The following is a 237,341-nucleotide window of genomic DNA, read 5'->3' on the forward strand; positions in this document are numbered from 1 at the left end:
CATGGATAAGAAAACATGACTGAAATATATGCTATCTACCAAAGACCCACCTCAGGACAAAAGATGCACACAGAATGAGAGTGAAGGAATGGAAAAAAAATTTCCATTCAAATGGAAATTTAAAAAACTGGGGTAGAAATACTCATATCAAACAAAATAGACTTCAAAATGAAGACCATAATGAGAGACAAAAGGGTCATTATAGAATACTAAAGGGATCAATCCAACAAGAGGATATAACCTTGATAAACCTATATACACCCAATATAGGAGCGCACAAATATTTTTAAAAACTTCTAGAGGACTTTAAGGGAGATATTGATAGTAATACAGTCATATTAGGGGACTTTAAAACCCCACTGACTTAGCTGAATAGGTCTACCAGACAAAAAATCAACAAGGAAACGGTGAACCTAAATGACACACTAGATAAGATGGGTTTAATTGACATTTACAGGACATTCCACCCCAAAACTGCAGAATATACATTCTTCTCAAGTGCACATGGGACATTCTCAAAGATAGATCACATGTTAGGACACAAAGCAAATCTCTACAAATTCAAGAAGATTGACATCGTATCAAGCATCTTCTCGGATCACAGTAACATTTAATTAGAAATCAACTACAGCAGAAACACTCAAAAACATTCAAACACATGGAGGCTAAATAGCATGTTATGAAACAATCAATGGGTTACCAATGAGATCAAAGAAGAAATAAAAACTTCCTGGAAATAACTGAAAATGAATACATAACAACCCAAAATATATGGGAAACAGTGAAAACAGTTAATAGTGCTACAAACCTACCTCAAAAAACAAGAAAAACTTCTAATAAAATATCTAACCATATAACTTAAAGACTTAGAAAGAGAACAACAAGAAAAGCCCAGAGTAAATAGAAGGAAAGAAATAATAAAGATCAGAGAAGAAATAAATGATATCAAGACTAAGAAAACAATACAAAAGATCAATAAAACCAAGAGCTGGTTCCTTGAAAAAATAAACAAGATTGATGAACCTTTAGCCAGACTCATCAAGAAACAAAGAGAGAGGACCCAAAAAAACAAAATCAGGAATGAAAGAGGTGAAATAACAACTGACCCAACAGAAATACAAAGGATTGTAAGAAAATACTCTGAACAACTTTATGGCACTAAACTGGACAACCTGGATGAAATGGATAAATTCCTAGAAAAATACAACCTTCCAAAACTCAATCAGAAAGAGTCAGAAAACCTGAATAGACCTATAACTGCTGACGAAGCTGAAGCAGTAATCAAAGGTCTCCCAGCACACAAAAGCCCTGGCCCAGATGACTACAAAGGGGAGATTTACCTAACATTGTAAGAGCTGACACCCACCCTCCTCAAAGTATTTCAAAAAATCAAAGAGGAAGGAACACTTCCAAGCTCTTTTTATGAGGCCAGCATTAGCCTAATTCCAAAACCAGATAAAGACACTACAAAGAAAGAAAAATACAGGCCAATATCCCTGATGAACATAGATGCTAAAATTCTCAACAAAACATTAGCAAATTGGATCCAGCAATATATTAGAAAGATCATACACTATTATCAAGTGGGACTTATTCCAGGGATGCAAGGCTGGTACAGTATTTGCAAAGCAATAAATGTGATATATCATATAAACAAACGGAAAGACAAAATTCACATGATCATATCAATAGATGCAGAAAAAGCATTCGATAAAATCCAACACCCATTTTTGATAAAAACTCTCAGCAAAGTGAGAATAGAGGGATCATGCCTCAACATAATAAAGGCCATATATGACAAACCTACCGCCAACATCATACTCAATGGGCAAAAACTAAAACCGTTTCCCCGAAGAACAGGAACAAGACAGGGGTGTCTACTTTCACCACTCTTATTCAACATAGTATTGGAAGTCCTTGCCAGAGTAATCAGATAAGAAGAAAACACAAAAGGCATCCAAATTGGAAAGAAGTAAGCAAAACTCATTAGTTGCAGACGACATGATATTGTATATAGAGTATCCTAAGGACTCCGCCAAAAAACTACTAGATTTAATGAATGAATTTGGCAAGGTAGCAGGATACAAAATTAATATCCAGAAATTGATGGCATTTTTATACACCAATAATATACTCTCAGAAAGAGAAACTAAAAAAACAATCCTTTTTACCATTGCAACTATAAAAATAAGATACCTAGGAATTAACTTAACCAAAGATGTAAAAGACCTGTACTCAGAGAACTACAGAACACTAAAAAAAAAAAGCAATAGAAGAAGAAATAAACAAATGGAAAAATATACCATGTTCATGAATTGGAAGAATTAATATCATTAAACTGTCCATACTACCCAAATCAATCTATAAATTCAATGCAATCCCCATTGAAATACCAACTGCATATTTCACAGATCTAGAATGAACACCTGGAAAATTTATATGGAACCAAAAAAGACCCCTGAAGAGCCACAACAATCTTGAGAAAGAAGAACAAAGTTGGAGGAATCACAATACCAGATATCAAGTTATACTTCAAAGCCACCATAGTCAAAACATCCTGGCACTGGCTCAAGAACAGACATATAGATCAGTGGAACAGAACAGAGAACCCAGAAATTGACCTAAGCCATTATGCTCAATTAATGTTTCACAAAGGATGCAAAAACACACAATGGAGTAAGGACAGTCTCTTCAATAAATGGTGTGTTGGGAATATTGGACAGGTACATGCAAAAAAGGTGAAACTAGACCACCAACTTACACCATACACAAAAATAAACTCAAAATGGATGAAAAACTTAAATGTAAGACGTGAAACCATAATAATCCTAGAGGAAAACGTAGGCAGCAAAAATCTCAGACATCTCTCATAGCACTTTGTTTGCCAATACATCTCCTAGGGCAAGATAAACAAAGGAGAAAATAAACAAATGGAACTACATCTAAATAAAAAGCTTCTGCCCAGCAAAAGGAACCACCAACAAAGCGAAAAGGAAGCCCACTGTATGGGAGAACATATTTGCCAATGACACATCTGATGAAGGGTTAATATCCAAAGTATATAATGAAGGAACTCATATAATTTAACATAAGGAAGACAAACAATCCAATTAAAAAATGGGGAAAGTATCTAAATAGACACTTCTCTGAAGAGGACATACAGATGGCCAAGAGACATATGAAAAAATGCTCAAAGACAGCAATCATCAGAGAGATGCAAATTAAAACAACAATGAGGTATCACTTCACACCTGTCAGAATGGCTACCATCAACAAACTAATGAATGACAAGTGCTGGTGAGGATGTGGAGAAAATGGAACCCTAGTACACTTCTGGTGGGGATGCAGACTGGTGCAGCCACTATGGAAAGCATTATGGACTTTCCTCAAATAATTAAAAATTGAATTTCCATTTGACCCAGTGATCCACTTCTAGGAATATATCCTAAGAAACCCGAAACACCCAATAGAAGAACTTAAGCACCTCTATGTTCATAGCAGAACAATTTACAATAGCTAAGATCTGGAAACAGCTCAAGTGCCCATCAGTAAATGAGTGGATAAAAAAGCTGTAATACAGTTACACCATGGAACAGTATGCAGCTGTAAAAATGAAGGATCTCTTATGTTTTGGGACAGCATAGAGGGAACTGCAGAATATTATGCTAAGTGAAATAAGCCAGTCAGAGAAAGACAAGCACTGCATGATCTCACTTATATGTGGAATGTAATAAACAAAATAAACTGATGAACAAAATAGATCCAGAGACATAAAAGCATGGAACAGACTGAGGGATCTCAGAGGGAAGGTGGGGATGGGGGAGTGGGTGGGCAGTGATTAATCAAAGAACTTACATGCTTATCAGCATATCCCATGGACACAGACATTGGTATGGGGAAAGCCTGGGGGTGGGGTGGATGCAGGCTGAATGGGATCGGTGGGGGTAAAAAAGGGATATATGTAATATTTTCAACAATAAAGATTATTTTAAAATTTAAATTAATTAATTAATTAATAAGAAGATTGAAATCATATCAGGCATCTTCTCTGACCATAATGCTATGAAACCTGAAATCAATCACAAGAAGTAAATTTTTAAAAAAGCAATGACATGTATGCTAAATAACTTGTTGCTAAACAATGAATAGGTTAACAATGCGATCAAGGAATAAATCAAAAGATAACCTTGAAATGAATGAAAATGAGGCTACAACAACCCGAAATCTGTGGGACACAGGCAAAGCAATTCTAAGAGGGAAAGTCATAGCATTACATGCCTTTCTCAAGAAACAAGAAAATGCTGAAATAAATAATCTAACTTTACACTTAAAGAAACTTGAGAAAGAACAACAAACAAACCCAAAAAGAGTAGAAGAAAGGAAAAAATAAAGATCAGAGTAGAAATAAGCTAAATAGAGTCTAAAAAAAAACACAAAAATCAATAAAACCAAGAGCTGTTTTGTTGAAAAGATAAGTAAGATTATCAAATCTTTAACCAGACTCATCAAGAAAAATAGAGGACCAAATAAATAAAATAAGAAATGAAAGAGAAATAACAACAAACACTACAGAAATACAAAGGATTCTAAGAAAATATTATAAACAACTATATGCCAACAAGTTGGAAGATCTGGATGAAATGGATAAATTCCTAGAAACATACAATCTTTATCAACACCAAAAACCCAAACAAGCCAATTTAAAAATGAGCAAAGGACCTGAAGAGACACTTCTCCAAAGAAGACATACAGATGGCCAATAAACATATGAAAAGATGGTCCACATCACTAATCATCAGAGAAATGCAAATTATAAATACAATGAGATATCACTTCACACCTGTCAGAATGGCTATCATCAATAAATCAACAAACAACAAGTGTTGGCAGAGATGTGGAGAAAAAGAACCCTAGTGTACTTTTGGTGGGATGCAGATTGGTGCATTCAGTGTGGAAAGGAGTACGAAGTTACCTCAAAAAATTCAAAATGGAATGACCTATGACCCAGTGATCCCCCTTCTGGAAATTTATCTGAAAAACCCACAACACTAATTTGAAAGAATATATGCACCCCTATGTTCATTGCAGCATTATTTACAATAGCCAAGATTTTGAAGCAGCCCAAGTGTCCACCAGTAGATGAGTGGATAAAAAAGCTGTGGTACATTTACACAATGGCATACTACTCAGCTGTAAAAAAGAAGGCAATCTTACCTTTTGCAAAATGTCTGGATGGACCTGGAGAGTATTATGCTAAGTTAAATAAGCCAGTCAGAGAAAGACAAGTACCATATGATTTCACTTTTATGTGGAATCTAGTGAACAAAATAAATTAACAAAATAGAAACAGACTCATAGATACAGAAAACAGACTGACAGCTGTCAGAGGGTAGGAGTACTGGGGGGCTGGGTGAAAAAGGTGAAGGGATTAAGAAAAAACAGCTTGTAGACACAGACTATAGTATGGTGATTACCAGAGGAAAAGGGGACAGAGGGAAGTAGAAGAGAGTAAAAGGGGGGGATAAATGGTGATGGAAGGAGACTTGACTTAGGGTGGTGAACACAATACAATATACAGATGATGTATTATATAATTATACACCTGAAATCTATATTATTTTATTAGCCAATGTCACCTCCAAAAATTCAATAAATAAAAGGAACAAAACAGAAAGAAGACAAAAAATTAAAAGTAAAAAATATATAGAAGAGAAAAGCTTAGGAGATATTTTAGTGTTCAGTCATGTATGTGTTTATGAAATTGAATTCCTTTTCATGTGCCCAGCCTTGTTCTAAAAGCATCCATTAATATGTGAAATCTCACTGGTAAAAAATTCTTATTGGCCAAATTGGTCTTTTAAGGGCATATATTAGTCATGATTTTGCTTGTTTTTATTACTAAATTCTTTAAAGTTATAAAGATTAATGAAGTTTCAATTATTATAAGAAATTGGTAGATGTCCCATAAAATTCTCAAATTTTAAGAAGAGTTTATAAAAGGATGCATGTTTATAATTCAGTTTATCTCTTCTATTTTGGAGTGTTGGTCTGATGTGTCTATGAGAAAAAGACATGGTAACATGAAGTGGTTTGGTGGGAGTTTTTTTTCCTTAACAACTGCTTCCATCGGGTGAAAACGGTAACATTTTTTCAGTTTCTAAGGCAATGCAGTTCAACAACCACTGTGCAATTTAATCATAAATAATGACATTTTCTTATCAGGCTATTGGCCTAAATGAAGTTTAACCATATAGGTTAAAAAAAAACACTTTATTTTTATTCTCTTGATTTATTTATTTGTTGTAGAATATTTGGAATTATGCTGGTCTTTGTGGATGTGTCCCTCATCATTACAGACCTACTTTTCTCTGATTACACAATGTATACTCCTTTGGAATATCGTTCAATTTCTTTATTTATTGCTATTTTTTTTTTCATGGATGTTCTTCTTCGAGTATGTGTAGAAGGGTAAGTTTGATTAATTTTTCTACAAGCACCGTAAACCTATTTTGTACTGCTATGAAAAGCATCCCCAAATAATTGCCAGATCAGCCCAACCAAATATGTCCCTCTTTATGGTCCTAGAAGGCATGGTCCACAAGAGAAACAATCCAAAGCCCAACTTATACTAGATTGGGCTTTAATATTATTGTTGCAACTGGCACTCTAATCTCTGACAATGTATTCTAGATGATTTCTTCAAGAGGTAAACTTCTTTAGGGTTTGCAAAATGGGACCAGACAGGAATGTGTTTAACATGCAAATAATTAAGAGGAATATGTATATGAAGCATTTTTATAAATGTTAATATTTCATTAACAACTGAACCTAAATAAAAGCTGACAGTGTATTAAATACTAAATAGACCATGAACAACCCCCTACCTCAGTTAAAATAAAAACTTTTGTCAAGGTCCACAGGAGATCTGAGGCATGGTCATCCCATCAGCGAGGCTTGATGCTTAGACAGCAGTTGATTTTCTCTGCTTGGTGGCTTTCTGAGAAGATTCATGGAGTGAGTCAGGCCTTGGAGCTGGATTGCTGTGGGAGTCAGGGACTAAATTTTCCAGCCTTGCTCCATCCCAGATCATTTCAGAAGGCAGCTTGTCTCCTTTCCTCCTGAACTATCCTCAAGCCTTTAAGTACAGTTCCCAACTCCCAGGTTACTCGGAGGCTGAAAGGGCTACGCAGACTTGGAAAAAGCTGTCCCTGGAGCACCATTGCCCATGGCTGAAGGAGCCAGTGTTGGGGAGGAAGGTTCCATGAATAGAAGTTCAGCTTTGGTTAGGGATTGCACTGCAGGTGCAAAGCCAGACGACAAGTTTGCAGGCCGAAGTAGTGAACCCTTCTTCCTCTCAGAAGCTCCTGTTGTGCATTCTTCACAGCCCCAGTTGCCCTAAAACTATGTCATGTTCAGCTTCCATTGCCCAGTAGTACTGCCAAGCTTCCTACCTTTCTCTTGCACCTATGTGAAGGCAATGCTTGCCTCTTGTTTAATGGTTTGATTATATCTCATACTATACTTGCCAAATTGATGCTTTTGTTATATATGAGTATATATATATGTATGTATGTATAAAATAATGAGTATGAATATTGTCCCTTTAACCTAGTTTAGAAAATGAATTTTAGATAATTTACTAAAGTAGAATGCTTAATGGGAATGAGTCAAATAATTTGTGTTCTTTAAAATTTCCTCTCTTCTTTGGGTGGCATAAACTTACATTTTTTGTTTTATGTTACAGGATACAATCATATTTTTCCGATATACTTAATTCCATAGATGCTGTCATTATTATGGTAACTCTAGTAATTGATTTCACTTATATTTTTTATGACTCCAATATTTTTAACGGTATCCCCAGGTAAGAAACATATGATTCACCTATTTTAAAGATTTCCTTTTTTTTCTTCATTTTCTGTGCTTTCATTCTGTGTAATTTTTTTAACTTTGAACATGATTCTGTGCCAGATAAGCTGCTTGAAAATTAAATGTTTAGATAAATTTCCACATACTTGGAAACTAAAAGATTGGTGGGTCCAGTGAAGGGTGTACACACTAAGTGCCTTTAGTTGAATGAAGAAGATGGAACACCCAAAGAAAAAGCTGGAGACTTTGCCTCCATACTAACTTAAACTTCTCCCCATTTTTAAATTCCCACTAAATTGGAATTTGAGATTTGACCACAAATTCCTTACACATGAAATTCCTATGTTTTTCTACCAGAGAATATTGATTTGATCATATGCAAAATATGAGTGACTCCAATGATGATTCTCTAAAAAACAGCAAATGGGACATAAAACTAGGTAAAATGGATAGCAACACAGAGGTAGAATTTGCAGTATAATGTGTTTAAAATTTAAAAAGCTGAGGCAAAGTTAGAGCTGTTAGGAATTAGGAAACTAAAATGTGTATGAGACATTGATGACTTTTTTTTGTTCTTCCTCTTCCTACTCTGGCAAAGAAGAGCAAATGTGTACTGGGATGTAAATGTTGGCTGGCTCACTAGGCTTATTCATTAGTCAAATAGCTTGTTTTTTTCTGCACTCCAGCTTCCCAGGACTTCAATTCAGGTTCCAACAAAACTGGACATTATTTGATAGCCTTTTAGAGTTTGAAAATAACTGGAGCCAGAACAATCCTCTGACCTATAACATCAGCATCACCTAAGAGCTTGTTAAAAATGAAAGAAGAAAAACACCTCAGGCCCCATTCTAGACCTATTGAGTCAGTATGCACACTCAATTTAGGGATGCACTAGTCCAAACCATCAGTTCTCTGCCATTTTGTTTTTTCTGATGGTAGGCATGACACCAGCTAGCCCATTGCAAAGTATCTCAACCTGTTGCTTGCCTGATGTGTTAACAGAGGTGAACAAGAACCCTCAGTTTTTACTGATGGCAAAAAGATTGAAAAATACTCATCTTAAATAACAAAAGTTAAATCCACAAATTCTAAGTGTCTATCATACAGCTATTTCTCTAAACCAGACTTTCTCAACTTCAGCACTATTGATATTTGAAATCAGACTGTTCTTTGTTATGGGGGCTCTATGCAAGTGGCACACCCTCACACACAGTAGTGACAACCAAAAATATCTCCAGACATTGCCAAATGTCCACTAGGTGGCTGGGTGTGGGAAGCTTGCATGTAGGAGGTGCAAAATTATCTCTGGTTAAGACCACTGCTCTAGGCTTAGTTCACGTTGGTAAATCTTGTTTCTGAAGAAACAAATTGATCTTTCTAATTTATTGTTAGATTGATCATTTTACTTCGATCTCTACGACTTGTAATTCTGATGAGAGTTTTTCATCTGGCTTACCAAAAAAGACATCTTGAAAAGCTGACCAGAAGGATGGTAAGTGGGCAAAATATGTTTATGATTCAGAAAAATATTGTGTTTTAGGTAACACTGGCAAGGGTTATAGGTATCTATATAATGATCTTTAGTTTTATGTTGATTTATGTTTTACAAATTAATGATTCTTTTAATGCTCAGGTTTCAGGAAACAAACGACGATACAAGAAAGATGGATTTGACTTAGACCTCACTTATGTTACTGGTTTGTGATGTTTAACTGTTGGTTTACTTATACAAATTTCACATTATGTGTGTGTGTAAGTAATTATGTGTTTACTTTGTTCTTGCCTTGTTTAAGCCATGTTCTTTCAAAGCATTCTTTATTCATGAAGAGGTATACCACTATGGTAGTTTAACCCTGATAATTTTTTTTATTGTTATCTCATATAAGGCCTACTTGGTTTACAGTAGAGGAAGTTGAGTGGATTTTCAGCTGACTCCTTTTGTTTGGTTTAGAATTTATTGAGTTCTAGTAGTTATTCTGGGTTCAAAGAATCCAAAACAAACCTGCTCCTTTCCTAGAACCACAGAGAACAAGGTCATTGCTTTGTAGATATCAAGTTTCTGAGTCAGGAGCACTGGAAAGCATCCTGGGAGTTCCCACCATCGATGGAGCTGGGATCTCTCATTTTCCTTTGGTGTTTAAATAAGCAATAAATTCCCACCACAGGGGGAGCTCCAGACTGAGCTAAACACACATCTGTTGCATAAGGCTGGAGCCAATTGAGTTGGGAACTCAGGGGAGTTTAATGGTCACTGTACTGGATAATTTACTATATTATCTTGACTATCCTAAGGGTTAGTTAGCTTTTTCTGTCATTCTCAATCTTGAAAGGTTTTCTGTGAAAAGGGAGTCTGATTATATGTAAATTAAGTTCTCATATATTGTTTGACATCTACAATGACATTTGTAATAGTGACTATTTTGACTTCCAGACCGTATTATTGCCATGTCATTCCCATCTTCTGGAAAGCAGTCTTTCTATAGGAATCCCATTCAGGTAAGGGTATTTACCTAACAAATGCTCATATTTCTCAGGAACCATAGACTGTGGAGTCATAAGTTTAATATTGGCCCAGAGGTAGAAGTATTTTACCCAAAATTTACTCTTTCAGGTAAAAAATTATAATGGATTGACATTAATTAACTTTTGCTCGGTTGCACACCACCCAAAAACTTAGTGGCTTATAATAGCAACCATTTACTTAGCTCATGATAATGTGGTTTGTGAATTTGCACTGAGCTTAACTGGGTGATTCTGGTGATCGCAGACAGGCTCAATCTCAGTTGAGTTAACCCATTTATCTGAGAGTTGGTTGAGTGGCTCCATGTGATATTCTCCAACAGGCGAGTTTGGGCTTTTTCACATTGTGGTAGTGGCAAGAATCCCACAAACAGCAAGCAAATGATTGCAGAACCCCTAAAGCCCAGGTTCAAAACTAGCATAATGTGGCTTCTACCTCATTCTTTTGGACAAAGCAAATTACAAATCCAGTTCAGACTCAAGCAGTAAAAAAAAAAGACTCCATTTCTTGATGGCAGGAATTGTAACAAATTGTGACCATTTTTTTTGTAGTCAATCATGGGGAAAAAAATGGAAATTCTTTAAGTAAAACATGTGTTCTTAGTTTGAGATCCTAAATTATAGTGAAGGCATACTGCTTTAGGTTCTGTGGATTAAATAAATTAATTTCAAAGATAAAATGATGTATACTGTACTAAGAAATTTTAGTTAAAAGTCATTGTTTAAGAAGTTTGCATAATGTGTGGGTGTGTATATATTACAGCAATGTATAGTATTTATGTCTCAATAAAAATGTAATTATATAATTATACATAATTACTATGTGCATTTGTGTATTTCTACATACATACATATATAATTATACTTTTATTGAGGCATAACAAATTCTATGATACACTGATGCATATCTTGATGTAATTTTATATATGTATATGCATGTAACCAACACCTCTATCTAGATATAAAACATTTAATGCTCTTTTTCAGTCAATATCCCAACACACTGGAGGTAATTACTATTCTAACTTATTCTAACTTCTATGACCACAATTAGTTTTACTTTTTATTGACTTTCACATAGGTGGAATCATACACGAACTACATCTTTTGTGACTGGCTTTTTATGTTCAAAATAAATTCTGTGAGATTCATCCAATATTGTGTGTACAATATTTCTTTTATACACACACGCACACACACACACACACACACATATATATAAATGGCATTAATTTATTGCTTTCTAGAATACTGCATTGAAAGTCCAAGCATTCAGTTTACATGGAGAAATTATAAAATTATACACCACTTCACAAAGGAAGGAAATAAATTACGGTTTACAAAATCTACTTTATAGAAAATTTAAAATTCTAAATATCAAAAGTTACAGCTGAAGAAACAGGTATAAAATCAGCAGCCAGTCCAGCTGGGCATGGCTCAGCAGTTGAGTGTCGACTTAGGATTCAGGTGATCAGGGTTTGATTCCCAGTCAGGGCACATGCCCTGGTTGCAGGTTTGATCCCCAGTCACGTGTGTGCAGGAGGCAGCCAATCAGTGATGACTCTCTCATCATTGATGTTTCTTATCTCCCTCTCTCTCTCCTTTCCTCTCTCTGAAATCAATAAAGATATATTTTTAAAATAATAATAAAATTTAAAAAAATAAATAAATAAAATAAAATCAGCAACCAATAATTTTGACAGGGAAGTGGTACAGCTTACACAACTTTAAATACATGAATTTGAAAATACTGAGTTTAGAGCAATCATTATGCTTTGTATCTATATCAAAACTATAATACTGACTGCTGAAGAATCATGTTCAAAATTATTTAATTCACTTCAAAGTGTCATACAAATTATTGTGGTTTCTTTGTGCCCCTCAGTCATTTAGCTCAAGTACATTACTAAAGTAATATATTAATTTTTCCACTGAAGTGGTGTTTCCCACCATTGACATTTGCATACTGTAGAATAAATAAAAAAGAAATGTATGATATTCACAAATGTTCAGAAAAGCAAGCAAAAGGTCAATGAACCTGCCCAGTTTGAAATGGGGTCATGTCAGTTTCATAAACATTCATTCTATAAAATAGTTAGCTGTCTGAACACCATTTCCAAGATAAATCACATTTTTTCATAAATAATAAATTCTTTTTATAAATAACTACAAATGTATATGAAGAATTTGAATTTGAGCAAGTCTTGGAATGTGTTCAACCTGATATTTAAACAGACTTGTTTCCAGGGTTTCTCAAGGACAAGGTTTTAAATTGCTCAAAGGAGAAAGAAACTGCCTTGAGAGAGATGAACATAATCATTACCAACAGAAAAAGTATACAAGGTATTTATCTCTTAAGAAACAGGAAAATATAACATTTCCCCCTTAGAATCATATGTATATAACTATATATAAGATATAATATACAATATAAAATATGTATTATGTATGCTATAGTATAATACATACAATATATCAGATAATATTTATATATAGCATGTAATTATAAAACATACAATTATAAAATATATTACATGTCATATATTAGAATAACATATTTCTCTGTTAAAATAGCATGTTTAAATATATATTATATATGTCATATTACATAATATATAATTATATAAAGCATATAGTTGACCATAAGTTTGAATTGTGCAAGTCCAGTTACATGTTGATTTTTTTCAACAAATGCTGAAAGTGTATTTTCTCTTCTTTATTATTTTCTTAATATTTTCTTTACTTTAGCTTATATATATAGTATAATGTATTGTATATAATATGTACATGTAATGTACTTATAATGAATATGGTAAATAATACACATAACCTACAAAATATGTGTTAATCAACTATTTATGTTATCACAAAACTTCCAATCAAACTTAGTAGTTAAGTTTTGAGGGAGCCAAAATGTAATTGCAAGTAAAATATAGAAAAATCACCCTGAATAACCAACTGAAGACTAGCTGGAGAAAAGCCTTATAACCAAGGAGAAAAAGTGGCGACCGCATAGAGACTGGTAGGAAGTGCAAGGTGAGAGAGAGCTGGCTGGGCTCCCATAGGCAGCAACTGAAGTTCTGGAGGAATATCTGGATCTAAACATCAAACTGAGTTCCCCAGTCCAGAGCACCAGAACTGAGAAAGGTGCCCACATAACATCTGGCTGTGAAAAGAACCAGGGATTCTGTCCACCAGGGAGAGGTGGCTAGAAATGCTGGCATCCTCTTAAAGGGCCAACACACAAAATTTCATGTGCCGCCACTCACTTTGGGATCCAGTAAAGGGAGGGCAGAATGAACTAGAGCTATGTGAGGAGGGTCCTGAGTTAGTGACTCTGAGGAGAGAGCTGAGAAGACAGCTGCCTGGATCCCATTGTTGAGTCATTTCCCCAAGCTGCAGAAGCCATCTTTCTTAGGCAAATTTTCCCATCCATGTAGCATTAGCCTTGGAGGAAACAATAACCCCATCTGTTGAAATCATTATTGCCCCACCCTGTGGAGCTTATGCCCTCCTGAGGACTACAGCCAGAGGTTTTCATTAAGTGACTTAAACTAATAGACAGCCTGTAGGCAGAGGTGATCCCTGGGTGTTTTAAGTCTTTTCCTGATCTGATCCTGAGCTGGGGACTAGTAAAAGCAGACCTTGGTGTGCAGCTTGGTTCTTTTCACATACACCTGGGCCAGGCAGAGGGAGCCACAAGCTGTGGATTGCTGATGGCTCCAAACAGGTTGCTCAGGGTCAACCTCAGACAGTGTCAGACATTGGCGTGCACCAGAGTCCCTCTGAAGAGGCCCAGAACCAGTACACCCGGTGGCCAGTTTCAGACAACAATAGAGTAAGATCCAATGAGCTTCACAAGCAGCATCCACAGGGAAATATTGGCAAGCACCAAATCACACTGAGGAGAATTCCTTTCATGTGATCAACATCTGCAAAGTAGCATGCATGCTGTGTTGGGAGTTAAGCCTCACTGTCAGCCAGCCTAAGGGTTGAGCCCATGCATGAATGGGCCAAAACATTCAAGGCTCAACTACAACAGGAGAGCCCACACACATGCACACAGGACTCTTTTTTTAAAAAAAAATATCTTTATTGATTTCAGAGAGAGGAAAGGAGAAGGAGAGAGGTAGAAACATCAATGATGAGAGAGTCACTGATTGGTTGCCTCCTGCAAGCCTCTGACTGGGGATCGAGCCTGCAACCCGCACATGTGCCCTGACCAGGAATCAAACCCTGATAGCCTGGATCCTAGGTCAACGCTCAACTGCTGAGCCACACCTGGCCGGGCTGGGACATTTCTTAGAGCATCTAGTTCTGGTGATCAGGGAGACTGAGCCACTGGGTCCCAACAGGTCAGCTACTACATAAAGCCACCGTACTAAGACTGGGAGACAGAAAAATCTACCTAATACATAGAAACAAACACAAACAGGCAGACAAACTGGGGAAACAAAGAAACAGGCCCCAAATGAAGCAAAAAGAGAATACTCCAGAAGAAGAGCTAAATGAAGGGGAGGTAAGCCATTTATTAGATAATGGAGTTCAGACTAAGGATTATAAGGATGCTCAACAGCATAAAAAAGAATATAAAAACTATAAAAAAGGACCAGTTAGAAATGAAGAATGCCATATCTGAAATAAAGAATACAATGGAAGGAATAAACAGCAGGCTCAATGAAGCAGAGGATCAAATCAGTGTTTTGGAAGACAAAGTAGAAAAAACACCCAATCAGAGCAGAAAAAAGAAAGACTTAAAAAAATGAGGATAGTTTGAAGGACCTTTGGGACAACATGAAGCATAATAACATCCATGTAATATGGGTACAAGAAGGAGGGGAGTGAGAGCAAGGGATCAAGAACCTATTTGAAGAAATAATGTCTGAAAACTTCCCTAACCTGGTGAAGGAAAAAGACATACAAGTCCTGGAAGTACACAGAGTCCCAAACAAGATGGACCCAAAAGAGCCCACACCAAGACACATCACAATTAAAATGCCAGAAGTTAAAGACAAAGAGAGAATCTTAAAAGCCACAAAAGAAAGGCAGTCAGTTACCTACAAGTGAGCTCCCATAAGACTGTCAGCTGATTTCTCAACAAAAACATTTCAGGCCAGAAGGGATTATCTTGAAATATTCAAAGTGATGAAAAACAAAGACCTACAGAAAAGGCTACTCTACCAACAAGGCTATCGTTTAAAATTGAAGGAGAAATAAAGAGCTTTCCAGACAAGAGTGAGCTAAAGGAGTTTGTTACCAACAAACCAGTATTAGAAATGTTAACAGGCCTGCATTAAGAAGTGGAAGAAAGAAAAAAAGAAAAAACAAAACAAATGAATATAGTTATAAAAATAAAATGGCAATAAATATGTACCCATCAATAATCACTTTAAATGTAAGTGGCTCAAGTGCTCCAATCAAAAGACATAGGTAGCTGAATGAATAAGAAAACAAGACCCATGTATGTGCTCCCTTCAAGAGACACACTTCAGAGCAAAGATACACATAGACTAAAAGTAAAGGGATGGGAAAAGATATTTCATGCAACTGGAAAGGAAAAAAGCTGGGGTAGCAATACTTACATCTAACAAAATAGACTTTAAAACCAAGGATATAGTAAGAGACAAAGAAGAACACTACATAATGATAAAAGGATCAATCCAACAAGAGGATATAACCCTTGTAAACATTTATGTACCCAACATAGGAGCAGCTAAATATGTAAAACAAATCTTGATGAATGTAAAGGGAGACACTGACAGTAATAGAGATATGGTAGCAGATTTTAACGCCCCATTGACATCAATAGTAGATCTTCAAGACAGAAATTCAGTAAGGAGATGGTGGCCTTAAATAACACACTAGATCAACTACATTTAATTGCTATCTTTAGATCATTCCACCTCAAGGAAGCAGAATATACATTCTTTACAAATGTACATGGGACATTTTCTAGGATAGACCACATGTTAAGACAAAAATCAAGTCTCAATATATTTAAGAACATTTAAATCATATCAGACATCTTCTCTGACCATAATGCTGTGAAATTTGAAATCAATCACAAGAAAAAAACTGAAAAAATATGCAATGACATGAATGCTAAATAACATGTTACTAAACAATGAATGGGTTAACGAGATCAAGGAATATATCAAAAGATACCTTGAAATTAATAAAAATGAGACCACAACAACCCAAAATCTGTGGGACACAGGCAAAGCAATTCTAAGAGGGAAATTCATAGCATTACAGGCCTATCTCAAGAAACAAGAAAAATCTCAAATAAACAATTTAACTTTATACTTAAAGAAACTTGAAAAAGAACAACAAACAAATCCCAGATTCAGTAGAAGAGGGGGAAAAAATAAAGATCAGAGTAGAAATAAGCAAAATAGAGTAAAAAAATAACCACAATAGCCCTAGCTGGTTTTGCTCAGTGGTTAGAGCATCGGCCCACAGACTGATGGTTCCCAGGTTTGATTCAGGCAAAGGACACATACCTTGGTTGCACGCTCAATCCCCAGGTGCATGGAGGAGGCAACCAAATGATGTGTCTCTCTCACATTGATGCCTCTCTCTCTCTCTCTCTCTCTGTCTCTCTTTCTCCCTTCCACTCTCTCTGAAAAGCAATGGAAAAAATGTCCTCAGTGAGGATTAGAAAAAAAAAATACAAAAGATCAATGAAACCAAGAACTGGTTCTTTGAAAAGATAAATAAGATTGACAAACCTTTAACAAGATTCATCAAGAAAAGAAGAGAGGGAACCCAAATAAATAAAATCAGAACTAAGAGAAGTACCAACTGACACCAAAGAAACACAAATGATTTTAAGAAAATAATATGAACTATATGCAAACAATTTAGACAATCTGAGAGAAATGGATAAATTCTTAGAAACATATAACATTCCAAATCTAAATCAGGAAGAACGAGAGAATCTGAATAGACAGATTACAACTAGTGAAACTGAAGCAGTCATAAAAAAACTCCCAACAAACAAAATCCCTGGACCAGACAGATTTACAGGTAAAATTTACCAAACATTTAAAGAAGAACTAACAGCTATCCTTCTCAAATTATTTCAAAAATTTCAAGAGGAGGGAAGACTCCCAAACTATTTTTACAAGACCAGCATTATCCTAATTCCAAAACCAGATAAAGACATAACAAAGAAAGGAAATTATAGGCCAATATACCTAAAGAACATAGATGCTAAAACCCTCAACAAAAGATTAGCAAACTGAATCCAGAATTACATTAAAAAGATCATACACTGTGATCAAGTGGGATTTGTTCCAAGGATGCAATATCTGCAAAACAATAAATGTGATATACCACAGAAGTAAATTGAAGGATAAAAACCACATGATAATCTTAATAGATGCAGGAAAAGGATTTTATAAAATCCGACACTCATTTATGATAAAAGCTGTCAAAAAAGTGGGAAAAACTGTCAAAAAAGAGAGAACATACCTCAATGTAATAAAAGCCATATATGACAAGTTTACAGCAAACATTGTATTCAATGAGGAAAAACTACAAGCATTCCCCTTAAGATTGGGCCCAAGACAGGGATGTCCACTTTCACCATTCTTATTCAGCATAGTACTAGAAGTCCTAACCATGGTGATTAGACAAGAAGAAATAAAAGGCATCCAAATTGGAAAAGGAGTAAAACTGTCATTGTTTGCAAGTGCCATGATATTGCATATAGAGAAACCTAAGGATTCCACACACGCACACACAAAAAGAAAACACTAAAAGAACTGATAAATGAATTCAGCAAAGTAGGAGGATACAAAATAAATATCCAGACATCAGTTGCATTTTTATAAACCAATAATGAACTATCAAGAAGGGAAACTAAAAAAACGATCCCATTCACAATTGCTTCAGAAAGAATAAAATACCTAGGAATAAATTTAACCAAAGGTGTAAAAGACCTGTACTCAGAAAAGTGAGGAAGATACAAATAAGTGGAAACATATACTGTTTATGGGTTGGAAGAATTAACATCATTAAAATGTCCATACTATCCAAAGAAATCTACAGGTTCAACACTATTCCTATCAAGATACCAATGGTGTATTTCACAGAACTAGAACAAATGATTCAAAAATTTGTATAGAACCACAAAAGACCTGGAATAGCAACAGCAATCTTGAGAAAGAAGAACAAAGTTGGAGGGATTACCCTACCTGGTATTAAACTATACCACAAGTACACAGCAATTAAAACAGCATGTTACTGGTATAAAAACAGACTTATAAATCAATGGAACAGAATAGAGAGCCCAGAAATAAATCCATGCCTTTATAGTGAATTAATATTTAACAAAGGAAGCAAAAACATACAATGGGCTAAAGATAGTCTATTCAATAAACTGTGTTGGGAAATCTGGACAGAAAAATGCAAAAAAATGAAAGTAGACCACCTTCTTACACCACACACAAGAATAAACTCATAATGGATAAAAGGCTTAAATGTTACACTCAAAACCATAAAAATCCTAGAAGAAAACATAGTAAAATCTTGGACATGTCTTGTAGCCATATTTTTTTCTGATATATCTCCTTGGGCAAGGGAAACAAAAGAAAAAATAAACAAATGGGACTACATCAAACTAAAGTTTTTGCACAGCACAGAAAACCAATTACAAAATTAAAAGACAACCTACTTAATGGGAGAATATATTCTCCAATGATACATCTGATAAGGGGTTAATATCTAAATTTACCAAAATGTATAAAGAACTTACAAAACTCAACACCAAAAAAAAAATCCAATTTTAAAAATAGGAAAAAGACTTGAGTAGACACTTCTCCAGAGAGGACATACAGATAACCAATAGACATATGAAAAGATGCTCAATGTCACTAATCATCAGAGAAATGCAAATTAAAACCATCATGAGATATCACTTCACAACTGTCAGAATGGCTTTCATCAATAAATCCACAAACAAGAAGTGTTGGTGAAGATGTGGGAAAAAAGGAACCCTTGTGCACTGTTGGTGGGGATACAGATTGGTGCAGTCCCTGTGGAAATCAGTATGGACTTACCTCAAAAAATTAAAAATGGAAATGCCTTATGACCCAGAGATTCCACTTCTGGGAAATTTATCTGAAGAAACCTGAAACACTAATTGGAAAGAATATATGTATCCCTATGTTCATTGCAGCATGATTTACTAAAGCCAAGATTTGGAAGCAGCCCAAGTGTCTATCAGTGGATGAATGGATAAAAAAGCTGTGGTACATTTACACAATAGAATATTGCACTGCTGTGAAAGAGAAGAAAAATTTTACCCTTTGTGATGGAGCTGGAGAGTGTTTTGCTAAGTGAAATAAGCCAATCAGAGAAAGACAACTATCTCATGATCGCACTTATATGTGGAATCTAAGGAAGAATCTGAACTACCAAGCAATAGAAACAGACTTATAGATAGAGAGCAGGCAGGCAGGTCTGGTGTGTTGGAGTGGGACTGTGGGAAGTGTGGAGGGAATGAGCAAAAAAGAAATAAAAGAGAGAGAACCCATGGACATGGACAATAATGTAGCGATTCAGGGTGGGGGGGAGGGAGGTGAGGGGAAGTGAAAAATGGCATAGAGGGGATAAATGGTGATGGAAAAAATAAAATTAAAAAGAAGTTATACATGAATGTTCAACTGTGTGGGGGTTGGAGTCACTAAACCTAATGTTCAAGTTTTAACAGTATAATTACATACAAATTATCTATAGTATATAACTATATATTGTTCTATTTATAAATATGTTACATTGCTATGTTATATACTATATAATTAGATATATAAATTAGTTATATAGTATAAATTGATCTTTCTTTAAAAATTTAAGTATGGTTGGCATATAATATTACATTAAATTCAGGTGTACAATATTTTGATTTAACAAATATTTATATATTTTATGATGTGTTCACCACATTGTCTACTAACCATCTGTCACTGTGCAAAATTACCATATTATTGACTATATTCCTCTTCACTTATTCCCAAGCTTCATCTCCTTTGGCAACCATCAGTTTGATCTCTGTTTTATGAGTCTGTTTTTGTTTTGTTTGTTCATTTGTTTTTTTAAATTCCACATGTGAAATTATACTGTATTTGTCTTTCTCTGTCTAACTTCTTTCCCTTAGCATAATACCTTCTAAGTCCTTCCATGTTGTCATAAATGGCAAGATTTCATTCTTTTTTATTGTTGAGTAATAGTCCATTGTATATATGTCTATCACACCTTCTTTATCCATTCATCTATCAATGGACGCCTAGATTGCATCCATATCTTGACTATTGTAAATAACACTGCAGTGAACATAAGGGTTCATATATCTTTTCAAATTAGTGTTTTCATTTTTTGTGTGAAAAATACCGGGAAGTGAAATTGCAGGGTCATATGGTAGTTCAGTTTTTTGTTTTTTTCAAGGATAGCTATACTGTTTTCCATCGTGGCTGCACCAATTTACACTCCCACCAACACTGCACAAAGTTTCCCTTTTTTCACATCCTCACAAATATTTATTCATTCACTTTTTTATATTAGCCATTTTGACAAGTGTGAGGTGGTATGTCGTTGTGCTTTTGATTTTTAATTCCCCGATGATGAATGATGTTGAACATCTTTTTATGTCTGTTGGCCATGTGTATGTCTTCTTTGGACATTCATGACCTCTTCTTTGTGTGTTCATGTCTTCTGCCCATTTTTTGACTGGATTTTTTTTTTTATTGAGTTGTGTGAGTTCCTCATCTATTTTCAATATTAACCCCTTATTACATGTATCATTTGTGAATATATCCTCCCATTCAGTAAATTGTCTTTTCATTTTGTTGATGGTCTACTTTGCTCTGCAGAAGCTTTTTAGTTTTATATAGTATTATTGCTTTTGTTACCTTTGATTGAAGGAACATATCCAAAAAGATATTATTAAGACTGATGTCAAAGAGTTTACTTCCAATGTTTTCATCTAGGAGTTTTATGATTTCAGGTCTTGCATATAAGTCTTTCATCTATTTTGAGTTCATTTTTGTGTAAGTGTAAGAGATTGGCCTAGCTTCTTCTTTTCTCTTTCTTTTCTTTTCCCTTTTCTTTTTTTCTTTTCTTTCCTCGTCTTGTTTTTTTCTTTACTTTGCTTTCCTTTGTTTTGCTTTTTTCCCATGGTTTTTTTCTTTTTCTTTTGGTTTTCCCAACACATTTATTGAGAAAACTCACATCCCCATTGTACATTCTTGCCATTTATGTCACAGAGTAATTGACCATACAAGAGAGGGTTTATTTCTGGGATCTCTATTCTGTTCAATTGATCTATGTTTCTGTTTTTGTGATAGAACCATACTGTTTTTATTTATTTATTGCATTTAATTTTTAGTTTTTTCACTATTTTTAAAATTTATCTTTATTGTTGAAAGTATTACAGATGCCCCCTTTTCCCCATTAATTCCCTCCCCCTGAACCCCTTTCCCCCAAGCCTTCACCACATTATTATCTGTGTCCATGGGTTATGCATATATGCATAAAGATCTTAGGTTAATCTTTCCCCACACAGCCACCCACCCCTGCCTTCCTTCTGAGATTCATCAGTCTGTTCTATGCTTCTATGTCTCTGGATCTATTTTGCTTATCTGTTTATTTTGTTCATTAGATTCCACGTATGGGTAAGATCATATGATACTTGTCTTTCTCTGACTGGCTTATTTCACTTAGCATAATACTCTCCAGGTCCCACCATGCTACCTTAAAAGGTAAGGGATCCTTCTTTTTTACAGCTGCATAGTAGTCCATGGTGTAAATGTCTAAGATACTTGATATGATTTCAGTTTTCATGAACCAGTAGAGACTTGTTTTTTGTCCTAACATGTGGTCTATCTTTGATAATGTCCCATGTGCACTTTGGTAGAATTCATATTCTGCAGCTTTGGAGTGAAATATTCTGTAAATGTCACTTAAATCCATCTAATCTAGTATGTCATTTAGAATCACTGTTTCCTTGCTGATTTTTTTATTTGGAAGATCTATCCATTAAAGTCAGTGAAGTGATAAAATCCCCTACTGTGACTGTGTTGCTGTTGATCTCTCCTTAAAGTCCTCCAAAAATAATTTTATTTTCCAGCCTGTGTGAATATTTTGTTCTGAGGTAGGTCTCTTGTAAATAGCATATATGTGAGTCTTGTTTTATTATTTATTCAGCTACTCTATGTCCTCTGATTGAAATGTTTAATCCATTTATAAAGTTATTATTGATGAGGATTTATCTATTCACATTTTATTTCTTTGTGCCTATGTTTCTCTCTATTTCAACTTCTTATTAAAGAAGTCCCTTTACACTTCTTGCAATGCTGGTGTGATGATGATAAACTCCCTTAGCCTTCTTTTGTCTTGGAAACTCTTTATTTCACTATCTATTTTGAATAACAGCCTTGCTGGATAGAATAATCTTGGTTTCAGATCCTTGCCATTCCCTTCTGGTCTGTAGAGTTTCTGATGAGAAATCAACTTTTGGGAGCTCCTATGTAGGTAACAGAGTGGTTTCCTCTGGCTACCTTTAAGATTCTCTTTTTTCTTGAATTTTTGGCATTTTAATTATGATATGTATGGGCATGGGCCTCTTTGGGTTCTTCTTGCTTGGGACTCTGTGTGCCTCCTGAACTTGTGAAAATTTTTCCTTCACTAGGTTAGGGAAGTTTTCTGCCATTCTTTGTTTCCTTTTTTTTTTTTTTTTTAACTTATCTTAATTGTTGAAAGTATTACAGATGTCCCTCCCTTTTCCCCCATTGATCCCCTCCACCCCAGGACTTCACCACACTATTGTCTGTGTCCATGGGTTATGCATATATGCAAATAAGTTCTTTGATTACTCTTTCCCCACCCAATCCCCCATCCCCACCTTCCCACTGAGATTTATCAGTCTGTTCCTTGCTTCTTTGTCTCTGGATCTATTTTGTTCCTCAGTCTATATTGTATATTAGGTTCCACATATGAGTGAGATCATGTAAAACTGAAGCAGGAAGAATCAGAAAACCTGAATTGGCCAATAACAACTGATGAAATTGAAGCAGTAATAAAAAAATTAAAAAACCTCCTAGCAAACAAAAGCTCTGTCAGGATGGCTTCACAGGGGAGTTTTCTAATTCTTTAAGTTGTAAGGATAGATAATTTACTAAAATTTTTTCTTGCTTTTTGAGACAGGCCTATAGTGCTATGAACTTCCCTCTTAGGACTGCTTTCACTGTGTCCCATAGATTTGGGGTTGTTGTGTGTTCATTTTCATTTGTTTCCAGGAATTTTTGTATTTCTTTCTTGATCTTATTGGTAACTCACTCATTGTTTAATAACATGCTATTTAGCCTCCATGAATTTGAATGTTTCTGAGTGTTTTTATTATAGCTGATTTCTAATTTCATGGCCTTGTGATCTGAAATGCTTGATATGATTTCAGTCTTCTTGAACCTGTAGAGACTTGTTTTGTGTCCTAACATGTGGTCTATCTTTGAGCATGACCCATGTGCACTTGAGAGGAATGTATATTCTGCAGCTTTGGCGTGAAATGTTTTGTAAATATCAGTTAAATCCATATGAGCTAGTGTGCCATTTAGAGTCACTGTTTCTGTGTTGACTTTTTGTCTGGAAGATCTATCCAGTGAAGTCAGTTGGGTGTTAAAGTCAATGACTACAACTGTATTGCTGTTGATCTCTCCCTTGAAGTCCTTAAGGTTACTTGATAGGTCCTTATTTGTTGCCATTTTACTTCTTTATGCCTCTGTTTCTTTCTCTATTTCTTCTTATTATTACAGCAGTCCCTTTAACATTTTTTACAATGCTTCTATTTCTACTTCTAATTGCAGCAGTATTTTTAACATTTCCTGCAATGCTGGTTTGGTGGTGACAAACTCCTTTAGCCTTTTTTTTTTCTTTTGTCTAGGAAGCTCTTTATTTCACCATCTGTTTTGAATGATAGACTTGCTGGAGTTTCAGATCCTTGTTTGGCATTACCTTGAATCCTTCATGCCATTTCCTTCTGGCTTGTATAGTTTCAGATGAGAAGTCAGCTGTCAACCTTATGGGATTTCCTTTGTAGGTGACAGATTGCTTTTCTTTTGCTGCCTTTAGATTTCTCTTATTGATTTAAATTTTTAGGGTTTTAATTATGATGTGTCTGGGCATGGGCCTCTTTGGGTTCTTCTTGCTTGAGACTCTGTGTGCCTCCTGAATTTGTGTGACTTTTTCCTTTATCAGTTTAAGGAACTTTTCTGCCATTATTTCTTCAAACATCTTCTCCATCCCTTCTTCAATTTCTTTATCTCTTGGAACTCCTTTGATGCAAATATTGTTAAGTTTCATGTTTTCCCACATCTGCTTAGACTCTCCTCCTGTTTTTTGTGTGTTTTTTTAAAATCATTTTTTCTTTATGGATCTCTTATTCAATGATTGTTTCTACTCTGTTTTCTAATTCACTGATCCAATCCTCAGCTTCCTCTAATAGGCTGTTTATTCCTTCCAATGTATTCTTTATTTTTGCCATCTCATTCTTCTTTTCTTGCTGGTCATTTTTCAGTTTCTATATCTTTTTTCATACTGTTGAGCATTCTTACAATCAGTGTCCTGGAATTTGTATCTGATAGATTGCTTATCTCCATTTCATTTAACTCTTTTTCTGGTGACTTCTCTTGTTCTTTCATTTGGTGCTTGTTTTTTTGTCTCCCCATTTTGGCTGCCTATTTGGGTTTGTATCTAAGTATTTGTTAGGCCTCCTATGACTCTATCTTTTTGGAAGGTCTCTGATGCAGGCCAGTGTCAGAAACTGTTTGTGACCAGCTTTGAGTACCCTGTTTGGAGCTATCAACAACTCATTGCTTGAGGTCCCTTCTGTTGCAGTTGGTGCATTTGGACAGGACCAAGATGCACATGAAAGTCTGCTTTTCCAAAGCCTGAGTCCAGAAACAGATCAGGCAAAGACTCAAAGTACTCTGAAATCTGCCTCTGCCTGCAGGCTGATTAATCTGATTCTCTTAATGAACCTCAGGCTGTAGAAACTCCCCAGGGTGGTGTGGCTGGTTGTTATCAGTCTTTTAATGAACCTTAGGCTATAGAATCTCCATGGGGTAGGGGAGGAGGTTTTCCAGCAGGGTGGGGCAATTACTTCCCCCTCAGGCAAAAGCTGCTTGGAAGATAAATGTTTGCCTCTGCAGTATGGGAGAATGACTTGGCACAGGAATCCAGAGGGGTGCCCTCTGAGCTCTATCTCCACAGCCCTCAACTGTAGATTCTCCTTACAAAGCTCCAGTCCACTTGCCCTCCCTCTGCTGGAGCCCAAGGTGAATGGCTGCACATGAAACTTAGTGTGTTTCTTCTTCAAGAGAGTGCTTGCATTTCTAGCTATTTCTCCCTGGCAGACACATTTGGCTGCTTTCCATAGCCAGATGTTATGTGGGCACCTTTCTTAGTTCTGGTATTTTTGGCTGGGAAGCACAGCCTGGGTTTTAGGCCCCAGAGTCCTCAGTGGGAACCCCCACAGCTGAGATATCCCTCCAGACCTTCAGGTGCTCCCTGAGGGAGCCCAACTAGCCCTCTTATGTCTCCACACTTCCTATCATTCTCTATGTTGTATCTACTTTTCCTTCTTGGTTATGAGGATGCTCTCCAGCTCGTCTTCAGTTGCAGTTGATTATTCAGGATGGTTTTCCTGTCTTTTAGTTGTAATTCCAGTTTGGTCCTTGGACAGTGTCAGTGTAGCTTCCACTCAGTCTGCCGCCATCTTTTATCTCTGCCATTATTTCTTCAAACAAGTACTTTAACCTTTGCTTTCTTTCTAGATCATCTGGTACTCCTATGATGCCAATATTGTTATGTTTCATGTTTTCCCACAGCTCCCTTAAACTGTCCTGTTTTTTAATTGTTTTTTCTTTTTGATCCCCTGATTAAGAGATTTTTTCTACCCTGACTTTTAATTTGCTGATCTGATTCTCAGCTTCCTCTAATCTGCTCTTTAGTCCTTCCAATGTTTGTTTGTTTGTTTTTAAATTGTACTATGTTCTTAATTTCCTTCATAGTTTCCATTTATATCCTCAAGCTGTTGAGCATCCTTATGATCAGTATTCTCAACTCTATATCTGATAAATGGCTTATCTCCATTTCATTTAGCTCTTCTGGAGAATTCTTTTGTTCTTTTGTATGGGGTTTGGTTTTTTTTTTTTTTGTCTTCACATTTTGGCTGCCTGTTTGGATTTGTGTCTATGTATAAGGTAGATCTGCTAGGACTCCCAGTCTTTAGGATGGTCCCTGCTGCAGGCCAAAGTCAGGTGCTGTTTGTGACTGGCCTTGAGTACACTATTTGAACTTTTCTGCACTCCACAGATTGTTTTTCCCTCCCCTGGGCCTGAGTGTGTTAGGACAGGTCCAAGATGTGTACCAAGGTCTTCTTTTCTAAGCTCTGGGTTCAGAAGCATATCAGACAAAGACTCAAAGCACCCAGAGGCTTTTATTCAGTCTCCTAATGAGCCTCGGGCTGTAGAAACTCCACAGGGTGGAGTAAGAGGTTTTCCAGCAAGGTGGGGCAATTGCTTTCCTCCAGGCAAAAGCTGCTTGAAAGTTAAATGTCTGCCGGAGAAAGATGTCCTCTGCAGTATGGCAGAATGACTCATCATAGGGATCCAGATGGCTGCCCTCTGAGCTCTAATACCCAAGCCAGCAGCCCTGAATTCTCCTCACACAGCTCTAGTGCACTCTGTGCTCCTTCCACCAGAGCCCAGGCTGAGTGACTGCACACAAAACCTTGTGCATTTGCCCTTTAAGAGGGTGCCTGCATTTCCAGCCATCACTTCCTGGCAGACAGAAACCCTGGTGGTTTTCACAGCCAGATGTTATGTAGGCACGTTTTTCAATTCTGGTGCTCTGGGCTGGGAAGCCCATCTTGGAGTTTACACCCAAGAGTTTTCAGTGAGAACCTCCCACAGCTGAGATATCCCTCCAGACTTTCAGCTGCTGCCTGTAGGAGCCCAGTAAGCCCACCCCACCTCTGCACTTCCTACCAGTCTCTGCACATTCCCTACTTTAGGTCCTGGGTTATGAGGGTGCTCTCTAGCTAGTCTTCCATTGCAGTTGATCATTCAGGATGGTTTTTCTATATTTTAGTTGTAATTACAGTTTCATCCTGGGAGAGTGCCATTGTGGCTTCCACACAATCTGCTGCCATTGGAATCTCTGTTTTTATTATTATAGCTTTGTAATAAAATTTGATCATGTAGCATGATTCCTACAACTTTGTTCTTTCTTAAGTTTGCCTTGGCTGTTCAAGGTCTTTTGTGGTTCCATATAAATTTTAGGATTTCTTTTTAGTTCTGAGAAGGATGTCATTGTTGTTTTGGAAGAGATTGCATTAAATCTATAGATTGCTTTGGGAAGTATGGACATTTTAAGGACATTAATCTTTCCAATCCATGAGCACTGTATATCCTTCCATTTCTTTGTGTACACTTCAATTTCTTTCTTCAATGTCTTATAGTTTTCCAAGTACAGGTCTTTTATGTCCTTGGTTAAATTTATTCATAGGTATTTTATTTTATTTTTTATTTTATTTTTTGATGCAATTGTAAATGGGACTGTTTTTTTAATTTTTCCATCTGATGATATGTTATTGGTATATAGAAACACAACAAATTTCTGTATATTGGTTCTGTATCCTGCAACTTTACTGAATTCTTTTATTACTTTTAATAGTTTTCTGGTGGAGTCTTCAGGGTTTTCTATATATAGTATTATGTCATCTGCAAATAATGACAGTTTTATTTTTCCCTTTCCAATGTGGATGCCTTTTCTTTTTTTTTCTTATCTGATTGCTGTGAGTAGAACTTTCAGTGCTATATTGAATAATAGTGGTGAACGGGGGCACCCTTGTGTTGATCCTGATCTTAGAGGAAATGCATTTATCTTTGTATCAATCAGTATGTTAGTTGTGGGCTTTTTATATATAATCTTTATCGTTTTGAGGTAAGTTCCTTTTATATCCACGTTGCTGAGAGTTTTCATCATAAATGGATGTTGAATTTTGTCAATTTTTTTTTTTAAACATCTATTGAGATGATCATATTGGTTTTGTTGATGTGGTGTTTTACATTAATTGTTCTGTGGATATTGAACCATCCCTGTATCTATGGGAAAAATCGCACTTGATCATAATGTATAATCTTTTTAACATATTGCTGAACTCAGGTGTTTAGAATATTTGCATCAGGGACCTATATTCATCAGGGATATTGGCCTATAATTTTCTTTTTTTGCAGTGCCTTTGTCTGGGTTTGGTATCTGGGTAGACTGGGTTTGGAAATGATCCTTCTTTTTCAGTTTTTGGAGTATTTTGAGAAGTATAGACATTAATTCTTCTTTAAATATTTTGTAAAACTCATCTGTCTAGTCCTGGGCTTTCATTTGTTGTGAGTTTTTTTAATTACTGGTTCAATTTTATTGCTAGTAATTGGTTTTTCAAATTTTCTGTTGTTTTTATACTGGTTCAGTTTTGAAAGATTGTATGTTTCTATAAATTTATCCAGTAGTTCTAAGTTGTCCAATTTGTTGGCATATAATTATTCATAGTATTCTTTAATGAACCTTTGTATTCTGTGGTGTTGGTTGTAATCTCTCCTGAAAATCTTCTGCAAATTATGAGAGTTTTACTTCTTCTTTTCCCATTTGAATGCCTGTTCTTTTTTCTTTCTGTCTTATTGCTGTGGCTAGGACTTCCAGTACTATCTTGAATAAGAGTGGTGAAAGTAGACATCCCTGACTTGTTCCCGATCATAGGGAAAACACTTTTAGTTTTTGCCCATCAAGTATAATGTTGGCTGTAGGTTTGTCGTATATGGCCTTTATTATGCTGAGGAATGATCCCTCTATTCTCACTTTGCTGACAGTTTTTATCATAAATGGGTGCTGGGTTTTATCGAATGCTTTTTTGAATGTATTGATATGATCATGTGATTTTTATCCTTTATTTTGTTTATGTGATGTATAATGTTTATTGATTTGCGAATACTATGCCAACCTTGTATCTCTGGAATAAATCTTACTTGATCGTGGTGTGTGATCTTTTAGTGTATTGCTGGAACTGGTTTGCTAATATTTTGTTGAGGATTTTAGCACCTTTGCTCATCAGGGATATTGGCCTATAATTTTCTTTCTTTGTAATGTCTTTATCTAGTTTTGAAATTAGGATAATTCTGGTCTCATAAAAAGAGCTTGGCAGTCTTCCCTCCTCTTGAATTTTTTGGCATAGTTTGAGGGGGATAGGTATTAATTCTTTGAATGTTTGGTAAAATTCACTTGTGAAACCATCTGGTCTGGGACTTTTATTTGCTGTGAGTTTTTTTGATGACTGCTTCAATTTCACTGGTTTTAATCTGTCTATTCACATTTTCTGATTCTTCCTGATTCAGATTTGGAAGATTGTATGTTTCCAGGAATTTATCGGTTTCTTCCAGGTTATCCAATTTGTTGGCATATAGTTGCTCATAGTATTTTCTTACAATCCTTTGTATTTCTGCAGTGTCAGCTGTTACATATCCCCTTTCATTTCTGATTTTTTAAAATTTTGATCCTCTTTTTCTTCTCTTGCTGAGCCTGGTTAAAGATTTGTTAATCTTTTTTTATCTTTTCAAAGAACTACTTCTTGGTTTCATTGGTCTTTGTTTTTGTTTTTTGTTGTTTTTTTTTGTTTTGGTTTGTTTTTTTTTTGGTCTCTATGCCATTTATTTCCATACTAATATTTATTTTTTTCTGTTTTCTACTTACTCTGGCTTTGTTGTTCTTTTCTAGTTCCTTTCAGAGTGAGATTAGATTAGTTATTTGAGCTTTTTCTTGCTTCTTGAGGTAGCCCTGTAATGCTATGCAGTTCCTTTCAGGACTGTTTTCACTGTGTCCCATTGATTTGAGGTTATGTTTACATTTTCAGTTCTCCAGGAAGTTTTTTATTTTTTCCTTGATCTCATTGGTAACCCATTTGTTGTTTAATAACATATTATTTAGCCTCCTTGTGTATGAGTGTTTTTAATTTTTTTATTGTAGTTGATTTCTAGTTTCATACCATTGTTGTCAGAGAGGATGTTTGATATGATTTCAATCTTCTTGAATTTTAAGACTTATTTTTTGTCCTAATGTGTTGTCTATCTTTGAGAATGTATCATGTGCTCTTGAGAAGAATGTATGTTCTGCTGCTTTTGGATGAAATGTTCTGTAAATATCCATTAAATCCTTCTGATCCTGTGTGTAGTTTAAGGTTGCTCTTGCCTTGTTGATTTTTTTCAATCTAGATTATCTATTGACTTCAGTGTGGTGTTAAAATCCCCTATGAGTACATTGCTGTCTATCTCTTCCTTAATACCCACCAATATTTTCTTTATATATTTGTTTGCTCCTATGTTGGATGCATATATGTTTACAAGGGTTATATCCTCTTGCTGGATTGATTCCTTTAGTAACATGTATTGACCTTTTTTGTCTCTTTGTATGTCATTTGTTCTGAAGTCTATTTTATCTGATAAAAACCCCAGGTTTATTTTTGTTTCCATCTGCATGGAGTATTTTTTAAATATATTTTTATTGATATAAGAGAGGAAGGGAGAGGGAGAGAGAGATAGAAATATGAAAGAGAGAGAAACACCAATCGGCTGCCTCCTGGATGTTCTTACCAGGGACTGAGCCCCCAACCAGACATGTGCCCTGACCAGTAATGAAACCAGTGACCTCTTGGTGCATGGGATGATGCTCAATCCACTGAACCAGACTGGCCAGGCATGCATGGAGTATTTTTTCCATCCTTTCAGTTTTAGTTTGTGTGTATCTTTTGTTCTGAGGTGGATCTCTTATAGACAGCACATATATGGGTTACATTATCTTACCCTACATCTTTAGGTTGGAGCATTTAATCTGTTTACATTTAAGGTTATTATTCATAGGTACTTATTTATTGCCATTTTATACTTTATACCTATGTTCTTCTCTGTCTCTATTTTTATTTATTTATTTATTTATTTATTTATTTATTTATTTATTTAATCTTCTTCTTCAAACAGGCCCTTTAACATTTCTTGCAGTGCTGATTTGGTGGTAATGATCTCTTTTACCTTTTATTTATTTATTTATTTTGGCCTGGGAAGCTCTTTATTTCACCTTTAATTTTAAATGATAGCCTGCTAAATAGAGGAGTCTTGGTTGTAGTTCTTTGTTTCTTATCACTTTGAATATTTAATGCCAATCCCTTCTGGCCTGAAGTGTTTCTGTTCAGAAATCAGCTGATAGTCTTATGGGAGCTTCTTTGTAGGTAATTGTTTTTTTCTTGCTGCCTTTAAGATTCTTTTTTGTTTTTAATTTTTGCTATTATAATTATGTTGTGTCTTGATGTGGGCCTCTCTGGGTTCGTCTGTGCTTTCTGAACTTGTGTGACTTTTTCCTTCCCCAGGTTAGGAAAGTTTTCATCCATTATTTCTTCTAACATGAACCTGATTCCTTGTTAACTCTCTCCTCCTTCTGGTAATCCTATCATGCAGATCTTGTTACACTTGATGTTGTCCCAAAGGCGCTTAGACTTTCCTCATTTTAAAAAATTCTGTTTTCCTTTTGTTGCTCTGCTTGTGTGCTTATTTTTGTCTTGCCATCTAAATCTCTGATTCAATCCTCTGTTTCATCTAACCTTTTGTTAATTCCTTCTAGTGTGTTCTCCATTTCATATATTGCATTATTAATTTCTGACTGGTTCTTTATGATTTCTATACATTTTTAATGCTTACTTTCTCTTTGTTTAAGTTCTCACTAAGATTATCCATTCTTCCCTTAAGGTCCCTTAAGGTCCTTGAGCATCCTTATAATCATTGTTTTAAGCTGTTCATCTGATATTTTGGTTGCTTACATTTTATTTAATTCTTTCTCTGGAGATTTCTCTTGTTCTTTCATTTGGGGCAAATTTCTTTGTCTCCCTATTTTATCTGCCTTTTTGTGTTTGTCTCTGTGTATTTGGTAGATTTGCTATGACTCCCAGACTTGTCATGATGGCTTTATGATATAAGTATCTTGTTGGGCTCAGTGGTGCAATCTTCTGGATCACCTGAGCTCAGTGCTCCAGGAATGCTTCTTGTGGGTTATGTGTGCCCTCCTACTGTAGATCAGTCTTGAATGCTATTTGCCCTTTCATGGGTGGAGTTAACCTCTCCATCTTGTTGACTATAAGAATAAACCTCAATCACCATGTATGAGTCACTGTGCAGGGGCTGTCCCCCACAGTGGGGTTATGCTGCCTTCCAGGATCCCCCTTTGGATGTGCCACTTATGTTGCTAGTTAGGTCAAGCTTGGTGTGGTCTGAAGCCCACCATTGGGTGTGTTGGTTCTGGATCCACTAAGACAGGGATCTAGTACACGTTGATATTACACATTGTGTGTAACCAGCCTTGGGTTACCTAGCTGGAGTTACCACACTATTCACTGTTTGTGGCTGTGCCTAGGGGCCTGAATGTGCATGGGAAGAGCCAATCTGTGTACAAGGGTCAGCTTCCTCCATTTATTTTATTTTATTTTATTATTATTTTATTTTATTTTATATTTTATTTTATTTTATTTTATTTTATTTTATTTTATTTTATTTTATTTTATTTTATTTTATTTTATTTTATTTTATTTTATTCTTTCCATCACCATTTATCCACCCTATACCCTCTTCCACCTCCACCTAACCCTTCTGCTCCTCACAATCACCACACTGTTGTCCATGTCAATGAATTCTCTCTCTCTCTCTCTCTCTCTCTCTCCTCTCTTTTTTTTCTCAGTCCCACCACACCCTGCACCTGGCAGCTGTCAGCCTGCTTTCTATCTAGGAGTCTGTCTCTATTTTGCTTGTTAGTCCAGTTTGTTCATTATCTTCCACATATGAGTGAAATTATATGGCATTTGTCTTTCTCTGACTGGCTTATTTCACTTACCATAACATTCACCATGTCCATCCATGTTATAGCAAAGGGTAATATGTCCTTTTTTATGGACAAGTAGTATTCCATTGTGTAAATGTACTATAGGTTCCAGTTTAGAGCTGGGGCAGATCTATAAAAGGACCAAGTCTCCCTGAAGTTCACCTCCACCTATTGTCTACTTCAGCTCCCCCTGAGCTTGTCTGGTCTTCCTCAACAGCCTTCTGAGGAAAGACTGTAGAGTGGGCTCAGGCTGGCCACAACCCACAGACCCTTCCATAGAGTATGAGCATGGTAGGGTGGGGTAACCGGGGATGGGAGGACTAGACTAGCAGACCCCCTACTTGGGGCCATGTGGTAAGGCACTCAATGAGGGGAAAGTGGCCCTTACTTCAGATCCATACCACTTAGACTGTCTCAGAATCTCCTACTCTATCTCTCCCAGGAGGAGTCCACTGCAGGTTCAAGTTGAGTGCAGCCAGCCATCCCCTTTGCAGGAGCAAGCTCAGGAGGGCAGAGCCACTGGGGCTTGGAAGACAGATCAAAAGAGTCTCCATTGTGGCTGAGGCTTGCTGAGTCCACAAGAGGAGGGCAAGCACTTCACCCACCATCTGCTCCACAGCCAGTCACACAACACAGCACCTTTCACCCTTCAGAGACAAGAGCCTCCAAAGGAGATGTGCTACAAAGGTCCCAGCTATGAGTAGCACTCCTTTCCCTTGAACGAGCTTAGCTCAACAGTGCAGGACCACCAGTAGTTGGGAGAGCAGATCCAGATAGTATCCTATTGGGGGTAGTGTTGACAATCCTGTAGGGGGTTGTGGCACTTCTTCCTCTCCAGGGCAAGGGTCTCTGAGGGAAACATACTCTATAGGTCTCAGTTCCAAGCAACTCTCTGCCCCCCCTTGGAACTGAGCTTACCAGTCCTGGACCCCCAGCTGCAAGAAACGCAGGTCAAATGGGTCTCCTGTTGGGAGAATAGAGTGGGCTGACCTTGCAGGTGAGATAGGAGTGGCCTCCCCTGTGATGTAGCCACACAACCCAGCACCCACCCACCTGATTCCCAGGGAAATGTGTTCCTAAGGTCCAAGCTCTGATAGCACTCCCTTTCCCCAGCATAGTTGAGCTCAGCAGGGCAGGGCCACTAGGATTTAAGAGGGCAGATTCAGACATCTCCCATTGGGAGTGGTGCCAGCAAGCCTGTAGGAGAGGGATGGATGCTTATTCTTCCCAGGCAAAAACCTCTGAGGGAGACAGACTCTGAAGTTCCCAGTTCTGCATGGCACTTGGATCCCCCTACAGGCCTGAACTCAGCAGGACAGAGCCATAGGAAGTGCAAGGGCAGGGTAAGCGATTCAATAGGTTGAGAGGGGCAACTGGGTGTGCACGCTAGGTGGGGAAGAATGGTCCCCTTTCCAAAGCTACACATTTCAATCACTTTCTGAGTCTCCACCAAGAGCTTCTCCAGGAAAAGCTCCTCAAAGGACCCTTCTGGTTGCAGCCAGCAGCATCCTCTTCAGGACTCAAGCATGGCAGGGTGACGTTACTAGTAGTTGGAGGACTGGGTAATGCACTCCCAGGCTGACTCTATAATAACAGGAGTTCTCAACCCTGGGAAGATGGTGTCTGGGTCTCTATCAGACTATCTTCTCCCCACGGTAGACTGAATTCCACTGATTTTCACTAATAAATGTTCTAAGGGTTCCTCTTCCTACCTTTAGTGTTCTGGGTTGAAGATCCCTACATGGGGTTGAGACCCTACACTCCTAGAGGGAGGTCTTGTAGCCAAGATATCCCTCTGGCTTCTCAGCTACCACACATATGTACAGGGGGCCAGCCCTTTCTGTGTCCCTGCCCTTCTTACCAGTCTCCATATGGCTTCTGCTGTAAATCCTTGGTTATAATATTTCAGTTCTGCTAGCCTTCAGTTGGTTATTCAGATTAATTGCTTATGATTTAGCTGTAAATCCTATTTGGCTAAAGGAGGAGGTGAATGCAGCTTCTACTTACTCTGCAGCCATCTTGGAATTCCCCCCCTAGGTAGTTTTTTATTTCATGTTTGATTCCTCTTTGATCCATTGGTTGTGAAGTAGCATGTTTTTTAATCTCCACATATTTGCAAATTTTTTCCAGATTTCTTCCTTTAGTCGATTTCTAGTTTTTTGCCTTTTTGGTCAGAAAATATGCTTGATATAATTTTAATCTTCTTAAATTTATTGAGGCTTGTTTATGGCCTAATGTATGGTGGAAAATGTTCCATGTGAACTTGGAAAATGTGGATTCTGCAATTTTTAGATAAAATATTCTATAAATATCTATTAAGTTGATCTGATCTAATGTGATATTTAAGGCCATTATTTCCTTATTAATTTTCTATTTGAATGAACTTGGATATTAAAGTTCCCTAGTATTATTATATTATTATTCATTTCTGCCTTTATGTTCATCAATATATGTCTTATATACCTTGGCGCTTCTATTGAGTGCATAAATACTTACAATACTTATACCTTCTTCTTAGATTGATTCTTTGTCATTATGTAATGTCCTTCTTTGTCTTTTTTTATATTCTTGTTTTAAATTTTATTTTGTCCTAAGTGTTTTTTGTTTGTTTGGTTTTGGTTTTGTTTTGTTGTTTTTTATTTTTTTTCTTTGCTTATTTTTGTTTAATTACAGATATCCCTTTTTTTCCCCAATGACCCATTCCACCCCATCCTATCCCGCTTCCCAATCCCTCTCCCCACCATTGTCCATGTCCTTGGGTTATGCATACACACATAAAAATTCCTTGGTTAATCTCTCCCTTTCCAAACACCCACCCTCCTCTATCCCTCTGACATTCGTTAATCTGATCTATGCTTCCATGTCATTGAATCTATTCTGTTCATTAGTTTATTAAGTTCTTTAGATTCCACATATAAGCGAGATCATGAGAAGTTTGTCTTTCTCTGACTGGCTGATTTCACTTAGCATAATATTCTCCAGGTCCATCCATACTGTCCCAAAGGGGACAAGATCCTTTTTCCTTACAGCTGCATAGTATTTTATGATGTATATGTCCCACAACATTTTTATCCACTCATCTACTGATGGGCACTTGAGCTTTTTCCAGATCTTAGCTACTGTAAATTGTGCTGCTATGAACATAGGGGTGCATATATTCTTTCTGATTAGTGTGTCAGGTTTCTCAGGATATATCCCTAGAAGTGGGATCACTAGGTCAAAAGGCAGCTAGATTTTTAACTTTTTGAGGAACCTCCATACTGTTTTCCATAGTGGTTGCACCAGTCTGCATTCCCACCAGCAGCGTACTAGGGTTCCCCTTTCTCCACATCCTTGCCAGCACAAGTCGTTTGTTGATTTCTTGATGGTAACCATTCTTACCAGTGTGAAGTGATCCCTCATTGTGATTTTAATTTGCATCTCCCTGATGATAAGGGACATAGAGCATTTTCTAATATGTTTCTTGGACATCTGTATGTCCTCTTTGGAGAAGTGTCTATTCAAGTCCTTTGCCCATTTCTTAATTGGGTTGTTTGCCTTCCTCCTGCTGAATACTATGATTTCTTTGTACACTTTGGAAATTAGCCCCTTATCAGATACATCTTTGGCAAATATGTTTTCCCAGACCATGAGGTTCCTTTGTATTTTGAGGCTGTTGTGTTGTGTTTTTTTTGCTGTGCAGAAGATTTTTGGTTTGATGTAGTCCCATATGTTTATTTTTTCTTTTGTTTCTCTTGCGCTAGGAGATGTATCAGTGAAAAGTCCACTATGTGAGGTGTCTGTGACTTTACTGCCTATGTTTTCTTCCAGGATTTTTATGGTTTCATGACTTACGTTTAAGTATTTTATCCATTTTGTGTTTATTTTTGTGAACTGTGAAAGTTGGTGGTCTAGTTTCATTTTTTTTGCATGTAGCTGTCCAATTTTCCCAGCTCCACTCATTGAAGAGATTGTCTTTACTCCATTGTATATTCTTGCCTCCTTTGTCAAATATTAACTGACCATAATGGTATGGGTCTATTTCTGGGGTCTCTGTTCTGTTCTATTGATCTGTATGTCTGTTGTTGTACCAGTACAGGCCTTGTTTATTACAATGGCTTTGTAGCACAGTTTGATGTCCTGCAAAGTGATCCCTCCCACTCTGTTCTTTTTCTTCAAGATGGCTGCAGTTATTCGGGGTCTTTTTTGGTTCCATATAAATTTTTGAAATGTTTGTTCTAGGTCTGTGAGATATGCTGTTGGTATTTTAATAGGAATTGCATTGAATTCATAAATTGCTTTGAGTAGTATGGACATTTTAATGATATTAATTCTTCCAATCCATGACCATGGTATATTCTTCCACTTGTTTAAATCTTCCTCTATTTCTTTTTTCAGTGTCATATAGTTTTCCGAATGCAGGTCTTTTACATCCTCGGTTAAGTTTATTCCTAGGTATCTTATTTTTTTAGTTGCAATGGTAAATGGTATTGCTTTTTTAGTTTCTCTCTCTGAAAGTTCATTGTTGGTGTATAAGAATGCCATTGATTTCCGGATGTTGATTTTGTATCCAGCTACCTTGCCAAATTTGTTTATCAAATCTAGTTGTACTTTGATGGAGCCTTTAGGGTTCTCTATATACAATATCATGTCATCTGCAAATAATGACAGTTTTACTTCCTCCTTTCCAATTTGGATGCATTTTATGTTTTCTTCCTGTCTAATGGCTATGGTGAGGACTTCTAGTACTATGTTGAATAAGAGTGGTGAAAGTGGGCATAGCTGTCTTGTTCCAGTTTTTAATGGAAATGGTTTTAGTTTTTGCCCATTGAGTATGATGTTAGCTGTAGGTCTCATATATGGCCTTTATTATGTTGAGGTATAATATCCCTCTATTCCCACTTTGCTGAGAGCTTTTATCAGAAATGGGTGCTGGATTTTGTCTAATGCTTTTTCTGCATCTAAGGATATGATCATATGATTTTTGTCCTTTGTTTTGTTTATGTGATGTATCACATTTATTGATTTGCAGATGTTGTACTAGCCTTGAATCCCCAGAATAAACCCCACTTGGTCATGATGTATGATATTTTTAATGTATTGCTGGATCCGGTTTGCTAGTATTTTAGTGAGGATTTTAGCATCTTTGTTCATCAGGGATATTGGCCTGTAATTTGCTTTCTTTGTAGTGTCTTTATCTGGTTTTGGGATTAGGATGATGCTGGTCTCATAAAAAGGGTTTGTGAGTTTTCCCTCCTTTTGAATTTTCTGGAATAGGTTGAATAGAATAGGTGTTAATTCTTCTTTGAATGTTTGGTAAAACTCACCTGTAAATCCATCTGGTCCAGGACTTTTGTTTGCTGGGAATTTTTTGATTACTGCTTCAATTTCATTAGTTGTTATCAGCCTCTTCAGGTTTTATGCCTCCTCTTGATTCAGCTTTGGAAGGTTGTATGCTTCTAGAAATGTGTCCATTTCCCACATATTGTCCATTTTGTTGGCATATAGTTGCTCATAGTATTTACTTATAATCCTTTGTATTTCTGTTGGGTCTGTTGTTATATCGCCTCTTTCATTTCTGATATTATTTATTTAGGTCCTCTCTCTTTTTTCTTCATGAGTCTGGCTAACGGTGCATCAATCTTATTTATCTTTTCAGAGAACCAGCTCTTGGTTTCATTGATTTTTTGTATTGTTTCTTTAGTCTCTATGTCATTAATTTCTGCTCTGATTTTTATTATTTCCTTCCTTCTACTTCCTTGGGGCTTTTTTGCTGTTCTTGTTCTAGTTCTTTTAGTTGTTGTGTTAGATGATTCATTAGGTCTTTTTCTTGTTTCCTGAGATAGGCCTGTAATGCTATGAATTTTCCTCTCAGGGCTGCTTTTGCCATGTCCCATAAATTTTGGGTTGTTGTCTGTCATTTTTGTTTCTTTCCATCAAGTGTTTGATTTCTTCCTTGATCTCATTGGTAACCCATTCATTGTTTAATAGCATGATATTTAGCTTTCATGTGTTTGAATATTTTTTATAGTAATTGATTTCTACTTTCAAGGCATTGCCATCTGAGAAGATGCTTGATATTATTTCAATCTTCTTGAATTTGTAGAGACTTGCCTTGTGCCCTACCATGTGATCTATTTTTGAGACTGTTCCATGTGCACTTGAGAACAATGTGTATCTGCTGCTTTGGGATGAAATGTTCTGTAAATGTCAATTAAATCCATTAGATCTAGTGAATCATTTAAGGCCTGTGTTTCTCTGTTGATTTTTTGTCTCGATGATCTGTCCAGTGCTGACAGTGGGGTGTTAAAGTCCCTCACTATGACTGCGTTGCTGTCAATCTCCCCCTTAAAGCCCACCAAGAAATTTTTTATATATTTAGGTGCTCCTATATTGGGTGCATAAATGTTTATAAGGGTTATTTCCTCTTGTTGGATTGATCCCTTTAGTATTATGTAGTGACCATCTTTGTCTCTTGTTATGGTCTTTATTTTGAAGTCTATTATGTCAGAAATAAGAATTACTTCTCCAGCTTTCTTTTCTTTTTTATTTGCATGGAATATTTTTTCCCATCCCTTCACTTTTAGCCTGTGTGAATCTTTTGCTCTCAGGTGGGTCTCTTGTAGACAGCATATATTTGGGTCCTGTTTTCTTATCCACTCAGTTACTCTATGTCTTTTGATTGTACCATTTATTTCATTTACATTTAAGGTTACTATTGATATCAACTTATTTAATGAAAATTTTCCCCTTCATACTGATGTACCTTTCTTTTACCATTTCTTCTTTTTCTTAGAGCAGTTTTTTTTAGCATTTCTTGCAATGTTGGTTTGGTGGTACTGAACTCCTTTAGCTTTTTTTTTTTTGGTCTGGGAAGCTGTTTATTTCAACTTCAATTTTAAATGATAGCCTTGCTGGATAAAGCAATCTTGGTTGCATGTTCTTGCTTTTCATTACTTGGAGAACTTCATGCCACTCGCTTCTGGCCTGAAGATTTTCTGTTGAGAAATCAGTTGTCAACCTTATTTTGGGGTTCCCTTGTAGATCACTGCTTGTCTCTCTCTTGCAGCCCTTAATATTTTCTCTTTGTCCTTGACATTTTCTGTTTTAATTATGATGTGTCTTGGAGTGGGTCTCTTTGGGTCCCTCTTGTTTGGAACCCTCTGTGCTTCCTGAATTTGTGTGGCTTTCTCCCTCATCAGCCTAAGAAGTTTTCTGTCATTATTTCCTCCACCAAGTTCTCTATCCCTTGTTTTCTTTCCTCCCCCTCTGGCTCTCCTATAATGTGAGTGTTGTTTTGCTTCATATTGTCCCAAAGCTCTCTTAGACTATCCTCATGCTTTTTAAGTGTTTTCTCTTTTTCCTGCTCTGATTGTGTGATTTTTTTCTACCTTGTCTTCTAAGTCACTTATTCTATCCTCTGCTTCATTGAGCCTGCTTTTAATTCCTTCCAGTGTATTCTTGATATCAGATACAGCATTCTTTATCTCTGTCTGAGTTTTGTTTATGTTATGTATCTCTTTTTTCATGTTTTCACTAAGAACCTCGATCTTATCATCTAGTGTTTTGTTAAGTTCCTTGAACATCTTCATAGTCAATACTCTGAACTCTGTTTCTGATAACTTGCTTAACTCCTTCTCATCAAAGTCTTTTTCTGGTGATTTTTTCTTTTCTTTAATTTGGAGGTTGTTTCTTTGTCTCCCCATTTTGGTAGGTCTTAGTGTTTGTACCTATATGTTAGGTATATTTGCTGTCTCCCAGTCTTGTGGGGAGGGATTTTGTATTGTGAGGTCAGTGGAGCACAGAAATGTGTTTTCCTTATACTTCTGAGCTCTTTGCTCTAGGTGTGTCCCTTTTGTGGGTGTCCTTTTGTGGGGTTTTTGGGTTCTCCTGTTGTGGTTGGGTCTAGAGTGTTGTTGAACAGTCCTTGGGAGGACTCTACTCTCAGGTTGGCTAACTGTGTGTCTCAGCCCCAACCTCGTCATGTAAGCTGTGGTATGGGTGCTGGCAAGGCAGGACAATACACAACTAAACTTCCAAGAAAAAAAGGGTATCTTACAAAATATCTTGACAGTCACAATGAAAACAACCCTAGTGAAAATAGAACTGGGAGAGTGAAGGGAGAACACAAATTCTAGAGAAAAAAAATAGCTTAAAAGAAAGAAAGAGAAAGAAAAGTAAAGCTTAGAGAGAGAAGTATATTGCTAATAGTGACTAAAATTTAGAAAATAACAATAATAAACTTAAATGTAAAAAATAGAGAAGTTACTTGGAAATAATAGAGGCAGAGAAAAGATTCTGAAAGAAGGGCCAGCAAACAATTAAGGGAAAGAATAGGAATAGGATAATAGTTGAAAATTAAAAACTAAAAATGCATTAAAGAGAATAAGAGAATCTAACTATCAAACAAAAAGACAAGACAGAAGAGAAGATAAACAATAGAAAAAAGGAAAAGAAGAAGAAGAAGAAAAAAGTTATGCCAAAGGATCGAGAGGACAGAGTGAGAGATAAAGCCTGGGCAGGAAGGAGTCCAATAAGGGATTTGGGGGAAACTATAGAGAAAGCATTATAACTTGTTGGTTATAATGATAAAGTCCCAGCCATTAAGCAGGAACATCAAGAAAGTCTTGATATTAGAAGCAAAGATAAAACAAAACAAAGCAAAGAAGCAAAACAAAACAGAGAAACAAAACAACAAACAAGCTAAGCATAACAAAATTATTTTTAAAAAATAAAATAAAATAAATTAAAAATTAAAAAAAAAATTTAATTATTATAAAATTTAAAAAGAAGAAAAAGCAAATGCTTTTTCCCCCTTTCTCTTCTTCCTAAGAGAGAAAAAATAAACAAAAACACAAAAAATAAACAAACAAAAAAAGACAATCAGGTGAGTTTCTTCTGGGCAGCTTATGTTGTCTGCAGCTCACTGTTTTGTGTGCTGATTTCTGTTCTCCTGGGAGGTACTTGTGTATCACCCAATGTGAGGAGCTGTATAGGTTTGGCTCTGGTGTCTTTAGGTAGATGGTTGACCTGAGGCTCTCAGTGGACCACCTCCTCTTGTCAGCTATTTTGCAACTTTGTAGTTGCCTGGTCTTACTCCAGAGTCTTCGGGAGAGTCTTTAGGGTGCAGGATGGCTAGTGTTGCTCAGGATATCACTTCCCTTTTTAGAGGTTTTGCTGTCAGGCACTCACTGTGAGAGAGTTAGTTTTTGCTCCACAGCCAGCTCCTCAGTCCCTTCCCTGTCCTCTGATTTTAGTTTCCCATGCACTAGCCTGCTGCAGTTTCAGGTTGATTTTAGCCTGTTGCCTTTTCTGTATGGGCAGTTTCAGCAGCCTGGGCTAAGTGGATTTGGTTAAAGAACATTCCAGTGAGCTCTTTGCTTGCCCAGCCCCCAGCAGGGGTTTTCAGCATTTCCTCCAATTCCCAAACAACAGTCCTTGAGAGTCTTGTTCTTGTAATGTCCTCCTGTGGGCTGTTCTCCCTTCCCCCTCAGGACTGTGCCCTGCAGGGGATATCTGGGGCCTCAGTGAGCTGAACCAGGCCCCTTTCTGTTGGGGGTGGTGCTCCCAGGCTGCAGGAGAAGCAGGCGGGCTCCACCCCTCCCTTCCAAGCTCTGGTTGGCTGGTCACACCAGGCTCACCCCTCATACAGTCTGCAGACACCAATTCCAGTTTCTGCTGGTCTGCCCGCCCAGTGCATGCTGGGAAGGTGGGAGCCAGTTCCATGATCAGAAACTCAAAAATGCACAAAGCAACACACAGGCAGAGAGTCCACCTTGAAAGTACCCGCCTCCCACTCGCCAAGGCACCCTGCAGGAGGGAACCCAAAGTCAGCTTCATGCAGCTCCCCGCACCACTGATCTCAGCAAAGCTGGGGCGGCTCCATGTGCCACCATGGCGCTTCTCAGGGCTGGTCACAAATCCCAGCCTCTCTGCACCAGGAGGTCAGGACAGGAGGCTTCTCATCCTCTTCCCTGCTCCAAGCAGATTCAATGCTTTCTGGGGCTCAACACAATGCCTTACAGGGAGGCAGAGGGTCCCTGTGTGCGGCTGCTCAGTCCCGACCTCTGGTCCCTCACTATTCAGGTGCCACACACTGTGGGACAGCCTTTCTTATGGTCAGCTCCCTGAGCATTAGACACCAGTCATGTCGGCCATTAGAAACTTTGTTTCCTAGGAAGGCACCATCCCCTCCTCATGGACTTACTGTTCTCCTGGGTCCCTCTGACCTTCACGCAGGGCACTCCTTCCAGTCTCCTCCACTCTGGGTGAGATCCCCACTTTTGGATGCCAGTCCACACTCCAAAGGGGAGGGAGCTTTGCAGCCTCTAAGCCTCAGTGCTTTGAGCCCAGCACAGGCTTCAGGAGGGACTCCCCCTTTGCACAGCCCCCCCCACCAGACTCTATAATGTTTCTTCAGTTCTCCCTACTCTATGTCCACTCAGGTATGTTTCTCTGCTTTTTCCAAGCTGGCTACGTAGTATTTTAGGAGTAAATCAAATCCACGGCTGGGAGGGGGGGGCGCTCTGCTGCTTCTCACAGTGCCACCATCTTCCCTCCTCCTCAGAAATGTATTCTTAATTAACCAGTCTTGAATTTTCTGGTCAAGCTCCAGTCAGGTAACCTGTCACATGGTCCTCTGCACCTCACCCCTTTCAACATTTCTTGCGAAGCCAGTTTAGTAGTGGTGAACTTTAATTTTTGCCTGACTGGGAAACTCTTTATCCCTCATTCAATTCTGAATGATAACCTGTGGGTATATTATTCTAGACTGGGGGTTCCTTTCTTTCAGCACTTTAAATATTTCCTGACACTCCCTTCTGGCTTGTAGAGTTCCTGATGAGAAATCAGCAGGTAGCCTTATGGGGTTTTCCTTGATATGACTTCTGCCTTCCCTCTTGATGCTTTTAAGATTTTCTCTTTACCCTTAACTTTTGTCATTTAAATTATAATATGTCTTGGTGTGGGCTTTTTTACTTCCATTTTATTTGGAGTGTTCTGTGCTTCTTGGACCTGAATATCTGTTGCTTTTCTTAGATTAGGAACATTTTTAGGCATTGTTTCTTCAAATATACTTTCTATCCATTTCTCTGTCTCTTTTCCTTCTGGAATCTCTATGATGCAATGTTAGTGTGTTTAATGTTCTAGACTCCCTTATACTGTTTTCATTTGAAAAATTCTTTTCTTTCTGTTCTAGTTGCATGATTTCCACTATATTGTACATGTAGGTGTGCATTCAGTGTATTCATGGGAGGGGGGAGCACCATGTCCTCTTGGACTTGCCTCTTCAAGAAACAGGATATAACATTTCCCTGCTAAGAGTACTATGTAATAGTGTAATATACAGATATATGATTTTTATAATTAAATGTAATATATAGCCCTGACCAGTGTAGCCCAGTTGGTTGGGCATCATCTCATGCACCGCAAGGTTGTTGCTTTGATTTCCAGTCAGGGCATATGCCCAGATTGCAGGCTCAATCCCCAGTAGAAGGAATGAAGAAGGCAGCCATTGCTGTTTCTCTCTCTATTTGTCTCCCTCTGTCTCTAAAAATCAATAAGAATATATTTTTTAAAAGTAATAAATAGTGGAGATTAAAGATGGTGGTGGACTGAGTGGAAGCTACACTGACACTCTCCCAGGACAAAACTGGAGTTACAACTAAAATATAGAAAAACCATCCTGAATAATCAACTGCAACTGAAGACAAGGGGAAGAGCACCCTCATAATCAAGGAGGAAAAGTACAGACCACATAGAGAATGGTAGGAAGTGTGGAGGCACAAGCGGGCTGTCTGGGCTCCTACAGGAAGCAGCTGAAGATCTGGAGGGATATCTCATCTGTAGGGGGTATGGAGGAGTTCCCACTCAGGACTCTGGGGCTTAAACCAGACTCTGAGAAGCCCAGAACACCAGAACTAAGAAAGTTGCCCAGATAACATCTGGCTGTGGAAAGCAGCTGGGTTTCTGTCTTCAAGGGAGAAAATGCTAGAAATGCAGGCACCCTCTTAAGGAGCCAACACACAAAGTTTTGTGTCCAGCTGCTCACCTTGGGCTCCAGCAGAGAGAGGGCAAGTGGACTGGAGCTCTGTGAAGAGAATCTAGTGTTGTGGGCTATGGAGATAAAGCTCAGAGTGCACCCCTCTGGATTCCTGTGCCAAATCATTTCCCCCATACTGCAGAGGCAGACATTACCTTCCAAGCAGCTTTTGCCTGAGGGGGGAAGCAATTGTCCTACCCTGCTGGAAAACCTCTTCCCCTACCCCATGGAGATTCTACAGCTTGAGGCTCATTAAGAGACTGATAACAACCAGCCACACCACCCTGGGGAGTTTCTACAGCCTGAGGCTCATTAAGAGAATCAGATTAATCAGCCTGCAGGCAGAGGCAGACTTCAGAGTGCTTTGAGTCTTTGCCTGATCTGTTTCTGGACCCAGGCTTTGGAAAAGTAGACTTTCATGTCCATCTTGGTCCTGTCCAAATGCAACCAACTGCAACAGGAGGGATCTCAAGCCATGGGTTGTTGAATGTTCCAAACAGGGTACTTAAGGCCAGTCACAAACAGCATCTGACATTGGCCTGCACCAGAGACTTTTCAAAAAGACTGAGAGTCCTAGAAGGCCTACCTAATACATAGAAAAAAACCCAACTAGGCAGCCAAAATGGGGAGACAAAAGACAAGCACCAAATGTAAGAACAAGGGAAGTCTCTAGAAAAAGAGCTAAATGAAATGGAGATAAGCAATCTATCAAATGCAGAGTTCAGGATACTGATTGTAAGGATGCTCAACAGCATGAAAAAAGATATGGAAACTATGAAAAATGACCAATCATAAATGAAGAATGACATAGCAGAAATAAAGTGCATTAAATGGAATAAACAACAAATTAGAGAAAGCTGAGGATAAGATCAGTGAATTAGAAGACGGTAGAAAAATCACTGAATCAGAGAACCAAAAAGAAAAAACAATTAAAAAACAGGAGAACAGTCTAAGAGAGCTGTGGGACAACATGAAACATTACAATATTCACATTATAGGAATGCCAGAGGAGGACGAAAGTAAGCAAGGGCTAGAGAACCTTTTTGAAGAAATAATGGCACAAAACTTCAATAACCTGGTCAAGAAAAAAGTCACAGAAGTTCAGGAGGCGCACAGTCTCCCAAGCAAGAAGAACCCAAAGAGGTCCTCCCTCAGACTCATCGTAATTAAAATGCCAAAAATTCAAGAAAAAAGAGAATCTTAAAGTCAGTAAGAGAAAAGCAATCTGTTACCTACAAAGCACCTCCCATAAGCTGATTTCTCATCTGAAACACTACAGGCCAGAAGGGAATGGCATGAAGTATTCAAGGTAATGCAAAAAAAGGATCTGAAACCAAGACTACCCTATCCAGCAAGGCTATCATTCAAAATAGATGGTGAAATAATGAGCTTCCCAGACAGAAAAAGGCTACAGGAGTTTATCACCATCAAACCAGCATTGCAGGAAATGTTAAAAATACTGCCGCAATTAGAAGTAGAAATAGAAGCATTGTAAAAAAAAATGTTAAAGGGACTGCTGTAATAATAAGAAGAAATAGAGAGAGAAGCATAGGCATAAAACAGTAAAATGACACCAAATAAGGACCTATCAAGTAACCTTAAGGACTTTAAGGGAGAGATCAACAGCAATACAGTCATAGTCAATGACTTTAACACCCAACTGACTTCACTGGATAGATCTTCCAGACAAAAAGTCAACACAGAAACAGTGACTCTAAATGGCACACTAGCTCATATGGATTTAACTGATATTTACAAAACATTTCACGCCAAAGCTGCAGAATATACATTCCTCTCAAGTGCACATGGGTCATGCTCAAAGATAGACCACATGTTAGGACACAAAACAAGTCTCTACAGGTTCAAGAAGACTGAAATCATATCAAGCATTTCAGATCACAAGGCCATGAAATTAGAAATCAGCTATAATAAAAACACTCAGAAACATTCAAATTCATGGAGGCTAAATAGCATGTTATTAAACAATGAGTGAGTTACCAATAAGATCAAGAAAGAAATACAAAAATTCCTGGAAACAAATGAAAATGAACACACAACAACCCCAAATCTACGGGACACAGCAAAAGCAGTCCTAAGAAGGAAGTTCACAGCACTACAGGCCTACCTCAAAAAGCAAAAAAAAATTATCTAACCCTACAACTTAAAGAATTAGAAAGCTCCCCTGTGAAGTCATCTGGACCAGGGCTTTTGTTTGCTGGGAGTTTTTTTTATTTATTACTGCTTTGATTACATTAGTTGTTATTGGCCTATTCAGGTTTTCTGATTCTTCCTGCTTCAGTTTTACATGATCTCACTCATATGTGGAATCTAATGAACAAAATAGACTGAGGAACAAAATAGATTCAGAGACACAGAAGCACGGAACAGACTGATGAATCTCAGTGGGAAGGCGGAGATGGGGGAGTGGGTGGGGAGAAAGTAATCAAAGAAATTATATGCATATATGCATAACCCATGGACATAGACAATAGTGTGGTGAAGGTCTCAGGGGGGGCTCGGATGAAGGGTAGAGGGGATCAATGGGGGGGAAAAAGAGGATATCTCTAATGCTTTCAAAAATAAGAATAAAATTTTAAAAATAAAATAAATTTAAAAAATAAAACAAACAAAAGTAATATATAGTGACATATTTTATATAATTATATTTAATCAATATTATATAATGTTAGTTATGTTATATATGATTATATATAGATTATTTAATATATGATATATCATGTATTATATATTACACATGTAAATATATATATTATTCTAAGGAGCACATTTTATATTGTTCTGTTTCTGTAAGAGATAGATATATGTAATGTATATTTATAAATATAAATAATATACATCTTCCCTGAAACCCTATATTTCACATGGTAAAATTTTGAAACTACTGGCAAAGTATAAACACTGCTAGACCTGTCAGAAAAAGACAAGACAAAAAGCTTTCTTGCATATGTATAAACTAAATGCGATACTCTCCAAAAGGTTTAAAAATTGTAATTATTACTTTACAGTTTAAAAACCGTTCCATTGGTTCATCAATGACTTCTGTGGTGACATTATTTTCTAAGGATGATTCTGAGAGAATCTCTCCCATTCTACTGGTTTTAGATCCTACTAAGTCTTCTGTTTCATGGCAGTCAGAATCACGTTACAGGGCCTGTATTTTCACTACCTTCAGAATGTAATTCTTTCTCAACTTGAGATAAAAATTCCTGCATTTTATTATTTTTCTTAGAAGTCTCTTCATTCAGCCCAGCCGGGCGTGGCTCAGCGGTTGAGCGTCGACCTGGGATCCAGGCGATCGGGGTTCGATTCCCGGTCAGGGCACATGCCCGGGTTGCGGGCTCGATCAATGACTCTCTCATCATTGATGTTTCTATGTCTCTCTCCCTCTCCTTTCCTCTTTCTGAAATCAATAAAGATATATTAAAAAAAAAAAAAAAAAGTCTCTTCATTCACAGTTAAGGCATCATTGGTTTTGTTTTCTTGATTTTTTTCTTTCTGGGCCCATTTTTCTTGTTGTCATTAAAGACTCTTTCTTCCCCTTCATCCTCTTCTGTACAATGCTGCCTGATACAACTACATTCTTTGTCTTTATTCTTAGATGAAGGTGGTTATTCTGTTTCTTCTACCATAGCTGGAGAGATTTCACTAGATACTGTTTGGCCATCTCTCTGACTTTACCTTCTTTGTAAAACCTGAGTCTTTTTACCTTATGCCCTTCAGCTTCCACAGCATCTTCATTTGAACATTTGTATTTTTATACAGGCCCTCTGAGAAACCTTCTGATGGAGATGTCAGGGTCACTGTGACTTTTGTCCTAATTTTGTTATAAGTTTGTAAAGACTCCGCTGTCTGTGCCCTCAGGCAAAGCACTTCTTGTCAGGGGAACTCTCAGTACAGTTTGGTGAATTTCCAAGAAACACCACCATTCATCTTATTTAAACTATTGGAATTGCTTTTCTCTGAAGAAGGATAAGCACAGGTAACAACCATCACATTCTTTTCTAGTCCTCTAAGAAATTTGTCTGTTCCTGTGTAGTTTCTCTCTTTAGTTCCTTTAGGTATTCTCCTAGGGCTGAATAGTAAAAGGGATACTAAGAAACTGTAATTTCAGTTCTACAGAGTAGCTATAATCCATCTTCTCCCCTTATCTCCAGGGACAATTTTTCTGTATTCTTTCCTTCATTTCATCAAAGGAAGGGAATATATCCAACATTAGAGTTAGGAAGACTTCTTGGTTCAAGAGTTGGAGTTCTGAAATCATCCATCACTTTCACCAGTTTGAAAATGAAGTAGTCTTTAAAGGGGACCACTGAATTGTTGTTTCTCTAGTCTTGGCAGCATGACAAAGAAATTGATCCAAAACAGGACAAACTACCTTTTTCCTCATTTTCTCAAAACCTTGTAGTGCCTACTGCAGTCTCTTGATGTCCATGGATTTTGAAAGTCCCTCCTAGCCTCTACTTTCTTCCAAAGGTTTCCCCAGGACAGGATGCATCCCTTGTCCACACACCCTCCTACCCCCCTACACTTCTGCAGGGGGTAGGAGGACACCAAAAGGAGCCAGAGAACAAGGGAGATCAAAGCCGCTGCCACCAGCCCTCCAACAAGGTGCCCCTCAGCAGTATTGTTACTGCTGAATAGACTGTACTGCTTGAATACACTACATTCCTTTTAATTAATTGTTGTAAAAATGTAAAGAAGGTGTCAGGGTTCATGTTTTTCACATAGCTATCCAATTGTTTATTGTAAAGAGTATCCTGTCTGGCCAGTGTGGGTCAGTGGTTGAGCATCCACCTATGATCCAGGAGATCTTGGTTTGATTCCTGGTCAGGGCACATGCCCGGGTTGTGGGATCAGTCCCCCGTGGGGGGGGGGGGGTGTGTGCAGGAAGCAGCAGATCAATGACTCTCTCATCATTGATGTTTCTAACTCTCTCCCTCTCCATTCCTCTTTCTGAAATCAATAAAGACATATTTATTTTTTTTAAAAAAGAGTATCCTTCCCGCCCCCTCCCTCGACCGGTGAATTGAAAAAGTGCATTTGTTGTGAATCAAATGAATATATATGCATAGGTCTGTTTCTGGATTCTCTCTTCTGTTCCATTATATAATTGTCTATAACTGAGCCCAAACCACACTTTTAAGTATTATGACTTTATAGTAAGTCTTGAGAATTTGTATATAAATCCTTCAATTTTGTATTTGTTTATCTTTAGTTTTTACATTTTAAAATCATGATTTATCAGATTTCTCTGTACAAGGGTTTAGATTCCATGACTCAAAATAAATATGTTATCTTGTTATCAGTTTTTATTTTCATTTCTTAATGATATTTATCTCTATTTTTATTTAAATATGTTTATATTATTGTATAATTACATATTATAAAATACACAAAAGAATACAGTTTGATGAGATTTGACCTATATTAACAGTACAATCAAAATGTAGAATATTTCCAGCATCCTGAGAAGTTCACTGGTGCTCTTTTATAGTCAATTCCCCTCCCAACCAGAAGCAAGCACTATTTTAATTTCTACTTTTATGGGCTACTTCTTGGAATAGATACAAATGGATATAAAATGTATTATTTTTTGTGTCTGGCTTCTTTTGCTGAATATATTATATGCAAAATCACCCATATTCTTGCATATATCATTAGTTAGTTCCTTTTTATTGCTGTTATATTTTATTGTATGTATATACCACAACTTGTTTATTATTTCTCCTATTGATGGCCATTGCCTTGTTTCTGATTTTTTGCTCTTAAGACTAAAGCACCAGACACCCCCACTGTGAATGATTTCTCTGCTCTTTTCCACATCAGTGAGTTATGCCATCACATACCCACTTTATAGTCAGGAATCATTTTCTGTTTCTTTCTCTTTCTTTTGATTCTCTCGTTTGATTTCCTGGATTTTCTCTTTTTGGGACTTATTCTCAGCTTCAGACTTCATTTGTTGACTACTCTACCTGATGATAAGATTACCCATTTATTATAAAATGATACAACTCAGGAATAGCCACATGGAGGAGATGCATAGGGCAAAGTGTGGGGGAAGGGGTAGGGTGCTTCCACACCTTCTCCTAATACCTCCACCTGCGAACCAACCCAGAAGTTCTTGTACTTTCTCTATAAAACTATCTTGGCTTTCCTAGGTTCTTTGAATTTCCATATAAACTTTAGAATCAGATTGTTAATTTCCACACACGTACACATACCCTGCTGGTATTTTAACTTAGATGACATGGATAATATAGCTTAATGGGGAGAGTCAATATCTAAAAATACTGAGTCTTCCAACTCATAAACATAATATATCTATCTTTCCACCTAGTTAGGACTTCTTTAATTTCCTTTAGCAATGTTTTCCCTATAAAGGCTTTGCATATCTTTTGTTAGTTTTATTCCTTCTTGATGGGTTTTGGTGCTATTTTAAATGGCATTTTTTAAATCTTATTTTCTAATTATTTGTTGTTTGATATATGTGATATGGCTGATTTTTGTATGTATATCCAGCACCCTTCAAAAATTCACACATTCTTTTAATAATTAATTTGGGGTATTTTATGTATACAATCATGTAAAGTTACTACTTTCTTCCCACTTTTTATAGCTTTTATTTATTTTTCTTTCTTTATTGAATTGTCTAGGACCTCAATTGTAATGTTGAATAGAAGTGGTAAGAGTAGAGAGCCTTGCCTTGTTCCTAAATTAGGTGGAAAGAATTGTGTTTCACTGTTAGAATGATGCTTTCTAGAAGCTTTTTGTAGCTATCTTTACTAGATTAAGAAAATATTTTATTTCTAGTTTGCTAAGAATCTTTAATTATGAAATGATGCTGAACATATCAGATACTTTTTTGCATCTATTGAGATAAAATATTTTTCTGTTGAGATTTTCAAATGTTAAGCCAAATTTTTTATTCCTGGAAGAAACCACCTTTGGTCTTAAAGTATTATCCTTCTTATGTATCCCTAGATTCAATTTACTAATATTTTATTTAGAATTTGTGTATAAGTTAAAGAGAAAGATTGATCTTCAATTTTCCTTTTTTAAAATGTCCTTATAAGCCAGTCTACAATGAGCTTAGCTGGGGTGTCTGGGGTAACTCATGGCTTCATTCTCCATTGCGCTAGCCTGGATGTGTTCTCATGGTGATGGCAAAGGCAAGAGCTAGAGTAGAATCTTACAAGGGCTTTTGTAAGCCTCTGCTTTGTATCATCTAATTGACCAAATCAACTTACATCATGAAGCCCAATATTAGAGTGAGAGGGCACTATAAGGTGGATACAGGGAAGCTGAAGAATTGGGCAGGGAAACAATTCTATATATGCAAAAAATTTACAACTACTAATACATATTCAGAGACTTGAGACTTGGGCAGTTGTATAAAATCCATTTGTAAATATTCAAAAAGGCCATAAGGAGGAGGGTCTGAACCATATCTTACTCAGGTTATGCTATTTATAAGTAAAACATGATTCTACCACTCTCTTTCCTAATTTTGAATATTATAAGAATAATTATGGAGTAATTTGACCAGGGTCTATTAGATAAATTATGGCATTTCAGGGCAACCATCTCCAAATTGCCAGACTCCATCTTTATGGATAAAGCATCCCTTGATTGTCAATATTGTTTTTTCAGTAGGTTGACCTGATAAATGTGAGTTAATTATGATTGCCTAAATTGAGCCAATTTTCTTTTATTTTTAAATGTTTTTATTGATTTTTAAAGAGAGAGAAAGGGAGAGGGATACAGAGATTGAGCCCACAACAGGGGCATGTGCCCTGACTGGAAATCCTGTGACCTCTTGAGTCCTGGGTAGATGCTCAACCACTGAGCCACGCCGGACGGGAGAGCCAATTCTCTTCTGTAGTTCTGGTGGTGATAAATATCAATTTAGCAAAACAATGTTAGCTGGGGTGTTAAATAGAAGTCAAAACTTCATTTAGCATGTAAATCAAAGCAAAGATATTACTCTTGGCTTCTAGACTGGTCTCTAGGCTATTGGTTTCTATCAGTTATTATACTGTTATCTCCTTAGAATATTGCTAAAGTTCTAATAGGTCATTGATCCCTTTACCATTTTTAATCAGCATATTTGAAGAAGAGATAATCATCTTTTTTCATAAAATCCAAGTCATAAATCACCCTGATGGCATACCTACTGTTCATATTAATATTTACTCCTACCATTTGCCAAAGTGCAGGCTCAAGTCTGAGCTATTAGTTCAGTTACCTGGGCAGACTGAGAATTAGGAATGTAACTTCTTCAGTGGTTGCACGTTCAGTGATAACAGTGTATTCTGAACAGAGATGCTTTTGTCATTTTTAAGATAAAAGCCACCTATAGCTGTTTTAAATCAAGGTTGACTAAAGGGTGCAAGATTTGGATCTGGCCATACTTAACTCCTGAGAGAATGCTAAGCAGTCATGTAGGGTTATATTTTGAACATTACTGAATAATAGTACGCAGAGTAAATGGTAGAATTTCACAAGTGGTACAATTGAATATTCTTTATCCTGGTCAAGGACAGAAACTGTTCATCTGGTAACAGATTGTGATCCCCAAAATGTACTTTCTTGGCAAAGTTTAAGTTTTCTCTAGGTGTTTTATGTCTCTCTTCAGTTCATTTGGGTAAGAAGTATTCGGAGTCTTCAGGTAAACTACTTAAACCAGAAAACACAGCAGTAAATTGCCTACATATTGAGGCAAGGATGGACTCCTGGAAAAAAATCAAATCGATAAGATTACTTTTTATACATTTAGAGAAATATGAAGGTGATTTTAAATGTCCCTGAAGTTTAACATTCATGTACATTAATTTTCCCATAAAAAAGCAAATACTGTCTCTATATGCGGATATACTAAAGAAGGCTGCACATAAATTAACCACTGTAAAATATTTACTTGTTGAGAGAATGAAGGTTTCAGGACAGTATTTTAATGGTTGTATGATATTTCATTAGTGCTGTAATTAACATCTAATGTTGGATATTTAGGTGTCACTATTTTCAATAACACAAGCAAGGAAGGCACAAAGCTTTTTTTGGATAGATTCCTAGGGGTGAAATTATCTGGTTGAAGAGTAAGAATATTTTAGGGCTCTTAGTATATATTGCCAAATCCAATGGATTCTATCAGCAATAAGTCAAAGGTTTTATTTTCATGCCATATTTGCCAGCATTGGATTTTCTTATTAAAAAGGAAAGGGCTAATTTCATGGGTGAAAATGGCATTTCACTGTTGCTTTGACTTCTTTATTGGTGAGGGTGAATATTTCTTTATGTAGGTTCTTAACCAGGGGATCTTCTTTTTTGTGAATTTATTTGTTTTGGGCCCATTTACTATAGGGTGAGGGATTACAATTGTTGTTAATGAGTTATTAGTTTATACTAGTATAACTAATGTATAGATTACATTAGGCATAGTCCCCATTCACTCAATTTTACTGAGAAATCTTCTCCCCTGTTCTCTGTTATACTGAAGCATTTTTAAAACAGAAATTTCAAATTTTTATGAGTTCACACTTAAATCTGTCAGTTTTCCATTGATTTAACACTTAGTTCTTCCTCATCCAAAAAAGTGACTAATGTTCACTTAAATTTCTTAGAGATATTTGTGAGTTTTTATATTTCATTCCTCAATTCATCTAGGATCCCATGAATTTTTTAAAGTAAATAAGACTACTTATCCTCCCTACCCCAGTACTATGCAGACTTAGAATGTTTATCTTTTTGACTTGACAGGGACTAACCAATTAACAAATTCATCACTTTGATACCTTAATTTTATTTTTCTCAATATTAAGCCAGTAAACATTCCTCTTAGGGTACTATACTAATCAATTTTTGAACTTTTTAATAGTCATTTATTTTGTTGCACAGAGACATGCATGTGTGTGTGTGTGTTTCAGATGGATAAGTTTGCTGAAATATATTAGTGCTGTAAAGTAACTGTTTTTTTAAAAATAATCACTACTTATTTATTTTAAAAGTGACGCATATATGCACATAGTATGTATATATGTACACACATGCACATATATATATTCATTTTATAAAATAAGAAAACACAAGAGACAAAAAAGTCTCCATATTGCTACCAGTTACATAAAAGTTGATATGTTTGTTTCTTTCTATCATGCATATAAAAGCAACCATATCATATTTTTTTTGCATTTATTTATCTAAATAGTGTTTCGGTATATTGTAATATCCAGATCATTATTTAAAAGACATATCAATTCAGGATTAGATCTAGATAAGAACCATATATTACTGTGAATTAATGATTTGGAACAAATTTACTTAAAGCTAGTTAACCATCTAATTTCTTTTTCTGGTAGCTTAAGCACTGTGCAATTATAGTAGAGGCCAATCAAAGTGGTTAAGCACAACTTTGTGTGAGTTATTTGAAAACCATCAGTGGGTTAGATATGATTTGGAATATACATAACCTCATATTTTCTGAATCTCCCCTAAAAGGTGCTAAGTGAGAGACAAGTGAATAAAAGGTAATAACCATTTTAGGTTATTCCTAGAAAATGGGTTTTGTTGTCATGTGGATATATGTAAGATATGTGTCCATCTTTCTTAGGAAGTTGTGCGGTTTCTGGATACCAAGCATCGAAATCACTATCAAGTCTACAATCTTTGCAGTATGTGCATGACTAGATATTTTGCTACTATAGATAGAAAGTAGATCATTACATATAAGATGATGATTCAATTTTTACATTTCATTTAATCATAAGTATTTGGTGGTGGTGAGAAGTGAGTTAAAAAATCTCCCTCTTGTGCTGGCCCTATTTGGTGGGGCAGGCAGGAGCTGGAAGTGGAGGTGGAGCCATGTTAGGAAGAGTTTACTCTAGTGGTATTAGTTTTAGGAAAATATTTCTGGTTTTCCTGCCAATTTGTGTTTTGAAGATAGACAGTTCAACAAATGCATTCTATAACCCACTAGGGGTGGGGCGTGAGGAGAGCATGGCTCTACACGAAAAACCCTGTAAAAAACACTGTGTTCCAGCTTACTGCTCTGCCTCTTCTGATTTTTTTCTCTTCCTGTATATTAGACATTTTCAGGAAGCATTTTTATTGGCCATCTTTGCTTCTGCTCTGTGGTGTCTAACTACCCTAGCATAATGTAATGCGTAGCGTGCTAGAAAATTAAAAATAAAGCCTACTAAACAAATCAAAATAAGTTGAGCTTAGGTTACTCAAGATTGACAAACCACTACTATCTTTATGTATTTGAGACCCTTAAGTGCCTTTTAGTCTAGCAGGAGCCAGTCAGAAAGCTCCTTTTAAGGTGAATTAGGAATTTCTAATAGAAAAATATAACATTCATAACTTGATAATTTACTATGTTTATTAGGTATACAGCTATGACCTATGTATCATTTATTTTAGGTGAAAGAGCTTATGATCCTAAGTACTTCCATTACAGGGTCCATCGAATCATGATTGATGATCACAATGTCCCCTCTCTGAGGTAAGTGCTATGCCAAGTTGGCTGTCAGAAGAGGGCTAACTACATTGGGCTTGATACTTTGGAAGTCTTTTAATTCAACTAAAAATCTTATATTTGAAATCAGTGAGATGGTGAAATTTTCCAAAGAAGTACAAAATTGGATGGCTCAAGATGATAAAAACATCGTAGTGATTCACTGTAAGGGAGGCAAAGGTAAAAACATTTTTCCTTTTTATTTCTCTTTTTTCTAAATAAATTAGAAAAATATATTAAAGTACAAGAACAAGCAACATACTTAATCAGTATTAATAGTTGTTAAGGAGGAAAACAAGGAAAGAGGGAGATAGAGAAAGAAGAAGAAAGGAAAGAAAACAGGCATAAAAGAACTAAGAAAAGTTGAGCATACTTTCCCTTCTTTATTGACTATTTGGGGTTTTTCATTTTTGATTTGCCAAAATATCAGTCAGAATAAAAACTGTGTTTAACTTTAGAAACTGTCAAAGCACTTTAATTTTATTTAAGATTTTTCTTTAACTTTGTAAGAACCTTTTAAGGTTAAAGGAGCAAACAGCAATACTATTTCATAAATCAAAAATTATCTGAAATGTTTATAGTATAATGATACTAAGAAGTTGATTTTGGTGGGGTAAAAAGTTTTTTAAAGCCGTTTGTAAATCCAACTAATTTGAGTTAGGTTTTCTCTCATTTAGCTTTAGACTTTTAATAGTCATCTAAGCAAAATTCACAATTTTTAACAAGGAATTACATTTTTGCTAGATTTTATATTGAATTCCAGGAAAACACAATTCTTTAAAATCGTCTTATATGATTGAGTAGAATCAAGTTTTAGTTTTACCTGAAAATTAGTTTCAAGTCCATTAGTAGTAGGCAAGTTTTAGTGTTAGTTCTACAGGTTAAATATTCTGTATATATTGGCAAATTACAATACATGGATAAATAGAGAACATAGAGGTTGAACCATATGGAACTGCCAGTTTTTAACTATTTTTCGTGTACAAAAATGGCACTTCACATGGCTCATAGTGTATGTAACTGACTTCAGTTTTCTGTTCATTAAAGCTAAGTCCCTGCTTGAAGGAAAGCGTTCATTTCTAATTAAAATTTGTTGTTGTTGTTGAGAGGGGACTTATATTGCTCTGTGTTCACATGCTTTTCATTGGTTTTCCATTAGGATTGTTTGGAGGGCTGGTATTCAGCTGGTATGCACCAGAGCAGCATCTTTTTCAAGTTTTCATTCATATTGGTTTTGCTCTCATTGCTTGGTACCTGCACATTACCAGTAGTGTGGTACTCAAGCACTTTATTATTGATTTGTAAGACTTATTTAAATAATCTGGATGCTAAATTTTTGTTAGTAATTAATATTGAAAATCTCTTCTACCACTGTGTTGTCTTTTAAATTTGATTGTGATTTATTTTGTCTTATAGACTTTCATAATTTACATTGTGAAATTTATCCGTCTTTTTGTATGTGTGGTTTGTGCTTGTCATGTTAAAGAAATCCACCTGTACACTGAGTAAAGATAGTCTACTTATAAAATATTGAAGTTTCAATTCTTTTTACATTTGGGTCTTTAATCTCATTGGAATTTGGGAGGAAGGTGTTTTTTTCCATATGGATGGACAATTGTCCTAACACAACACCATCTATTGCATGCTCATTTATTCTTCATTGAATTGTAATCTGTTCTCAGCCATATGCCAAGGTTTCACAAATGTTTGGGACTATTTTTAAATTCTTTATACCACATTATTGTAATTGTTATAGCTTTATAATATATCTTGATAAAAACAGAATTTTCTTGTCCCCTTTTACATTTAATTTTAGAAATATTTTTTCAAGTTCTACAATAAAATAAGTTTAGGATTTTTATTGGAACTGTGTAGAATTTGTAGATTCATTTGAAAGAATGGACAATATTGAGTTATACCAAATAGCTTTCTATTTATTTGAACCATCTTGTTTCTTTCAATAATATTTTACTTTTCTTCATGATGGTCTTGAGTATCTTCTGCTAAATTTATTCTTAGGCATATTGGCATTGCAAAGGGAAACTTTTTCTATTATATTTGGATTGCTTCCAGTTTTTACTCATATATATTATGCTGCTATGAAATACATGTTTCTTGTGCCCACATTTCTGTTGAGTATATACCATGGACTACAATAATTGATCATTTAGCATAATGAGTATCAAACTTTCATAGATGATGTCATCTGTGTTCCAAAACCTGCCAGTTTCTACTTCACTGGCAATGTATGAAAGTTCTGTATTCCACATTTTTACCACACCTTTGTATTTTTAGTCATTGGGTGGGTCTATAGTTGTATCTCATGATGGCTTTCATTTGCATTTCTGTGATTACTAATAAGATTGAGAAAGTGTTCATAGATTTATTAGCCACTTGTATGTCTTTTTTTGTAAAGTCTGATTCATTTCCTTGTCCATTTTTCTCCTGGATTGTGCTCTTTTTCTTCCAGTTGACTTATATGATTCTTTATGTATTCTGGATTTTCAGCTCTGTTATTTGTTACATGTATTGCAAGAAACCTTTTCTGCACTGTAATTTTCTTTTTCTCTTATGAGTATCATTTGGTTAACAGAAGCTTTAGTTCTAACATAGTCCATGTGCTATATCGTTCTTTCTCTTTGTAAGATGTTTTTGTGTCCTGATGAGTTTAAAAGGCATTCTCCTATATTATCTTATAGAAGGCTCATTCCATTTGAAATGGTTTTTTGTGTGTGGTGTGAGGAAAGGACCAAGTTTCATCTTTTTCCATATGACTATCCAATTGTTTCAGCACACTGATTGGACTTTCATTTCTTTACTGCTCTGCCAGACACGGTCTGATTCTGAACTTTCTATTCTGTTCATTGATCTTTCCTTTACCTGTATGCCAGGAGAGCAACTATCTTACTTATCATAGCTTTCTAATATTCCTGATTTCCAGTCAAGGGAGTCTACCCATCTTGGTCTTCTTCACAATTGTTTGGTTCTTATTAAGTCATCTGTATTTCCATATAAATTTTCTAATCAGCTGGTCAAATTACACATACACACACACACACACACAATTCAATTTTGTTTAGAATTGCATTGAATCTGCAGATTGAAGGGAATGGAAATCTTTACAATACTGAGTCTTCCATCCATGAGAGTAGATAGCCCCTCATTTAGCTAGGTGTTCTTCAATCTCTCTTTATAATGTTTTTTATTTTCTGCATAGAAAACTTGTATATTTGGGGTTAGATATATTCCTAGATATTTGATATTTTTATACAATTATTAATTATATCCCTTTAAAATTTTTATTTTTCTAATTGTTTTTGTTGTTCTAAATGCAATTTATTTTATTAACCTTGCAATTAGCAACTTCACTAAATTATTATTAATTCTACTAATTTATCTGTAAATTTTTTGGATTTATGGTAAACAATTATATCATATAAAAATGACAAATTGTATTTTTACTTTTCAATCTTTTTCCCCCCTAACACTAGCCAGAACCTTCAGTATACTGTTGAATTAGAAGTGGTAATAAGCATCCTTGTTCTTTTCCTGCTCTCAAAGGAAAAGCTTTCAACATCTCACCAATTATATTAAGGATCTTCCGCGTGCGCACATCACATGTGTGTTTTAGATACTCTTTATCAGATTAAGAAATTCCTTTCTTTTGCTAAGAGGTTTTAGTGTTGTTTTTTTAAATCATGAATGGATGTTGAATTTTATCAAACGCTTTCTCTGAGGTTTTTAAGAAATGTTTTTATTGATTTAGACAGAGGGGAAAGGAGAGAGAGAGATAGAAACATTGATAGGAGAGAAACATCGATCAACTGGCTCCTGTATGCCCTCTACGGGGGATTGAGCTGCACATGGCTGGAATCGAACTAGTGACCTCTTTGGCTCATGGGTTGACCCTCAACCACTGAACCACCCAGGCCAGGCCTTTTCTGAGTTTTTAAGATGATAATATGATTTTCTCCATTCCATTAATCTGGTTGATTACAGTGATTGATTATCAAGTGGTAAACCAACCTTACATCCTTGGAATAAACACAATTTTGTAGTGCTATATTATTTTTTAATAAATTGCTAGATTCTGTTTCTTAAGGATGTTTTTTTATCCATGTCATGAATAAGATTGGCTATTATTTTCTTTTCTCATAGCATTCTTTTCAAATTTTGCTTTATAAACCAAAATTATCTTCTGTTTTCTCTTTTTTAATTCTCTGGATGAGTTTGGGTAAGTTGACATTCTTTACCTTAAAGATGAGGTGGAATTCACTAGTGAAGCCACATTGACCTCATTGTGGGATATTAGCTTCCATTTCTCTGTGGGGAAGTTTTTAAATTATGGTTCAATTTTACTAGATGTGGAATTTTTTATAATTTTAATTCTTCTGCCCATTTTGGTAGAGTGTATTTTTCCAAGCATTCATCCATTTCATCTAAATTTTCAAATATCGTGGCATCAAATTGTTAAAAATATTATCTTATTCTAATATCTATAGTGGCATTTCTTTTTGTTTTTATTAGTCTCAACAGGGATTTCTAAATTTTATTAGTCTCAATTTTATTTCTCAAGTTTTTTGGCTTTATTTATCATATATAGTTTGTTTTGTTTTCTATTTAATGAATTACTATTATCTTTAGTGTTTCCTTTCTTCCTCTTTTTTTGGTTTAATTTGTTCTTCTTTCCCTAACTTCTTGAGATGGATGGTTAAATCAGATTTTTAACCTTTCTCTTTTCTATTCGCATTTAAAGCTATAAATTTCCCTCTAAGAATTGCTTTAGCTTCATTCCACAAATTTTTATATGCTTTTGTTATTATTTTGTTCAAAATATTTTCTAATTTTCATTGTTTTTGTTTCTTTTACCCATGGGTTACATAGGAGTATATTTTTTATTTTAAAACATATGAGAATTTAGTAATTATCTTCCAGTTATTGGTTTCTGGTTGTATTGCATTATAGTTAGAGAACATATTATGTATTCTTTTACTTCTTTGAAATTTGTTTAGGCTTCTTTTATGGCCCAGAATTTGGTCAATTTTATCACATGTCTTTTGTGCACTTGAAAAGAAAGTCTATTATGCATTGTGATGAAAAGTGTTCTAAATGTGTGCATTAAGTCATTGGTTAATTGATTTATTCAAATATTCTATATCCTTAGCAGCATTTTATTTTGGTTTGATTGATTTTTTTTACAATATAATTCTTCCTTCCCATCCACCACCATTAGCTTGGAAGTTATATACTGGTTTTATATGCCTTTAGTAGTTACTCTAAAGACTTCAATCTACATCCTTCATTTAGCTATTGGGTTTTTTAAAATATTCATCTTGTATCTTGCAGTATTCCCAAAACCTCTCATTAGTTTTAGGAGTCTACAGATTCTTTAAAATTCACCTTTATTGTTGAAAGTATTATAGATGCTCCCTTTTACCACTATTGACCCCTTCTTCCCTGCACTCCCCCCACCCCCACCCCAGGTCTTCACCACACTGTTGTCTGTATCCATGGGTTATGCATATATGCATATAGGTTCTTAGGTTAATCTCTTTTACCCTGACGCCCTTACCCCTGCCTTCCCTCTGAGATTCTTCAGTCTATTTCATGCTTCTATGTCTCTGGATCCACTTTGTTCATCAATTTATTTTGTTCATTAGATCCCATATATGAGTGAGATCATGTGATACTTATCTTTCTCTGACTGGCCTATTTCGCTTAGCATAGTACTCTCCACAACCATCCATGCTGTCTCAAAGGGTAAGAGATCCTTCTTTTTAACAGCTGCATAGTATTCCGTGATGTAAATTTACCACAGCTGTTTTATCCTCTTACCTACTGATGGGCACTTGGGCTATTTCCAGATCTTAGCTATTATAAATGGAACTGCTATGAATATAGGGGTGCATATATTCTTTCTGATTGGTGTTTTGGGTTTCTTAGGATATATTCCTAGAAGTGGAATCACTGGGTCAAATGGCAGTTTGATATTTAATATTTTGGGGAAACTCCATACTGCTTTCCATAGTGGCTGTACCAGCCTGCATTCCCACCAGCAGGGTACTAGGCTGCCCTTTCCTCCACATCCTCATCAGCACTTGTCATTTTTTGATTTGTTGATGGTAGCCATTCTGACAGGTGTGAAGTGGATACCTCATTGTGGTTTTAACTTGCATCTCTCTGATGATTAATGACATTGAGCATTTTCTCATGTCTCTCTTGGCCATCTGTATGTCCTCTTTGGAGAAGTGTTTATTCATGTCCTTTGCCCATTTTTTAATTGGGTTGTTTGCCTTCCTTTTGTTAAGTTGTATGAGTTCCTTATATAGTTTGGATATTAACCCTTTATCAGATGCATCCTTGGCAAATACTTTCTTCCATACCATGGGGTTTCCTTTTATTTTGAGGCTGATTTCTTTTGCTGTGCAGAGTAATCCCAGTTGTTTATTTTTTCTTTTGTTTCTCTTGCCTTTGGAGTTTTATCAGTGAAAATTCCACTATGTGAGAGGTCTGTGACTTTACTGCTTATGTTTTCTTCCAGGATTTTTATGGTATCGTGACTTACATTTAAGTCTTTTATCCATTTTGAATTTATTCTCATGTATGGAGTAAGTTGGTGAACTAGTTTCATTTTTCATCATGTAACTGTCCAATTTTCTCAACACCATTTACTGAGGAGACTGTCTTTACTCTTTTGTATGCTCTTGCCTCCTTTGTCAAATATTAACTGACCATAATGGCATGGATCCATTTCTTGGGTCTCTGTTCTGTTCCACTAATCTATATGTCTGTTGTTGTACCAATACCAGGCTGCTTGGATTACAATGGCTTTGTAGCATAGTTTGATATCCAGTAAAGTGATCCTTCCAACTCTGTTATTCTTTCTCAAGATTGCTGCAGCTATTTGGGGCCTTTTTTGGTTCCATATAAATTTTTGAAATATTTGTTCTAGCTCTGTGAAATATGTTCTTAGTATTTTAATAGGAATTGCATTGAATCTATAGATTGCTTTGGATAGTATGGACATTTTAATGATATTAATTCTTCCAATCCATGAAAGTGGTATATTCTTTCACTTGTTTATATCTTCCTCTATTTGTTTTTTTAGTGACCTGTAGTTTTCCGAGTACAGGTCTTTTACATCCTTGGTTAAGTTACATCCTAGGTATCCTATTTTTTTAGTTGCAATGGTAAATGGTATATATATATATATATATATATATATTTTAGTTTCTCTTTCTGAGAGTTCATTGTTGGTGTATAAAAATGCCATCTATTTTCAGATGTTAATTTTGTATCTGGCTACCTTGCCGAATTCATTTATCAAATCTGGTAGTACTTTGGTGGAGTCTTAAGGGTTTTCTATGTACAATATCATGTCATCTGCAAATAATGACAGTTTTACTTCCTCCTTTCCAATTTAGATGCATTTTATGTGTTTTTCTGGTCTGATGGCTGTGACTAGGACTTCCAGTACTATGTTGAATAAGAGTGGTGAAAGGGGACAATCCTGTCTTGTTCCTATTTTTAAGGGAAATGGTTTTAGTTTTTGCCCATTGAGTATGATGTTGGCGGTAGGTTTGTCATATATGGCCTTTATTATGTTGAGGTATGATCCTTCTATTCTCACTTTGCTGAGAGTTTTTATCAGAAATGGGTGCGGGATTTTGTCAAATGCTTTTTCTGCTTATATTGATATGATCAAAGAATTTTTGTCCTTCACTTTGTTTATGTGATGTATCACATTTGTTGATTTGCAAATATTATACCAGCCATGCATCCTTAAAATAAATCCCACTTGATTGTGGTGTATGATCTTTTTAATGTATTGCTGCATCCAGTTTGCTAGTGTTTTGTGGAAGATTTTACCATCTATGTTCATCAGGGATATTGGTCTGTAATTTTCTTTCTTTGTAGTGTCTTTATCTTGTTTAGGGATGAGGCTAATGCTGGCCTCATAAAAAGACCTTGAGAGTTTTCCCTCTTCTTGAATGTTCTGGAATAGTTTGAATAGAATAGGTGTTAATCCTTCTTTGAATGTTTGGTAAAATTTGCCTGTAAATCCATCTGGTCCAGGACTTTTGTTTGCTGGGAGTTTTTTGATTACTGCTTCAATTTCATTAGTTGTTATTAACCTATTCAGGTTTTCTCCTTCTTCCTGATTCAGCTTTGGAAGATTGTATGCGTCTAGGAATTTGTCATTTCACCTATGTTGTCGAGTTTGTTGGTATATTGTCATCCATAGTATTTTCTTACAATCCTTTGTATTTCTGTTGAGTCAGTTGTTATATCACCTCTTTCATTTCTGGTTTTATTTATTTGGGTCTTCTCTCTTTGTTTCTTGGTGAGTCTGGTAAAAGATGCATCAATCTTATTTATCTTTTCAAAAAACCAGCTCTTGATTTCATTGATCTTTTACATTATTATTTTAGGCTCTATCTCATTAATTTCTGCTCTGATCTTTATTATTTCCTTCCTCTACTTCCTCGGGGCTTTTCTTGCTATTCTCTTTCTAATACTTTTAGTTGTTGTGTTATATGGTTTATTAGAGCTTTTTCTTGTTTCTTGAGGTATGCCTGTAATGTTATTAACTTTCCTCTCAGGACTGCTTTCACTGCATCCCACAGATTTTGGGTTGTTGTGTGATCACTTTCATTTGTTTCCAGGAAGTGTTTGATTTCTTCCTTGATCTCATTGGTAACCCATTCATTGTTTAATAACATGCCATTTAGCCTCCATGTGTTTGAATATTTTTGAGTTTTTTTATAGTGGTTGATTTCTAGTTTCATGCCATTGTGATCTGAGAAGATGCCTGATAGGATTTCAGTCTTCTTGAACTTGCAGAAAGTTGTTTAGTGCCCTAATATGTGGTCTGTTTTTGAGAATGTTCCGTGTGCACTTGAAAAGAATGTGTATTCTGCTGCTTTGGGATAAAATGTTCTGTAAATGTCAATTAAATCCATTAGAACTAGTGTTTCATTTAAGGTCTCTGTTTCCCTGTTGATTTTTTGTCTTGATGATCTGTCCAATGATGACAATGAGTTTTAGAGTCCTCCACTATGATTGTGTTGCTATCGATCTCCCTCTTAAAATCCACCAAGAAATTTTTTATATATTTAGGTGCTCCTATATTGAGTGCATATATATTTATAAGGGTTATTTCCTCATGTTGGATTGATCCCTTTAGTATTATATAGTGTCTTTTTTTGTCTCTTGTTATGGTCTTTATTTTGAAGTCTATTTTGTCAGAAATAAGTATTGCTACTCGCATTTTTTTGGTTTCCATTTGCATGGAATATTTTTTTCATTCCTTCACTTTCAGGCTGGGTGAATATTTTGCCCTCAGGTGGGTCTCTTGTAGACAGCATATATATGGGTCATGTTTTCTTATTCATTCTCCTACCTTATATCTTTTGACTGGAGCATTTAATCAATTTGCATTTAAAGTTATTAATGATACATACTTATTTAATGCCATTTTTTCTTCTTTTACTACTTTCTTAAAAGGAAAACAGTTAATTAATTTTTAATTTTTAAACTTTATTATGTATGTACTTAAAGTCTATTTATTTTCCTATTAATACTACTTTAGCTAACTTACAGTTATTTTATAAGTACCACTTTTGTTTTTCTTTAGTTTTAAACAATTTATGATTATTCTGCTAATTCTCCCAAAAATAATTCAATAAATCTCCTTATTTTTAAACATAGAGATTATGTAGAAGTGATTCGTTTAAAATCTGGATTATTTTTAAATTATTTATTTAAAATTAGTGTTTAAGAGTTTTAGCTATATTTTGTTATTGATTTTTTATTGTATTTTTTTCACAGATAGTGATTTAGATTCAAAGTGTGGTCCATGGACTAGCAGCATCAGCATCAATTAGGAACCAGATAGAAAAGCAAAATCTAATAATCTCTTCAGACCTACTAAATTTGAATCTGCAATTTAATTAGATCCTCAGATAATTTATACACCATTTAAGTTTGAGAAGCACCAACTGACATGGTTGCCCAGTAATAGCTAGATAATTTTTTACCTCTTATTTCTTTCCCTTTTGTTTTATCTAAAGCTTTGTTTCACCCTGGGAACTGATTTAACCATTTTTTTCTCCACCCTGGAAAAAAGAGCACTGCAGACATTTAGCACTTTGGGCCCACTCAAAGCTAACCTTTAGGAATATTTGGGCCTTTCTCCTTCTACTAGGAGCAGGGAATAAAAACCAGTGGTAACACCTGAGTTTTACTTTTTACTCACTTTAGCTAGCACAGCCAAACTTGGCCAGGGGAGCCAGCAAGACAACTCTAATATGGTTGTACCTATGATTTTCAATTCCATAAATAACTCTGACCTCTCACAACAGCATCATACTTTCATCATACACATCCCTTCATCCTTCCTTTTCACAAACAGTGCTTTTTCCATACTTCAGTGACTCAGGGTTATTTTAGTAAATCCCAGTTCAGTCACCAACTGTATCAGAGGTCCCCAACACTTTCTTGAAAGGAAAACAGTTAATTAATTTTTAATTTTTAAACTTTATTATGTATGTACTTAAAGTCTATTTATTTTCCTATTAATACTACTTTATCTCTAAATCCTCTTGAAATCCTGTTTCCCTGATGCCAGTAAAGGCAGAATTTGGAAACAGGCCTATTGACAATAGTCGGGCCTGTTATATTAATTCTTTACTACACATTGGTTCTTTGGAATTTGGTGCTTCTCAAACTTAAATGGTGTATAAATTATCTGAGGATCTAATCAGCAGCAGATTCAGTGATTCTCCAGAGGACTCACAGGACTCAGCACATAGTCATATTTATGCTATGATTTATTACAGTGAAGGGATACAAAGCAAAATCAGCAGAAGGGAAAGGTGCCTGGGGAAAGTCCAGAAGAAAGCAGGCAGGAGCTTCTGAGAGTCTTCTCTAGTGGATTCACACAAGGTGTGATTGCTTCCTTTAGCAGTGAGTTGTTAAAATACCTGTGAAATATTTCCTATCAAGGAAGCTCATTAGAGACCCAGTGTCCATGGTTTTTATTGGGACCTGGTCAAATAGATACCTTCTAACTAGCATGGAACAAAATTCCAGACTCCCAGAAGAAAAACAGGTGATCAGCATAAACCATATTGTTTCATAAACAGTTTACACACAGTAAGCCAGTCTTATCAGGGAATGGTGAAAATCCTCTTGAAATCCTGTTTTCCTGATGCCAGTAAAGGCAGAATTTGGAAACAGGCTTATTGACAATAGTCGGGCCTGTTATATTAATTCTTTACTACACATTGGTTCTTTGGAATTTGTTGATAATTTTTTGTGATGTAATATATTATCCATTTCAAGTATAACTAGAAATTTCATACATATAAGATAATGTATATTCTCTAATTTTCAGGTGCAGGGAATCTATCATTAATCATATTAATTACTCAAATCATTATATGTGATTTGTTGTTGTTCTCACCTGAAGATACTTTTTCTATTGGTTTTTGGAATGAGTGGAAGGGAATGAGGGAGGGAGGGAGAGAGAGAAAGAGAGAAACATCAATGTGAGAGAGACATATCGATTGGTTATCTCTCGCATGTGCCCCAACCGGGGCCAGGGATTGAACCTGCAACTAGGGTACCTACCCCTGACTGGGAATCAAACCCACAACCCTTCAGTGTGAGGGCTAACACTCTAATCACTGAGCCACACCAGCCAAGGCTGTTTTTGAAAAGAATCTGTCAAAATGTGAGAGGGGTATGTTAAGATCTTCCACTATTATTGTTAATAGGTTGGTTTCTTCTTTTTTATTGAGTTGTTACTAATGATTTTATTTTTAAAAACTTTTAAAATTACAGTTGACATAAAATATTATATTAGTTTCAGGTGTAAAACAAGTGATTAGACATTTATATAACTTATGAAATTATTATCCTGATAAATCTAGTACCCATCTGACACCATACATAATTATTACAACACATAGGAATAAATTTAACCAAGGAAGCAAAAAACATGTACTCATAAATTTACAAGACATTAAAGAAAGGCTTTTCCTGTAGGAGCCATCTGGTTGAGAGGAGTGTAGCCTTCTCCTCTCCAAGACATGGCATGTGCTCACCCACTGATAGTGTACTCTGAAAAAGGGGAATCATCTGGTAAAATGTCACTTTGCCTGCCATGTTCAAGTCTCCCATTCCGCCAGATATTGTGAACTTTGCTCACACTAACTTGAGCAAAAACAATAGACAGCCTTATGCTGTCAGTGAATTGGCAGGTCATCAAACCAGTGCTGAGTCTTGAGTACTGGCAGAGCCATGGCTCAAATTCCCAGAGTTCAAGGTGATGGAAATCATCATTCTGGCCAAGGTGCTTTTGGAAATATGTGCCATGGGGGCTGCATGTTTGTGCCAACCAAAACTTGGTTCCATAAGCACTGCAGAGCGAACACAACACAGAAGCAATATGCCATCTGCTCTGCCCTGGCTGCCTCAGCATTACCAGCTTTGGTCATGTCTAAAGGTCATCGCATTGAAGATAAACTTCCTTTGGTGGTTGAAGATAAAGTTGAAGGCTACAAGAAAACCAAGGAGGTTGTTTACTTCTTAAGAAACTTAAGGCCTGGCCTGGCCGACATGGCTCAGCAGTTAAACATTGACCTATGATCCAGGAAATTGCGGTTCGATTCCTGGTCAAGGCACATGCCCAGGTTGCAAGCTCAATCCCCAGTAGGGGGCATGCAGGAGACAGCTGATCAATGACTCTCTCACTGTTGATGTTTCTCTCTCTCTCTTTCCCTCTCTTTTACTCTCTAAAATCAATAAAGATATATAAAAAGTAAATTTTAAAAGTTTTTAAAAAAAGAAAGAAACTTAAGGCCTGGAATGATATCAAAAACGTCTATGCCTCTCAGTGAATGAGAACCGGCAAGGACAAAATGAGAAACCATCGTTGTGTTCAGCACAGGGGACCCTGCATCATCTATAATGAGGACAATGGTATCATTAAAGCCTTCAGAAATATCCCTAAATTACTCTGCTTAATGTAAGCAAACTGAACGTTTTGAAACTTGTTTGTGGTGGGTATCTGGGCCATTTCTGCAGTTGGACTGAAAGTGCTTTCCTCAAGTTAAATGATCAGTATGTCACTTGGCATAAAGCTGCCTCCCTCAAGAGTAACTGCAACCTCCCCTTGCATAAGATGCTCCATACAGACCTTAGCAGAATTTGAAAAATCCAGAGATCCAAAGAGCCCTCAGAGCACCACACAAGAAGATTCATTGCAGAGTCCTGAAGAAGAATGCCCTAGAAAACCTGAGAATCACATTGAAGCTAAATTCATATGCAAAGGCCATGTGCCAAAACACCATTCTTCTCCAGGCCAAGAACCTCAAGGTCCAGGTAGATAAAGCAGCAGCAACACTAGAAGCCAACTCAGATGGGAAGGGGGTTCCAAGAAAAAATCCTGTGATAGGGAAAAAAACACAAAGAAGGCTGTTAGCATTATAAAGCAGGAGCCTTTGGTGGGATAAAAGGTTGCAGCTACCAAGAAAACAGCAACTGAGAAGAAGCCCACAGAAAAGAAACCCACCACAGAAGAAAAGAAGCCTGTGGCATAAACTTAAATGTGTTTATTCCACAAAGGTCAAATCACTATGGAGAGCTAATTTTGAATAAAAACTTGTCAAAGGCAGTGAGGGGGAAAAAAAGACATTAAAGAAATAAATTGAAGAAGATACAAATCAGTGGAAGCACATACTGTGCTCATGGATAAGAATAATTAACATCATTAAAATGTTCATACTGCCCAAAGCAATCTATACATTCAAGGCAATGCCTGTCAAAATACCAGTGGACTAGAATAAATATTCCTAAAAGTAATAGGGAACCACAAAAGACCCCAAAAAAGCCACAGTAATTTTGAGAAAGGAAAACAAAATTGGAGGTATTATGTTATCTTATATCAAACTATACTATAAGCCTATAATAATCAAAATAGCATGGTATTTGGAATAAAAACATAGATCAGTGGAACAGAATAGAGACCTCAGGAATAAACTCATGCCTATATGGTCAATTAATCTATGACAAAGGAGGCAAGAATATTCATAGGGTAAAGACAGTTTCTTTAATAAATGTGGCTGGGAAAACTGGACAAATACATGCAAAAAATGAAATTAGATTGACCACTTTCTTACACCATATACAAGAATAAACTCAAAATAGATTAAAGACAAATACAAGACCCCAAACCATAAAACTCCTAGAAGAAAACATAGGCAGCAAACTCTGTGACATTGTTCTTCCTAACATATGTGTGTGTATATATATGTATATATATATATATATATTTGGATATATCTCCTTGAGCAAAGGAAACAAAAGGAAAAACAAATGAATGGAATTATACCAAATTAAAAAGGTTTTGCACAGCAAAGGAAACCATCAACAAAATGAAGAGACAACCTACAGAATAGAAGATATCTTCCAATGGTACATCAGATAAAAGGTTAATATCCAAAATATACAATGGAGTCATACAACTTAACACCAAAAAAACTCCACAAAAAAATCCCACAATTGAATTTTAAAAAATGGGAAGAGGACCTAAATAGATATTTCTCCAAAGAGGACATACAGATGGCCAATAGACATAAGAAAAGATGCTCAATATCACTAATCATCAGAAAAATGCAAATTAAAACCATAATGTCAGAATGGCTGTCATCAATGACTCAACAAACAACAAATGTTGACAAGAATGTGGGGACCTTGTCACCGTTGGTAAGGTTGAAAATTGGTGTAGCCACTATGGCACTATGAAAAACAGTATGAAGTTTCCTAAAGATTTTAAAAAATAGAACTACCTTATGACCCAGCCATTCCACTTCTGGGAATTTATTTGAAGAAATTCAAAACAGTAATTCAAAAAAGTATATACATCCCTATGTTTATTGCAGCAATATTTAAAATAGGCAAGACATGGAAGCAACCTTGATGTCCATCAGTACATGACTGGATAAAAAAGAAGTGGTACATATATAGAATGGAATATTACCCAGCCATAAAAAAGAATAAACACCATTTGCAGCAACCTGGATGGACCTAGAAGATATTCTGCTAAGTGAAATAAGTCAGACAGAGAGACACAAATACCGTATGATTTCACTTATAATGTGGAATCTAAAGAGCAAAATAAACAAACAAAATAGAAACAGACTTACAGATATAGAAAACACACTGGTGGTTGCCAGAGGGAAAGGGGGTCGGGGGGTTGAAAAAGGTGGAGGATGTAAGACGTACAAATTTGTAGCTACAAAATAGTCATGGGGATGTAAAGTAAGCATAGGGAATATTATCAATAATATTGTAATGATGGTGTCAGGTTTCTAGACTTATTGGGGAATCACTTTATAATTTATATAAATGTCTACCCACTACATTGTACTCTTGAAATTTATATAATACTGTATTGATTAAATGCCCACTGTAATTGAAAAATATATATATAAATTGGGGGGGAAAACAGAAAGAAAGAAAAAGTTCTCAGCTTTTTCACCGTTTAGTATGACATTAGCTGTGAGTTTTTTGTATATGGCCTTTATTATGTTGAGTTATGTATGTTCCCTTTAACCCTACTCTTCTGAAAGTTATTATCATTACTGGATATTGGATTTTTTCAAACTGCTTTTCTGCATCTACTGATGTTCATATGATTTTGATCCTTCATTTTGTTTATGTGGAGTATAACATTATTTAATTTGTGAGTATTGAACCAACCTTGCATCACAGAAATAAACTCCACTTGATCATGGTGTATGGCTTTTTTATTGTATTGCTGAATTTAGTTTGCTAATATTTTGTTTTGGATTTTTGATTTATGTTCATCAGGAATATTGGCCTATAATTTTAATTTTTTGTAGTGTTTTGTCTGGCTATGGTATCAAGATAAAGCTGGCTTTGTAAAATGAGTTCAGGAGCCTTCCCTCTCTTCAATTTTTTGGACTAGTTAGAAAAGAATATGTTAATTTTTTGAATCATCAGTAAAATTCACCTGTGAAGCCATCTGATCCAAGGCTTTTGTTTAGTATATGTTTTTTGATTACTGATTCTATTTTATTAGCAGTTTTCAATCTGTTCAGATTTTCTGTTTCTTCCTGATTCAGTCTCGGAAGATTGTATGTTTCTAGGAATGTATTAATTTCTTCCAGATTGTTCAATATGTTGACATATAATTATTTATAGTATTTTTTTCTAATCCTTTGTATTTCTCTCATATCAGTTGCAACTTCTCTTTCCTTTCTGATTTTTTTATTTGGGCCCTCTCTCTCTTTTTCTTGATGAGCCTGGCTAAAGGTTTATCACTTTTGTTTATTATTTTGAAGAACTAGCTCTTGGTTCATTGATCTCTTCTGTTTTTTGTGGGGGTTTTTTAAAATATGTTTTTATTGATTTCAGAGAGAGGAAGGGAGAGGGAGAGAGAAATAGAAACATCAATGATGACAGAGTCATTGGTCGATTGCCTCCTGCACGCCCCCGACTGGGGATCAAGCCCACATCCCAGGCATGTGCCCTGACCAGAATCGAACTGCAGTCTCCTGGATCCTAGGTCAATGCTCAACCTCTGAGCCACGCCAGCCGGGCTTCTGTTGTTTTTAATACTCTATCTCACTTATTTCTGCTCTGATCTTTATTATTTCCTGCCTTCTACTCACTTTTGGTTTTGCTTGTTCTACTTTTTCTAGTTCCTATAGGTGCAAGGTTAGATTGTTTATTTGAGATGTTTCTTGAGGTACTCCTGTACTGTTATGAATTTCCCTCTTAGAACTGCTTCCATTGTGTTCCATAGATTTTAGGTCATGTTTTCACTTTCATGTGTCTCAAGGTATCTTTTGATTACTTCCTTGATCTCACTGTTAACGCTCTATTGTTTAGAGACATGTTATTTTGCCTCCATGTGTTTGTGTGTTTTTCAGTTTTCTTCTTGTAATTGATTTCTAGTTTTATGTCATTTTGATTGGAGAAGGTGCTTGATATGATTTTAATCTTATTAAATTTATTGAGACTTGTTTTGTGGCCTAACATGCGATCAATCCAGGAAAATGCTCTATGTGCTCTTGAAAAGAATGTGTATTCTTCTGTTTGGAGGTGAAATGCTTTAAAATATCAATTAAATCTATCTGGTATAATGTGTCATTTAAAGATGCTGTTTCCTTGTTGATTTCTGACTGGATAGACTGTGAATTGATGTCAATGGGGTGTTAAAGTCCCCTAAAATTACATATTACTGTCAGTCTCTCCCTTTTTGTCCATCAATATCTGCTTTATATGTTTAGGTGCTCTTATGTTAGGTGCATAAGTACTTACAAGGGTTATATCTTCTTGTTGGATTGAACTCTTTATCATTATGTAATGACCTTCTTTATCTCCTGTTATAGCCTTTGTTTTAAAGTCTATTTTGTCTGATATAAGTATTGTTCCCCCAGCTTTTTTTCCATTTCCATTTCCACGAAATATCTTTTTCCGTCTATTACTCTCAGTCTGTGTGTGTCTGTTGATCTGAAGTGAATCTCTTGCAGGCAACAAATGTATGAGCCTAGTTTTCTTATTCACTCGGCCGCCCTAAGCCTATTTGTTGTTGTTGTTGTTAATCCTCATCCGAGGATATTTTTCCATTGATTTTATAGACAGAGCATAAGGGAGGGAGGAGGGAGAGGAAGAAACATTGATATGAGAGAGACACATCGATTGGTTGCCTTCTGTGTGCGCACTAACTTGGGCCAGGGCTCAAACCTGAAACCCAGATACATGCCCTTGACAGAAAACTGAACCTGCCACCCTTCAGTCTATGGGCCGACGCTCTAACCACTGAGCCACACCAGTCAGGGCCATCCTATGTCATTTGATAGAAGGATTGGAGCATCTAAACCATTTACACTTAATTACTGATAGGTATGTAGTTATTGCCATTGTGCTATTCGTATTTTTACCTTTTATGTCCTTTTTCTTAAAGAAGTCCCTTTAACATTTATTACTGATTTGGTGATGATGAACTCTTTTAGCTTTTTCTTTTCTTGTAAGCTCCTTATCTCTCCTTCAATTCCAAATGATAGCCTTGCTTGGTAAACTAGTATAGGTTGTAGGTTCTTGCTTTCTGTCACTTTAAATATTTTGTGCAAATCCCTTCTGGCCTGCAAAGTTTCTTTGAGAAGTCAGCTGACAGTCTTATGGGAGCTGGCTTATAGGTAACTAACTGTTTTTGTCTTGCTGTTTTTAAAATTCTCCCTTTGTCTTTATACTTTGGCATTTTAATTACGACATGCCTTGGTGTGGGTCATTTTGGATTCACCTTTTTGGGACTCTCTGAAGTTCCTCCACTTTTTGTCTATTTTCTTTGCCTGATTTGGGAAGTTCTCAGTCACTATTTCTTCAAATAGGTTTTCAGTCCCTTACTCTATTTTGGGTTCTAACCATGTTCTTTTTTTGATGTTAGTCAGAAAAACAGGGTATGTAATTAGTTCTTTTTATTTTATTTATTTATTTATTTATTTATTTATTTATTTATTTATTTATTTTTTGTTCAAAATGTTACAGATGTCCCTTTTTCTCCCCAATGACTCAACATATATAACAAGTAATAATATGGTATGGACCTTACTTGTATCGCAATTCAAACAAGAAAACTATATAAAAGATTTATAATCTTGGGATAATTAGGGGACAGCCAGTAGCAATGAACACCCCTAACATGAGAGCGTGGGTTCTAATACCACTTTTCACTAAAAGGAACCAAGATTCCTTGGGGAAGTGGCCAATTCCATGCATGATATGTAGTATGAATTTAGAAAACTTTGTCATATCAGATAGCAAGAAAGGCATAAAAGACTACTAGCATTGTATAGAAGACCTCAAGAGCTAACTTGGCCAAAAATGAGAAATACTTAACATCAGTAAGAATAATTACTACAATGGATATAAATAGTTCAACTATGTTTAAATTTATGAGTTTATAATAACACACATATATATTTTATTTATTTTTAAATTTTATTTTTGTTTAAAATATTACAGATATCCCTTTTCTCCCCTGTGACCCATTCCACCCCAACCCCCTCCCTCTCCCCAGTCCCTCTCCCCACCATTGTCCTTGGGATGTGCATATATGCATATAAATTCTTTGGTTACTTTCTCCCCCTCCACCCACCCGCCCTCCACCATCCCTCTGACATTCGTCAGTCTCATCTATGCTTCCATATCATTGAATCTATTCTGTTCATCAGTTTATTAAGTTCTTTAGACTCCACATATAAGCGAGATCATGTGATATTTATCTTTCTCTGACTGGCTTATTTCACTTAGCATAATATTCTCCAGGTTCTTCCATACTGTCCCAAATAGTATGAAATCTTTCCTCTTTACAGCTGCATAGTATTCCATGGTGTATATGTCCCACAACATTTTTATCCACTGATCTACTGATGGGCACTTGGGCTGTTTCCAGATCTTAGTTATTGTAAATTGTGTTGCTATGAACATAGGGGTGCATATATTCTTTCTGATTAGTGTTCCAGGATTCTTAGGATATATTCTTAGAAGTGGGATCACTGGGTCAAATGGCAGTTCCATATTTAATTTTTTGAGGAAGCTTCATACTGTTTTCCATAGTGGCTGCACCAGTCTGCATTCCCACCAACAGTGTACTAGGGTTCCCCTTTCCCCACACCCTCGCTAGCACATGTGGTTTGTTGCTTTGTTGATGGTAGCCATTCTGACAGGTGTGAAGTGGATACCTCATTGTGGCTTTAATTTGCATCTCTCTGATGATTAGCAATGTTGAGCATTTTCTCATATGTCTCTTGGCCATCTGTATGTCCTCTTTGGAGAAGTGTCTATTCAGGTCCTTTGCCCACTTTTTGATTGGATTGTTTGTCTTCCTCTTGCTGAGTAGTATGAGTTCTTTGTACACATTGGAAATTAGCCCCTTATCAGATACATTCTTGGCAAATATATTTTCCCAGACCATGGGTTTCCTTTGTATTTTGAGGCTGTTTTCTTTTGCTGTGCAGAAGTTTTTTGGTTGGTGTAGTCCCATATGTTTATTTTTTCTTTTGTTTCTCTTGGGCTAGGAGATGTATCAGTGAAAATTCCACTATGTGAGATGTCTGTGACTTTACTGCCTATGTTTTCTTCCAGGATTTTTATAGTTTCGTGACTTACATTTAAGTCTTTTATCCATTTTAAAAACATGGAACACTTCACGAATTTGTGTGTCATCTTCGTGTAGGGACCATGCTAATTTTAGTATATGTGCTCCCGAAGTAAGCACTGTAATTAGTTCTTAATTTCTGAAGAGCTCTTTGGTGCTAGAGTCCTAAGCAGAGCTGGTTGCCTCTGGCAATGACTGCAGTCCCTAGTAGTAAGTGATTCAAGAACAATACACACAAGCACACTTGCATTCTGTTTAGGAAGAATTCCTGCTAGAAACTCAGAGTAGTGAAACAGCCTTGGCTATTTCTGACTTGAAGTTTTCTGAATAAGCACTTTCAGAACAAAAGAAAATCAATTAGAAATGGCCTCTGAATATTTCTGAGAGAAATTTTACACCACATACTACCATGAACAATGGTTCATGAACTAACTTCTTTTCTTTTCTAGGAAGAACTGGAACTATGGTTTGTGCCTGCCTTATTGCCTGTGAACTATTTATAACTGCAGAGGTATGAAAGATGTTACTATAAACTTTGTCATACACTGATTGAATTTGCTAGCTCTGAAATGTCACTGGTAGGATAGGATGATTCTTTGAGTCATGGTACTTAATGAAATTGTAATTGGAGAGGCTGTTTATTAGAAAGTTAAACTTCCTTGTTTAACTTGAGTTAGTTATAACTGACCTAGATACCTCTTAATCTGGGTCAGGACTAGGATGAGGGCAGTGAGACACTCGCCATGGGCAAAATTTAAGAGAATGCCAAAACACTCATAGTTAAGATAAATAATATTCTAATGCAATATTTTTATACATCAAAATTAATGCCCCCAAAATCTATGATGTATACAATATCAACATTTTAAATAAAGAGAGGACCCAATAGGGGCAAGATTAAGGTGAGGTGAGTAAGGTGGAGTTACACAAGTGCAAAAAAGCTTAGCAATCAAGACTCCTCACCTGTCTCACCTAGTCCAGCCCTGCTCTTAAATCTGACCAATTATGGGACTTCCTCCTTTTTCACAAGAAAAATATCAAGATTGATTAGGTAAGTTCTGTAAAGGACCTTGATCCTTAGAAATGCTAGGTAGATAGAAGGTGGCGTTTTCCAACTCAGAATAGAGTCTCTCCTGAGTGTTATTTTTGCATAGTCACTCTCTGTGGGGTCTGTGTCCTCTGGAAATTTCTGAGAAGACAGGGTGGGCTTTCTCTACTTTTTAAAGTAGGGTTCTCAATCTTTTTTCTGCCATGATCTTGCTGAGAAGTTACCACTTAGAGGACACACTCCTAGTAGTTCTTCTCATTTGGCCTGCAGTCAAGTTAAGAGAAGCTGTGGGTGATACACAGTGTCCAACTTTCTAATTCCACCATCTTTTTTTCTCATTTGAGGCATACAGGTTATGAAAATGAGTGTTCTAGGACAGTGATTTTCAACCAGTGGGTGTGCTGCAAGAGTGTTTAAAATGTGCAATACCTGACTGTTCAGTTAGGGCACTGACCTCTTTTCTCCTTAGATTGTCAAATTAAAAAATGACAACAGCCACACAACAATAGTGTCCAGTGTGAATGAATCAAAATTATACCTATTTTTTGTCAGATTGGCAAAAAATGTAATATATTTTTTGGTGTGCTGCAGAATTTTGGTAATTAATTAATGTGCCATGAGATGGAAAAGGTTGGAAGTCATTGTTCAAGGACAGTGCTTTTCAAATTATGCATCAAAATCTATCAGTGAGTTATAAAATCAATGTATTGGGTTGTGACTCGTAATTTTTTGATAAAATAGAATAGGTTAGGAAATATCAAAAGGTAAGTATTGTTTTGTGAAATTTTGTTTTGGCTGTGTGTGTGTGTGTGTGCATCTTCTAGGTTTATTAATGTGGATTGTAGCTTTTAAAGTAAAAAATTTAGAAGCCATTGACCAGAGCCTTAGACTGAGAGCCAGAGACCTGTGCTCCAGGCCTCTGTGTCACCCACTGGCTGCATACATCTCCATCACAGTTCACTTGCTTTTCTTTTGGTCTCAGTCTTCTTCATTTGTAAAGTGGAAAGGTAGGAAGACAGATCAGATGACCTCTAAAGTCTTCCCAGCTTTAAAATTCCACATCTTTATGAATCTTTGAATGAGAGCAGGCCTTGATGTGGCTTTCTTAATTTTGTTATTTTGGGTAGCCTCTGCCCAGAGACCACTGACTCAGAAAATATGTGCCCTTAGAAACATTAAGAATGCCTTATACAGGAGAGGAAAGTGCAGATGAACCTTGATTCGCTTGTCCCTATTTCTATAGGAGTCCCTTTACCATTTTGGAGAGCGACGAACAGATAAAACCACCAGCACTAAATTTCAGGGAGTAGAAACTCCTTCTCAGGTAAGTTTTCTTTTTAAAAAGGGGGTCTTCTGGGGAATTGGGTTAAGATTGACATATATTATTTGGTTTCAGCTTAGACTTCCCCTTTAGTGGTCAGGCAGCAGCAATTGGGTGCCCTGTGACAGGCCTTGATCCTTCCCAGAGGCTGAGAGCTGAACCTCAGGCACTGCCTGAGTTTTCCAAACTTTGAATTCTCCTCACAGCACACTGCTTCCCATTTTCATATATATATAAAATTTTAATCTTCACCCGAGGATATTTTTTCCATTGCTTTTCAGAGAGAGTGGAAAGCAGAGAGGGAAAGAGAGAGAGGGAGAGAGAAACATCAATGTGAAAGAGACACATCGATTGGTTGCCTCCCGCACATGCCTCAGCCTGGAGTTGGGGATCGAGCCTGCAACTGAGGCACGTGCCCCTGTCCAAAATTGAACCCGGATCCTTCAGTCCACAGGCTGATGCTTCAACCACTGAGCCAAACCAGCTAGGGCCTGCTTCCCATTTTATATTGGTTGTTGTTTATGGAGTTGATTCCCTTCCCAAAGAAAGAAGGTTAAATTCCTAAGGTCTTAGACTGCTGAAGACTACCTAAAGTCAGCAGCCATTTATTTCCCGTACAGAGGAACTGAGTCTTTCACAATCCCCGCTAGGGTAATTCAACCCTTGCAGAATATCATGTGTGTGTGAGTGTGTGTGTGGTATGTATGCATGAGACAGACACAGAGAGAAGCTCAGAGAGAAATGGGGTGGGGGCTATATTTTGAATGAGAAAGAAAAGGAGGGGAAATTAACATTTTTCAAAAACCTATTATATACCATTTTTGTATTGCACTTTCACATATTTTATCTCATTTAATACTCAGATAACCCATGTGAAATATATGCTATTTTTCCTTTTAAAAGTGTTTTATATGGAAATGTTAAAACATAAAAACATTTTAAAACATATGAGATAATCATATAATAAATCTTATTCTTATCACACCACTTCAACAATCACTTGATCACATGACCAATCATGTTTCATCTATTCCTCTCACTTAGACATACACACACACACACACACACACACACACACTCATTCTCTACTCTTTCTCTAAACTGGGATTATTTTGAAGGAAATCCCAGCCACCAGATTATTTTATCCTGCAAGTATGTTAGAATGACATCTACCATAAAGACTCTTTAAAAAACCCTTAAAACCGTTTATCATATCTAAAAATACGATAATAATATCTTAATAACATCAAAGGTCTGGTTTACCTTTAAAGTTTTGTAATTATATTCAAATCTTTTTAAAATTTAGTTTGTTTTGATCAGGATCCATAAGGGCCATGTGATTCACTTGGTTGCTATGTCTCTTAAGTCTCTTGTAGTTTACAGGTTTTCTACTTCCTTTTTAGTCCTTGTAATCTGTTTTGTTGTTGTTGTTGTTTTGTTAGTTTTCGCAGAAACTAGGACATTTATCCTCTAGAGTTTATAATATGCTGGACTTGATTGAAGGTTCTACATTCATTATCTCATTTAGTATTCTCAGTAATTCTGTGAGTGGATACCAACATGATTCCCATTTTATAGCTGGGAAGCCGAAGTTCAGGGATATTAACTTTTTAAACCAAGGACGCAAATTCAAATGTCAGACTCTGAAGCCTGTTATTTCCCATCCTGTGCACAGCTTCTCCCCTATGTTGTCTCTCAAACTGAAATGAGAACTGGTTGGGAATTCTTTTGTTGTTGTTTTGTTAATCCTTACCTAAGGATATTTTTTCCACTGATTTTTAGAGAGAGTGGAAGGGAGGGAGAGAGGGAGAGAGAGAGAAGGAGAGAAAGAGAGAGAAACATTGATGTGAGAGAGACATACCGATTGGCTGCCTCCTGTACCCGCCCTGACTGGGACCAGGATCAAACCTACAACCCAGGTACATGTCCTTGACCAGGAATCAAACACACGACCCTCCAATGTGCTGGCTGACACTCTAACCACTGAGCCACACCAGCCAGGGCTGTTGCAAATTCTTAAGTAGAATGAATGTGGCTGTGAAAGCTTTTGGGGGGTGAAGTGATGTGAGCTGAATAGACACCTTTCGCCTTGTTAGCAGAACACTCTAACTGCTAGTTCCAGACACTGAGTTTGGGGCAGAAGAACTCAGCCTTATCCCCTAAGACCTTTCTGCCATACCCAAACAACAACAAAAAAAGCTATAGGCCATACTAAAAGTAACACTTGAACTTACTGAAGCCCAGTTCAGCTTGAATCATGCCATTCCCATGCTCAAAATCCATAATGGCTTCTGACTGCCACTGGCAACAAATACAAGTATTTTAACCTGGCACTCAAGATCTATGATTTGATTTTCCAACCATTCTTTCCACTGTGTATGTTCACATGTCCCACACTCCAACACATGTGGCTTTATGCTGTTTCCCAGCCTGTCAGCATTTATACCCACAGGTCATTGCTCATGTGGGCCCCTTTCCCTTCCCAGCCTGAAATAGTCTCCTGTTCTTTCAGTTCTTCTAGCCCTTTGTGTTTCTTTTAGAGGCTACTTTATATTATTCTCTAGCTATTTGCAATGGTGTCTTCTCTACCCCTTTTGCAGGCAAAGCCCGTATCTTACATCTTTCCACCCTAGGCATCCCAAAGTGCCTCATATAGTGTCTCCTCTGGAGCAAGTGCTTACTAAATATGTGTTGGTTTTATTAACTCCTGCTGCAGGCCCCTGTTGTTTTAAGTGGTAGGGGAAGGAATAGTGACAGCAAAGCGGCTTGAGGGCCATGCTTGGTTACAAGCCTTAAGTGGAAGATAGAGAATCTGGTGGCAGGAGCCAAGGGAGTGTTCAATGTAACCCCTTCAAGGATTCTTTTTGTACATCTTCCCTTCCCTGTTTCTTCTGCAGTTGCACACAGTTTCTCTAACTTTATTCCAGAACTGGCACACTCTAGCTACAACAGAAACTCTTCTGATTCACTGGGATAGCGATGCAGGGCCTCGGCCTCAGGTTTGAGAGCTGTGTGGGCCAGGCCCCAGGACAGAGCTCCTCCTGTGTGGGGTGGTAATTCTCAGATACCATCACATTCTGACCCTAAACTCCTGGCATTCTATATGGACTACACTTAATCCACCCCTGAGTTAAGAATTTGCACTAGTCTTTCTCTTTATTGGCCCTTTCTGATGGAAAATATGGCAGCTAATTTTATTAGCCCTTCCCAGTGGGTGGGAAAGAGTCTATGAACTGTCTGGTCCAGTTGATTCAGTACCAGAACTCTTCAAGAAGAGTGAGCAGCCTGCCATAGGGGAAGGACTAGGCTAAGAGTTTTCCCAGGGCTTCCTTGCAAAAACAAAACTGGAGAAGTGGAAAGTGAAGAAACTCTAGCTGGTGGAGACAAGAGACTATGTATCTACCACTGGCCTATGAAGGCCTTCTTCTTGAGTTTTTACATCTGCCCTCTCTCTTGCCTAGGAGGTTAAAGTCTACTTTCCTTTAACGAAGTCACAACAAAGCTTTTAACCTCACACAAACTTATTCCCATTTGTTTCATGCTCAAAATCCTTAATGACTCCTTAACTGCATCTTGCTGTGATGTCGCTGTTTTGTTGGGTTAGCTGCCCTCTCATAGGAGCTTGTCAGCAGCACCTGGCTCCTTTCTTGTTTCTTCCCCACAGCATTTTTTTAAGGTAGCTGTTCAGTCATGAGGCAACATCCATAAAGATGCATAGTTATATAATAGCACCCAATAAGTGTTTTCTCAATTAATTACTCTCCTTAAGTTCTATGTTTAAAAAAAAAAAATCAGATATGCTGACTTTAGACTTTTCATCTTCACTTAAATTGAGACTTCTGTGTGTTTTTTTCCAGAATAGGTATGTTTCATATTTTGCAGATTTGAAAAATATCTATAACATGGCTCTCCCTCCAAGAAAACAACTTATGATTAAAAAAATTGTTATTTATTCAATTCATGGTAAGTGCTTTAAATATTATTGGAGAATTGGGCAGGGAGGAGGCAATGTTCTTACTATTTGGGGGGATTTTGATCAGTTTTATACAGAGAGAGAATCCCAACTCCGAGCTGTCTTGTTGTAGATCCTCTCATATGAACCTCTTCCCCTGGAATGGCCATCAGCCCAGCGGTGCTGCAGCTGTACTACTAACCCTTAGGTGTCTTCTGTTTGCCTTTCCCATCACCATTTTGGGGTGCTCCGTTCCCTCCCCTTTTCCTGTTTTCACTGATGCCTGGGGTGGACTTTTTAGAGTACAGCCTCTGATTCAGAAGAGAGAAAGGGCCTGGGAGTCCTGGAGACCACTTCTTTCTCACACCCACCTCTAGTTCAGGTTTGTCTTGGCAAAGGCATCCCTATATCATTTTTTCATCTACCCCTTTCAGATATCCTTTCCCTCTCCTCACCCTGATCTCCCTCCCTTTCCCCCCCTTCCACATGTAGCTCTGTCACCTTCAGCAACTCCATCAAGATGTCTTAAATTCCTGATCTGCAAATGAATTTTGCTGCTACAAATTCTTTTTACAAATAACTACCAAACACTTGCTTTGGGCCAGGACCGATGCTAGTGTTTTGCTGCCTTTTAGGAGTCCCTGGGTGGTGGCAGAGGAGAGGAGTGAGTACATAGATAAAGAGCTGACCATGGCATTGGGGGCACAAAGAGGCTGGAAATTGTCCAGCCTGGGAGTCAAGAAAAGCTTTCTGGAGTCAGCACTTAGGTCTTCATTACCTGAATCTGCATGAATGCAGAAAGAGTGGGGGAAAACCTGGGCTCTGTGGGGTGTCTTTCAGCCCCCTAACTGTTACCAATTATTATTACCAGGAATGAAAATCCTTATAAACCTCAAAAGAGTTGATTAGACCCACCATCACCCAAGGAAGCAGGAAAATTCGTCAGGTCATCCCTCTCTGGGACTTTAGAAAGAAAAGAGGTGGAGAGAGGAACTGGCCTCAAGTCCCATGTCTCTAATTCTCTATCACCCACCTCGCTTCCCTGCACAGCTCATGCTTAGAGGAACTGGGAAAGCAGGGACATGTTGGTGTGGAAGGGATGTTACTAGGTTTGCACCTCACTCTCCCCCATAGAGCTGCAGCAGGGGCAGGGCTTCCGTTCCTTAAAGCAGCAGCCAGACTGGGGCCCTCACATGTGGTGTGGTGCCAGTGAGTTTAGCCTTCTCAGGAGTCACACAAAATAAGGACCTAAACATACATATTTTTTTATATTTCATCCAATTATTCAGAAATAAAAGAATCCTTAAAAAATATATAAAGCTGCATAGTCAGAAAATAAATTAAAATTGTTAGTTAAAATATAAAATACTTCTTTTAGTTTATGTACATATCTCTTCCCACCCCACCCCCATACACACACAAACATATCACCACCACTTCTTGTTGGCAGTGAGGAATTTTAATAGATTACCACAAAGAGATTACATACTTTTCTGACTTCTGAAAACAACTTCAACTCAGTAGCATTGCCTGTGCAGGACATTTTGGTCTAGATTTCCAAACAAGCATTGTCCAGACAGACCTGTGAAATCCAGTGTCTGGTGGCAGGATGCTGCTTGTGTATATAAACAAACAACTGTTTGTGAAAAGGCTTTGTAGATGGCATTCCTCAACAAAAGACCATCATGACTGAGTCACGGGATGTGGGGAATTATGAGAGGCAGGGTTGTAGGGAAGCTGAATGGAACTCTAGCTCTTGCCAGACCTCCCCAGGGTGGAGCCAGGCTTGTCCAACAGGCGATGGGAGGGGACAGCAGTGCCTTGCTCCCCCTCTTTCCACACTCAGTGGCACCCTACAAACAGAGCTAGACTGCTTTATTCCAAAGTGAGTAAGACAACACAGTTGGCTGTTGGAGCAGTTTCTCCCACTCAGAAATTTAAACCTAAACATAAAACCAACTTAGTGGCTTAAGAAGTCATATTGTACCTTACATGTTTTAAAAATGCAAGGTACAAGACAATTCTATGGTATGCAACAATTTCTGTAAAACAAAAGGGGAAATAAATATGTATTCATATTTGTGTGTATATGTGTTGGTAAAACCTGTGTGAGAATATATATTTATATTTAATTATATAAGCCTAAAACAAGGTACCAATAATAGTGGTTGAAAGGTTAAGGTTGGTGGTGCACGGGCAAGCTAAATACCCATCTCAGATGGTAAATAAAGAAAAATTAAATTTACTTAAGGAAAGGGGGATGGGGGATGGGGATATCCAGAGGGAAGGGCTACACAGCACTGAGCCAAAGGGTATCGGGTCCATGATGACAGCAGAAATATACTTAGGACACTGAGACAAGGAAGATCATAGAAGAAGCAACAGGAGAGCCCAGGCTGGGCTGCTCTGGCTCACTGAGAAGTCAGAGAGAGAGGGGCCCTTGGAGACAGGTTCAGGGGGTTAGCCTGGGAAGAGCTGCCACTGCTCATTGCTCCCCTGGTTGCAAGTTTTGTGGGGTCCCCTCGGAGGGAAGAAGGGGGAAGGGGGAAGGAATGTTCCTGGTGGGGAACACTCGCTGGGTCCTTTGTCCAGAGCATATTTGCCTCTTTCTTGCAGGTGGAAATCTTAGGGGAGGTCTCAGGGCAGTGTGTCAATAGGATATTCATCAGCTTTCCAAGTGTGCTCTTTCAGGGTCGTCATCTCCACTAATTGATCGGTGCCAGGGCAGAGGGTCCTTAGTCAATGTAGCTGGTCCTGAGGCAGCCACGGCACCACTTGTCTGGTTTTGCTGCTTTTCTGGGCCTGGAGCTGAAATACAACTGAGACCTAGATGTTATCTTTAGGGAGGAAATACTCAGGGGGTCTAAACTGCATGACTAGCTATATGAACAGTCAGGGGGTCTAAACCACATGATCAGCAATCTGCTGGGGGTGGATAGGTTACCCTGGGGACAAGGTTCTTGTTTTCCCAGTTTTTCCCCTTGTTAGGCATCTGGGGCTTCCTGCCCTGGTGAGTTTCTGTGCCTGGCCTATTGTCCTTGCTCTGCTCATATCTAACACTGGTTATGTATTTGGGGTGGATAATTAAATAGGTGTGGGATGTGTGAGACAGAGACTTTCACTTCATGTTTTTTTTACCTTTAATTTTCAAATCATTTAAAAATTTTTAAATGTGTTGGAATTAATTTAAGCTTGTAAATCAATGCCCTTTTCTTATCATGTGATAAGTATTTGACTTAGTTTAATTGTGTATTTCATTGATTTTTGGTAGACATCATTAGAAAGTTTTGCAACTGGAATGAGTACCGAGGGAACTGAGGCAAAGAAACCGTGATTCCTAATGACAAGTTAATAATATGGTGTTAGTGGAAACAAAATTAAATGAAAACAAAACAAAAATAATGTGGTAAATAATCAAGAATGATCAATATATGACTTTATTAGAATATTTGTTTTAGTTCTGTGCCTTTAGTTCTATGCATATTTAAGTGAAATATGCAGGGTGGAGAAGAGAACAATAAAAATTTATTGGAGGCTTGAGAAACAGCCCTTTGAGGAAATGCTTAAAAAAGTGGATCATTTAAACTGAAAAAAGGGACAAGAAACCATTTGTCTATAAATGTATACTGAACACCACAGGAATGTTTGGGTATCCTATATTTCCAAGAAACTACTCTCTAGGAACTAGGGAAAGAGCAATTTAGACTGTTACTAAGAAACATCATGATTTGAAGTTTGAAGAAAGCAACACATTAGCAAGAAAGGTTGCAAGTCACTTTCCCAAATTTCTTTTTTCTAGAAAGGCAAAGTTTAGAAGCTGAACTCTCTTTTTTTTTCTTTCCTCCAGCCTTATAAAGTCTGAGACAGAATTGGCTTAAAGTCTTGTCTTTCAAAGACAAAATTCACGTACCCAAATGATTCAATATTGATACGTTGTTACCTGTGACTTCCTCTCTTTTTAATTCATAATGTTAATTGTTGAGACATTTTTATCTTTACTCTAACTTTTTATTTTCATTCAGGTGTTGGAAAAGGCAACGGAAATGATCTAATAGTGCAAATAATAATGCATCAAAAGATTGTCTTTTTCGGTTCTGCTTCCAGAAACTGTAGGGTAAGAGAAAGCATGTGAACTTGAAAAGCACTGCTTTAAATCTCAATGTCAAATCAGCATGTTGACCTCACAAAACCCTTGCTCACCACAAAGAGAGGCCACGTTGCTGTTTGGTTACTATCCAACTTGGTACCCCTGGGTTTAAATGCAGCTCAGAGCTAAATTAAACTTATTGTTCAAAAAAGTTTTTTTCAGAGCATTTTCCAGAATATATTTTCAGCTCAGGGAGTTGCTTTGGTTTTTGCTTTTGAATGTTCGCATCAATCTATCAGAATTTTAAATTCATGTATCTGGTCATTTTCAGACATATTTTTTCTTCTTGGTCATTTTCATTATATGGTGCTGTTTCTGAAATTTTAGTATGCATGACAATCACCTAGCAGCTTGTAAAGATGAAGATTCCTAGGTTGTACCCCAAACAATGATTGAAGAAATCTGGAATGAGACCCAGGAATCTCTAGCCTTAGCAATGTCCCAGGTGATTCTAACTCAGATGTCCTGTCAGACTGCACTATGAGGAAAAAATGACATTGCAAAAGACCCAAAGCAATGGGACCTAGCAGTCAATGTTTTGGGGGTGGGTGGGTTGCTGAATACAGTGACCTTTATTGAGGATAAGGTAGGGCTTCCTAAGTTCTCCCCTTCGTCAGAGGGTCTGGGATGGAAACTGCGGAGGTCTGGAGATTCTCAGTGTGTCGAGGGATCCATTTGGGGCAAGGATTCTGCAGCAGGTAAGGGCCTCGCTTCTTCTAACTGGGGCTGGTAGTCTACGGGCTCTTATTCCTTGGAGGCCATGTGGACCATGAGGTCCACCACCCTGCTGCTGTAGCCAAATTGATGGTCATACCAATAAATGAACTTGAGAAAGTGGTCATTGAGGGTAATGAGAGCCCCAGCATTGAAGGTGGAAGAGTACTTGTCACTGTTCAAGTCACAGGAGACAACCTGGTCCTCAGTATAGGCCAGGATGCCCTTGAGGGGGCCCTCTGATACCTGCTTCACTACCTTCCTGATGTCATTGTATTTGGCAACTTTTTCCAGGCAGCAGGTCAGGTCAATGTTTTCTTAAATATTGAAGAGATACCTAAGACTGCAGACCTTTTCTTGGGTCTAAGAAATATAAACTTTTAAAACCCAGGCTCAGAGAGGAAGAAAACATAAAATGCATCCAAATTGGAAAGGAGGAAGTAAAACTGTCATTATTTGCAGATGACATGATATTGTACATAGAAAACCCTAAAGACTCCATGAAAGTACTACTAGATTTGATAAACGAATTTGGCAAGGTAGCTGGATACAAAATCAACATCGGGAAATCAATGGCATTCTTATACACCAACAATGAATTTTCAGAGAGAGAAACTAAAAAAGCAATACCTTTTACCATTGCAACTAAAAATATAAGATATCTAGGAATAAACTTAACCAAGGATGTAAAAGACCTGTACTTGGAAAACTACGTGACACTGAAAAAAGAAATAGAGGAAGATTTAAACAAGTGGAAGAATATACCATGCTCATGGATTGGAAGAATTAATATCATTAAAATGTCCATACTACCCAAAGCAATTTATGAATTCAATGCAATTCCTATTAAAATACCAACAGCATATTTCACAGACCTAGAACAAACATTTCAAAAATTTATATGGAACCAAAAAAGACCCCGAATAGCTGCAGCCATCTTGAAAAAAGAATGGAGTGGGAGGGATCACATTACCAGACTTCAAACTATATTACAAAGCCACTGTAATCAAAACGGCCTGGTATTGGTACAACAACAGGTATATAGATCAATGGAACAGAACAGAGACCCCAGAAATAGACCCACGCCATTATGGTCAGTTAATATATGACAAAGGAGGCAAGAGTATCCAATGGAGTAAGGACAGTCTCTTCAGTAAGTGGTTCTGGGAGAACTGGACAGATACATGCAAAAGAATGAAACTGGACCACCAACTTTCACCATACACAAAAATAAACTCAAAATGGATAAAAGACTTAAATGTAAGTCACGAAACCATAAAAATCCTGGAAGAAAACATAGGCAGTAAAAGTCACAGACATCTCACGTAGTGGACTTTTCACTGATACATCTCCTAAGGCAAGAGGAACAAACAAACAAAATAAACAAATGGGACTACATCAAACTAAAAAGCTTCTGCACAGCAAAAGAAAACAGCCTCAAAATACAAAGGAACCCCACAGTCTGGGAAAACATATTTGCCAAGGATGTATCTGATAAGGGGCTAATTTCCAAAGTGTACAAAGAACTCATACTACTCAGCAAGAGTAAGACAAACAACCCAATTAAGAAATGGGCAAAGGACCTGAATAGACACATCTCCAAAGAGGACATACAGATGGCCAAGAGACACATGAGAAAATGCTCAACGTCACTGATCATCAGAGAGATGCAAATTAAAACCACAGTGAGGTATCACTTCACACCTGTCAGAATGGCTGCCATCAACAAATCAACAAACCATATGTGCTGGCGAGGGTGTGGAGAAAGGGGAACCCTAGGACACTGCTGGTGGGAATGCAGACTGGTGCAGCCACTATGGAAAACAGTATGGAGGTCCCTCAAAAAATTAAAAATGGAGCTTCCTTATGAACCAGCGATTGGATGACCCACTTCTGGAAATTTACTCAAAGGAACCAGAAACACCAATCAGAAAGAATATATGCACCCTACGTTCACAGCAGCATTTTTTTACAATAGCTAACACCTGGAAACAGCCCAAGTGCCCATCAGTAGATGAGTGGTTAAAAACGCTGTAGTACATTTACACAATGGAATACTATGCAGCCATAAAAAAGAAGGAAATCTTACCTTTTTGTGACAGCATGGATAGACCTTGAGATTATTATGGTAAGTGAAATAAGCCTGTCAAAAAAAGACAAGTACCATATGGTTTCACTCATGCAGAATCTAATGAACAAACTGAACAAACAAAATAGAGAGACCCATAGATAGAGAGCAGGCTGACAGCTGTTGGAGGGGAGGGTGGTGGAGGGATTGAGTAAAAAAGAAAAAAAGAGAAGAATTTATGGACATGAACGACAGTGTGGTGACTGCCTGGGGAGAGGTGGGAGGGAGGTGGAGGAGGCACAGGGAGCATACATGGATATGGACGAAGACTTGATTTGGAGCCATGGATGCACAGTACGGAGCACAGTGATGTGCTGTAGAATTGTGCACCTGAAACGTATAATTTTGTTAACTAGTGACACCCCCAATAAATTCAATAAAAAGGAAAAAAACACATTCAACAATCAAAATTTGTCGAATGGGTTTTTCTTCTGCTTCTGCAAATGGCACCAGCATTCTCTCACTCAGGCATTCAAATTTGGTATTATCTGTGATCTCCTCTTTGTCTTAGCCTCCTAAATCCTGCTGGTTATACCTTTGAAATCTCTCTTCACTCCCTTTCTTTCTGTTCCTATTGCCACTACCCAGTCAAGGGCCTCATTTGCTCATGCCTAGATTTCTACAATCGTCTCCTTTCCTTTTTTCCTCCTTATATAGAGCAGTATATAGAGGTCTACAATATGCATCCTGAAATACTGCTCTCATTGTGAAAAGCTGTAGGTAGAGGAGAAGACACCCTGTGTGCCAATAGTCAGAGACAGTAATAATATCTCTATCTCAATATTCTTATCTGTAAAATAAAGATTACATTTCAAGTATTGTGAGGATTGAATTGGGTAATCAATCTATGCGAAGTTGCTCTGTAAACTATAAATTACTAAGTAGATGTTATCTGTAATAATTATTAGGCCACTTTGTCACATAGGAAATGCCCCACCATACTCTTCAATAACTTCTTTCTTATCTCCCTGGCTCTTGAACTCTCAAGATACAGCCCTATGATACCTGAGCTCATGTCCATTAGTAACCTGACCTGCAGACTCCCTTCCAAGTAGACCGGGACCCCTCTGGCCCTTGGGACACAACCCTCTCATTTCTGCTTCATGTTTCTGCTGGTCTTCCCTCCTTCCCCTTTCCCAGCCACCCCGTCTGAACTGGGTTTTCTTTTCAGAGCACCTCTTCATTTATCCGAATCTTTCCTTTCCCAACTCAATTTATGCCTCTTCAATGAAGCTTTCTCATTCTACACCTCATGATGACCTCCCCAAAGCACTCAACAGCACACTCAGTCTTCCTCATATAGCTCGACACAAAATTATATGCCCTTCTACTGTCATTCCTTATGTGTATAGCTCCCTGAATTTTCAACTGAGTCTGCACCTTCTTTTGTATTTTTCCAGGGCCTAGCATAGACCTTTCTCATTGTGGGTGGCACTATTACACAAAGGTAAATCAATAACAAAGACATACCTAGCATAGCTTCAAAGTTGTTCATTCCAGAAACTTGGCCTATCTTTGGTGACTTCATCTAACAGTCTGCTATGGACAAAGCCTATGATGCAATCAGCAAATAACATTTTTGACAAAGCATGACAGTTAAGCATTGCTTTTTGAATGTGAATGCCAGCTTTAAAATTGAGCTTCTTAGTGTATTCCCAACTATGAAAATCAGGTGACACACAGTCAACAGTAATGTTTACTTGGTTAAACTCTAATAGAACATTGAATATTTTGCTTTCAACAGTGCTGGCCTTTAAAAAACGTAAACAACAGTATCGCAACTTTAGAGAAATGATGATTAACATTTATTTATACATGTAGCGATAGGGCTATGATACCAAGAGTACTTGATAAATATAGGCAGTCTCAATAAGTAAACATAAACTTCACTGTTATACTATCTCATTACCAGCTATCTCATTGTCTGAATTCTATGTATTCACTCACAGATAGTTCACGATGTTGAAAGAGACAGAGTGATAATTTATCTATGCAACTGTGCACCTCTGCATGATGATGTGAAAGTGCAATTTCTGTCTACTTCGGTGAGTAATCAGGAATGACCGATGCTGTTATTCTTGTCTGGTCTGTTGAGGGATTCTGGTTTGGGATTTCCTTTGCTACTTATCCCAACAAGGGAGATGATAGATGTCAACTCCTAGACAGGGAGAAAGACAAACAAATCAGATCCATAACACTTTTTTTTAAAGAACATGTAATTTTGCCCTGGCTGGTGTGCTCAGTGGTTAGAGCATCTGCCTTCACACCAAAGGGTCACTGGTTCAATTCCCAGTCAAGGGCATGTACCTGGGTTGCCAGTTTGCTCCCCTCCCTCCAATAGGGATCTCCCTCCCTCTCTTTCTCTCTAAAAAGCAATGGAAAAAATATCCTCTAGTGAGGATTAACCAAAAAAAAGAACATATGTAATTTTAAAATTTTGCTCATTTGTATGTATTAATTTTCACGTAAGTAATACAAAAACTGAGATGTAAAAACAAAGATGTTTTAATGCATAGCAGTGATCACATTTGGTTTTATATCTTTAAAACACATTCCTCCCCATAACTTATAAAATACTTTAAAGTGAAGATTTTACTCTCCTCTGAATTGTTATATAATACATTATAAATAGTAATTTTAATAAAATGCTTTATGAAAAATCCAATATTTACTTTATGAAAAATAAGAATGTCTGCTGTTGTCATTACTCAGAGTACCATGAGTGTGTAACTTACATTGACTAGTCATAAAATGCATGTTTGGGCATTACTCTGTATGTAACACATTTCTAGGTCTCCATAGTTTCAATTCATTTTCCTGTTAAATCATCAACCAACACTGCCAGTAAGAAACTATGTCCATCAATTTAAAATGTATTTCCTGTGCCCTCCTTTAGCCCCTGCTTGCTCCCTGTTGGGGGAGACTCTACTAAGTATTGAAATGGAAGTGTGCTGAAGCAAGTGACCTGGATAGTTTCCATATTGGATGGTTACCCCTTGAATAATGAAGCCAGTCTGAATTCTCTCTCAATCATTGGCTTCTAAGCAGAAACACTGGTGAGGGGCACTGGGCCAGAGGATGCTGGTAGTATCTGTCCTTTATGAGATGAAAGCACTTTCAAAAAATTTAGGTACTTCATTATCAATGTATCATCATCAAAAAATCACAGTTAATTATATAATAGCTGCTCCTTGTAGGAATGGATGATATATTTGTGCATAAATATGCATAGTCCTTAGTAGATTCTGTTTAGCACTATCTAAACCAGATTAAAATGTATAAATATTCATCATAGGAAAGATAAATTTCCTTGAAAATTTTGAATAGAAACAGTAAGAGGAAGGAACAGAAATCACTGAAAGCCTCCTCCTCCGTGTCTGCGGTGAAATGTTATAGGCTGTAAGTGCGGCACATTTAACGGTTACAATTGTTTGATAAATATATAAATGAATAAAGGAATTTTAATCCCCTTGGAGTGATTAGTTCTTGGTATCGATTTTAGTATGAATAACATGTTTTTGTTTTTTAACCATGTATTTTTAGGATCTTCCTAAGTACTATGACAACTGCCCATTTTTCTTTTGGTTCCACACATCTTTTATTGAAAATAACAGGTATGGCTTATGATGTAATCCAGTAGAAACAGCCTTATCTTCAATGTCTGTGTAAGGTGCAATGGCAAGTCTTTGCTGATTGCCATAGCTCAGTTTACAAAAACCAAAAAATCCTCAAGTCACCATTCTTCATTCACATACTCATCTCAATCTGGTTATTACAAAAATATGTCTATTTGTGAGACTGACTATTGCATTATCCTCAAGGTCTATACCATAGGACTGTGTTGTAAGTTAAAATGTATTATAATCGGATCTTGGGTCTGAATCTGCTCAGTACCTTAAACATGACAGGTCCTCAGTATGTGCTCATTTACTGATGACCAACCACCACCAAATTGTGTGTCAAAGTAAGGCATCATCGGGGGGGCTACAGATAGTTTAAAAACTGACTGGTTTATCAGTTTTACCTAGGGCAGAAGTTATAAGACAGTAAGTTTCCATGAAGACAGCTAAAAAAAATCGTTAATAGCAGGCTCACTCTTTTCCAGAACACAACCGCACGTCTCTCTCTCCCTTTTCTCCTAAGCTCCAAGGGCCCTTCTGCTACTTCTGTAACTTTCTAAATAAACTTTCCCTTATACTTTTTTTTTTTTAAATCATTAATAGTCTCCATTTAAAAGTGATTTCTAATAACAAATTGGGAACCACTTTTTAAAAAGGTCATTATTGATTGGAAGATTATTATTCCAAAGAAACTGCTACCATATTTGGAAACTCGCTCCTGAGTCTAGAAGTGCCCCACTTTAAGTATTTGTTCCATGGTGCTGACAACTTGAGATTACTGGTATCACAATGCCACCCAATGCAAAAGGAAAAATAATGTTAAAAAAATCACACAGGTGAATTTCAAAGTGGTTGTGATGGTATGTGGCATGAATTAATAGTTCTCATTACATAAATACTAGCCTGTTCTTCAAATCCGAACTCACCTAATCACACCTCAAGTACAGTAAGGCAACAGGAAATTGAACATCTAACCTACATACTTATAATGTCCACACATTTAAAGGATTTTAATAAAATGAACTTTAGATTAGATTTTAAAAATTTACCAGTTTTCTTCCCTGGGTGTATACAAACAATAACTTTAACTCACAACAGGAGAAAGTCCCTCAAATAGACATCAGGTTGGAACTTCATTTGGTGGCATTCCTCAGATGTGGTTCTCGCTAAATAAAGGATACATTTTTTTTCCCTTTAAAACACCATCTTCATATTGGAGGGGCAACCAGTTAGATCACTTTCATCCTCACTTTTACATGTTTCCAAAGATTTCTTCAACATTGAAATTTCCATACTATTGGGTAAAGCTGTTTTACGAGATTGTTAATCAGTGGAAATTGCCAACTTCGTCATTTAAAAGACACTAGGTATTTTATTTCTGGCTTTAACACACATCCATTCTCTCTGGCTGATTTCTGTCACATACAAAAGTTAATTTTATTAAACCCAGATGTCATTCATTCCATAAAAGGCAATGTTAAAAGAATCAGTGGCATATTGTTACTGTGTGTTACTAAAGATTAAGATATTTTGCATCTCACTAGAGAAAGTGGGAGAATTGGCTCCTAGAAAGCTAAGATACACAAAAGGCAGCAGAGACTAATCTTGGCCAGCAAGTCTTTTTTTAAAGCTTTAAAAAGGGTGCCCTAAATGGCTTTTCTGTAATCCCTAAAATGTAATGTGTTTTTTTTCTATTCTAGGCTTTATCTTACAAGAAATGAATTGGATAATCCCCATAAGCCAAAAACATGGAATATTTATCGTCCAGAGTTTGCAGTTGAAATATATTTTGATGACGTTAAGTTGTAGCTGGTATCTGATTAAGTGTAGTTCCCCTTCTAGAATAGAACCGTATTCTTCCCAACCCCTACTACATATTTATATCTTCAAAACCTATTTTCTTGCTGGTATACTTATGTTTAAATATATGTACATATGTTCTTGAGAAATCTATTAAATATATATTAAATATATACAAGAGAAAATGTCAATGGCAATTTTTTTTCCTTTTTGAAGGAATATACTTCACACAGTTTTCAACTGCACTGAGATGAATTTAGAACACAGTAGACAGGAACACGTTATCACTTTTAAAAACTTTAAATAAAACTCTCATGTCAAAATAACTGACATACATTAAACTTGTGATTCCCCCCGATACTATGGATTTTTCACTGATATGTTTTTGGACAAGTATTTATTCCCTGCTTTGTTTCACATTTGTAATTTCAGATTAGAAGGCAAATTCTACTTCCTTCCTCCATTTGATTAACAAACTAACAAAAATCAGATTGGCAGCAAAGACTGTTAAACCCAGAGACACGTTTACACAGCAGCTCCCCACCCCCAACACATGCTTTTCTCTTGCCCTCTGCACAGAGCTTCATTCAGTGACACACGGGCATTGGAGAGGGGAGAGAATCTTGGTCAACATGAAGGATTGAGAATCTTCAGCAACTTCTGCTTCTGTGGAACATCACAAGTGAAGTCAAAGGAAGTATCTGCCTGGAGATCTAGATTATTTTAAAATGGCTAAGAACCAACTTTCCCTAAACTTGGGGAACTGTGAAGGAAGGTCACCTTTTCATTACAAACACTGGTTAGTTCTGTGTGCACAGGGCATCATTTTCTCTTTGGTACCCAGGGCTATTTTATTACAAGTACCTTCACTGCCACTGTATCTTAAGGCCATAATTACCCTTGAAAACAGTCCTATTTTGGCTTTATTGAAATTATCCTTATTTGAGTGATTTGCCCTTTAATAGGCAAGGCTCTCAACAATCTAGACCAAGTTAAATTCATCGGGAAACAAAGGTAGCAACTAAAAAGAAACAGTGCCTCTGCTAACACACACTGTACTCATTCCTGAAAAACCTTGTGCTCTGCAAAAAGCACACACTTAAGAAATGGTTTGCCTGGGGAGACGGGGTTGGGGGTTTGGGGATTTGGGGCAGGCCACTCCAACTAAGCAATGTTGTAACCAGCACACCAACCACTAACCACCCAGGTGGCAGCCCAGAACGTCTGGAGGTTGCCACAGGAACTAGGGGGAACTAGGGCAATCCTTTAATTGGAGGGCTGGTGGGTGCCAAAGTGGCACTGGCATAGGTGCTCGCTCTTTCCTCAGAAGAGCCCACAAAGGGCCCAGCTGCCAGTGCAGCAGCCCAGCTGAAGGTTTTTTGCTTTTCTGACAAAAGTTATCATTCTACACTCCCTGAAGGAAGAGATCTTGGAAGACACCATCTCAAGTTCCTTCCATGTTATGACTGCATTAATCCCTGTTCATTGGTGTTACAGAAACATGTTGTGGCAGAACAGGTTGTTTCCTTTAAAATTCATGCCACAATCCAGAGTGCAGACCAAGTGGCAGGCTTAACTGAATGGGGGGTGGGGGGATGCGTGGCTGGCTCAGTGAGGACTAAGATCTAGCTTTTTCAATACTGCCGGACCCCAATTTCTAAGAACCTTTCTGTTTGAAATAAGGAGATGCAGTTGGGGTTTCTCTTCCCTAGAAGAGATCCAAGATCCATCAGAATTTTGGCAATGAGTTGCCACACTATTTTGCTTCCTCTCCTAGAGGGAGAACTTGCTTAGGGTCTCCTGGGGGTTACTTTCTTGGAACCCAATATGAACTTGAGAAATTACATTAGAATATATCAGAATGGCACAAGTTTTCTTAAACATAATTTAATAACCTGGAGTATTACCCAAAACTTAATAGCAAAAGGTTTAACTATTTAAAGAAAAAGAATGGCATCCTGCCAAATCACACACATCACATCCACAGCCTGATGCAGGGAGATAGTAACTAGTAAGCCGAGTTTCATAACTGCATGTATATAAGAACTCCTCATATACTCAAGTATTAGGCAAATAATTTAATGATACAGAACACTAGAGAATTTCTCTAAACACGGTATGTCAAATGACCATCCTTTTGTCTGGAGTACAGATCTGAAATGGTACAAATTATGCCCAATGAATAGAATGAAAAATAAATTCCTCTGCCTTTCCATTCTTTACTGCCCCTCACTCTTACTTGCTTCAGACTGTTTCTATTGAAGATATTTAGTTAAACCTTTACGAAGGACATGTGAGGTCTACTGCCAACAGTGTTGAGACATGCTGACGGGCTCCAGGAAGGGGGACCGAGGACTCTGAAGCAGGTCGCTTTCTGCTGGAAGCTGGTCCCATTTTCTATTTTGCTTCATTTCTAGCCTGTTCAGGTGAAGTACCACTCAGATGGCCAAAGAACAGCTGCCCATCCCCAAGTCTGTGGGTATCAGATGAATGAGTGTCTTTGTTGCTGTTAGTGGATACATATGGCATAGCTTAATAAAAGTTACTTTTCTTGTTTTGTTCCTTTATAAAGTCAGACCCCACACAGAGTCATTAAAATTCACTGACTGCCAGTACCAAATATAATAGGCTCCAACACTGTAAAAGCATGATGGAGTTATGGACCCCAAGAAAAACTTAAGAATGGGTCAGCCCTGACAGTACTCACTATGGAGTGCAAACACTACGCTTTGTCTAGTTCTGAGGAGAGGACTCCACCCAGGAGCACTGTCAGTCACCAGAAAGGGAACAAGGGCTTCTCTTGGCTTTGGCCCTCTACTCCCAGGATGGGTTTCCAAATGGTGGAGGCAATGAGTGAGTGGTCCAAACTGGTCCGACAGAATACTCCGGAGTCCTACCCAGGAACCAGAGACAGAAGTTAAGGGTTGTTGTGGGCGACAGGGTCTTCACAAAGATAGCAGCACAGCCCCTCCCCTCAGGCCCTTCCTCAACCTAAAGCCCAGCAGGGGGGAAGCTCTTTAGGAGAGAAGGAAGGAAGCTGGCACAGGGAAGGCCACACAGCTTTCCAGAGGCCTGATACTAGCCCACGCCCCACAATATTTCAGAGAGTATATGATCCCACCAAAAAAATGAATGGCACTATTTTAACAGTAGAGCACCTGGAAAAATCCAGGATGCCTACTCTGAAACTAATATCAGAAACATGGAAGCCACATCAGTATGCAGGTATATTCTCCTCTTTAAAATCTAGATGGGTATTTTGGTTTTCAAGCACCACAGGAAACCTTTTTAGAAACTTAACCACTTGGTATAGTGCAGGTGTTAAGCAGATTTTGAGACCATACATCTAGGATGGGTTAAGGAATCATGAAACATGGTTACCGCTGGGTTTTTCTGGTGTGGTCTGAGATTAAACACAAAACAAAATTGCACTTCACTGACAACACACCACCATCCAAACTGCATGGACACATACAGGTTTATGCAAAATCCCTGATATAATTACATTTAGATTTTCAGATTAGGTACAGAGGGCCAGAGGCGCATCCTGTATGTCCTACCAAGGACAAGATCAGCAACTTTTCTATTTTGATACAATTATGGGCAGAAATTAAATGGTGTAAAATTGAGGTCCTTCCATAAAGTTTAAGATTTAGGGCAGAAGAATGGAAGACAACAAAATGCTCTGAAATCAAAATAATTCCACACTGGTCTTGTACTTCATGAAACCCTGAGATGAACTATAGTCCTCAAGCACTTGTACTGGGATCCAGGTTTGCTAGAACACTTCAGTCTGCTTCAAACTGGCTCATCATCAACTTCCTGCTGTATTCGTAGGCCAAAAATAGTGCCCCATTGGCAGGGAATGCTCGAATCATAGTAGGTTTCAGTCCAGAATATAAGGCCATTATTCCTAGAAGACAAAAGGGTGATCAAAGACTGAGAGCCCCTTCCTTAGAGATATTCCATGAAACTGCATAGCACAGATATTTTTGCACTTACAAATCCATACAAGAGCATTAAAAACCAACACGTTATGAAAGGATTTATTTCCAGGTTTCCCTGGACTAATGGAACTAAATCGACTACAGGAAATCGGATAATGTCAGGTCTCCCAGCAAAGCTGGGTGATACTCAGGTAACATACAGCAATCCCACGCCTGGCTAACTCCTGGTAGACGGATCTGGCAGAACTGAGGCCTCACATGGGCAGACAGAAGGCAATCACAGGGCCAGAGGCTGCAGTTGTCTTGCAGCTTCTCCTGGGGGGCGAAGACCACGAGGCATAGGGCCAGTGGAAAGAGTTGAAGTCAGAGACCCATTTTAGTTTTAGCATTGCCCAGGGTGGATATGAAGAATCCAATTAGATAAGGGAGGTGTACGTACTTTGTAAAACTATAAAGTATTATGTAAATTTAAAGAGGGGTTACTATTAGTAATACACAAGATGTCTGCACTCTACTTGGGATACAAATTGAACAATTTCTGCACACTGCTACTGTCCTCTCAAAATCATGATAAGGGAGCTCACATCTCAAGCTTCAAGATGTATAAAGGATGCTGGAAGGACAGGTTTTCACTCAGTAGCATAGAATTAGCTTTATACAAACATTAAATAGAAAATCTTCACCCTCCTACATAACTATAAATTGATAAAAAATCACCTTCAGAAGTTGCTTAGTGCGTTTCTAATTCCAGAAGTCTAAGGATTAAGCATGCTGCACATTCTTTTAAATCCCTTGGTGGTTCTCTTAGGGTCATTTGAAAAGATCTATATGGCATAAAACAAGTGGTGCCAACTTCAAAACATCTGTCCTCTTAAACAAAGTCCATATTTAAATAATTCCCTCCAGGTTATTTAGAACAAAGAATCCTGACAGGTACCTGGCTCAGGGGTTAGGAATAAGAACTTTAAACATTCTTGAGAATAATGAAAGTAAGCTAAAGGGAGTTGGAAACAAATCCACAAACATGGATTAACACACAGTGCTACACAAGGGATATGAGATAGGGGCAGAGAGCAATTATACATGTGATCCACCGCAACAAGACCAGCACTGTATAAATATACACTCTCTTTGTGCAAGTAGCAGACCCACCTTCATTTTTCACAATACTTATACAGGTTCCAACAAATCCTGCCTGTTTTCCAGACATGGAAAGAACTTGAATTCTAGACTTGATACAATCCACTGGGTAAACAGCAAGCCAGAGGCAAATTCCACCAACTCCACCACTTAACATCAAAGGGACAGGGCCTAGAGAAGAAAATTAGCAAACAGTATTTTGTCTCAGGAACAGTTGATGTGACATTTCTAGAGGTCAAGGTAGAGGCTGCAGGTAGGTGCAAATAAAAATGCTAATGCTGTGGAACACAATTGTCTGAGGCAACTGTCAAACCCTAAGAGCACAGGTTCCCTGTGGTAGTCTGGGTCTACGCCTCATCTTGCCAGGATGGAAAGCCCTAGTGAGGGTCGTATTTAGGCTGGTCACTGTGGCACCGTGGCCAGCCTGCCCCACCCTGCAGAGGGCTGATCTGCACAGAGCGAGCAGGCCCCCAGCAGCATGGCAATGCCCTAGCAGGAAGAATGAGACAAGAGGCCACTGAAACACAGGTCTCTTTTCAACTTTCTCATTCTGAAGTATTGTAATATTTTAAAGCCCAACAGCCCTGATTCTTCCTTTACCATGAAAAACCAAAGTTGTCTTATTAAATAGAACAGTTAAGCCTGGGAGCTTGACTAACCCCAGAATAGGTCTAAAGCACTGAAGGGAGATTTTAAGAAAAAAGTAATCACACTCATGTGGGCCAAACATTGATATGTGGTGTCAAGCAGCTAAATACAAGAAGATAGAAAGAACTATAATTTCACTACCAAGATTTGTTACCAAGTTTTAAGCTTATTGAAAAATGATTGACAGGTGATTTCCCCATTTATTGCTGATTTCCCATAGGGAAAGAAAGTTCTATATTTCCTCACCCCTTAAATGGAGCCAGAACAAATTAACAAATGTTACTGCAGTACAAAAGTTTGGGATGCACAGCTTCAGCCTGTCCTGAGTAAATTACCAACCTGAGAGGAAGGTGCCAACAGTTGCCAGCGCCACCCAGAGGAAGGTGCCTGCAGTTGCCAGGGCCACATTACTTCCCAGCATCCAGAAATCCAGTGCCAGGTGGACCCCCACAAAGGGGCACAGAGTGCATGGAATCCACAGCAACCACACCATTGGAAAGGTGATACCGTCAAACCCAACGTGAACACATTTACCTAGTTCATCTTTTGATCTCCCTGCTGCAAAAAATGATCGACTCTGTTCATAGCCGCCGAAAAAGAAAAAATAGCCTGGTACTTCTCGAAGTAAAGTGCTTGAGAGTCCATGGTAGAAGCCCAATGGGCCATCCTTTCCAAGGATGCTCTTCACTACAGACCAAACTGTACTGGGAGAAGACACAGTGAGAGAGTGTTAAACACAACAACAGCATTAGCACCCAATCAACAGACCTGGTTAAGCTCTAGGAAGGAAATAGTTGATTTTCTAAACAGAGGAACCGGAATTCTGAGACTAAAAGACGTCTATGGGAAGTAAATATCTAGAGGAGCACAGATACAATTATCTTATGACAAGTTTTATCACCTAAATTATTCTACGGTAAAGAAATACATTTCTAGAAGTCATTATCAACAATGTAAAAGAGCTAATGCCCACTTTTCTCAACAGTGAATAAACGAAGTTACAATAAGGAGTGTCCAAGCTCAGCAAGAATAAATGGTATTCAACTTGCCCAGTCCCTTACCTCCCTCGATTCCAATTTCCTCAATCTTTCTTTGGATCTAGTGTTTTGAGGAAATTTGTTCAGGTGTTTTAGGGGTTGTTTTGTGTTAATGTAGAGGAATGAGCAAGGAAGTAAATGTTACTTGAAGATAAGACCAAAGAAATTCTATACAATTCCTATAAGGCAAACACCAAGAATTTATTTCTTAGAAAAGCAGGTATGCAAGAATTTTTATTTCAAGCAGATCAAAGTCCTGCAGCAGCCAGAATGCAGGGCACTTTCCATCTAAGCTCCTCTTCCTGATGGTGTGCACCACGGCAGACTTTGTCCCTTGGAACAACAGCAAGAAACCAAAAACCACTACTCTCCCTAGCTTCTCATTTTGATCTCATCAGGTGACCTGGCTTGGACCAATGCAGGATTAGGGCCGGAGGTGGTAAAGGCCACAAGCTTTTAATGATTATCTTCCTCTGAGGACTTCAGAAGGCTTCCCAGGCATTACCAATTAGCCAGGTCCTTCCAGCAACAGGCTCTCATTCTGTAATGCTAATGGGACAAAATAATCCAACTCAACACAATTAGCCTGCCTTCCAATCCAAGTTAACCCTAAACTATCACATACCACTGTGTGGACACTGCTATGCCTAAAGTATGGTCACCCAATATTTACTTTTGCGCAAGGTGTCCATTTGCCTAAGTCCTTTGGCTCTAACAATTACTTTTTTGTTGTTGTTATTGTTAATCCTCACCTGAGGATATTTTTCCCATTGATTTTCAGAGTGGAAGGGAGGGAAGAAGGGTGAGGGGGAGAGAGAAACATAGATGTGAGAGAGAGACATCAATTGGTTGCCTCCCTCAGGCACCCCAACCAGGGCTGGGGATCAAATTTGCAACCCAGGTATATGCCCTTGACCAGGAATTGAACCCAAGATCCTTTGGTGTGTGGGCTGATGCTTTAACCACTGAGCACACCATCCAGGGCTCTTTTTATTGTTTTTAATCCTCACCTGAGGACATGCTTAGAGAGAGGGAGGGAGGGAGGGAGGGAGGGAGGGAGGGAGGGAGGAGGGGAGAGAGGGGGAGAGAGAGTGAGGGAGGGGGAGAGAAAGAGGGGGAGGGAGGGAGGAGGGGAGAGAGAGGGAGGGGTGGAGAGAGGGAGAGAGGGGGAGAGAGGAGAGGGAGAGAGAGGGAGGGAGGGGGAGAGAAAGAGGGGGAGAGAGAGGGAAGGAGAGAGAGGGAGAGGGAGGGGGAGGGGGAGAGAGAGGGAAGGGGGAGAGAGAGAGGGAGGGGGAGAGAGAGGGAGGGAGAGAGAGAGAAACATCAATGTGAGAAACATCTATTGGATGCCTTCTGTACGTGCTCTGACTGGGGATTAAACCCACAACCTTTTGGTGCACAGGACGATGCTCAACCAACTGAGCCACTCTGGCCAATGTTTTCTTTTAAATGGATCCACTTTAAAGGATATGGGGGGTTGGATGGTTGGTTGGTTGTATTTTTAGAGAGAGAAGGAGAGAGAGAAACATTGATGTGAGAGAGAAACATCAATAGGTTGCCTCCCATATGCACTGACTGGGGATCGACCCACAACCTAGGCATAACAATTACTTTCTTTTAAAATACCTTAAATTACTTTCAAAGGATATGAGGGCAACTTTATGGGTGCTGTTAATATTCTATTTCTTAATCTGGCCACTGGTTACAAAGGCATGTTCATTTTGTGACTAGTTATAGGACTGCACACTTATGATTTCTGAATGTACATATTTCAATAAAAAGTTTTAAAGACTTACACTTTTGGACCTCACTCTATGAATAATAGATTCAAATTTGTTGTAATTAATCTCAAGGCTGCAGGAAACAGGGCTCTGTTACAAACCCCATCCTCACTGGGAGGAGACTGAAAATGGTTATCTACTGGTTTTTCCCAGCAGGCTTACAGGCTTTGGGTTAATCACAGTAATACCCACCACCAGAACTTCTGTCAGCCAGATATTAAGATAAAAAAGCAAATTCGGAGGTTAACAAGGATAATCAATTACTTTTCTATTCAAATAAATCATATTGTATATGATTACTCGCAGGGTAACTAGATTCTGTTTTCAAGACTGAATTGAAGAGTGATCCCTTGATCACTGAAGAGAGCTATGTTTACAAGGGCTTCAAAGGGTTTTCAGACCTTGGGCCCTTTTAGGTAAACCTGAAGGATTAGGGAGGGGGCAGTAAAGAAGTTACCACTAGGATCTGGGCTGATCAGCCTGAACACCCATGTGAATCCTGAGAATGCACATCAAATATTCATCTCCGAGCCAAATTAGCACCTGTGAAGGCTCAGCTCTCAACACCATAGCTGCCTGCTCTGTGGCCCCCAACATGGTTGGAGATCATGCCTTACGCACAGAACAGACCAAAAGGGTATAGCTCCTGGCTTCTCCACTTCTGGGTATTAAATATGTCAGATGGGGTGGTGGGTCCAACCATCACAGACAGTCCATTCAGAAAATTATCCTCTGACTGGTAGGAAAAAGTGTTCTAGAAACACCATATTTTGGAGTAGATATATCTGTTTTTATATCTATTACTTAATTTTAGTACAATATGAAATTACAAATACTCAATATGCTAAGGCATCAGAGACCTATTATTTGGGCCCAGGGGTGCTTACTTCTGGCTTTTGGCTATCTTTCCTGATGTCTCCATCTCGTACATGGTCTGTAGCCGGCACTTCACGAGCTCAGTGGGGCAGAGCACCAGTGCAGCAAACGCAGAGGCAAAGGAACCAGCAGCTGCATTCTGCAGATCACTGAAAGGGCACAAGCACAGGAGACCAATTACCTGTCCTGCTCTTCATTCACACAGCACTCACCACGCTGAAACTCTCCAGTGGTCGAGGAAAGAATGCAAGAAAGGAGAGAAACAGTGCCTGAGTGCCCACCAGGAATTTTCATATGCCGTTTTATCTAAGGATTCCACAAAGCTCTGAGGCTGACAGCAATACACCAATTTAACGCACCTAAAGCCACACAGCTCCCAAGTGGCAATGCTAGGATTCAAATCTGCCTGACTATAAAATCATACTTTTCATTGGTCACATGCTATGGACTGTGTCTCCCATCCCCAAACTCCTATGTTGAAGCCTTAACCACAATGTGACGGTATTTGAAGGGGTTCCTCTGGGAGGTAATTATGTTTAGATGAGATCATGAGGGCAGAGTCCTTATGGTGGGATTAGTACCCTTATCAGAAGAGACCAGAGAGCTAGCTTTCGAGCTCTCTCTGCCATGCAGAACACAACAAGAATGTATCCCTCTGCAAGCCAGGAAGAGGGCCCTCCCTAGACCGAATCAGCCAGCACCTCAATCTTGGACTTTCCTGTCTCCAGAACTATAAGAAACAAATGTCTGCTGTTTAAGCCAGCAAGCCAATGGTATTTAGTTATGGCGGCCAGAATTAAGACACACAGTGACATACAAAACAAAACATGGAGAGGAGGAAAGAAATTACCCATAGCCCCACCACCCTAAAACATGCACTGTTAATACTCCAGTGTATTTTGCTCACTAAGCTTTAAATAAAACTAGCTTCTGAGGTCATCCCTACAAGCCCAAAACCCAACCTGGAGCAGACACATAACTCCACATATGAAAATCCAAGATAAATTTTTAACCAAAAAGTTGCTCATTCCCAAAAGATTTCCCAGTTCAACTGATAACCTCCTGACCTCAGCAACACAGAGGGCATGTAGGAGAGCGCAAAGCCAGTGCAAGTCAGCAAGTTCAATGGTTGCAGGTAAAATGGCTGAGCTGGAAATATAAGTGGAGGAATGAATACACATAAATAGAAAAACAGAAGTATTCACCTCCTCATCTCATATCCGTTTAGTACCATCAGCCAGTCACCAGCAGGACTGTGAAACTTGAATCCAATAAAGTTCAAGAATATGGGAGAAAGTTAAGAAACAAACTCTCAGGAAAGCTTCCCTGAGAGTTCATGGGGGTCAGAAAAGACGACTCTTCCAACCCTGGGACAGTGTTTCATCAGGGGAGCATGACTGGCATGTGGGGTGGACCACCTTTGCTGGGCAGGAAGGACAGAGCTGCTCCCTGACACTTCCATGTTAAATGCCAGCATCCTGCTGTCACTGGACAATCAGCACCACTCACAGATTTCCAAAAGCCCTGGGGGGGGGGGAAACGGGTAATCCCCTCAGCTTACTGCCCCAGGTACAGAGCCCCTTACAGTTTTTCTCCAAACTGTGAAAGCTTAACAGACCTACCACATTCAGTTATCTTAAAGTTACAATAAACTAATAGGTAAATAGACTGATGTCAAACATCAGTGTCAAATCAAGGGCCACCTCTATTCCCAATATCCTATGCCCTGGTAGCCCGGCCTTAGTGCCACAGACAGATGTAAGGCAGTTATCAGGTCTCAGAAGGTTGGCTCGGAGTGGCTTTCTCCCAGGAGGAAGACAGTGCTTGCAGTATGGACTTCCTTTTGATTTTAGAGAACTGAGCATCAGACCATTTCCAGAGAAGAGCCAAATACACAGCTATGCTGGCATTAAGCTCTCTAGAGTGTAGAAAGCTGAATGCTCCATTCCTTCCGCTCCACTACTGCTTCACTGGGCTGTCAAAACCAAAGCTTAAAATGGTTTCTGCTGTCTTCCAGCCACCTGCAGAGCCATACTTGGCCTCCCTCAGAGACTATCTGTCAACCTGCTGAGAGGCAATAGTCAATCAGGGTCATTAACCAGTTTGCCAAGTTTACTCGGACAAAGGTGGCATCAGTAAATGGAGCCACCCATTCAATCTAAGATGGCAGTCATGGTTCAGACACCTGAACAAACACCTAGCACGTTGTTACAGTGCAACGACAAGGCCAGATGAGATCTGCAGTGGACTTTGGCTTTCTAATAAACACTTTCATCTACCAGTGCACTAAATGAGGTCCACGGGGCCCAGGTTGTTCCTAAAGTATAAGCGTTTAGAACTGGAATTGAAATGGCAACAGGCGTAGGATGAGATTTTGTAAGAATCGACTGTTTATCACCCGTACAACAAACATGTACCTGAACACTCCTGCCATGTAAGACCCTGTCCAGCCAAAGGTCAAAGAAGAACACCACTCAGGGCACTGTTCAAACCAAGAACAGACAAATATTTACAATATTATTGCAGAAATTCACAACAGGTTCTCAGAAGCAGTTCTTTCCTTTCACTGCTCTGCTTATGCATCTTTTATCTAGACCTGATCCCTACAAAACACTCCAGAGCCCCAACTATGGTCTTATGAAGAGAATGCTGGACAGGGGCTCAGAGATGGGCCGGAGTCCTGGCTTTTTCAGTCATCACCAAGTGACCTTGAAGTGCAGCATGTCAGTAGCTGCACTTCATTTCCTCATCTGTGAAACATTAACACCCACTCTGCTCGTCTCACAGGACCATGGTGAGGGCTAAACGACACAACACATGTCAGGCTCTGTAACCTCCAGGGGCATTTCCCCAACAGGTGACAAGCAAACTGTTATGCAAGAAACACGACTCTGAGTTCAAAAACGAACAGAGTACTGGTTTAGGCCAAGGGAAACTGGATGATTTCTTTCCTGCAGGACTCCTCCAGATCCCTTGTGGCTGCTCACTGTTCCCCTGTCTTCTCCCCATGGGCTCTTCTCAAAGGATGCTGGAGGCCTACACTGTGGTCTCCTCAGTCCAGTGTCTCTCCCTTGAGCAAGACGAGCTGCAGTCACAACAGGTTCTTCCTGTCAGTATCTACTGTGGGAAAACTCACTCTCCTGGTTTGTCTCCTGCTTGTTTCCTGACTTCCTCTCCCCACTATACCGGAGGGTCCTAGGATCAAAGCACAGCCCTCCATAGACACTATCTCCCTGAGTGAGCTCATCCAGCCCCAAGCTTTTAAAAAACAGGTTCCATCCATCAAGACAGAATTCCTGCATATAAAAGGGAACATGCTTAGACCTCTAGGCACCACCAAGAGAACATTTCTGTACAAAAGGAACCTGACTTTAGTCATGTAGGACCTTAGTTGCAATGGGATTTCAAATTCCTACCAAAACAACCAATATGCCTGACCTTTGCAACCATGAAGCTGAAATAATAGTTTTTAGTTATTTCAGGAGGCATGCCTAGACATCCCAGGGGTTTCTAAATTCTTTTTAGTCTCTGTATAATAAAGACCCAAAAATGACAGGACACAAGTCAAAGTCTGATGTTTGGGGGAGACTTGCCAAGGAAAGTTCGCCTGTAATTTCTCAGATACTTCTGACCCTTCCTAAAATTCCAAGTCTCTCCTCAAACCTATTTGGTTCAGGCAGCCTCTCCCAAGACTCTTCATTTTGCTGATGAAGTAGAACCTAAAGCTTGGGTCACAAGTTGCATCCAAGGCTTTATTCTAGCACCTCTGCCGACAAGAGAAGTAGCCCCACCATCAGCATCTAAAAAGCATTCCCCTGAAGAATGCCAACACCTAAGGGTGGCTCCTCCACAGCCCTGGCAATTCTCCCTTTGGGTAATGCAAAGGTGCATTCCAACACAATCACAATGTATTCATAATCAGAAAGAATGTAGTTATTTTTAAAAAGGAAACATTCTTCTCCATAAAGTATCATAAAAATCTTGACTACACAAGTGTTTCTTTTTTACAAATCAAAAAAGTGTGAGTGTCTTCAATCACCTCAGCTTTGCCTGCTTGTCCAGTCCCACCACTTTCCGCACCACCTGCTGGCAGAAGCCGTAGCACATGAAGAGGACAGAGTTCTCGGCGATGTTGGCGATGAGTGCTGGGCTGGTCCCCTTGTAGAAACCCCGGAAGCCCACCTGGGAGTAGGTCTTCAGGCAGCAGTCGGTGAGGCCCCTGTACAGGTCAGGGAATGTCTGCATCTTCACTTTCATCGTGTCGAACGGCTGCCCAGTCAGCACACAAGCTGTGCCCCCTGCGAACAGGACAGAAGTCTTCCATAGCACAAGTCCACTGCTATGTTTTAGAGCGCAGCCTCAATCACCCACGGGAATGAGGGCAGGCAGCCTACCCCAGCACTGACCCCTGCTTCAATTCATCTTCACCTCTTGCTCCCCCAAATCTTCTAAACCAGTCCAATAAACAACATATGTGCCCGACACCCAGCTCTAGTCCTGAAGGAGCTCACATGGTAGAGACTGACGCGTGCTCAGCAGTCAAAAGCTACTGACACAAAGGCGTGGCGTGTGTTTAACAGCACTAGCCGGGGGTAAGGGGGATCTGGGCTTGAGGCGTGGCTCTGCTGTGAGATCCTGGACAAGTGAAACAGTGATGTAACTTCTCAGCCTCAGTTCCCAGTAGGGTCAGTGTAAGGATCAGATGTAACAATGGATGATAAGGCTTAACATAATGGATGCTATATAACAAGTGATTAATAAATAGCAGTTGTGCCCTTGCCAGTGTGGCTCAGTTGGTTGGAGCTTCATCCCGTGCACCAAAGGGTATGGGTTCAATTCCCGGTCAGGGCATATATTCGGGTTGCGGGTTCGATCAGTCAGAGGACGTGCGAGAGGCAACCCACTGATGTTCCTCTCTTCCCCTCTCTCTAAAATTAAAAAACTATATATATCCTCAGATGAGGATTAAAAAAATAGCAGTTGCTCTGTGTATGTGTGTGGCCATTATAAAAGGAAGGGGCGGGAAGTCTGGTAAGAGTTAATCACTTCTCTTTGCCTAATGCCTAGTGGTGCGGATCACTCTCAGAGAAATAACAGAGGAACATGCAACAGATAAAGAAAACAGAGTGGCTATTTCATCCTTGAAGAGTTAAATATCTGACTCTATAGAAAAGCCTCTATTTGGACTCTACCAATAAATGATCTGTATTCAGATAGGGAATGAACTGAAACGTGCCTTTGCTTAGCAAAAATCCTATTTATTTGCTTTTATACTGTAAGAGTATTAAATATAGCAAATCTAAACTGCATTAGATTACTTCAAGTAAAATTCTTGAATGTAAAGAAAAGAAAGGCCTAAAATGACCCTAATATATCCCCAGGCCCTGGACTGAGTCTGCATTTTGGGAACTGCCACGGGCTAACGTTCCACCTTCCCTTGGGTCTGCAACACCACCACCTCTCAGATGTCCCCTGCTTGTGTCAGGAAACAAAACCACTGGATGAGGTTATTAAAGCCTAATCAAAACTGAAGAGAAGGGTTGCATAAAGTATTTAAGAAACAAACTCACAGACAGACAACAGTATGAAGGTTTACCAGAGGGGGAGGGGTTGGGCGGTGGATGAGGGAGCTAGACCACGTGTGGTGAGCACACAGTGCAATATACAGATGATGCGTTACAGAATCGTGGACCTGAAACCTACATAATGTTCTTAACCAGCGTCACCCCAATATGTTTCTTAAAAATTTAAGAAATGCAATTTCATAACTTGGACATTATACATAGTTATTCCAACTCAGCTGTAGAAAGAAGAGATTGGGGAGAGGCTGCTAAGAGTAACTTCCAAATTATTACTTGAAAATAAACAGTTCCAGAGTCTGAAAACTGTTTGATCTCTTCTTATAAGCAATCACAAGTATGATCTTCGTGATCCTATCACTGCTGTTTGTTTCTTTTAGGAGAGTAGCAATATATTTCTGTCTTGTAGTATCTAATTATCTCCAATTCTGAATTACTGGAATATAATTTAATAAAACATCACTATTATTAGAGTTATTCTCTCCTAGGTACTGATAGGCCAGAATAAAATAAAATCCTGATTATATCAAAATAATTATAATTATTCCAAAAGAAGTGAATATCAGAATTTTTAAACTTGGTACACAATTTAGATGACTTACATGCAAATAAACTGAAAAAAGCATTCAATTCAGAGCATTAATATTTTAACTGGAAATTTTCCATATTTTAACACGATTTTCCTGAATGGTCCAGATATCATAGGTTACTATAATATGCATTTGTTGTATATCTGTAACAGTTACACTTCTAACAGGAAGAAGGTAGGAGGCTCATGAATTTTCAAATGCTAGCTATAATTCTCTCCTTTCATCCATGGAGGTAAGCTAATTCCGCAGGTAATTTACCACAAACAAATGATACTGGCAAGGCACTCATCGTGCCCCTCAGGTGGGTGACGACTATCCTGAACACCAGCACCAAGCACTGGGACCAGCATGTATCCAGATCCTACCAAGTCAATGAAGCTATGAATAATTTACAAGAGGGAGAGAGGGAGAAAGAGAGAAAGAAACATAGATGTGAGAGAAACACATCAATTGGCTGCTTCCACCCCCCCCCCCCCACACACACACACTGGGGCTGGGGATCAAACCTGCAACCCAAGTACGTGCCCTTGACTGGGAATCGAATCCAAGACCCTTTGGTGTGCCGGCCGGCACTCTAAACACTAAGCTATATCGGCCAGGGCCTAACTCATATAGTTTTAATATAATGGGAACTACTCTACCTTCTGCTGTGCTCAGAACTCAACATTACACTTCCACTAAATGGATTCATTCTGAGTTACAGCATATTGATTTTGGGGTGACAAAGGTACTATCTTCACCATGCTTTCCCTCCATATCACTTGTAGAAGGTCCTTGAGGAGGAGAGGATGGAGTTTCCTCTGGGATTACCTGCGGCCCCTGCTGTGAGGTCGATGGCAGCTTGGATGGCAGGATTGGACTTCATGTTTGCCCACTCCTCTGCTAGGCTCCGTGGAAGGCAACTTCTTGAAGCTTATGATGGGTACCTCATATCCCTGGGTGGAGGCAAGAGGTCACCATCACACAAGCTCTGAAGCCTCCCTTTCTCTAGACCTGCTGCCTGATTACTGGACCTGAACTTCTGGGAGCTAGGAAATCAGCTCTACGTTGCTCCAAAGGAATCAGGCTCAAGATGTCAGTGCCTGGCCTCTCTCTTTACCCACCCACTATGTCCTCACAAAAAACTCACAGATCAAAAACCTTCCTTGGGTATCCATGCTACAGCCATTGGTGAGGGGCACTTCAATCCAACCATCCCAAAATCCTTAGAAACAAATGCCAAATAAGTGAGCCAGTCACTGGTGTCCTAAGCCACATCAAACTAGCACTTCAGAGGCCTAAGTTGAACCGTCACTTCCCCAGGCTCAGTTCTAAATTCAGACAGCTGCCAGTGCTGGGTCCCTTAGAGAAGGCCACAAAACAGCTGGTCTGGAAAAAAACAGGAGCTCTGCCAGTGACACATGCCTGGGTCTGAATGGCTGCCTGCTCTGCCACCAGCAGGATGGGCCCCTAAAGCTGGGGGTCCCCATCTATACAAGGCAAATAATAAAAGTATTATCGTTATAAAACAAGGCAATCACAATAGCCACATGGGACAGATGTGATAATGAACTGTGACCATACATCAGGAGTTCTTAGAACAACTACAAAATGCAGCAACAAACACTGGTTGTAGTCATCACAGTCCCCACCAAAGCTTCTCCACCATTTGCACACACAAGTCACCTGGGGACCTTGTTGAACTGCATATGCTGATTGATAGGCCTCACATGAGACCAGAAATGCTGCCAGTCCTGACTTGCTGGTAACGCCTGACTACCAACTACACTTCTGGAAGCAACACCTGCTCCACTGTGTCCAAAATGTGCTTGATAAAAACCACCTGGAGCACCTATTAAATATTCAAATAACCAGGCCTCTCTCCAGGAAATCTTTATTCAGTGTAAAAACCAGAGCCTACTCCTCTACCTTTAGACAAAAATCAACTATTGCTGAGGTATAGACTTAGTATAAAGTACAAAAAGCAACAGTGCCTCATTAACAGAATATTAGAATAACCAATTCAGCAACCATTCTGTATGGTTTTCAAACTATGTAAGTGACTTATCTGCTAACAACAAGAAACAGTTTTTATTCCTCATTATACTGAAGACCTGTGTGATCCCAGTCAAGCCACCTTTCAGGAGAGGGTGGGTGGGCTGGATCCTTGATGAACACCGTCTCCTAAACGTCAGCAAAAAATAATTTTAGCCACCAAACGTTTTTTAACCACTTGAAGAAAGCTGCCAAGAATCTAACTTTCCTTACCAAAAAAAAAAAAATTAAAACCAGAAACAACAAAATCACAGTACTTAAAGCAACTAAGAGTTCGAAGCACAAGACAAAAATTGACCGTTACTGATAGGCCTGGAGAGGCAGTGCCAATTACTAAGGTTGATAAGAAGGTGGCTATCCAGTATCTGGAGAAGGATATCAAGGTCCTAATCTAATCCTCCCCTTTCCAGAAGGAAAACTGAGGCCAGGGGAAGATGAACTGTGGATGTGCATCAAGGAGTCACACCAACGGCCCCTCCGATGTGGCCTCTTAGTGCCTTCGCTCCTTCTGGAATGGACTTTTCTTTCTTAGAAGGAAAAAAAGGCACAGCGGATCATACGATGTCATCACTGTAGATCCAACCCCTTTAGGTAAGCCGAATTTATTAAACACATCAAATCCTACAAATAACTACTCCGAGAATTATTAGGATCGTATATAGTAATGGGAACTAATACATTCAATGAGACAGTGTGGGCCACTGATTCCAATTATGCGTGGCTTTGGGCTGAGAGAGGCAGGGCTTGCGGGAAGCAAGACTGATCAGCTGGAGCTAAAACTGATTCGTAAACCTTCAGTACCACACGGAGTATACACACCGAACCCTTGAGGGTCCCTTTACCCCTCTCTCCCCCACCCCTTTAAAATGACACCAGGGTCCGACTTCAGGAGAGACAGCAGCGCTGATCATACATCTTAATTGTTGGGAAATTAACTTCTCTCGCGGGAGACTCCCACGAGGCCACATTGCACCGGGAGGTGCCAGCCTGAAGCGGAGCCGGCACAGACAAGCCGCGCAGCACGCGCTGGGGCGCAAACCAGCCCCCGCCTAAGCGGCGCACGCGGCACTCCTCCCGCGGGGCCTCGGGGGACGTCCGCACAAGGGGCATCTTCAGGGGACGAGCTACAACTTTCTGCCCCCAGCTCTGAGCGCTCGCTCACTCTGCCTGGCAACCTGCACGAGTGCCCCGTCCATCAGCGCCGCGGTGCCCGCAGAGCCCCGGCGCCGACGCGCGCAGCCCGCCCGCAGGTGAGGCCGCGCAGCCCGCGTCTCCGCCGAGCCCCGGGCAGCACGCGGGTCCCTGGGCACGTGTGCGGCGCGCCGGTCACCTCCCCGGCTGCCCGGGAAGGTCACGCCGCCCGGGCGCCGAGGCCCGCCCGCTCCCGCTCCCGGTCGGCGCCCCGCAGCCCGCGAGCGCCAGGCCGGGACTGCGCTCACCGCCGCGCCGACGGGCCGCGTCCTCGTTCGGGCTCCGGCCGCCCGCAGTCGCCTCTCCCTCGCGGCGCGGGGGAAGGGGGACGGGGCGCCGCTTAATCCCCACGTGGCCCCGGGCGGGCCCTCGGCCCCGCCCCCGCGAGCGGGGTCCGGGAGGCGGGAGGCTCCGCGGGGCTCCAGGGCGCCCGGCGGCTGGGCGGGCAGAGATCCGCCGGGAAGCGGAAGTGGGCGGGCGCGGGGCGGGCGCGGGGCGGGCGGCGCCGGGCGCGGAGCGGGCTGCGGGGCTGCGGGGCTGCGGGGCTGCGGGGCTGCGGGGCTGCGGGGCTGCGGGGCTGCGGGGCTGCGGGGCTGCGGGGCTGCGGGGGCTTTCGAGTTGCTGTCCTTCCCCGGGTCCCCCGAGGTTTCCTGTGAGCTCGACTCCAGTAAACCTCAGGGTGAGGGCAGGGGGTAGGGGTGCAAGGCATACGGAGGACTGCTGGTTAACCTTGCTGGGACTCGGGCCCACGGCCTTAATTTTAAATTATAATTGAGTTGGAAAGTCATGGGAAGAAAGTGATGAAAAAAATTGTTATTGCCAGTAAAAAACAAAACAAAAACATTTCCCATTCTGTGTTCCCCAAGGAAATCCATTTCCACTGATGAAAACGAAGTCAGCCTCTCTGATCTTGTAGGCCATTTATATGGCTCTCTGGCAATTTATTAAAAAGCACTGCTCAGGAATGTGTTGTGCGCCGGAAGGAATGGAATTTTCTCTAGGGCCCGGAGAGGCAGCTGACACCTACTCAACCTGGAGGTCTGGGTCTGCTCCTGCAGCTGGCTCAGTGTAACACTCAGTGAGGGCCTTGCGACTGCTTTGATTCAAGCTTCATTTCTACATAGGGTGTTCTTCCTTAAAACATGTTATTTTCTTTTACAATTTTTTGCCCTGTTTGTGTGTGGTGGTGGACTATTGCCAGTGTAATTGTGGTGGGCAGTTAGACAGACATGAGCAGGACGAGGACCGTGGGCCAGGGACAGAAGGTCACAGGGCAGGAGGCCCCGGGTGCCTAGCAAAGGACAAGTGTAGGGTGGGACCTTGTCCCGGTGGTGACCTTTCCTCCCCTAGCATATCACTGGTTTGGATCCCTGCCCTTTCTTCCCTAAAGATAGCATCTAGGCCTCAGGTGTATTTTAGCCCCAGGCCTAGAAAAAGAGCAAAACCAGACAATGACCCCACAGCTGATCTCAGGACCAGCTGCATTGGATAGTGATCCCCTGCCTTGACCTGGACCAATCAATCAGTGGAGACCTAGACCTGGAGAGGACACACCTGGAAAGCTGCTGAACATTATATTGAGAGCTTCCCCCAGGATCTCCCCTAAAATCGCCAGCCTTAAAACCCTTAGAATGGAGGACCCAGCGACCTTTCTCCTGCGACCGGGTTGGTGACTTTCCCTCCCCCTTCCCCCAACTTACCATCACCTTCTTCACTCCCAAGCTTCAAGGGCCCTTGCTTTGCCTCTATAACCTGTTTCCTAAGTCCATTTCTTAAGCCCATTTCTTTTACCAATTACTTCTCCTACCTCTGTGATTTTCCAAATGAATGTTCTCTTATAGTTTGAGTCTTGGCTCTGAATTATTTCCTAGCCAGAACTCAAGTGTCGAGGTTCCTGAACCCAGGTCCCGTCTGACCCAACCAGTCTAACACCTGGTACGGTTCTCGCCACCTACAACATGATTAAGTGATTTTTGGTGTGGGCCAGTGACTTAAATATTTGATGTGCTATACAACTGAATATACCTCCCTGAGGGAGGAGATGCTCTGAAGGACTCAGAACTCATGATAAATGAGACTCACCTCAGCACAGCATGACTGCCTTCACAGGATCAGCACTTTTGAGAACCAAGCTTCTGAAACAAAATTTAATTCCAGAAACAAGCCAGGGTATTAGGGGCAGGGGGCAGAAATAGAATAGTGGGGACTAGCTATAGTTATAAGAAATATTAATCATGCTGTTAACCATGATTGTTTTGTTCTGATTAAAGAAAGCACTTTCTGACCTGGCTGGGAGTTGTATGCCTCTGGACCTGGGAGTTAACCTCAAAATGTGGTCCATTCTCCTTATCCAAGAACTGCCTATCATCATGGAAAAGTTAATGACCTTGTTGCTGAAACAATGGAGTCCCAGAGGTCCCTGCCCTTTGCAACCCACAGCCTACATTGCCAGTAATCTGTAACCCTTGTACCCATTTTTTATTCTTTTTGCCCACTTCCCTGTGTGATCTTTGTCTTTTCACCCAATATAAGCTTGTGGTGGTGGTCGGTGGGGCCGGGGGGGAGGGGGCGCACAGGCAGATTTTTGTGGATGACCTGCTGCTCTCCCATGCTGCCAGCAATATTGGAAAATAAAAATGCTCATATACTATTCAACCCCCTCTGCTTCATTAGCTCAAGTAGTGACAGGCAGTCCACACCCATTTGTTGTCCAGTTTCAAGGAGGTTCAAATGACTTGCCCAAAGTAACATATAACACAACTAGTGGGAAGCAGATCCAGGAGCATAACTCCCGTTACAACATCCTAGAGGACTGAGCAACTTTCAATATCACCTGGCCTGGTGGCTTTTGCAAACTAGAAACATGAGGCCCAAAGGAAAACTTATTAAGGATAGACTCAGATCTCCTGTTATAGATTAGAAGGAGCTCTATACTTGGAGACAGGATGCCTTAAGAAATCTGTGAGACCCTTGGTGAGTCATTTAACCTTTGAAAACCCTAATCATCACCGTGACTGCATCTCTAATTCACCATGTGCTGCCTTTATGGAAGATCACAGCTGGCACCCTTGTTGAGCCCTCAGCCCCTTACCCCCATACCTTGCTTGTCTCCCTTTAGCCCCTTCCTCTTCTACCTTCACAAGTGCTGTTTCAAACTATCATCACTTCCCCAAAGCCTTCTACATTTCTTCTCTTCCTCACCTTTCCTTAACAACCATCAGCCTCAATTTATTCTGTAATCTAAGAAGCAGGCAGGAAACTTTCCTGCAAAATTTTAACCCCTATTCTACAGAGATTGTCTCTTTGGCACCAACTCTCATCTGTTTTTTCTCTGCTTGCTGTTTTGCTTACTGTCCCATGAATGATGCTGATGAAGAAACAGGCTTAGGAGGGGTCAAGTCACTTGCCCAGTGTTGTACAGGTACTAAGGGGAGAGTCAAGGCTCATTCAAGTTCTTTCCAATTCTAGTTCTTGTTCAATTCTAGTTGTTCACCAAATTCATGCTCTTAACCAATACGCTATACAGCAATACCTTCCAGAAGGCTTCCTCTTAAAAACAAGAAAGTTGCAGAAGCTAGAAGGTCCTTCTCCTGGAAAAGATTTTCCTCCATAATACTTTATAAAATCACTTCAGCAGCTTAAAATTCTTCACAGCAGCAGCTGTTTCTGCTATTTTTGTTTTAGGAATAGGGAAACATGCAGATGTCAAAAAGCTTAACATCTCACAGGAGCTCAGAGAACTGATTGGTTGGCATTGAATTGTAAAAGTGTTAAAGCAACCTTTGTCCTAAGGGTAATTCCCCAGGAATCTGATGTCCCCTTGAGAACAGAATTTTAGATTAATCACTGCTCTCGATGTAGTTAGGTCAAGTAGTATTTCAAACCTGGGTTCAATACAGCAAACAAATCAATGCACTGACCTCTTTGCTCCAGGTAACTGTTTGCTGCACTTGGGAATTGCACAATTCAAGGACATCAGTGCAGCTAACTGTGATGAAGGGGCAGGTATGACATAGGTCAGAGGTAAGGGAACTGACAGAGTGGCTACATGGAAGAGGGAGCCTTCGCTGTTTCAACAGAATTTCACAGTGCAGTGGTTAATGATACAAAAAGGAGAAATAATTTCACCACTTGAAGAATTTTGGCCCTGATACCATGTGTGGGTACATTTTAACAAAGTGTTCATTGGAATTACAAATAATTCAAAAACATAAATTATCTCTGATTCAAGGGTACTTTTAATTAATAAAAAATAAAGGAAAATGCTTTTCATTATACAGTTTCAACTCCCATCAAATATTCTTGGCAGCTGATGTAACTTTCACTGAAAACTCACTCAAATCCTTTTTTTTTAGAATCAGGTAGAGTTTGTATTAGAAATAAACACAGGTTTGGATTTCTGTCTATGTGGAATAAGGGGATACAGTAATTTGTAACCCATGAAAGAGTTAGTAGGACAGTATTTTGTTTTATATTATATTGTATTATATTACTTTATTTTATTTTATCTTTATTGTTGAAAGTATTACAGATGTCCCCCTTTTTCACCCCCATTGATCCCCTTCACCATGCATCCACCCCACCCCCAGGCCTTCCCCACACTATTGTCTGTGTCCATGGCTTATGCATTTATGCATATAAGTTCTTTGATTAATCTCTTCCCACCCACTCTCCCACGCCTGCCTTCCTTCTGAGATCCCTCAGTCTGTTCCATGCTTCTATGTCTCTGGATCTGTTTTGTTCATCAGTTTATTTTGTTCATTAGATTCCACATATGAGTGAGATCATGTGATACTTGTCTTTCTCTTTCTGGCTTATTTTGCTTAGCACAATAGTTTCCACTTCCATCCATGCTGTCCCAAAGGGTAAGAGAGCCTTCATTTTTATAGCTGCATAGTATTCAGTGGTGAAAATGTACCACAGCTTTTTTATCCATTCATCTGCTGTTGGGCACTTTAGCTGTTTCCAGATCTTAGCTATTGTAAATTGAACTCCTATGAACATAGAGGTGCTTAAGATCTTTCTGATTAGTGTTTTGGGTTTCTTAGGATATGTTCCTAGAAGTGGAATCACTGGGTCAAATGGCAGTTTCATATTTGATTTTTTGAGGAATCTCCATACTCTTTTCCATAGTGGCTGCACCAGTCTGCATTCCCACCAGCTGTATACTGGGATTCCCTTTTCTCCACGTCCTTGCCAGCACTTGTTTGTTGATTTGTTGATGGTAGCCATTCTGACAGGTGTGAGGTGATATCTCATTGCCATTTTAATTTGCATCTCTCTGATGATTAGTGACTTTGAGCATTTTTTCATATGTCTCTTGGCCATCTGTTTGTCCTCTTTGGAGAAGTGTCTATTTAGGTCCTTTGCACATTTTTTAATTGGGTTGTTTGTCTTCCTTTTGTTAAGTTGTATGAGTTCCTTATATATTTTGGATATTAACCCTTTATCAGATGTGTCATTGGCAAATATGTTCACCCATGCAGTGGGCTTCCTTTTCACTTTGTTGATGGTTTCTTTTGCTGTGCAGAAGCTTTTTAGTTTGATGTAGTCCCATATGTTTATTTTCTCCTTTGTTTCTCTTGCCCTAGGAGATGTATTGGCAAACATACTGCTATAAGAGATGTCTGAGATTTTGCTGCCTACATTTTCTTCTAGGATTTTTATGGTTTCATGTCTTACATTTAAGTCTTTTATCCATTTTGAGTTTATTTTTGTGTACAGTATAAGTTGGTGGTCTAGCTTCATTTTTTTGCATGTGTCTGTTCAATTATCCCACCATTTATTGAAGAGACTGTCTTTACTCCATTGTATGCTCTTGCCTCCTTTGTCAAATATTAATTGAGTGTAATGGCTTGGGTCAATTTCTGGGTTCTCTGTTCTGTTCCACTGATCTACAAAGGTAGGGCAGTATTTTAAAAGGAAGCAATTTCTGTTTGTTTTCCAGTTTTATTGAGAAATAATTGACATATCTCCCTGTATAAGTTTAAGGCATACAGCATGACGGTTTGATTTATATATACTGTGAAATGATCACCACAGTAGGTTGTGTAACCATCCATCTTTTCACATAGGTACAATAAAAAGGGAAAAGGAATAAAAACTTTACTCCTTGTAATGAGATTTCTTTGAATGTACTCTTTTAACAACTTTCTTATATATTACAAGCAGTGTTAGCTATAGCCATCATGTCGTTCATTACATCCCTAGTACTTATTTAGTTTGTACCTTTTGACTACCTTCTTTATTTTTTTATTGATTTTAGAGAGAGGAAGGAAGAGAGGGAGAGAGAGAGAGAAACATTGACCAGTTGCCTCCTACACATGCCCTGACTAGGGATCGAACCTGCATCCCTTGGTTTGTGCCCTGACTGGGAATCAAACCCACCACCTTTTGGTGTACGGATCTAAGCCACACCAGCCAGGCCTCGACTACCTTCTTCTATTTAACTTTTTCTTGGCAGCTTTTTTATAGCTAATGATGCATATTTCATGAGCCATAGGTTTGAATTTGTAAAAGATATGGTTTTTTTATTTGACTTTTTTCCTTTTTTTAAAATTTACTGAGGTAACACTAGTTAGCAAAATTATATAGGTTTCAGGTGCCCAGTTCCACAACATGTCATCTGTACACTGTATTGTGTGTTCACCAAGATATGTGTGTGATTTTAAACAGACATAATTTATAATAGTAAAGAATTAGGGTAAAGGCCCATAAATTGTTAGCATTTAATGGGTCTTCAATAAGAGGAAGTACTGCTCCATAATTTAAAAACTAATTTCCTTAAATCATATACTTTAGGATATATTTGGCTGCAAGTAACAGAATGCCCAACTATCAGTATATATTTAAAAAGAAACCTAGAAGTAGGAAGTTCCAGAGTTGGCTGATTTAACAGCTCAAAAGTATGTGAGTAAGCTTCTCTGTGATTCTCTTGGCTTTTCCCCTCATGATCACAAAGTGGCTGACACAGCTCTATCATACACTCATATGCATTATCTCACATCTCTTTTTTATCAGATAAAAAATCTTTACCAGAAGCTGTCTGTCAAACTACCAATGTATTTCATTGCCCCTTAACTAAGTCTCATGCTCCCCCAAACATAAACTTTGAGAAGAGAATGGAGTAACCATAACTGGTTTAGAACAGAGGTCAGCAAACTTCTTCTGAAAAGGACCAACTAGCAAACAGTTTAGGCTTTGCAGAGCATGCAATCTCTGTCCCATCTATTCATCACTGCTGCCACAAGCAAAAGCAGCTTTAAAGGCTGTAACAGCTAAGTGTGGTTGTGTTCCAATAAAACTTTATAAACACTGAAATTTGAATTTTATATAATTTTTACCTTCCACAAAATATTATTCTTTTAAAAAAAATTTTAAAACACATAAAACTGTAAGAAATATTTTGCATGTCTCCTAGCCATACCAAAAGAAGTGGCAATTGAGATTCAGCGAGCAGGCCATAGTTCATCCACCCTGGTTTAGACCATGATAGCATATCCCCTTGGGACCACAGGAGCGGCCCACCTTCCCTGAGACATTACCCTCTATACCGGGAGGGGAGGGAGAGGCGCAGGATTCTGTTAGCTAGTCAAGAATGTCTCCTATAGCATATTAAGGAAAATGCTTAGGAATGTAATCACTTTTGAAAAGTAGATCACATGTTGATATGGACTGGATGATCCCAACCACTTCTACCTGTTTAAATCCATGCTATTGATCAAGACCTACATTTGCCACAGGCAATTCAAATGCCTACCCCTGATCCTTAGTTCTCCTAGGCAGGTTATATCACAACTTCTATCAATAACATATTTTCATTTAGCTAGGCTCTATCAACCCAAACTAAGTGCTGGAAATACAGAAATGAAAAAGACAATGGCTAGCCTTGAAGAAACCTCAATCCAAGTAGAGGAGGAAGAAACAAATAATTATAATTTCGGGAGGACATGTGGCAAGAGGTGTGTGGGTAGTGTGACATCCCAGAGGAGGGTGTGAGAGGACGGAAAGGAGGGTTTCAGGGGAGGTTCCCAGAAGGCCCCCCATATCAGGTGAGTTTTGAAAGGCAACTGGCTCTTTTTTAAGAGGATAAAAGTCTGTTGATGTATAACTTAGGACTCTTACTGGCAATCAACAGATGCTAATTCTGGCTGATGGAGCACAAAAGGGGTTGATTAAAAGGACATTGGGTGACACTCATGATCGCTGAATGGGGAGATGGAGCACCCTGAAGAACCTCTTGAAACAAGTCCCCAAGCCCACTGCAGGGTAGATCAACCATGGAAACCACTGCTGCAGCTCCTGCCAAGCTCTAGATGATATATCTGTACCACTGTCCCTTTTATGCGAGGGTCTCAGCCTCTTAGCTGCTGCTCTTCCAAAGCTGGGAACGCCCTTACCAGCTTTTCCTGGTAAGTCATTTCCATGCCATATCCACTGCCTTGTATTGCTCATTTCCAAACTGATACCTCATGTAGATGCAGCTGATAGATGGAGCCTGTGTCACCTACCTGTACCTTGATCTGCAAAGGGGGCTGGGATTTCTGGCTTCTGTCTTACTGAGTAAGAACTCACTTTTTAGGAAATCACTGACCATAGGCAGGGTTTTCAAACAAGGCCAAACAGCCAGAACACATGACACATGCCCCACCTGAGATGGGCCAAGAATTCCAGTCAGTGGAAATAGCAGGTGCAAAAGGCTCGGAGGTATGAAGCAGGGCAGCACATTTGGGCAATGTGGCAGTCTGGCTCTGCTGGAGCGTAAGGCAGGGGACTGGAGCTGGGGAGGAGCCACTGGCTGGGCTCTCAGGGCCTGGTTCCTGAATCTACTCACTGTCCCCTGCTGAGATGCAGGAGCTGTGAGTTACTCCTTGTCTGGCCAGGAGCCTTGCCCGTGGTGGGTTTTAGGCACTATCTGTTTAAATGAACCATTGAATAAATCTGTTGGATTGCATCACTGTTATCATTTTGCCAGTATGAAAGCTTCAGGTATATACAGTTCTGTGTGCATGTGTGTGTGTGTGTGTGTCTTTTCCCACAAGTGTTCCAGTATGGAGTGGATCCTTGCTAAAGGCTAATTTGCTTTAAATACAGGGAATATTTAGTTACAAACTCCTAGAGCCACATCCATATTCATTTAGATGTAAGATCAAGACCTTTCAAAAAAGCTAATAATATGTGGCTTGAGAAATAGAATGAACAATAATCTGTCTCAGTAAAACACATGAAAACCATTACCAAACTTGCACGTCTTTCATACTCACCAAATTAATAATGCAAAGTAAAGAATTACAAGCATTTCATAAATATTTTAAAAACTATAAGGTCATTTCTCTCTGGCTTCTTTTCTATTATGGAGATTTGAAGCTATAAAATCTACTTATAGCCCGGCCGGGCGTGGCTCAGCGGTTGAGCATTGACCTAGGATCCAGGCAATGGGGGTTCGATTCCCGGTCAGGGCACATGCCCGGGTTGCGGGCTCGATCAGTGACTCTCTCATCATGTTTCTATCTCTCCCTCTCCTTTCCTCTCTCTGAAATCAATAAAGATTTTTTTTTAAAATCTACTTATAATTATTTCTATTATAGTAGAAATGCAAACTTATCAGACGTATCATATGAATAAATTTTCTCTCCCAGTTTCTTTCATTTCTCATCTTCATATCTGTCAGCAATCAGATATATCCTTTCTAGTTTTCAGAAGAATCAAGCATTAAATTCAGCTTGATCTGCCAAAGAAGTGCTGTCTCAGCTCAGAGAGGAATAGTTCCTAGTTTGGTCACTATTAACCAGAGTGGACACAAATCATGGCAGGACTGTTGCCTTGGAAACCATCATGCTAGGCTGTCTCTACCCTACGGTGCTTAAATCTGTCTTCTTCTCACATGCATTTTGGTCACTGTGATGGGTGGTTGATTCGAACACTGTCCTCTTGCAGACAGTCCCCTTCTAAGAACCAAACAAGACAGCCAAAGATGGACAGGTGGAATACAGGAGTCTCATGGAGATAAGGACTGGTGCCTGTTTCTTGCAGACGATTTCTGAAGGTGGAGAGGCTTGGCCAGCTGGTTTAAAGAGACAGTGGCCTGGCGAAGAGCAGCAGGGCTCTTAGCAGTTCTCATGGCCCCACATGAAGGAGAATATCCGCTACAGGAAGAGGGGAGCCCTGGGGCTTTCCCGGGAGCCAAAGGAGGTAATCCCACATGAAGAGTGCATTGGGGTGGACAGAAGGGAAGCACAGCTAACATCTGAGGGGCTGCTCCTCCACGGAGGAGTCTGGGACGAACCTGTACACCATCCCCTAAAAAACACCACACCACCATCTCTGAGGAGCTCTCACCCTGGCAGAGACCACCAGGATCAGATGCACCCAGAGCAAGGCCAGTTTAAAAGGCAATCTTTTCTTTCCTATCCCCTTCCTGCCCCATTCTCAAGGAGCTGAACCCTGAAGAAGAGGGTTCAAGGGGAGAAGAGAAATTGGAGTTGAAATTGGATCAAACTGAATTATCATAATGAAAGGGTCCAAAAGTTCTAAGATTGGTCCGACGACCCTATTTTAAAGTGCAGCCCAGCCCCTCCTTACTCTGCTGTACTTTTTAAATTTTCTGTGATATATCACAAGCTATATAATTTACTTATTTATTATGTCTCTCATTACTCTCTGTCTCTTCCTCTCTCACCTCTACCTTCACCCTCAAATGTAAACTCAAGAGAAAGGATATTGGTTTTTTAACATATGCTTCCCTGGCATCTAGAATTATACTGTCCACTTGGTAGTCTTTAGCTCCACGTGGCTATTTAACTTTAACTTAATTACAATCAATTTAATAAATAAAATTTTAAGTAAATAAAATTTAAAATTTAGTGCTTCATGGGCTTGCCACATTCCAAGTGCTCAATAGCCACATGTGGCTAGTGGCTACCATATTGGGCAGAGCAGATATGGATCACTGAAAATTCTGTTGAACATCACTGGTCTGGAACAGGTGCTGGCACAGTGTGGCACTCAATAAGTAATTCAATGGCTGAGTTCTTTTTAAGACAAGATAGTCTAGTGGCTAAGAGAACAGGTCTAGAGGGAAATTGCTCCATTTTTAATAGTTGTGTAAATTTGGGTAAATTACTTAATCTTTCTAGATATGTCACTAGACAGCCATTTATAAACATTTAAAAAGTATTTTGGGAAAATTGATTATCCTGATCAAGCATAGACAGATATAATCACTGAAAAAATTTTAAAAATAAAGGGATGCATCCATTGTTTGGAAGGCCTAATATGTTTGAAGCAACATAGCCCAGAGATTAGCACAAACTCTAGAGTCAGATGTCTGAGAGGCAAATCCCAGCATCTCTTCTTGCTGCTGGATGAGTAGAATAAGTCTTCTGGAGTGAGAACGAGGGTAAAGGTGTGGTTCTACTAACTGATGCTCTAAGTACCACCCCTACTGCCACCCCACCACCTGCAATATCTGTTTCACAGCCCATCAATTTTATGCTCCATGTGATCTTGCCAATGAACTCTTCTACATGCCACATTATAACCCTCTTTTTATAATAGGACTCTTTCTCACTGCACATGAAATACTTAAACACAGCATTCAGTTCGCAAATGAAGATCCATTAGTAACCATTTCTGCACCAAGCTTTGTGCTAAGCACTGAAAATTTGGAGGTAAAAAGCAAAGCCTCATCTCCCAAGTAGCTTATACTGCAGTGAAGGAAGACAGTCCACTGGGAATTACAGAGGCATATTCAGGATACTGGGGAAAACAGGAAAAAGACACAGAACCCAACCCAGAAAACCAAGAAAGGTACCTGGAGGAGGTGATGGCTGAGTCCTCAAGAAGGAGTAGGAGTTTTAAAGGAGGGAATAAACCACACAATTGCAAGGAGGGGAAAGAAGTGTGGCAGTCAGGCACTGCAATGATTTGGTGCAGGGTAGGGGGTGAGGGTAATAGAGAAGGCTAGCAAAAGAGCAGGCCTCGCCTGGCCAGCGTGGCGCAGCTGTTGAGCATCGACCTGGGATCCGGGAGATCAAGGTTTGATTCCCAGTCAGGGCACATGCCAGGGTTGCAGGCTCGATCTGCAGTAGGGGGCGTGCAGGAGGAAGCTGATCAATGACTCTCTCATCATGGATGTTTCTCTCTCTCCCTCCCTCTCCCTTCCTCTCTGAAATCAATAAAGATATATTTTTAAAAATAAAAATAAAAAAGGGCAGGGCTTATCTCCAAGGGTCCCACAGGCACTGTAGCTGTAAAGGAGAAGGATCTCTTACCCTTTGAGACAGCATGGATGGACCTGGAGAGTATTATGCTAAGCAAAATAAGCCAGAAAGAGGAGGACAAATATCACATGATCTCACTTATATGTGGAATCTAATGAACAAAATAAACGTGGAAGCATGGAATAGGCTGACAGATCTCAGAGGGAAGGGTGGGGGGAGGGGATGGGGTGTAAGAGGTGAACTGAAGAACTTATATGCACATATGCATAGCCCATGGACACAGACAATAGTTTGGGGAAAGCCTAGGGTGGGATGGGAGCTGGGTGGAGGGGGCCAAATGGGGGGCAATGGGGGACATCTGTAACCCTCAACAATAAAATAAAATAATAAAATAAAATAGAATGTTGAGTTAATTCAGAGCGTAGTAGAGGGAGCCATTAAGTAAAGTAGACATTCTCTGAGATGTGAATATGGATGTGTGGAGGGGTAGCACTAAGAGAAGGTTAAAAGCATAAACTCCAGAGTTGGACCGTCCTGTCCTTGAAGCCTGGCTTTTTCATTTGATGGCTGTATTAATGCTGGACAACTTTTAAAAGTTATTGAGGTAACAGTGTTTAATAACATTATATAAATTTCAGCTGTACAGCATTATAATTTGGTAGCTGTAGACTCTATTGTGTACTCACCACCAAAAGTCTAATTTCCCCCCACTACCATATATTTGACCCCTTTTACCCAATTCACCCTCCCCCCTTCCTGTCTGGTAAGCACCATTCTGTTGTCTATATATGGGTTTGTTTTTGTGTAGACAACTTCTTTAAGCCCCAAGTTTTCATTTTAAAAAGGGAAAATGGTATTAACTGTGTCATGGAATTTGTGAAAATAACATGAGGTAATATACACAAAACACTTGTTACAGGACTAACACAGAGTAAGTGGTCAATAAATGCTAACTAATGTTATTATTGACCATTTGAATAATTGATAATTAAGTTTCTTGTTTGCCTCATTTTTTATAGTTTAAGTAGTGACTGAATGAATTAACTTTGTCACAACAAAAGGAAATTAAATGTTGTTTTTGTACCCTAATAAAAATATAAACATTTGTTTATTTAATAAATATTGACTGTGAATAATGTGCCAGGCAGTGTTCTAGGCTCTGGGGATAAAGCAGTGAACAAGGCTGAACAAGGTCCCTGCTCTCATATAGCTTATTTTCTAATGAAGGAGGCTGACAATAAATAAGCAAACAATAGGATTGACAATATCTGTAAGCTCCACAGGTCAGGGAACTTGTCTGTTTGTACCCTGATATAACCCAACTGCAAAAGATGGTGCCTACTTCAGGCACACAATGAGTGTGTTGAGTGAATAAAAATGAAAGGAGGTCATGTCAGATAGTGATGAGTGCTGGGAAGGCAACGAAACAGGGTGACGTGATGGACAGAGTGGGAGGGTTGGCCTCACTAGATATAGCACTGCTGAGAAAGTGAGTGTTGAGCTAAACCAATCATGGAACTATCTTTAAAGAAGAATATTCCAGGCAAAAGAATATTTCATGCCAAAACTAAAGGTCCTATATCAAGGCTGTGTTGTGCCTGTACAAAGAACAGAAAAACAAATTGCTGGAATGCAGCAAGCAAAGTGAGGAGAGAGGTAGAAATGGAGGTCAGAGCAGCAGGCTTGTCATTTAAGGCATTTACGCTTAGTTCCTTGCCCTGCACCCATCCCACCAGGTAAGAGTTTCTTTTCTTTCCTTTTTTCTTTTTCTCTTCTCTTTTCTTTCCTCCTCCCTCCTCCCTTCCCTTCCCTTCCCTTCCCTTCCCTTCCCTTCCCTTCCCTTCCCTTCCCTTCCCTTCCCTTCCCTTCCCTTCCCTTCCCTTCCCTCCCCTCCCCTCCCCTCCCCTCCCCTCCCCTCCCCTCCCCTCCCCTCCCCTCCCCTCCCCCTCCCCCTCCCCCTCCCCCTCCCCCTCCCCCTCCCCCTCCCCCCCTCCCCCTCCCCCTCCCCCTCTCCTTTTCCCTTCCCTTCCCTTCCCTTCCCTTCCCTTCCCTTCCCTTCCCTTCCCTTCCCTTCCCTTCCCTTCCCTTCCCTTCCCTTCCCTTCCCTTTCCCTTTCCCTTTCCCTTTCCCTTCCTTTCCTTTTTTAAAGATTTTGTATTCCTTAGCTCAAAGGGTCTAGAATGAAGTGCTGAGTATGTCAGCTGCCCTCACTCTTGTGTAATAGGAATATCTTTCCAGTTTGGGGACATGAAGGAGACATGTATTCCTCTGTCCTTCTGTCAACAGACCTCTGCATTGGCACTTAATCTGCTCAGTGTTTCTGGCTGTGATGGGTTTTTGTGTGAAATAGTCAATGCCCAAGATAATGATGGCTGGGGATGGGTGGGGGTCTGGAATGGAAGGGAGAGGAATGATGGAATCCCACAGCTCAGATTTTAATCATATGTAGTCTTTGGTGGGCATGCACGCACACACACAATAGAAATGTTTTATGTAACATAAAATAATTTTTGCCTCCAGGGACACTCAAACATTACAAATGCATCCAAGGATCAGTGCAAGTTAACTCAGGTAGAGAAGCAGTTTCCTGAAGGCGTAATTTGAGAGGGCAGGAGAGCAAAAGGAAAATTATTTCAGCTAAAGTGACAGTTTTTGGTTATTGGAATTTAAAATCTTTTTTTAATTATTTTTTTTATTTTTCAATTACAGTTTACATTCAATATTTTTTGTATTATTTTCAGCATAGTGGTTAGACAATCATATACTTTACATAGTGTCCCTCCCATATTTCCAGTACCCACCTGGCACCATACACAGTTATTACAGTATTACTGACCATATTTTCCCTATGCTGTACTTTACATCTAGCGACTATTTTTGTAACTACAAATTTGTACTTATAAATTCCTTTACCTTTTCACCCAGTCCCCGAACTCCCCTCCCCTCTGACAACCATCAGTCTGTTCTCTGTATCTATGAGTCTTTTTCTACTTTGTTTGTTCATTTATTTTGTTCTTTAGAGTCCAGATATAAGTGAAATCATGTAGTATTTGTCTTTCTTTTACCAGCTTATTTTCACTTAGCATAATACCCTCTAGGTCCATCCATGCTGCTGCAAATGGTAAAATTTTATTCTTTTTATGGCCAAGTAATATTCCATTATATATGTATGATGCAGTGATTCTATTACTGGACAGCCTTCTGAGTCAGAACGGGGGGACTGTCCCCTCCTTGGCTCTTGTTAATCTTGTAAGAAAGATTTCAGATGAGTGACAGCAGTGTTGAAGCAAAGCAAGTGAATTTATTAAGGAAGCAAAGCAAGCAAATTTATTAAAAATGCACTTGACATATAGCACAAGTGGGCAACTCAGCTAGCCTGGTGGAGGTTTAGGGGTTTTATACTTTTCTGTCTCTAGGTTTCAAGGTTCCTCTGCTGGATATCTTGGGCAACAGACTAGATTTCAAGGTCCCCTTTTACTTTGTTGTGGCTTTTCCCAGAATTTTTAAGAACATCTGGTGATTTTATCTTGGCAAGTCCCAAACTGAGGACTTCTTTGTTCAATGGGTGAAATAAACTCCCCTTATCCTCCTTTCCCCTCTTTCCTGTCTTTGCATCCCGCAAGTGATATTTGTCCTTGGGAGTAGCTGGCAGAAATGGCATTAATTGATTCTTTGTTCCCTATTTTCCCAGGCCAGGGTGATTTAAGTTATGTATTTTCTGGTTAGGGAGGAGAGGTATTAACCATTTGCTCTCAAGTGTCCTTGGTTGGGGAAGAATAGGTCTTATAATTCACAAGCTGGCTGCAAGCTGCCCAAACTGTTTGGTCATATTTAATTTTCTTGTCTCAGTTTCTCATTCCACTTGCCCAGGAATTTTCTAGCTTTTTACTATCCTGCTACAATTCCACATCTGGGTATATATCCAAAGAAATCCAAAACACTAATTCAAAAGAATATATGCACCCCTATGTTCATTGCAGCATTATTTGCAATAACCAAGATATGCTCAGCTGGTGTGGTTCAGTGGATGAGCTTTTACTCACAAACCAGGAGGTCACCTGTTCGATTCCCAGTCAGGGCACATGCCCAGTTTTGGGCTTGATCCCCCAAAAGGGGGCATGAAGGAGACAGCTAATCAATAATGTTTGTCTCTCATTGATGTTTCTGTCTCTCTGTTTCTCTCCCTCACTCTCTCTAAAAATCAATAAAAACATATTTTTTAAAATTAAAATACAATGGCCAAAATATAGAAGCAACCCAAATGCCCATCAATTAAAGCTCTTCTTTTAAAATTAAATTTTATTGCAATAGCTAGAATGGTAAACCAGCAATTTGGGCTTTCATATATTAGTGTAAATTAGTTTAATTACATATATACACATCCTCCTGATGGGTAGATGAGAGACAGGGAGTTTAGCTGGCAGGAAAGCAGAAGAGAAGGCTAATTTGGAGAAGAGGACTTGGCCAGGGTGCCAGGCTGCAGTGAGGCCCAAGCAGGAAGGTAGCATACAGGCAGTTGCGGGGGGAGGGGGGAAGGGAGAATGGGAACTCAGACCCAGAACTCCATCACCCACCACATCACACAGCAGAGGTGGTTCCTTGAGACCAAAGTGACCTAGTCCTAAAGGGAATGCCCACCTCATCGGGAATGTGGGGCATTTTCTATAGCCCTGGTGACATTGCCCCACTGAGATCCCAGAAATCCCAGGTAAGAGAAAACAAAAACTTGTGCAATAGCACCACCTAATGGAAAACAAAATAAAGACCTCTACTTATCAACTTGCTAAATTGGTAAAAGCAAAAGAGTACTTTAAGATTTGACGTTCCTGGCAGAGCAGCTCAGATGGTTAGACCATCGTTGGTGTACACCAAGTTTGCAGGTTCTATCCCCTGTCAAGGCACATACAAGAATTTACCAATAAACGCATAAGTAAGTTGACCAACATCTCCCTCTCTCTATCTAAAATAAATATATAGATTTTATATGTATATAAATGAAGATTTCCAATACATTAAATGCCCGGGCAAAGAAATAATCCATCAAGCACAATGAGTAACCAAGGTAACAAGGGGGTTCAGAAAGAAAATGAAAAGTTGTTATTTAAATCACAGAACATTCAAGATTGCAATTCTGAAAAAAAACTCAATGAAGATACAAGAAAACTCAGGAAAGCAGTCCAATGAGCTCGGAAATAACATCAGCAAACAAAAGGAGACTTTACTGATGAGATTGAAATTATAAAAAGGAACCAAACAAAAATTCTGGGGTTGAAGAACTCTATAAATGAGATAAAGAATGAACTAGCAAGCTCAGGAAATAGAACAGAGCAGCTGGAGGAAAGAATTGGTGATATTGGAAATAGAAATCTAAGAATGACTCAGATGGAAGAGGAGAGAGAATTGAGTGTAAAAAATAAATGAAAGGACTCTGTGAGAACTATCTGGCTCTATTAGAAAGACCAATATATAGATAAATGGGTATGCCAGGAAGAAAAGAGAAGAGAGGGAGAAAGGAACAAATAGCTTATTTGAACAAATAATTGATGAAAATTTCCCAAACCTATAGAAAGAACTGTACTGTCTCATCCAAAAAGCTAATAGAACACCTCATTCTCCCAATCCAAAATGAGACAAAAATTAGTAAGTTAGACCAAATGGACATAATTGATATCAACAGAGCTTTCCATCCTCAAACAATAGAATTCTCAAGTGCACATGGAACATTCTCCAGGATAGACCACATATGGGGCACAAACCTAGTCTCGATAAGTTTAAGATTGAAATCATACCAAGCATATTTTAAATCACAACATTATGAAACTGGAAATTAACTACAAAAAGAAAGTTGGAGGTTCTAGCCAGGCAGCTCATTTGGTTAGAGCATTGTCCCAATACACCAAGGCTGAGGGTTCCAACCTCGTCAGTGCACATACAAGAATCAACCAATGAATGCATAAATAAATGGAACAACAAATCTCTCTCTCTCTCATCTCCAACTAAAATCAACCAATCAATAAATAAATAAAGAAGAAGAAAGCTGGAAACCCCACAAATACATGCAAATTAAACATCCACCAGGTCAAAGAAGAAATAAAAGAAGAGATCAAAAGATACATATAGACAAATGAAAATGACAATATGACATATCGAAATTTGAGAAATGCAGCAAAAGCAGTACAGAGAAGTTTATACCATTACAGGCCTACCTCAAGAAATAAAAATCTCAAATAAACAATCTTACATTTCATATGTTCATAGAAAAAGAACAAATGAAGCCCAAAGGCAGTAGAAGAAAGCATATAATAAAAATTAGAGCAGAATTAAACAAAATAGAGAACAAAAAGACAACAGAAAAATATTAATGAAACTAAGAGCTAATTCTTTGAAGAGATAAATAAAATTGACAAACCTCTGGCTAGACTCACTAAGGAAAAAAGATAAAAGAGTCAAATAAATAAAATCAGAAACAAAAGAGAAGTTACAACAGACACCAAATACAGAGACTACAAGAATACTATGAAAAGCTATACACCACAAAATTCTATAACCTAGAAAAAAATGGATAAGTTCTTAGAAATAGATAACCTTCCCAGATTGAACCTTGAAGAACTGGAAAACCTAAATAGTTTGATCAACAGTAAAGGAGTTGAAACAGTAATCAGAAACCTCCCCAGGACCAGATGGCCTCACTGGTGAATTCTACTAAACATTCAAAGAAGACTTAATACCTAGCCTTCTCAAACACTTCCAAAAAAAATTAAAGAAGAGAGAATACTTCCTAACTCATTTTACAAGGTCAACATCACCCTGATACCAAACCAGGCAAGGACAAGACACACACACACAAACACAAAATTACAGGCTGATATCCCTGATGAACATAGATGCAAAAATCCTAAACAAAACACTAGCAAATTGAATACAATAATACTTTAAAAAGGTAATACACCATTGTCAAGTTGGGTTCATTCCAGAGATGCAAGGATAGTTCAACATATGCAATTCTAACAATATGATACAGCACACTGACAAAATAAGAGATAAAAATCATATGATCATATTAACAGATGCAAAAAATTCAACAAGATACATCAATTTATGATTAAAACACTCAATAAAATAGGTATGGAAGGAAAGTACCTGAGCACAACAAAGGACATATATGAGAAACCCTCAGCTAATATCATACTCAATGGTGAAAAACTGAAAACTTTTCCTCTAAGTTCAGGAACAAGACAAGGAGGCCTACTTTTTCCACTGTTGTTCAACATAGTATTGGAAGTCCTAGCCAGAGCAATTAGGCAAGAGAAAGAGATAAAAGGCATCCAAATCGGGAATTAAGAAGTAAAATTGGCCTGGCCATCATGGGTCAGTGGTTGAGCACTGATCTGTGAACCAGGAGGTCACAGTTCCATTCCCAGTCAGGACACATGCCCTGTTTTTGGGCTCAAACCCCAGCAGGGGTTGTGCAGGAGGCAGCCGATTGATGACTCTCTCTCATCATTGATATTTCTATCTCTCTCTCTCCCTTCCACTCTCTGTGAAATCAATAAAAACATATTTTTTAAAAAAGTAAAACTGTCACAATTTGCAGATTACATGATTTTATATGTGAAAAACCCCAAAGACTCCACCAAAAGACTATTAGAAACAATTTAAAAATACAGTAAAGGTGCAGGATACAAAATCAATGTACAAGAATCCATTGTATATATACTAACAGTAAAATATCAGAAAGAGAAGTGAAGAGAATAATCCCATTTGCAATTGTGACAAAAGTATAAAACACCTGGAATAAACTTAACAAATGAAATAAAGAACCTATACATTGAAAACTGCAAGATATTGTTGAAAGAAATTGAAGTAGACACAAAGAAATGGAAAGATATTCTACATTCATGGATAGGAAGAATCAGCATAGTTAAAATCTCCATATTACCTAAAGCAATATACAGATTCAATGCACTCCTTATCAAAATTTGAGACATTTTTCAAAGAGATAGAACAAAAAAATTATCAAATTTGTATGAAACCACAAAAAACCTGAACAGCCAAAGCAATCCTGAAAAGAAAAAACAAAGCTGGAGGTTTCACACTTGCTGACTTCAAATTATCCCACAAAGCTACAATAATCAAAACAGTATTCTATGGGGATTTCAAGACGGCAGTAGAGTAGGTGGAAGCTACACTCACTTTCTCATAGAACCAAACTGGAATTACAACTAAATTAAACAATCATACTGAATAACCAACTGAAGACTAGCTAAAGACGAATCTTTGAGGATTTACAGAAGAAGCCACATTGAAACTGGAAGGAAGGGCAGAGACATGAAAAAGGCTGGCTCCACTCCCATGGGCAGTGGCTGAGGTTCCAGAAGGATATCTGAGCTGTGGGGGGTTCCCTCTGAGAACCGTGGGGTCTAAACCCCAAGCCAGGCTCCCCAGCCCAGAGTACCAGAGACAGGAAGAGCTGCCTCAAAACATCTGGCTGTGAAAATCAGCAGGATTCCTGTAGGCCAAAAAAGGATGTCTGGAGACACAGGCACCCTCTTACAGGGCCAACACACAAAATTTTATTTACAGTCACCCTGGGCTCTGGCAGAGGAAGGGTGGAGTGAACTAGAGTTATGTGAGTAGAGTCTGAGGTTTGTAGCTCTGGGGAAAGACATGGGAGGACAGCCACCAGGATCCCTGTGCTGAGCATTCTCTGAGATTACAGTTGCCATCCATCTTGGGTGGAGAACTCCCTTCCATGCATCATTAGCCTCAGGGAAAGCAATTGTTCTGAACTCCCTTTTGCCCCACCCTAATAAACTTAAACCCTGCTGAGGAGTTAACTGCCTTGGCCAGGATGTAGAGGTCTGGGCAGACTCATGGGGTATCAGTGATTGAGTTGTCTGGCTTTGGGGCAGGGGCCATTCCCCCAACTTTCCAGTAAACCTGACTGGCACTTCCCCTTCAGGGGGATCTGACAGAACCATTTTCCCAGCTTCCCACAGACCCACCCTCTGGGCTCCAGAGGCCCCACCCACCTGACTCCTAGTGCCTTCACCGTACTGAGGTCAGGGCAAATCTGGAACAGACTGAGTCATATAACTCTGGGGCAGGGGCCAAACCCATCACCTTCCCCAAAGCATGACCTGCACCATCCCCTCACAGGAGATCCATTAGCCCCTTTTTCCCTACCCTGCCAGAGGCTCTTTTGGTAACTGAGTCTAACAGGCAGCTAGCAGGTGGAGGTAGCCGGAGGCAGATCTTGGGGTATCTTGGGTCTTTTGCTGACCTGCCCTCAGGCCAGGTGGTATTAAAAGCCAACTTTCATGCACAGCTTTGTCTTTCCCATGCACCCAAACCCAGCAGAAGGAGCCACAAACTGTGGATCGCTTGTAACTCTAAACAGGTTGCCAAGGGCCAGGCACAGATAGCATCTGACATTGGTTAGCAACAGAGTCCCTCCCAAGAGGCCCCAGAACCAACAGGCCCAGTGACCAGATTCAGACAACATCAGAGCAGGATCCAATAAGCTTCACAAGCAGCATACCCAAAGAAAAATCTCAGTAGGCACCAAACCCTGCTGACGCAAATTCTACTTTCTGTGGTCAGCACCTTCACAGCAGCTCACATGCCGTGGTGGGGTTGAGCCACACAATCAACCAGCTAGAGGGTCTGTCCCACACACAAATTAATCAGTAGCAATCAATGCTCAACTGAGCAATGAATGCTCAATAGCAATACAATGCTCAAGGAGACTGCACCACTGGATCCCACAAGACACCTAGTATATAAGTCCACTTCAAAGACATTAGTCATAGCAGATCTATCTAGTATATAGAAACAAACACAAAGAGGCAGCCAAAATGGGAAGACAAAAAAACAGGCCCCAAATGAAACAACAAGAGAACTTTCCAGAAAAAGATCTAAATGAAATGGAGGCAAGCAATTTATCAGATACAGAGTTCAAAGTAATGGTTATAAGAATGCTCAATAAACTTAGCGAGAATGACAACAACATGAAAAAGGACATAGAAATAATTTAAAAAGGGGGGGGGACCATTTAGAATTGAAGAATATAGTATCAGACATCAAGAATGCACTGGAAGAAATAAACAGTAGGTTGGATGAAGCAGAAGATCAAACCAGTGATTTGGAAGACAAGGTGGAAAAAAACACCTAGTTAGAGCACAAAAAAGAATTTAGCCCTGGCCAGTGTGGCTTGGTTGGTTGAGTGTCATCCCAAGCACTGAAAGGTGGTTGGTTCAATTCCCAGTCTGCACATGCCAGGGTTTCAGGCTCGATCCCTGGCATGTGGGAGGCAGCCAATAGATGTTTCTCTCTCTCCATCTCCCTCTCTCTCTCTAAAAAATCCATAAAAACATATTAAAAATTGTATCTCATTAAAATAACAAAATAAAAAGAATGAGCATAGTTTAAGGGACCTTTGAGACAACATAAAGTATAACAACATCCCCATAATAGGGGTAACAGAAGGAAAAGAGAGCAAGAGATCAAGAACCTATTTGAAGAAATAATGACTGAAAACTTCCCTAACCTAGTAAAGAAAAAAGATACACAGCCTGGGAAGTGCAGAGGGTCTCAAACAAGATTAATCCAAAGAGGCCCATAACAAGCCACATCATAAGTAAAAGGGCAAAGGTTAAAGTCAAAGAGAGAATCTTAAAAATAGAGAAAACAGACAGTTACTTACATGGGAGCTCCCATAAGACTGACAGCTGATTTCTCAGCAGAAGTGTTCTAGGCCAGAAGGGATTGGCATGAAATATTCAAAGTGATAGAAAGTGAGGACCTATAATCAAGACTGCTTTACCCAGCAAGGCTATCATTTAAAGTTGATAGAGAAATAAAAAGCTTCCCAGACAAGAAAAAGCTAAAGAAGTTTGTTTCCACCAAACAGTATTATAAGAAATGTTAAAGAGCCTGTTAAAGAAGTACAAGAGGGCCCGGCTGCTGTGGCTCAGTTGGTTGAGCATCGTCCCATGCACCAGGAGATTGCTGGTCTGATTTCTGGTCAGAGAAATGCTGGGTTGTGGGCTCAATCCTCAGTACAGGCCATGTAGGAGGCAGCTGATAAATGTTTCTCTCTCATCCATGTTTCTATCTTTCTTCTCAGCTCCCTTCCTCTCTCTGAAATGAATAAAAAGGTTTTTTTTTTTTAAATGCTGACTTAAAAAATGAAACTGCTCCTAATTATATATATAAAAAAAGAAGTACAAGAGAAAGAGATAAAAAAGAGTAGCATAGGCAAAATAATAAAAGGCAGCCCAGCCGGGCGTGGCTCAGCAGTTGAGCATCAGACTAGGATCCAGGAGACCACAGTTCCATTCCTGGTTAGGGCACATGCTCAGGTTGTGGTCTCCACCCTCTGTCTGGACGTGCAGGACCCAGCCAATCAATGACGACTCTCTCATCACTGATGTTTCTATCTCTCTCTCCCTCTCCCTTTCACTCTCTGAAATCAATAAAGATATGTTTTTTAAAAAAACAAACAAAAATAAATAATAATAAAATGGCAATAAACATGTACCTATCAATAATCACTTTAAATGTAAATGGCTTAAATGCTTCAATCAAAAGACATAGTGTAGCTGAATGGATAAGAAAGCAAGAACCATATATATATCCTATTTACAAGACACCCACCTCAAAACAAAAGATTTACTCAGTCTGGAAAATAAACAAACTTCTGGAGGACTTTAAAGGCGAGATTGCCCGGCTGGGCGTGGCTCAGCAGTTGAGTGTCGACCTGGGATCCACGCGATCAGGGTTCGATTCCCAGTCAGGGCACATGCCTGGTTGCAGGCTTGATCAATGGCTCTCTCATCATTGATGTTTCTATCTCTCTCTCTCCCTCTCCTTTCCTCTCTCTGAAATCAATAAAGATATATTTTTTAAAATAAAATAAAATAAATAAATAAAGGCAAGATCAACAGCAATACAGTCACAGTAGGGGACTTTAACACTCCACTGAATTTACTGGATAGATCTTCCAGATAAAAAAATCAACAAGGAAACAGTGACTAAATGACCCACTAGATTAGATGGGTTTAACTGACATTTACAGAATATTTCACCTCAAAGCTTCAGAATATACATTCTCCTCAAGTGCACATGGCACGTTCTCTACAAAACCAGTCTCTACAAGTTCAAAAAGATTGAAATCATATTAAGCATCTTCTTGGATTACAGTAACAATTAGAAATCAACTACGGTAAAAACACTCAAAAACATTCAAACACATGGAGGCTAAATAGCATGTTATTAAACAATGAATGGGTTACCAATGAGATCAAGGAAGAAATCAAAAACTTCCTGGAAACAAATGAAAATGAACACACGACAACCCAAAATATATGGGACACAGTGAAAGCACTCAAAAAAACAAGAAAAACTTCTAATAAACTATCTAACCCTACAACTTAAAGACTTAGAAAGAAAACAACAAGAAAAACCCAGAGTAAGTAGAAGGAAGGAAATAATAAAGATCAGAGCAGAAATAAATGACATAGAAACTAAAAAAATAGAAGTATAAAAGATCAATGAAACCAAGAGCTGGTTCTTTGAAAAGATAAACAAGATGGATGAACCTTTAGCCAGACTCACCAAGAAACAAAGAGGGAGGACCCAAATAAATAAAATTAGACATGAAAGAAGTGAAGTAACAACTGACACCGCAGAAATACAAATGATTATTAAAAAATACTGTGATCAACTACATGCTGACATGCTGGAAAATATGGATAAAATGGACAAATTTCTAGAAAAATACAACCTTCCAAAGCTGAATCAGGAGGAATCAGGAAATCTGAATAGGTCTATAACAACAGATAAAATTGAAGCAGTAATAAAAAAATTAAAAATTAAAAAAAAACCTTCTAACGTACAAAAGTCCTGGTTGGGATGGCTTTACAGAGGAGTTTTACCAAACATTACAAGAAGAATTAACATCTATTCTCCTCAAACTATTTTTTAAAATCCGAGAGGAAGGAACACTTCCAAACTCTTTTTATGGGGCCAGCATTAGCCTAATTCCAAAACTAGATAAAGACATTACAAAGCAAGAGAATTACAGGCCAATATCCCTGATGAACATAGATGCTAATACCCTCAACAAAATATTAGCAAATCGGATTCAGCAGTATATTAAAAAGATCACACATCATGACCAAATCCCTGAGATTTATTCCAGGGATGCAAGGCTGGTACAATATTCTCAAACAATAAATGTGATACATCACATAAACAAACTGAAAGACAAAAATCATATGATTATATCCATAGACATAGAAAAAGCATTCCACAAATCTAACACCCATTTTTGATAAAAGCTCTCAGCAAAGTGGAAATAAAGGGCTCATACCTCAACATAATAAAGGCTGTATATGACAAACCTACAGCCAACATCATACTCAATGGTCAAATACTAAAACCATTTCCCTTAAAAACAGAAATAAGACAGGGATGTCCACTTTCACCACTCTTATTCAACATAGTACTGGAAGTCCTAGCCACAGCCATGAGACAAGAAGAAAACATAAAAGGCATCCAAATTGGAAAGGATGAAATAAAACTGTCATTATTTGTAGATGACATGATATTGTGCATAGACAATCCTAAAAACTTCACTAAAAAACAGATTTAATAAATGAATTTTGCAATGTAGCAGGATATAAAATTAACACCCAGAAATCTGTGGCATTTTTATACACCAACAATGAACTCTCAGAAAGGGAAACTAAAAAAACAGTCCCATTTACTATTGTAACAAAAAAAAATTAAGATACTTAGGAATAAACTTAACCAAGGAGGTAAAGACCTGTACTTGGAAAACTACAGGATGTTGCAAAAAGAGATAAGGAAGATATAAACAAGTAGAAGAATATACTGTGTTCATGGGTTGAAAGAATTAACATCATTAAAATGTTGATACTATCCAAAGCAATCTATAGATTCAGTGCAATCCCTATTAAAATACCAATGGCATATTTCACAGATCTAGAAAAAATACTCCAAAAATTTATATGGAACCATAAAGATCCCGAATAGCCTCAGCAATCTTGAGAAAGAAGAACAAAGATGAAGGGATCACAATACCAGATATCAAGTTATACTACAAAGATACTGTAATCAAAACAGCCTGGTACTGGCACAAGTACAGACATATAGATCAGTGGAGCAGAAGAGAGAACTCAGAAATTAACCCAAGCCATTATACTCAACTAATATTTGACAAAGGAGGCAAGAGCATACAATGGAGTTAAGACAGTCTCTTCAATAAATGGTACTGGGAAAACTGGACAGGTACATGCAAAAAAAAAAAAAAAAAAGATGCTAGACCACCAACTTACACCATACACAAGATTAAACTCAAAATGGGTAAAAGACTTAAATGTCTGACGTGAATCCATAAAAATCCTAGAAGAAACCATAGGGAGCAAAATCTCAGACATCTCTTGTAGCAATATGTTTGCTGATACATCTCCCAGGGCAAGGGAAACAGGAGAAAATAAACAAATGAGACTACATCAAAATAAAAACCTTCTGCACAGGAAAGGAAACCAACAAAACAAAAAGGATACCCACTGCATGGGTGAACATATTTGCCAATGACACATCTGATAAAGGGTTAATATCCAAAATATATAAGGAACTCATACAACTTAACAAAAGGAAGACAAACAACCCAATTAAAAAATGGGCAAAGGACATAGACACTTCTCCAAAGAGGACATACAGATGGCCAAAAGACATATGAAAAAATGCTCAAAGTCACTAATCATCAGAGAGATGCAAATTAAAACAACAATGAGATATCACCTCACACTCGTCAGAATGGCTACCATCAACAAATCAACAAACAAGTGCTGGTGAGGGTGTGGAGAAAAGGGAGCCCTAGTACACTGCTGGTGCAGCCACTATGGAAAAGAGTATGGAGTTTCCTCAAAAAATTAAATCGGGAACTGCCTTTTGACCCAGTGATCCTACTGCTAGGAATGTATCCTAAGAAACCCAAAACACCAATCAGAAATAATTTATGCACCCCTAGGTTCATAGAATTTCAATTTATAATAGCTAAGATCTGGAAATAGCCAAAGTGCCCATCAGTAAATGAGTGAATAAAAAAGCTGTGGTACATTTACACCATGGAATACTAAGCAGGTGTAAAAAAAAAAAAAAAGGATCTCTTATCCTTTGGGACAGCATGTATGGACCTGGAGAGTATTATGCTAAGCAAAATAAGCCAGCCAGAGAAAGACATGTACCACATGATCTCAGTCATATGTGGAATCTAATGGACAAAAGAAACTGATTAACAAAATACATCCAGGGTCATAGAAGCATGGAACGGGCTAAAGGATCTCAGAGGGAAGACGAGGTTGAAGAAATGGGTGGGGAGAGATTAATCAAAGAACTTATATGCATATATGCATAACCCATGGACACAGGCAATAATAGTATAGAGAAGGGCTGAGAGGGAGCGGATGCAAGATGGAGGGGATCAATGGGGGGAGGAGGGGAGGAGACACATCTGTAATACTTTCAACAATAAAGGTAATAAAAAAAAAAAAAATCAAACCTCTGCTCAGCCAGCCAAACCATCAACAAAACAAAAAGGCAACCAGCAGAATGGAAGATTTTTGCACAATTCCTCTGATAGGTGACTAATATCCAAAATATATGAAAAACTCATACAACTCAACAACAACAAAAAATAATACATTAAAAAATGTACAGAGGACTTGAACAGATATTTTTGCCAAGAAGACATATAGATGGCCAACAAATATATGAAAAGATGCTCAGATTCACTAGCTATGAGGGCAATGCAAATCAAAACCACAATGAGATACTACCTCACACCTGTTAGAAAGGCTATTAGAAAAAAAGACAAGAGCCCTATCTGGTTTTGCTCAGTGGTTACAGCATTGGTCTTCAGACTGAAGGGTCCTAGGTTCGATCCCAGCCAAGGGCATGTACCTCGGTTGCAGGCTCAATCCCTGGCCCTTGTCAGTGGGTGAGCAGGAGGCAACCAATTGACGTGTCTCTCTCACATTGATGCTTCTCTCTCTCACTCACCCTCCCCTTCCACTCCCTCTGAAAAGCAATGGAAAATGTATCCTCGGGTAAGGATTAAAAAGAAAATAAAAAAGACAAGAAATAACAAGTGTTGTAGAAGATGTGCAGAAAAGAGACCCTTGTAACTGCTGGTGTGAATGCTAATTGGTACAACCTCTACAAATGACAGTATGGGGGTTCCTCAAAAAATTAAGAATAGAGGTACCCTATGACCCAGCAATCCCTCTTCTGGGTATCAACCTGGAAAATTTAAACACTTATTCGTAGAGATATATGTACCCCTATGTTCATTGCAGCATTATTTACAATAGTCAACAAAGGGAAGCAACCTAAGAGTTCTCTGATGGATGATTAGATAAAGAAGATGTAGTACTTGTACACAATGGAATACTACTTGGTCATAAAAAATGATAAAATATCAATACATGGATGGATCTTGGAGTATCATGCTAAGTGAAATAAATCAGATGGAAAAGCACAAGAACCATATGATTTTACTAACATGTGGAATATAAAACAGAAAGCATCTAACAAACAAAAACAAAGACACAGACAATGGTATGGTGGTTACTGGGGGGTGAGGGGACAAAGGGTAAAGAAGATTAAATATGTAGTGACTGAGGGAAAGTAGACTTTGGGTGGTGAGCATACAATGGAGTATATAGATGATGTATTATAGAATTGTACACCTGAAACATATCATTTTATTAACCAATGTTACCCCAATAAATTTAATTTAAAATAAAGGACAGTGTTTACTAGCCTTCTAAATAATTTAATATCCTGAACCAAACTTGTTTTCTGCAGGAGCTTCCGTGTTAGCAAACAGATCTCTGTGCCAGACTGGTGGCACACCCCTACTTTATGGGGACAAAAGCTCCTGTGCTCAGAACCTTTCTAGACCTCTTCATCCAACTCTTTATTTTTAATGCCACCAGTAATGGACAAATAAATATCTGTGCCTATTTATATGAAGCACAGGGACTCAACCTCACTTCTATGGCTCTCCTGCCAAAAATGAATGACTTCAGTCTAATCACTAGGATAATCAGAAAAGAAATTGAGATGTGTTACAAAATAACTGATCTGAATTCTTAAAAATTGTCAAAGTCATGAAGGACAAAGACAGACTGGACAAAGAGAAACTGAAGTAAATCAAGCAGGATAAGGAGGCATGGAGTTAAATGCAACTTGTGATCTCTGGTTGGGTGCTGGACTAGAAAAAGGGTTTCTCTTTTGCTATGAAGGACATCACTGTGACAGTTGGTGAAATTTGAATAAACTGTGTAGATTTAATTATTGTATTGTATCAATGTTAATTTCCTAATTTTATAATTGTACTGTGTTAATGTAAAAGAATGTCCTTGTTTTTAGAAAATATACCCAATATTACTTAGAGATTAAAAGCATTATGTCTGCAACTCACTCGTGTTTTGTGAAAAAAATTATAGGAGAGAGAATGCAAATGAGAAGAACAAATGTGGTAAAATATTAACACTTGGGTAGTCTGGGTTAAAGATATAAGGAAAATAATTGTACTGTTTATGTGACTTTCCCTTATGTAGAAATTATTTCAAAAGTAAAAGTTTATTTTAAAAAACAAAATTGTTTTCTGTACAGCTTCTTTAATTTTAAATAAATCTTGAAGGCTATTACCACCGCCTTCCAATTTTTACTATAATAGTAACAAACATATAGTACTTACTGTGTACTAAGCACTATTTTAAGTACAAATACATATTATAACCCACTTAATCCTCACAGCAACCCTATAAGGTAGGTACTATCGTTACTCCCTTTTCCACAGATAAGGCACCTGAGACCCAGAGGGAGTAAGAAAGCTTGCCCAACTCCCCCAGAGGGGATGGAGCCTGGTCCCTGCCTACCGCCCTGGAAGAGCCAGGTTCTGCTATGTCTACTATAATGCTGGAGCTAAGGGGTTTTCATGTGACTGCTTTATTCTCCTTTTTTATTTTTTATTTTCATTTTTTGCTTTTATTTTCTTGGAAAAATTTTAAATAGGTTTAAAAACATGAGTTTATTTTTCTCTAATTATGGGAATTTTGTGAGTGGTATATGCCACGGGCACCCTTCCAATAGCTTTAATACGGGCTAATAGTAGGAGGCCCTGTCTCCGCTGGTCTCTGTGTATTAAGGAGATAAGGAGACCCAGGGAATTAACTCTCTAACACTAGTAGGATGTGCTTTTTTGTTGTTCTTGACTTTGATGTTTGCTTGCCATTGTAAACCACCAACTCTAAACAATGTCACCAATAAATACTTGTGACCTGAGAAGGCAGAATCTCTTCTTCACAATCCTTTGAGCATTCATGACTTGTCTATGCACTGTTTTAGGTTACTTTGAGACCAGCTCTAACATTAGTTCATGATGGCAAATTTATTGCTACTTTTTCCAAAAGCATCACCTCCTATTTCACAAAGTTAAAATCAAGTTTAAAAGTTATAGGGCTTAAGTGATCTTTGAAACGCTTTTTTAAAATAGTGGAGTTGTTTAAAGGTTATTATTAGAAACATTTTTTTTCTTGTCACAACATTGTTTGATTAAAGAATCTGATTAGTCATCACTGTCCTACAGGATGCTACGATACTGTGCCTTGTATGTTTATTTAACCAGCACAAGGTTTTCTTGTTGTGGACAATACTATTATCAAAGCATCCATCACCTCTCTTAAACAGTCTCCTTGACACCCTTTTCTCTCCCACCTCTGACTTTAAGCTATTTCAGCAACTATTAAGACTGAATTTTAACCAAGGACAAGAAGGGGGAGTAAAATCCAAACTAGTTCATCTGTTGTTCATTCATTATCCAAATAAGGAATAGATGAAAGGGGAGATAGGACAAGTGGCTGGTTTAAAAAGTTACTTAGTGGTGTAAACTGATTTATGACTACTTTATATTCTACCACTATTGATGATCTAGCTATGCTGAGGGCAGGAGAGTTTTCAATAGTATAAGAGTAGAAGCACTTTCTTTTAAATAATGCAATCAACACCTACAACCTCAATTTAAAATAATTCTAATTAAAATCTCTCTAGCAGATAGGTCGCTAAAGTTTCCTTTGCTCTTTTTAAATTTGTTTTACTACATAATGTCAGAAGCATGGTTTTGGTGACACTAGCACCTGTTATGTCGTCAGTGGAACTTCAACATTCAGACTGGAATAATGCCAATGAAACACAAACATGCCATTGAGTAGCAAGAGAAACAGGGAAAGAACCTTGGTTAGGAGTCAGAGGCTCATGGACTGACACTTACTGGTCACGTAACTTGGTTGACTCACCTAACTTATCTGAGGCTCATTTTTCCCATTAGTGAATTGGGAATAAAAATCCTTGCCCTGCTTACCTCAATAGCTATCATGATGAAGATATTAAATAATGTATGTGACAGTTCTTTGCCAAATTTTACACAAATTGAAATATGAAATTTTTAAAAAGATCATTATGATGTTTGAAAATTAAAAAACACCACCACCATGCAGACTGATGAAGTGAATAGACAATTAAAAGCTTGCTGTGATGTGTAAGTCTCCAGAGATGGTGCCCAGTGAGCCATTCTTCCTGGCATTTGAAGGGAGGAATAGGCCCCTTCCTTTGGATCTGGGCTGGCCCTGTGACTCACTTTTCACCACAGAATGTCGCAGAAGTGATGCTATGTGACTGTCCACGGTAGGTCATTAAAACCTGGGCAGCTTTAGCGTGGGCCTGTGAACCCTTGCTCTAAGGCAAACTAGCTTCTCTGTAAGAATCCAAACACCCTGAGGTGCCATGTTGTTAGAAAGCCCAAGCTAGCCAGACAGAGAAGTGTAAGAGAAAAAGAAACTCTCTTCTCCCTCTACCCATCGTAGGTTCCCTGTCAATTTGACTGACAATAGACAGACTAACAAGAGAAAAATAGATAAAAGTTTATTAACATAAATATGCACACCCAGCTGGATGTTGTCAGTTGAATTTCATGGGAGCACTCAGAGATGAGTAACTAAAGGAGCTAGTTAGAACTTGGGTTTATATAGCATCTTAAAAGAACTATAAAATTTTAGAGAAGTGACCAAAGGTAAAGGATTTTGAGTTTCTAGGGCAGCAAATTGTGGGAAGGCAAATATATGGGGGCACTAAGATAAGGGCTACTTAGTAAAGTTAGTTATGTAGATTCCTTTAGTGCCATCTTTGGGCTGATAAGCCTCTTGAGTGTTCTCCAACGGTTTACTTTTTGTTTTCCTGGTAGAGAAGGGAGCGGGAACAACTTTACAAATGTATGTCCCACTTTCACACATATAGTGGGAGGCCAGAGAGAGCTTTTCTTGTCTATACAGGGTGGGGCAAAAGTAGGTTTAAACAGTTGTGAGTATGCAAAACACAGAGTTTATCCATGTATTATTATTTATTATTGTATTATTTTCCATGCAAATGACTGTAAACCTACTTTTGCCCCACCCTGTATTGGCTTTTTCTCAAATGCCTACAGCTGAAAATTAGCCTTATACCAAAGTGGCATATTTTGGGGTAGCATATTCTACTACCCTTCAGAGGCCATGTGGAGGGGCGGGGAGAGAGAGTGAAAGAAGGAGAGAGATGGAGAGAGAACCTATTTCTTGCAGTCATTCCAGATGAGCCATCAGCTATGTAAGTGAAAAAAAATATCTTGGACATACAGTTCAGACTAGTTGCTGTCTGACTGCAGCCTCATAAGAGACCCCAAGCAGGAACCACCCAGCTGAGCCCAGTCAACCACAGAACCACACAGAACTATGAGAGGTAATATATTGTTGTTTTAAGTCACTAAGTTTTGGAGTGGTCTGTTATGCAGCAATTGGTAACTAGAATATAGAGTAATTTTTTTTCCCATTTTCATGGAAAGCTTGTTCAGTTTATTAGTGTAGGATTTATAAGACAATTAGGACAAAGTCACTGATGTATATCAGGACCTATTTTATTTTAATTTGCTCCCTCTTGCCAAAAACACATTGTTCTAGAAAGCACACTTCAAGGGGGCACTGAGAAGAAAATGACTGGTGAATTAATACTAGCAGAAAGAAGGAAAAGTTTTTCTACTTTCAGGCTACATTTTTGTTGCTCTCATAAATTCCTGCTCTGGACAGTTGCATAAGTTATGGTTTTTCTAAGAACAGATTTATTATTTTTTAAAATGTATTATTCTCTTATGTTTTGATTTATGGCCAATGAGAACTACTGTAATGATTATCTTTTTTGTTAAAGTCAGGTTTGTTGAGATATCATTTATATAGAGTAAAATGTATACTTTTTAGGTGTACAGGTCTGTGAGTTTTGATAAGGCCATATGCCCTCCAGAGTCAAGATATAGAGTATTTCAATAACCACCAAAAGTTTCCTCATACTCCATACTCAGCCACCTCTTTCCATCCCCAACCCCTGCTAACCACTGATCTGATTTCTGTTCCTGTAGCTTTGTCTTCTTTACATTGTCATATATGTGGAATCACACAGTCTCTTGTGTCTGGCTTCATTTCACTTAACATAATGCCTTTGAGACTCATCCAAAGTAATAATCTGTTCCTGCACCAACTATTTCACTTTTTATGTGTATTCTAAGGGTATGCAGAGCTATGAATAGCTAAATAAGTTATAGGGTCATTGTAGTGTTTCAGAAAGTTTTGTCTGAGGACCACCTACATTGCAATCACCTTGGGTGCTTGTTGGACTCTCAGACTCAGACCTATTAAGTCAGTGCCTGAGCTACTCAGTAATGTGTGTTAGCAACCATCCCCATGTAACTTTTATGCATGACTAAAAGTAGAAACCCTAAGGCATTCCAGGGTGGACAAGGATATCAGAGTTAGGTGGTTCTGAGTTTGAATCTAGCACTGCAATTTACTAGCTGTATGAACTTGGGCAAATTTCTTAAACTATCTGCCCCTATTTTTTCTTTTGTATTTGGAAATTATTTATTTATTTACCAAATATTTTTGAGCATCTATTATATGACAAGGCACAGTTCTAGGAACCAGGATCACAGCAGCGAATAAGACAAAGTCCAATCCTTCATGGAACGCAGTGCAAGATAAATATAAATATATGAGAAAGCACATACATATATGAGAAAATTTCAAATAGTGATACCCTGTAGAAAAATGAAACAAAGTTTTGACATAGAGGGCACCTTATTTAGGATACAATGTCGGCTATAAGTTGGGAAGAACATCCCTGAGTGTATGTGTTTAGCACTGTCACAAAGGTTCTGTCAGGACTAGTGGATATTAGCAAGGTCTGCTCAAGGTAAGCTGTGTTTTCAGCATCACAAAAAATTTACTACCAATCTTGATTCTTATTTGAAACTGCAGAGAAATGTTGATGTCAACATTCAACAGCTAGTATGGCATGTAAGCTAGAGGTTCCCATGTGACCCACTGGCCGCATTTCTGGCAGAGTTTATGCTCGTGTGTTGCAGAGTTGAGAAGCCTTCATGGCTTCTGGGCCCCTGTCACTGCCTTCCTGAGGGACCGAGTAACGACAAGTCTTTTCTCTTGCATCTTTTTATCTCTAAAGGCAGTTCTGAAAAGCAAAACATATCTCTCATATTTTGACTCTACCTCAAGCATAGAGACTGAAAAGAAATACTAATTTATCGGGGAGCATGTCCTATCGGTAATTTTTAAACCTCCTTGGTGGCCATGGATCATTTTGAGACTTTTTGTTTTGTTTTTTGGTTGGTTTGGTTTTTGTTCATCCTCAGCCGAGGATATTTTTTCCACCTATTTCCGAAGAGGGCGGGAGGAGAGAAAGAGCGGAGTGGGGGGTGAGGGAGACACGCCCACGGGGTGCCCCCCGCACGTGCCCCCGTCCGGGCAGGGAAGAGCCTGCACCCCAGGTATCTGCCCTCGACCGGAATCGAACCAGCGATCCCTGGGTGCGGCCGGCCCAGCGCCCGAACCACTGAATCACACCTGCCAGGGCCATTTTGAGACTTTTTTTTTTTTTTTAATGTTTTCTTATTGATTTCAGAGAGAGGAAAGAGGGAGAGACAGATAAAAACATCAATGATGAAAAAGAGTCACCGATCGGCTGCCTCCTGCACGCGCCCGCGGGGACGAGGCCGCAACCGGGGCACGCGCCCCGACAGGAGCCCACCCTGCCCTCCCGGTTCCTGGGTTCACGGTCGCAGCTCAACCCCGAGCCCCGCCCGCCCGCCACTTTGAGACCGTTAATGAACACCGGGTCTTCTCCCCGAAACACTGCACGGCTCGGGCAGTTCTCCGCCTCATCTTACTGGCCCGTCTGCAGCGTGTGCACAGCTGACCGCTCCCTCCATTCTCCCTTCGGGGTCCCGCCTCAACCGACGCATCCGCGCTAAACTCCACCCCCGACTCCACCTCTGCGACCGGACTCGCCGCGACGGCGGAACCGCGGGCGAGGCCGGAACACGGTTAGCGGACGCTGTCGTCCGCCGGAACGCGAATGGAGAGGAACGCGTCACGCCGAGGAACGGAAGAGAGAGGCGGGGGACGCGTTTGGCCGACGACACGCTTTTCCCGTTCGCATGTCGCTTTGTTTCTGGGCAATGTTTCCAAGAGTCTCTGCGATCCTACCTCTTCGCCCTCTTTCCCGCCTCCCTCTGTGCCCTGGAGGCCCAGAGGGGTCGGCGCCCGCGACTGTGCTGCTCGGTGCTCCGCACGGACCCGTCAGGTACCGCATGTCAGCGCTGTTGGCCCCGCAGTTGTTCAGGCAACCCCCTTGCCCCTCCGGCGTATTCAGTTGTTATTCTCCGGCTTCCTGAGGTCGACGTTAAAACCCGCGGGATCTTAGAAGCCGTTGCTTTAAATCTGAGGAAAGGGAAATCCCAGAAAGGTAAAATGACTTGCCCAAGGTCATAGTGTCCGTGGGAAACAGCTACGGTTACATTCCTGGTCTGCTGTCTTGTGCTCTATCTGTGACACATTGCGCCACTTCTTTCATGCCACTTCTCCCCTCATTTTGTCCAGAAGCGAAGTTTTAATTTTTATTTTTTTGCCTCTCAAGACTGTGATGGTCTCAATCACATTCCTGCCCCCACTGATTCTTTATTATTGAAAGTGCTTACAGTGTGCCAGCACTAGTTTTGAGCCCCGAATAGGACAGTCCTGCCATCACGTAGCTTACAGTTACACCAAGGAGGCAATTTAAGTAAGGTAATAGCTAAGATAGTATAGGTAGCACAGAATGCTCTATTAACTTAATAATTGCTGAGTGAGCAAATAGGGACACCTAACCATTGTAGGAGAATTTCAGAGTATACTTTCTGGAGAAGAAATCTGAAATAATCTGAAGGCAGACCAAGGGTTGGAATTAGACAGGCAAGAAGAGATGTGGCAAACTTGGTGTTGGTATTTATTCTCTGGGAACTCTAATGATTATGAAAACTTAATTCTGCATGTATTCCATGCAGGACGATTTGGGGCCACTGTGGTAAGTACAGCACTGAAGTAGGTTGGTAGCCGTGGTGATGGGAAGAAGTAGCTGGATGGAGGAAAAAAATTGCATTGGTAGAATTGATAATACGTGACATATAAGGGTAGCGTAGTCAGAGCAAAGATTTCAGCTGGTTGCCTGGAAGGATTAGGGTACCTAATGTTAGCAGAAGAATGAGGAGCAGCTTTGAGAAGGCTTTTAAATATGTCACAGTTTTTAGAATACAAAAATATCTATGGTAAGAGGCCCATTCAGTACAAAAGTGTGAAATGGAAAATCAGTCTGAGAGGGAAGTTCTTGAGTGTGGTTTTGGATGTGTTGCATTTGAAGTGCTAATGAGATACTCTCAGTGGGAACATGCTCAGATGGGAGGTTAGAGCTAGAGTTTTATTAGTTTAGTGTTATGGAGTTGCTTCCTAGACATGATTTTCGTGATATAAGTGTATTTTCCAGGGTACTATAGCAGTCTTGGAAAGAAACGTTGAAATATGGGTTATATGTGAGATTCATTCTCCCAATTGCCACCTTTCTGTTATACCTTTAATTTAATTTAACTTTCGTGTGTGAAATAATAATTAGAGCATTATCCTAAGTTGAGTAATATGAGGATACTAGTTATGCAATAGGTTTTTCATTCTAATTTTTAAGTTCCTGATGTATTAGTCTCTGACATTTTTATAAGCAGCTCAAATAGTTTGTTTTAGCATTTTTTGAAATAGCCGTTTTCTTTTTCATTAAAGGGTCCCTAACCTGGCACTACCATTTGCTGGCTTTGAAAACTTGATACAGTATTTAACCCAGGGTCTGATGCAGGGTATTTGAGATCAGTTGCATCAGAATTACCTGGGGTCTTGGTTAAGTGCAGACCCTTGAACCCCATTCCAAACTTAACAACTAAGAATCTCTGGAATCTGAGTGTAAATGAGCTCCTAAGTGATTCATGTGATCTCTAAAGGTTAAGAACCATTAACTTACCTCTTTGAACAGTAGTTCTTCTGTAAAACAGGAATAATAAAATTGTTTGGATTTTAAGGATTTCAATAACATACATAACACAGTTATTCAAATGTGGTCCTCTGATGGGTACCATCAGCATTACTTGGGAACTTGTTAGAAAACAAACTCTCAAATCCTTTCTCAAAGCTACTGAATCACAATTTCTTGGTGGGACCAAAGAGTCTGTGTTTTAACAAGTCGTCTAGGGTAATTCCTATACATTTTAAAGTTTGAGAAACAGTGCTCTGTCCTGTTTGCTTCAAGATAGGGACAATAAAATTCTTATTGACTAATATATTGTTAGTGCCTACTGTAGTGCCCAGCACACAGTAGTTATTCGCTATTTTAATGAATGACTTTTTATACACTATACCCTCCTCCTGAAACTAACACAGTCATTAGTTTTGTCAAATATCAAAATACTCTTTTTTCTGTTCCATTTTAGCTTAGCTTACAAATGGTGATTGGTTAAATGGCACATAACTCGATGAGAAAGTTAACCAGATTAGAATAATAGCCAGAATTTTTTTCAACAGAAAGTACCCTTTTTTAGATAGAAATTTCTTTATTTTCATATTGTTTATTTATAACTTTTTAAGGAAGTATTATTGTATCATATTAAGAGCAAGGCCTTGTCAGTCAGTCAGATTTGAGTTTTCAAATAATAAATTGAAATTTATTAACCATGTCAGTGTTTCACAACCTTTTTTAAATGTCATTGAGTACATAGAAAGTGATATTTGTACCAAACCCCGCGGTGAATGGAAGGAGGCAACAGACAGGAACACGAGCAGTTCCAGGCCTTACCCAGTCACCCCAAGGACTAGGTGATCAATGTCTCAGCACATCTGTAACCCATTTGTGGCACACCAGTGTGTTTTAGGCCTTATTGAGCTCTGAGCTTCATGACCTTGGGTGAGTTACTTCACTTCTCTGGTTTCTAGTTTCCTTATCTGCAAAATGGGGATAATACCTACCTTAGGGAGTTGATGTAGGTATGAAAAAAATTTACCAAAAAATATGTTGTGTAAGACTAGGCACATAGTATATGTTTAATAAATGTTAAATTGCTGTCATTGTGGTGGTTAACAACAATAATAAAAATTACAAGATCAATTACGGTGATCATTTTGCAATATATACAAATATTGAGTCATGTTGTACACCTGAAACTAATATAATATTATATCAGTTATACCTCAATTTAAAAAGGAAAAGGGAAGGGCTAGAATTGAAAAATTTAAAAACACATAGAAACAGTTTTTTGAGTCCTTGCTTTATTATTTTGCATTGTATTTTTTCTTTCTTTTTTTCCCTTTAATCTTTCCAGGACAAAAAATAATATCCAAAGATATTTTGGTACTAACAATGTGATCTATAGCAAAAAAGATGGGAAATCCATTCCAACCCATGAGATTTCCAAGCAGCCAGAGAGGCAAGACAGTGTAAAGGAGAGTTCGAAAAAAGATTTGTTAAATATTATTAAGGACATGAAAGTTGAATTAAGCACAGTAAATGGACAAACCACAAAGCCGCCCAACAGAAGACCGCTTAAAAGTTTGGAGGCTAGAGTTGGCAGACTTCAAAAAGCTACAGAAGATGCCCCAAGGAAGAGGTAAATTGAATTATAGTTTGAATGTTATTTGAAAGTACTTTTTGAAACTCCAGTAAGTTTTTCCTTCAGAAAAGAAAATTTTAAGAAATCTTTAGTCCATTTGCAAATGTTTCGTCAAATTCAAATTAGAGAACTTCTTCCCTAAATACATCTTCCTCTGTACTTTTGTTTGGGACTGATAAATACATTTTCTTTTTGCCTGTCAACGTTTGTCTGCCTTCTAAACGCAGCAATAACTCTTGGCTCTGCAAAGCTTTCCCTAGGTCTCCTGTCCCTGATCTCCGTTCTGAATCTCTCTATATCGAGTATTATCTGAATACTAGTTAATCTGTTAAAACCTTTATCTCTCTACTTTTTTTCCTATTGTCACTAACATTTAAAAAAAACAAGCTTTTTTACTTAATTCTTCACTTGTTTGATTTATCTTCCCTGTTGGACACATACTGCTTTAGAGCAGGACCTGTGTGCCTCATTCCAGGATTTAGCACAGCATCTAAAGGAGTAACTGATAGATAATGCTTGTTGATTTACTATTACCAGTGTTTCAAGGAACAAAATGGATTCATAGATTTGCATTTATGTAAAATACTCATTCATCTATAAAACAGAGACATGCAAACTGTTCTAGAAAAACTACAAACTAAGTATCTGTACACAGATCATCTTAAGTGCACTTAGAAGCTGGGTATGTGAAACCTATGCTGAAGCTTTTTGTAAAGTGAAGCTTTTTAAAGTAAAATAATCATTATATATAATTATATGCAATTTATAAATTTTACATCATTTAATCACTGTTCAGTAGTCTGTTTTATCTTTGTGGATTTTGTCCGTTGTTTATCCGTTGTTCTGCTCTTTTGATGAGTTTTCCAAAGTCTAGAAAACTTGCAGCAAACTTGTGGACTCTTAAGAGACTTTTGACAGTGCGGGTTGGGGGGTAGTGGGTGGGTGATTGTCAATAATGATTCTGACCTAGACATGAATTACAGCTCTACACATCCTCACAGAATTTTTTAACTTCAAAATTTAAATTAAAAATATTTTATTTTTTTATTTTTTTTAAATATAACTTTATTGACCAGAGAGAGGAAAGGAGAGGGAGAGAGATAGAAACATCAATGATAAGAGAGTCATTAATTGGCTGCCTCCTGCATGCCCCAGACTGGGGATCGAGCCCGCAACCCAAGCATGTGCCCTGACCGGGAATCAAACCCTGATCTCCTGGATCCTAGGTCGACGCTCAACCGCTGAGCCCTGCCCATCCAGGCTAAATTAAAAATATTTTAAATTAGAGTACATGGGAGGTAGTGAATTAATGGAGGCCAAACATCAGTTTGTAAACAGAAACTCTAATAATTACTTGAGAACAGCTCTTACCATTCTGTGTTTAAGATGGGAATATCTGTCTACATAATCTAGAAAGAGGAAAAGGAGTGTGATGTAATTGAGAATTCCACACATTCTCATATATTGATCAGTATTATTAACTGCCATATAATTTTCTCTTTAAGTTGTTAATTAACAAATCATTTACATCCTGATTTGAAGGTAGCTTCATGTCTCTGAAGGGCTTGTTTATATGAAATTTCCATTTTAAAAATTCCATATAGCATGGAATTTTAGCATGTTGTTTACAACTGTTTTATATGACTTCCTTTGACTAGTAATTTTCAGTGCTCTGAGCTTGTGTAGTGTTCTCAAAATATTGTAATTACTTGTGTTTGTCAAGAGTATTATATTTCACTAATTATAAGTGCAATCAGTGATATTTTAGCATTTGTAGTAGAGTTTAAATGGCAGTATTTTATTGTAGTGATAAATAACGTCTTACATCAGGCCTGGGGAACATTTTTTCTGCCAAGGGCCATTTGGATATTTATAACATCATTCGTGGGCCATACAAAATTATCAACTTAAAAACTAGCTATGAAAAAACCTTCTAGATTTATTGAATTTCGAGTCCTTGGCAAGGCCAGACCAAATGTAGATGATCCTCACCCATCTTACATGACTGACATCACTGATTTAAGTAATAAGATATGTGGCTTTAAGATCCCCATTACTGCCCTGGCTGATTTGGTTCAGGGGTTAGAGCATCGGCTTGTGGACTGAAGGGCCTCAGGTTTGATTCCGGTCAGTGGCACATACCTAGATTGTAGGCTTGATCCCTGGCCCCAGTAGGGGAGCGTGCGGGAGGCAACCAGTTTATGTGTCTCTCTCACATCAATGTTTCTTTCTCCCTTCTACTCTCTCTGAAAAGCAATGGAAAGAAATATCCTGGGGTGAGGATTAAAAAATATATATAACCCCATCACTGATTTCTCTTAGCAAAATAAACAAGGTAAGGTAGATTCCTATTTCCCAGAGTGATTTAATTTTTTATTATTTTCAGAACTTTTATGAAATCTTTTGTTTTCTACATTATATCACATTGTATCAAAAATACCTCTGGAAAACATAATTGGGTGGTAGAGAGTAAGCTAATTCAAACTTTGAGTGCCCATAATAGGTACCTTCTCCTCTTTTTATAAACAAAATTAAAGTATATATGTATATAATATAGATAATGCACACACAAACATATATAAAACGTATCTAGAGTGAGTTATTAGCTCCCAGAACTGTTTATGACCCAGTGTGCTTTTTTTAATAGTTATACAATTTAACTATTATAGAAATGGTTAAAATGAGTTGAATGCTATGCAAAGATTCAGTAAAGGTAATTTTTGAGATTGCTTTCCAATTAAGTATGAATGAGACAAGAGTAAAAATTTAGGAAAATTCTACACTCGGATTGCTTTGTAAGCATTTTTAAGTTCTTGTTCCATGTTTCTACTTAAACCAAAATTGGAAATATTGGAGACTGTACTATGTGTGTGTGTATATATAAATGATATATCTTGGAATTGCTATCAGTGGTTCTGTCTTCAAAGAAGAAGCTTGGTCTTACATCAAAAGATTAGGTACATTTGTTTTGAGTTTTTAAAAATCTGTTTTAATAATTCCTACTGCCCCCCCTTTTTTTTTCTTAAGGGATTCCAGATGCACAGAATTCAATTAATTATCATCTTTGGTTCATGATGAAATGTCATCATTGCTTTATGCATGGCCTGCTTTTAGTTTTTTTATTTGTGCATATATTGAATCACCATTGATGTAGTTACTATGGCTGCATAACAACTGCCCAAAAATTTAGTGGCATAAACAAACATTTTTTATGCTTATGGATTCTGTGGGTCATCGGTTTGAACAAAGCAAGGTGGAAAAGGGTAAATCTCTGCTTCATGATGTCTGGGGCCTCAGTTGGAAGATTTGGAAGTCTGGGGGCTGGAATCATCTGAAATTAGCTCACTCATAGTTCTGGCAGTTGATGCTGGCTGTCAGCTGAGACCTTGACTGGGATTGATAGCAGAAACACCTACATGTGGCCTCTCTATGTGGCCTGGGCTTTATTACTGTATGGTGACTTCCTTCCCAGGGTGTGTCCCAAGAGAAAGGGAGCCAGGAGGAATTTGTGTTGTTTTTATGACCTAGTCTTGGAATCAGATTTGCCTGGCCAGGTAGCTAAGTTGATTAGAGCATCATCCCACTACACCAAGGTTGTGGGTTCAATCCCTGATCACCGCACATACAAAAATCAACCAGTGTTCCCTGATGAACATAGATGCTAAAATCCTCAACAAAATATTAGCAAATCAGATCCAACAATATATTAAAAAGACCATACACCAATACCAAGTGGGATTTAGTCCAGAGATGCAGGGCTGGTACAATATTCTCAAATCAATAAATGTGATACGCCACATAAATTGAAAGACAAAAATCATATGATCATATCAATAGATGCAGAAAAAGCATTCGATGAAATCCAACACCCATTTTTGATAAAAACTGTCAGCAAAGTGGGAATAGAGGGATCATACCTCAACATAATAAAGGCCATATATGACACACCTACAGCCAACATACTCAATGGGCAAAAACTAAAACCATTTCCCCTATGAACAGGAACAAGACAGGGGTGTCCACTTTCAAAACTCTTATTCAACGTAGTACTGGAAGTTCTAGCCACAGTGATCAGACAAGAAGAAAACATAAAAGGTATCCAAATTGGAAAGGCGGAGACAAAACTGTCATTATTTGCAAATGACATGATATTGTACATCGAGAATCCTAAAGACTCCACCAAAAAAACTACTAGATTTAATAAATGAATTCAGCAACGTAGCAGGATACAAAATTAACTCCCAGAAATCGATGACATTTTTATACACCAGTAATGAACTCTCAGAAAGAGAAACTAAAAAAAATCCCATTTACCATTGCAACTAAAGAAATAAGATACCTAGGATTAAACTTAACCACAGATGTAAAAGACCTTTATTCAGAAAACTACAGGGCACTGAAAAAAGAAATAGAGGAAGATATAAGCAAATGGAAAAATATACCATGTTCATGAATTGGAAGAATTAATATCATTAAACTGTCCATACTACCCAAATCAATCTATAAATTCAATGCAATCCCTATTAAAATACCAACAGCATATTTCACAGATTTAGAACAAATGCTTCGAAAATTTATATGGAACCAAAAAACACCCGAATAGCCACAGCAATCCTGAGAAAGAATTACAAAGTTGGAGGGATCACAATACCAGATAACAAGTTATACTACAAAGCCACTGTAATCAAAAGAGCCTGATACTGGCACAGAACAGACATATAGATCAGTGGAACAGAACATAGAACCCAGAAATTGACCCATGCCATTATGGTCAATATTTGACAAGCGAGGCAAGAACATACCATAGGGTAAAGACAGTGTTTTCAATAAATGGTGTTGGGAAAATTGGACAGATATATGCAAAAAAATGAACTAGACCACGAACTTACACCATACATGAAAGTAAATTCAAAATGGATAAAAGACTTAAATGTAAGACATGAAACCATAAAAATCCTGGAGGAAAACATAAGCATCAAAATCTCAGACATCTCTCGTAGCAATATGTTTGCTGATACATCTCCTAGGGCAAGGGAAACTAAGGAGAAAATAAACAAATGGGACTGCATCAAAATAAAAAGCTCTGCACAGCAAAAGAAACCATCAACAAAACGAAAAGGGAGCCCACTGTATGGGAGAACGTATTTGCCAACGACACATCTGATAAAGGGTTAATATCCAAAATATATAAGGAACTCATATAACTTAAGAAAAGGAAAACAATCCAGTTATAAAATGGGCAAAGGACCTAAGTAGACACTTCTCCAAAGAGGACATACAAATGGCTAAGAGACATGTGAAAAAATGCTCAACGTCGCTAATCATCAGAGAGATGCAAATTAAAATCACAATGAGGTGTCACTTCACACCTGTCAGAATGGCCCCCATGAACAAATCAGGGAACTACAAGTGCTGGCGAGGATGTGGAGAAAAGGCACTGTAGTACACTACTGGTGGGAATGCAGACTGGTGCTTCCACTATGGAAAGCAGTATGGAGTTTCCTCAAAAGATTAAAAATTGATCTGCCATTTGACCCAGTGATCCCAATTCTAGGAATATATCCTAAGGAACCCGAAACGCCAATCACAAAGAACTTATGCACCCCGATGTTCATAGCAGCACAATTTACAATAGCTAAGATCTGGAAACAGCCCAAGTGCCCATCAGTAGATGAGTGGATAAAAGAGCTGTGGCACATTTACACCATGGAATACTATAGAGCTGTAAAAATGAAGGATCTTTTATTCTTTGGCACAGCATGGAGGGAACTAGAAAGTATTATGCTAAGTGAAATAAGCCAGTCAGAGAAAGACAAGTACCACATGGTCTCACTTATATGTGGAATATAACAAACAAAATAAACTGATGAACAAAGTGGATCCAGAGACATAGAAGCATGGAACAGACTGAGGGATCTCAGAGGGAAGGCGGGGAGGGGAGTGTGGGTGGGGAGAGATTAATCAAAGAACTTATACATTTATAAGCGTAACCCATAGACACAGACATTGGTATAGGGAAAGCCTGGGGGTGGGGTGAATGTGGGTGGAGAGGATCAATGGGGATAAAAAGGGGACATCTGTAATATTCTCAACAATAAAGATAAACCTAAAAAAAAAGAAAAAATAGATGTCACTGTGTGCAAGAAATAATATCTTTATAATATTAGTTATGCAGAGTTTACATGCATAAACATGAACATGATAATTATATTACTAAACAATTAAGGAAGAAATACACTCTATTTATTGAGGGCCTATACTATAAAAGGAAATGTGGAACTATTTTGATAGGGTACTTTGGTAAGCCTTTGGGGGGGAGGGAATCAACCAATGAATGCATAAACAAGTGGAACAACAAATCGATGTTTCTCTCCCCTTTTCTCTCTAAAATCAATTAAAAAAAAAAAAAAAAGATTGGGTACTGCTACTCTCATTTCCTGTGCTGCATTGATTTTTGAAGAATACTTGCTTTTTATTACAGCAACTGCCAGAAAACCATCTTCACAAAGATATATCATCAAAAGGCATGCAGTAGTCTAATGTTAAAAGTATGCACTACCTTGAGTTAGTATTCACAGGGTCAATGACAGACACTGCATTTCCTTGTTGTGCTCCAGGATGCATTAAGACACAGTTTGGGAACCAAAGTCCTCTTCTACTTTGAGTTTCTGGGAGGCTGTGGACCACACCATTGAGTTTCTTAGAAGTCCTGTTGCCTGTTTGAAAGGCTCTTTGAGGCACCATTTTAAATCCTTCCAAGATCTTAACAAGGGGTTTACAGCCATGGCCCTCTTTACACCCTGTTTTCCTGACACTGCCCTTCATTTCATCTGTTAAGAAGCCATTTCTAAATTTTAGTATTGTTCTGTCTGGAGGGGCTAACAATGAGAAACATCGCCCAATCATATAACTGAGATTTGCTTTTCAGATATAGATGATAGAATTTCTTAGGTCTTAGGTTTGGAGTGTACAGTAACCCCTCAAATTCCATGTATCTGTTTTCTTTAGACAAATATTCCTAGAAGTGGAATTGCCAGGTCAAAAGATATGTATATTTTTAGGTTTATGATGTATGTCAACAAATTGCCTGCCAAAAGTTATGCCAATTTACGTGTCCACTAAATAGTATCTTTCACTTCATTAGGGTTCCTTTTCTGAAATTGTTTGTGTCACACAGTTCATTTTAAAGAAGTTCAGAAGCACAGAAGGGTATAAAGTAAAAAAGTATGTGTTCATGAAATAGTCTGAATTAGAGGATAGAATAGATTGTTAAAAGATATTTTTAAAAGTTCTCATCACCACCTGGCTGGTGTGGCTTAGTTGGTTGAGCATTGTCCTGTGCACCAAGAGGTCGCAGGTTCGATTTCCAGTCAAGGCACATGCCCAGGTTGTGGGCTCGTTCCCCAGTAAGGGGTGTACAGGAGGCAGCTGATCATTGTTTCTGTCTCTCCCTCTCCCTTTCTCTCTAAAAAATCAATAAAACATATATATATATATATACTTATATATATATTTTGTTACTGTTTTTTAAATATATCTGTATTGATTTCAGAGACAGGAAAGGAGAGGGAGAGAGAGATAAACATCAATGATGAGAGAGTCATTGATCGGCTGCCTCCTGCACGCCCCCGACTGAGGATCGAACCTGCAACCTGGGCATGTGCCCAGACCAGGAATCGAACCCCATTTGCCTGGATCCTAAGTTGACGCTCAACCACTGAGTCATGCCTGGCTGGGCAACATATATATTTTTTAAAAGTGCTCATCACCTTGTTAAAAACCTATGTAGAAAGATCCCTGTATTTTGATGATAGAGGATTCCCCCACAATTTTTGTTAATTAGAATATTTCAAATTATAAACCCAGAAGTTATGACTATATAAAGAACACCATTGTCATAAAACATATGGTTCTAAAAAATCAATACTCATCTATAGTCTTTGCATACTCTGATCAAATAGGGTGTCCCAAAAAAATGTATACACACTGTAACAGCTGATAGCTCAGTTTTGAAAATGAAATGTATTTTAATAAACACTGCCTTTATAATTACTCAAAGTGTATGTATACATTTTGGGGGGACACCCTATGTATACAATGGGACCTTGGTTCTCAAACTTCTTTCATTCCAGAAGGCTGTCAAGAAGCAATTTGTTCGAAAACCAGATCATTTTTTCCCATTAGAAATAATGTAAACTGAATTAATCCATTCCAGACCCCTAAATGATTACATTTTAACCTTTCTTATATAAAGTACATGTCTGATGTACTGTTTAATCTGTAAACAAACATTTTCTGAAATTTATCAAACCACCCCCTACTAGCCTTAAACAAATCACTTTGAGCATTTGGTCCAGGGGTGCTGCATCTTCCCTTTGTCACATATCACTGCCTCTGAAATGCCTTCACCTGCTAACTGGCTAACTAACTGCTTTCTATTTCTCCAAATCAACAACAGTTTTGTTTTGTGAGCACTTTCACACCCTTAGCAACATCCCCACACTTGGCCTCTTTATGTTTTAAAACAATTTCTTGAGATGTTAACAACAGGTTTAGCAGTAAACTGACTCACATTTTCCTTTGTGGCCTGAAGGACACTTTTTGTCATGCTCAAAGGGTTTGTCAGGTGGAGAACTGAAGTGAGCCATGGGAGACATTCGAGAACCAAGGTTTGACTATATTAAAATTTGAAAATAAACTTCACGAGTAGTTGATGAAAAAAACACAGTGATTTGAGATAAAGTTTAAGCCTTATTCACAGGTAGCAGTTGAAAGCACATTTCTTTTCAACTGTTATATTTCCTCTTTTCATTCAGATTTTAGATTTCCCATATCTTAGTAAAGTCCTTAAAATCTTTATCCAACAACTTCAGGGATTTGGGAACTTTGATTTGCATATTAGACACTAGATCATACTATAGAAAGCCAGGTATACCAAAACATTAATTTGGGTCCCACTCATTGAGATCTCAGTGAGTTAAAAAATGTAAATAATTTCTTTTTATGTCTGGCATATTTTTTGTTTTGTTTTTTAATTTTTAAAGAATTTTTTTGCCCGGCCAGGCGTGGCTCAGTGGTTGAGCATCGACCTAGGATCCAGGCAATCGGGGTTCGATTCCTGGTCAGGGCACATGCTCGGATTGTGGGCTCGATCAATGACTCATCATTGATGTTTCTATCTCTCTCTCTCCCTCTCCTTTCCTCTCTCTGAAATCAATAAAGAGATATAAAAAAAAAAATTTTTTTTTTTTAAATTTTTTTAATTGATTTTAGAGAAGAAAAGAGAAACATCGACTTGTTGTTCCACTTACGCATTCATTGGTTGATCCTTGTATGTGCCCTGACCGGGAATCGAACCCACAACCTTGGCATATCAGGACGACACTCCAACCAACTGAGCTCCCTGACCAGGGCTACCTGGCATATTTTTCTATTAATTTACCCTAATTTACTGAAGAGTAGCACTTTTTTAAGCCTTTTGATATGGAAAATTTAAAACAAAGTAGGTCTTGGCCCGGAGCTTGGTTGGTTAGAATGTCATCGTTCCCATACACCAAGGTTGGAGATTTGATCTCCAATCTACAGTCAGGGCACATACAAGAGTCAACCAATGAATGCATAAATAAGTGAAACAACATGTCAAAATAAATAAACAAAATTAAATAATGAACCCTTTTATACCTGTCACCCTGCTTCAGTAATCGACATTTTGCCATTCTTGTATCATCTGTGCTTTCGCCTACTTTCCATCTTCTACTTGATGATGATGATGGCTTTTTTTCAGGTAAAATTTACATAAGTGTGTAAATCTTAGTTGCAGGATTTTGACAAATGGATCTGCCCATGGAACCCTCACACTTACCAAGATTCAGAGCATTTTCCATTTTTATCTTCCCTGGCAGCATACTTCTGTCCTGAGGCAACCACTATTCTGATATTTTCATCTTAGGTTAATTTTTCCTGTTCTAGAACTTGATATAAATGGAATCATACAGTATATGCCATTTTTACTAACTTCTCTTATGCAGTTTCTGTTCTTTTGTTGCATGGGTAAGTACTATTCCACTTTATGGATCTATCACAATTTGTTTTTCTTGTGCTGTTAAACATTTGGGTTGTGTCCAGTTTTAGGCTATTATGAATAAAACTTCTCTATGAATGGGTTTAGCCACTTTTATATTTGCTTGTAATATATACTGTTTTTGAAATAAAATGGCACCTAATTTAAAACCCACTAATTTATCATTTTTAAGGCTGATCCCTATCCCTCTACCTTAATACATTTTTCTGAGTTAGTATTATGTTTCATCAAGTATCCATTCCACATTTAAGTTTATATAAAACTGATACCTAATGTTTAAGAATTCTTGATTTTGTCAGAAATTGAATGATGCTTTTAAAAAATATATTGATTTTAGAGAGAGAGGAAGGGAGAGGGGGAAAAAGAGAGAAACATCGACATGAGAGAGAAATGTTGATCTGTTGCCTCCTGTTGCACCCCTACTGGGGACCAAACCCTTAACCTGGGCATGTGCCTTGACAGGGAATCAAACTGTCAACCTTTTAGTGCATAGGACAAAGCTCAATGAACTGAGCCACACCAGCCAGAGCTGAATGATACATTTTTGAACAAAAAACATTTTCTCTGAAAAAAACATTTTACTTTCCACTAAACTAGTGGCATGATAAGTAATGCCTCTTTTTTCTTTCCAATTGTTTTTCATTTTCTTTTTCAGAAGTGAGTCACTGAGTCCTGAGTTGGTGGCTGCTGCATCTGCTGTTGCAGATTCTCTCCCCTTTGACAAGCAGACAACCAAGTCAGAGCTGCTTAGGCAGCTCCAGCAGCACGAGGAAGACACAAGGGCACAGAAAGATGGAGAAAGACCTAAAATTAGGTTAGTGAATCAAGTAGTTGTGTCAGTAATGCTCAAAATAGGCTGTTTTCATGTAATTGATGAGTAATATGCATAATATGTTCATTTATATGTAACATATGCCTCAGAAATGGAATAGTAGCAATTTGCTTTTTTTAAAAAAACTTGTGTCTTAGGTAAGATTACAGGTTGTTTTATTTTATTTTATTTTTTGCTAATCCTCACTTGATATTTTTTCCATTGATTTTCAGAAAGAGTTAAAAAAAAATAGATGACTGGACTGTCAGTCATATCACTCATTTATTTGTATTTGAGCAAATACAAGGCAATAAATATGGCTACATTTCATCTTTAATTTAGTTTTTTAATCTATGTGATAAGTATACAGATATTGATTGTATATCAACTGCTCTAGATGCTTGATAATTTTACATAAGTGACACTTTTAATTTATATTTTAAATGAACACATCTGAAGAACATCTTTTTTTTAAATTTTTATTGTTTACACTATTACAGATGCCCGATCTCCCCACTCCCTTTTTGATATCTTTGAAACACAGAAAGAAACAAATCTTAGTAGTCTATGGAATGTGAATGTTCATATGTGATATAAATCTTTTAAATGTAAATTATGTTGTATTACTGCATAGATGTGAAATAAAATTTAAATGATAAAATTTAAGTAGATGAAATTTGTAACGCACTTGACGTTTTCTTATTTCAGCTTCAGTAACATAATATCAGATATGAAAGTTGCCAAATCTGCCACAGCTAGAGTTAGTACAAGACCAGTTCATCAGATTCAGTTTGATGAAGGATCTGACAGTTCTGTTGACCAGGAGAAGACAGTCGATCTTAGAAAAAGGTATTGAAACTTTTCAGTCTATCTGGTTTTGTTTGTTTCACTGTAGGTTTACTTTATTGCTGTGCATATAATTGCTGATAGGTATTTGAACATTATGGATGTGTTTATATTGGTCTTACTCTCCATATACCATTTCCTAGAGAGGGAAAGATTTTTTTTTTTAATTTTTTGATTTATTGATTGATTTTAGAGAGAGAGGAAGTGGAGAGAGAGAAAGAGAGAGAGAGAGAAACATCTTTCTGAGAGAAACACATGGATTGGTTTTCTCCTGCATGCGCCAGGGATTGAGCCTGCAACCAAGGCATGTGCCCTTGACTGGAATTGAACCCAGGACCCTTCAGTCTACAGGCCGACACTCCAACCACTGTGCCAAACCAGCCAGGGCTTCTTACACTTTTCTATACCATAAATTTAAATGGGCCCTGCCTTACCTTTACCCCTGGGGAATAGAGGTCTCCTGATTTAGAATAGGTAGAGCTGACTGTATTCTGAACAAATGAACGTTTTGAGAGAGGCATTATTTTTCATCCTGATATATGCCTAATAATATATGTTCATATACCCTTTCTATATATAATCATACCTTTTTCATACCTTAGAAATAACCCACCATCAAAGAAAGATCCTATAATACCTAAAGTCGTAGATTATTTGTGGCAATTCGAATTTAGCAATTTGCAGTTCTTAGAGATGCTAAGCCCTGCCTTACATATTTTATAATAGAAAGCTGTCTATATTTACATAAAGTTTCTGTTCTTTTTCTCTCAAGCCCATAAAGTGATAGTTGGGGAGGGGGAATCAGATATTTAGCATGGTCTGACAAAAACTAACTCAACTTACTAGCAGATGTGCTCACAAATGGAATGTTTTTGGTGTATATTTTATGGGTTTTAAATACAATCTCAGCAATTTGAGTTAGCTCCTCCCAGGTGTTAAATTACTAATTTGTACAGGAAGATTGGAAAAGATGGTCAGCAGTTAACAAAGGAAGTTTAAGAGGTTATAGTGACTTTGGAAGATTATTTGAATTACTAACTTAAGTGATTTTATAGCTATGATATATTATTGAATGAAGTAGAATGTTATTATGTTATTAGAGTTTTACTTAAGATTCCTCAAGAATATTTAATTGAATCTTTTTTGAATCAGCCTTTGAGGTAATTCCATGCAACTTCATCAGAATGCTGTATCATAGTTTGATTTTTTAATGGTATTAGCTATGATTAAAAATTAGAAGGTAGCAAGGGAGAAGCTAAAAAAGTGAGAAAGTGGTTTATGTGCATATGACTATGTTAAAAAGCTGACTAGAGAACTACAGAGTAAGGGAAAGCAATGGTGAGATACCAAGTTGTTCACCCTGCTCAGACTTGGGACAGCCTGAGACAGTCCAGGCTGGACTGATTTTTTTCTGTTAGAGGCAGAGAGGCGTGAGTCACAGAGTACTGGCTTTGGAGTCACACTGACTTGCCTCAGAATCTTGGCACTGTGCCACTAATTCTGTGACTGGGGACTTTCAGAGCCCCCTCAGTCTGTTTCCCCATCTATAAAATGCTGAAAGTGAAGCCTGACTTTAATGTCTTTCTTGAAGAATAGGAAAGAAACTTGTAAACTATATGTAGTAGATGCACAGCAACTATCTTTTCCTTCCCTTCCTCTTTAGTACATTGTGCTTTTAAAATTCCGTACTTTGCTGAATCATTCCCACTTTACTGTGAGTTACTTTAATCTATCATCCTGTTCACCTGACTTCAGGTTGAGAGACTGCTGGGTGGGGAGAAGAATGCAAGGCACTTAGGATAGTACTGGAGCATAAATGCCTTTGTTTACAAATACTTGGGAACCTGCTTGAGGGAAATGTGTGATGTGAGATCACCTTGTCTAATTTTAATATGGTATTTACATTTTTTTCAGTTTAATTTAGTAGAAAAAAGTAATTTGATCCAGAAATTAATTCAAAATTATTTTAAAAACTAACCTTACCTTTATAAACTGGTTTTAGTCTGCCAGTAAATGTACTCAAGTATGACTGTGACTTGAAGCATAAAGCAGTTGATTAAAATATACAAGGAAAAGTTCCCTATTAACTCTCTGACATTAATTTCAATAGTTAAAAATAGTTAAAGAAAGTTAATCATTATTTTAAAATTACAGAACAATTGCTTTGTAAGTGGGAATGTTTTGATTTATCTGTGCAATCATTTATATTTATAATTTGTAATTAAACATGCAGTGTTTTCTGCCTTTAAAAAAAATGTTGACTTTAACAACTTTTGGGGGGGTGCTTGTTGGGTTCATTTTGTTTGGGACTCTGCACTTCCTAGACTTGTATGTCTATTTTCTTTGCCAGGATAGGGAAGTTTTCAGTCGTTATTTCTTCAAATAGGTTTTCAATTCCTTGCTGTCTCTCTTCTCCTCCTGAAACCCTTATGATGCAAATAGTGTTATGCTTGATGTTGTACCAGAGGTCCCTTAAACTGTCCTCATTTTTAAAAATTCTTTTTTCTTTTTGCTGTTCTGATTGGGTGTTTTCTGCTACCTTGTCTTCCAAACCACTAATACAATCCTCTGCTTCATCTAACCTGCTGTTGATTCCATCTAATGTATTCTTCATTTCAGTTTTTTTATTCTATATTTCTGACTAGTTCTTTTTTATGGCTTCTATCTTTTTGTATAAGTTTTCACTGAGTTCATCTACTCTTCCCCTAAGTTCATTGAGCATCCTTATAATCATTGTTTTGAACTCTGCATTTAGTAAATTGCTTCCCTCCATTTTATTTAGTTCTTTGTCTGGAGTTTTGTTCTGTTTTTCCATTTGTTATATGTTTCTTTGTCTCCTCATTTTGGCTGCCTCCCTGGGTTTCCCTCTATGTATTAAGTGGATCTGATTCATCTCCCAGTCTTAGCAGTGTGGCCTTATGTGGTAGGTATGGGGCTAGGACCCTTTACCCCTCAGGGAAGACCTCTGCATCAGATATATTCTTCCAGTTCATAACTGACCAGTCATTTCACATCTCTGCCCCTTTAACCAGTATCACAAAGGCTGCTTCTTTATATCCTTAATTATAGGAGTTATGTTTTGTTAGTCTTTAGGTGGTTCTATAATTTGGTTGTAATTTTTTTTCTTAGTTGTAATTTTGATACGATCTTGGAAGGAAGCAAGCATAGAGTTTACCTATTTTGTCTTCTTGACTGGAAGTTCTGGATTTGTTTATAACAACTTCTAACTTTGCATATTTTGATAGCTTCCCACAACATTGAGTTTTCTAAAACATTAATATGAGGTGGAGCAAATAAAAATTTTGGCAAATTAGACTAGTCTTTCCAGTTACGTATTTTAGAAATTAGACTGCTTTAACTGCTTCATTGTATTATGATATAAAAATTCAAGTTCATCTGTTCCTGTTTTTAGTTATCAGTCCTAAAGATATGGTAGTTTAGTTAAAATGTCTGTTGTCCTTCAGTGGAATTATTTTTATATCTACATTGAATATTGTATATAACATTTTTCTCTCATAAGCAATTTTTGTTGACAGTTTATAAAAATATTCATTAAATAATTTTTTTTATTTTAGGAAAAATATATTCAAGGGGAAGAGACTTAATATTTTTGATCTTAAGGCAGCTACTGAAGAGGCATCTGAAACAGGTTTGTTGAGAAAAGAACAACACTATTTCTCAGGTATAGAAAAATTCCATCTTTCAAAAATACCCGTAATGTTTGAGTGCATCATAATCAGGTATTTTAATATTCTGTTCTGTCATTGGCCTATATCCTGCGTATGAATGTACTTGTTGACTTTGTAGTCTTCGTCAGATTTTCATCTTGAAATGTTGCATCCTACCATTTGCAGTGTACCTCTGTACTATTATGGAAAGATACACTGTTTTCTGCCCTAAGGCATCTCACTGTCTAGAATTGGAGATAGCATCTATAGATGTAACATACTGGTTTAGGGATTGCTTAGGAGATTGGAAGAAGAGCATTCAGAGAATATATGTAGCAGATTAGTAGTGTTTTTTTGTTTTGTTTATTTGTTTTTAAATATATCTTTATTGATTTCAGAGAGAGGAAGGGAGAGGGAGAGGGAGAGAGAGATAGAAACATCAATGATGAGAGATTTGTTATTGATTGGCTGCCTCCTGCACATCCCCGACTGGGGATCAATTCCACAACCCGGGCATGTGCCCTGACGGGGATTCAAACCTCGATCTCCTGGATCCTAGGGTCGAGACTCAACCACTGAGCCACACCCAGCCGGGTGAGTGTTTTTTTCTTAATACACAGTCTGTTCTCTATTCTTTTTTCTTTCTTCTTTGTGCAAGAAGTCAAATCCTTCAAATTAGCCATATTAAGTCTAATTAAAAAAGAAATAAGAGTATCTTTTTGCTTGGAATTAATTTTTTTTTTTTTTTAATCATCACCCAAGGACATTTTCTCCATAGATTTCTATCGAGAGTGGAAGTGAGGGAGGAGGGTTGGGCAAAGAGAGAGAGAAACACCAATGTGAGAGAACACATAGATTGGTTGTCTCCCAAACGCCCAGACTGGGGCAGGGAACCTGCAACTGAGGTACATGCCCTTGACTGGGAATCAAACCTGTGACCCTTTGGTCCCCGAGCCAACAGCCTAACCACTGAGTCAAACCTTCCAGGGGACTGGGCATTAAGTTTGACTTACTGATAAAATAAATGAAGAAACTCAATACAAATGGCCTCCAGTTTACACGTGACTTCCTTTTCTAAAGATTATAAGTTAGCTTTTTGGACCTTGGTAGACATAGTTTTATATTTGATATTTAAGTTCCTGGCCAACCTCCAGTGGCTCATTTAAACTTTCTATCATTTATTTATATAAATATCTGATTTTCTCACTATTCAATAAATTCATGATATTAATGACTAGGTCTTAGTGATCTTTGTATACCCAGCAGCACCTAGCCAAGTGGCTTACAAATAATAGGAATTAGTTATCTTAAATCTTAATCCTTTTTTGAACAAATTGAGCTAAAAATATATATCCATAGAGGAAAGGAGTTAATTCAATTAATGTTTATTTAAAACAAAGGTGAAGCTAAGAGTACACCCTCCCCCTCCCTCTTGTATTGTGGAGACTATATTCTGTTCTGTGTGATCAAAAGGAAATGCACAGGCATCAGGAATGGATCACCTCTCCCCTGATGAAATGGCAACTGTTAAGCTTGCCTCAAAAAGGGAATTTGTTGTCAGGGCAAGTGCAATTGTCCATCTAATGAACAGCCAAAAGAGGCACTTGGATTCTTAAAGAGCCAGCTTGCTTTTTTAAAATCAAATTTTATTTCTAAATCTGAAATTATTTAGCGAAGAAGTACTGAAGTCATATGTATTTTATTAAATAGTATAAAATAGCCTGGCCAGCATGGCTCAGTCGTTGAGTGTTGACCCATGAACCAGGAGGTCACAGTTCGATTCCCCATCAGGGCATATCAGGATTGTGGGCTCAATCCCCTGTGCAGGGCGTTCAGGATGCAACTGATCAATAACTCTCTCTCATTATTGATGTTTCTATCTGCCTCTCCTTCTCCCTCTCCCTTCCTCTCTCTGAAATCAATAAAAACATTTTAAAAAAATAGTATAAAATAATTATACTCTAATAAGGAAAATAATGCACAAATTTATGTCAATTTACTCTAAAGAAGGTACTGTTTTAATAAGCTATACTTGCATTTGAATGTCATTTGTCCCCAGTTAAATACAAGAATTGCAATAATGTATGAACGTAAATTTAGTATTTATTCACTATTGTTTTCCTTCCACCTAAAATAATGCCTGACTCATAGTTGGCATTCAGTATTTATTTATTGAACAAATGAATGAGTTCTCCTGTCCTATGATTTCCATATTTTGTTCCCCACTAAGTTCTTACCAGTGCTGCAAAAGATATAGTCATAGGCTCTATTGCTTATCCTGGAGAGGTTTGGTGTTGGGTATCTGGATTTTTCAACTTCAGATTCTGCTATACTAACCTCTCTGAGTTTCCCTTCCCCCACCTATAAAATGGGGCTAATACATCTCAAGGATTAAATGAGGTAATGTAATTAAAGTATAAGGCACAGTGCCTAGATCACAGTGGATATTCAATAAGTAGTTGCAGCTATTAACATTAAAAAATGATGCTGGTGATTATCATCATGGGAAAGACATAGGTTGACCAGTGTCCACTGAATGAATTTTAAAAGTGTGACCATGCAAATTAAGTTTTTTTACTAATATTACTCTGTAAATGTGGCTAATAAGCCTAACTACTGTGATCTTCTCTCTGTATCAGATGTTCTAGGCCAACATACTTAATATCCAGCAGTGTGTGGTTAGGCATAGTCATACATGAACTTTCATGTATAAGTCTTTGTATGGACATATGTTTTCTTTTGAGTAAATATTTAGGAGTAAAATGGTTGTATGATAAGTATATTCTCAACTTTTTAAGAAACTGCCAGACTATTTTCCAAAGTTGTTCTACTGTTTTACATTCCTTCCAGCATTGACTGGTGGGAATATGACTCATTCTTGAACGATGTCTTAAATTTTCAAAACAAATGATTGAAATGTGATATGATGGTGCTTATAAGCTAATATTGTACTACCTTACTCATTAAGAGTTAGTTATGAGGATTAAATGAACTAATGTGCAAAAAACATTTAGCACAGAGTAAGTTCTCAGTATCCATTAGTAGTAGTATCATTATCATTATTATTATAATCATGTTAATTTTTCTTTGGCCTTTATTAGTAGTACATTAGTGATTTATCTTAAGAGACTAAAAATAAAGATAAACAGGCTGGACTTTAAAGATCAGAGTCACATGTTGTATGAAAAATATCATTTTTATAAAAATATCTTTAAACAGAATACACATTTCTTTTTTCCTTTCCAGTAGAGGGGGCAGTGAGACTTTGGGGGTTATTTACCTAGCATTGTAGTAGAGGTTAAGGCTTGCAATTATTGTACTTGTAGTCTTTATATATCATTTGTTTCAGTTTTAACTCCAGAGAGTAACCGTTCATTGTATAGTATTTTATTATGAGCTTCAAGGTATGAAAATATATTACCAACTCAGAGTTGATTATAACATTTTTAAAAAGAAAGATATTGACATTGAGTTGGGCTTATTTGAAATGTTTTTGTTATACAGAAACATCACCTTCACTTTGGGACGTGGAATTTGCTAAGCAGTTAGCTGCAGTAAATGAACAGTCCTTTCAGAATGGTTTTGAAGAGATGATCCAATGGACGAAAGAGGGGAAACTGTGGGAGTTCCCAATTAACAATGAAGCAGGTAAGTTTTAACTCCAGAGGTTTATAAAATTCATTGAAATTAAACCTGGCAGATGTTCAGTTATAGAATCTAGATATTTACTTGATTTTCAAACTGTAAGTATCTTTGTGGTGTCCTAAAAGAAATCTGACAGTATTTTTGAGAAGAATGTTAGAATTTCACTTAATTCTAGGTATTTGGTAAGGAAAACGAAGAAATGCATCATGAATTTTTGTGCATTAAAAGTGTTGAGAACTGTCAGTGGTAACAGTTTTCTAGTTGCTAAGCAGAAGATTACCTGGTAAATCTTCTGATACACTAAATAATGATACGAGATTATACTTTAATTTTGGAGAACATTACAACTCTTAAAGTCTTATGCTGGTATCTTATTTGTAAAACCATTACGTCAATGAGCTGCAAGTTTCTTGTGCTCAGAGCCACTCAAGGCAAAAATGTTGGGAGGCTTTGAAATTCTTTGGAACTCTTTAGCTATACATAGATGCTTTGAACTGGTAATAAAATATTATCTACTTTCCTGGAAATTTTTCTGGATTTGTTACTGCCTCCTCCACAATCAAAAGGAAATCGGTATTACTGTGCTATTTATTTTTTATTGCACCCATGTTGTCATCAGCTAAACAGTTTCATTGAATTTTATCGATGTATTTTTAATTAGAAGAGATTAATTTGCTTTTATGTTACGATTAGCTAAAAGTTGTAAACACCTCATTAATTCTTGGAAAATGTAGTCTGTATTTTAACCTTTATAGTTTTCTGCTGTCACTGTAGTATTTTAATTTTTTATAACCTTTCATTTGTTTGGATTAATAAATAGAGTGGAAGCTTAAATAGCAGAAATATTTAGTCTTATATTTTCATAAAGTATTACTTTGTATAAAATAACTTTAGAGACTTGCAAATCCTTTAGCAAATTTTTATATTTTGTATATTTGTATTGTATATGCAATAATATAGCATCCTGGGTTTAATCTGTTTTATAGAACATATTTCTTACAGTTTTGTGGTTTATATACTCTAAGGTACCAGGGTAAAGTAAAAAAAGAAAAGAAAAAGGGACTTTTTAGTTGTGTAAACCTGAGTATAGATCCTCAACTCTGTCAGTTATTAGCTATTTGTCTTTGAGGAAGTTACTTAACCTTTTGAGCCTTAGTTTTCTCATCTCTAAGATTCAAGAATATAAGAATTAAGTAAGATAAAGTTATGTTGCTCAGCACAGATCTTGGCATGTAATGCATATGAATAAATGTTAGTTTCTTTCCCCTCCTGGATGAACATAGAATTTTAAATGGAGTGAAAAACTAGCAAAATGCAACATGTAATATTAAAGGAAGATTTCATTATTTAATGTAATTTGGGTGTTTTAAGTCTTCCTGGTTAAACACATGGTTTTCAACCCGAGTATTGAGCCCTGGCCCAGTAGCTCAGTTGGTTAGAGCATTCCCCCCATACACCAAGGTTGTGGGTTCTGTCCCTAGTCAGGGCATACACAAGAATCAGCCAGTGAATGCATAAATAAGTGGAACAACAAATCAATGTTTCTTTCTCTCTTCCTCTCTCTAAAATAAATTTTAAAAAAAATTTTAAACCAAGTCTTGAGGTAGAATAACGTATGATTTTATTTAGGAGAGACAGTGAGGTATAGTGATTAGGAATTCAAGTTCCTGGGTGAGTTACAAACTTAAATCTCTCCAAGCCTTGCCTCCCTCATCTATAAAGTGATGGGAATAATAATAGGATTTATTTTATGGGATTCTTCTTAGAAACAAGCGAGATTGTACAAGTAAAGCATCATCGCCATCATCTTTCCGGTTTCTACAACAACAGTATTGTGAGGGGATTTGCTGCTGTAACTATTTTCTGTTCTATGCTGTAACATTTAAAAATCTTTAAATATTAACAAGGATATTATGTATTTTCTAGGAACTACCAAATAGGGTAATAGGAAAGCATGAATTGGTGGTACATTGTCATCAACAGGAAAATGCTTAAGTTCATTAAAGAGTTAAGTGTCCAAACTCCAAAGGAATTTATCTTAAATTTGACCTGGTTTTTGAGAAAGTTTAATTTTTAAAAAAGGAAAAAAACATGTTTTTTTGTCAAGTTATAGAGATAAATGTGACAAGTATCCATATGTTCTGTACATATTGTTGATGCTTCAGGGTCAGAAAGGGAAGTATCTCATTTTCAGCTCCTTAAGGTAATTGTTACCTCAATGAAAAACAGGAAAGGAACTGTGGAAATTTTCTCACTTGGTTACTCCCCTCAATACAACTTAGGAACCTCTGAGTACTTGGAGAGCCTGGAATTAGTACCTGGAGCCTCAATAGTTCAATAACATTCTTTTAGATTTCTTATACTTAAACTTTAAGGTTAATAAAATGTCATACTCTCTCTACCAATAATTAACTTCATCAAGATTTACTTTGGTGCTTTTGGGGAAAGATGTTTTGTTTTATTTTTAGGGGCTCGCCATGTCAGTTTTGGAGCATAATACTGAAAATGACAAACAACATGTCCTATTACCCAATATTGTGTTTTCCCATTATATAAAAAATATGGTTTGTTGTTTTGCCACTTAAAATGTATAAATTATTTTTCCAATTCAAAGTAGGGTGTTTTTTGTTAGTTTTTGTTTCAAGAACTGGTTTGTCCCTTCTTTTTGCTTTGCTACCACATTAAGGGTGTTTTGGAAATGCTCTCCAAGAGCAATTTTCAGGAGAGGCTTCAGTGAGCAAAAAAGCTTAGTCATGTATGTTAGTTACTCTTTTGTTTTTATTCAGTTGGTTTAAACTTTTTCACTTCTAATGTGCCATCCTTTGGTAGGGTATCTGAAATATGTACTGTTATATGAGCTAGCAAGAATAGTTAGGAAGATTCAAAACTACCATAAAACTCTAAAGAGGGCTCTGTTGGTGTTATGGTGGATGGTAAAGTGTAGAGAAAATTGGGGCAAGTACAAATATTATAGGGCAAGTATGTGTTATCTGAAACGATCTACTCGTTCTTTTAGATGAGATGATGGCCTATGACCAAGTGCCTTAAAGTACCGACAGGGAAAGAAATAATAGTTTTGAGCAAGACAATAGGAGTGGAAACAATTTATAGTGAACTGAATTTGCTTCAGTGCTGTTACATACCCTTGTCAAAAATAATTGGTCTTTACTATTAATTAGGTTTTACCCTTTATTTGTTGTACCATATTGTTAGCTGTATTCAGTAATATTTAATTGTATTCAATAATATTTAAAGCAGAATTAAATTAGTTAGACACAGAATTAACCTGTTTACCTTAGTTGATTACATACCATATGGGATTTCCTTTCTGTATTTAACTTTCCATTCTCTCTTATTTTCTCTTTACTTTAGTATGTTTCTTTTGTTTATTAAAAAGATATTTCAAATTTCATAAATATATGAAAGTTTACTTGTAAAAGAGTCAAATAATATAAAGGAATAGGGAGTTTACTTTACCTTCTCTTCCCTTTTCCTGAAATAAACATTGTCAATAGTTTGATACGTGTCCTCTCAGTCCACTTCAAACAGTAGTTACGTATTTACCTGTTTTGTTTTGACCTATATGGGAACATAGATTGTCCTGAAGGGTTTTTTGTTTGTTTTGTTTTTACTTAGCGATATGTCTTGAAAACATTTCCTGCCCGACCGGGCATAGCTCAGTGGTTGAGCATCGACCTAGGATCCAGGTGATCAGGGTTCGATTCCCGGTCAGGGCACATGCCCAGGTTGTGGGCTAGGCAGCCGATCAATGACTCTCTCCTCATTGATGCTTCTATCTGTCTCTCTCCCTCTCCTTTCCTCTCTCTGAAATCAATAAAGACATATTTAAAAAAAAAAAAAAAGCCCAGCCAGGCGTGGCTCAGCGGTTGAGCGTCCACCTAGGATCCAGGCGATCCAGGTTCAATTCCCAATCAAGGCACATGCCCGGGTCACGGGCTCGATCAATGAATGACTCTCTCATCATTGATGTTTCTATCTCTCTCTCCCTCTCCTTTCCTTTCTCTGAAATCAATAAAGATACATTAAAAAAAAGAAAACATTTCCTTGTCAGTACACAGGATCAACTTTACTTACTTAGTAGTCTGGATTATGCCATTGTATGAATGCACTATAAATATTTTATCATTGTCCTGCTGATGGATGGAGCTATAGTTCTGAATCCTTCCATATATGTCCTTCTGTACATGTTTGAGTACTTTTAATTCCTAGAAGGGTCAAAATAATAGATATATTTTAAATTGCAATAAATATTGATACATGCTCTTCTAAAAAGAGCCCATGGACCCTCCAGCCAACTATTTGAAAGTCCTATTTCTTCACAATTTACCTAATGCTGATTATTTATTACTCTTTCACATGTTCAGGGCAAAAAGTTATATCATTGGTTTTTTTTATTAGCATTTCCCTGATTACTAACCAGATTGTGCATATTTTTATATGATTATTGGCTATTTTATGTTTGTTCTGTGACTTACCTCTTTTTATCCTTTGACTTTTTCTTTGGATTGTTTTATCAGTTTTTAGAAACTTGATATACGTTATAGATTTTAATCCTTCATCTGCTACATAGTTGGAAATATTGTCTCCCAATCTCTTCTCTTTCTTTTTAAATTAATTTGATTTTTTAAATACTAGTAATTTAATAATTTAATACAAGGCTTATAATATAAACTAATTTTTTTCTCACCTATTCTCAGAGCCAACCTCTTTCAATCTTTTGGCTTTATTTTGTTCTTTGCCTTTCTAAATCATAAACTTAAGTCTGTTACCCATTTTAGATATTATCTAGTGTGTGTCTTCTCATTTTCTCAATATAGATATATCACAATTTTTGTTAGATCTGTATTCACTGTTTATGTTAGCATGACTATAATATTCATAAGTTTCAGAATGATCCTTGGTAAGGGATTTTATTTGTTTAAAATCATGTTTCTTGGCACCTTTGGGTCCTTTAACCTGGGAACTTTATTTTTCAGTTGTGGAAAATTTTTCAATTTTCTTTTTTTATTTGATAATTTAGGCTCTCAATTTTTGTTCTATGCTCCTTTCGTTCTATGCTCTGGGAACATTCCTCAACTTTATTTTACAACCTTTCTCTTGGGTTTTTGTTTCTTCTATCATATTTTTAACTTCTAAACTCCCCTTTTAAAAAATGTTGTTGTTATTCTTGGTATTAGATTTTTGTTTATTTTTTCTACTACCCGTATTCTTTCAGTTTCCTCTTATTATTTTTTTAAAATTTGTATTAGGTTAACACTAGTTGCTGTTTTATTGAGATACCATATATGGAATGGTTCAACAAGATAGACATTTATTTGATATAATGGTTCAAGTCCCAGATCAGTAAGTAGCCATGCTGCACAGTGTTATCCAAGGATCCAGATTTCTTCCATTTTTTAAATTTTACCTCCTATAGGGTATTTTCCTCATGTGTGTGATTAAAGGTGATTCACAGGAACATTGTGCTCAGGCTTACTGGAAGGTGGACAGAAGCTATAGTATAAGCAATTCCACTATCTTAAAGGCTTTAGCCTGATTATGTCACATGTCATTTCTATTTATATTCCATTGGTGAAAATTTAATCATGTGGCCACACCTAATCCAAAGGGGGCTGGAAAATTAATGTTGAATAGACAGACATGTACAAGTTTTTAATTCTTCTACTTTGATAAAATGGTAGAATAGATTTTGATAGGTGGGTATCAGTTTCTGCCTCAGTACTTTACAGTTATATTAGAGGCTTTCCTAAAATGTCAGCTGCTGTTTGGATGTTTGTTCATACTTTAGAGTAAGACATAAAAAGCTCTTTATTGGATTTGTGTGCTTAGGTGGGACTTGTCAACTGGTAGACTTCATTTCAGAGGAATTTGGAAGGAGCCAATTTGGGAATCATCAGAACTCCATATTTATAGTTCTTTTCATTGAGCCTCTCCAGTGAGAAATCTGCCAACCACCTGATTTGAAGCTATAGGCAGCCCTTGGCTGTGCCCTGAGAACTGTGTGGGGGAAAGGGATAGAAGGGCATTCAGTATACAGGCTTTTACTTAATTCCTCTTTGATCAATTCAATGACTTATTTTTCCATTTTAATTTCTCCAAAAAGTAAACTGCCCATCTTCTTTGGGAATGCATGGTATGGTCATCTAGTGGTGCAGGTGGAAGATGGGACGTGGAAGATCTAAACTATTCCCTAAACCAATTTTAATTTGTCCTCTGTTTTTTGTCCCTCCCCTACTTTCCTAATTTCAATGATACGATAGTCCCCTGCTTATCTGTGGGGATACATTGCAAGACACCCCCAGTGGACGCCTGCAACCACAGATAGTACGGTACCCATATATATTGTATTTTTTCCTATACATACACATCTGTGATGAAGTTTAATTTATAAATTGGGCATGGTAAAAGATTAACAACAATAACTAATAAAATAGGACAAGTATAACAATATATTGTAATTATGTGAATGTGGTCTCTCTCTCTCAAAATAACTTATTGTACTATATTCACTCTTCTTGTGATGTGAGGTGATATAATGCCTGTGTGATGAGATAAAGTGGGGTGAGAGTTTTTATGAGAATGAATATTGGAGCATATGATTTTTCTTTAACCTGTTTATGCAGTGGATTACATTGATTTTCACAAGTATGAAATAAATCCCACTTGATCTTGGTGTATAAATCATTTTATACATTGTTGGATTTATTTGCTAATTTTTTAAAAAAAAATTTTACCTCACCCTGCTGGTGTGGCTGAGCGGCTGAGCATTGACCTATGATCTGGGAGATCGCTGTTCGATTCCCGGTCAGGGCACATGCCCAGGTTTCGGGCTCAACCCCCCACCAGGGGGTGTGTGGGAGGCAGCCAATCAATGACTCTCTTTCATCATTGATATTTCTCTCCCTCTCCCTTCCTCTCTCTGAAATCGATAAAGACATATTTGAGAGGAAAAAAAAGTTTTTACCTCTAAATTCATGAGAAGTATTGGTTCAAATTGTTTCCTCTCCTTCCTCTCTCTCTCTGTCTCTCTTTTTTGTTTGTTTGTTTTTTGGTCATATCTTTGTTTTTGATAACAAGGTAATACTGGCTTCATAAAATGAATTAGGAAGTATCCCTTCTACTTTGTGAAAGAGATTATATAAAATTGGTGTTAATTTTTCTTTAAACATTTGATAAAATTCTCAAGTGAAGTCATCTGGGCTTAAGGATTTCTTTTTTGAGAGCTTTTAAATGACACATTCCTTCTCTTTAATAGTTATAAGACTGTTATCTTTCTTTTTCTTTTTTTTGGAGGGTTGAGTTTTGGCAATTCACATTGTTGAATTTGTGAGTATAAAGTTGTTTGTAGTGTTCCTTAACTATTCCTTTAATGAGTTCAGGATTTATAATAATAATCCCCTTTTCATTCCTAATATTGGTGATTGGTGCCTTCTCTGCATTCTTCTTTATAGTACCTGATAGAGATTTATCAATTTTACTGATTTTTTTTTTTAAAGAACAAGGTATCGGTTTCATTGATTTCTCTATTTCCCTATTTTCAATTTTATTGTTTCCTGATACTATTTTTATTATTTCCTTGCTTTTGCTTGCTTTTGAATTATCTTGCTCTTCTTTTACTAGGTTCTTGAGGTGGGAGCTCAGATTATTTATTTGAGTCTTTTCCTCATCTTATGTATGCATTTAGTGCCATATATTTCCTGTTTTAGCTGTGTCCCACAAATTTTGACTTGTATTTTCATTCAATTCTGCGTTGTTATTGTTTTTTAATTTTGTTTGAGATTTTCTGTAGACCCATGAATAATTTATAAGTGTATTAATTTCCAACTGTTTGAAGGTTTTCCTGTTGTCTTTCTGTTACTTATGTTTAGTTTGATTCCATTATGATCGGAGTGAGTTATGTAGAAGTTTGTTTTGTGATCCTGGATATGTTTCAGCTAGGTGAATGTTTCATAGATGCTTGAAAAGTATTTCTATTTTGCCATAGTTTGGTAGAGTGTTCTGTAGACATGAGTTTGATCCTGGTGGTTCAGTTCTTCTATATTTTTGCTATTTTTCACCTGGTAGTTTTTTCAGATGCTAACAATGGGATATTGAAATACCCAACTACAATTGTGGATTTTTCTATTTCTTCTTTATTTCCATCATTTTTTCTTCATATATTTAGAAACTCTATTGTTTGGTACATACAGAATTCACATGCTATCTCTTCTTGGTGAATTTATCCTTTTATTATGTAATGTTCCTCTTTTGCCCTAGAAATTTTCTTTACTCTGAAGTCCCCAATATCTAATATTCACATAGGCACGCATGCTTTCTCTTTTAAAATTAATGTTAGCAAGATATACAGTGGAAACTCGGTTCTCTAACTTAATTCAGTCCAGAAGGCTGTTTGAGAAGAGTTTGTTCAAAAATGGAATCATTTTTCCCCTTAGAAATAATGTAAATTGGATTAATTTGTTCCAGATCCCCAAATGATTCCCTGTTTTAACCTTCCTTATATACACTACATGTCTAATGTACTGTTTAATCTATAAACAAACACTTTTTTTCTTAAATTTATTGAACCACCCCTACTAGCCTTAAACTAGTCACTTTCAGCACTCATTCCAGGGTGTCTTTCAGGAAGTCAGCATAGCATGCAGCAGCTTCGCTTTTTCACACATCACTGCCTCCGAAATGCTGTCACTGGCTAACTGCTTTTCTTTTATCCAAATCAACACAGTTTTTCTACATCCTCAGTTGCCTGTGATCATTGTTTCTTTCACATCCTTAGCAATATTAGCACTCTTGATGGGCTCTTTATGTTTTAAAATTGGACATTGTAATTTTGCATATAAAACCTACTTCATAAGATTAACATTAATATTAATATAGTATTACAATTAAAGACATGAACTTTGAAATCAGACCTATTTAATAACTGTGTGACTGAGCAAATGTTCTAATCATCCATTTGTCCAGTGACACAAGCAAAAACAAAATATATATATATATATATATAAATTTTTTCCCCTCTTGTTTGTGGCCTGAGAGACACTTTTTGTCATGCTGATGTATCAGCATGAAAGGGTTGTCAGGTCTAGAACCTAAGTTAAATTGGAGACATTCCCCCTCCCCCCCAAAAACTTCGTTGAGAACCAAATTGTTGGAGATGGGAGATGTTCGAGAACTGAGATTTGACTGTATTTTTCTCTATCCTTTTACTTTCAACCTACCTATTGAAGTGAGTTTCTTATAGATATATCTACTTTGGCAGTCTCTGCCCTTCGATTCATTATTTTAGATTATTTATATTTAAAATAACTATTGATTTGTTAGGACTTAAGTCTCTGATTTTATTATTTGTTTTCTGTTCATTTTCTCTATTTCTCATTCCTCTGTCTTTTCTTAGCTTCCTGTGGGCTGCTAGAATATATTTTACAATTCTATCTTGTTTTATTTACTTTTTTTTTTTTAAGTATAGCTTGTATCATTTCCTTAGTGGTTATTTTGGACATTAAAATATTTATTAGCAGTAATTGCTGCTATACTTTGAACATTTACAGTATGCTGAGCATTGTAAAAGAGCTTTATAAGCTTTGTGTCTATTTAATCTTTACAAAAAAACCATGAAGAAGGTTCTGTTTTTTAATCCTCATCCAAGGATATGTTTATTGATTTTAGAGAGAGGGAGGGAGGGAGGAAGAGAGAGAGAGAGAAGGAGGGAGAGAGAAACAGAGGCATCAATGTAAGAGAGAAATATCAATCAGTTGCCTTCCATATGCACCCAAACCGAGGATCGAACTCGCAACCTAGGTAGGTACCCTGACCGGGAATCAAATCTGCAGCCTTTTGGTGCATGGGACCATGTTCCAACCAACCGAGCCACCTGGCCAGGGCAGAAGGTGGTGTTTTAACCCTCATTTTATGCCTGAGGAAACTGATGCTCAGATAATTTAATTTCCCAGTCACACAGTTATTAAATTGGTGGGCAAACCGAGGTCTGACTTCAAAGTTCATGCCTTTAACTGTAATACTATATTACATTAATGTTAATCTTGTGATATAGGTTTTACATTCAAAATTGTAATATAATGTATTTTATCTTATTTTTTAGGTTTTGACGATGATGGTTCAGAATTTCATGAACATATATTTCTGGATAAATACCTGGAAGAGTTTCCAAAACAAGGACCAATTCGCCACTTCATGGAGCTGGTGACCTGTGGCCTTTCCAAAAACCCATATCTGAGTGTTAAACAGAAAGTGGAACACATTGAGTGGTTTAAAAATTATTTTAATGAAAAAAAGGACATTCTAAAAGAAAGCGGCATACAGTTCAATTGAAGACCATAGAAATTTGTATTTTGAGCTATTGGAGATTGATATTTTAACTAAATAAAATAATTTTACTGGAGGGTTACCGATACTATATTAATTATTGCATTTGATTTGAATGGTATAAATGTCAAATTGTTTAGAAATATACAATGGTAACTGAAAAATACTCTTGCATGAAAACAATCGTCAGCATTCATAGATTCAACTAGTAATTCTTTTAAAAAAGAGTATCTTAGAATTAGTAATAAGTTTGAAACAACTTTCTGTAACATTTTCTTTCCATTCAGTGATCATACTTCTTTGAAATACAATTATTAGCCATACATATGGTGACATTGGAGGGCTATAACAGTTGAGATGATTTATAGACAGTTTTATGTGCATAGTATATATGTACATATATTTTTTTTCTATATTTGCATATATACATATTATATTCTTATATATTTCACACGAATTAAGGATCCTTGCCTAAGTCTGTGTTGCTGTAGAGAAGTGACCTTGTTGAAATAAAGGTCTTATTCTAATTTCTTGTACTTTAGGTCTTATGCCAAAGTTAGAACTAAATTATTTAGTTTCTATTTTGGTGTTTGGTATTGTGATTCAAATTCACACAAAGATTGAGGATTAAAAAAAAAAAAACACCTCAAAACAACAGTTTAGTTTATAGTGACCCCAGGCTGGTAGTGTTTCAGGCCCCTGGCACAAGCAAATGGAAACCCTACCAGAAACCCGGGCTTCAAATTACAAAACACACAATGAAACAAAACACCATGAATGCGCATCAGCAGAAACAACAGACAACAGAATGAGAATTGTAAAGCCTTTAAATGTTGGGCTTATCATATTTAGAATATAAAATGTGTAACTTGGAATAAAATACAGAGCAGGAGACTGTCCAAACAGATTTTTTAAAAATTAAAATTAGTGAAAGAGTTTAACAGCAGATCAGACACAGGAAAATAGACCTAAAGAAATTATACATATGCCGCTGATAGAAGCGAAAAGAAATATGAAAGGGGTAATAATTAGTGTAAGAAAGTAATCAGATTTCCAGAAGGAGAGAAAAGAAGAAGTGGGTCAGAGGCTATCTTAGGATAGTTAGTGGGTGAAAAGTTTTTACAATTTGTGAAACACATCAACTCAGAGTTAAACAATGATCTCTTGGTCATTTATAGAGACTGTGCCCAACAACTGCAGAATATATTCTTTTTAGATACACTGGAACAGTTAAAATTTTATATTTTAATTTGAGTATTTAGTTCATTTATACTTATCATAATTACTAATATATTTGGATTTACTTTCAACACCTTTTTGTGTACCTTTCTATTCTTTCTTGCCTTCATTTTGGTTATTTTTTCCTCATGCCATTCTATGGAAGAGGGAGACAGAATACAAAATATCTTTAAAAAATAAGGGCTAAATACATTTGTCATATAAAAGCAGTTGCTACCAATAGATCATTAAGGAACAAAGATAGAGGTACTTCAGGCAAAAGAGAAATTATCCCATATTTAAGGTTTGAAATGCAAGAAGAAATAGTGAGCAAAGAAAGTAGAATATGCCCGGCTGGGCGTGGCTCAGTGGTTGAGCATCAACCTAGGATCCAGGAGATCGGGGTTCAATTCTTGGTCAGGGCACATGCCCGTCTTGCAGGCTAAGCAGCCGATCAATGACTCTCTCATCATTGATGTTTCTATCTCTCTCTCTCCCCCTTCCTTTCCTCTCTCTGAAATCAATAAAGATATGCTTTTAAAAAAAAAAGAAAAGAATATATATGTTAATTCTAAATAATAAAAATAATAGTGTCTTATGTGATTGATTAAAATATATGACAGTAATAGGATTTGTCAGGATGTATTTTTTTTTTAAATATCAAGTGATATGCATTTTTCCAGAAGCACAACTAAAATGAGAATACCAAAATGTTGAACATAAAAGGGAAACAATATATTAGACAAATGTTACTCAAAAGAAATCACAGCCCGGCCAGCGTGGCTCAGTGGTTGAGCATTGACCTATGATCCAGGAGATCACAGTTCGATTCCTGGTCAGGGCTCATGCCCAGGTTTCGGACTTGATCCCCAGTGTGGGGCATGCAGGAGGCAGCCGATCAGTGACTCATCATTGATGTTTCTCTCTCTCCCTGTCTCCCTTCCTCCCTCTGAAATCAATAAAGACCTATTTAAAAAAAATTTTTTTAAAATCACACAGCCCAGCAGTAGCGTTGACCCATGAACCAGGAGGTTACGGTTCGATTCCTGGCCAGGGCACTTGCCTGGGTTTCGGGTTTGATCCCCAGTACAGGGTGTGCAGGAGGCAGCTGATCAATGACTGTCTCTCATCATTGATGTTTCTCTCCCTCCCGTCCTCTCTCTGAAATAAAAATAGATTTTAAAAAAGAAAGAAATCATAACACACACACACAGCCTGAAAGGCATTAGAAAAAAAAAAAAATCAAGAATATATATGAATTCTAAACTGGTATGCACTGAATAACAGCCTGAAAATATACAAGGCAAAAAGTGACAGAAATACAAAGAAATAGATTTACCATTATGGTGAAATTTCAACATAATTGATGATTAGGCAAACAGATCAGAAGTTTTGATATACCTAATTAACAATTTGATCACAATATTGGCCAAGAAGCAAATTTTAACAACACAGAACATGCTTCCTGATTACACTGCAATAAAATTAGAGACTAACAACTGAAAGCTAACTAGGAAGACCCCGTGTGTTCAGAAATAAGAAACACTTCTTACTCATAGCCCCAAAAGAAAAACTTTCCAAAACTGGATACTATGAATCAAAACATAGGATGCAGTTAAAGTAGTAATTAGGAAAATAACATGTTAAAAGAAGAAAGGTTGATATTTAATTAGGTAAGCTAACTACCTTAGGATATTAGAAAAAGAATGAAAATAAGTCTAAGGAAATAAAATGAAAATAAGATAAAAGCTGAAAGTAATTAAATTAATAAAAAAAATACAGTAGAGAGGATCCACAAAGTCAAACATTGCTTCTCTAAATGACTAATAAACTCAAATCTCTGTTAAGGTGTGTTTTTTGTTTGTTTGTTTGTTTGTTTGTTTTGTTTTAAGTGGAGAAAAAAACCTTAGTACTAAAAATGGAAATAACTGTAGATGGCACTAAGATTAAAGGTGTTTTTAAAGAGGCTATTATGAACAACTTCATGCCAACAAATTTGAAAATATATGAAATGAGCAAATTCTTCAAAACTGTGCTATTGAAATTGAAAGAATAAAAGAAAAACAATAATTTAATAGTTGTTAAAGTGAATTTCTATTTTAATAATCTTCCTAGAAAGAACACAAGCCCAGACCATTTCTCAGGAGAGTTCTAAAAATTCAGAAAGCAAATAATTATAATCTTATACAAATTTTTCCAAAGTATAGAAAAAGAGAGAACAAACTCCAACTCAATTTCAAGAGACTAGAATAACAAAACTTAATCTCAATCATGAGGACACATTTGAAAAACCCAAAGCAAAATAGCAAACTAAATCCAGCAATGAGTAGGAAAGAAAAGACATAAGTAAGTTGAGTTTATTTCAGGAACGCAAGGGTGGTTTAACAACGAAGGGGGAAAATCACCTCAAAGGATGCAGAAGAAACGTTTGATAAAATTCAACAGTCATTTTTAATTTTTAAAAAATTAGAAAACTTAAAGTAGAGCTTCTTTAACCTAATAAATGGCATTTACAAAAAGCCGACAGCAAACATCTTTATGGTGAATTATTAACCCATTTTCTTTAAAGTGATAAGATTATTTGTTTTCAACATTATACTGTGAGCCTCCCTGTGTAGTATAGCAAGAAAAAGAAAGAAGCTATTGGTATTGAAAATTTACTCTAAATTAATCTCCAATGAATCACATCCTCTCTGAGTGTGGTCAGAGCCTGAGACTCTCTTCTAGCAAACAGAATATGGCAAAGGTGGATTGTAATCACTCCCCCGGGATTGGGTTATGTTCTGGGCAAAAGTGGTAGAATTATTTAGTCTTTGTGATTACATTGTGTTGTGTAAGACTAGGTGAGTATTCTTCTGGCTTTGAAGAAGCAAACTGCCATGCGAGAAAGCTTGCGAATAGGCCATGTGGCAAGGAACTGTGAGGGCTCTTAAGAACTGAGAGCACCCGCTAGCTGACAGCCAGCAACAAATGAGGACCACAGTTCTGCCTGAAATAAGTGATTTCTGCTAACAGCCATGTGATCTTGGAAGAGCACCCTAAGCTCTGAAAAGGACCACAGCCTGGCTGACAACTTGATTGCAGCCTTGTGAGGCCCTGAACAGGGGACCCATCTAAGTGACCCACAGGAACCGGAAGATAGTAAGTGTATGTTGTTTTAAGCCACTAAGTTTGAGGTAATTTGTTACACACCAATAGATAACTAATATAGAAAGAAAGAAACAAAACTGTTAGAAAGTCTATGTAGAAAACAATAAATTTCAAGAATAGAAGAATTTAGTACGTTTGTAGTTGCATTTCTACATACTGGCAACAAACAGATAAAATATAATTCATAAGATACCATTCAGAGTAGCATCAAAATTATAAATGAATAGCCCTAGCTGGTTTGGCTCAGTGGTTAGAGTATTGGCCCTCAGACTGAAAGGTCCCAGGTTCAATTCCAGCCAAGGGCACATACCTCAGTTTGGTTACAGGCTTGATTCCCTCCCTGGCTGGGGCTCATGCAGGAGGCAACCAACTGATGTGCCTCTCTCACATCTATGTCTCTCTCTTTCCCTTCCACTCTCTCTGAAAACAATGGAAAAAATGTCCTTGGGTGAGGATTAAAAATATATATATAAATAAAATTGTAACATAAGATATGCAAGAATTTTATGAAGAAAACATTTTAAAACTTGACTGAAACATAGTAAGTAATAAATAGTTAAGTCAATGAATAAGAAGTTCATGGATAAGGGGCTGAGGGGAGGTAGAAGAGGGTAAAGGGGGAATAAATGGTGACAGAAGGAGACTTGACTTTGATGAACGCACAATACAATACACAGATGGTGTATTATAGAATTGTACACTGGAAACCTATATAATTTTATTAACCCATGTCACCCTAATAAATTCAATAAAAAATTTTTAAAAGAATATGGAGCCCTGGCCAGTGTGGCTCAGTTGGTTGAGTGTTGTCCCATGAACCAAGAGGTTGCCGCTTTGATTCCCAGTCAGGGCACATGCCCAGGTTTCAGGGTCAGTCCCCAATAGGGAGCATGCAGGAGGCAGCAGATCGAGGTTTCTCTCTCCCTCTAAAATCAATAAAAACATTTTAAAAAATCAAAAAAGAATATGGAAAAAAAGGAAGTTAATGGATAGGAAGGCTCATTATCATTAAGATATTGTTTCCAAATTTGTCTACAGCTTTAATGCAATTTCATTAAAAATGCCAGCAGGAATTTTTCATGGAATTCACAAGGTTTATCATGAAACTTCACAAATTTATGATAAAATCATAGATGAAAGCAAAAACAAAAAACAAAAAACAAAAACAAGAACAGCTAAAATACTCTTGAAAAAGAAAACAAGGTGAGGTGAAGAATTTGTAAGCTTTCAAGACATTATAAAGCTATAATAATTAGCAGGATATTGCACACAGGGATAGATAAACAGACTGATGGAACAGAATTGAGAACACAGAAATAGACCTGATACATGACAAAGTTGGCTTTGCTAATGGGTGGGAAGAGTGAATATTCAAAAAATAGTGTTAGCACAATGTGTTTTTAATATGAAGGAAAAAAGTGGACTCTGTTTCACACTGTACAAAAAAAATCCAATTCGGTTGGATTTAAAAATTAAATGAGAAAGGTAAAATTTCAAATAAAAATATGGAAGAATATGGCTCTGATGTAGACAAGGATTTAAGACATCAAAAGTACAATCTCTAAGAAAGATGTTAATAAATTTGACTATGTTAAAACTTTTAACATTAGAACTTAATCAAAAAAAGCAGCAAGAATGAAAAGACAAGTGTCAAACATAGAAAAGATAAGTGCTTCACATATAATCTCCCAATGATGGGTATGTAGAATATATAAAGAACTCTTAAAAACCAAGTAGAAAAAACAACCCAAAACAATATGGGAAAATGACATAAATAGGCATTTCATAGGAGAAAAAATATAAATGGCTAACAAATATATAAAAGAATGGGAGGAAAATTAAATTAAGAACATATTGAGGTCAGAACATAACAAATTGATGGGCATAATAGATTCAGTGACATGGAAGCATGAAACTGATGAATCTCAGAGGGAAGGCAGGTGTGGGTGGGTGGAGGGGGAGAGATTAACCAAAGAATTTATGTGCATATACGCATAACCCATAGACATAGACAATAGTGTGGTGAAGGCCTGGGGAGGGGAGTGAGTGCAGGGTGGAAGGGATCAATGGGGAAAAAGGGGACATCTGTAATATTGTCAACAATAAAGATAAATTTAAAAAAACAAAAGCATATTGAGGTAACATTGGTATACTCTTTAGATAGGAGAAAAATGAAAAGTTAGGCAATATCACTTATACATTGACATTGGTGGGCGTGTAAAATGGCAACCACTTTTGTATTTAAATAATTATATATAATCTACATTATATACAGATAAAATATATGAATCTATAACAATTTTATATGACATTTTAATTATATATTTTAATATTTATATATAAGTATACAATATAAACATATGATTGTGTATATATGAAATATATTTATATAAGTATATATGTGTGTGTGTGTGTGTGTGTGTGTGTATATATATATATATATATATATATATATATATATATAAAATTACATAACCTTATGAACAATCAGTCCTGCTCCTAGAACATATACCCAAAGAAACCCTTGCGGATATGTACAAAAATGTTCAAAGCAGTAAAAATCAGGGGAAAATACCCATCATCTGGAGAACTGGTAAATAAATTGTGGTTTATTCATGCATGATTAAAATAGAATTATACATATTAGCATAGATACATTTCAAAAACAATGTTGAGTGAAAAATAAGTTGCAAAAGAATGCATGCAATATTATTCTACCATTTATATATAAAGTTGAAACACCAAATTTTGAATATATTGCTTAGAGCAATAAATGTGATTATAAAGAATAGCATGGGGATGCTATTCTTCAGGGAGGTAGAGGAGATAGGCTGTGGGGTTGAGGAGGGACACACAGGGAGCTTCAGTAGTACTAACGTTCTACTTCTCGAGTTGCATGGTAGGTTTACAGATGGTCATTTTATTATTGTGCTTTAAAAATTATATTACAGATATTCCTTTGTATGTAACAACATTTCATAATATTTTTTAAATGAATGGACAGGGGTATGTAACTGGAAGATTTGCAAAGGTTAGCCATAGTTTTTGTTTGTTCTGTTGTTAATCCTCACCTGACAATATTTTTTCCATTGCTTTTCAGAGAGAGTGGAAGGGAGGGAGGAGTAGAGGGAGCGAGCGAGAGAGAGAGAGGGAGAGAGATTGATGTGAGAGAGGCACATCAACTGTTTGCCTCCTGCACATGCCCCACCAGGGGGTGGGGAGTGAACTTGCAACCCAGGTACATGCCCTTGACTGGGAATCGAACCTGAGACCCTTCAGTGGGCAAGCTGATGCTCTAACTACTGAGCCACACCAGCCAGGGCTAGCCATACTTTTAAAAGATGATACCTCCACAATTGACACCATAATGTTAAGGATATCCTTTATTTGGCCATTCACACTTGACTCTAAAGAATGTATTATTCTTAGATTCTTGCCTTGTTACTATTCTTTAAATGGCTCTAAAACTTGCTTAAGTAATCAGCTTTAAATTATGCAAATAAAGACAACAAAACCGTCTTAATCCTAAAGTTACTTTTAAATCCCATGCATTTATACATGTATGCAAATTGATTATTAAATTAGGAAAATTTTATTCTAAGTAACCAAGTATTCAGGGGCTAAAGAAAACCTGCTTTCTGAAATATATTAATTTAAGGACTAAGCAATTTCCGAAAGCAGAATGATTTACTGTGCCTCTTAATTTCTCCTTGAACTAGAATATTAGCGATGGTGGCAGAGGAGGGAAGACTAGGAAAAGCACATGGCTGCTGGAATATGCTTGTGATTTAGAGCCTCTTAAGAAAAGCCTGCCTGGCCAGTGTGGCTCAGTAGTTGAGCATTGACCCACGAACCAAGAGGTCACGGTTCAATTCCCAGTCAGGGCACATGCCCAGATTGCTGGCTAGATTCCCTGTAGGGGGTGTGCAGGAGGCAGCCGATCAATGACTCTCTCTCATCATTGATGTTTCTACCTCTCTCTTCCTCTTCCTTTCTCTCTCTGAAATCTATAAAAACATACTTTAAAAAAAAAGAAAATCCTGCCCTGGCTGGGTGGCTCAGTTGATTGGAGTGTTGTCCTATACACCAAACGGTTGTGGGTTTGATTCTCGGTCAGGGCACATACCTAGGCTGCAAGTTTGATCCCTGGTCTGTGTGAGAATGGGAGACAACTGATCAATCTCTCTCTCTCTCTCTCTCAAAATCAATAAAAACATATCTTTGGGTGAGGTTTAAAAAAAAATTCTTGTAAAAACAAGGAAGGACTAATGTTTTCCAAGATCTCAACATCTTTATGAAGAATGGAATGTAGTACAGAATGTTAGAAAACAGACAGTACCCCTAAAAGGGAGCATTTTGTATCTCTGATAGTGGTTTACCTTTACCAATTTTAATTCTGACAAATGTAATATTTCTGTCTTGCTTTTAAAATGGAACATAGCAGCTAGTCTGAAATGAATTGTTAGTTTTGCATGCTCTACTATTTATTGAACAGTTGAGGGCAAGGAGGCAAAGAGAAATGCTCTGATCTTTTTTTTTGCTTGCCAGCTCCTTAACTGTTGACATTTCTACAGTGCCCTTCCTGTATTTTTCTCTCCTGTCTTCTGTCTTCTCTGCTTTGGAGTCAGAAACTTCCATTCAAATATCCATGTCACTATGAACTGTGATTGTGAGAACACGATTTAATCTCTCAGCCTGTTTCTTCCTTTGTAAATGATAATTCCCATCTCACAGGATAGGTGTTAGAATTGAATGAGGCAATGTGTATTATAGTGGCTGGCACATATTATATTGTGCAAAAATAATGTCAGTTTTCATTCTCTGTATTCCTCCCAGGCCCCCAATGTTAGGAAGGACACACAATTTTTTTCACGATTCAACATTTATTTGGGAATGGCAGCTGGCTCCTTTCACAGTTTCAGATCTAGTTATCATTACCTCAAAACAGAATATGTAAACTTTATGATGTATTTCCCTCATCCTCCAATATCCATAACAGTCATTTCATCACTATTTTCATCACTATGTAGTGGACTCTTGCTTTTGCAGGTAGAAATGGGGACAGGGAGATGTTGGGACAGGAAGGTTTGCCCTCTGATGGCTCTGTGCTTGTCCTATCCCTGATAGCTTAAGCTCACTCCTTCAGAGGAGCCCAGCTCTGTCCAAATGAACAGATGCCCTTAATGTTTTACTCTGTGGTCTGCCTTGATATCTCTTTGAGTGTCCCAAAGAAACAGAATAAAAGTAGATATTCCCATAGCAACAAACTGATAATGACTAATATTTGTGCACTACTTTTATAGCATGCAAAGTGTTTTCACATCTATCACTCATTCATTAATTTGTTAAACATTTCTTGAGCTCTGCCATGTGTTAGGCCTCTACTAGACACCAGAGTATAAATGCACTGACTCCCGGTCTTGAGATGTCACTTCTCCAGAAAAGCCTTCTGTCCCTGATTTGTTAAGCAGTTCCTCCCTTCTTATTGTCTAACTGTACTCTGTTTCCTTTAAAATATTTCCCTACCCTGATCTCCTAAGGGTAGATGTTGTGTCAGCTTCTATCACCTCTGTGAGGCCATGTGCTCAAGACCTAGCTCATTGCTGAACCCCAAATAGGCACTCAATAAAACTGGTTGAGTGAGTAAGACGATAGGAGGAAAAAAACATACTCATGCGAAAGAGAAAGTTAAAGATTCCATTGCTATGCACTGTTACAAGTGCCAAGGGAGAAAGATGGGTTGTGGGTATAAAAGACAAGCATTTAATCAGAACACGTCAGCTAAAATTGTTAGCTTCCTGCAGGAGAGCTCTCTCAGGCCAGCACTGTCTGTGAATGGCTGGTAGATCTGCCTAATTCTGGGATGCAAAATTAAGGGGAGCCATCTGCGCAAAAATAGAGATAAGCTGCATTCTCCAAAGTCAGCTTTGTTCATAACAAAAATAATATTCTCTTCATTATATGCCACACTCTTTATTTGTCTGTCTCATAAAAGGTTCAGAACTTGGGAAGGGAAGAGGCACACTATTTATTGCCCTTTCTCATACTTTTTAAGCTAAGTATGTAAATGTTATGTTATCATTTTGTCTGCTCTCCTTATCATTTATAAAAATAGATTAAACTGACATGACCTTATTTTAGGAAAATACTATTTTTTTTTCTTTAGGAAAAGGAAACAGAAAAAAGGTAAATGGCTTACATTGTCTATTTATCACAGCACAGAATTAGAAAACTCAGTCTTTGTGGCTGCCAGAAAATGAGTAAATGGCCAAAAATAAATAAAAATTTCTCCATAATTCTTTTCCTGGGATTCAGTATATTATATGGTGAAACTTAGTAAGTCTGAAAATAAAGGTATAAATATGATCAAGTCACAATACCCAAAAGATGGAAACAACCCAAACGTCTATCAACGAATGAATGGATGAACAAAATGTTACATACGTCAATGGAATATTACTCAGCCCTAAGAAGGAAGTTCTGACACATGCTACGGTATAAATGAACCTTGAGGATATTATGCTGAGTGAAGTAAGCCAGTCATGAAAGGACACATTACATGATTCCACATACATGATGTATGTGGAATAGTGACATTCATAGAGATGGAAAGGAGAATGGTGGCTGCCAGGGCTGAGGGGAGGAGGGAAGTGGGGAGTTATTACTTAATGTGCACAGTTTCAGTTTGGGAAGATGAAAAAATTCTGGGGATGAGTTGTGGTGATGGCTGCACAGTGTCCATTACTCAGTGCCACTAACTGGACACTGAAAATAGTTAAATGGTAAATCTTAAGTTCTACATATCTTACTACAAAAGTATATTTTAAAAATATGATAAAATGCAGATCATGTTATAATAAAGATACTCCAGCCATTTGAAGGAGGAATGCTCTGTTCTCAAGGGAAACAGAGGAAACACCATACCACCCCAGAAAAGAGCAGATGTTAGCCGAGGGCACAGGAAAACTGGAAGGGGTGCAGTTCGGTGGCTGAGGTCAGTAGCACAGAATGTTCCATTCTTGCTAGTCTACAAATAATTACCATCACCTTCGTCATGGCCATGCCATCATAGCCACTACTGATGGTCTTCTCAGCTGTCTGCCCTGAGGCTGTGTGCTTTGCATATATTTTTGGAACATCCTCTAAGGTAGGTATTATTCCCATTCACAGGAATTGAACATATTAACCGAGGTTGCAAATAAGCAGAGCAAACAGGATTTGAACCCTAGATCAGCAACTCCACAACCAAGTTTTTTGTGTTTTTTTTTCAGTACCCTTCAGAATAGATTTAAAGGACAATTATATGATAATCGAGAATAAATGGAATAGGAATTTCTTCATTTGGGCTCAGTGAGATGTAGTCATGGGATGACCACAAACATAGGATCTTTGGAGCAAGAGTTAATGTTTAGGTGAAAAATCATCAGAGTTTTAGAGGGGAGGTGGGTTGAGAGTCTGGGTGAAAAAGGTGAAGGGATTAAGCACAAAAAAAAGAACTCATAGGCACAGACAACAGGACAGTGATTACCAGAGGGACAGGGGTGGGGGAGGTAGAAGAGGGTGTGGGGGGATAAATGGTGACAGAAGACTTGACTCTGGGTGATGAACACACAATACAGTGTACAGATGATGTATTATAGAATTGTACACCTGAAACCTATATTATTTTATTAACCAATGTCTCCCCAATAAATTCAATAATTTTTTTTAAAAAAGAGAAGAAAAATCATTAGAGTTTAAAGAGTGGAATAACAATGCAATCAAAGAGTTTTGGGGTGGGGTGGGGGCTAATTCAGTAGAGCTACTTGGGATTGATTGGGGACAGGGGGCAGAATTAAAGCCAGAGAGCTCAGTGGGGCTAAGTAGCTGCATCAACAACAACAAAGGGTTTTTTTAAAAATGGGCCGGTAAGTGAGAAACAGCAACTGAGAAGTCATTTTTCCAGTGTTATTATGAGCATAAGGAAAATTGTACCTTTAGACTCTAGGTCAGCTTGTAATAATCCAGGGATGGGTGATTTAGGTAGGCCACTGATTTCTGACTTTGAGAATATCTCCATTTCCTATACCATCACCAAGAGGGATCAGGAAAAAAAAGGAAGGAGAGGAGTTGGGTGTCTGTCCACACTTCTCCGGCTGCTGAAAAATGCTTACATGGGAACGGAGTTTGAAATGTTGTCCTAAAATGAAGTATCAGATTTAGATTGATTAAATTTCACCATATGAAAATAGCTCACTGCTAATTCATTACTGTGTAAAATCAAGAGATCTAAATGAAATTAAGATCTTTATTAAACATTCTGAGATATTAAAAATTAAGAATCCAATTACTTCTGCCTTGTAAATGGACTTTGGGTAATTAATGCACTGACATATTAAGCCTACAGACTGGCATTTAGTCTCTTGTCATTCCTACACCAGAGCTGTTAGCCTAACATGGAGGTGAAGGCCAAGCTGATAGGAGTCTGAAATTATGAAGTATGACACATAGAATTCCCAAGCTGAGAAAGACAAATAAGTATCTGTTTCTAACTCTCTTGTTTTATAGCTGTAGGAAATTGAGGCCTAAGGGAGTAACTTGCTTATGGTTTTATAGTTTATTAACAGCCAAGCTGAGATCAGAACCTCAGACATCAGACCAGGGACCCCTCCACTGCATCATATTTCTTTTTTACATCCATCAGTAGCCTAAGCAGGTAAGAATTATTTTATAAATGAACAAAAGTGAATTCAAGAAACTCACAAGATGAAAGAAGGGAAATAGAATACAAATTGCTTTTAAAACATTTCCTCATTTTGTTAAAGTGCAGACGAAATTCTGAATAAAATTCAAGTCCTTAGCATAGCTTTAATGAGGAGAATGTGGTTTTTATTTTATTTTATTTTTCGATTACAGTTTACTTTCGATATTATTAGTTTGAGGTGTACATCATAGTGGTGAGACAATCATATAGTTTACAAAGTGTTGCCCTTGATATTTCTAGTACCCACCTGGCACCATTCATAAGAGGAGGCTGTGGTTTTTAATGTGAACCATGAAAGTTGCTCTTTAGATGATCCTTATTCTTACTTTTAATTAATATATTTTTTTTATTTTTTAAATAATCTTAGACTTACAGAAAAGTTGCAAAAATAGTGCAAAGTTTACATATACACATCATCCACTTTCCCCTAATGTTAACACCTTACACAATCATAGCTCAATTATCAAAATCAGAAAATTGATGATACAACACTATCAATTAAACTACAGATCTTATTTGCATTTCGCCATTTTCCACCAGTGTCCTTTTTGTGCTCCAGGGTTTGACCCAAGATCCCAGATTGCCTTTAGTTTCTGTCTCCTTAGTCTCCTCCAATCGGTACCAGTTCCCCATCTTTTCTTGTCTTTCATAGACTCTTTTGAGGCATATTGGTCAGCTCTTTTGTATAATGTCCCTCAGTTTGTTTTTTAATGTTTTTATCATGATTAGGCTGAGGTTACAGGTTTGGGGGAAGAGTACAACCCAGGTGAAGTGCCCGTCTCATTATCTCATGTCAGGCACACAATGTCAAAATGACTTACTGCAGGTCATGTTTACCTCGGTAACTTAGTTAAAATGGTATCTGCCAGGTTTCTCAATCATAAAGTTATTGACTTTTCCTTTGCAATGATAAATGTCTTGAAGAAATACTTTGAGACCATGCTAACACCATTTTTCTCCTCAAATGTTTGCCCACTGATGATATAGCATCCATCTGTGGATCTTGCTTACGGCATTATTTCTGTGGAGTTCTAGAGGGGATTTTGTATTTTCTTTATTTCGTCTACACTTATTAATTGGAATTCTTTTGTAAGGAAGGGTTATCCCTTCTCCCCACATTTATTTATTTGATTATTTATTTATATCAGTATGCACTTACGGATATTCATTTTGTTCAATGGGTTATAACTTAATATTATCATTTATTTTGTTGTGCAAGTTGTTCCAGCTTTAGCCTTTGGAGCTTTTCCAGGTTGGCTCTTGCGTCCTTCTGACATGTCCCCACTTTTTAGAGTACTTCCTTGTTATCATGTACCTCAAAATGCTCCAGGCTCATTTTATGCAATCAATCACTTTTCTAAGGAGCCCTGGTTTCTCTATGGAGAATTATACATAGCAACCAAGATGGCACACTAGGTGGAAGTTAACTCTTTGATGATTGTAAAGTTCATGTGTCAGAAAATTTATCAATATAGTAACATGTGGTATGTTCAGTAATAATTCTGAAGCAGAGCAGCAAAATACATATGGGCTAGAGCTTTAAAATAGTTTAAAATGTTTGATTTGCTCCAAAATGTGCTTTAGGCATGAATGCCAGTTATATCAAAGTGCTTTTCCTTCCTAAAATGCTCCTTTATTCTTTAGAGTGAATATTAATGTTTTCTTTTCAGTCTCATACCCTTCTATCCATAATGTCAAACTAATTGAACCTTGTATTTTAAATAATAGAGTGATAATATATATACCTTGTGATATAAAAGCCCCCAACATGCCTTTCAAGGCTCTGCGTGATCCATCACCACCTCCTTCTCTAGAGCCTTCTTGAGCCTCTCTCCCTATCACCCTCACCCTCTCTTAATATCTGTGTTTTCAGCACATCTTTCCTGCTTCAAGCTATAGCTATAGGTTCTTCTTGGATGTCCTCTCCTCACTCCCAATATGCATTCATACACTCATATGTATACAAACACGCCTCACATACCTTATTCCTATTCATCCTTTAGTTCACAACTTAAACTTCACTTCTAGGGAGCCTCCCAAGAGTCTCCCCAAGTTGCATGATAAATTAAAAGTATAAATTTAATGTTCTCTTGATGAACATTTAACTTGTCTCCAGTTTTTCATCATTACCAGCAATGCAGTTACACACACACACACACACACACACACACACACACAGCTTTTTATACGTGAACTTACATCTCTGATAGATCCATTTCTAGAAGTAAGATTGCTAAGACAAATGCACATTTAACATTTTAACTACCAATTGCTCTCAAAAAGATGCTCTGGAGGACCTGCTTTCGCATACTCTCAGTAATATTGACTATTACCAATCTTTTCAGCATTTGTTAATATTTTCATAAGATTGCAACAATCTCATTTCTAACTTTGCATATCTTTATCGATGAGATTGAACATTTTATATATATATATACCTTGTGATATGAAAGTGTGGGGAAGGGGGCGAGAGAGAGAAACATCAAGTTGTTGTTCTACTAATTTATGCATTCATTGGTTGCTTCTTGAATGTGCCCTGACTGGGGATCAAACCCGCAACGTAGGCATAGTGGGACAACACTCTCTCACCAACTGAGTTACCCAGCCAGGGCCACAATGTTCTTCACAATTCATCTCACAGATCCTCCATTGTGGATCACAGACTAGGATCCAAATTCATTTTGACTTGAAGTCACTCACTTATTTCACACATAAATACTTGCAGAGGCCTCCTCTGCTCCTCCTTAAATACTGAGCTTTCCTTTATCATTTTACCTGTCACACTGAATTGAGATCATCATCTATTTATCTGTCAGTCTCCCCATCTTCATTATAAGCTCCTTGCAGCCTTTTTGTCCTTGTACTTCCATGGCTAGCACAAAGTTACATTCAATAAATAGCTGTTGAATGATGTAATTCAACTGATTACCAACAGGGTTTTAACCTGGGTCCAGGGTCTCTTGGGGGAGGAGATGTATCTGTGGATAGAGTTTGGGGTGGTGAAGTGTCTTTGAACTTAGATAGGAGAAAAATTACTTTGCTATTTCCACTTACCTTTAACTGAAAATTAGCATTTTATTCCATTATGAATATTCACAACAAAACACAGTATTAGCAGTACTATGACTTTGTCACCCATAGAAGTCACAGCTATATTTATATCACATTAGAGCTGTTGCAGGTATCTTAAAATATAATTTATACTCATTACTACTTTAAAATTACAGTAATTATTAGACCTGCTACTAGATCTTGTTATTTAATGTGTCAATAAAAGAATAACTCTTATTATTAGATCACATTTTAAAAAAATTTTGATAATGATATTTCAACATAATTGGTTTCCTTTATAGTTCTATACATTTTATTTTATGCATTTAAAAACATCACTCTGAGAGGGAGTCCACAGGTTTCTCCAGACTGCCAAAGGAATGCATGGCACAAGTGACTAAGAACCCTGCCCTACAAACGTTTATACCACACTCTCTATGATGAAGGATGGTAATGCAAATTAGAAATGTCAGAACCCAACTCCCTTTCTGTCAAACGGGTGTCATCTTTTCCTCTCCTGGTCCCCAAATTCAGGCTATTCTGGTTTCTTTCCACTCTCAGTTGGACAAACCCCTTCTCTTCATGCTTTCAATTCTTAGTTCCATAAGAATGACTATTAAATATGAATACTCAGCCTGTCCTCGCTCTGAGCCCTAATCATGCAGTCATCTATGTTTTTTGTTCTGTGTCCAACATTATTTTGAGTTCTCCATTTTCTCCACAAATAACCTCTTTTTCCTAACATCTCTCTTGTATTCTTCCAAGCCCAAAACTCTACGAATTAACTTTGAGTCCTCTGTCTCTTAGCTTCTGCTAGTCAGGTGACAAAATTTGTTAATTCTTCTAGATATTTGTTTCACAGTATTAAATTGTATGATGACTTACTTTCAAAGACTTCCCTATCAACAGTATGTGTGTATAACTTAACTTTTAATCTACACCCTAGAGGCTGTTCACATTGCATACCCTAATTAGGAACACACACTCTAGGGCAGGCTAGCCAGCATTTGAAATATCCTCTAGTGGTAGTTACAGAAGCGCTTCAAATTTATTATTGATTTACAGATGAAATGATATGATACATGGAATTTGCTTCAGCATTTGAAGTATCCTCTAGTGGTAGTTACAGAAGCCCTTCAAATTTATTATTGATTTACAGATGAAATGATATGATGCATGGAATTTGCTTCAAAATAATCCAGGAGGAGGGGCAAATAAGTAGGTATATGGACAAAACAAGATTGACCTTGAGGTGGAAATTGTTGAAACTGGGTGATGTGTAATATGGGGGAGAAAGGGGTCACTAACATTCTCTGCATTTTGCATATATTTGAAACTTTCCATAATAAAAAGTTTTGAAATAAGTCATAAATATAATCTACACCAGAGTTTCTGCCTCAATATAACAGATTGAATATGTGCCACCTACTTTACTTCCTGAAACCTCACTAAGATGACAGTAAAGGTATTTGTTTTAAAAAGCATAAGCACATAAAGTTGGAGAGAATGGGAGAAAAGATGAAAAATCCTTGAAGGCTAGATAGACAATGGGCGAGTGATAAGGGATTAGCAGTTGATTCCAAAATATGGAACCAACCTGTTTTATTTTAGTTCATTTATTTATTTTTAAAAACTGTCTTCCTTTATTTATTTATACTTGCAATATGAAATAGAAGCTCTGCACGAACACAGGCACACTCACGCCAGCCTGAGAGAGGGAGCTAGGACAAGGTCACTTGGCAGCTGGGCTTGACCCTAGACTCTCAGGCATTGGAGAAATACCCCAGCCAGACCCCCACCAAACCCCTCCCCAAGGTCTGTGGGAGCGCAGGGTTCTCATGAGTGTGTCAGGCCCTCCTGGACCAAGACCCCAGCTCCCAGAGAGCCGCAAGGGCCAGGCAGAGGGTCCTTTAGCTCCCAGCCTAGGGGAAAGTGCCGGGTCCTGGGTGTGGAGCTGGGCAAAGGCTCGGCCCCCACTCGGGCCCTCAGATGGACCTGAGCTGAAAGGCTGACTGTAGGTGTGAGCATCTGCACTGACTGGGGCACAAAGGGAGGGGAGGGGAGGGAAAGGGAGGGGAGGGGAGGGGAGGGGAGGGGAGGGGAGGGGAGGGGAGGGGAGGGGAGGGGAGGGGAGGGGAGGGGAGGGGAGGGGAGGGGAGGGGAGGGGAGGGGAGAGTGGATGGAGCCTCAGGAACCCCAATGCAGTCCCTCTGGGAGGGGTGAAGATCCAACCTCCACCCTTCCCCAGGGCCTGGTTTCTTTCTGGTTCTGCTCCCTCCCCTTTCTCCTCCCTCCACATACGTATAATATATAATATAGGTCTCTCTCTCTCTCTCTCTCTCTCCCCCTTTTCTCTACTCAACTCTGTATCTTTATTCTAGAAGACAAAACTCCATCACTTCTCTTCTCAGTGCAAATGGGGGGAGGGGGCTGTCTACCTGGCACCAGCCTCCTGGAAGTCCAGAGGAGAGAATGTGGGGGTGGGGTGGAGATGGAATGGGGTGGAGATGGGGTGATGGGGCAACAGGCCATCATGGGTCCCACTCTGACCCTGCCTGGGCAGGGTCCATGCCCTGGATGAGGATTTGGCTGCCACTACCGGAACCAGGCAGTTACTGGGGGCCCAGGACACTGGCCTTCCTTGGGAAGAGCCATTGGCCATTGGAGGCAGCTGGAGGGGCTGAGCACTCTGGCTTTGGGGAAGCCCCGAGGGCTCTGTGCTCTTCTCCCCCTTCCATGGTCTGGGGAGTCTGGTAGGTCCCAGGGGCTGGGACAGAGGTAGCAGGGTCTCTGGTTGTACTGTCCAAGGAGCTTAGGGTGGAGTTTGTCCCTCTGAGGGTGGCCTAGAGGTCCCTGATGCTGACCATGGCCTGACAGGGGTCTGAGGGCTCTGCTACTCTGTTGCCATGTGAGGCTTCCTGAGGTGCTGAGGAGGGTGTGGGTTCCTAGGACCTGAGCTGCAGGGCTGACCAGGCTCAGGGTGGGTAGGTCCTGGGGCACACCAAGGGGGCCTTGTGGGGCATGGGGCCCAGAGCACAGTTCCTTCTCCCCAGAGTCTTGGGGCCTGGTCAGGAAATCTCTAGGCACTGGGTCAAAGGTAGCTGTCCAGCGGGGGCCAGGAGTCTGGGGGTCGGAGAGGGGGGTAAAAGGAGGGCCCATTCATATCTTGGGCCACCTGGCCATCCTCCTTATTGTCCTCTTCCTCGGTATCTGTGCTGCCTCCACTCTGGAAGCCTGGAGGCTGGCCCAGGTGGCACCTCCTGGCTTGCTGGCTGCCCTACCAGGCTCTGTCCTGCTGGATCCAGTCCTTGCAGCATATCTGAAACAGGTTGGTGTTGGGATTCTTATTGTCAGCGTTGAGGGAGAAGGTAATGTTTGCTGTCTTGTGGGAAGGCACATTCACACTTTTCTCCTGCTCCCCAGACTCCTTGTCATTGAAGCCAAAGTGGTTGATGAAGGCCAAGGCCATGCACTACATCTGGAAATCCATGAAGGCTTGCTGCAGCATGGCCTCCGTGGAAAAGTTGAACTTCTTAAGCTAGTCTTCCTTGTCCTCACTGAAGGAGTGCAGGCAGTGGGTGTTCACCAGGTCCACCATGTTCTTCTTGTTGGCCTTGGCCAGGGGTCCTGACAAGAAGGCCTCTCACTGCTCTGCTGCTCGCCCTTAGGCCCCTTCTCTGTTGTCTGCACCAGGGCATTGTCCACTCTCGTTAGGTGGCGCATGTAGCCTTTCCTCTGGACCCTGCACAGGGTCCCAGGATATCAGAATTTGCTCCACCAGGTGGCACTGCTGCAGCAGGTGTTTCACTATGGGTTTGGAGGCTGGCGTCTAGAGGCTGCTGTCAGGCTGCTGTTAGAAGAGGCCCAGCTCGGAGTGGTGCTCACATACACCTCCACTTGTGTGTGCAAGAAGTTGTTGAACATGAAGAGGAAGAAGAGGTCCAGCATAGTGTTGGGCACGTCCAATGCCAGGAGCTCCTGGGTGAGGGCCGCATCATTGGCCCTCAGGGCACTGTCCATCAGCTTGACCACATACAGCTGTGTGTTGTATGTGGCAGGGTCAAGGTGCCCCATGTTGTGCATAACGGCTCCAACTCCTGTGGCTCAAGCAGGAGCTGGTGGAAGTGGCTGAGCTAAAGGCGCCAACTCTGGACACGGTGCTGTCCAGGGTTGTCTGGGCCAGAAGCTCCAACTGTCCATGCACATTGCTGAAGAAGTTGTTCACTATCACAGACTCCGACTGTGGCCTCCTGGGCTCCAACAAGGTCAGCTGCACCTGGATCCTGATGATGAGGACAGAGGAGCTCATCTCTCCCTCCAGCAGGTCGCTCAAGAGCTATTTGATCATCTCCTGTTTCTCCAGGGTGGCCAACAGCTGGTCGGGCTCTGGGCTGTCCTGGACTTGGATCGTTTGCTCCCAGCTCAGGCAAATGATGTAGCACAGGGACTGGGACATATTGGAATGTTGACTGCCATCTTTTGATGGGTGGATCTGCTCAATGAGCCACTGGACAATTTTCTCCTCATTTCACCAGTTGACCACTTTCTGCCTCAGCTGGGGCCCTCCACACAGGTGAGGAGGTGCAAGAGCAGGTCTATGATGACTGAGGTGCCAATGTGCTGCAGCAGCAGGTCCACGAAATTGTCCTTCTTCTGCAGGAAGGACACGAGCTGGTCCATCTTGTGGTTGATGAGGATGCCCATGACCTTGCTGAAGATGATGGCCAGCAGTGGGTGAGGCAGCCCCTGCTGTGTAGGAAGCCATAGAACGGGTTCAGCAAGGCTCATGTACTCCTAGGGCATAGTTGATCTGGGGCACCTCTGACGTCAGGATCTCGCTGGCCACACTGGGATACCGGGGTACTATAGCACAGCTGCTGCTCCCCGCTGGCCGACACCTCCTGGGTCTCGCAGTCCACCATGGTTTGCAGGTGCAGAGGCTGTAGCAGGAAGTCCAGCAGCTTGCGGTTGATGACCTTGCACTCCTGCAGGACGTTCTCTTGGCCCAGCAGGGTCAGATCCTTTGGCTCCAGCAGTGTGTCCAGGTATGAGTTCCTGTGCAGGTCAAACTCCCAAAACATGGCACCCTGCCCTGGGAGGGAGGGAGGGAGGAGTGGCTGCGCGCACTCAGGGCTCAACTGGAGGGGACCAACCTGTTTTATATTACAGAATACTCACCCCAGCACCCTTGTAATAGAAGTGAGGGTAGAAGAGGGTAGGTAAAATAAGGAGGATTGGTTGAAAATCTGTTTAAGAAGCAGGCAAGTGACTACCTCATCTAATCTATACCCTACTCTGGCAAAAGACTGGAGATTTGTTCCAGGGAGGGTAAAAGGAAGGTTTGGACTGGAACATACCAGGCACTGCCAACAGAGGAATTAAACAAAAACTCTCTGAATGTCTAAATCTCTCCTCTCAAAATATTGAGATGCATCTGGTGCTATCAATTTCAACTTTTTGAAGAAATCTCACCTGGGAGCTTTTAACCTGCTCTGGACTGGTTGTCCTCTGCACATGGCAAACAGCTGCCAGCCTGGGATCTCTCTTTATGTCTTCCTAAGGAGACCTCTCTCCTATGTTAGTTATATTTCTTCTTTTTTTTTTTAATTTTATTTTTGTTTAAAATATTACAGATGTCCCTTTTTCTCCCCAATGACCTGTTCCACCCCATTTCTTCCCCCTCCCCAGTCCTTCTCCCCACCATTGTCCATGTCCTTGGGTTGTGCATATATGCATATAACTTCTTTGGTTACTCTCTCCCCCTCCGCCCACCTGCCCTCCTCCATCCTTCTGACATTCTTCAGTCTCATCTATGCTTCCATGTCATTGAATCTATTCTGCTCATCAGTTTATTAAGTTCTTTAGATTCCACGTATAAGCGACATCATGTGATGATTGTCTTTCTCTGTCTGGCTTATTTCACTTAGCATAATTTTCTCCAGGTCCATCCATACTGTGCCAAAGGGTATGAGAATCTTCTTCTTTACAGCTGCGTGGTATTCCATGGTGTAAATGTCCCACAGCTTTTTTATCCACTCATCTACTGATGGGCACTTGGGCTGTTTCCAGATATTAGCTATTGTAAACTGTGCTGCTATGAACATCGGGGTACATATATTCTTTCTGATGAATGTTTCAGGATTCTTAGGATACATTCCTAGGAGTGGAATCACTGGGTCAAAAGGCAGCTCCATTTCTAATTTTTTTTTTTCAGTGTTTACCATTTTCCTTGTTTAAAAGTTTCTGTATTTCTAAATTGAAACTGTTTATCTGAAATTAGCATGGTGTAAAACAAAAATCAAAACAAAAACCCTGCTGCTATGATTTCTTAAAACCATACCTACTCTATTATTGCATGTTGCATTTTATAAAAAGCACTACTCATGCACTCCTTTACAACTGTTTAATACTATTGCTGGCAGAAAAGTTCCTGGATATCAAATTATTAAAAAGTTACTTCAAACCAATTGAAGTTTTATTTAAATGTTTTACAACTTAAAAAATGTTGTATATCAGTTACAAAAGTGAATAGGAAACACACCAATTCATTTGGTGTGCAAAAATATTTTTCCACTACACAGAATTTAAGGGCGTCACTGAATTTTTTTCAAATTTACATTTTCAGCAGAAACATTAAATCAGTAACTTTCTCAAGGAGATGTTAGTATGCTTCCACTTTTGTCAAACTTTTTACCCTTTCACAATGCTACAACCTGTTTGAGTAGTTCTCTGGTTTTGGCCTGAAGCTGTTCCACAGTTTCTTTGTGAGCTTTTTCCATACTGTTCATCTTTGTTCTCAAGTTTGCCTCTTGGTACTGAAAGTCTGCCTTTAGTTCAGTTAACTTTTTTATCTTTTTCTAAAATGGTCTGGTCTCTCTGCTGTAAGAGACGCTTAAGTGACATCACTTCTTCTTTCAGTTGGCTTATAAGGACAAAATTGTCTGTTCCCCCACTATCTGCTGACTGATTTATAGAGCTACTGACAGAAATGGATGCAACTGGCAAATTACCTTACTAATGGCACACATTACATACACCTATCTCCATTAGATGGCTTAGATTCCAATTTGGGCTTTTTCTTTGGAGTTTCATTCTGAATTGCTGCAGAGGATTTATGGCCCTGTTTCCATAGTCCCTGCTCTTGTTCTGGACTCAGATTGCTGATTTTGTGATGGCTACTGCTGTGCCGATGGTGATGGTGATGATGGTGGTGATGTTTTGAATGATGCTGGTCTTTCTCGGTAAGAGATGAAGATGATGAATTTGAATGCGAAGATCCCAGGCTCTTCCTTTGTTCTTTTGTCTTCTGTAAAACTCTTTTGTATGATAAAGTACAGAGCCAGCATAATAACTTTCCATCAACCTTTCTTCTTCCTTCCTCCTTCCGATCAAAAGCACATTGTTGTTTGCACTGTTCACAGGTCTGAGGTGGTCCATATTTCTTTTCTGAATTTGTGCAACGCTGACATTTCGTACCAATAAATGCTGCAATTATGTTACAGTACTGACAAGGCTTAGGCATGCCAAACTGCTTCACATTTTGAGCATACTTCTTACAAATTGTATTAGTTTTGCTCTCTTGTTGAAATTCTGATCTGCAGTAAGTACATTTTACAATAGGATGCGCAATCCAACATTCCTGGAGAGACGTCCCGGCGCCAAGCAAACGCTCTCCTTCGGGTTTAGTCCAAGAGAACTGGTGGAGTGTTTGAACTTCGCACCTGCTTTAACGCATATCAATCATTCGAGTCAATTGCCTCAGGAGACGAAACCACCCCTCGCCTAGGTTTCCACTGGAGAAGGCCCGCCCCTCCGTAGACTCCCTGGGAGCTGTCTAGTAGCCCGCTACTTTACCGCCTGGGCGTTCTCGGCTACTCCATTTCTAATTTTTTGAGGAACCTCCATACTGTTTTCCATAGTGGTTGCACCAGTCTGCATTCCCACCAGCAGTGTGCTAGGGTTCCCCTTTCTCCACACCCTCGCCAGCACTTGTCGTTTGTTGATTTGTTGATGGTAGCCATTCTGACAGGTGTGGAGTGATACCTCATTGTGGTTTTAATTTGCATCTCTCTGATGATTAGCGATGTTGAGCATTTTCTCATGTGTCTCTTGGCCAACCGTATGTCCTCTTTGGAGAAGTGTCGAATTATTCAAGGCCTTTGCCATTTCTTAATTGGGTTGTTTGTCTTCCTCTTGCTGAGTAATATGAGTTCTTTGTACACTTTGGAAATTAGCCCTTATCAGATACATCCTTGACAAATATGTTTTCCCAGACCGTGGGGTTCCTTTGTATTTTGAGGCTGTTTATATTTCTTCTTTTAGCCCATGTTTCATCCTTCCTGGTTTATTTCATCTTTTGGTTTAGCACATCCTCCAAAAAGTTTCTGAAAAAGGGAGTCTTGGTTAGTTTTTGCTATAATATGCTGCATACCAACCAACCACAAAAACTTAGTGGGCATCTAGCCTTCAGCATGGGGACTAGATTCAGCTGGCCTTCTTTTAGACTAGTAATCCTGACTAGTTATAAGAATCACTTGGGATGATTGTTAAAGACAGATTCCCGGGATCCTCCCAAACTTTGATTAGTTTCCAAAGCAGGGGCCTGGAAATTCTTTTAACAAAGCTACTCAGGTCATTTTGTCATTTGGCAAGTGTGATAAATACTACTGTAGATGTTGGTTCTGTAAACCTAGGTCTTCAAAACTTGCCCCAGGTAGGCATATTGGAGCCACTTGGGGAGTCTGATAAAAATACAAATGCTGCTGATTTCAACAATGGAGGCAAGTCTCTAGGATTTGAAGTTTTTACCATCCTGCCTCCCCAAGGTGATTCTGAAGTACAGCCAGGAGCTGGGGAACCAATGCATTAGCATATAGTGCTACCAGCTAATGCAATAACTTACATCTTTAATCACTTTGCCCTCACTGACTTTGATCTTTACTGTGTTCAGGACATTCCCCGCTACTTACAAACCCACTGTGGGAAAGAAAGGTGGGTAAATTTTGACCCCTAGCTATAGCAACTTCAGTCTGGTGTGAAAGACAGGTATACAGGAGAGATTAAATATGGTGGCAGACTGAGTGGAAGCTACACTGACACTCTCCTGGGACGAAACTGGAAATACAACTAAAATATAGAAAAACCATCCTGAATAATCAACTGCAACTGAAGACGAGCTGGAGAGCATCCTCACAACCAAGGAGGAAAAGTGGAGACCACATAGAGACTGGGAGGAAGTGCTGGATGGGCTCCCACAGGCAGCAGCTGAATGTCCAGAGGGATATCTCAGCTATGGGGGGTTTCCACTGAGAACTCTTGGGCCTAAACCCCAGGCTGGCATCCCAGTCAAGAGCACCATAACTGAGAAAGGTGCCCACATAACATCTGGCTGTGAAAAGGAGACAGATTTCTGTCTGCCAGAGAGAGACAGCTGGACATGCAGGCACCCTCTTAAAGAGCCAAAGCACAAAGTTTCATGTGCAGCCACTCACATTGGGCCCCAGCAGAGGGATGGCAAGTGGACTAGAGCTGTGTGAGGAGAATCTAGGGTTGTGAGATCTGGAAATAGAGCTCAGAGGGCACCCCTCTGGGTTCCTGTGCTGAGTCATTCCCCCATTTTGCAGAAGCAGAAATTTACCTTCCAAGCAGCTTTTGCCTGAGCGGGGAGCAATTGCCCCACCCTGCTGAAAGACTTCTCACCCAACCTCAGGGAGTTTCTACAGCCTGAGGCTCATTAAGAGACTGATAACAACCAGCCACCCCACCCTGGGGAGTTTCTACAGCCTAAGGCCCATTAAGAGAATCAGATTAATCAGCCTGCAGGCAGAGGCGACTTCAGAGTGCTTTGAGTCTTTGCCTGATATACTTCTGGACCCAGGACTTGGAAAAGCAGACTTTGGTGTGCATCTTGGTCCTATCCAAATGCACCCAACCCCAACAGAGGTGACCTCAAGCCGAGGGTTGTGGGTGTTCCAAACTGGGTACTCAAGGCAAGTCGCAAACAGCAACTGACATTGGCCTGCACCAGAGACTTTCCAAAAAGACTGAGAGTCCTAGCAGGCCTACCTAATACAGGCAGCCAAAATGGGGAAATAAAAAAACAAGCCCCAAATGAAAGAACAAGAGAAGTCTCCAGAAAAAGAGAGAAATGAAATGGAAATAAGCAATCTATCAGATATAGAGTTCAGAATACTGATTGTAAGGATGCTCAGCAGCATGAAAAAAGATATGGAAACTATGAAGGAAATTAAGAATGACATAGCAGAAATAAAGAATACATTGGAAGGAATAAACAGCAGATTACAGGAAGCTGAGGGCTGGATCAGTAAATTAGAAGACAGGGTAGAAGAAAATCACTAAATCAGAGACCCAAAAAGAAAAAAACAATTAAAAAAGAGGAGGACAGCCTAAGGGAGCTGTGGGACAACATGAAACATAACAATATTCGCATTATAGGATTGACAGAGGAGGTCGAAAGTAGGCAAGGGTTAAAGAACCTGTTTGAAGAAATAATGGCAGAAAACTTCCCTAACCTGGTCAAGGAAAAAGTCACACAAGTTCAGGAGGAACAGAGAGTCCCAAGCAAGAAGAGCCCAAAGAGGCCCATCCCCAGACACATCACAATTAAAATACCAAAAATTCAAGACAAAGAGAGAATCTTAAAGGCAGCTAGAGAAAAGCAATCTATTACCTACAAAGGAGCGCCCATAGGTTGTCAGCTGATGTCTCATCAGAAACTCTACAGGCCAGAAGGGAGTAGCATGAGGTATTCAAGGTAATGCCAAACAAGGCTCTGAAACCAAGACTACTCTATCCAGCAAGTCTATCATTCAAAATAGATGGTGAAATAAAGATCTTCCCAGGCCAAAAAAAAAAAGGCTAAAGGAGTTTATCACCACCAAACCAGCATTGCAAGAAATGTTAAAGGACTGCTGCAATAATAAGAAGAAACAGAGAGAAAAACATAGGCATTTAGAATTAAAATGGCAACAAATAAGGACCTATCAATAATAACCTTAAGGACTTTAAGAGAGAGATCAATAGCAATACAGTATCATAGTCATGGACTTTAACACCCCACTGACTTCTCTGGGTGGATTTTCCAGAGAAAAAGTCAACACAGAAACAGTGACTAAATGGCACACTAGATCAGATGGATTTAATTGATATTTACAGAACATTTTACCCCAAAGCTGCAGAATATACATTTCTCTCAAGTGCACATGGGTCATGGTCATAGGCAGATCACATGTTAGGACACAAAACAAGTCTCTACAAATTCAAGAAGATTAAAATCATCTCAAGCATCTCAGATCACAAGGGCATGAAATTAGAAATCAACTACAATAAAAACACTCAAAAACATTCAAACACATGGAGGCTAAATAACATGTTATTAAAAATGAATGGGTTACCAATAAGATCAAGAAATAAATCAAAAACTTCCTGGAAACAAATGAAAATGAACACACAACAACCCAAAATCTATTGGACATAGCAAAAGCAGTCTTAAGAGGGAAGTTCGTAGCACTGTAGGCCTACCTCAAAAAGCAAGAAAAGTTTTTAGTAAACTAATCCTACAACTTAAAGAATTAGAAAGCTCCCCCATGAAGCCATCCAGATCAGGGCTTTTGTTTGTTGGGAGTTTTGTTTAGTGCTTCAATTTCATCATTTGTTATTAGCCTATTCAGGTTTTCTGATTCTTCCTGACTCAGTTGTACATGATCGCACTCATATGTGGAATCTAATAAACAAAATAAACTGAGGAAAAAAATAGACCCAGAAACATAGAAGCATGGAACAGGCTGATGAATCTCAGTCAGAAGGCAGGGGTGGGGGAGTGGGTGGGGAGAGATTAATCAAAGAACTTATATGCATATATGCATAACCTGTGGACACAGACAGTAGTGTGGTGAAAGCTGAGGGTGGGGGAGTGGATGCTGGGTGGAGGGGATCAATGGGGAAAAAAGGGGGGATATCTGTAATACTCTCAACAATAAAGATAAATTTTTTTTAAAAAAAAGACAGGTTTGCAAACAATTAGCTAAAAGACAATGCTAATCAGAAGTCAATATTTTCTAACCCAATCAGATTAGAGTGTGTTATTTTGATACCTCAGGAATATCCCTGGTGAAACCTGAAACTGGCCCTCATACACAGAAGGCAAGGTGAGACCAAAGAAAGAGGCAAGGCATTCCAGATTCTTGGGTGGCAGGTTTAATAAGCAAGGGGACTTATGAGATGTCTTAGACTTTCACAAGTTGAACAGATCTCTGCACCTGCCCGCCAGAATCTTAGGAGTTTATACAGAGGCCTTAATGGGGTTCAGCCACATATACAGCCCAGATGGTCTCAACACATTACACTCTTAAGACTGTGTCCTTGAAATAGTTCCTAGTGTGGGAACAGTGGGCAGAAAGTACATTCCAAGGACAGAGGAAGGGGTGAGGAGCCTCCAATTACCTGGGCCCGCTTTCCGGTCAATCGGTGGTCATGTCTTCTCAATTATCTCCTCCAACAGTATTCTTCCAATTGTCCCATATACACTTAATGAGTGACTGTTTTGTGCTAGGTACTATGTAGGTTGAACACTTGACACTCCTCCATATATGAATTTTGGGAACATGGGCTGATTTTTTGGTCACTTAATTGTAAAACAATCTAAATCATGATATCTGGTTCTGATATTTTGTCTTGTGCTTTTGGAAAATCACTTAACCATCTATCATCTTTCTCTTTTTCTCTCTCTCTCCATTTACTGCTGCTGATATTTGGAAATCTCAAGACATTTACTTAAAACTCTATTTAAATTCATTATGGAATGTTACTGCTCCAGAGGATATTTGGAGCTGTTTCTGGTCTTTTCTATCTTCTTACATTACTCTAACTAGCTATCCATCTACCATCTATTCAGTTTCACTTCATATAGAGTGATAGATATCTATATCTGTGTCTACTCACTGTATACATAAAGTGAGTAATATGAGTGAATGTGTGTGTGTGTGTGTGTAAGGATAAAGCAAACAGGAAATTAAGCTAAAACAATAAAATCCATCTTGGCTCAAAGGGACTAGACCAGATAGCCTAATTCTGTTCATCATTGCTTCTCTCTTTGCTCATGTTGCATTTACTGTGGCTTCTCAATTCTACTTCACAACCTCTTAGCTCAAACATCCTCTATCAGCTCACAATAATATCTTTGTCTCTTATTTTACATTTTTGAGGATAAAATCTAATTGACCCATCTTGTCTCAGTTTGGGCACAGTCTTTATCTTAATCCACATCATAAGTCCCTGGTCACACTATGGATTGGTACCTTTGGGTTAAGTGCTCTCTCTGAGTCTAATAGCTATTGTGTAAGATGGGTGGCGTGGACATTAATTAGCATGCTAGGCTTCCCCTTTGAAAGCTGTGGATGGAAAGGTTTAAAGTTGGGTATGACAGAAAAAAAATCACCAAATATATTGATTTCACAGTTCTAACTTCCCCACATCCTATCCTAAGAGACTTCAGGTAAATCACTCAATACAATAAACCCTTGATTTTACAGACCTCAATTTAATGGACTTTGGATTTAACAGACAAAATTTTCGGTCCATACGTCATATGTGAAAATTAACACCCTATTAATTTTAAAATGCTTTTACTTCTAATTTTTACTTCTAATTAAATTAACAGGTTATTTTTTTGTTATTAATTCACTGTTATTTTAAACAAATTTTAGCAAATAGGCCAAATGTTGGAAAAAACACTAGTAATTTAGCTAATATACATAAATAGTACATATCTACAACTATAGTCTATATATTTACATCCAAGAGTCACCGTTGTTAAACAATGTTCAGAGAATGATTAGCATGTGATCACATCTCATCTTGCTCATGCAGTCATTGGTTCTGTTGTCCAGTGGCATGACTTTCTGCAGCAGTGAATTAGTGTGCTAAGCCACACCCCAGCCGTATGCACTTGTTTACTTGCAGTGACTGATGAGTGCACCCATTTACTAGACCTATTCAGTATAAATTTAAAATTACTGTAATGCATATAGAAAACTTTATGAAATTAAACTTTTCATACATAATTTTAATTCTACAAATGTGTCTACATGAGTAAACACAGGTAAAGTAACTAATTTGTCAATTTTTTAACACACTTATTCACAAAACCTACTTTATTATATAACCGATTTTCGGCTTTAATGGACACCCCCTCACTTGAGTTAGTCCATTATATAGAGGTTTTACTGTACTGTTGAGTTTCTGTTCCTTCATCTGTAAAATGGATATGATCATACGTGTTACACAAGTTTGCTGTGAGGAGTAAATGAGATAAAAGGAATGAGCAGAGCATTGAGCCTATTACATGACAGACACTCAATAAAGAATTATAATTAGCCCTAGCCAGTTTTGCTCAGTGGTTAGAGCATTGGCCCTCAGATTGAAGGGTCCTGGGTTGGATTCCAGCCAAGGGCATGTACCTCGGTTACAGGCCGTGGCCCCAGTCAGGGCAAGTGTGGGAGGCAAACAATCGATGTCTCTCTCACATCAGTGTTTCTCTCTCTGTGTCTCTCTCTCCCTTCCACTCTCTGAAAAGCAATGGAATAAACATCCTTGAGTGAGGATTTTTTAAAAAATTATAATTAACATTCCACCCTGCCTAGGTGGCTCAGTTGGCTGAGCATTGTCCAATGCACCAAAAGGTTGCTGGTCCGATTCTTGGTCAGGGCACAAGGCTGGTTTCCTGGCTTGATCCCCAGTAGGGAATGTGAAAGAGGCAGGCAATCGATGTTCTACGCTCACATGGATGTTTCTTCCTCTCTCCATCTCCCTCTCTCTCTAAAAAAATCAATGAAAATATATATTTTTAAAATTATAATTAACATTCAGACACAATGGTAAGTGTTTTACAGCAGTTAATCATCTTAACTTTCCAAACAAGAACTCTACTCTGTTAAATCTGAATTTTCTGTTGGTCGAAAGCTTATGAGGAGTAGAATTTTGTCTGTAAACATACTATGCTTTCTAAATTTAACATTTATAAAGGGCCCATTAGATGCAAAGTTTAAGGAGTAGTGTCAGCTACCCTAGAATGCAAAGTGAAGAGAAAGTGCCTGAGGAAGATGAGAATCTAAGTGAGAAGTGACAGCATCTAATGCAAATAAATTAGACTAATAATCTGAAAAGAGCTCAATAAAATATTTAGTCAAATGCAGAGTTGCCCAAAATCTGCCTTTCTACACATCCATCTTCCTCACTATTCCTGGAATGGTTTCTAGGCACTAGTTATTTCAGAGGTAAGTACTCACTCACTCAAACCCCCTTAAGAGAAAAAGGATTTGTGGTAAGTCCACATGGACTTGACTTGGATCAGAGGACCTTCTAGGAGCCAGCACCTCTGTTCAGTTATCAAGGCCTACATGATCTTATTACAGCTGCACTGGTTTCCTCTCCCTACCAACTAGCCAACTTGGTCTAAACATTATATACTTAAACTTGGAAGGAGCCAGACTGAATGGCTTAGTAATGACCATAGTCTCTATAGGCCAGAACCATCCTTTTAATCCACTTCAGAGTCCTATCTGTGAATGGACTGTCCTTGGATCAGATCCTCTGATACTTCTTGTCCAATCATGATCAACCCTGCCCCAACCTGTGCAAGGCAACTTCCCTGAGCAAAAACTGTGGGCAGGTAAGTCTCATCTAGGAGGCGAAATTAGGAGTAGAAAGCACTATGTCTACCTGAAAGACATTCTCAGCATATATATATATTTCTTTTTCTTTTTTTAAATTTTATTTTTGTTTAAAATATTACAGATGTCCCTTTTTCTCCCCAATGACCCATTCCACCCCATCCCATTCCCCTCCCCAGTCCCTCTCCCCACCATTGTCCGTGTCCTTGGGCTGTGCATATATGCATATAAATTCTTTGGTTACTCTCTCTCCCTCCACCCACCCACCTCCCTCCATCCCTCTGACATTCATCAGTCTGATCTATGCTTCCATGTCATTGAATCTATTCTGTTCATCAGTTTACCAAGTTCTTTAGATTCCACATATAAGCAAGATCATGTAATGTTTGTCTTTCTCTGCCTGGTTTATTTCACTTAGCATAATATTATCCAAGTCCATCCATACTGTCCCAAAAGGTAAGAGATCTTTCTTCTTTACAGCTGCATAGTGTTCCATGGTGTAGATGTCCCATAGCTTTTTTATCCACTCATTTACTGATGGGCACTTGGGCTGTTTCCAGATTTTAGCTATTGTAAACTGCTCTGCTATGAACATAGGGGTGCATAATTCTTTCTGATTAGTAAGAGAATCTTAAAGGCAGCAAGAGAAAAACAATCTGTTACCTACAAAGGAGCTCTTATAAGTCTGTCAGTTGATGTCTCATCAGAAGCTCTACAGGCTAGAAGGGAATGGCATGAAGTATTCAAGGTAATGCCAAAGAAGGATCTGAAACCAAGACTACTCTATCCAGAAAAGATATCATTAAAAATAGATGGTGAGCCTGGCCGTGGCTCAGCGGTTAAGCATCGACCTAGGATCCAGGAGATTGAGGTTTGATTCCCGGCCAGGGCACATTCCCGGGGTTGTGGGCTGCAGCCGATCAATGACTCTCTTGTCATTGATGTTTCTATCTCTCTCTCTCCCCCTCTTTTCCTCTCTGAAATCAATAAAGATATGTTTAAAAAACAAAACAAAAACAAAATAGGTGGTGAAATAAAGAGCTTCCAAGACAAAAAAAACTCTAAAGGAGTTTATCACCATCAAACCAGCATTGCAGGAAATGTTAAAGGAACTGCTGCACTAAGAAGTAGAAATAGGGAGAAAGAGAAACATAGGCATAAAGAAATAAAATGGCAATAGATAAGTACCTATCAATAATAATCTTAAATATAAATGGATTAAATGCTCCAATCAAAAGATACAGGGTAGATGAATGGATAAGAAAACAGGACCCAAATATATGCTGTCTACAAGAGACACACTTCAGAACAAAAGACACACAGCTTGGACAAAAAACACACAAAACTGCTGGAGGACTTTAAGGGAGAGATCGACAGCAATATAGTCATAGTAGGGGACTTTAACACCCCACTGACTTCACTGGATGGATCTTCCAGACAAAAAAATCAACAAGGAAATAGTAACTCTAAATGACACACTAGATCAGATGGACTTAATTGACATTTACAGAACATTTCACCCCAAAGCTGCAGAATAGACATTCTCCTTAAGTGCACATGGGGCATTCTCAAAGATAGACCACATGTTAGAACACAAAACAAGTCTCTACAAGTTCAAAATGACTGAAATCATATCAAACATCTTCTCGGACATTTACACCATTTAATACTATACAGCTGTAAAAAAGAAGGATCCCTTACCCTTTGAAGCAGTGTGGTGGGACCTGGAGAGTGTTATGCTAAGCAAAATAAGCCAGTCAGAGAAAGAGAAGTATCCCATGATCTTATTCATACCTGGCATTTAATGAACAAAATAAACCAATGAACAAAATAGATCCAGAGACCATAGAAGCATGGAACAGACTGACCAATCTCAGAGGGAAGTTTGGGGGGTGGGGGTGGGGGGGAGAGATTAACCAAAGCACTTATATGCATATATGCATAACCCATGGACACAGACAATAGTGTGGTGAAGGCCTGGGGGAAGGGGGTGCAGGGTGGAAGGGATCAATGGGGGAAAAAGGGGGAATTTGTAATACTTTAAACAATAAAAATAAATTGAAACATAAAAAAAGAAAGAATGACAATAAGTAAATAAATAAAGTACAATAAACGTTTAATGAAAATATAACAAAATGATATGCTTTTCTTAAACTACCACAATATATGAAAATATCTACCTCCTTTCTTGTCCTGAAAGATCTCCCTTGTTTCAGGTCAGTTTTCTTGATTCCCCCACATCAGGGCCACTGACAGCTCAGCCCTATATGCACTGAGCTGCCCAGCCCCATTTCCTAGTCTCACATCCAACCCAGGTGGAAAAAGGATCAAACCCCCAAATCTCTCTCTCTCAGTCCTTACAAACACCTGCTCAGCACATTCAAGTCTGAAAGATCATCATAAGCCAAGATAGGGCTAAATTCAGATTTGGGGAGGAAGAGCTCCCCTAATGGAAACAACTTACTGAAGCATAGTCCTACAAGAAAATAACAGCAGGAGACCATGCATCTCCTCCTAAATCATCACATGCCTATCTTCCCCAGGAATAATGAAGATAAATTTGCTTATACTATGTGCATAACTAAAATAGCCCAAAATAGCACTGGCCAGTGTGGCTCAGTTGGTTGAAGCGTTGTCCCATACACTGAAAGGTTGTGGGTTCTATTCCTGGTCAGGGCACCTACCTAAGTTGCTGGTTCAGTCTCCCAGTTGGGGTGTGTGCAGGAGGCAACCAACCAATCGATGTTTCACTCTCAGGTAGGCCTCTTTCTCTAAAGAAAAAAAATCAATCAAAGAAAAAAATTAAAGAGCCCAAAATAGATCACACAATTTCTCCAGAGAGATCACTTTAAAAAACACTGTGTTGATAACCTTCTCCTTTAAAAACCCCTTCCCAAATAAAGTTTTTCATAGCCCTGCATTGGTTAAATGGCAAACTTCACATCTTTGTACACTTCCATGTGTTGTTCCCCTTGTTTGGAAACCACCCCCTTCTTTAATTGGGAAATTTCTCACCATTCCCCTAAAGACACAGTTTATCAGTTGGCTGCTCCCCGCAGAGCGGCCCGGCCTCCGCGCTGCTCCCACAGGGCTGGGCATCAGTGCCGCACCCTAGCCTAGGGCACCAGCGCGAGAAGCCTGGCTTCGGGACAAGCAGCGTCACTGCACATAAGTTAGTTACCACCGCTGTGCCTTACTTTCCTCATTTGATAAGATTGTAAATTTATTGCTACACTGTAGGCTTGTTCTGATGTATAATACAAATAAAGTTTTAGAGTAGTGATGGACACAGAATAAAATCTAACGAAATGTTACCTCTTATACATTTCTGCTGCGGCCTTCAACACTGTGTAAGCAAGCTCCAATGAGTCTCTTGTTGAACAACTACACAATTCCGGGTTTTCTCTAATTCACTAAGAAAATTAGGGCAACTGCTTTTTACATCAGGGCTGGCTTCCACCTTTCCTACCTGTAGGGATTGTGCTGTCAAACACGGAGTCCCTATACCCCCAGTTTAGACTGCCTAAGCCACCGCGTGGTTGTCTGTGTGGACTCTGAGAAAGAAGATACCTACCAAAAGTGGCTCCCAGTGGCTAACTAGGCTTAAAGTAAAACAAAACAAAACAAAAAACAGAGCCTAGCAGCCATTTCTATAAAGGGGCCTCTAATGTAAACTGTGCCTCAGGGAGAAGCCTGCCACGAACGCCTCCCTGTCCTGCGACCCTGCCTTCAGAGCCGCCGTTTCTCAGGTGGCCTGGAATCCTGTTTCAGCCAATAAGGCTAAGGCTTTCCCCACCCAATCCGAGCAGCACAGCTATAGCCCCTTCTTCACTAACCAATCAGAGTGGCTCCATTCTGACCAATCAGGACAGTGCCTTTTGGACCAATCAAACTGAGAAGACTTGGAGTGCTTATTTGCATGAGGATGGACCAATCAGGGACCAGGGGCGGGGACTTCTGTATATATAAGCCAGCTCCCCTCACTCTTTAAGAGCGCGCTTTTACATTGCAGTTAAGCCTTTGTTCCTTGGCTAGAGCTGGCACCCCAAAGCTGCCTCACTGCGGCGGAGTGGAGCGGGCCAGCACAGAGCAGAGCTGTTTAGCCAGAGAGGGGGACACCTCATGGTTGTGCTGTATCACAGTTGAGCCATTTGCACAGAATAAAGTTTCCTTCTTCACCACACCCCAAGTTGGGAATTCCTATTGGTGTTGAATTGGCACTGAGGACCATCAGTTGACATGGGTGACAGTCTATTTTTATTCTTCCTTTGAAGCAAGTGTTTTAGTCCAAGGGAATGTAGATGCATATGAGCTCCTCCTTTGTAAGGATGATTTACACTTTAATAGGCTTAATTACTTTTTAAAAAGTTGTCCCATCCCTTCCCCTAGAGTATGAGCTGAGACATAAAGTTGAGTCAAATTTATAATGTTCCTTTGACTTTATGAGAAATAAACCCTGGAGATGAGTATGGGTTCTCAAGTTGTGTAGTTCCTATGAAATTATAATGGGTAGGTTTGGTTTTAGAAGAATGTTAAGGCAGCTTTCCCCTCTACAGTACGACTAATAATGGCAGTTATTAAAATTGAAGCCAAAATACCTAGAATTAAGATTTTGGCAGAACATACTGACATTCCTAAGTTTTGCACATTTTAAGTATATGCCTTGATGAAATGTTCACTTCTCACTTAGATTTTAAAAGCAAGTGGTGGAAACAAATGACAGAAATTAAAGTTATATGACAAATATACGTCACATGTTTGTCCTCTAATGAATCTTAAAATTAAAATTAAGATAAGGAAAAAAGCATGAGTTGAAAATCAAGATTAAAAACAGCTTAGAAAATCCTTGAGGAACTAACAGAAGGGTATTTCAGGCAATTTAAATTTCCTGGGAAACTTTGTTTGTTTTGAATCCGTGGAGAATATTTTTTACTGTCAAGGCTCACCTGTCAAATTTGGCACAAATTTGTAAGCCAAATGATTTCACTTGGCCCATTTTTGACATGAATCTATCTATAGTTTCCCTCTGGCTTTCCAAAAAAAAAGCCCACCCATCACTGACTGAAGTAGAAACCCCTGAATCAGTGAGCTCAGTCTGTCTTCCCTGCAATGCCCCAGTTGGTTGTAGAGTGCTGCTTGGATGCTCAATTATATTTTCTCCCCTTAGTTCTGGCTAAAAGTGGACAAAGAGCTCTAGGCTTCGTGGGAATCCCTTTTGCCCTGATTGGCTGTACGTTCTACTCAAATACAATAGGGGAAAACATGATTTCAATGTGCAAATCGATGCTGCAAAATTATTTCACTATATAAAGCAGGGTTTGCTTTATCAGGGACAAAAAAAAATCTTTCTCCACATTTAACCAATCATTCTTGTTCCACCTCTTATCCCCCACCTCACCAGGTTGCCTCAGTTCCTGTCATGTTAGTGTTCCTTTTGTCCACTAGTTTCTCATGTGACATGGACTATTTGTCTACTATCCTTACAAAGATTTTGGTTTTTATCATAATGGCTATTAACCAATCCACTTCTAGAATCATGATCATTGTTTATTAAAATCCAGGGCATAAATTTTCTTTAAAGATCCATCTATTTCCAAAGCTTACTTCCTCCCTTTTTCTCAAGTAAAACAGAGATTCTACTTTTAGACTAATAAAAAAGACATCATTCAGAGAGGATATGAAGATCTAAGAAAAATTATCTCTTATGTATATTTATTTATTAAGTAAAAATGGTTCAGTTTTCTAAAATGCAACTGGTAGTTTTTTCTGCAACAAAACTAAATATTCGATAGAATAAAAGATGTTGAGAAGTCAAGATGTTTAATGTTAAAATATGCATATGTAATGAAAATGGTGGCACATTTATATTTCTTGAAGCTGTTGTAAAAATTAAACAATTTTTAAAAGGCTTATCAAATACTTTTTTAAACTTAGAATCTGAGTTTATTCTCTATAAGTGAATCTCTTTTGCAAATGGACTACTAATGTCACATACCAGTAGGGGGCACTAAAGCATTGCTTTTAAATATTAAACATTTATCGAAGTGTTTTGAAAAAGGACTTTTGGCAACTTTTTTCTTGCCCTTTAGCATAATTGGAAAATGATTAAAGACACTGGCAAGGGAAAGAAACAGTTCAATTAGAAAATCAAAGCTAACAAATTACCATCACTAAGTTAGCAGAGAGAGAAACATTTTCTGTGTAAATACCAGCATGATAGCTGTTTAAGATGTTTAGTATTAGTGAATGTCTCATGGACACAAAACTTCATGCTAGTTCTCTGACATGCCTTAACGACTGTGGACAGTTATGAATGGGAATCCCCCAAAGTGAAACAAATGGCAAAACTCAATTGCACATGGTTGGCTATATACTTTGATGGTCTAGAATATGTAATTTTAAAACCCTAGAATGTAAAAAAAGAGAAAACCCATTGACATGGACAACAGTGTTGTGATTGGGGGGGGGCAGCAGTGGGGGTGGAGGTGGAAAAGGGCATAGAGGGAATAAATGGTGATGGGGGGGAAAAGAAAGTAAAAGAAATCCTAGAATGTAATAGCTTTCAGAATGCTGATTGTTTGGGCATGGACTTGAAGTGTGGCAAGAGTATATGGTGAGGATGGCCAGATGACATTCTCACATTCTTGGCTGTCAGTGCCACATTTACGTTGGCAGGCTGGACTTCTTGGGGCCCTGCTCTCTATAACCAGCACCATGGGGTAAATGAACATCTGGTCCTTAAAAAGTGAGTGTTCTATTTCTTGGACTGTTTATTTCCATGAGAATGAGAGGGAAAAGCAAGGCTATGCATTTTCCTTTGGCCACATTGCACACCTAGAGATGCGTACTGAATGTAGCCTGGCCTATGGCATTTTTTCATTTTTCTTACAAATTTTAGTAATGTAGAAAGAAATCATAGGCACAGGGAAAAAATTCCTATGGCTCTGAATATTAAGATTTATATCAAATACAGGACCCAGTCCGGCTAGTGTCTGTTGGCTTGGTGCTCTCTTCTTGCCAAGATATTGAAAGCTCTCTCTGCAAAGTAATTCAGCTGCACCAGACGTGAGATGAGCTGGGTTTAGAGCCAGGCATGAAAGCAGCTGTAGTAATGTGAGCTCAAAGGAATGCAAGTATATGTGGGGAATGCCAATTTCAAAAGTAGGTTCTCAAAAGAGTGTTTCTCTCCCCATTCAGAGGCCTGTGTTAATGCCAAGACTAGGAAGGGGGTCTTTCTTCCTTCTTTTCTTTTTTATTCTGTCTATGTGAAAAGGTGAGTTAGCTGAACCTGTTATGGTTATCATTTCACAACATATATGTATCAATTAAGCCATCATGCTGTATGCTTTAAACTTTATACAGTGATGTATGCCAATTATTTTTCAGTAAAACTGGGGGGGAAAGACTAGGAAGAGAATTAATTATTGTCATCAGCCCAAACAGGTGTATATCAAAGGCATGGACTATGATGCTGAGACCAAGTCTCAAAGAGGGGGGTCACTGAATGATGACTCACATTATCAATTGTGATTCCAAAAGGCCTGAGCTGTGGGAGGCCTGAAAAGAAGCTGCAGAGGTTATGGGAGAGCCTGTGTCTGCAATGTGGGTGAACTGAATCCAACACTGGCACACCTAGAGAATGTGTGGCCAGCTCCAGGGAAGGCTGGTCTGGCATTAGGATCCTTTACAGCCACTTGGACCATAGCAGGTGAGGAGCTTGAATGCATTTTGGATTGCTGGGTGTGGGACCGAGGAGCTTTACATGGGTTCTGCAGGCTCTGAATGGCTTACGATCTGGTCTGTGTTTGCCTTATTCCATTGGCTGACCTTCCCTTACTTTCAATGAGCCCTCATCACAAACACTTTTCATGCAAGGACTCTGCTTTTCCTAAATGTGATATTTTCGAAGGGCTCTCCAGAAGCCTAGGGAAGGTGGGAGAGAACAGCTCCAGGGGCTAGGGATGTGCGAAGGGGAACCTCCCCTGGCCATTCTTACTGGTCCACAGGACAGTTTCCTGAGGGCAACGGGTGATGGACTTGTGTGGGGGGCACAGTTAAGCCCTCATGTATTACAGATATAAGACCAACTGGAAGGGGGTAAAAGCCCTCCATGGAACTAAGGCTATGATAGGTTCCCGCTCAGTATAGAGCCCCTCTATCTTAAAAAAGAATCTCAGACCCAGTAAATATGCCTGCAATGCCTGGGGCTAATCCCACCTATAAGCACTATTATATAATTATCTCAGTTGACCCACAAACAGCAGAAAGGCATTATCATTCCCATTATTCAGATAAGGAAACTGCCTGGAGAAGTAAAGTGCCCTTCTTACCACTTTGCACTGCTGTGTGTTGGGGTTGTTGAAGGAAAGGTAGTAAGAGCAAACACTCTGAACTAGACTCCCTGAGTTGGTATCCCAGCTCCCACACAGGGCTAAGTGACTCAGCCTCACCTCCTGTGCCCTCATTTCCTCTTCTGTACAAGAGTATCTCCCCCATCTGGTTTTGTGAAGGTGAAACAAGTTTATATAGTAGCAGTGCTTAGACCTACAGCCAACACATAGTAAGTACTAGATACATGTTTTACTCTAATGATGACCCTGCTGCTTGTTCATAAACCATGCATGAGCAGATGGATTTGGTTGAGACATTGGCTCTTAAATTAGTGCTTTATTTGCTTAGCTGCTTTTCTGGGTTAGGGCCCCTTTAGTTTCTCAACGGAATGTTAAAAATCTAACCTAACCTTTGAAAAAACATAACTGATCCTTTAGTCAGTGGATTAGTTTGCCAGGGCTGCCATACAAAATACCACAGACTAGATAGCTTAAACAACAGAAATTAATTTTCTCACAGTGGTCGAGGCTAGAAGTCCAAGATCAAGGTGTCAGCAGGATTTTAATTTTTTTTCCTTGGGGCCTCTCTTCTTGGCTGGCAGCTGGCCACCTACTTGCTGTGTCCTCACACCATCTTTCCTCTGTGTGCTCTCGCCCTTGGTATCTTTCAAATTTCCTTGTCTTATAAGGACACCAGTGAGACTGGATTAAGGCCCACCCTAACCTAACTGCTCCATTTTAATTTAATCTCACTTTAAAAGATCCTATTTCCAAATACAGTCACATTCTGCGATTCTGGGGCTTCAATATATGAATTTGGTAGGAGGGGAGAGAGACAATTCAGTCCATAAAAGTCAGGTCCCTTAATAAAAAAAAAATCTAGATGCACTAACATCATTGAAAGAATGCAACAGGTATTTTTTAAAAGGGAGAAGCTGAGAGCTTGGGAGCAGATGATGGATACTAGTGGGAGTGCCATCATATGATCATGGGTATGAGTACCAAAGTACACTCAGGATTTTAAATTGAGTAGGATGTTATGATTTAAAATCTTCCCCTAGTTTCTCTCTCCTGCTGTCGTTCTCAGCTGGCTAAGAGAAGAGGGAAAGTGGTAAAAGGGCAGTAAAGGGAAGTGAATGTGGGCTGAGCGGAGCTATTCCAGGAACACTGATGTCCCCCTACCTGGGACCAACTCAAGAAACACTTGTGAACCTCTCTGGGAAACAAAAGAAAGTATTTTATCCATTATGATTACTTTAATAATTTCCCCATCATGACCTATTAAAAATATTTTCTTTTTTAAAAAACGTATTGATTTGAGAGACAGAGAAAGAGAGAAACTGATTTGTTGTTTCACTTATTTATGCATTCTTTGGTTGATTCTTATATGTACCCTGGCTGGGGAATCAAACCTGCAACTTTGGTATATCAGGACAGCGCTCTAACCAACTGAACCATCCAGCCAGGGCTTAAAATATTTTTTTCCCATTATGATCATTTTACTGATCATAATGGAAAAAATGTCTCAGCAAAGGTACCTAAGAAGGTCCTTGCTAATAAAAAACTTACACATATTTAAATGTTTTTTGGTAGCATTTATACTACAAATTTATATATATATATATAACAAATTCTTACCCTAACTGTGTAATTTTAGTAACTACTTTTGTTTTTTAATTTCAGGTCCTTATGATTTCTAATTTTAAAAGTGTCCATAGTTTTTATCAATTTTTGTTTATTGGTGACTAAATTTGTCCTACATTTTAATTGGGCTATAAAAATAAGGTGAATTGCCTGGCCGGCGTGGCTTAGCGGTTGAGCATGGATGTATGATCCAGAAGGTCGAGGTTCGATTCCTGGTCAGGGCCATGCCTGGGTTTCAAGCTTAATCCCAAGCAGGGGCATGCAGGGGGCATGCAGGAGGCAGCCAATCAATGACCCTCATCATTGATGTTTCTCTCTCTCTCCCTCTCCCGCCCTCTGAAATCAATAATATATATATATTTTAAAATAATGTGAATTTATGATCTTTTAATAGAATCCTGGTTTCTATACAAGAAATATGAGGTCATGCACATGTGAACACACACACACACACACACACACACACACAAATTGACACATGGTTTTACAGTACAACTGCCAAGAATAACTAATCTAGGAATAACCATAGAATCTGATAAAACAGGTGTTTCATGTTAGAAATAATTTATCTACATGAACAGGCATGAATTCTTTTTAATTTTAATAGTGAACATTAAAATTAAGCTTCTGCTTCTTTCCTAAACACATAGTTAAATAGTTTTGAAAAGATCAAATCTAGAAAAAAGATCCAGGACTTAGAAGTCATTTTATTCAATTCCCTTTAAGTGGAATACTTGTTGTTGTTACTATTGCTCTATATGTTTTGCTTTGCTTTAAAAAAAAAAATTGTAGGGCTTTTTGTTTTCTCTTCTTAAAAAAGTCAGTTGTCTCCAGCTTTTATGTTTCTTCGAGGCAACATCTAACTCATAAAACATGTTGGGGGTGTCTGAGTGGGTTTAGTTTTCAAGAATTTCACCTAAAAGAAGAACTACAGAAAACCAAAGAATACATTGTATCAATTTTCTTTTCCAATTATTTTCCAGAAATTTGCTCTATTGTTAAAGTTGTTGTGCTGCTTTCTATGATAACATTATCTGTTAAGTTGAAGCTGCCAGTAATATCATCAGCTAAACTCCCAAAATGAGTCAGCTAACTTTATTTTTAACAGCTTTTTCATTGCCTGCTGAGACTATCAAGAATAATATAAGAGCATTTTAAAAGCCTTTATAGCAAAGTTTTGATATATCAGACCATATAAAAAGGTGGATCAAAGGTTGAGAATTTGCAAGTCATTTCCATGTGCTTTTCTTTTAAAACTCAGCTGTAGGACATAGGTAGGTAGTAAAAATTCCTGAGATTTGAGACTTTTCCTAAATTCTTGCTATGACATTCCACACATATTATACACATTATCTCTGAATTTACAAAGAATCAGTTGGATTTTGGCAACTAATGTGCATAATAGTCAAACAGGAAGGAGCCCTAGTAGGATTTTGAACAAATATCAGTGATTTAGAAATCAGGTATTTGCCTAAGTTAAAGTAATTCGTATAATAACAAAAACCTACCTATGAGGTTGTACTAGTATCAAAGAACAAATATTTCATCCCTGTTTTCAACCACTTTAAGATGTTATTTTAATCCTTACAATACCTCTTTGAAGTATGTAGGTGGCAAGTTATACAAAGATAAAATTCAAAATGCAGAATAAATTGAACACTACTTAGGGAATAAAAGAGCTTCTAGTTGATCACGCTTTGTTGATTTTCTGCTTTTCTTGTAAGATCTATTGGTGATTTCAGTTTATCATACTTTGAAGGTAGGGCCCATATCATGTCATACTTGTTTTTTTTTATTATATGTATATTAATATATATATTAAAGATTTTTATTTATAGAGAGAGAGGAAAGGAGAGGGAGAGAGAGAGAAACATCAATGTGAGAACTGATACATCCATCGGCTGCCTCCTGCTCTGAGCCCCCAATCCAGACATATGCCCTGACCAGGAATCGAACTAGCAACCTTTTGGTGCACAGGACATCGCCCAACCAAGCCACACTGGCCAGGGCATGTCATAGTTGTTAAAACGCTACCACAATCTGTAAGGTAGCCACTGTGTATCCACCACTTTCTATTCACACAAGTCTTGGGTGGAGACAACTGAGGGACAAAACAGGGTGTCTTTTCATATCCAGGTGGAGGCATTCTACTCTTTTCTCCCCACGCTTTCAGCAGGTCTTGTCAGGCTTCGAATGTGACCTTGTCTACAATGAAAAGTGAACAATCAAATATATAGCTATTAAAGAAGAGAGAGAATATGCTTGGATTATTCACTGATTTTACTCAGTTGTCATACAAAAATTGGCATTAGTCTTCAACATCTGACTTTCATATCAACCAGGTGCATTGGATGATGTTCAGTAGGTCACTAAAACTAGGACATCTCCTGGAAATGGGAAAACACCAAGGAGTGATTTTCCTTTTGTGATTCATTAGCAATTTAAACAGTTCCTGGCTGGAAGGAAGGTAGCCACAGATAAGCTCTTCTGACTAATACTGGCCTTTAGTCTGTGGTTTGTAAAGAGGCTGCCTATTCTTCTCTGTGATGTGAGGCTGAAGATAGATCACAGCCTAAACTCTTAACTAAAAGTAGTTTTATTCATGCTTTTTGTAAAACCTGAGGGCATTCCCGCAGTGTTTCTCTAAAGGTGCTTTAAGAATATTTCTGATATTTTATGCTCACATGGTGGTGGTGCAACAGTCCAGTAAGCCGGGACAAGTGGAATAGGAAAACTGAGACAGACAACTAAACAAACTGGCGGAGCAATTTACAGCAGATACAGAAGGTCATCTCCCTAGAAATAAATTCTAGGCCTCAGCTGTATTTCAGCTGTAGACCCAGAAAGGCAGCAAAACCAGGTGGGTGACACCATGACCAGCTAGAGTGACTTATGACCCTCTGCCCTGATGCTGACCAACTGGTGGAGACCACGGCCCTGGAAAAGCACACCTAGAAAACTGATGAATATTCTGATAAAACGCTCCCCTGAGACCTCCCCTAAGATTCCACCTGCGAGGAGGAGATAAAGCCTGAAGACAATGGACCCAGCTTGTGCTCTCCCATTGGGGAGCACCCCCCAATTCCCTTTCCCGTCTTCTTCCCCCACAGGCATACATCTCCTAAACTCTAAGGGGCCTTATGAGACTTGGAACCTGGGGAGCAATGGGCAGTGGCAGCTCGTCACAAGCTAGTCCCCTGAACCTGACCCCAAGGCCCCCGTTACTCTGACTTCCCAAAGAGCTAGGGCAGCCCAGCCTAGGCTCTCCTGCTGCTGCTTCTATGCTAAGTCCTTTCTTGTTTTACTGTCCCCAGATTTAATAAATGTTCCTTCATAGTCATTTGGACTCATGTTGTGAAATTTTTCCTGCATTAAGTCAAGAACCCACATACTACCAGCTGGCCCTAGACTGACCCGCTTGGGGCCGGGTCCCCTTTTCAGTAACATTTTGGTGATCCAGATGGGACCCTTTCTGGTAACAGTGTAGGGGGCACTTTCCAATTCACTTTGAGGTATATTTCAAAATGGAGAGGCGCACAGTGTTTTGTTTTGCTTTTAATTTTGTTAATTGTCTCATAAAAGTAAACCTTATAGCTTTGACCAATCCCCAGTGAGTTCAGCAATAGAGCTGGGTGCAAAAGTATTGGAAGAAGGACACCCATGTGAACGGTAAATCTATTCATTTGTTCTAACTCTAAGCTTCTGAGACTCAGATGAGGAAAGGCATTTTAGATAAAAATTCAATGCTTATCACTTTGATGGGGATAGAACTCCATCTTCTATATTCTGAACTTGATTGGATGTGCCTTTATTCTGGATAAAGAAAGTTTTGGAAAGAGTTCCAGATAAACCAACCATTCTAGAAGGGCAGGTTGCTCTTATTGTATAAGGTCTGAGGCTGACAGTTCAAATAAGCCAGAATTGCTAATGGCTAATGGCTTGAAATCCCCCACATCATTTGTTATACAAATGCAAACATCAGCATTATTATTGTTATTTATGTTCTACCTCTAGACTTCTTTCATTAACATAAACTGAACTGGTTTCAGACAGAGCTGATTGCTGATGATAATCCGCCCCCCAAAGCCCAAATATCAATTTTCTAAGAAAAATTGAATCATCAAATTAGGTTTGGTTAATGTCTAGTCCTCTAGAAAATTCCAGCATTTAATGGAGGCAGAAAGTATAATATTAAACAGGAGATGAGCTCTGGATTTTGATAACGGTAGCTTCATGATGACTGTACTTAGATAAGTGTCTAAGATAAGTTTCTTAGCTCAGTTTCAATTTCTGTAAAATGTGAATCATAGTAACTCCTACATTTCTGAGTAGTTTTGAGGACTGATTTAGATTATAACTATAAAGTGCTTAGTCTATAGTTACTGTTGAAAAAAACAGTCATTTTTATTAACAGTGGGCCATAAAGAACTTTTAAGTGTATATTCTGATTCTGGGTAAAAATTTATTATTTAAAACTGAAAACATTTTGAAACAAGAGATATATACTTACATTTATCAATTTACATGTGATCTTGTTTCAGATGATATATGAATATGGAAACAGGTGAAAGAGATCTCACCAAGCCTAGATTTGGATTGTGGAAAGTTTCTCCAGGTTGAAATCCCCTAGAGTGCAGGCACGCAATATAGCTGTCAAATGTTCTGTTTTCAGTATGTTGTGCAAGCACAAAATTATGTAAAGATATGAGAAAAATCAGTTTTTCATCCAGCATTATGTCAGTGATCAGCTAATTAGAAATTCCATTTTTAAATGTTAAACCTTAGAATATAGAATATTTCAGTGTGTTTTAAAGGCTGTATTTACTACAAAATAGAAACCTGATACTGTGCAGAAATACTCTCTACTCATCTATGTTTATACTTGCTGGCACAGCAGACTTTGCATATGGGTGGGCCCTGTGAGTCAGCCAAATCTGAAATTTGATAAACTCTTACCTCCTGCTTTTATACCATAACTGACACATCAGTGACTATACCTATCATATTAAAAACACATGTACTCTAACAACACAGTAATCACCTCTTGTTATTGACTTTTATCAACAAATGACAAGCAACATGGTTACCATAAAATGCTAACAGTCTCTTCTTCCTTCATTCTTTCATTACTGGACTCTTAGTGGTTTGTTTGAAATCACATTTGACTCCCTTTCCCTATTATAATGTTATAGAAATAGGGTGATTTGATTTGAGGAAAAAAAACCCTGATTATAAAACAGCAATTAATTCTTACTGCTTAACTTGAACATTCATACATATTAGTTTTCCAAGTAAATAAGTAAAATGCCTTGCTAAACTTCCTTTCTGCCACAAATGTACTACCATCTGTGTTCTACATGGCAACATTTCTTAATTTAATACATATGTCCCCCTTTATTGGAAGCATGTTAAGAGCTTTAATATGACATAAAACAGGGATAAAATAGAGAAAACACATCATGTTTCAAGCATGAATGGAAATTTCAGACTTGTGACATTCAAAGAATTTGGGATTTCATGTCATCCATTAATTTTATGGCAATTCTGTAAGTCCTTAATGTTAGAAAATTTTTAATTATAATATTTACACAGGTTGGGGTTTGAGTTATTTGATTGTCTCAGAGATAAAGACCTAGTATTTAAAATAGATTGAGTTTCATCAAGTAATCTGAACAACTCCAGTTAGAAAAGGTAATGTGAAAAGCAATGCAGTAGAAGGAAAAGGTTTTGGTCTGAATACTGGAAGGTCCAAATTCTGATTCCCAGACTTCACTAACTGTACAACCTTGGGCAAATCACTTAACTTCTCAGTGTCTCTGTTTGCTTACCTGTAAAATGAAGGTTTTTTTGTTAGACCAATAACAATCACCTATAAATCCATCACATAGATACCACCACGGCTATCACCTTTAGCTGACAGTAATACCTTACCACTCTTTAAATACTGTATCTATTACCAGCATTGTCTCAACGTCATTACAAATGCTTTGTCCACTTTATTTTAAATGACTATAGAAGATTCTACCTTACAGATAAGCCATTATTTATTTAATCATTCTCTATTATTAGTCATTTGGATTATCTACAAATATATTTTAGAATTCCTGTAGAGACCCACAAGTAGACTCTCACTAATACTTTAAGTGAAAGAGAATTGAAAATATTGAATATCTGGCCCTGGTTCAGTTTGGTTGGAGCCTCATCCCGATAATCCAGGGTTGTGGGTTTGATCCCCAGTCAGGGCATATACAAGAGTCAACCAATAAATGCACGAATGGGTGGAACAACAAATTGATGTTTCTCTCTCTTTCTGTCTCTCTCATTCTCTCCCTTCCCCTCTCTCTAAAAAATAAATAAATAAGAAAATATTGAATATCTGGTTCATGACCTGCCCAATGCTTCTCCCCAGTTATAGATCAGTAAGCATTGTCTTTGTCATAGACAAATAATCTGATGTAACCTGTGTCTTTTGTCCAATTGGAGCAAGATTATCTCAACCCCAAGGATTGGTGGCCAGAGTTCGTACTCCCAATGCCTGCGATGGCACATTTATTTAGTTTTTTTACCTCATCTTATTTTTCTCCAAAATGGTTATGATGATAATATTTGAATTTTTTCCTGGTTTAGCAGTCCTTGTCTTCATCAAATACTTTTTTGTGTGTGCAATTCCTCTGAAGAAATATTTCAATATGTATTACTGATCATTTAAGAGCAACATAACTTGGCTGTTGTGGCTCAGTGGTTGAGTGTCAACTTATGAACCAAGAGGTCCTTGGGTCTATTTCTGGTCAAGGCACATACCCTTGATCCCCAGTAGGGGGTGTGCAGATGTCTCTCTCAGCAATGTCTCTATCCCTTTCTCTTCCTCTCTCTCTAAAATGAATAAAAAACATATATATATATTTTAAAGAGCAACATAGTCTTTCCTGACTCAAATATCATATAAAAGAAAATAAACCATTTATAATGTCAAGAAATTTACCATCAAAACAATGTACTGCCACAACCTGGCCAAGCGGCTCAGTTGGTTAGAGTGTCATCCCATATACCAAAAGGTTGCCGGTTGGAGCCCCAGTCAAGGCACATATCTAGGTTTTTGGTCCGATCCTCGGTCAGGGCTAGTCTGGGAGGCAACTGATCAATGTTCTCTCTCTGTCTCTCTCTCCCTTCCTTTCTCTCTCTAAAAAAACATATCCTCCAGTGAGGATTAAAATATGTTTTAAAAAAACAAAAACAAGAGAAAAACAAAAACCGAAAGAACAATGTACTGCCCTGGCCCGTGTAGTGCAGTTGGTTGGGCACTGACCCATGCACCGGAGGGTTGCTGGTTCAGTTCCCAGTTAGGGTACATGCCCAGGTTTCAGGCTCTATCCAGGTGGAGGGGTGTGCTGGAGGCAGCCCGTGGATGTTCTGCTCTCACGTGGATGTTTTTCTCTCTTTCTCTCTCTCTCCCTCTCCCTTCCTCTCTCTCTCAAATCAATTTTAAAAAACCATAAAAAAAGAAAAATGAGTACTTCCTTTTAAAAAGTTATTTATTTACTTATTTATTGAGTTTAGAGAAAGAGGAAGGGGAAGAGAGAGAGGGAGGGAAAGAGAAAGAAACATCAATTTGTTGTTCCACTTATTTATGCATTTACTGGTTGATTCTTTCTTTTTTAATCCTCATCTGAGGATATTTTTCCCATTGCTTTTCAGAGAGAATGGAAAGGAGAGAGAGAGAGATAGAAACATCAATGTGAAAGAGACACATAGACTGGTTGCCTCCCGCATGTGCCCCAGCCAGGGCCGGGGATCCAGCCTGCAACCTAGTAAGTGCCCTTGGCCGGAACTGAACGAGGACCCTTCAGTCCACAGGCCAACGCTCTAACCACTGAGCCAAACTGGCTAGGGCTATTAACCAATGATTCTTATACATGCCTGACCCTGATCAGGACTGAACCCGAAACCTTGGCTCGTCTGGACGATGCTCTAACCAACTGAGGTACCCGGCCAGGGTGAATGACTACTTCTGATACAGACTGCTTGATATGTCAGCTTTTGGGACATTGGTCTAAAAACCTGAAGCCGTGTTTTTTCAGATTATTATTTTCTATGCACATGTTGAAGAAAGTTTTAGGTTGATAGCAGTACCTTTTAATAATTCAGACAAAATATTGGAAATGAGTAATTGTTGGGGAAAGGGAATGTGAAGTATGGTGCTAAGTGTCACGACTGAAAAATAAGCATCCAGGCTTTTCACTTACTCATTAAATTTGACTTAAATTACCTATTTTGATGAGTAAGAATTTAAACCAGAGACCCTGTGTAGTGTTTTGATAGTGAGGGGTACATGCAGAAGTTTCTGCCTGGGAATCGATCAATGGGAACCATCCCTCCATCTTCCTGTCAAGGATGACGCAATAATCACTCTGAAAACCAGGCAGAGAAAAGAATGCCTCATTGGTTTGTGAGATGGCATCTGTGAGAATAAATTTCCTTTTTCATTTTAATTGTCCTTACCTGACACGAAACATTTTTCTTCTCAGTTTGGCCACATGTGCCAACTAATAATTGATAATCATTAGAAAAAGCCTTCAAAGCAAACAGCTACCACAAAAATTACTAAAGGAGAAAAGAAATGAACTTTTTTATTTTCTTCAGAACTAGTGCCAACCTAAACACTTTGGCATCCTTCAAAGAGAGAGAAAACATTTACATTTTTGACTAAAGAAACAGCCACTTCTTTTGTAATCTTTTCTCTTTCATATCTTACTATCACCATCATCTTTTTGTGTCTACTTTTTAAATCAAAACTTCATTCAGTTCAGTGGAATTCATCTAACTAAAGTTGCTAAAATATGCCATGGCTGGGTAGTTCAGTTTGTTAGAATGTTGTCCCAATAAGCCCAAGTTGCAGATTCCATCCCTAATCAGGGCACATACAAGAATCAATCAATGAATGCATAAATAAGTGGAACAACAATCAATGTTTCTCTTTCTTTCTAAAATCAATAAATTTAAAAAAATTACTAAGATCTGTGGGGCTGACTGGAGAGCAACACACCACAAAGTTTTATAGTAGTTATTCATATAGTGGGATTACAGAATATTTGTAATTTTCCATCTGTGAATTGAAATTATTGATGGGAAAACAAGAAAGTGGAGTTCTAGCCCTGGCCTTGGGCCATATGGCCTTGGACAAATCAGTTAGTCTCTCTGTGCCTCAATTTCCCTATCTATAAATTAAAGGTGGGCACCAAGATCATCCTCAAGTTTATTTTCAACTTTCGTACTCTGTGGGTGTAGCTGAAAAGAAAATGTAGCTCGATGAAACCCTTATGGGAGGCAATTTTGGCACTGTGTCTCAAAATTACAAATGCATTTAACTGCTGACCCAGTGATTGCTTTTCCAGAAATTCCTCCTATAGATACACTTGGACAGATGCAAACAGAGTTATATAAGGTCATTCATTACATAATAGCTTGTGGTAGCTAAGGATTGGAAACAAGCACTCTACAGTTCATCAACACCCTACAGTTCAGTAAATCAACATATATACTGCTATGGTAGGCAGCTATAAACACCTTTTAACATATATTTTTAATTTTTTTGAACTATGTGTCAGAGACTTTGGCGCTGTAGGTACTCTGTGCCTGCTTCAAGTAAAAATTTACAAAAGACCAAAATAAAGCAAACTATGACATTCAAAGAAACAATTAGGCAGGGTAGCACAGGATTCAGGGATCTGGGCAGTCTGTAAGAAAACTCCCTTAACCAAACACTCTCACTGGATTGAAGCCCTGAAAAACCGGAATTGAAATGAAGGAAGGCCAAATTTGCAGCTGACTTCCTTCGCCAAGAATGATCCACTAGAGCACCGCCTATTTGTAGGGTGCGGCCATCTGGGTCAGGAACTGCCTCTGCAGAGTGTAATTGGAAAGGTTGAGGGTAGCAACAGTTCGACTTTGCCACTTTCCTTTGAGCTCATCAGCAGCGTTACCGAGGTCCCCAGGCGGCTGGCAGAGGAGGCCCGTAGGCCGGAATGTCCAAATTTGATAGTAAATGAGAGATCACAAGAAGAGGGTGTGAAGTGAACCAACCCTATCCTAAACCCACCAGGCTCACGCCCCTCACCCCAGCCCACCACCCTCAGTATCAGTAGGAAGCTGTTGTGATCAAGTGGATTATAAAGAAACAGGGGTCTGTACTAGGGAGATGATAGTGACAATGTGAAGGAAAAAATAAATCTCTAAGTCTTCATACTTTTGTAAAAGAGGACTAATTTTCTTAAGATGCCATTTTTTCTTTTTTTATGTGTAAAAAATAACTTTATATTATTAAAATTCACTTAATGTCTAGCCTAATTAATACAGGACAGCTGGGTTTTCCTATCTACTTTTGCATTCAGTCTTTTATGACATCACATCATGCAGACTCTGAAAAACTCTAAAGCACACTTATGAGAAAATGAGAGTAAAAGAGGTAAATAGGGGTCTTACTATTGTTATGAAAATAATTTTTGCCTTGTGCAGTTTCTGGAACCCACTTGGAGAATCATGACTCTATTCTAGGAATATATTGAAACTTTTCAAAACTATGGGAATCTCATTCCCCCAATTTTTAAGTTTTTTGGTCCGACTCTTGTTTGCCTCAATTGGTATTGTTCTCAGGCAGCTATGGTGCTATGTTAAACAATAGCCAAGATTTTTTTTTCCCCTTTAACAGAAGCACTAGAGATAGGGCTTTTATCACTGAGTGAGTTCTCAGGTCCAATAAAGACAAGTGCTGTGAATGGGGCTATTCTAAGGAGCTGCAAGACAAATCAAATAATGACAGTTCTCTGAAGATGAGGCTTTTGAGAGCTTCAAATCCATTTCCAGTGGCTACTATACTGCTGGTTTTCACAGCTACCATGGTTGCAAGGTAAGATGCCATTTTTTTTTTCAATTGAAGAATTATCTGTAAGAAAGAGTTTGTTGTTTTTTTTAGAATTGGGAGCTGTCATTTTGGACAAGATATTTAGAACCCTACTGTCAATCTTCCATCCTGAGATCCCATCCCTCTGAAAAGAAATGCTTTCCATATTCCTCCTAAAAAAGCAAAGCAAAACAAAACAAAACTTGAAAACTGTTTCTTCTGCTCCCTGAGACACAAGGGCCATTGTCTTCCTACTTTTGGCCCCACTGACCTCGACAGGACTTCCTGGACCTGGAGCCCAGATGGGGAAAGGTGGGGTGGGGTGGGTGGGCTGATTGACGCACTTGACAAGCAGTGTAAATTAGGAACCTGGGGGTGGGGCAGGCCTGTACCCCAAAGCTCTTGAGTTTTTACTTCTCAACACGTCATCACTCCGTTCTAAGAAGCAAAGAAATTACAAGCAAACAGTTAAACTTAATTAGGGGTAATAAAGTGACAAGTTTCTCACTAAATGCTCTCTTGTTCCCTAACGTCCCTGGACGGACTCGGTGGGCAATCTGAGGTTCTCTCCCAGAAGAGGTTTCTACACAGGGAATGAGGTCTAGGATGCCCGCCCCTGGGGCTGTGCGTGTGAAATAGGGCTATATTTGCCAGGTCGAGCCCCCTTTCCCCTGATTTCTGGTCGTGTAGGTCAAGAATGGAGTGAACATGGCTGGTGGCTACTGGGCTGGACTACTGGCCTCGGACGAGACCAAACCGCAGAGGCTCAGCTAACGGGTGCGGACAGGTGGGTCCCGGGCGCCGAGGCGGCTGGAGGGCGCTGGACCCGCGGACTCCACAGTCAGAATCCCGGCGCCGGGGGGCGTGCGCGGCCCACGCGGGGCAGCAGGACTTGACAGATCGCGGAGAAATAAAACAAAAAAACAAAACAAAACCCATCGGCTGCCCCACGTTTCTCTGCAAAGAAATCGTGGGTGGAGCGCCAAGCCGGATGATTGAGTAGAATTCCGCGAGGCCGCCTCCGCCCACCCAGCGCCCCCAGAGCGCGGCGCGTCCCTCCGGCCCCCGGCCGCCTTCACCCCGCTTTGGGCCCGGGGAGGACGTTGAGTTAAAAGCAAGGGACTCGTTCCTCTGGCACTTCCCGAGTACTCAGCTTTGCTCCTCAGTAGTAAACACTGTCGCCACCGCCTCCACGCTGGTTT

The 237,341-nt window shown here is 38.5% G+C and overlaps 3 protein-coding genes and 4 pseudogenes across 8 annotated transcripts; 3 read left to right on the forward strand and 4 right to left on the reverse strand.

Moving 5' to 3' along the window:
- Window positions 1-6,379: 6,379 nt before the first annotated feature.
- Window positions 6,380-96,122, forward strand: LOC308552447 (phosphatidylinositol 3,4,5-trisphosphate 3-phosphatase TPTE2-like; the record flags this gene model as incomplete). The annotated part of the gene is made up of 14 exons (XM_081127742.1): window positions 6,380-6,468; window positions 9,262-9,361; window positions 9,503-9,566; window positions 10,301-10,365; window positions 56,001-56,061; window positions 56,813-56,894; window positions 56,998-57,086; window positions 77,550-77,611; window positions 79,392-79,472; window positions 83,327-83,432; window positions 87,444-87,535; window positions 92,360-92,455; window positions 93,954-94,024; window positions 95,731-96,122. 14 exons carry the CDS (start codon window positions 6,380-6,382, stop codon window positions 95,837-95,839), a joined length of 1,167 nt encoding a protein of 388 aa, XP_080983868.1. The 3' UTR covers window positions 95,840-96,122.
- LOC308553538 (serine/threonine-protein phosphatase 4 regulatory subunit 2 pseudogene) lies at window positions 49,017-49,826 on the reverse strand (annotated as a pseudogene). Its single transcript has 2 exons — window positions 49,512-49,826; window positions 49,017-49,460 (listed from the first exon to the last, which is right to left on the reverse strand). The product of its transcript is annotated as a serine/threonine-protein phosphatase 4 regulatory subunit 2 pseudogene (transcript).
- On the forward strand, window positions 68,953-70,513 carry LOC308552732 (large ribosomal subunit protein uL4-like; annotated as a pseudogene). Its single transcript has 2 exons — window positions 68,953-69,514; window positions 69,760-70,513. The product of its transcript is annotated as a large ribosomal subunit protein uL4-like (transcript).
- Window positions 96,123-97,888: 1,766 nt separating the features above from the next.
- On the reverse strand, window positions 97,889-115,064 carry SLC25A15 (solute carrier family 25 member 15). Its single transcript, XM_081128022.1, has 7 exons — window positions 114,902-115,064; window positions 112,239-112,363; window positions 109,299-109,557; window positions 105,271-105,408; window positions 102,100-102,269; window positions 100,930-101,088; window positions 97,889-99,743 (listed from the first exon to the last, which is right to left on the reverse strand). Exons 2-7 carry the CDS (start codon window positions 112,291-112,293, stop codon window positions 99,619-99,621), a joined length of 906 nt encoding a protein of 301 aa, XP_080984148.1. The 5' UTR covers window positions 112,294-112,363; window positions 114,902-115,064; the 3' UTR covers window positions 97,889-99,618.
- Window positions 115,065-150,353: 35,289 nt separating this feature from the next.
- On the forward strand, window positions 150,354-183,499 carry MRPS31 (mitochondrial ribosomal protein S31). 2 transcript variants are annotated; one of them, XM_081129854.1, is made up of 7 exons: window positions 150,354-150,649; window positions 153,738-154,022; window positions 164,762-164,920; window positions 165,626-165,766; window positions 169,339-169,412; window positions 172,936-173,079; window positions 183,194-183,499. In XM_081129854.1, exons 1-7 carry the CDS (start codon window positions 150,504-150,506, stop codon window positions 183,421-183,423), a joined length of 1,179 nt encoding a protein of 392 aa, XP_080985980.1. In that variant the 5' UTR covers window positions 150,354-150,503; the 3' UTR covers window positions 183,424-183,499. The 2 variants fall into 2 exon arrangements, with proteins under 2 accessions (XP_080985980.1, XP_080985981.1); XM_081129855.1 differs by having other exon boundaries at window positions 150,421-150,649; window positions 164,765-164,920.
- An 18,514-nt stretch (window positions 183,500-202,013) lies between these two features.
- LOC308552448 (serine/threonine-protein phosphatase 6 regulatory subunit 1 pseudogene) lies at window positions 202,014-204,660 on the reverse strand (annotated as a pseudogene). The gene has a single exon. The product of its transcript is annotated as a serine/threonine-protein phosphatase 6 regulatory subunit 1 pseudogene (transcript).
- Window positions 204,661-205,849: 1,189 nt separating this feature from the next.
- LOC308552449 (protein FAM76B pseudogene) lies at window positions 205,850-220,264 on the reverse strand (annotated as a pseudogene). Its single transcript, XR_014000667.1, has 3 exons — window positions 220,215-220,264; window positions 206,617-207,300; window positions 205,850-206,558 (listed from the first exon to the last, which is right to left on the reverse strand). The product of XR_014000667.1 is annotated as a protein FAM76B pseudogene (transcript).
- Between the last annotated feature and the right edge of the window lie 17,077 nt (window positions 220,265-237,341).

The sequence above is a fragment of the Miniopterus schreibersii genome (assembly GCF_964146895.1).
Source record: "Miniopterus schreibersii genome assembly, chromosome: 2".
NCBI classification, from domain to species: domain Eukaryota; kingdom Metazoa; phylum Chordata; class Mammalia; order Chiroptera; family Miniopteridae; genus Miniopterus; species Miniopterus schreibersii.

Bases quoted from the DNA above. Each gene is read 5' to 3' on its own strand.
- SLC25A15 (XM_081128022.1), bottom strand. From the start codon at position 112,293: ATGAAGTCCAATCCTGCCATCCAAGCTGCCATCGACCTCACAGCAGGG. The intron at 102,270-105,270 runs GTAAGCACCCCT...GTCTTCTCCCAG, and splicing joins AAGATAGCCAAAAGCCAGAA to TACAGTTTGGTCTGTAGTGA. The intron at 99,744-100,929 runs GTGGGTCTGCTA...TTTGTCTTCTAG, and splicing joins AAGTATTGTGAAAAATGAAG to GAATAATGGCCTTATATTCT.
- MRPS31 (XM_081129854.1), top strand. From the start codon at position 150,504: ATGTCGCTTTGTTTCTGGGCAATGTTTCCAAGAGTCTCTGCGATCCTA. The intron at 150,650-153,737 runs GTACCGCATGTC...TAATCTTTCCAG, and splicing joins GCTCCGCACGGACCCGTCAG to GACAAAAAATAATATCCAAA. The intron at 165,767-169,338 runs GTATTGAAACTT...TTTTTATTTTAG, and splicing joins ACAGTCGATCTTAGAAAAAG to GAAAAATATATTCAAGGGGA.